We start from the raw sequence: 269,989 nt of genomic DNA, 5'->3' as shown, positions 1-269,989 counted from the left end.
AGTACTGCGCCTATTAAAGCAGCAAACAATGAATAAAGGTATTAGGGAGAGGGCTGCATTAATATTACTAGTCTTTTAGGAGAAAATAAAATCCAGAGCACCTTTTACTTCAGGACACTTTTAGGCCACAGATCTTTTTACAAGGTCTGTCAAAGACTTCATAAATGGGCTTTCAGCTTCTCTTACTGGTACAAAACTTGAATGAATCACTTTTGATAAATTCATAATTCATAAGGCATAATAATAAGGAGACTTGGTTTAACTGTGCTACTTATATTTACAAATACCTTTGCTGTAAGTTTTTTTTTTTTTTATGTAGGGTACTGTGTTTTACTTTACTCTCATCAGTTTGTGGTTATGACTTTGTGCAAATTGGCCAAGTTGTTCTTGGAAAATTTTAACCTCAGGGATCTAACATTGTAAAGTAAAGGTTTAATAATTAAAAAAATCTACCTGTTTAAATGTTTACTATATTGTTCCTTGCCACACTTAAAATCTGTACTGATTTGATGAGATTTATATGAATAGCACTGCATTACATACAGCAAGCACAGCATTCCATCAAAGGTATTTAAGTTTGTGTGCTGTGCTTTGCTGCAGCAGTTATCTGGAAAGGTTCACAATTATGCCTCCTGGGCACTAGATGGCAGTATGACTCTTTCATAATCTCTCACACACCAAAACAGATAACTTCAGACTTGACTTGGTGGTATTTCTGGTTTCAGTGAAATGCATTACAAATCTTGAATACATGTTTCAGGGCCTATAAGGGTAATACTTTTACACAAATCTCATGAAATACCTCATTTTAGTAGTCGGTCACAAAGACGTCTTATTACATAAGAAAGTCTTACATTTATAAAGACATTTTTACTGATACAATTATAAATGTTACTTTAGAAGTACATTTATGGCTAAAATAGATGTGATATAAAAATATCTGATAGTCTATTGAGCCGTGGCACTGACTGTTTGTGCTGCCGTTATTTCACACCATAACCGACAATGTGTGGTCTGATGAGGGGGGACACTGCTGCCTGGAAGTGGAGAAGCTGCAAGTCGGAGAATGCAGCTGCCTCTATGCGCTTCCAGGAGGCATGAGTAGTCTCACAGCCATGACCGACGTAGTAACTACAACACACAATCAAAACATGCATCTCATAAACACATTCACATGAAATGCTACAGTATCTTAATGTTTAACTATTTTAGGATGCCACAAGTCAACTTGTGAAATTCTTGCCCTGCTAGATCTGCCCCGGTCAACTGCAAGTGCTATTGTTGTGAAATGGAAGTGTCTAGAAGTAACAACCGCTCAGGAAAGAAGCAGTAGATCACTAAAGCTGGTTGACACAATGAAAAAACTTACAGAGTAGGGTTGCAGAGTGCTAAAGCGCGTAGCACTCTGTAAAAGTTGTCTATCTTCTGTTGCATCACTTCTGTTTATTCACACAAAGATGTAGCATAATTCTCCCTTGTAAGCTAGACTGGGGTGAAACTGGGATTCTCAGTTTATTACTGTTATATGAAGTCCTCAAAAGTGTAAAATGTGATTATAACATTATAATTACAAGTTAGCTATCAAGAGTAATAAAAATACATTAATTTGTAATAGATCTAATGTGGGAAGATGTCAGATTTAGCTGCCTCAGTAGAGATAATTTAATCTGGCTATGAAAATTAATATCTAACATTACAGCAGGACAGTAAAGAACAGAAATAATCTAGGCTAAAGGTTGAGCCATAATGAACCAATTTATATAGCGAACTGAAACATCATGAAACAGCAGAAATGACTGAAAATGTAACACTTCACAAAATATGCATGACCACATGATTGTGGTTTGTTACATAAGGATTAGTGACTGAGAGTGTAGCTGTCTAGTGGTTCCCTTTTAGCACAGTTTAATATTTAAATAGTTTTCATGACTACAGTATGATAAATGATGAACATTTTCATCAAAAATGCCTTTCACATACAACCATTTGTCAGATCATTAGGTACACCTGCCTTGTACCTAGAATCACTGGCCATTTTTATCAGGCAATACCAAATAGGTACACTTTGTAGATTTACAGTTTCTACATTTACAGACTCCAGCCAGTCTGATTCTTCACAATATATCTGTGTAATATCCGTGGTGGGCCATGAGCCAAAAAATAACCAAACTGCTAGCAGCTTACCAGCCTTGTGTTTTCACATGTTATTGTACTTGTGGAAACCTTTGTAACATGTGCTTTCATAACATTGCCGCATGTTGTTTTCTTGAAATACTGTGACAGATTATCTACATATGAAGAAGCCTCCATGTGGACCCTAGTGGTCCCGATATTGCATCTTGTCCATATGCAACTGCTTATTATGACCATTGTCTAATGTTTCATTAGCTCATAACAGGTAGCATACACGTATGTGTTGTTACATCTACATTGTGGTTAGTGACATCTCTGGGTCATAGATTTTAGTATTTAAAGTAAGAAGTTAACAACTAAAAATCCTGGGCTTTTTACATACTAAGACCTATTAATCAGTAACTACAGGGACTTCAGTGTAAACCATTTTTTAAGCTATTCTTAGGTTACAGAAGTGTGTAATAAACTTTGGGCCTGCGGATGAGCCCTGGCCATTTAAGGGGTTAAATAAAAATGTTCTCTCATTAGGTGAGGGGCTGGGGGAGATACTTTGGGTAGCACTGGACTAAAGGATGACTAGCACAAATTGTGAATGGAAAAAGATGGACTATAGTCTGTAACTGTACATCTGCCAGGTTTATCAACAAAGTAAGTGTGTCTAAGAAAGTGGACAAGAAGTGTACACAGTGTTTAGAGCTCCAGCAACTCGGTTGTGTCTAAAACAGTCGTACCAGTGCAACACATGCTTACATGCTACCACGTAATATCTTATGATGGTGCTTTTCCATTAAAAGTGGGTAAGAAATTGTGCTACAGTATACCTACAAAGTGCATGTATATGTTAATCTCATAAAATGGCTAATGATGTAGGTACAAGATAGGTAGCAACTCAGGGTAAAGCAAAGGTGACAGAGATCTGCTCTGGCCCAATTTAACCCCTGTTTATAGCCTATCTGTAGTGCTGCGGTGAAATCTCATAAAACCCTGAAAGAGCTGTAGCAGAAAGTATTTCTCAGTTGAGATTACACACTTCCTATAAAAGTACTGCAGGACCCCAACCCCCAAAGAGAATTAGAGAATTATAATTGAATATATATTATATATATATCATCGCTGCCCAAAAAAAAAAGATCTTAATTTTTTTAATGTACACTTTTCAGCATCATTTGAGCACAGCAGCTGCCCTTTACGTTGTTTAAAAAAATCAAAATCATGATAAATAGGCAAATAGAAATGCTCCAAAATTGCTTGGAATAAAATCTCTTTATATTAACTACTACAAAAAGTAAAGAATGTTTTGTGATCTTCTGTAAAGTTGCCATTTTGGAGATACTTGTTTTTCTTTGGACAGTGACGATATGTAAATCATAGAAGGTGTAATTATTTCCTCGAAAAATCTAAAGAATCATAATCTAACGAAAACTGAATGTACTTTGACTGTGTTGTGTAGCTGTGTGTGTATGTGTGTTCAGTAAATGAAAGGCTGGAAAACATGCTGAAGAAAGTATATCCAGGTCGAGGGGTCAGCCTCCACATGCTCCAAGAAGAAGAATGCTCCACCCTGTAAAAGAAGAGTAAAGAATAATATTCCAGAATGAATCTGATTAAGTCAGTTAGTTCAAATAGGCCACAATCTGAATAAGGTCTGAGTTGGAGTAAACTCAGTCTGACTAAAACTTTCAGGCTGATATTGATTGGTTATTCTAGTTTAACGTAGACATGTTAACACCCTCATCACACCAGGACTAAGACTGTGGTTTACTTTTTACCTTACCTTTTCACTCCTACACATCAGTGGCAAACCTGTATGATCAGTATGAACACTATGATTAGCATTTTAACAGCATTATGTAAGTGGCTAGAGGTACAGTCGTAACAGACAAAAATATATTCAAGTGTAACTTGTATTTGATGCCTGTGTGTACATGTATATATCAAGCTTTCTGTTGCCTCTGTCCAATATTGGGATTGTACCCAAGTGCATGTAAACTGGACTATGAACTGATACAATTTCTTATGTAGCTTGTATAAACATTTTAGTCAGACTGCTGCATGCATGGAAACTTAGCCCAGAGATCTGAGCCAAACAGTCTGGAGCCAGTGCTTTAAACAAGTTTAAACAGCCACGCAGTCAAATAAGATGGTTCACCAAGGGCTCTTTAGTAAAGGCAATTGTTCTATTTAATACCATGAGTTCTGAGTCATGGAGAATGTATTGTATATGGTTCTATATAGCACCAAAAAGGGTTCTTCTGTTTGACATTGTAACAATAGAAGAAACCTTTTTGGTGCTGTATAGAACCCTCTTTAAGAACCATTTAAGCATCAAGTGGTTTTAAATGGATCTCATTGTTCTAGATAGAACCATTGCCTTTATTACAGAAACTCATGAAGAACCATCTTTTTTAAAGCGTAACACAAAAACTGGGTATTTAACCGGTTTGAGGGGGATTTAGCAGATGACAATAACCTGCTCACCGGTCTCAGGACTCTTTTGATCTCCTGGATAACCTTGGGAGTGTTTTTAACCGAGCACAGAACGAGTGTGCAGACCACCACGTCCATAGAATTGTCCTCCACGACCCTCAGGTCCTCCCTGGGCGCCACTCTGAAATTGTTGTACACCAGGTGGTCATTTTTGTCCATGCTTTTCTGCAGGTAACCCTTGAAATGAGGGTTTGCGCTTCTTCTCGTTCATCTTGCTGTTGTACGCGAAGCTAACTCTGTGCATGAGGGCAGGAAACATGCGCTTGTAGAATCGGTACAGACCCAGAAGCTCCGCCAGCTGCAGCGGCAGCATGAGGATTTTTACCACCAAAGTACAGGCGTGCATTAAGATCGACATCTTGGTCACAGAAGTGGAGAAGCAGCTCAACAAGCGAAAGCTGAATGCTGAACCCTATGAACTCACAGAGCTATGATAAAGGGTGCCAGAGGAGGAGCTTCCTGCGATAGGATTGGCTAGAATTGACCTGCTCGACTGTGCTGGCTTGTAGTTCAGATTCTTAGCCTACCTGCTCTAAATATTTTTGGTTTTATTTTGTTTTGTTTTACAATTCCTGTCCTGTGACATTTTACCTGTCTGATATTTTTATTTCTAAATACTTGGTGTTCATAGAGATTCCTTAACAGAGGTATAGTATTTTGTTATCAATCTTCTGGCTTTCAACCATGGACTGTACCACTTCTTACTTTATGACTGTCTCAAGACTATTAACCTAAGCACTCACTGTGAAGAGAAAGATTTAAGTATTTAGGTAGTTAAACATGTAAGGGTTAGTCTTTGGTATCCCAAAAAGAAAAGTAAGATACAGGAATTTAAAATAATATTGTAGCCAACATTTTTACTAGATTTATGGCACCAATTGCTGTGTGCGACATGATGGGTAACAAAGCGAGAGGTTCCATATGAAAACGGGAGTCAGATGGCTGTGTAATGTCGCCCATCCTCTTTTTCATCGTCATCGACTGGGTGATGAAAGCCACCGAAGACAAGCCAAGGGGGATCGTATGGGGACTGACTGCCCGACTCGAAGACACAGACTTTGCGGACGACATCGTCCTGCTTTCCCACACCCAGAAAGACATCCAAGAGAAGGCAGACAGGGTCAACCAGACAGCAAGAAGCGTGGGGCTCAAGATCCACCCTGACAAGACCAAGGTGATGAAACTGAAGAACAAGAATGCAACCAAAACCAACATACGTGGAGTGGAGCTGGAAGAAGTACAGGACTTCAAAAACCTTGGCAGTTACATCTCAGCCGACAGCAACATCGAAAAGGAGATCTCCACTAGAATTGGTCTTGCAGCACAAACCTTCAGCAGTCTGCAAAACATCTGGAAATTATCAGTCTTGCAGATGAACACCAAACTGAAAATCTACAAATCAAATGTCTGCTCAGTTCTCCTGTATGCCTCGGAAACCTGGAGAACCAACAAGAACATAGAGAGCTGTCACAAAGCAGCTTTACAGAAAAATCCGGGTGCAAGCCCCCATGAGCAAGCCAAAGTGGCAAGGAAAAACTCCCTAAGAGCAAGAGGAAGAAACCTTGAGAGGAACCGAGACTCAAAAGGGGAACCCATCCTCTTCTGGTCGACACCGGATAGCAAACAGCATTAGTATAAAATATTATAATACAAAACGGGGAAAACAGGCGGAGCAATGGTTAATTAGATTAGTTTTAGTTTATGCAGCAGCAGCATCATCAGGAGGGTCAGTTCATGAGGGTGAGGTTTGCGCAGCGTTGTACAGCATGAAGCACAATGGTGGTCAAACCGGTCCAGAAGGCTGGCGAGCAGTGGGCACCCGATCAAGGCAGAAGAAGCAACAGCATCAGGCGCACAGGATAGGCAGCTGTTCAACTCGGCAAAGAAAAAGAAAACACAAAGAGAGTTAGTTCTGTAAAGAGTGACTGATCACAGAGTACAGTGTTAACAGTGCAGCACAGACTCCGGCAGGTCTAGTTATTACATGATTCCTATGCAAATAGGAACTTAATTGTTTTGCCACAACTTTTTCCAAGATCTTTCATATAAAGGGGAGATTCTATATAGGTCTATAATTTGATAGTTTGCAGGGATCAGGGTTAGCTTTTTTTAATCAGAGGTCTAATTAATGCTAGTTTAAGAGTTTTGGGATATAGCCAAGGAGAGGAGTTTATTATTGACAGAATAGGCTTGGTTATTTCTGGCAAAATTTCTTTGAGTAAACCTGTAGGAATCAGATCTAACATACAAGTAGAAGATTTTGCGGAGGAAACAATTTTAACTAGTTCATTTTGTTGAAGTAAGGTAAATGATTCCAGCCTCTCTGCAGTAGTTACAATATTCTCAAGATCTAGACTGGCATTATAAGGCAGCAAGTTTGTAGAGTTTAACTGTGCATTCTGAATTTTCTGCCTAATTTTTCAATTTTATCATTAAAGGAATTCATAAAATCATTGCTGCTATAGGCTAATGGCATCTGGGGTTCGGTAACTGTTCGGTTCTTAGTTAATTTAGAAATTATGCTATATAATAATCTAGGATTATTATTGTTTTCTATGAGAGGAGAGATAGGTTGAGTGTGCTGCAGTAAGTGCTCTTCAATAGTCTACAAGGCTTTCCCTCCAGGCAGACTGGAAAACTTCAAGTTTAGTCAGGCGCCATTTTCGCTCTAGTTGTCTGCCAGTCTGTTTTAAAGCTCTTTATTATTTTACTTTTAAATGGAGCCATATTATCTAGAGTAGATCGAAAAGTATCTTCTAAGCACTTGGTCATAATATCCAATTCGGTAGGATTAGATGGACAGCTGATAGAAGCTGATAATTGTGGAAGGTTCCTGATAAAGCTATCAGCTGTGGAGTTATAGTCCACTTAACAGGACAGCATGGTGATGAATGTACATTACCACTAAAGCGAATTTCATATGAGATTAGGTAATGATCTGAGACTGCTGTGCTCTGGGGGAGAATGGCTAAGTTATCTATGTTTACACCAAAGGTCAGAATTAAGTCTAAAGTGTGGCTGCAATAATGAGTGGGCCCCTTTATATTTTGAGTGAAACCTACAAAGATAGATATAAATGCCTTACTTAGTGCATCTTGAGGTTTGTCAAAGTGGATATTAAAATCTCAGACAATTATTACTTTATTTATTAAACTTGATAGAAAGTCTGAGAATTCCTGTAAGAGCTGAGAATACGGCCCTGGTGGCCTAGAGGTGGGTTGTAACTAGTTACATTTACACAAGTACATGTACTTAAGTAAAATATTGATTTATCGATTATATTTCAGCCATTCGTATTTAGTTACTAATTCAGTTTTTGTGTTTAATTTCAACATGTTTTGATGGTGGCAGTACTTGTACTGCTTTGTGATTGTTTACATCTCTGACTGCAGCTTTGTATTTTAGACCAAAAGAATCCCAAAAAGAGAAGAACAGAACTGCACAATCTTCAGTCCCTGATAAATGCTGGATGTAGTAAGAAGTTCCCCTGCAGCACTCAGGACTTCAGTAGATTTTCGACATGCTTCTTTTGTATTTCTACTCAACTTGTTCTGGGGAAGGTACTTTTACTTAATTATGTAATGCAAGTGTCAACATTATCTCTTGAGTATTGATTCAGGCTCCTCTACCCACCTCTGAACCTGATCATGAACAGTGTCAGTGTTTGTTTTGATGCTGCTTCAGTAGCTGCAGCCTCAGATAGCAGCATTTGTTAGCTAACATCTCTGAAGAACGTCAGGCTGTTTTCATACCCAGTTCATTCTCTAAAGACCCACCGCAGTTTGATTTTGTGATATTTTATCTTTTTCTTTTGATTTGGATGATAGAAGGGCTAAAGTGGTCTAAATTACACACATGGGTGTTTATTTATGAATCAGACGTTTTGCAGGGATGCCAGCACTCTGGCAGTCTCACATTCACCACCAGGAAAACAGAGAAACAGAAAATAGAGACGCTTTTCATCTTTGTAAATGCCAAATTATGTTTAACCTATTAGGTCGAGCCCTTGCATCCCTCCAAAACTTCTGATCAATAAACAAATATTCACGTGTGTGAGGGTTTGTAAAGATTGAAATGTTAAAGCAGCAGGTTGTGCAGACAGTACAGGGAAAATGTGCACTGGAAGAAAACGTGCTCTGGTGTTGAATTCCCTTGTGAATTAGTGCGCTTCTGTACTTTGAAAAGTGGTGGGGCGAATGCCCGCTCGCCAACGTGGTTCCAGCGGCCCTGTCTGAACTGTTGCTTCATCTGCCTTCATCTGCTCGCCATGGACCAGTCATGGAGCTTCCTGCTATACAATGCTGTGCAAACCTCACCTGCATGAACTCTCCTGATGCTGCTGCTGCTGTTGCACAGACTCAAACTATTTTATCATAGCCATTGCTTCACCTGCTTTTCTCCTTTATCTGCTTTTGTATTTGAATATTTTATACTAATGTTAAAATATTATTCTCTGTTAATATTTCTCTATTGTCATTGTTTACTATCCGGTGTGGACCAGAGGAGGATGGGTTCCCCTTTTGAGTCTTGGTTCCTCTCAAGGTTTCTTCCTCTTGCTCTTAGGGAGTTTCCAACTAGCACACTGTCAATTGATGTGGTGGAGGAGGAAAAGAGCAAACACTTAAAGACAAAACAGTGACATCATAGTTGTCTTGTTTTTATGTAAATATATATGATTGCCACTGTATGTTTCTCAACATATGTTCTGAATACTTTACTAACTGTAATGCTTCATTGTTGTATTTGTGTTAGTCAGGAAGAGTCTAAGACATGCCTGATGTGGAGCAAAAACTGACAGTAGTGCTGCATTTACATGTTGGCGGTAAAGGGGAGACAGCACATACCACTGTTTTCAATAGAGCTGCAGCAGAAAATTCTGTCAAAAGTTACATTTTTCCCACCTTTGGCTGTTGACCACAGCGGTGAGATAAAGCGCTTTGTTGATTGTTTTGAGTGCTATACCATAAAAGAGCACAGACTGTTCTCCTGCCTTATTCCACCTTTAAAAAATACAGTCTACACAGCTAAAGTTTTCCTTTGATAATCATTTTTACCGCTAATGCTGTCACCAGGTCAACATTTACATGGCTTCATGCCACCATCTGCCGTTTACCGCTGTGAGGCACAGAATCTTTTTTTCAGTTCAAACATGAATACTACATAATGACATCACAGTGACATCACAGTCATTTTGTCCTTAACTAAATATGCATGGCTACCACCACACACCTCTTAATATGCATTCTTGACTAATGGAGTTTGTCATCCTTGTACACTACAAACATTACATTAAATAAGCAATAACACCGAATGCATGTTTAACTTAAGTAGAGCACACATCTGTGTTGTACTGTGTACCTAGGATCCTTGCACAGTCAGTGTGACTGTAATTCACAATTTGGCGGCTGCTATATATTAATAACTAACTACTGTGAAGTAAGCATGTAAGATATAGACATAGAGTGAGGAAGTGAAGTCTGGACCTGTCAATGAATTTAAAAAGTACACGGTAAAACACCTGCCTGTCTTACCATGAACTGAAGTGTCATGAAAGTGTCCCTGAAAGTGAAATATGACTAACTGAAGTATTATCAGAGGAAATAAATTTCAACCCCCTGAAAATTATTACTTTTTTAAGTAAGCTTTTAGGAATCTCAACCTTTTGCACCTGCCACATATTTGCACAACCCAAAGTGCTTTGCAAAAGTCAGAGACCACCATTTGAAAATCAAACAAAGAAGCTGCTGGTGTTCTCAAAACAATGGACTGACGACCCTAAAGTCCAGACCTCAGCATCATTGAATGTGTTGGTGATAACCTGATCGTGAGAAGCAGGAAATGCAACCAACTTCAAAAACTCCAGCAGCACTGCTGTGTCTGATCCACTCAGACCAGCACAACACACACTAGCACACCACCACCACATCAGTGTTACTGCAGTGCCGAGAATGATCCACCGCCCAAATAGTACCTGCTCTTTGAGGGTCCATGGGGGTCCTGACCTCTGAAGGACAGGGTAAAAGGGGGCTAACAAAGTATGCAGAGAAACAGATGGACTGCAGTCTGTAATTATAGAACTACAAAGTGCACCTATATAGTAAGTGGAGCTGATAAAATTGACAATGAGCGTAGAAACAAAGAGGCTGCCATAATGTTATGCCTGATCAGTGTATATACATGCATACATATATGCCTTTTTTGAATGGAAATTAAATTAATGGAGGGTTCCACAGTTATAGTTTTTTGATCTGTAAATGGCACAAAAAATGTATTTGTGTTAATAAATGATTATGTATCAAAAGGCAGAACAATCCTTTCACTTGAGATTTCTGTGCTTTGTTAAGGTCTTGTGAAATAACTGTTAGAAATTCTGAGAAGACAGAGTGTCATTCAGTCAGACGCAGAGCATCATGTATTTATGTATTTCTACTACCAGAAAATAACTGGATGCAGTTCCTATCATTGCTGTTCATTTTTGATCAGAGGTGCATTTTCCTTTTTATCTTAAACCTGAAGTTGGTAGACTGTATAAAGTGACTGTAATTCTTGATTGATATGCAAGTATATACCATCAAATTAAAGCTGACATGCTATACTTTAACCTCATAGTCACTGTTTCATTTCATATCCAAACTTCAAATCTGGGGCACAGATCCATAGCAACCAAAATATTGTTTCACTAGTCAGCTACAGTAATTACACTTTCCAGCTCACTGCTGGCCTTGTGGAGAGCCTGTGTGATTTTGGTGGTGGGAAGTGGAGGCAATGCTCTCTGGAGGAAATAAATAGAACTCACTGGTAGTACATACAGGATTGACATTTCAGTCCACCTAGGTGAACACCCATGGAATGTGTTAAGCAATATCACCACAAATAACTGTTTATGTGTACAATGTGTAACTCTGATTCATAGCTTTTTAGCTCATGATCAAGCCTCCAACAGAGTGCAGTTTGTATGATGGCGTGGGATTTAAAGTGTAAAGTAATTGAGACTCTACTGGCCCTGCTCACCTAATAACTACCAGAGCAGACCCTCACACACTGTAGGGTAAACAATTTCTGTAATTTATACAATAATGTAATGTGTTCAAGCCAATAAGACACTTCAAATGTATTTTACAGTTATATACAGTATCCTGTTTAATTCTGGGCAAACATTTACAGCGCAGGCAGATAATATTATATCAAACACCTTATTGTATAGCTATTGTTATATTAAGCACTGAGGCTTTCTGTCTTAGACACTAAATTCACAAGAACATTTTATAACCTTCACTGATCAAACTTTACCCTCAACCTCTATGTTTGCTAGTATTCATACTGGTACATACTGGAATACACTAGTATTCCAGTATGAATCTGATGAAGTCAGTTAGTTCAAACAGTGACTTGATGATTTGTAGGTGAATGAGGCCAGAGTAAACATTGTCTGATTAAAACGTGGTCCAAGCTGATAATAATGGGCAATTTGAAGATAAGTGTAGCCCACAATTGTAGAGGTGTAACTACCTGCAGTGCCGTTGGGTTGATAGTGCTGGGTCTTGAGTTGGAGGGTTGGCGGGGTAACTGGACCCCTAATGGCTTTACTGAACCCCTGACATTACTACACATTAACTTAATAATAAACCTCTCAGTTGAGGTGGGCGATATGGCAAAAAATATAATATTGCGATACTTCAAGAAATTTTCATGATACACAATATGTAATGATATTTGTTTTTCCAGACATCGGATCACGTACTGACACTAAGCATGATATGTTCAGAAAAGCATATCGCTGCTGTCGGAAGAAAATCTCCATTTCTCCATTTTTGTCAGTTTTTGACACATTTGAAAGTGCCTGTTGCCCTTTACATTGTGTGTAAATTTCATGAAGAATAGACCAAAAGAAACGGCCCAAAATGTCTTGGAAAAAAGTCTAGTTCCATTGACTTGACATTAAAAGTAAAGTAGCTTTTTTCATTTTCCTGTAAAGTTATCATTTTGGAGATAGAAGGTTTTCTTCCAACAACAGTGATATTGTATTCTATTATGACATAATTTATCACAATAACGATATACATTTTCATATTGCCTAGCCCTACCTCACACAGTTGCCTACCCTACAGCACCAACTTGGTTAAAACATAGCAATTGAGAGCACATTTTTATCTTACATTCATTTTTTTTGCACTGGGGCCCGTAAGATCCTAGTTACACCTCTGATATAAACACATGTATACGTGTGCTTATACATATGCCCCAATACATACTGTATGTTGTCTATATGTGTAGACACTGTGCCAGAGTGCATGTAAGCAGGACTATGAATGATACGGTTTCTTATGTAACTCATGTAAACCTCTTAATCAGACTATTGTGCTAAATACAACAGATACACTAAAAGTATGTGGACTCCCCTCCTAATTATTTTATTCAGGTGTTTAGCTACACCCATTGCTAGCAAGTGTATCAAATCAAGCACATAGCCATGCAATGGCTTTGTTATAAGATGACACCTTTGCCACGAGTCAATTTGTGAAATTCTTGCCCTGCTAGATCTATCCTGGTCAACTGTAAGTGCTATTATTGTGAAATGGAAGTGCCTAAGAGCAACTACAGCTCAGGAAAGAAGCAGTAGACCACTAAAGCTGGTTGATACAATCTAAAACTCACAGAGTAGGGCTGCAGAGTGCTAAAGCGTGTAGCACGTAAAATTCGTCTATTCTCTGTTGCATCACTCACTCAAGACTGCCTCTGGAAGCAACATCAGTAAGTGAACTGTGAGTCAAGAGATTCATGAGATAGGTTTCCATGGCTGAGCAGCTGCACACAAGCCTAAGCTCATTATGCACAAAGCCAAGAGTCAGCTGGAGCGGTGTAAAGCACGCCGCCACTGGACTTCTGAGCAGTAGAAACGTGTTCTCTGGAGTGATGAATCACACTTCACTATCTGGCAGTCTGATGGACAAATCTGGGTTTGGTGGATGCCAGGAGAATGTTACCTACTCAAAGGCATAGTGCCAACAGTAATGTTTGGTGGAGGAGGGATAATGGTCTGGGGCTATTTTTCACGGTTTGGGCTCTTAGTTCCACTGAAGGGTGATGTTAATGCTACAGCATACAAAGACATTTAGACAATTATATGCTTCCAATTTTGTGGCAACAGTTTGGAGAAGGCTCTTTCCTGTTACAGCATGACTGTGCCCCTGTGCACAAGATGAGGTCCATAAAGACATGGTTTGATGAGTTTGGTGTGGAAGAACTTCAGAGGCCTGCACAGAACCCTGACCCCAACTCCACTGAACACCTTTGGGATCAGCTGAAACGCTGATTACAAGCCAGGCTTTCTCTTCCATTCTCTGACCTCGTAAGTGCTCTTTTGACTGAATGGGCACAAATTCCCACAGACACACTCCAAAATGTTGTGAGAAGCCTTGCCAGAAAAGAGGATTATTATACTCATAAGGGGGAGAGGGTTGGGGAGCAGCTCCATATTAATGCCCATGATTTTGAAATGAGATGTCCAACAAGCTCATTTAGGTGAGATGGTCAGGTGTCCACATACTTTTGGACATGTAGTGTACTTCTGTGGTCGCGCACCTTCTATTGGGAAATATCTCCCAATGAAGTCCCTCTTTTTCACTATTTCAAAACTCTTTGCACACCTCTCTACAGAAACATACTGCTAGGCACAACAAATCATTTAATGCCAGAAAGTTGAACTATCACTGTACAGATTATTTAACGTTAGCCAACATTAGCTGAGTGCAAATGACCCACACTACAGGCTGTACAAACTAAAGTTATCTCAGGGGGGACTACATGACACTAGGTGGAACAAATTGTAACTTGTGCTACAGTCTGTTCAAAAGAAATGAAAAGAAACCAAGCCTTGTGCATTTGGGGTTTTTTTGTTGTTGTACTTAACCGCAATGTCCAAACTGCAGTGTGAACCAAGCCGTGACTTCTGTGTACTGTTACACCCCTAATAACGACTGATTGTTAACCAACGTAACAATAATAATAATAATAATAATAATTATAATAATACTTAGCAAGCTGATATGCAGTTTATTGAATGAAAGAATCTGGGAAATGGAGTTCACTGAATGCATATTTTATTCAAGCAGGGAAAAGAGTTAATGGTTTAGTCCAAATAGAGTGTTGCTGCGCTGTGTTGAGTTTTGAAAAAGTGAAAATGTTTGCTAGCAATCATAAAAAACTGTAAAAGGCCTCAACAGTTCATGATCAAATGGTATTTTATCTAATTTCTAGTTTTCGGGAAGCAGCACAGTTCTGCACCTATTAAAGCACCAAACAATACTGAAGCACTGAAATCAGCTATTAAGGAGAGGGCTGCACTGATGTTACTAGACTTTTAGGAGCAAATAAAATCCAGAGCGCCTTTTACCCCAGGACACTTTTAGGCCTGTGATACCCTACTTTTATTTATGAGACCACTCTCAACATGCTTCTTTCTTATCTCTGCTTATATCTATCACATTGGTAAGTTATTGTCTTCATTCTTGAGATCTTTACTACGTATCTCTTTACAAGGTCTGTCAAGAACTTCATAAATGGGCTTTCAGCTTCTCTTACTGGTACAAAACGTTAATAAATCACTTTTGATAAATTCATGATTCATAAGGCATAATAATGAGACTTCTTTTTACTATGCTACTTATATTACTGAATACATTGCTGTAATGTTTTATCATGTAGGGTATTGTCTTTTACTTTACTCTCATCATTTTGTGTTTGTAACTGTATGTGCTGACTGGCCACGTTGTTCTTGGAAAACAGTTTTTAACCTCAGGGGTCTAACAAGGTAAAATAAAGGTTTAATTATTAAAAAATGTAAACATTTCATCTGGTTACATGTTTACCAAATTATTTCTTGCTACACTTAAAAGCTATACTGATTTAATGAGGGTTTACCATCTGTAGTGAGCATCTGTACGCATAGCACTGCCTTACATACGGTAAGCACAGCATTCCATCAAAGGTACTTCAGTTTGTGTGCTGTGCTTTGCTGCAGCAGTTATCTGGAAGTTCACAGTTATGCCTCCTGGGCACTAGATGGCAGTACGCTTCTTTCATAATCTCTCACACACCAAAACAGATAACTTCAGACTGGACTTGGTGGTATTTCTGGTTTCAAGCTTCAGTGAAATGCATTACAAATCTTGAATACATGTTTCAGGGCCTATAAGGGTAATACTTTTGCACAAATCTCATGAAATATGTCATATTAGCAGTCGGTCACATAGACCGGTCACATATTACATAAGAAAGTCTCACATTTATGAAGACATTTTTACTGATACAATTTACAAACCTTACTTTAGAAGTACTTTTGTGGCTAAAATAGATGTGATATAAAAATATCTGATAGTCCACTGAGCTGTGGCACTGACTGTTTGTGCTGCCAGCCATTATTTCACACCATAACCGACAATGTGTGGTCTGATGAGGGGGAACACTGGAGCCTGGAAGTGGAGAAGGTGCAAATCGGAGAAACCAGCTGCTTCTAGGTGCTTCCAGGTGGCACGAGTAGTCTCACAGCCATGACCGACGTAGTAACTACAACACACAACCAAAACATGCATCTCATAAACACATTCATATGAAATGCTACAGTATCTTCATGTTTAAAAAAGGCAAAGCTTGGCTGTATATGTTGGGCTAGTGTTCTGTTTATTCACACAGAGACGTGGCATGATTCTCCCTTGTAAGCTAGACTGGGGTCGAACTGGGATTCTCAGTTTATTATTGTTATATGAAAAATGTGTGAAATTTAATTAAAACATTATAATTACAAGTTGGCCATCAAATTTATTAAAAATCAATTCATTTGTAAGTGATCTAATGTAGGAAGATGATTTAGCTGCCTTAGAGGAGAATTTAATCCGGCTATGCAACTTATAGCTATCTAACATTACAGCAGGACAGTAAAGAACAAATCTATATAGCAAATTGAAAAATCATGAAACAGCAGAAAGTACTAACAATAAGACACATCGCAAAATATGCTGGACAAAAAAATAAACAAACATGATTGTGGTTCGTTACATAAGGGTGACTGGGTGAGAGTGTAGCTGTCTAGCGGTTTCCTTATAGCACAGTTTATCACATAAAATATTTAAATAGTTTTCATAGTATGATAAATGATTGACATTTTCATCAAAAAGTTCTGCTTGCCTTTCACATACAACTTTTTGTCAGTTTATACTTGTATGTACAATCACTGGCCATTTTATCAGGCAATACCATATAGGTACACTTTATAGGTTTACAGTTACCAACTCCAGGCAATCTGATCCTTCACAATTTATCAGTGTAATTTTCACAGGACCAAAGGCAAAAAAAAACAAAAAACAAAACAACTAGCAGCTTACTAGCCCTGTGTTTTTGCATGGCATCTGTATATGTGGAAAACTTTGGAACACGTGTGCTTTCATAACATTTGGTGAACGTTGTATTCTTTAAATACTGTTACAGTTTCACTACAAATGAAGGAGACTCCATGTGGACGCTAGTGGTTCCGAAATTTCCTCTTGTCCATATGCATCTGCTTGTTATGACCATTGCAACACAGCAACATGACTGTGCAACACAGCAACATGTCATACCAGTGGAACACATGTTTACGTGGTACCACCCAAATAATAACTTAGGATGGTCCTTTTCCATTAAACATGGGTGAGAAATTGTGTAGCAACAGAATAGCTACAGTGAGCAATTGTATACCTACAAAGTGCACCTATATGTTATTCTCATGAAACGGCTAGTGATGTAGGTACGAGATAGGCAGCAACTCAGGATAAAGCAAAGGTGACAGAGATCTGCTCTGGCCCAATTTAACCCCTGCTTATAGCCTATTATTAGAGCTGCTGTGAAATCTCATAAAACCCTGAAGGAACTGTAGTAGAAAGTATTTCTTAGTGGAGCTTACACAATACTTCCTATAAAGGTACCCCAGGACCCCAACACCCAAAGAGAATTAGACCTTGACTAATGTAGTGGAACATAGTAGTGTTGATTCACTGATATGATAAACGATATTTTATCCCAGCTAAAATAAAAAGAAACTAAATTGTATGTGATCACTGCCCCCCAAAAGAAAAAGTATCTCCATTTTTTTATTTTCACTTTTCAACATCATTTGCGCACCAGAGTGGCCCTTCACATTGTGTAAAAAATTCATAAAAAAATAGACCAACATAAATGCTCCAAAATGACTCAAAATAAAATCTCTTTACATTAACTTAAAAGTAAATAATGTTTTGCCATCTCTTGTAAAGTGGCCATTTTGGAGATACTTGTTTTTCTTTGGACAGTGACGAAATGTAAATTATAAAGCGTGTAAATATTTAAATAATAAAAAAATCTAAAGTATTAAAAACAAACAAAAACTGAATATACTAAACAGTGTTAATATTTAAAACTGGATCTTGGTTTCTTCTGAGGGTATTTCATTTGATGTCTTTCATAGAAACCACTGTCGAAGATTCTTATTAACTCTAGGGTCTGTGATTATCAGGCATATTTTGTTTGTGAAAAATCTAATCAAATCTTGACCTCAGATTTACAATTCACATAGAACCTTTACATATGTGTATTATAACACTCCTATATGAATCTGTGTACTGTAGGACTTTCACTGAGTTGTGCAGCTGTGTGTGTGTGTGTTCAGTACATGAAAGGCTGGAAAACATGCTGAAAGAAGTATATCCAGGTCGAGGAGTCGGCCTCCACATGCTCCAAGAAGAAGAATGCTCCACCCTGTAAGACAAAACAGTAAAGTCACTGTGCTCTGCTGCCATTTTGTGACCTTTACTGCTAAAATGTTATACTCTCAATCTCTGGGTTTCCATGTACACTAATATTCCAGAATGAATCTGATTAAGTCAGCTAGTTCAAATAAGCCACGATCTGAATAAGGTCTGAGTTGAAGTAAACACAGTCTGATTAAAAGTTTCAGGTTGATATTAAGAGGCTATTTCTAGTTTAATGTAGCCATGTTAACACCTTAATCATACCAGGACTAAGTCTGAGGTTTTGTGAGATTGCTGGCCACCTTACTTTATCAGTATGAACACTATGATTAGCATTGTAACAGCATTACATGAGTGTGGGCAACTACAGTCACAATAGACAAATATATATATATATATATATATATATATATATATATATATATATATATATAAAGCTTTCTGTTGCATCCGTTTAATATTGGGATTCAACCCAAGTGCATGTAAACTGGACTATGAACCGATACAGTTTCTTATGTAGCTTGAAATGTTTACACAATCAGACTACTGTGTGCATGGAAACTTAGCCAAGAGATCTGAGCCTGAACATATCTGGAGCCAGTGCTTTAAACAAGTTCAAACAGCAAGAACTACATGCTCAAAGAAGATGGTTCTCCAAGGGTTCTTTAGTAAGGGCAATGGTTTTATTTAATACTATGAGTTACAGAATGTATTGTAAATGTCCTATATAGCACCATAACGGGTTCTTCTATTATAAGCTATATAGAACCCTTTATAGAACACATTCTTCAATATGTACAATCATTTCACCACGCAAAGAACCATTTAAGCATCAAGTGGAACTATTCTACATGGAACTCACTGTACTAAATACAACCATTGCCTTTTCTAAAGAACGCATTAAGAACCATCTTTTTAAAAGCGTAACACTAAGAACGGGGTGTTTAACCGGTTTGAGGGGATGACAATAACTTCCTTACCGGTCTCAGGACTCTTATGGCCTCCTGGATAACCTTGGGAGTGTTTTTAACCGAGCACAGAACGAGTGTGCAGACCACCACGTCCATAGAATTGTCCTCCACGACCCTCAGGTCCTCCCCAGGCGCCACTACGAAGTTCTCGTACACCAGGTGGTCGTTCTTGTCCATGCTTTTCTGCAGGTAATCCTTAAAGTGAGGGTTAGGGTCGGTGCAGGTGATCTTGCAGCCGCTCGGGTAGTGCTGAAAGTTGGCCCCGCTGCCGCAGCCCACCTCCAGCAGGCGCAGCGGCCCATCGCGCGGAGAGAAGCGCATCAGGTCGCGAAACAGCTCGCGCTTCTTCTCGTTCATCTTGCTGTTGTACGACAAGCTAATCTTGTACATGAGGGCAGGAAACATGCGCTTGTAGAATCGGTACACACCCAGAAGCTCCGCCAGCTGCAGCGGCAGCATGAGGATTTTCACCACCAAAGTACAGGCGTGCATTAAAATCGACATCTCGGCCACAGACGTGGAAAAGCAGCTCAACAAACGAACGTAGTCTGCTGACCCTTATGAACTCACAGAGCTAAGACAGGAGTGACGGAGGAGGAGCTTCCTGCGATGGGATTGGCTGGAACTGACTGTGCCGCCTTGTAGTTCAGACTCTCAGAGTCATTTTGTTTTCATTTTGTTGTTTTGTACAATTTCTGTCCTGTGACGTTTTCCCTGTCCGCCGTCCTGGTCTTTTTATTTCTAAATTCTTGCTGTTATTCCGTTATTAATCTAATGGCCTTCGATCTAGTAACCACCACAGTGCAAAAGGGGTTCTTAAAAATAACAAATAGATCATTTTAACATTACTGACTTGTGTCAGAAAGACACGTCATACAATGTTAAAGCCGTCCCCCACAGCGGACTGTACCACTTTTTAACTTGATGTCTCAACCCTACATTAGCCTACATAGTCATTTACTGTGAAAAGGAAGATTTAAGTGTTTTGGTACTGAAATATGTAGGGGTTAGCTTTTGAAGTATGTTTGTCTTAATGGTACACTACATTACATTAAATAAGCAATAACACCAAATGCATGCTTAACTTTTGTTCACTAGAGCACACATTTGTGTTGTAATATGTACCTAGAATCTCTGCACAGTCAGTGTGACTGTGTAATTCACAATTTGGCAGCTGTTATACATTAATCAGTAACTACTGTGAAGAAAGCATGTAGGATACATAGCTATGAGAGTAAAAAACTGAAATCTGGTCCTGTCAGTGTGTTCTTGGATATTAAGAGTTCTAAAAATACACAGTAAAACACCTGCCTGTTTTAACCATTAGCTGAAGTGTCATGAAAGTGATCCTGAAAGTGAAATATGACTGAAGTATTATCTGAGGAAATACATTTCAAACCCTTGCAAATTATGACTTTTATCAAAGTAAGTTTTTAATAATCCCAGTCTTTGCACCGGCCACATATTTGCACAACACACAGTACTTTGCAAAAGTCAGAGACCACCATTTGTAAATCAAAGAAAGAAGCTGCTGGTGTTCTCAGAACAATAGACTGACCACCCCAGATGAGTCCAGTCCTCAACACTGGAGCCAGTGCTTTAAACAAGTTCAACCAACCGGTCTGAAAGGAATTTAGCAAACAACAGTAAGGTCATGGAAGGCATAGTGCCAACGGTAAAGTTTGGAGGAGGAGAGATAATAGTGTGGGGCTGTTTTTCATGCTTTGGGCTTGGCCCTTTAGTTCCAGTAAAGGGTGATGTTAATGCTACAACATACAAAGACATTTAGACAATTATAAGCTTCCAATTTTGTGGCAACAGTTTGGGGAAGGCTCTTTCTTGTTCCAGCATGACTGTGCCCCTGTGCACAAAGTGAGGTCCATAAAGACATGGTTTGATGAGTTTGGTGTGGAAGAACTCCAGTGGCCTGCACAGAACCCTGACTCCAACTCCACTGAACACCTTTGGGATGAACTTTTGGGATGTTTTTGTCCAACATCGGTGTCTGACACGATAAATGCTCTTTTGACTGCCTGGCCACAAATTCCCACAGACACACCACAAAATGTGAAAAGCTTTGCCAGAAAAGAGAAGCTTGTTATAGTCATAAGGGGAGATCAGAGTAGCTCCATATTAATGCCATGATTTTGAAATTGGTGGTTCAACAAGCACATTTAGGTGTGATGGTCAAGTGTCCACATATTTTTGGGCATATAATGTACCTCTATGATTGCTTACCCTCTATATCTGGAACTCTCCCAATGTAGTCCCTCTATTTCAGTATAATAAAACTTTTCGCACAACTCTCTACAGAAACATGCTGCTTGGCACAACAGATCATTTAATGCTCAAACAGCTCTAGAGCTAATAAAACACTGACCACCCCAGATGAGTCCAGTCCTCAACATCATTGAACATGTTGGAGATAACTTGGATTGTGAGAAGCAGGAAATGCGACCAACTTCTAAGACTGAACCTTGGAGGTGTGGAAAACTATCTCTGCAGATTTCTTTAATAAACTGAAAGCAAGTTAAAAAGAATTTAAGCTGTAATAAAGGAAAATGGTGGACACACAAAATACTGTAAAATATGAAATTATATTTAGTTATTGTGGCTTCTGTGTAGTTACACACATACATACGTACATATATGCCCTTTTTAATTGGAAATTAAATGAATGGAGGGTGGCCTCTGACCTTTCCACAGTTATTAGCTTTGGATCTGTAAATGGCACAAAAAATGTGTTTGTGTTAATAAATGATTATGTATCAAAAGGCAGAACAATCCTTTCACTCAAGATTTCTGTGCTTTTTTAAGGTCTTGTAAAATAGCTGTTAGAAATTCTATGAAGACAAAGTATCATTCAGTCAGACACAGAGCATCATGTATTTATGTATTTTTAATAACAGAAAATAACTGGATGCAGTTCCTATCATTGCTGTTCATTTTTGATCAGAGGTGCACTTTCCTTTTTATCTTAACCCTAAAGTTGGTAGACTGTATAAAATGACTGTAATTCCTGATTGATATGGAAATACATACCATCAAATTAAAGCTGTAATGCTGTACTTTAACCTCATAGTCACTGTTTCATTTTAACTCCAAAGTTCAAACTTCAAATTTGGGGCACAGAACCATAGCAAACAAAATATTGTGTCACTGGTCAACTACAATAATTATTCTTTCCAGCTCACTGCTGCGCTTGTGGAGACACTGTGTGATTTTGGTGGTGGGTAGTGGAGGCAATGCTGTCTGGAGAAAAGTAAGAAATAAAAGTTATTAAATAGTAATAAGAAGCTGATAAGTTGTCGCTCTAAGTAAGTACAGGATTGACAATTCAGTCCGCCTAGGTGAACACCCATGCAATGTTTTAAGCAATATCACCACAAATAACTGTTTATGTGTATAATGTGTAACTCAGAGCATCTGATTCATAGCTTTTTAGCTTATAATCAAGTCTTGAGGCTTTTTGTCTTAGACACTAAATTGACATGAACATTTTAGAACCTTCACTGATCAAACTTTACCCTCAACCTCTGTGTTTACATATACACTAATTTTCCAGTATGAATCTTATGAAGTCAGTTAGTTCAAACAGTGATTTGATGATTTGTTGGTAAATAAGGCCAGACTAACATTGTCTGATTAAAACATGTGGTCCAAGCTGATATTAATGGGCAATTTGAAGATAAATTTAGCCCCCAATTGTAGAGGTATAACTAACCTGCAGTGCCGGTGGGTCAATCGCACTGGGTCTTGACTGGGGGGAGTTGGTGGGATGACTTGACCCCTAATGTCTATACTGGACCCCTTACATCACTACTTATGTAATTTTACACCTATGACTTTTATTAATAACTTCATAAAATACTTCACACCGGAGGTGGGCGATATGGCAAAGATATAATATTGCGATACTTAAAGAAATTGTCATGATACACAATATGTAACAATATTTATTTTTTCAGACATCTGATCATGTAGAACAGAGAAAGAGGAAACAGAAGTGCTACGTTTACTACCATATTTTGGATTCAAAGGTTTTTTTTACATATTTGGCATACTGTGTTGCACTAAATTCAGTATAATGAAACAGGGAGTTGGTCAGTGTTCTACACATACTGACAATAAGCACGATATGTTTAGAAAAGCATATTGTATTGTATTATGACATAATTTATGACAATGGCTATATATATTTTAAGACTGTCCAGTCCTACCTCACCAAATTTAAACCTTACATTCATCTTTTTTTGCACTAGGGCTCATAAGACCCCATTTACACCTCTGGTATAAATGCATGTATATGTGTGCTTATACATACGCACCAATACATACCGTATGTCGTCTATATGTATAGGCGCTGTGCCACATTGCATGTAAGCAGGACTATAAACCATTACAGTTTTTTATGTAACTCATGTAAACATCTTAATCAGACTACTGTGTGAATAGAAACTCAGCCCAGAGATCTGAGCCAAGCAGCCTGAACATATCTGGAGCCAGTGCTTTAAACAAGTTCAACCAACCGGTCTGAAAGGAATTTAGCAAACAACAGTAAGGTCATGGAAGGCATAGTGCCAACGGTAAAGTTTGGAGGAGGAGAGATAATAGTGTGGGGCTGTTTTTCATGCTTTGGGCTTGGCCCTTTAGTTCCAGTAAAGGGTGATGTTAATGCTACAACATACAAAGACATTTAGACAATTATAAGCTTCCAATTTTGTGGCAACAGTTTGGGGAAGGCTCTTTCTTGTTCCAGCATGACTGTGCCCCTGTGCACAAAGTGAGGTCCATAAAGACATGGTTTGATGAGTTTGGTGTGGAAGAACTCCAGTGGCCTGCACAGAACCCTGACTCCAACTCCACTGAACACCTTTGGGATGAACTTTTGGGATGTTTTTGTCCAACATCGGTGTCTGACACGATAAATGCTCTTTTGACTGCCTGGCCACAAATTCCCACAGACACACCACAAAATGTGAAAAGCTTTGCCAGAAAAGAGAAGCTTGTTATAGTCATAAGGGGAGATCAGAGTAGCTCCATATTAATGCCATGATTTTGAAATTGGTGGGTTCAACAAGCACATTTAGGTGTGATGGTCAAGTGTCCACATATTTTTGGGCATATAATGTACCTCTATGATTGCTTACCCTCTATATCTGGAACTCTCCCAATGTAGTCCCTCTATTTCAGTATAATAAAACTTTTCGCACAACTCTCTACAGAAACATGCTGCTTGGCACAACAGATCATTTAATGCTCAAACAGCTCTAGAGCTAATAAAACACTGCAAACACGTCTCAACATACACTAATTCTATCAAAACATCAACACTAATTATCCTGCAACAAGCTCACTTTACCTAATATTAACAACATTCAGCATAGACCCACTATTTTAGTAAATCTATGAAGTAGCAAAGATTTATTGCCCTATTATTGTTTGCTTTGTATTGTATTTTTTCTTTGATCATGTAAACAATGTACAGTTTTTTTCCCATTTTTTTTTATTACATCAGAAAAACATTACAAAACAGAATGCTGTGTCTTTACTGTGTAGGAACAAATGGAGGTAACAGAAACAAGTGTTCACAGATGAAGGAATGCTTAGTCTACCTGGTCTGCATCATTTGGCCACATGTTCTCTCTTGCTTATACACAGTGTTGGGCCCTCAGTGGACAATTCCCCAAATGACTCTAGAAGAGACGGCTTTTTATAGAAGATGGAAATCAGTTGCAATCTGCAGTTTATCTCCATAACCACTAGGGGTGTGACACTACATGAGTTTGAGGTGTTTGAACAGTGAGCGAGGGGTGAGGAAGGCAGCTATCAAGATAAATAAAAAGAGAGAGAATTAAGAAAAAACACACACACACTAGCTGAAATTAAACAAATGAAACTGGACTTTTTCCTGTCCACGGCCTGCAGTATTTCTGTACTTGTGAGGAGATTCAACACGAAGCCTTACAATTTTCTTTAGTTTCTCTGCTCCTAACTACAAAATCTGAACTTGAACTCTCACTGTACAGATTATTTAATGTTAGCAAACATTAATTGAGTGCAAATGACTCACACTACAGGCTGTACCAACAACAGTTATCTCAAGGGGAGACTACATGGTGTAACACACTGTAACTTGCGCAAATGTCTGTTCAAAATAAATGAAATCTAGCCTTGTGTATGTGGGTGTGTTTCGTTGTACCGAACCGTGATGTCCAAACTGAGGTGTGAACCGAGCCGTGACTTTCGTATACTGGTTGTACCCCTAATAACCACTGATTGTTGTCCACTGTAATAATACTACTAATAATAAGACTCAGCAAGCTGATATGCAGTTTATTGAATGAAAGAACCTGGGAAATGGTGTTAAATGCATATCTTATTCAAGCAGGGAAAAAACAGTAAATGTTTTGTTTCAAACAGAGTGTTGCTGCGCTGACTGTACTAAAAGTTTTTTTAAAAAAAAGTGAAAATGCTTGCTAAAAATCAGAAAAACTGTTAAAGGATCATAAAAGCAGTTCATGATCAAATGGCATTTTATCTAAATTCTAGTTTTAAGAAAGCAGCCTAGTAATTCACCTATTAAAGCAGCAAAAAATACTCAAGCACTTAACACAGGTGTTAAGGAGAGGGCTCCGTAGATGTTACTTGTTTTCTGTAAAATAAAATCCAGGGTACCTTTTACCCCAGGACAATTTCAGGCCTGTTGTACTCTACTGTTATTTATCACACTTCTGTCTTATCTCTGCTCATATTTATCACATAATACTGGTAAATTATTGTCTTCATTTGCCACGTATCTCTTTACAAAGTCTGTCAAGAACCTCATAAATGAGCTTTCAGTTCCTCTTATCCTCTTACTGGTACAATACATTAATATATCATGTTTGATAACTTCATAATTCATAAGGTATAATAGTAAGGCTTGGTTTTACTGTGGTACTTGTATTAATAAATACTTTGCTGTAATGTTTTACTATGTAGGGCATTGTCTTTTACTTTACTCTTATCATATTGTGTTTGTATGTGCTGATTGGCCATATTGTTCTCAGAAATGAACAGCACTGCATACAGTAAGCACAGGATTCCATCAAAGGTATTTGTGTCCTTTGCTTTGCTGCAGTATTTATCTGGAAAAATTCACAGTTATGCCTCCTGGGCACTAGATGGCAATACAACTCTTTCATAATCTCTCACACACCAAAACAGATAACTTCAGACTGGACTTTGTGGTATTTCCAGTTTCAAACTTCAGTGAAATACATTACAAATCTTGAATACATGTTTCATGTAAGGGACATACTGTTCACAAATCTCATGAAATACTACATATTAGTAGTTGGTAACACAATCTTCTTATTACATAAGAAAGTCTTACACTTATTAAAACATTTTTAGTGATAGAAGTTAGAAAAGTTACATTAGAAGTACTTTTGTGTCTAAAATAGATGTGATATAAAAATATCTGATAGTCCACTGAGCTGTGGCACTGACTGTTTGTGCTGCCATTATTTCACGCCGTAACCGACAATGTGTGGTCTGACGAGGATGAACAATGGTGCCTGAAAGTGGCGAAGGTGCAAGTCGGAGAAACCAGCTGCCTCTAAGTGCTTCCAGGTGGCACGAGTAGTCTCACAGCCATCAATAAAGTAGTACCTACAACACACAATCAAAACATGCATCTCATGAACACAATCCACCAAATGCTACAGTATCTTAATGTTAAAAAAGGCAAAGCTTGGCTGTACAAATGTTGGGCTAGTGTTCTGTTTATTCACACGGAGACGTCGCATAATTGTAAACTAAACTGGGATTTAGGATTAACAGTTTATTATTGTTATATGGAGTCCCACGAAACCTCAAATATTAGGTTTCATGAATACAGTATGATAAATGATTAACATTTTCATCAAAAAGCTCTGCTTGTCTTTCACATACAACCATTCGCCAGTTTATTAGGTGCACCTTCCTTGTACCTGCAATCATTGGCCATTTTATCAGGCAATTACCTTATAGGTACACATTGCAGGTTTACAGTTTCTGACTCCAGCCGATCAGATTCCTCACAATTTATTATTGTAATATTCAAAAGCCAAAAAAACAAACAGCTACCAGTTTACTAGCCCCGTGTTTTTGCATGTCATTTATATTTGTGGAAAACTTTGGAGCGTGTGCTTTCACAACACTGGCAAATGTTGTATTCTTTAAATGCTGTGACAGATTCACTACATATGAAGGAGACTCCATGTGGACCCCAGTGATAACAAAATCTCCTCTTGTCCATAAGCCACTGCTTCTTATGAATATTGTCTAATGTTTTATTAGCTCATAACAGGTAGCATATACATATGTGTTGTTACATCTACTTCATGGTTAGTGATGTCTCTGGGTCATAGATATTAGTATTTAAAATAAGAAATTAACCTATTAAAATCCCAGGCTTTTTACATACTAAGACTTATTATTCAGTAACTACAGGGTCTTCAGAGCAAACTGTTTGAGCTATTCTTAGGTTACAGAAGTGTGTAATAAACTTTGGGCCTGCAGGTGAGCCCTGGCCACTTAAGGGGTTAAATAAAAAAGTTCTCTCATTAGGTGAGGGACTAGGGGAGTTAGGCCCATTGACCTTGCTTTGGGTAGTACTGGACAAGAGAACTAGCACAAATTGTGAATGGAAAAAAGTCTGTAACTGTACAACAAAGTAAGTGTCTAACAAAGTGGACAAGAAGTGTACACAGTGTTTAAAGCTCTTCCAATAAAGGTGGGTGACAAATTGTGCAGCATCAGAATAGCTACAGTGAGTAATTGTATACCTACAAAGTGCACCTATATGTTAATCTCATAAAATGGCTAATGATGTAGGTACAAGGATAGGTAGAAACTCAGGCTAAAGCAAAGGTGACACAGATCTGCTCTGGCCCCAGTTAACCCCTGCTTATAGCCTATTAGTAGAGCTGCTGTGAAATCTTATAAAACCCTGAAGGAGCTGTGATAGGAAGTATCTCTTAGTGTAGATCACACAATATTTCCTAAAAAGTACCCCAGGACCCCAACACCCAAAGAGAATTAGACTTTGAATAATGTAATGGAACATAGTAGTGTTGATTTACTGATATGATAAATTAGATTTTATCCCAGCTAAGATTAAAAAACTATCATTGCTGTCCAAGAAAATAAAGTATTTTTTATTTTCACTTTTCAACATCATTTGAGCACAGCAGTTGCCCCTTATATTGTTTAAAACATTTATGACAAATAGACCAACAGAAATGCTACAAAATTGCTTGAAATAAAACCTCTTTACATTAACTTCCATTACATGTTTTGCCATCTCCTGTAAAGTTGCCATTTTGGAGATACTTGTTTTTACTTTGGACAGAGACGATATGTAGATTCTGAAGGGTTTAATGATTTCAGCCATCAAAAAATCTAAAGTTTCAAATCCAAGCAAAAACTGAATGTACTTAACAGTATTAAAAATCAACACTGGATCTTAGATTCTTATGAGGGCATCTCGTCTGACCATTAGTAATCAAAACTAAGCATCTGGGTGCATCCTATCAGAGAAAGACTAACATTGAAGGAGGAAGGGCTTACGATATACACACATCCATGCCCAAAATCACCCCCCCCCCCAAGATACTTATCAACTCTAGGGGCTGCAATTGTCACAATTATTTTGTTTGCAAAAAATCTAAAGCTTGACTTTGACTCTGAAGCTTGACTTTAGAATCGGAATTCGTATAGAACCATTAAATACTATTTGTGTATTATAACACTCCTATATGAATCTGTGTATCTTAGTACTTTCACTGAGTTGTGCAGCTGTTTGTATGTGTGTCTCAGTACATGAAAGGCTGGAAAACATGCTGAAAGAAGTATAACCAGGTCGACGGGTCGGCCACCACATGCTCCAAAAAGAAGAACGCTCCACCCTGTAAAACAAAACAGTAAAGTTACTGTGCTCTGTTGCCATTTTGTAACATTTACTAATTACATTTTACCCTCAATCTCTGGGTTTCCATGTACACTAATATTCCAGAATGAATCTTATAAAGTCAGTTAGTTCAAATAGGCCACGATATGACTAATGTCTTACTTGGAGCAAACACAGTCTGATTAAAGGTTTCAGGCTGATATTACACTATTTCTAATTTAATGTAGCCATGTTAACACCTTAATCATACCAGGACTAAGTCTGAAGTTTTGTGAGATTGCAGGTCACCTTACTTTATCACTCCTGTCTTTAGCTAAACATCAGTGGCAAACCTGTATGATCAGCATTTTAACAGCATCATGTGAGTGAGTGGATGTACAGTCATAACAGACAAAAACATGTATATGCATATGGAAATACATATGTATATTTATTCTTACAGATGTTTACAGGTACATACAAGCATGTATATGGTGAGTATATGTACATGTGTATATTAAGCTCTCTGTTGCATCTGTTTAATATTGGGATTGTACCCAAGTGCATGTAAACTGTACAATGCGCTGATACAGTTTCTCATGTTGCTCATGTAAAAATTTTAGTCAAAAGCTGTGTGCATGGAAACTCAGCCCAGAGATCTGAGCCAGCCTGAACAACAGCCTGAACATATCTGGAGCCAGGGCTGTAAACAAGTTCAAACAGCATGTATTGTATATGGTTCTATAAAGCACCAAAAAGGGTTCTTCTATTGTTATAAGCTTGACATCATGACAATAGAAGAATCCTTTTTGGTAGAACCACTTTACCATGCAAAGGCCTATTTAAGCATCAAGTGGTTCTAAGAACCATCTTTTTAAAAGCGTAACACTAAGAACAGGGTATTTACCAGTTTGAGGGGGATTTAGCAGAGGACAATAACCCGCTTACCGGTCTCAGGACTCTTTTGGCCTCCTGGATAACCTTGGGTGTGTTTTTAACCGAGCACAGAACGAGTGTGCAGACCACCACGTCCATAGAATTGTCCTCCACGACCCTCAGGTCCTCCCCAGGCACCACTACGAAGTCCTCGTACACCAGGTGGTCGTTCGTGTCCATGCTTTTCTGCAGGTAATCCTTGAAATGAGGGTTAGGGTCGGTGCAGGTGATCTTGCAGCCGCTCGGGTAGTGCTGGAAGTTGGCCCCGCTACCGCAGCCCACCTCCAGCAGGCGCAGCGGCCCATCGCGGGGGGAGAAGCGCAGCAGCTCGCGGAACAGTTCGCGCTTCTTCTCATTCATCTGGCTGTTGTACGACAAGCTGAACCTGTACATGAGAGCGGGAAACACGCGCTTATAGAGTCGTAACAGACCCAGAAGCTCCGCCAACAGCAGCGGCAGCATGAGGATCTTTATCACCAAAGCGCAGGCGTGCGCTAAAACCGACATCTCGGCCACAGAAGCGGACAAGCAGCTCAACAAGCGAATGTAATCTGGTCTGCTGACCCTTATAAACTCACAGAGCTAAGACAGGAGTGACGGAGGAGGAGACTCCTGCGATGGGATTGGCTGGAACTGACTGTGCCGACTTGTAGTTCAGACTCTCAGCCTACTTGATCTGAATGTTTTAGTTTTCATTTTGTTGTATTTTACAAGTTCTGTCCTCCTCCTTGTCCGCCTTCCTGGACTTTTTATTTCTAAATTCTTGCTGTTATTCCGTCATTAATCTTCTGACCTTTGATCCAGTAACCACCAGAGTGTGAAAGGCGTTCTTACAAATGAATAATTAAATAAAATTCCCTACTTGTGTCAGAAAGACACGTCATACAATGTTAAAGCCCTCCACCGAAGACTGTACCACTTCTTAACTTTATGACTGTCGCAGCTCTACATTAGCCTACAAAATCACTCACTGTGAAGAGGAAGATTTAAGTATTTATGTAGTGAAACATGTAGGAGGTAGTTTTTGCCCTCCCCCCACCCCCCAAAAAGTAAGGTACATTAAACATTATATTGTAGCCTACATTTTTTTTTTCGTATTTATGGCACCAGTTAACATGTAAATCTGAACAGCATCGTATGAATGTTGACATTTTGAGTGTTTCATTTATACGCTTTTATGAAATGATGAAATAGCTCGTAGCTGATAGGGAAAAGTTGAGGCGTGTGAGAAATAGACCTCGAGAGTCATGTCGTCATTCTGCACTTAACATCATGCCCACATTAGGAACACTGGATCTAGGCCGTTATTCTTAATGGGAAAAATGAGTGTTTTGGGTGTTATTGTGTGCTGTGGTAAACAAACACGCTCTCAGTCTGATATGTGTTGTCTGGTGTTCATCCCCCAACCCCGACCCCCCCTAGTGTAACTAGTTCCTCTGAACTACGAGGCCATTTAGCAGTCAAAATACGAATAATGCTACATTAATGCTACAAGCAAACTAGAACTCCTGCACTTCGGAGTGATATATTTATATATCAACACCAGTTCCTCAAACTGTTGGCTACTACTAAAAAAACTTAACTACCACATTTAACAAAGCTTGCTGTTTTGCTTACCTCCACACCAGCTGGTGTGTGTCTAATAGTCCTAGATCAAATTGAAATAATATCCAACAACCACGGCCTACTGTTTCCAACTAGCTCACTGTTAATCGATTTAGTGTTGAGAAGGAAAAGAGCAAACACTTAAAGACAGCATGTGACATCATGGTTGTCTTTATGTAAATATATGTGATTGCCACTATGTTTCTCAACATATGTTCTGAATACTTTACTAACTGTAATGCTTCTTTACTTTTATTTGTGTTAGTCAGGAAGAGTCCGACGCATGCCTGATGTAGAGTTAATTGACAATGCTGCATTTACATGTGGGTGATATACAGGAGATAGCACATTCCATCGTTTTTTAATGGACCTGTGTCAGAAGATTTTGACACCACCTTCAGCATTCTGTCAAAAGTTCAGTTTTTCACACCCTCTGCTGTTGACCACCGTGGTCAAATAAACCAGATGTTGATTGTTTTGAGAGCCATACGACAAAAAATAAAAGAGTAAAAGAGTCCTCCTTTTTCCACCTTATACATTATCATTGTACACTATAAGCATTACATTAAATAAGCAATGGCACCAAATGCATGTTTAACTTTTGTTCACTAGAGCACACATCTGTATTGTACTGTGTACCTCAGATTCTTGCACAGTCAGTGTGACTGTGTAATTCACAATTTGGCAACTGCTGTATTAATTAGTAACAGAACTGAAGTAAGCATGTAGGATACATAGTTATGAGAGTGAAGAACTGGAGTCTGGTTCTGTCAATGAGTCCTTTGATAGTGAGGGTTTTAAAAATACACAGTAAAACACCTGCCTGTTTTACCATTAGCTGAACTGTCATGAAAGTGTGCCTGAAAGTGAAATATGACTGAAGGAAATACATTTTGGAGCCCTTGCAAATTATTACTTTTATTAAAGTAAGTATGTTTTTAAAAATCCCAATCTTTTGCCACTGCCGCATATTTGCACAACCCGCAGTACTTTGCAAAAGTCACAGACCACTATTTGCAAATCAAACAAAGAAGCTGCTGGTGTTCTCAGAACAATAGACTGACCACCCTAGAGTCCAGTCTTCAACATCATTGAGCGTGTTGATACCTTGGATTGTGAGAAGCAGGACATGCAACCAACTTCTAAGACTGAACTTAGACACCTATACAAACACACACACACACACACACACACACAAACACACACACACACACACACTAACAGCAGGCCATGTAGGAGGAGAACAGAGAGAAGGGTCAGAGCACCTCCACACTTTTATTTCATTTATTTTATTCACCCCAACACCACATGTGTAATATAAATGTGTAGGGGGGTGTACGGTGTGAAGTCATTGAAAATGTGTTATTTTATATGTTCTTCGTAGAAAATGAGCAAAGACCAAGGAATCTGGGGTTGAAATAATAATAAGTCTCATCATTTTCTGTTTTGGTAAACATTAAAAATAGGTCCTACAGATCCAAACACCAAACAAGGGTTAAAAACTAAACGTAATCATTGTAGGCAAAAGCATATTGCCACAGTGGGCATGAAACATGTTTATGGTCTTATTTATGGTCTTGTTTATGGTTTATGTCTTAACTGTATGGCTTGATGCACTGAAGTAATGCCTGTACAGGCACCTGAATGTGGGACAGATAATGAGGCTAATGTCAGTTTCATCTAATCTCTATCCAGTGTTACATACCACCTCTGGTAATTGGCAGCCAAAATTCCTACATTTGTTAACTGAATTTTAATGAATAGCTAAAGTCAAAAGTTCAGTTTTTTCCACCTTTGGCTATTTTGACCACAGCGGTGAAGTAAACCAGATGTTGATTGTTTTGAGAGATATAACACGAAGAATAAAAGAGTATGGATAATTCTCCTGCCTTTTCCCTCCTTAAACAATTAAAATCTACACTGCTAAAGCTTTCTTTGCTAATCATCCATTGCTTGGCTTCATGCTGTCGTCTGTCGTTTATCACTTTTTTCAATGCAAACAGTGACATCATAGGTGTTTTGTGCTTAACAAAACATGCATGACTACCACCACACGCCTCTCAATATGCATTCCTGACTAATGGAGTAAGTTTGTCATCACTGTACACTACATTACATTAAATAACCAATAACACCAAATGCATGTTTAACTTTCATTCACTAAAGCACACATTTGTGTTGTATCGTATATCTAAGATCCTTGCACAGTCAGTGTGACTGTGCAATTTACAGTAACTACTGTGAAGTAAGCACGTAAGATACATAGTTATGAGAGTGCAGAGCGGAAGTCTGGACCTGTCGATATTAAGTATAATACACTTATACATTACAAAAAAGGCAATAATTTATTTCTGTTTGTCCAGATTACTGGACATTAAACTATATCTTAAAAATTGTGTATGTAGAAATAAGTATCTGCTAACATTACCTGATAAATTGATCTTGGTGGTTAACCATTAAGTTACACTATATGGCCAAAAGTATGTGGCCAATTATTGAGTTCAGGTGTTTCAGTTTCACCTATTGCTAGCAAGTGTAAAAATCAAGGACATAGCCATGCAATCTCCATGGACAAACACTGGCAGTACAATGAGTGGATGGGAGCTCAAAACTTTAAACATGGCATTGCCATAGGATGCCACATTTGCCACAAGTCAATCTGTGAAATTCTTGCTCTGACAGATCTGCCCTGGTCGACTATAAGTGCTATTATGAAATAGACAGCAGCTCAGGAACAAAGCGGTAGACCACAAGAACTGGCTGTTACAACCAAAAACTCACACAGTAGGGCTGCAAAGTGCTAAAGCACATAGCATATAAAAGTCATCTATCCTCTGACGCATCACCACTCAAAAACTGTCTCTGCAAGTAACATCAGCAGAACTTGGTTTGGTGGATGCCAGGAGAATGCTACCTACTGGAAGGCGTAGTGCCATCAGTAAAGTTTGGTCTGATTTTCATGGTTTGGGTTCAGCCCTTTAGTTCCAGTGAAGGGAGATGTTAATGCCACAACATACAAAGACATTTAGACAATTATATGCTTCTAATTTTGTGGCAACAGTTTGGGAAAGGCCAGCATGACTGTGCCCCTGTGCAGTACAAAGTGGCTCCATATTAATGCCCATGATTTTGAAATGGGATGTCCAGCAATCATTTAGGTGTGTTGGTCAGGTGTCCACATACTTTTGGGCATATAGTATACCTCTACGATTGCCTACCCTCTATCTGGAACTCTCCCTATGTAGTGCCACTTTTTCAGTATTTTAAAACTCTTCGCACACCTCTCTACAGAAACATGCTGCTTGGCACAACAGTTCTTTTAATGCTCAAATTGCTCTAGAGCTAATAAAACACTGCAAATATGTTCCAACATACACTAATTCTATCAAAACGTCAACACTAATTATCCTGCAACAAGCTCACTTTACCTAATATTAACAACATTCAGCATAGGGTAATTTTATTTTAGTTACTATTTTAGTAAATCTATGAAGTAGTAAAGATTTATCACCCCTCTATTTGATTGTGTAAACTATTTACAGTTTTTTTCCCCAAAAGCTCATTACATCAGAAAAACATTACAAAACAGAGTGCTGTCTTCACTGTATAGGAACAAATATAAGTGACAGAAACAAGCGTTCACAGACAGAGGAAACGTTTAGTCTACCTGGTCTGCATCATTTGGCCACATGTCCTCTCTTGCTTATACACAGTGTTGGACCCTCAATGGACAATTCCCCAAACTACTCTAGAAAAGATGGCTTTTTATAGAGGATGGGAATCAGTTGTGATCAGCTTATTTACATACGTTCAATGTGCAGTTTGTCTCCATAACCACTAGGGGTGTGACATTATATGAGTTTGAGGTGTCTGAACAGTGAGTGAGGTGAGGAGCTACTGAGGTAAATAAAAAGAGAGAGAATTAAAACTCAAACACAAGCTGAAATTAAACAAATGAAACTGGACTTTTTCCTGTCCACAGCCTGCAGTATTTCTGCAAAGAGATTCAACACGAAGCCTTTTTTTTTATTTTCTCTGCTCCTAACTACAAAATCTGAACTTGAACTATCATTGTACAGATTATTTAATGTTAGCCAACAGTTCTTGAGTGCAGATGACCCACACTACAAGCTGTACCAACTAAAGTTATCTCAGGGGGGACTACATGACACTAGGTGGAACAAACTGTAACTTGCACAACTGTCTGTTCAAAATAAATGAAACCTAGTTTCGTGTTTTTTCCCTTGTACTGAACTGTGACGTCCAGACCGTGGCGTGAACAAAGCCGTGACCTTTGTGTACTGTTACACCCCTAATAACCACTGATTGTTGGCCAATATAATAATAACAATAATACTTAGCAAGCTGATATGCAGTTTATTGAATGGAAGAATCTGGGAAATGGAGTTCACTGAATGCATATTTTATTCAAGCAGGGGAAAAACAGCTAATGGTTTAGTCCAAATAGAACATTGCTGTGCTGTGTTAAGAGTTTTGAAAAAGTGAAAATACTTGCTAACAATCGTATAAAACTGTAAAAGGATCATAAAAACAGTTCATGATCAAATGGTATTCTAGTTTTCAGATAGCAGCTCAGTTCTGCACCTATTAAAGCAGCAAACAAAACTGAAGCACTCAATACAGGCATTAAGGAGAGGGCTGCATTGATGTTACTAGTCTTTTATGAGAAAATAAAATCCAGAGCGCCTTTTACCTCAGGACACTTTTAGACCCGACGTACCCTACTTCTATTTATAAGACTGTTCTCAGCATGCTTTTATCTTATCTCTACTCATATTTATCACATAATATTCGTAAGTTATTGTCTTCATTCTTGAGATCTTTACCACGTGTCTCTTTACAAGGTTTGTGAAGAACCTCATAAATTGTCTTTCAGCTTCTCTTACTGGTACAAAACTTTAATAAATCACTTTTGAAAAATTCATAATTCATCAGGTATAATAATAATGAGGCTTGGTTTTGCTATGCTACTTATATTAACTAATACTTTGCTGTAATTTTTTGTATTTTGTAGGGCATTGTCTTTTTCTTTGCTCTATTCATTATTGTGTTTCTATGTGCTGATTGGCCATATTCTTGGAAATGAATAACACTCCATTACATACAGCAAGCACAGCATTCCATCAAAGGTATTTAAGTTTGTGTGCTGTGCTTTGCTGCAGTATTTATCTGGAAAAATTCACAGTTATGCCTCCTGGGCACTAGATGGCAATACAACTCTTTCATAATCTCTCACACACCAAAACAAGTAACTTCAGACTTGACTTGGTGGTATTTCCGGGTTCAAACTTTAGTGAAATACATTGCAAATCTTGAATACATGTTTCATGTAAGACCTTTAAGGGAAATGCTTTTACACAAATCTCATGAAGTACTACATATTAGTAGTCGGTAACACAGACATCTTCTTATTACATAAGAAAGTCTTACATTTATAAAAACATTTTACTGATAGAAAATATAAATGTTACTTTAGAAGTACATTTGAGGCTAAAATAGATGTGATATAAAAATATCTGATAGTCTATTGAGCCGTGGCACTGACTGTTTGTGCTGCCATTATTTCACGCCGTAACCGACAATGTGTGGTCTGATAAGGGAGAACACTGGAGCCTGGAAGTGGCGAAGCTGCAGGTCGGAGAAACCAGCTGCTTCTATGTGCTTCCAGGTGGCACGAGTAGTCTCACAGCCATCAACGAAGTAGTACCTGCAACATACAATCAAAACATGCATCTCATGAACATATTCAAATGCTACAGTATCTTCATGTTTAAAAAAGGCAAAGCTTGGATGTATAAATGTTGGGCTAGTGGTCTGTTTATTCACACAGAGACGTGGCATGATTCTCTCTTGTAAGATAAACTGGGATTTAGGATTGTCAGTTTATTATTGTTATATGGAGTTCTCAAAACATGTGAAATGTGATTAAAACATTATAATTACAAGCTGGCCATCCAATTACAAAAATCCATTATTTTGAAATGAATCTAATGTAGGAATAGGTTTGATTTTTCTGCTTCAGTGGAGATAATTTAATCTGGCTATGCAATTTATAGCTATCTAATATCACAGCAGGACAGTAAAGAACAGAAATAATCTAAGATAAAGGTTGAGCCATAGTGAACCAGTTTATACAGCAAATTGAAACATCATGAAGCAGCAGAAAGGCTGGAAAATGTGACACTTCACAAAATATGCCAGATCAAAAAAACAAAAAACATGATTATGGTCCGTTACATAAGGGTGAGTGGGTGAGAGTGTAGCTGTCTAGCGGTTCCTTTCAGCGCAGTTTATCAAATCAAATATTTAGTTTTCATAAATACTGTATGATAAATGATGAACATTTTCATAAAAAAAACTCTGTGTCTTCCACATACAAAATTTGACAGTTTAGTAGGCACATCTGCCTTGTACCTACAACCATTGCCCATTTTATTAGGTAATTACCATATAGATACACTTTCCAGGTTTACAGTTACCAACTCCAGCCAATTTGATTGTTCACAATTTATTAGTGTAAGATTCACAGTGGGCCACGAGCCAAAAAACCAAACAGCTAGCAGTTTACTAGCCCTGTGTTGTCGCATGTCATCTGTATTTGTGGAAAACTTTGGAACATGTGTGCTTTCATAACATTGGCGAATGTTGTATTCTTTAAATACTGTGACAGATTCACTGCATATGAAGGAGACTCCATGTGGACCCCAGAGAACAACTAGCATAAATAGTGAATGTAAAAAGATGGGCTATCAACAAAGTATGTCAAACAAATAGGACAAGTACTGTACAGTGTTTAAAGCTCCAGCCACATGGTTGTGTTTAATACAGTCGTTCCAGTGCAACACATGCTTACATGCTACCAGCCAAATAATATCTTATGATGGTGCTTTTCCATTAAAGGTTGGTGACAAATTGTGCAGCATCAGATGAGCTACAGTCAGTAATTGTATACCTACAAAGTGCACCTACATGTTAATCTCATAAAATGGCTAATGATGTAGGTACAAGGATAGGTAGAAACCCATAGTAAAGCAAAGGTGACACAGATCTGCTCTGGCCCAATTTACCCCCTGTTCATAGCCTATTTGTAGAGTTGCTGTGAATCAGAATTCGTATAGAACCATTAAAAACTATTTGTGCATTGTTAAACTCCTATAAATCAATCTGTGTACTTTCAATGAGTTGTGTGTATGTGTGTTCAGTACATTAAAGGGTGGAAAACATGCTGAAAGAAGTATAACCAGGTCGAGGGATCGGCCTCCACATGCTCCAAGAAGAAGAATGCTCCACCCTGTAAAACAAAACAATAAAGTTACTGTAACCTTTATTGATTAAATGTTACCCTCAATCTCTGGGTTTCCATGTATTCACTAATATTCCAGAATGAATCTGATTAAGTCTGTTAGTTCGAATAGGCCACAATCTGAATAAGGTCTTATTTGGAGTAAACACCGTCTGATAAAAAGTTTCAGGCTGATATTGATGGGCTATTTCAAGTTTAATGTAGCCATGTTAACACCTTAATCACACCAGGACTAAGTCTGAGGTTTGGTAAGATTGCTACCTTACTTTCTCACTCCTGTCTTTAGGTAAACACCAGTGGCAAACCTGTATGATCAGTACAAACACTATGATCGGCATTTTAACAGCATTACATGAGTGGGTGGACGTACAGTCATAACAGATAAAAATATGGAATTATATATGCTGACTATATGTACATGTGTATAATAAGCTTTCTGTTGCATCCGTTTAATATTGGGATTGTACCCAAGTGCATGTATACTGGAATATGAACTGATACAGTTTCTGATGTAACTCAGGTAAAAAGTTCAATCAGACTACTGTGCGCATGGAAACTCAGCCCAGAGATCTGAGCCAAACAGGCTGAACATATCTGGAGCCAGTGATGTAAAAAACTTGAAACAGCCACAACTACACACTAAAAAAAGATGTTTCTTTAAAGGTCTCTAGTAAAGGTGATGGTTCTATTTAATATCATGAGATTAGACTGATGGAGATGTATATGGTTCTATACAGCACCAAAAACGGTACTTCTATCGTTATAAGCTTAACATCATGACAACAGAAGAACCCTTTTTGGTATAACCATTTAACCCTGCCAAGAACCATTTAAAGCATCAAGTGGTTCCACGTGGAACTCTAAACAGAACCACTGCTTTTACTCCTCCTTTTTTTTTAAAGCGCAACACTAAGAACGGGGCATTCAACCGGTTTGAGGGGGATTTAGCAAATGACAACAACTTCCTTACCGGTCTCAGGACTCTTTTGACCTCCTGGATAACCTTGGGAGTGTTTTTAACCGAGCACAGAACGAGTGTGCAGACCACCACGTCCATAGAATTGTCCTCCACGACCCTCAGGTCCTCCCCAGGCGCCACTACGAAGTTCTCGTACACCAGGTGGTCGTTCTTGTCCATGCTTTTCTGCAGGTAATCCTTGAAGTGAGCGTTAGGGTCGGTGCAGGTGATCTTGCAGCCGCTCGGGTAGTGCTGAAAGTTGGCCCCGCTGCCGCAGCCCACCTCCAGCAGGCGCAGCGGTTCGTCCCGTGAGGAGAAGCGCATCAGGTCGCGGAACATCTCGCGCTTCTTCTCGCTCATCTTTTGGTTATACGCGAAACTAAGCCTGTCCATGAGGGCAGGAAACACGCGCTTATAGAGTCGGCACACACCCAGAAGCTCCGCCAGTTGCAACGGGAAGGTGAGGGTTTTTACCACCAAAGTACAGACGTGCATTAAAATCGACATCTCGTCCATGGACGCGGAGAAGCAGCTCAACAAACGAACGCAGCCCGCTGACCCTTATAAACTCACAGAGCTACGCAGGAGTGACGGAGGAGGAGCCTCCTGCGAGGGGATTGGCTGGAACTGACTGTGCCGACTTGTAGTTCAGACTCTCAGCCTACTTGATCTGAATGTTTTAGTTTTTATTTTGTTGTATTTTACAGTTTCTGTCCTGTGACGTTTTCCCTGTCCGCCTTCCTGTTTTTTTTTATTTCTAAATTCTTGCAGTTATTCCTTTATTAATATTCCGGCCGTTCGATTCAGTAACCACCACAGTGCAAAAGGGGTTCTTAAAAATGACAAATGAGTCATTTTAACATTAAACACAAAATGTCCCTATTTGTGTCAGAAAGACACTTCATACAATGTTAAAGCTCTATGGGGAAAAATGCGTGTTTTGGTGTTACTGTGTGCTGTGGTAAGCAAACGTTCTCAGGATGATATGTGCTGTCTGGTGTTCATACAGTCACATTTAAGCTTCCATCGGTTTTTAGTGGACCTGTGGCAGAAAATTCTGACACCACCATCTTCGTTCTGTCAAAAGATCAATTTTTCCCACCCTCGGCTGTTGACCACAGAGGTGAAATAAACTGGATGTTGATTGTTTTGAGAGTCATACATCAAAAAATAAAAGAGTACAGAGCGTTCTCCTGTATTTTTCCACCTTAAACAAATACATCATCATTCTTCACTATAAACATTAAATTAAATAAGCCTAACACCAAATGCATGTTTAACTTTTGTTCAGAGCACACATCTGTGTTGTACTGTGTACCCAGAGTCCTTGCACAGTCAGTGTGACTGTGTGATTCACATCTTGGCATCTATTATACATTAATCAGTAACTGCACTGAGGTAAGCATGTACTACGCATAGTTACGAGAGTGCAGAACTGAAGTCTGGACCTGTTAATGAGTCTTTAGATATTGAGGGTTTTAAAAATCCGCAGTAAAACACCTGCCTGTTTTCATGTTCCTGAAAGTGATATATGACTAACTGAAGTATTATCTGAAGAAATAAATCTCAAACTCTTGCAAATTATTACTTTTGTTAAAGTATGCTTTTAAAAATCCCAATCTTTTGCACCGGCCACATATTTGCATTAGCCACAGTACTTTGCAAAAGTGAGAGACCACCATTTGCAAATCAAACAAAGAAGCTGCTGTTGTTCTCAGAACAATGGACTGACTACCCTAGAGTCCAGACCTCAACATCATTGAACATGTTGAAGATAACTTAGATTGTGAGAAGCAGGAAATGCAATAGGTAAAAGTTTTTTTGATCTGCAAATGGCACAGACATGTGTTTGTGTTAATAAATGATTATGTATCAAAAGGTAGAACAATCCTTTCACTCAAGATTTCTGTGCATTTTTTTTAATAAGAAGTCTATAAATCCAACAGGTAGCAGTTCAGAGTTTATACATACATATGAATTATGAAGTGATTTTGCTGTGTAATCTTCTGTATAATCCAGAAACGGAGTGGACTTTTTTTCAGACCTGGAGTTACACACACACACAAAATGTGCTAATGTCCTGCAAAGTCATTATATCAGACTATAGATTGTTTCTAACAGCCATGTCTTTGTCAGTCTACATACTCCAACACTTTTGTCCTGATAAAAAAAAACAATAACAACCAATCAGAAAGTTGGATCACACAAACACAACCAACACTGCAGCATCTTCACTATAAAGCAAGCTCACCACAGATACAACATTTGCCCAGAGAAGACGACAAAACTAGGTTGAAATAAGACAGCTTAGATGTTCAAAGTTAAATCTACAAAATTAAAGATGAACAAACTTAAAACCTAGTAATTATTGAAGCCAAAACACAGGTTACTGCCACAGCTGGCCTACCCAAATGAAGAAGACATCAAAGTTAAATCAAGCAGCTGATGTACAAAAATGAGGAAAACAGCAATCTTAACCCTTGTGTGGTGTTTTGTTACTCAGTGGTCTGGTAGACCCACTGCATTTCTGTTTCTCCTTTAGCAGCTGTAGCCAGTCAGCAGCCTGACCATGTTGTCCACCCTCACACACACACACACCTACAGAAACACATACACACACAGACACACACACACTAACAGCAGGCCATGTATGTGGAGAACAGAATGAAGAGACAGAGCACCTCCACACTTTTATTCCTCGCGGGTTCAACCCAACACCACATGTGTAATATAAATGTGTAGGGGTGTACAGTGTGAAGTCATTGAAAATGTCTTATTTTATATGTTCTTCACAGAAAATAAGCAAAGGCCAAGAAATCTGGGATTGAAATAATAATAAGTCTCATCATTTTCTGTTTTGGTAAACATTAAAAATGGGTCCTACAGATCCAAACACCAAACAAGGGTTAAAAACTAAACGTAATCATTGTAGGCAAAAGCATATTGCCACAGTGGGCATGAAACATGTTTATGGTCTTATTTATGGTCTTGTTTATGGTTTATGTCTTAACTGTATGGCTTGATGTACTGAAGTAATGTCTGTACAGGCGCCTGAATGTAACCGCTACATCATTTAAGGTTGGACAGATAATGAGACTAATGTCAGTTTCATCTAATCTCTATCCACTGTTACTTACCACCTCTGGTAATTGGCAGCCAAAATTCCTACATTTGTTAACTGAATTTTAATGAATAGCTAAAGTCAAAGGTTCAGTTTTTCCAACCTTTGGCTGTTTTGACCACAGCGGTGAAGTAAACCGGGTGTTGATTGTTTTGAGAGATATACTACAAAGAATAAAGAGTATGAAGCATTCTCCTGCCTTTTTCCTCCTTAAACAAGTACACTACACTGCTAAAGCTTTACTTTGATAATCATCCATTTTTACTGGTAATGCTGTCACCATGCTGACATTTGCTTGGCTTCATGCTGTCGTCTGTCGTTTGCCACTATGAGGCACAGAACTTTATGTTTTAAAATCCAAACAGTTGTGTTGTCTTTAACTAAACATGTATGATTACCACCGCAACTCTCTTAATATGCATTCCTGACTTTTGTTAGTTTGTCGTCATTGTACACTACAATTATTACATTAAATAAGCAATTACACCAAAAGCATGCTTAACTTTTATTCACTAAAGGACACATCTTTGTTGAACTGTGTACCTAAGATCCTTGCACAGTCAGTGTGACTGCATAATTCACAATTTGGCAGCTGCTATACATTAATCAGTAACTACTGTGAAGAAAGCATGTAAAATAAAGATATGAGAGTGAAGAACTAAAGTCTGGACCTGTCAATATGTCCTTAGTTATAGTTACTTGAAGGGGTACATTACTAACTGAAATATTATGTAGGGAAATAAATTTCAAGCCCTTGCAAATTATTACTTTTGTTAAAGTTATTTTTAAAAAATCCCAATCTTTTGCACCGGCCACATATTTGCATTAGCCACAGTGCTTTGCAAAAGTGAGAGACCACCATTTGCAAATCAAACAAAGAAGCTGCTGTTGTCCTCAGAACAATAGACTGACCACCCCAGAGTCCAGTCCTCAACATCATTGAACATGTTAAAGATAACTTGGATTGTGAGACGCAGGAAATGCAACCAACTTGTAAGACTGAACTTTGGAGGTGTGGAAAACTATCTCTGCAGATTTCTTTCACACAGCATTGAAATTGAAAGCAAGTTAAAAAGAATTTAAGCTGTAATAAAGGAAAATGGTGGACACAAAAAATACTGTAAAATATGAAATTACATTTAGTTGCTGTGGCTTATATGTAGTTGTCAGTATACATACATACATACATACATAGACACATACATACATACGTACATATATGCCCTTTTTAATTTGAAATTAAATGAATGGAGGGTGGTCTCTAACTTTTTCACAGTTATTCGTTTTTGATCTGCAAATGGCACAATGTGTTTGTTTTAATAAATGATTATGTATCAAAAGGCAGAACAATCCTTTCACTCAAAATTTCTGTGCTTTGTTAAGGTTTTGTGAAATAACTGTTAGAAATGCTATGAAGACAAAGTGTCATTCAGTCAGACACAGAGCATCATATATTTATGCATTTCTAATACCAGAGAATATCTGGATGCGGTTCCTATCATTGCTGTTAATGTTTAATCAGAGGTGCACTTTCTTTATTATGTTAAAGATAAAGATGATAGACTGTATAAAATGACTGTAATTCTTGATTGATATGCAAGTACATACAGCCAAATTAAAGCTGACATTTCTGTATTTTAACCTCATAGTGACTGTTTCATTTTAAACCCAAAGTTCAACTTCAAATCTGGGGCACAGAACCATAGTGTCACTGGTCAACTATAATAATTACACTTTACAGCTAACTGCTGTGCTTCAAGTTGTAAAGTTTTTGAGACTCTACTGGCGCTGCTCATCTAATAGGCTAACTATCAGGAGAATAGACCCTCACACAATGCAGTATAAAGAATTTCTGTAATTTATACAATAATGTAATGTGTTCAAGCCAATATGACACTTTAAATGTATTTTACAGTTTTGTACAGCATCTTATGTTTAATTCTGGGAAACATTTACAGTGCAGGCAGATTATACTACATCAAACACCTTGTAGAGCTAAAAAGCTCCTCATAGAGTATTGTGAGCTTTCCTGTAAAACAGTACGAAAAGCACTTCTCTGAAGCAGCAAAGGATGCTAACTCACCTATTACAACCTGTACCAACATAAATTAAAGCATGGGATATTCAAGTGAATTCATGAACTTTTTGTCATGTATGTGAATATATGGGCCATTCTACTGGATTAGTTCAATCTGTGGTCCAAAAGAGATCAAAAATGGAATGACATACTCAGATCTTTAAACCTAAGTAAATAACTGAGATAGTAATTGTGAAATACTTGTGAAAATAAGACTTACTTTTTTTTATTTATTTCAAAGTGAAGTTGAAAGATTTCTATTTATTCACTGTCATCATCTTTATAAAATTGTGATTTCTAATAAGTAGTGCATTCAGCCAAAAGAAATTAGTTTAACATTTTATGTACACATGAATTATGAAGTTATTCCACTGTACAATCTTTATGTAATTGTCAGATTAAAATTTCTGAGCATATTCATTATCTATGTGAATTAAACAACAATTCAAGAAATTTCAGCTGCAGCTTTATAGTGAAGATAACAAGCAGCAGCATGAAATCACATGGTTTCACCAACATCAGTCTGCTGGATACAAGTTAAGATCAAAATTAATATTTTAATGAATCAATCATTTTTTTGTTCATTTATCATGCATTGTAAATTAATTAGAGAGTCAGAACCTAAGGAGATGCCAGATTCTTTATGTAAATTGTCACGAACAGCCACAGAGTCTAAGCTAAATTGTTGGTTTCTCTTGCTGCTGAAATGGTTGGCTGACCTCTGAACAAAAAGTGCACAGGAATGTATTTGGGAGAAAGTGTTCTACACTAACGAATAACAATAGTCACTAAAACAGATACTGGTTAAGAAGGGCATCCTGGTGAAAATGAAAAGATGAATTAAATCAAACAACTCTGGTTAGCAGGAAGATAACGCAATGTGTAGATTGATGGTAGAGCCATCATGCTTTCTACCATGTAAGTGCACCATCTGACAAACATGGATATTGCAGACTAGTCATGAAAGAAAAAAACACAGCAAGACTAGGGAATACAAACACCACACCACAATGTGTCACCAATAATAAACACATTATATTTCAAATATTCATAATATATTAAACTCTGAACTGATATCTGTTGGTTTTATGGACGACTTACTAGGAAATTACCATTATAAAACTGATGTGTCAGTTTGATTGGCCGAGCTGTGTTTGAAGCCGTTGTAAAATCCATGATATATGCACACCTATGACAGCCTCACAGCAACTGAACTCTGTGTTTCTGCACCACAGCACATAAACCCTTCCGTTGTTAATGGTATAATTTTTGACTCTGCTGCTCCATGGACCACTGAGTAACTATACTGATTTGGTAAGAACCTAGTTCTGTTTACACTGAGGGGCAGACAACTTAACTAGAACCAGACCGGTGAGCTAGCTGACAGGTTAAAAGATAGCAAACATGCAAGTCTGTTATTAGTGCATAGGAGCCAGTATTTAAATTTCTATGTAATGCACTTTGTAGGGAGCAGTGAGCTTTTTGAGATTCAGCCCCAGCGTGGGAAGAGGGGCACCGTTAGCTTAGTGCTAAATAAGACTGGAAATTGCAAAGAGACACTAATGGAAATTAGCACTGTCGTTGAGGTGGTAATTTGGTGACCAAAAAGTACTTATAAAGCAAAAGTTGTGCAGTGCTATGTTATGTTCATTATTATATGACAAAATGTGGAAAAGTTCATGAAATGACCAGAGCATACAATCGCATGTGACCATTCTTCTCCTCATTCAGTAACTGTTAGATAAGTAAATAAGGACAGTTGGTGCATAGAACTATAGAACTGACATACTGTGATCAACTTCAGGACAACTTTAATTCAGTGTTGCTCTGCACAGTTCACTCCGGACAGTTTCTCAAACCTTGGATAATATCAAGCAGACTTCACTCAGTGTTTGAGACTGAAGAGAGGGGTGGTTCCAATTTTATTAGCATCACAACCCCAACCACAACCTGTAAGTAGCAGCCATGCTGTGTGATTTTATTCACTTTCCCCACTCTTTGAGCTACCTCAGGCCTTGTGGTGATCTGAGGCCCCTGGCAGTCAGAGGCCCCTAGACACTGGCCCCTCGCGTCTGGTCAGTTATCCATCCTGGGTTGCTGGTTTTCATTCCAACAAAGCAGGAGCACTGATCCATTTTGAAGACTGAGACCAAGTGATTAAACAGTTGAAATCAGGTGTGCTCCTGCTTGATTAGAATGAAAACCTGCAGCCACACCGGCCCTTTGTGGATAAGACTGGACACCCTGATTAAGGGTCATAATAGTTTTAATAAGGGCTCCAACAGGATTCGTCATGGGTCATGTTAAGCAGTTTTATAGCTTTCCATTAGATATTTAGGTAGCTACGCAGATCATTCTGACCTAACTGAAGGCTCAGAAGACTTAAGTTGCTCAGTGGAATCTCCTCGCTCCCTTCGTTGCTCTGTAAAGCGGCACGTTTGCAGACGCTCCCTAAGAATCTGCTGAGAGTCATCAATTATGCAGGCTCGCCGCGCGCACTGGCCAGGAAGATAGAGCAGCAACAATATGGCGACATCCGCAGTTTCTCCCGGGTCCCTTCGACATCCTTAGCGACACAGCAACCTGTATGGATCTCTCTTAATGCCGGAAAAGTGAGTAGACCTTGTCAATTCATTGTAGAAACCGGCGGGAAGGTTTCGTTTCGGGGGGGCTGCGAGCCGCGCGGCGCCTGTGCGCTTCTGCCGCAGAGCAGCATGTTTTCAGCGCGCGGAGATGTGCACAGGCTCGCTGCCAGCGAACCGCAGGAAAACGCTCGGACAGCACGGCCGCGCTCAGTGCATGTTGACTAGGCGAGTCAGGAGAGGTGGACGCGGCTCGGGATGTATAGTGTGAAACCGGCGAACGGAGGGTGTTGGCCTGGCGGCGGAGAAGGACTGACGTTAGCGCGCGCTGAAATGTGGAATACGCATACTGTGGGACAGGAGACGTCAGGGTGCTGAAAACTTTGGTGCATGTGTGAACACTTTGCGGGGAAAAGAGCCCAGCATGGAAGACATGCATCGCATGTGTATATGCAACGCAGTATTCCAAAAACTCTAGTGTGGCAGCTCTCTGTTAGCACCCCCCCTGCACTCACTCACAGCATCCCTCCTGCATCCCTCCTCCCTCTCAGCCTCTCAGTCGCCCTCGCCATACTTATTTGGGCTCGGGATGGGTTTCGTGTCGTGAAAACTGGGGGGCCACCACCCCGTGCTTCACACAGCCGCCCCCCCCCACTCCACCACCAGCCACCCCCTCCCTCACTGCTGGTGCCCGATACTGTGGGGTAAATGTGGGGGCAGGTGTACAGCGCGGCTCGGGTGTGGTGCGACACTCTCAGGCCAAAATAAAGTCGTTCCTGCCTGGCGTGCTCATGCCAAAGCGCACATGGAAGCGGTTTGCAGAAGCGACAGGCAGAGAGACACCCTCCCCTCTCCTCCCTCCCTCTTCCAGTAGCGTTGGGTTTTCTCCGTGATTGGCTGGTCGCGGATGTCTCGCAGCTCCACCGGCTGGGCTCGTGCCTCCCCTCCGCTCCACTGCAGTATTTTAGTCCAGAGGCTGTGGCCCACGCGCCGGAGCCTGTAGCTGCACGCACACATACACACACAAACACACACACACACACTTGCTGGGGTCAGCGCTTTCTAACGACGTTGAAGTAGAAGCTCGTGAAATATTACGGTGCACGCAAATGACCAGGATGAGAATGGAGGGGGGTGGGGGGCAGGAGGGCGGTGTAGTCTGTGAAAGAAAGGGGTTTGCAGAGGTGAAGGCAGTTGTGCGCTGTTATATAAACCGATATTTCACCAGGCAGTGATGACGAGCGTTTCCCTGAATGACCCGTGGCAGGAGGCGCTAGCTGCAGGTTTCATATTCTCCTCCCATTCATGAGTCCTGCACTGGAAAGAGCGCATTTTTTGCAGGAACATAAAAAAGAACATCAGCCTCGTTAGCAGCAGCAGGGAACGGTTTACTTTGAAGCCCAATATGAGTGATTAACTCTATGCTGAGGGCTTTAGGCTATTCTCTGCGCGGGATAAGAGGCTCTCCCCCCTCCCCCGCGCGCCCCACACCCCCCAGCACCCTCAATCGATTTTACCCCTTCTCTCAACCATCTCTCCACAAGCTCTGAAGCTCTGAAGCTGAGCGTTCACCTCTTCCCCTCCCTGCCGTCCCCTGTACACGGACCGTAGTGCGAACGCGGAGAGGTTTAAAGTGCGCTCAGGTTCTCTACATGGGCGTTTTGGTGCTGATGGACGGGGGGCGCAGCGATGCTGCTGGAACTCAAGATACAGTCACTGGCTGAAACACAGAGCGCCGCTCAGGACCCCAGATCTAGACGGCATCTAGAAAACACTGGAGCTGTATAGGTCACCGCCGTCACTGATTCAGCGCGCTCCGTCCAAACCCAGACCTGAACAGTCGAGCCGGAATTTCGTCGTGGTAAAAACGAAAAGCTTCGGAGTATTTTGGAGTATCTTTACTTTTTTTCGGACGCTGCGCGTTTACGCGGCACGACGACAGGCGCGGGATTAGCAGTTTGGGCGCACACGTGAGTAGCATATAGCCCTGGATGTCTGAAGCAGTGGTTCCTTCAGTAGATGTGTACTGTATGTTGCTTAGGCTAAACACGCGATTGTTTGAAAGAGCATAAAAAGTGCCTCATAGTTGGCGACTGAGTAATACAGCACTGCAATACCAACACAGGAAAAGCTGGTGAAGTTGAAGTGAGTGTAATCGTGAGGGACAGATCTTGTCTGACCCAGCGTGTCGCTCATGCATCACCTTGAGCGGCGGTTCCTTTAACATGCCGTCCTTTCTGGAGACTGAGGAAGGAGATTTAGAGGTTGGCACTGGCCCGGTTGTAACCTGAAACTGCGCGTGTATAATCTGCTCTTCCGTTTTGCCTGGCTCTGTGATCCTCGCGTGTTTCGCGAGATACTGATGGGCAGTAATTTGTCATCGCCGGGTTTAAAAGGCCCACTGCAGATTGTCCGAGTAGTAGCCTTGCGTACCTGATGGCTTGGTGACTTGCTACGTCATTTAGAAGCGATTGGCTGCCACGTGACCATGAAAAAATAGGATGAATCTCATATGGCCCCTCACTGCCTGTATAGTGCACATAGGTCAGGAAATAATGCACCCAACTAGTGCACTGTGTGTCCAACAAGAAGCCACTTGGGATTTAGGTTTGGGCTGTCCAAATTTACCAAAGTGAGGAATGGGATGTGTCTAAAAAGATAAGGTCTCTCAGTTAACATGGACAACGGGCTCTCAGTCAGTGCATTGAAGGGCCCATGGAGAGCGCAAGTGAAAAGAGTAACAGCTTAGGAGTGGTGGTGATCTGGGAACTGATCAATAGTAAGGTGTTGTGGCAGCAGAGGCATCAGGGGAGAAAAAGTTTTAGTGCATTATTTCTGTATGACTTTGCTCATGCATAATTAATTTATAACCTGAAATGGCTAGGCTGCTGCATTGCTAGGCACTAGCAGAGATGTGTAAACATGTTTCAGAATGTATTTTGTTATAAACTGTGATTAAATGTGTAAAAGACACATATTCCATTGTAATATGCTTTTTTCTGCTTTCTACTTTAGTTGCCTGCCTATAAGGAGACAGAATCTGGATCTTAAACACAGAAATGTACTTTAACTGGACAGTTGAAATGTAGGCTGGTTGGGTTTTCTGTAGCATATCATTGACTGTATCTGCGGGTTTGATAATGCTTCTGGCTGGAATCATCCCTGTCAACAAGCCTGGCAGCATTATACACCAGGGCAGCCCACATTGTGTCCCATCAGCAGCTTTGCTTGGCCCAGCCGATGACATTCTTCTTGTATTTTAACAGCAACAAAAACACTCATCACTATTGATACTCATTGCATTAACCTGGTTTTGTCTGCCCCCCAGACCTATAATCAGATTACAGATATTTGGGCTAGTCCAGATTCTGTCATTAGTAGTGTGGGTCAAGTTTTAGGCTGTGATCCTTCACCTCTTTACAAAACTGAACTCTCTACGCTCATCTGCGTTTGACCCATCCCTGCAGCTGTGTCCCCAATGTCAAAAAAACATTAGTACTTACTAAGTGGTTTCTACCCCTATTGTATATTAATTGAAGAGCCAGCTTAATCTCAGCACACGACAGGAAATGAGTAGCTGGAGAGCCACTCTTGAGCCCTTTTAGATAGGTTGTCTGCAGAGTGTCACCAAGACGAGGCTGAATGGCCACCACATTGATTCATATACATGATGTGACTTATCCTGACCTAATGAGAACATCTGAGCCAAGAACTGTATGTGTCCAGCTAGCATTGGACAATATGGCAATATTTTATCATACATCACAGATGTTTTTCTGAACATATTATGGATATGTTCAGAACTTAATGAACATGCAGCAACTGCATGTTTTATTGCGAGGAGAGCATAATTGTCCTGTTTAATTGTATTTAGTGCAACAGAGTATTAAACATTGAACATCACTGCGTTTGTAGTTTTTTCAAAATATTTTTAAATGTGGCATGTGGCAAATCCTGATGTTAAATAAATTGTCCACCCCTATGCCCAACGCTACCATTGATCAGAATACTGGGTCATCATCAGTTCTTTTTTCTGTGCTTATTCCTGAAGGTTTTTTAAGCACCTTAAATAACCTTGATTGCTGAATAGTTCATATAGTAAACATTAAGTGTTCTAAATGGCTTTGCAAACTAGTACTACTCTTTACTAATTCAGTCATTAATAATCAAACTACCCAAATGCCGAACCATACTCTCAAGGAAGTGTATTCTTAGGCAACGCATCAGCAGCTTGTGAGCTATCAGGATGTGCATAGCTTAAAAACTAATAACTAAATAGAATTTAGGCGTAGGCAGAAGTGTTCTTGTAATCATCAAAGTAGTTCAGCCTAGTTTTGCTGGAAAAGGGATTGGGACGCTATCTTTTATGTCAGCTAAATCTAAATGTTGAAGCACAAACAAAGCTAGCAAGCTAAAGTTAGCGAAAATCGTCATTATGTGATGAGGTCCATTTATATAACTAGCTCTCTGTGAATATTGGACCCTTTTCATGGTAGCACTGCTGTTAGTATTAGTCCAGCTTGTCTTATCTGGTTGTGATGGAGCCACCTACACTGCATGACATACCACTCTTGCACATGTGTTTCAGCAACGGGTAGTCAATCAGCCATTGAGTTAGATAGGGACACTCACTGTTCTTGATTGACCCACCGAGTGGTCCATCAAACATAGAAGTCTAGTTATATGTCTTGTTGAGACATCCTACTTAAAGCCATTTACTTAGACAGGATTGGATTTCTGGGCTGGAATATTAGATAGGTAACATGTAAATGCAAATGTGATAAACTGTTGATATAAAGATTCTATCAGTTATTAGCCCACTATTTTATTCTTCTGTTCTTTGTGTCTGCCTCTGTCTTTTCTTTCTCTCTCTCTCTCACTCTCTCTGTCTCACACACACACACACACACTCTCTCACACATACACACACACGCAGTTGGGTATCATTCTGCTTGGTCATCCACTTCTTAATGGATATAATGAAAGTGTATGTGAGCCCATGAGACAGAAAGGGTTTGGGGGTGGGGCTCTGAGAGTAAGAATAATGGATAGTGTTAAAGTATATTAAAGTTTGTGACTCATATATATGAAGAAAGTGCGCACATTTGTCATAATATGCATATGTATTTGTTAAGGTGCATGCAACATTTACAATTTACACTAAAAGGGAATGTATATATTTATTTATTGAAGTAGTTGCTGGTGTGATATACACGTTTCTTATATACACACACACACACACACATATATATATATATATATATATATATATACACATATATATGTGTATATATATATATATATATACATATATATATATATATATATATATAGATGTTGTCTATAAATTTTATGATAAATGGACCAAAAGAAATGGCCCAAAAAGACTTTTTAAAAAGTAGATTTTTTTGTTCTCCTGTAAGGTTGTCTTTTTGGAGATATGAGTTTTCGTTCCGGCAACAGTGATATATATATATATATATATATATATATATAGCTGCTGTTGGAACAAAGCCTTGCGTCTCCATTTTTTTAACCTAACATTAAAAGCCAGCTGGCTTTTACATTGTGTCAAAATGTAATGACAAACGGACCAATAGAAGTGGTCCAGAGTGACATAGGATAATATTATATTACTTTAAGTTATATTGAAAGTTAAGAAAATTTTTGCCTTCTTCTGTAAATTTACTTTTTTGTATATACAAGGTTTTGTTCAGACAGTGATGATATTATAATATATATTACATTTCAGTATCCAGCATGGGACCTAAACATGTCAGACAAGCTTTCTTGCTGGCTTGATGAATTCCAGGTTTAGAGCATCACTACTTATTGGCCCTTTATGTCAAAGCGATGCAGTTTTTCTGTGTGAAATTAAAGATATAAGGGCAGCTGCCTTTTGCATGGCTTGTGCTGTTAATTTATGTTTAGATCAGTTTTCACCTGTCATCTTTGTTGATGATGTATAGAGTAATGTAGATACATCTTTGAATGTTGTGCTCTGTTTTATGTGGAATAAGACATCCTATTAAGGTATATTGGAATATTTACTGATTGCCATGTCACATTAGCTGTAGCTGTCCTGAATCTGAGGATATGTAATAATTGATCATGAAAAACATAAAAGGATGCAAAGGTAGAAAGGCCTTAAATGTACACCTAAATGGGTAAAGTTATGTATTAGGACTGTGTTGTGACTCATTGGCATAAAGAAGTAGTGCAAATGCGTGCTCTCAAATTATGTGTGTGTGTTTTCTTTGCAGATCATTCTTATGTCTTTCCTTTTTCTTGATATACAGCCCAAATAGCCCAAACTTTTTTACAATGGAAAATTATATGAAACGTAGCATAATAGTAATAACTGACAGCATCCTTTCTTTTTCCCCTGTTTTCTTTTTCTGCTACCCCCACCCCATCCTCAGAGCTCACTGTCCTGGATGGCTTCTAAATAAAGAGGGCTCTGCTGCAGGATGACAATATGGCTGCGCCGCTGCTCGCACCCCCAGGCCCCGACAGCTTCAAGAGGTTCACCCGGGAGACTTTGGCCAACATTGAAAAGCGTATCGCAGAGGAGAAGAAGAAGAAACCTGTCAAGCCCCGATCAGACAGCAGTCACCGCGATGATGATGACGACAGTGGCCCTAAGCCCAACAGCGATCTGGAGGCGGGGAAGAGTCTGCCGTTCATCTACGGGGACGTCCCTTCGGAGATGGTGGCAGAGCCTTTGGAGGACTTGGACCCCTTCTATATGAACAAGAAAGTGAGTGAGCTATCAGTGCCTGCCTGTCCTGACACAGTCCTTCTCCCCTTCCACCCCCCTCCCTCCACAGTTGGTAAGGGCCTTACCACATCATGTCTGCTGCAAAGTGAATAGAAGACCAAAGTACAGGTTTTAGGTCCTGGAGTGCAATGGAGGCGAGAGAGAGGGAAGGAGAGAAGCATGTGGAGAAGTGGCTAAAGGGGTGATGGGCAGGGCAATACGTTTGAAAAGCTCTAAAGGACCTGGAAGGAAGTTCTGTCTACTGGTGGGTGACTGTTGTGAGTATGTGCTCACAACAGTATGTGCTGAAATGAATGTGTTTCACTATTTGGTGAACACGTTCCAGGTCTGCAGTGGTTTCTAATCCACCTAGGGGTCGAATTCAAAAGAGAGAGAGATGTGTTAAGAGAGTTATGTCAAATGTTAAAAAACATTTTATGAGATTTTAGGGTTGTAACTATATGCACATTTTCCATTCTGAGTTTTTTAATTCGTCGGTTCTACAAAGTTATAATTGTATGCTACTCAAATTGGTTTGGCCCAGAAAAAAATAGGCCCTGTAGTTTTATAGTTTCCGTCAAATCTCCAATGCTGATTTTTTCGCTTAAGCAAATATCGGCTGATACCAGCTACACATTTCATGGAAAATGACAAAAGATTGCAAAGTAGCTGTAAAATAATGATCTTGTAAAACAATACATCAGAGAAATAAACAAGACAAAAATAAAAAGGATATACCCAGATGACTCATTTACAGAGGTTTTTATAAAAGACAACAGAACAGACCTCAGAGCAGACTGAAGGTCCTAAAGGTGATACTCTTTTAAATTCAAACACATTGTTTTGTGTGATTTTTCAGTATTGCATCATAATCGTCACACCCTTACGATATTTTTGTGTATGTGTCATGTCATTACACACAGTATGGTTGTTCTTTCTCTTGTTGAGAAATTGTGCATATGTTCAGTTGGCTAATTCATGATGAAGAACTGTTCAGTTATCTTTAATTGTTATATATCCAGTGATGAAAAATACTACAGTTTTGTAGTGAAATATATTAAGATGTACAGTATAGTTGCACAAGTCTCAAATGTACACTGTAACTTAACACTGGTGTTAGGTTTGCTGATCGTTTACATTAGCAACAGGCTGTGTGAGTTTCAAAGGATGCAGATTATAATAGCATGACTAAAACAGCATCATAGCATTAAAGGTACAAGAGTATCATAGCATTAAGATTCTCTTGTCCTACCATGATCCAGTAGGTTCTTGAATATTTTCTTTGGACTATATGTAATATTGGTATTAAGAAATTCTAGTGGTCAGTAATTATAAATTCTGGTTTTAAGCCTTAACTAAAGCTTCATACATGCAAGACGTGTATTGTTAAGCTATGTTATTTTATTATTAGCCTGTATTTGCCATTAACAGAAGTAAGTGTAGTAGTTGTAAGAGTTTGGATAACATGGAAGATTCGAGATTCGAGCCTTACGGATTACAGATAAAAGGATTAGCACAAAGGCCTATTGTTTTCTTAAAAGATAGAAGTTCTTTGATCATGGCTTTTGGAGAAATACAGTAACATTTCTCTCTCCACTCTGACATGGTAATGTTTAGCCTATACTGTAAACATAAATTAGTTGACTTTACTTTAAAAAATCATGCGAACCTATTTCTTAACAGGTTCAAGCTTAAATAACTTTATATTAATTTGTAGTTATTTTCTTATTGTCAGTGATCCACACTTCTTCAGCAAGTAAGGAAATGGCCAGAAAACCCACCAGCAGGTCCAAAATTTTACTACACACCCCTATAACCTAAGAATAACTCAGTCAGTTTGCATTGTAGTCCATGTAGTTACTGAATAATAAGTCTTAGTATTTAATAGTAATATACCTGGAATTTTAAGGGGGTAACTCAATCAGCGCAATCATTTTAAGTAGTTTCAATTAAGCTAGCAGTACTCTGCTTTTTAAGTTGTCTTTACTGTTGAATTGGTTAGGTTAACTTGACTTAAATACTCATCCCTGTCCAGCATATGTATCAACTGAAACAGCTCCACTCTTTTAAATGGATGGTTTCACACAATATTAAACAAATAGCTCACATATGATGAGTCACTCATTTCTAAAGACTGAAATGGCTTTGTGCATTTTTGCCATTCTGTTTAAGGGCTGATATCACCTGATAGCGTTTATGACTATGTGCTGAACTGGTAAACCTGGACACAAAACACCATCATGATGAGAACAACAAAAATATGTAAAATGTGTCCAAACTTAATATTTTAGCATAAGAATCTGCTATGACACAAAAATAACATTTTACAAAGAGAACTAATGAAAAATTAGAAAAATAAGAGTTGAGTAACTTTAAGACTTTCCTGGTATTCTGTTAAGAATATTGGGAAAATATTTGGGCAAAATCCAAATTATCCAAATTAATTGATGTTATTTAGAATTACATAAGTAACAAAGTATTATACTATAGTACGTTACTAGATTTGCATTAGCACGTCTAACAGATGAGTAAAGTAAACTAAAAAATTAGGTTAGTCCAATTGTTCATTTTTACTGTGTATATTGTGATGTGTGGTATATGAAAGATGTGGTGCACTGGAGCATTTAGCATGTTTCTGATAGCCTTAGTTTCAGCCCAAGATGTGCTAATGGGAAGCTTAGCTTAGCCCAATACACATTATTACCGTTGTTTTGTAAGTCTTAAAGCTTCAACAGAGCTGAATAACTGAAGAATAAATGTATGTTTGGAGGGAGGAGGGAGGATTTGCTAAAAGCTCAGGAGGAGAGGATCTGTTTCAGGGTGGGGTAATACACGCATAGGGCAGGCTAACCAGCTGACTGATAAGGGATTCATAAATCCTCGTAAGTGTTTATATGAACAACTGTAGGCACATGCACGGGTTGCCGGCTGCTGTAATACTTGGTGGCATGCAGTGCTATAAGAATGTATTCCTCTTTAATTCAGAAAGTGTCGGTTTATGTGCAGCATTTTCTTTATTATTGGGGCAAAACCATTGAAAACATCAGGAGATCTGTCCTTTACTGTAGGGTGTCATGAGCAAGATATATTCACATTTCTCAGGTCATTCTCCACTAATGGACTTTTTGGATTATTCTTGCATTATTTCTTATTTAGAGCAGTCTGATTTTGCGTAGGCTGCCCGCTCAAATGCTATTTGGAATTTTTGTTGCAAGAGATACTTCTGAAAGTCAGTTGGCTCAGAAGATATGACATGGCTTTGGATGGTTGCTGGCATAGTAGTTTGTTATCATTAGGGGTGCACAATATAGACAGAATTCTAGCAATATTGCACTGTGCCTTGCAATATTTTAAAAATGCATTTGCCGACCAAGGAGGTGCGATAGTTAAACATTGGCATGCATTAATATGATTTTATGAATAATTTGATTCATTAAAACACCCACAGAACTGTGGATTGTTCAAGATGCTCAGAGTACGTAGGATCGCAGCCCTCTCTTATATCAGTATTGCGAAGGCCAATATCATGACAGTTATTAACAAATGATACATTGTGCAATCCTAGTTAAAATTACATAGATTCTCTTTATGCTGGGTGTTAAAATGTGTCACATATCTGGAGGTTTGTCCTTATAAACAACAAGTGTAACTGCGTTTGTGATCGGAATGTGTTTGGGTCTAGCCGTCATGATCCCAAAGTAGTCGATCGTGGATCAGATCTGACTGTATCCAAGCTGGCCATGGTTAGTTCATGGCGATCAGATGTTAATGCTGAGTGTAAACAGGGCCACAGTCGTCTCCTGTTTCTTTACCACCTAAATCGAGGAACAGAAAGAGCATGAATGAATACTTGCAGTGTGTGTTTGTTTTGTTTGCTCTGCTGTGTGGTCTCAGAGGTGACTGGGGTCCAGTCTCCAGTTTGGTGTGGAGATGTGTAATAGAATATGAGTACTTACTGGCTGCAGAGTGAACTCAGCAAAAAAGATCCATTAGCACACACACGCACACACACACACACACACACACACACACACACACACATGCGCACACAGATATATATCTTAAGAGTTTCGTTGCAAAATGCTGCATATCCATTTGTAACAATTTTGGATATAACAATGTTATAAAAAATAATGGCATAACATATAATGGAAACCACATTTTATTTCTCTAATAAAGGTGACATTAAGCATAATACAGCATTAATAGTTTTTGTATGTGTAAAGCCCACTCCCAACTACATATATCATGGAAAGAAACCCTTCATATATGTTTAATCTACTGATCACACAAGAACTGGTCATAAAACGCGCTGTATCTCCTTTACTGTCTCTCTCTTCACCTTTTTCTCCTCTTCTTCCCTTCTCTTCTCTTCTTTTCTCTTCTCTTCTCTTCTCTTCTCTTCTCTTCTCTTCTCTTCTCTTCCATTAGCTTCTCTTTTCTTCTCTGGTCACTTCTCTACTGCTCTTCTCCTCTCCTCTTTGCCTTTTCTTCTTCACTTCTCGATTGTTCTGTTCTGTTCTCTTTTGTTGTTTTCTTTGTTCTTCTGCTTCTTACCTGCTCTTTTCTCTTGTCCTCTTCTCTTTCACTTTCTCTTCTCTTCTCTTCTCTTCTCTTCTCTTCTCTTCTGTAGCGCTCATACGTTGTTAAGAGTGAAACAGGGAATAAAGTCTATAAAGAAATGTGGGGCAGTATAAGAGTGCAGTTGGTGCAGTTCTCTGCCCTTTCCCTATTGAAACCATCTTAAAGATTCAGAATTATTTCACGAAGTCAAAATTCCTTCACTAAAGTTGCAGAGTTACTGAACTAAGAACACAGTTTGTTAATTGTTAACAAATTTGTAATTTTAAATAATTAAATTATAATCTCAAACAGCAGTGTTCAGCAAATGGTGTGGAAGTGAATCACAGGGCGTTGCACTGCGTGTACTGGAAGTGCACTGACTAGTCTCATATTGTACTGACAGCTTATGTGTGAGATGTTTGAGGAGTATTTGGTGGTGTTTGAGATGTGCTGTTCTGAGTTTGATGATCTAAATGTTTTCTCAGTGATGTAGAGAAGACTGGTTGCTTAGATTAACTCTATGTGATCTCCCTCTCCCTCTCACTCTCTCCTCCACCTTATTCCCCTGCCCTCTCTGGCTCTCCTCTTTGTAGATGATAAAAATTTCAGTAGCTCTGCAGCAAATCATTCACGCTTTTAAAAGGAAGAAGGATGGATAGGCTGTCATTGTTTGTGTGTATGTCTTTATACACACACACATATATGCTAAACCGTATTAATGTTCACACACCTTCTGCCCCACCAGTAAAATATGTGCTACGCTGGTTGTGATGCTGGAAGCTAATTACTGACATCACCAGAAGCTTTTTAGGGAGGATTTAAAAGAAGCTTTTATGTTGTTATGGTTTCATTCATATGGTTGAAATAACATTGCTGTGGTCTGTAGATGGCCTTCCTTATGCTTTAAATAAAAGAGAAGAGGTTAGATTAAAACATAAAAATGAAATTTTAGATAAACATTGTAATCAAACTTATCGGATGTTTTCATTACCTTTAGCAAGTGCGCTGAAAAAAAGTGATACATTGAATTAATTTGATTCAAATGTGTATTATTTCCACATGAATTAAACGTATTACATCAACACAATTATTGCCAAAAGCAAGTCAACTGAAAGAAAAAATTGTTGGGGATGCACAGTTGAAATTGGCCAAAACCTGAATTGGCAGATTTTGCTCCAACACTTGATTGGCAATCGACTAATGTATTATTTTTATTTTGGCTGATCTGTGTTGTATTTTATGACACAAGGCAGGTAAGAACACTCGTGCTGTATTGAGTGCTAGTGCTAGACCTGGACCAAAATGTCCTAGCAAATTATTCGTTACCCATTGTGCTAAATAGCCAGTTGCTTCTAAATTTAGATGTAGCAGTTTATTTAATTCATATTATTTAAATACAGAACTGTTTTTTAATTTACAAATTTAAGATGGCAGTTTGACAAAATGCAAAGTAATGTTATTAAGTTGACTTGGAAAAGCCAACTTACTGTTCTTTGTAACATTATTATTCTGCACTTAAATTTGGTAAACTTTTCATGGTCCACAGTTTTTATTAGCATAGCGACCAACTATCAACACCTTAGCAACAACCTGGGACACCATAGCAACCACTTAGCAACACCTTACCAACCACCTTGGATACTGTAGCAGTAATTTAACCAGGTGCACGTTTGTGTATGACTGTATACATGTAATGTTTTTGTTCCTTAATACGGTATTGTGATAATATCATAAAATGTGACAATATAGTTAACTATCATGGTACAAAATTTTTATATTGACACATACTTTATTTCTTGGGTTCGTTTAGGCATCACACTGTGAGCTTCAGGTTAATATACAGTATTATACAATAAAAATCAGACAAAAAAATCTGGCATTATAAAAAGAAGTCAAAATTTCAGTTGGCCATAAAATTGTAGTATTGTAAAATCTCATTCATGTGGAAATGACTGTACAATTTTGAATAAAGTAAATTTAATGCAGTGTAGTGTTATTTCCAGTGGGATGTATGTGAACGGTGGGTGATTTGATGCTGAAGTTGAGGTTGCTTTCCAGTTTCTAGGACAGAGGAAGGGAAGGATAGATGGCTCTGCAGCTTTCTTCTCCTTGAGTAAAGCAGTATTGTGAGTGTGGGAGCTTGAGCAAGCAGAGGAAGCCCACAGTCTGTCGCAGTGTGTGTATGTGTGTGTGCGTGTGTGTAAGAGACTCTGGGGAAGCCAGCACTCAGTATTCAGTAACACACAGAGCCCTGCTGGGCTGTTCACAGCTTTTTATTTTTCATTTATTTATTTATTTTTTTTATGTTTTTTTTTTTTGACTGTGACAGCCTTTAGGATTCAGTGTTTCAGTAATTTCACTGACAGATGTCTTTAAATGGAGGACATATTGTGCTCTGTCTGGCTTATAAGTCTTGTAATTTTAGATTTTACTCAAACGTATTGTGGGTTTTTAATTACACCATGGCGATGAGACAAAAAAGACAGATGCGTAGCTAGACCGAGACCCAAATAAAATAAATAAATAAATAAATAAAAATAAGGCAAGAGAAGCGGAAAGGAGAAGGGAGGGATGGGCCGAGAGAGTAAAGGAAGGAGGGATGGGCCGAGGTGAAGGAAGGAACTCACTCTGTCCTCCCTCACTCTGCTGCCTCTATTTTTAATCTAATTAGATTTCAGGAAGATTCTCATTCTACCTGGGTCTCTGTGGTGTTTCCCTCTGTGTGTTACGATCTGCTGTATATCTGCAGGCTGTATGTATGCTACATCCATTCCTCTACTGTTCCTCATAGAAACTACCTGAAATTAAATGAAGGTGTGAAGTGAAGCTTGATTTCATTTCTGAGGAACAGTAGAGGTAAGGATGTGATTCAAGTGAATTTTTCTACTGTAGGTAGAACTACATTGACTCAAGGGAGCATTGCAGTGCTTTTGTCTCTCTGTCTCTCTCTCTCTCTCTCTCTCTCTCACTCTCTCTCTGGAGTCAGCATTTCCTGCTCCTGATGGATGGTGATGTTAGCGGTTAGCGTTAACGTTAGTGTTACTGTCTGACTTCCAGTAAGTGGTGTGTCTCTTTGCCAGAGCACACTGCGGCTCTCTTTCAGTTATTAACGTGAAGAAAACTTCAGTAGTTAACAGCTGGTCAAGCGGTCCTTGCAAATGACCTTGACATGGGGAAAAAATGAAGAAAAAAGTGCCTCAGTAAACAGAAAAAACAATAACGCTCTATTAATTTTGAAGTCTTTTCAGTTACTGTTTCTTTGCCAACATAGCCCTTTTTTGTTCCTGTACTACTCCTGTGATTTTCTTTGGTGGTGATTCAATCAGTGTTAATTGTTAAAATGTAAAAAAATAATATTTAAGAGAAAAGGGTGATGCAAGTTACATAAGACATTCCTTTTTCCTTTAATTCAAACAGAAAATACCTGTGTGCTCAAAAATGCCCATGCTCCAAAGTTATTTCACTGATTTTTTGTTTGAATGAATATTGCTTTTAATTGAATGCATGCAGTGAAATACTTTATAATAATTCTGTATCTTTCTAAATGTCACAAACTGTGAACAGATTATACTTCTGTATTTTTGCTATGCATTCCAGTAATATCTCTCTCTCTTTCTCTCTCTCTCTCTCTCTCTCTCTCTCTCTCTCTCTCTCTCTCTCCCTCCCTCTTCCTGTGCAGACCTTTATAGTGCTAAACAAAGGGAAAACGATCTTCCGTTTCAGTGCCACGCCCTCGTTGTATATCATTAGCCCTTTTAGCCTGCTCAGGCGAATAGCTATTAAAATTTTGATACATTCATATCCTTTTCAGTGCTTTATACAGCATTACTTTTTCCACTGTCTCATGATTGTTGTTGCAGATGTCTTCACACCCAGCCATACTTCTTCTGTTCTGTATTCACGTTATCTAATGACATGTAAAAATGGCCACTACACCTTTATTTATAGTTTATTTCCTTTTCAGCATTTATGAAACTGCTTGATTATATGTAAATATATGTAAACAATTTGGGGAAAATATACATGTAATTTTTTCTGACCAGTATTGTGACTGCAGTTGAACTTTTGTGTAAGAACAACATCATATCCACTTTTTGCAGTGGTTTGCAGCTTGAGTTTGCACCAGAATACCTGTTAGTTGTTAGTTGCCTAATTTCCACACTTACCTAAGATAACGTTGCTGATAATGTAAGCTATAAACAAAGTTGCAGCCTTTGCACTTTGAAAATCACACTCTTTCACATTGAGAGTTTAATATAAAAACAGTTGATCTTTTAGTTCTACATGTAATTATATGTATATGATATCCTTTGTTCACCTTGCTCACTTATTATTAATGCCAGCTTGTTTTCTCAAGAATTCAGGCTTAGTGATTTTGTCAGACTATTGACAACACAAAGTGCTTCCAGGACGTGTTCTAGAAATGTGGCAGAAAGTGTGCCCATTTCACTTACTGATGGCTCATGGGAAAAACACCAATCAATGTCCTTAGTGCACGCTTCCTTTCCAATTGACCTCTGACCTCAGAAATTGTTGCAGTAATGACATTTTATTTAGTGCTGAGTCAATGTGTAGTTTTCTCTTAATGTATATCTGGAGCACTCAGATATTGTGAAGTGAGAACGCCCAGTTTGTCAGTATGTGTGATTAGGTTGGGCTGTGTGTTCGTTTCCTGGCTTTCCTTAACTCCTTTTCCTACAGTTTTCAGCATGATCATTATGTGTACAATTTTGACCAACTGTGTGTTCATGACCTTCAGCAATCCCCCAGAATGGTCCAAACAAGTAGAGTGAGTATTTTATTCTATTCTATTCTATTCTATTCTATTCTATTCTATTCTATTCTATTCGATCGATTCGATTCTATTCTGTATTGTTACATCTCATATTTGTGTTGATTTCATACATAATAAAAAGCACTTAAAGCACATGTACACACTCTCTCTATTTCCCAGATACACCTTCACAGGGATCTACACCTTCGAGTCCCTCACAAAGATTGTGGCTCGAGGGTTTTGTATAGACGACTTCACGTTTCTCAGAGATCCCTGGAACTGGTTGGACTTTATGGTCATCTCTATGGCGTAAGTATAGGCCCACTGCAGCATCACACACTTTAGGTACTGCATATGACAGTTACCAATGAAAAGCACTTCTGTGTGCAACGTTCACCTCAGTGGGAATTTCTGATGTTTTGATGTCAGCTGTACGCTCATTTTTGTAGTTATTCTGTTATATACTGGGTGTGGTCTGGGTGTAGTCTACTTGTTATATGGGTGTAGTCTACTTGTGCGCAGGTATATGCTGTATACCCACTAGGAAACCACTAGGATTTGAATATATTGGTTTGAAAAAAATTCAGTAATACGTAAGAGCTTTATCTATTTGGCCATTATTATGTGAAATTTTGACACGAGAAAGTAATGAATTAACAATTCTGCCATGGAAATCAAACACCCTCTCACTCCTTGTCAGGCTGAAACTACTTGATTAACTTCAGACCTCTGAAGTCATGCATAATTCTGTAGTCTGCATCATGCCTATTTTAGGAATTTTGGGTCTAAGTAGCTTTTCACTATGGGTAAAATCACTGTTGCTCACTCTGTGGTAAACGAATCCTGATACATTTTATACACGTCATGTGTACATTTTTCCCCCCAATTTTACAGGACCCTGTGAATTAAGAGGTTGTTAGGCAGTCGAAATACGAAAAATGCTACGAGCAAACTACTACTGTTACGCATTGAGATGACATTGTATAACCATGAGTCTACTTTTAAAGATCATTAAAACAAATTACTGCTAAGAACACGTTTATTTTAAGACTGTTTTTGTCGTTGCTAGGCTGGATGCCTGGGGCCCAAAAAGCCCCTTTAGAATTTTGATGTCCCCTATAATCTCTAAAGTTTGGCAGGGAAATAGTCATTTCCAGCAGTGAGAAAATCTCTAAGCGAGAAGCTCATATGCACATGCTTACATATTTCCTCTGGGATCCTTGTGAGCTCACATTAACAACAGCTGTTTTAACTAGCCTTTGGGAAAATTAAGTAAAAAATACTTAATATACTTAATAAAAAACATTCGGGATTATATTTGAAGTGAAATTACACCCTAAATGCATTGTTAGTGAGTCAGGAGTTATAAGTATTTGTACAGCTAGCTAAGTGTTTTTCAGTTACATTGCTATGTGCTAGCTAGGCTAGTCTTGCTAACTGTGATCAGGTCCTCTATTCACAGTATACCCACTACTGCACACTAGACTGCACCACTGACAATGTGTTGTGGGCCCATGGCAGTGAGGACAGAGGATTATGCAGATGAAGGACACATGAGCACAGAGTGGTGGAGGCTTTGTGCAAACCTGAAATACAATACAAAAATCAACACTGACTCTGTGACCTCTGCACAGGTTACTGGAGGTATCTGAAGCCCTGAGGTCTTCGTTTGCACACAGGAGTTTGTGTATTGTTTTGCTTGTGTGTGTGGGGTTGGGGGGGAGGGGAGTGAGTGATTAAGTGAGTGTGTGTATGATTTCTGTCCCAACTCTCACAGGTGGAAGTGTAACAACTGAAAAAGGCTTCTGTGCTCATCCGTGTTTCAATGTGGCCATTATTTGTGTCTTTTTACTCTTCACTCCTTCTCTCTCCATTTTGCCCTCCCTCCATTACTACAGACATTTTAGTCTTTTTTGGACATTTTTCAATTAGTGTATTTTGACGCATAAAACATCAAACTAGGGATGCGCGATGATCGGAATAATATTGGCATCGGACAGATGTTTAAATTTGATTCGTAATTCAAATCAATTTGCTGACGTATTTATTGTTGCCTAGGAAAGAATGTTTAGGCAACACTGGGCTGCTGGGCTAAAATTTTACTGCATTTGTAACTCTAAAGAAATAAATATTACATTTCACTAGAAGACACATCCAGGTCAATCTTTCTTCTGTCGAGTAATCTAGTAATTTTTGCATTTTAGAAATGTTGGCATCAGTATCAAAATACTGGCCCACAATTCCCACATCGGTGCATCTCCACACCGAAAGAAAACAGTTTTATTTTCTTTGTTTCATATTTCATATATGTAACCATGTGATGTTTATGATTACTGTTAATGAGTTCTAGATCTACTGTCTGAATGTGTGTATAAGTCTTAAAGCTATAATTTACATTTTACAGTCATTTTCAGAAATACATTCTGTTTTGGTCTCCTCAGATTGAGACAGACATGACATTTCACATTTTTCAACATGATTTGTCTAATATGCACAGATGGCCGTTAAATGGCCATTATTCATTTCCAAAAATAAAATGGTTGTAGCTTATACAGTTGATTATAGAACAGTATACAGTACAGTGAAAGTTTTGGACACACCCTAAAAAACTGTTTATCTGGGTGGCACTTGTTTATTTGTTCTGAAAACCTTAAATATTAGAGTAAATACAGATAAAATTAATACAGAAAGTAGAGATTTTGCATATGCCAGTGTGTTTGTTTAACTGTTTCCTCGCCTCTCCTCACAGTAGCCCAGTATTATTTGTGATTATTGTCCAGTACCTAGAATGGTTAATGAGTGCTTCATGAAATTAAATGACTTGTGCTGGTGATGGAATTTAACACATCTTTACGATGACAAGGGGTATCGAGGAGAAATCTGGACCCAAATCTGTGGAGCTCACAAGATATCAAGTACTTTTTCCAAAATTTTGTTACTGTTTAGTGCATTAATGCTTGATTGCATTGATTCTAATGTTACATAGTTTTTGAACTAACATACTGCCCAGATAAATAGTTTTAAACCAACTTTTGCACAGTACTATACATGTAACAGAACATGTGCTGTTTTTCAAAAAATATTGTATAATAATTTCCATGATGCTGCTGTTTTTTTCTTTTTCTCACAAAACTCTCTTTCTGCTTTCATCTATCTTTTTCCTTTATTTCTCTTTGTCTTTCTTCTCTCTCTCTCTCTCTCTCTCTCTCCCTCTCTCTTCTAACTGGTGACTGTTGCGATCCGTTCTGCAGGTATATAACAGAGTTTGTAAACCTAGGCAATGTGTCAGCTCTACGCACATTCAGGGTGCTGAGGGCTTTGAAAACTGTTGCTGTGATCCCAGGTAAGAGTCCAGCAGGCCTAGGGGCCAACAGAGGGCGCCGCTCGCTGTCTCTCTTTCCACGCTCCTCCTCCTCTTCTTCCTTTCTTCTCCGTTCGTTTCTTTCTCCTCTCGTTGGACAGGCTGTCCGTGATGTCTTCCTCCCAGTTCAGTGGTGGTGCTGGTGGTAGTGGCGTGTCGTGCGTGTTGTCGTGTTGTGTAAGTGTGTGTGTGTGTTGTGTCATAGTGTTTGTTCTGTGTGTGATCCTCCCTTGTTGCAGATATGTAACAGAGTTTGTGGACCTGGGGAATGTGTCAGCCCTGAGAACCTTCAGGGTTCTACGAGCTCTCAAAACTATTTCTGTCATACCAGGTGAGAACGCGTTTAAACACAAAGGCTGAGCTGCTTCCCACGCTGACGCAAACAATTATTCTTGATTACTATGATTATTACTATTTTTACCCTTTTTATTTGTTTTTGATACTCTTCATTTTGTACTTGTCATTTTTTTCTTAAGAGGATGCTGCAGAAACAGTATCTTTATTTTGTTTCAAATTTATGTTAATTTTTTACCGACACAATCAAAAATGGTGACAATACATTTTTGATAGGCTTTGCAGTCTGCTGTCAGGCCGCTGAACTCAGGTGGTCAGCTAAAGGAGCCTGAAAAGCTTCCTCGTTTTGCAGATTATTACGTTAATTTCGCTCATTAATTGTGTGCATTGCTTGTTTTTCCCCGAATTATACTAAAATAAAATTTTCTGTAGGTATCAGTTCTGACTCTTCTGTGACTAACTGCAACTTATTGGGTATGATAAAGACACTGATTGTAAAGGAATGTTTTTGCTGCAGGTTAAAACATAGCACAGCACTTAAACAGATGGTAAAACAGTAAAAACATCTTACAATTGTATATGTTTTCATGTTACAGTGTGTGTTATTCAGCTTTAGATGACTCACTTTGTTTTCCATGTTGAGTTTTTGTGAATTGCAGTTTCAGTAAAACATCACAAAACTCAATAAAATCAAATCATCAAAGCATAACAGCATTTGTACGTGTGTTTCATAGTGTCTTAGCTTTCATACTTTTGGAAGTTTCATTAGGACTCCAACTGGAGCTCATAATATATGTCAGCAGCAAATGTTTATGGATAATGTAGTTCGCTCACCAAGACTGCCAAGCCTAGTTTGACACACTTCTGCTGCATGATGCTTTCTGAGACACCTGCTTTTTAGTTTGTCTTTCTTTTATTATTATTATTTATTTTATGACTGGCTTTCCTCGAATTTCTGCATCCTTTACTTCGATATTTTTTGCCAAAATGAACTTTTTAAAATCCCTCCTTTTTCTTATTTTAAAGAACTTGGAGCGGAGCGTAAAAGAGAGAGACATCAGAATATCAGCCCTACGTTGGAGGAATTTGCAGTGTGTGATTTTGTAATTGTAGTTCAATTTCCGTTCATGTGCACACATACTGCATACTGAACGGAACCTGCGGCCTCCACCTGACTATGAACATTTTTTACGCCGGAGCTCTTCATTCGTCTGGTGTCTCTCGAACAATGGGAAGTTATCTCGGAAAGGGCGATGTTAAGCGTTCTCTGGATATGAATGATTGGTTTAAAGGCATTGTCACCATGATGATAAGGTGATGATGATGTTGCTGCCTTCAGCCTTGGCGTTTAAATGACCTGCATGCATCCCTTCCTCCCTTTGCCTGTCCTCCTCTTCCTCTTCCTCTCTCTGTGTTGGCTCTCTGCATTTATGTGTGTGGCGCTGCTCTGTTATCTATTTTGCTTATATGTGTTAAATATTGAATGTAATGTATATGTATGAATAAGAGTGTCTCCTCAGGGTCTCCACACACAAATAGGGACTCTAAATTATGACCTGAACCAAATTCTAATTGTTCCTGACTTGCTTTGGAATTCTCCATTTAAACAGCAAAATCCAAACCCCCCCTCCAGGTAATAGAGGGTTCAGCATCACATTTGGAACAACATGTACATAAGTATTTTTAAAACAGGATTTCTGTTATTTCTAGACAGGGTCAGTCCCATGATTCTGTTTTTGTGGTGGGGTGTGGGAGAGGTGGTGTTTCTGATTTTTTTTTTTGTTTTACTTCATATGCACCATCAGCTATAGAACAATCCTGTTTTCCTGCAGTGTTGCCGTCCATAATGCTGGTGCTGAACGTAGTACTAGGGTCATTTACATCTTATAAAATTAAAACAGTACTCCCAGTTTGTCCTCTTTGTGTGCAATCTGGAGCCATGCACTTTAACCTAGCCTGACGAATGTAATGCTGTGCGATTAGCTGATTGTCTCCTCTCAGAAGCAGTAAAATAGACATACCAAGGACAATCATTGTTTTGTCCTGTTTTTTTTAACTAATGATCAGTGGTAAATTCACTTGTTTGAGATTGTGTCTCTTTGTCTGCTCTTGCAGTGCCTGTAACTCTTTCATCCAGCAGATGTTTAAAATGTAATTTGTTCGCAATAGTTTAGAAAGCAAGTGATTCAGTAAATATTACGAACTTTTTTATTCCTCATATATAAATGTATTACATACATGTAGCAACCATCCAGTTGTTAAGTCACCCCTCACTTTCTGTGGAGGTTAAATGATCCCCTAGACACACATTATTTATGCAAAGTGTCTCTTTGCATAAATTTGATCTAATATTTTATTTTACAAATAATAGATAAAATAATGAAAACACTCATATTTTAAAGTTAACTAAACTTTAGTGTACATGCAATTCCTGCTTTAAGTATATATTATGTTGGTGTCATAAGATTAGAAAATATAAAGCTATAGAAGGAGCTAAAAAGGGCTACAATTTTAAAAATGTGGAACATGCAATTAAAATATAATTAAATGTATGTCTAGCTTTGGACAGTTTCCTATATAAAATGTAACAAAAAGGATAACCAAGCAAGGGAAATCATCTCCCAAGAAAGAACAATTGAGAGAGGGAAAAAGAAAAAGAAGCAAACAATCCTGATTTACAGGTTTTTAAGAGTCTGTTTAAAAGTTGTATTGTCAGTTTAGTCTAGTCATTACTGTAGCTATGTTACAGGAGTGCAGATTTCAGATATGTCTTTTTTATTGTACATTTAAAGTAGATGATGTTCCCTGCAGGTTTAACACAAACCATGTGGTACTTGCCCTAATATGCATATTGAAAGCCTACATGTATTTATGAATTGTCTGGTGTTCCTGTTATTTTGTCGGGCCAATATAATTTCAGATTACTCACAGAAGAGAAAATTGTATTGATGAATTCCTCCATCTTTAGGTAGTTTATGAATAACTAAAACGTTAGAATATTCCTTTCACTGAAAAATTCCTCTAATTGAGGACATCTGGAGACATCCAGTGATCCGAGTAGGTCTTAGCAGCGCAGCAGTGGCTAGAGCTGTATTTAAAAAAAGAGAGAGAGGGGCATTTTTATTGGATTTTATCTTTGTAAATATTCTTATATTGCAAAACCAGTTTGTGTGGAGAATCTACGAGGAGGGACTGAACTCTATATTTTTCAGTTTTTTCTGTTTAGAAGCACAAAAAATTATATACTGGGACACCCTCTGGGTGTTATGTGTGTGAGTGAATGTGAGAGAAAGAGATTATTTGTAGTGGAGAAGAAACAAGATCTTTTTTTAATCTCGTTTTTATTATTTGCTCTAATACTGTCTTAATCCTCAGCTATAGAGTTGGACAATATGAAAAAAAAATCTCAGTTATGATATAATATGAAATATCTTCATGACGATTTAGATGGTAATTAGAATGCTGAAGTTGCTGTAAATCATGCTAATAGTATGTTGCCAGGTTAGCCTTGTCCCTGTTGTCGGAAGATTGGGAGATGCCAGGTGATACCACAGCCATCCATGGCCGGGAGTCCATGACAGCATAATTGACCTCGCTCAGACTGGGTGGGAAGGATGGCTGTTACATGTAAAGATGCGGTGGTGCACATGCTAGCCTTAATTCTCCCATCATGGTAGCATCTTGTGGGAGACCTAGCTAGCAGGTGGATTTGACAGTGACTACAACTCCAAAAAAAAGACATAACAAAACAAAAAAAAACACCACGTCGTCCCCTCGCATTCAAGCTGTTTTTTGCTTTATTCATTTGTTTTTTAAAAACGACACCTTGTGCGTTGCATGTTACTCACTTTACACTCCTTTGAGCTAAAGACCCAATTTACTGACAATATTGGTTATGTTTAAAAACAAGACCCTACTTGACGGTATAAAATTTACACTCCTAAGCCCGAAGGGGTAATGAACCACAGGATCTGCAAATATACACAATATAGTTTAGAAAAATTTAGAAAAATACAGACTATATCGTTGCTGTCCAAAGAAAAGCAAGTATCTCTAAAATAGCAACTTTACAGGAGAGGGAAAGAACGCTCTTTACTTTTAAATGTAATTTAAGTAATTACTTTTTAATGTAAAAAGATTTTATACCAAGCAGTTTCGGAGCATGCCTGTTGGTCCAGTGAGCATTCAATTTTCACTCAGTGTAAGGAGCAGCTGCTGATTTCAAATAATGTAGAAAAATAAAAATTGACAAAAATAGAGATTCTTGTTTTTCTTTGATAAACAAAATATTAATAGTGAATTTTGATTATTATCCAACTCTACTGTTGAGTGGTTCTATATTATAGAAAGTAAGATTAGAACAATTCTGTGTGTGTGTGTGTGTGTGTGTGTGTGTTTGCAAATACGTATGTGAGTTTGTATAGTAAGATGCTCTGCGCTTGTCAATATTGTTACAAAGCCAGGCAACCACAAAGATGTGTGTATTGAGCAGGTACAACACTGCTGTATGTGTGTGTGTGTGTTTATCTCCTCTCAGGACTGAAGACCATTGTGGGGGCTTTGATCCAGTCTGTGAAGAAGCTGTCTGATGTGATGATCCTGACTGTCTTTTGTCTGAGTGTATTTGCCCTCATTGGCCTCCAGCTCTTTATGGGCAACCTCCGACAAAAGTGTGTGTTCTGGCCAATCAGCAACCTCACCGTCACCTACCTGTCCAATGGGAGCAAGGGCTTCGACTTTGATGAGTACATCATGAATGACAGTAAGTAGAAGCACCTCTTGGGTTTGAAGTAAAAAAGCAGCCTTACAGGCAGCACCCTACAGTGTTTTTAATGCAGATTTAAATACACACTTTTAATCGTTGCCCACAGAGTTAAAGTTGTTTTGCTGTATTATTTAAATGAAATGTCATAATTACATAATAAATTACAAAATTATTTAATGAATTACATTTGCATTTGATTTATATTATGGATTGACAGGTTGGAGACTACTCTAATCTTCATCAAATTCAGCTGATAATATCTTCTCTTCTACTATGAACACAAATGTAAAAAAACACAAATTGAATGTTTGGCATTTGCACTTTCAATAGAACAAATACCGTGCATGTGTTAAATAAGTGCCAAATAAGGTGATGTACTCAGTTGATGACTTTAATTTCAAAATATATATTAACTTTAAAATATATGTGTCTCCCCACTAAAACGTAGCTTTCATTTACCTGAACCACAATCATTATATCATGCTCATTACTATGTGTGTCTCCTTAAAAGTTACTTTGCAGAGTGTATGTCTTTGTTAATGTGTAAGTAACACTTTGCTTTTTACAGCTAACTTCTACTTCCTGCCGGGAATGCTAGACGCTTTGCTGTGTGGGAACAGCTCTGATGCTGGGTGAGCCATGTACACACACACACACACACACACACACACACACACACACACAAACAAACAATCAAGAAAATTAATGCAAGAAATTAGAATTGGGTATGTTTCAAAAGTTTTTTTAACAAGTGAGTATATTCTGTCAAACTGACTGTTTTCAGTTACAGTACACCTGCCTGCATTTTGATGCTTTCAGCATTGCATAAAAAACAAAACTCAAATGAGCACCTTTTATTGTACATTTATGGAATTTGTGTATGTATAGGCGGTGTCCAGAGGGCTACACCTGTATGAAGGCAGGCCGTAATCCAAACTACGGGTACACCAGCTTTGACTCATTCGGTTGGGCCTTCCTTGCTCTCTTCCGACTCATGACACAGGATTTCTGGGAAAACCTTTATCAGCTGGTGTGTATTATCCTCCCTCCACTGCGTTGATTTCTCCTGCCTCTCCTGATCTTTTCATCTTCTGTTACGCATAAGTTCATGATGCACAGTCCATAGGTTTCCAAATTTTTTCAAGTCAGTTTGAGGCATAAAACGTTCCAGGTTTCCTTAGAAAAAAAAAAACCTATCTGCCAACCTTTACTGTCACACAGACAAAATGCAGGAGTTAAACATATTGTCTCGAATACAGTTTGTAATCATTTAATATTTGGTGTTACCATATAGAAACTAATATATAGTGAGGAGTTTTTACTTTAAATACTTCCAGTGCATATATTCACTTCAGCTTTACACACGTAGTGTCTTTTGACTTTGTTTTTTAACATATCTTAGTTTATACTTACAAATACATACTTTTTTGTTCATATTTAGATGTACAAAGAGACATTGTGTGTGTAAATCTGAAGTGGACACATCATTACTACAAGGAAAGAAAAAACCTGAATACTTGTTTCCCCTCACTGTGCAATAATATAGTTATAGTTTAATCAGGAAGCGTATGGATTTTAATCCACAACTTTCTGTCTTATTTTTTTGGTCTGACAGACACTGCGAGCGGCAGGAAAGACATACATGATCTTCTTTGTGCTGGTGATCTTCGTGGGCTCCTTCTACCTGGTGAATCTGATCCTGGCTGTGGTGGCCATGGCCTATGAGGAGCAGAACCAAGCCACCATAGAGGAGGCAGAGCAGAAAGAGGCGGAGTTTAAAGCTATGCTTGAACAGCTCAAGAAACAGCAAGAGGAGGCACAGGTACGTTCAGTGGGGTCCAAAGGTCTGAGACAACATTGAAAATCTGGGATTTCTTCATTTAAACCTGCAACTAAATAAAACGTTTTAGAAATACGTGAGACTAAAAAAAGTTATGACAACTAAAATGAAGAAGAAATATTGAAGATTCAGCACTATTTCTAGGTCACTATTCAAACTGAAGCAAATTAGGGAAACTGACCATGTTAAGGCTTTTGCACACATTTAATTAGACAACTCTCAGGAGGATTTGATCTACTGATCAGAGACTTTTGCATGATCTTATGGAGTCCATGCCAGCTTGAGTGCACACTTTCATTAAAGCAGAAGGGGGACATACTGTGTAAATGAAGACATTCTGAAATTCATGTTAACATTTAAAGATTCTACTTTTGACTCAAATTGTTATGCTGATAATATCATTTGTAATGAAAAATGATGTATTAAACAAAAGAATGAAGAATAGAAGCATTTTCACCAGTGGTCTCAGACCTTTGGACCCTACTGTACATACACTCACACATACACACACAGGGTGTAAATCTCAGATCCCACAGTGATTTAATGCAATTATAATTCTTCAGGAAATGATTCAATATCATTCAAAAATCAATAAATGGATCAGATTATTATGGTATAATTCAGAATTGTTTTAAAAAATACACTGAATGCATAAATGGCTTGAGACACTATTAACAAAGGAGTGGAATGTAGACATAAAAAAGATTAAGATTTGTTACAAAATTTAATTCTATTGTTCCAAATCGATTCAGTCGAATCTTGACCATCACAGTGCGTTGATATACACATTCATGCAAGAAGAAAATACCTAAAGGCCATTTGTAAGATCCGGCTTCATATGTGCTCTCTTAAGCCCCCCTTTTTATTCTCTGCTCCCTTTGTGAAGCCTGCTAATTGTCTTTTGTATCTTTCTGTCATCCATGATCTCTCGAACATTAGGCCAATGCCATGGCCACCTCAGCAGGGACGGTATCAGAGGATGCTGTGGAGGATGATGGAGGAGGACGCCTGTCTCGCAGCTCCTCAGAGGTGTCCAAGCTGAGCTCCAAGAGTGCCAAGGAGCGACGGAACCGCAAGAAAAAGATGAAGAAAGAGCAGGAAAAGGAGAAAGGAGACAGCGAGAAGGTTGTCAAATCAGAGTCAGACGAGGGCAGCAAGAGTTTCCGTTTCCGTTTCCCTGACAACAGACTGGGCAGGAAACCCTCCATCATGAACCAGGTGAGAGCAGGGATATGCAGATTCATGCACATACTCAACACATGCATGCTCACATGCACACAAATGAAAATACATTTGTTAAAAAATACACAAAACATAATTAGCATAAGAATAACATCCACCTACAGTCAAAAGTTTGGACATGCACACTCATAGAGGGGGTTTTCTTTATTTCATTTGTTTTCTACATTTGATTTTTTTAATGACTTCAGTCAGAAATGTTGGCTTTCTACCAAAGTACCAGGCTGTTTACACCCACATTGCCACACACAACACAACTGAGTGGTTGAAACACCTTAAGAAAGACAAACTTTGCACAATTTAACTGTTAAGGGGACACACAGTACTGTGCATGATATAATGTTTGTGGTTCAGGTAAATGAAAGATACTTTTTTAGTTTGGGGGTGGTATAAAAATATATATTCTTTTACATTTTTTTTGTAAATAAGTTCATAAATTAGCATCAGCTTCATTATTTATATTTTTGGTTTAAACAAATTTAAAGCATTCATTCATTTGCCTTGAAATTGGGTGTTTTAAGTAATTAGAAACAAATTAAAATGAGTATGTCCAGACTTTGGGGTGGTACTTGGTGCAAACGGAATAAGGAATCAGATGAGTTTTGTTTTAAATATTAAAATGCTGTAGAATCTAATGGAATTCAGTGATTTAGAAATTAGTCTGAAAGAGTCTGTTGGAGAGTGCCTTCACTTACTTTTTCAAGGTATACTTTTAGCTCTAATGAACTGCTTAATGTCTTCACTGGTGAGCCCAAGCTGTCCTAAAACTGTACAAAGTACAGAGATCATGCAGCAGGCTAGATTGCTGGCCTGAGAACGAGTGTCGAAATGTAAGCAGCAAATGTAGCAATATTCATAAACTACATGGCATTCAACACCTGCTAAGCAAGTATTCAAGTATATAGATAATGGCATAAACCATTAAGAAATTCACAGAGCTGTGCAAAATGCAAAAAACATATATATGTAAATATATAAATGTTTTGCATTGTTTTGAGAAACAGTGATTTTAACCCTATAATGATCTGCTGAACCATTTGGCAGAGCACATTTTGAGTCACTATATATGCCACAAACTGCTATCTCGACCGTTTAAAATTGTGGGGTCAAAAAATGAAAAAAAAAAACACCAATTGTTTTTATTATTGCCCCAAACAAATAAAAAATACTGAAAAAAATCCATTGCTTTTTTCTTGGTGAGGACATTAAAGGGTTAAAGATTTTAAATTTCAGTAGTGTCGTTTTGAGAATGAATGGGAAAAACATCATAATTTTGATGCAAAATGGCTTTTCACATCCCTGCCCGTGGCTGTAGTGGTGGGAAGGGGTCTGTCTCTCCTGCAGTCCCTGCATTTCGTGAGCTGATAATGACTAATAGTTGCTGTTGTCAGTTGCTTGTAGTAAAATCAGGTGACTCCCAGCCAGTCCCAGCCCAGCCCTCTTTCTTCTGCCTTCTGAGCTGTGCAGTTACTGCCCCCTTTTCGCTGAGTCATCGTCCATTTCACCACTATGATTAGACAAAGTGCACCAGCCTTGGTCCCAGAGATCAGAGGAAGTGCCTATGCCCATTCATCTATCTACACTGTCTATATTTCTTTGTTTTATCTCTCCATCTTTCTCTCACTTTTTTTTCTCCCATTTAATGTCACTGTGGTCAAAAAATTAGAGATGGTTCAGACTACCTGAGGCCTCTTTATTTTTTTGTCTGTTCCTGTCTCTCTTTCTCATTGGCCATTTTAGTTATAGTTGTGTAAATGTGTGTGTAAATGTCCTGATGTTTAAAGGTAGTTGCTAGATGACATTACTGACACCTGTTTTTAATGCTAGACTGTCTGTGTATGCTGTCGTAGAGAGGAGTGGGGTGCGGTCTTAGGACGCCATGCTTTCGCTGGCCCTGTCTGAATTATTCATCCAGCTTCTATAAATCTTTCATCCCCTGCTGAGAGCAGTAATATGCCTGTGCTTTGGCAGGACGTTGAGCTCCTGGAAGACTATGGGCTGAGGCCACATCCTAAGCTCCACCCACAGGAACTGCTTCAGACCAGTGGCATAGCAGAATATCTTTTTTTGAGTTGGGCCTGGCTACAGGTTAAGGGGGCCAGGTAGCAAGCATTAAAGCCCAGAGACATTGCTGTAGAGAGGATGACAACCAGCAACTGGTCAGCTTCATTATGGCTAATCGTTAGAAAATCATCCAGTGATTACTGTAATTTGAGGGGAAAATTATTTTTGAATGCTAAACACATTATACATTTTTGAATATTAAATGTGATTGCTGACCTCACATTTACATGGCTAATTAGTTACTATAACAGCTGACAGCATAAAACGATGGGTGAAGGCTAATTAATCAGTGTGCTGCCTTTTACAGCACTAGGTGTAGATTTCTAGTATGAATGGTTGAAGACTGTGCTTTTCTTGTTGTTTCTTGTCGTATTGATCTTTTTACTTTACTGCAGTCCGGTAGTCTATAGAAACTAGCAGAACTAAGCAGAGCTAAGTTCTCACCACCTGGTGAAACAGTAGAGCGAGCTAATGCTGTGTTTGCATGTTGCCGTTAAAAAGGCGTCATTTAGTACTTTTTGTGCGACTGACATAAATGCTGCCATGGTGGTAGCATTCACCAAAAATTTGTGGTGATCTAAAGAGAGGCTTTGAAGTGAAGCGCCCTAGGCCCCCTTGGCCCCCCCAGCAGCTAAGCCTCTGCTGTGAACATGAATATTATTTTTTGTTTGTTTGTTTTTTCTCCTCTGCCTCTTTCTTGTATTTTTGAAAAGTTTTTATTTTTTTGCATTTTGTTTTGTATTTACATATAAATCATAATAATACATATAATATGCAATTAAACCCATAACTAATTTGTTTTACTGAGACCGTAAGACTGTATATGTGCTATACTGACAGGCATAATGACTGATTATTAGCACACAAACATTGTGTCCTGATGTACTAGCCAAGGCTGTTTCTTGATACCTCCTCTCATATCTGCTAGTGCAGCAGTGCAGGCCTGACCACTTTACCAGATCAATCCCACTCTTCTCTGTAAGTGAACTGAGTGAAATAGCCTTTGCTGAGAGGGCGCTTGGGCTGTCTCTGCTGTACTTAGTCTGCAGTGGTCAACCGCTCCATTAGGGAGAGGCCACTCAGACCCACCTCAGTGAAAGTGCCTGCGCTAGCAGCTAGCATTCTGCACTCTCAGTGAATTTCACCTAGCCGCTAACACTCTGCAATATCACTGATTTTCATCCAGCACCTTGGGTCATCTGTGAATTTCAGCAGGGAGTGAGCAGCAAATCTTTGCCAGGAGGTGATAGACAATACTGCTACATTAAGTGTTCAACTACAGTGTTTACCAAACATCTGAGAATTTATATGAGCTGAGACCAAATGCAAAAAGGTAATACTACAAATTATTACAGCAGGTAGTCATTATTATCTGTAAAGCAATATAATATATATGGAAAGTCCTTTTTTAAGAAAGACCTAGCTGCTCCTGTTGCGTTTTTAATATATGAGCTATAGCTGGACGATATGGCAAAAATGCAATACTGTGATACTTGTAGAAATTTTCACCATATACAGTATGTCACGATATTTATTTCTTAGACATCAGTTGGAACAGAGAAAAAAGAATTAGTGCTACATTTTAAAAAATGCTATCAGAAACTGTGAACACAATGATTTTTATCCAGTATTTGGCATACTGTGTTGCACTAAATCCAGCTAACAGGACTGCAGTTGGTCATTGTTCTGCAAGTACTGATGATATGCACAACGTTCAGAAAAGTATGTTGTATCGTGACAGAATGTATCACAATAACAATATTTTTGTCATATTGCTTTACTGATGCTGTTCAAATTAAGATGCTGTCTCACTGTTTGCATTTCTTTCTTTCTCCCTCTCCTAGTCTCTGCTGAGTATACCTGGCTCGCCCATGTCTCGCCATAACAGTCGCAGCAGCATCTTCAGCTATAAAGGGCGCTCACGGGATGTGGGCTCGGAGAATGAGTTTGCAGATGACGAGCACAGCACAGTGGAGGAGAGCGAGGATCGTCGCGGCTCCCTCTTCATCCCTTACCGACGCAACAGCTACAGCGGCTACAGCCAAGGCTCCTCACGCATCAACCCACTAGCGCCTCACTCTGGCTGCAAGAGGAACAGCACGGTGGATTGCAACGGCGTGGTGTCTCTGATCGGGCCAGGGCCTGGCCGGCTTCTGCCTGAGGTGAAAATAGATAAGGCAGCTACTGACGACAGTGTAAGGACGTCAACAGGGGGAAGGTTTACAGTATAGGCATGACAGTAGCGACCGGTCTCTATCCCAATTCCTTTTTCCTTATTCTTCTCCCTTTTGGCCTTGATCCTATCCTTCTGGTCTTTCTGGTTTGTCCCCACTTCTCCTATTTTTGATACATTCTTCTTCTTCTCACACTCTACTTTTTTGTGCCCATGCAAGTCGTGATCTAAATCACCAGTTCTGAGTAATCCGTCCAGTCCCCAAACCCTGCCTGCAGTGTGCTGCTGTGAATGGCACAGCCAATTAAAAAAGACAGCTCAGGAGAGCTTTCCAGAGTCCCCCTTTTGCTTATGATCCCCATCCCAAACAAACCTCTTTCTTTTCGAACATTCTTCAAATGGCCGAACCCTATAAACAAAGAAGTTGGTTATCATTAGCCTTCCAGTGCTCATCTATCCAATACTACCTGTGTCCATCTAACCTTACTAAATCCACCATTTATTTTTTACTTTTTCTCGTTTTGTCCACCATATCCACCTCTTCCATGGACTGGGAAGTTCAGGACCAGTCCTCAGTACTTCTCCTCTTTTTCCAGTCTTCACTCTCTCTCTCTCCCCAAATAAAGCGTGATGCAAGAGAAACCTTTCCTAACCTTTCCAGTAACAGCATTATGCCTCATCTTAGTTAGCATGGTAGACTGACATCCTTATACTCTCTATCCAGCTTCTGCCTTTATCTTCTCTGATTGACGCATGATCTTCGGCCCAGCTTTCACAGAGCTTATCAACTGTCACCACACAGCTAATTGTATTAGTCTATAATCTGATTGAATCTTCTCTGCACAATGCAATTAATTGAGTATAGGCAACAACTTTGTGGGAAACTTCTTACCTTATGGATGTGAGCTATCCTTATTTGAGATTGTGTAGTAGAAAGAACAACAAACACAAAAATTAAAGCAGCTCAAATGAAAGAAGTCACCTTTTGAATAACAGCATGAAAAAGGATGAAATCCTGTGATTTATCTGTGCATTTCATAAGTTGCGCTGCTTGTAACTAGAAATGCCTGACAGTAGGGGTGGGAATCTTTAGGCACCTCACGATTCGATTCGATTACGATTCAGAGGGCTGCGATGCGATTATAAAACGATTATCGATGCATCTCGATGCATCTTTTTTCTCTATGCATGATTTCTATCTTCCTACTGTCTGAGGACTTGGTAGTTTTAAAGCAAAGTATTTGTAATGATCCATAATGTAAATGCATTACGGATCATTACAAATACTTTGCTTTAATTATCTAAAATATCTTTTATTAATAAATCAAATGGAAGTGATGTGGCAAGTGAACTCTCATTCAGAGACGCTGCTGCCACTCATCTGCGATAAAATGCGCTGTTGCCCTGAAATAAGATCCAGTGGCAATAGGTGTCCACGCAGTACGTTACAGCCACCCTTTTCTCGTTGTAGAGAGTCGGGGGGGGATGTTTTCGAGACTGGACGCTGAATCTCAGCTCCATAGTGTGCAGCATAGCGCGAAAGCCCTGGTTCTCAACGACTGAGAACAGACAGCAGGTCACATAGCCCCGAAGTCTGGCCTCGCCAGTAGCGAACGAAAAAACAGATTAAGACGAATATTTGGAGGACTTATTCGCATTTATAAGCAGCGCGGTTGGTTAAATCTGCTGAGAGACTGTCTTTCTCTAAAAAGTTGCGAAAAATAACTCGCTTCTCTTTCGTATTTTCCCGTTCCATTTTAAATGGTGCAGCAGTTACATTCGGCGCCTAAGGCAGAATTTAAGGTGGAACAGGAAAATTAGAACGATAAACTGGCGAATGAGAAGCGACTTCAGCCTCGTAAAACAGCCGCATGCTGAGACATTTTACAAGAAACTCTTCTAGTTTTGAAGAAAAGTTTTCTGGCGGAGATGGGAGGAAAGCGGCTAAAGCTAAAGCTTAAAGCAGAGCGAAGTAAATCTGCGCTCTCGTTTATATTTTTAGCCCATACTAGGACATTATCACATACTGAGACATACTGGACATTAAATGTTGTGGCTCCCAAGGTGGTTTGACTTCGTTGAAAGGCAAAATGGCTCTTCTTATCATTTGTGTTGTGACTCCTGACCTAACCTGGCTTTTAATGCAGAGGGAGCTGGTCGGATTTCTCGCTCCTCCAGTAGTGTTTTTGTTATGTGCCACCAGAGACTGTCCGGGCGCTGCACTTACCCACTTCCAGTTCAGCCTTTTGCGTTCCGTCAACATTACGTTATAAATTAAATATTTAGAAAATCGATTTTTGACGTTGAATGAATCGATTCAGAATCGTTCACGTCCGCATCGCGATGCATCTAAGAATCGAGTTTTTCCCGCACCCCTACCTGACAGTAATGTAAAGAGCATACACATGAGTTTGTGAATTGCAAAGGACAAACTAGTACTTGTGCCTCACAAACCTGATGGAGTCAGTTGTGGCAGTGGAGTCTGGGCCACAAAGTCTTGAGCAGTGTTTGAATTTGCTTCTTTTCCTACTGTGTGCATGTCCATGCATGGTGTTGTGATTGGAACAGGAGTGTGGTCTAGTTACTTGACTGTAAGTATCCATTTCTCAGTTTGGCAACAAGGCTAGGAATGATAAAGAATATCAACTGAAGTTATATTAGAAAGTAAAAGTCTGAAAGAAGTCTGAAAGATCAGTTTGTTTTTGAGAAAGGCAATTCAAAATGTAATAGAAATATAATGTAGGTAAAGTCCTAGATTTAATTTTGGGAAATGTACTTAGTTTAAGATTCAGATTTAATGTCAGTGTGTGCCAAGATTGAAGGCCCAGTCCTATTATCTTTGCATTTGAAGAGATAAATGTCTTTTGGTTATCAGTAATTCTCAACAAGATTTGTTTTGTAGCTCTTATTTATAGTTTTTGAAAATTCTACTCAGTGGAACTAGTATTCTATTATTATTATCGATCTAATACGAGTATTACTTCTATGAGTACTATTATTCTAGTGGTACTGCAACTTGTGAAGTCAGGTGTAGGTTTTGTGTAGGATTTAGAATCAAGTTTTTGTCAGGCAATGACAGCGGTTGAAGTGTCAGTGGCTGTGAAAAAATCCCAAATCTTGGAGCAGGTAAATCTTAGTGTGGTTCCGTATTCATGTTTAGTGGTGTGTGAGTTTATTGATGCCACCCTCAGCCCTCTCACACTTCCATATTTTCCTCTTCCTCATTCCCTCGCTCCACAGACCACTGAGGTGGACGTGAAGAGGAAACATTCAGGCTCTCTTATGGTGTCAGTGGACCAGCTCAACACGTCTTTTGGACGGAAAGAAAGAGCTAACAGTGTGATGACCGTCATCACTAACACACTGGTGGAGGGTACTGTACTAAGACTTCCGCTCCGTAATAAGACATGCATCTCTCATTTTTCCAAGCAGCAATTTTGACTCTTCTGTTTTTTTACTTTTCTTTATACAGAGCTGGAGGAGTCTCAGAGGAAGTGCCCACCATGCTGGTACAAGTTTGCTAACACGTTTCTGATCTGGGAGTGTTGTCCACTCTGGTTGAAAATTAAGGAGATAGTAAACCTGATAGTGATGGACCCATTTGTAGACTTAGCCATAACAATATGTATTGTGCTGAACACCGTCTTCATGGCCATGGAGCACTACCCTATGACGGAACAATTTGAAGAAGTGCTGAGTGTTGGAAACCTGGTAAGATTTTTGTTATTCTCTGTGCAAAATAAGTTTTTCTTTTACGAGGCTGACTTTATGCTTGACCCTTAAACGTCTGTTCATTTGACTTTAAATATTTAAATGTGATTGCATATTTACTTAATGAGTTATGTGGGTATATACAAAAGTAATTAAAAGAATCTTCACGTTCAACAGAATTTTTCTGCTTGCTTCAAATAATTTTAGTGAGAAATGAAGAGTTTCATTCCAAAGTGCTGTATAACATGCTTTTTTAAGCACGTCTGGTACTTTTATTAAGCACAGACTGGGTGCTTACTGCTCGTAGGTCACAGCTTACATGGTTAGAGTGACAGGCTCAGTGTATTGCTGTCACTGCATTCTTGACCATATCTACACATAGTCCTTCACACTGCACCCTGAGTAAGCCTTTTAATTAGTTGGTTTCCCGTCATTATCTCAGGGATTTTGAGGTGGCTGGAAAATAGTGTCAATTCAAAGCACTGACCTTTTGGTAGCTTCTGCTGATCGCAGGGCGCTGCGCGTGTGTGATGCTGTCTAATAATAATTCCATTTCTTTTAACATATCAACCAACTTTGAAACTGTTATCTGTATAGAAATGCAGTGGATTGTCTGATGGAGAAGATGGTCCTTATAGAGTGTCTTTTTCTTTGCTTTCGTAATTCCCTGTTACAGGTGTTCACAGGTATTTTCACAGCTGAGATGTTTGCGAAGCTGATTGCGATGGATCCATACTACTACTTCCAGGAGGGCTGGAACATCTTTGATGGCTTTATTGTGAGCCTGAGTTTGGTGGAGTTGGGTCTAGCTGATGTTGAAGGATTGTCAGTGCTCAGATCCTTCAGATTGGTGAGTCTGCATGTGTGTGTGTGTGTTCACTTTAAGCAAGTCAGTATAAATCATTACTTAAGGTTGAAGTACAGTTTAAAGGACTATTCACAAGATGCAACTGTTTAAAAGGGAGCTGCTTACTGCTTTAACAATTTCAAAGAATTGCAGAAAGATGGAATGTATCACAAGTCAAGAATATTCTTTAATTGTTATGTAATTACTATCTAAAGGGTGAAAATTAAAATGCAAAGGACCAGATGTCACATTATCACTGATGCTGCATGTTTGGCTCTAACCACAGTCATTTGCCATTTTGATTCTTAACCTTTTAAGGCAGACTCAAAAAGGTGGCTTTTTCTGTCATTTAATGTCTTCTTCTCCATTAATGATTTCTTAGAGCTGTTGTTGCATCTAACAATCCCTCACATGTCAGGTGTGTTTTAACTTTTCTGTGATTAAATAAAACAGTAATAAGCTTTTACTGATACAGATTGCGTTCTGAATGATGTTGCAGCCTTGCTTTAGAAAAAAATCACAGTAGATCCATCAATAAAGGATGACTTGTGCTTCTTTCATACACTGATAAAAAACACTGTTTCAACATGTGGGCCGTGTCTCCCTGTGGCCCACGTGGACATACAAGTGCCATAAGTCAGCAGATTTAAACGAAAATCCCCAAATTTTCAGAATAGGTTGCTAGCTTGGTTTGATAGAGTTAAAATGTAGGAATAAATAGATTTTTTAAATGCAGGTTATGAAAATGTTTTTTGGAACTTGAGTTTATATAGTCTTAAGCATCATGAGATCAGTTCCCAACCCCTCCATCACTAGAGTTCTCCTTTGCTCTGTTCTCCCACAGCTGAGGGTCTTCAAACTGGCTAAGTCATGGCCCACCCTGAATATGCTGATTAAGATCATTGGAAACTCAGTGGGTGCCCTGGGGAACCTGACCCTGGTGCTGGCCATCATCGTCTTCATCTTTGCTGTGGTGGGCATGCAGCTGTTTGGAAAGAGCTATAAAGACTGCGTGTGTAAGATCGCTCAGGACTGCGAGCTGCCACGTTGGCATATGAACGACTTCTTCCATTCCTTCCTCATTGTGTTCCGCGTGCTGTGTGGAGAGTGGATTGAGACCATGTGGGACTGCATGGAGGTGGCTGGCCAGACCATGTGTCTCATTGTTTTCATGATGGTCATGGTCATTGGAAACTTAGTGGTGAGTTCTCCCATCTCTGTTTACTTCACTTTGCAGTGCTGACACCTCTTCCTTGCTATTCTGAGCACTCAAACTGAGTGGTAAATGAAATTTTTACCAATAATGATATTTTGTTTATTGTATTGGTATTATTTTTTATTTTAATTTTGACATTGACGATAGGTAATTGTATCTGATAGGTAATTGATAGGTAATTGTATCTGTATCTCATTTGAAAAGAGCATAACGTGCAAATGGTTTACCTCGGATAAGCCACATTTTTTTTCTCTGCTCCAATCAGAGCAGGCCTTTTTACAAAACCTTAATTTACCTTGAGGTAACTCTCATTGCTAAATAGCCTATTTAACATCATAATAAAAATGACAACAATGAGAATTGCCCAGAAAATTAAGCATCCAAGAAGTGTGGTGTGTCTGTAGTTTGGAGCAACTTATGTTTAAAGTGACAGTGACAAATTATGCAAACATTGGCACAAAGTGGTTTTAATATAGAGAGAAAACAAAACAACTTTATTTTATTATTTATAAAGAAGTGTACGGTCAGAAATGCCAAGAAAGAAGCTATCAAACACTGTCATACTGTTGGCACTAGCGATGCCACCAGACAGTTGTCCGTTACTGAGGCAATTACACTATAATCAGCACAAATTTCACACCAAATATTTACTGTATTATGATCATTTGAACTGTATAAATGCCCAAACAGTAAGTAATGGTGCTTTATTTAGTGTAACATGTATCACTCTCAAGGTATTTTGCTGCTTTTTTTTTTTACTGTTTCACAGCTCTAGTGACTTTCTGAGCTTCTTTTGTCTCCTCTCTGTTCAATTTTTAATCTTCATCACTTCTTGAATACTACATATATAATGTGATATGATACATCATGATCAGTGTGGATAAACATCACCTCTTCTCTGCTAGGTGCTGAATCTGTTTCTGGCCTTGTTGCTCAGCTCGTTCAGTGCTGATAACCTCGCGGCCACAGATGATGACGGGGAGATGAACAACCTGCAGATCTCAGTCATCCGCATCAAGAAGGGCATCGCTTGGTTAAAAGTGCATGTACGACTCTTGGTGGCGCATATTTTGAAGAAGGCTCCTCTGGAGGACGAAGACAAGCCTTTGGATGACATGTATGACAAGAAACACAACATCATAGGAAACCACACAGGTGTGGACATAAAGTGCGGCGACCTTGACTTTGCTAAGAATGGTAACGGCACGACCAGCGGGATTGGCAGCAGTGTGGGGAAGTACATGATTGATGAGGACCGCATGTCCTTTATCCACAATCCTAACCTGACCGTGCGGGTTCCCATCGCTGTGGGTGAGTCGGACTTTGAGAATCTGAACACTGAAGACTTCAGCAGCGAGTCGGACGTGGAGAACAGCAAAGAGGTGAGTAGGAGAGAGAGACAGGGTGAGAGAGAGAGCATTGTGAAATGATGGATTCTGAGGCATGAATGAAATAATGAGGGAAAGATGAATATTGGAGTAAAAGGGGGATTTGTTGACGTATATGAGTTGACCCTTTGTGACTGAAAGTTTCACCACCAACATATTGCCTTTAAACTTGAAAAACTTACGAGTCATTTGAGATACCAACACAGGGTATCTAATGTTTATTCTGTGTTACACTGGTAAGCTGAACGGTTTGACAGTGTGCTTTATTGTATGCCGTACTTCCCTGTGCATTGTCTGTCCCCTAGATCACTTTGAATATACACATCTGATCACTTTATTAGATACACCTAACTTGTATCTACACTCTTTGTCCATCATCAGATCCACCATGTAGTTGGTAGTTCTGCAATTACAGACTGTAGTCCATCTGTTTCTCTGCAGTACTTGTTAGTCCCTCTTTACCCTGTTCCTGAATGGTCAGAACCACCACAGAGCAGGTATTTTTTGAGTGGTGGATCATTCTCAGTGCTGCAGTGGCGGTGATAGTGGATTAGACACAGCAGTGCTGTTGGAGATTTTAAACACTGTGTCCACTCTATTAGACAGACCTACTGTTGGTTACCTTGTTGGTTGGTTAATATACCTGGATATCATGGTATTAGATGACATTTAAGTTTAATAAAGTTAATGAGCCCCTGAGTACTTCCCAAGATACTGTATGCTAAAAAATGTCTTACGAACTTGACATGTTCTGGGGACATATTATATATTGTGAATATAGTGCTCGTTATTAATACATTATTTTTGAATCAAAAATTAAAATATAAATCAGTATTGTTGTGTGACACATAGCACTAATACCAGTACACTGATATAGATGATATATTGCCCAGCACTAATCAATCAATGGTTAATAATATAATATAATATAATATAATATAATATAATAATGTACATCTTTTTGCTCTTCTTTGTTGAATTTGCACTGAATCAGAGGAGACAGATGGATCAGACAGATGGATCAGACTTAATGATAGTTGTAATATATCAGGTTATGGTCAAAAATGTATAGCTTTGTCCATGTACAACTTTTAGGCTTAGGTCCTACAGTGTTTGAACCTGAGAAAAAAAAGGTTGATTGTGATATTACTTAAACATTTTTGATTCCCCAAATGGCTGTAAATTTTAGTCATCTTAAGCACTTCAGCATTCAGCTTTTCTATGGATGTCCACCCAGATTTATTGTTTATATTTAAAAAGCTGTAAATCAGGCTGAAGGTCTTTTCAAAGGTGAGGTTGTTGAACAGGAAAATTGAAAACTGAAATACCATAATATATCTATATAAGTTGCTGAATTGATTTCTGTATCAGCTGAAATTATGCTTGTGGAAAAATTCTATGTGTTCACTATTCTACATGGAATTGAAAAGGGCTTAGTGGTGCTTACTACACAGGACTTTAAGCAGTTTGGAAAGAGGTTATCCAGGCGATCCAATCAGGCACAGTTACTCTGCAAGACAAATACAGCTACAACTACATAATATTGATATGACAGTCTAATTGAGGAGGTGATTCAGGCAGTCTGGCCTCGATACATTGCTCAGGTGAGACGGCATGGAGGGGAACATGTAATTATCCAGTGTGGGCATTAGATTAAAGCTCTATTGAGTCTAAGGAGAAAGGTATAATTTGAGATTAAAGAAATATGTCGAGAGAAGAATAAGAGGGTTTGGGATGTGATAGTCAGTTTAAGAACTAGATTAAGGTTTATGAGGTTAGTGCAGCTTAGCAGATTATTGCTAAAATAGGCTAGTGTTGACCAGTGTGAATGATTTGGTACAGTCATGGCTCTAAATCCATGGTGTAATCAGATTATCATTCCAAATGACTGAAGCAGCTTTTCATTTGAGTAAACTAGTGCTGGGCGATGTGTCTAATGTTTGCAATATATTCACAATTATGTTTTTTGTAGATAAGAATTAGGCAACATCTTGAATATCATGGTGATCTTAATGTTTCACTACACTCATTTTACAGGACATATATGTCCCAAGGATTGTGACATGCAGCCCCTCTTTGTCTCACAAGTTTGAGCATGAGCTGTATGATCAAAATGTGATGCTTATAGCATGTAAAGTAGTTGAAAAGCACAGTGAATAAGACTGCTGCTCTGCACACAGAAGATCAGGGTTCAGTTCCCTGTTCAGGCAGAAATACAGACATCAAATGCTGCACTTGTCTACCATATTAAACTGCTTGGGATAAGAGTGTTTACTGAAAACATAAATGTACTCAGAGAGAGACAGAGAGGGTGAAGAAGAAAAGACCTCTCTGATCACCAAACACAATCCCTTGCAGTATAAAAACAAAATAGAATTGTTATACAATTTGTTCTGTGTTCATTTAGTGATGATTATTTACTGTTTTTTACTGTGTTTTATCTCTTATGGCAGTAAACAGTTTGAATCTACTCCGTTACTACTTTGTTTATCGGCAAGTATTATTGCATTTAATGTGTTTAGCCCACATTTTGGTTCTTCTTATTGAAAAATCACTCTTTTGAGCCATTTCAGAGAGAATGCATAAACATCTACATATATATTTGAAGGGTCGTGTTCCAAATCCTTTTTTTCGCAGTATATGTTGTGTCCAAAACACGGAAAATTATACGGATAAACATTTTGAACCACATTGTCTAGCCCAAAGTGAATCTGTTTTTGGGATAAAAGGCCTTTGAAACAGGGCATTTGCTTGTCTGCTTGTATTTCAAGTGACGACTTTGGGCTGCACAATATATCCTTTGTTAATCATTTCAACAATAGTGATACCACCAAGGCTGGCATTTTTTAAATAAGCTCTTTAACAAATCTCTAAACGTTTTATGGTGTGCTGTAAGCATCCTGACCTATTCTCACACGTCCCAGATGAGTCTCTGTGGGTGTTTGGATGAATCAGGGCTTTTGCATCATCCAACAAATGTAAATCATTGTGGGCAAAATAATACAAGCTTGTCTTTAACCACGTTAAATGGTTCACCAATAGCACTTTGATATATTGCAAGGTATATCACAACTGCAATGTATCAGATTGTAATATAATAGCAATATGGTGTTTTGTTCATATGGTGCGGCGCTAGTGATCTACAAATCCCCCACAAAGTATACAATTTGTGTCAGTAGATTAACGGCACCAAATGAAGGCACTATGAATGTGAGGTATAAGAGAAGATGAAGTCAATATGAGTGGATTAAGGTAGTATGGGTAGATTCATGCTGTGTAGGCTGTATGGCCATAGTGTTGAGCTGGGATACTGCCGTGATTTATTGCCTCCCTGCTACTGCTGAGTGCTTATCCACTCAGCCAGAGAATAGATGCAGTCCAGGAGATGATGTAATGTTTTTCCTTATTGGTCTGATTTCTTCTGTGTGTGTGTGTTTGCTCACTGTTGTGGATTTACTGTACACACTATTTGTACAGTGTGGCACAGGAAAGAAGAAAGCACCTACGGTGTTAGTAATCATGCAGAGACTGATACATTAATATAATATGCTAACAGAAATGACGTGTGGGCAAGCAGACAGTACATAGACAGACTTACAAAAGACTCTTAGATGGACGTGTGAGTGATGAGACCTAGGATTGAAATGGTATGCGTCCCATGCGTCTTCCTCCAGTGCGTTCGCCATATCTCCCTCACCCTCTCGCTCACTTTCTCTCCTCTTACAGAGGGTTTCCTGTCATAGTCTGGGTGTCTGTGTGATGTCTAGGTCACCTTGACCCACTTTAGAGGGACAGATCCAGTACCACTGGACTACACGTGCCAAGTGCTGAATAGAGATCCAATGATGTTGTAGCAGGTAGTGCTGTGTAGCCAGTCGGGGCACGGCTGGGTGGATCTGAGTCTGTGATTGGCTGGGCTGGGTCAGTGAGGACTGCAGTGGTGGTGTGTGAGTGTTCTTTGATTCTATTACTGCTTCTGTGTGTGTCTGTGCGTGTGTCTGTCTGTGAGTGTGTGTGTGTGTGCTGACGACAGGGATTTTTTAAAACTGCAGCGTCATCCCAGCTTGCTCAGATCAGGGTTGGGCCCTGCCGGTGGAGACTCGGCTGTGATGGACTTTGTATATGAATGTGTGCTTGGTTGGTGTATTGTGATTAGAACTTGGCAGCTCTTTAATTTGTGGGTTCTGGAGTTCAAAATGTGCTGCTGTGTGTGCGTGTGCCCATGTGTGTGTGTGTGCATGTGTGTGTGTGTGCTTGCTGACATAACTGAGGTTAGGATTCTTTGCTTGCGGTGGTTCCTCCTCTTACAGTTACCCCATCCATACAATTACGTAATCCATTCAAATTAAATTGTAGATGTATCTAGAAGTGTGCATTGTGCCTGAAGTGTCTCATATGTTTTTCAGTAAATCTCTGTGGTAGATCAAGGTGTGCATGTCAGCGTTAATGAGAGGATCATTGTTAATGATATTAGCATATTAACTTTAATGATGTCCATGTCATTTAGTAGTTTATATGAGACCTATGTATGTGACATCCATATATTAAATGCCTTTAACCCCTTAGCAGTCGCATTTATAATGAAAGCAATTTGTAAATTTATAGTAATTCTCACGTGTAATTCTTTGAAACAGTTGGTGAAATTCTAACTTCTAAACTTTCACATTTGATGAACATTAGATTAAAGGTTAGTCTTGTGTGTACAGTCTTTTATTGTGTAATTAATTATGTAATTACATTTAAATAATACATAATGCAACAAATGTATCATCAAAATGTCATTGACAATTCTAGGCTTGTTCTAGTGCATGCATACACCATCTGCGATAGCTGAAAACGAGACTTTGATTGTTAAATAATGTTCACTGCCATTCAAAAGTTTGTAATCACTGTTTTCACTTAAACCCAACAAAATAGCATGTGTATGTATAGCATATCTCCAAAATGAGAACATTACAGAAGAAGGAAAAAACCTCATTTACTTATAATGTAAGACAATGGAACCAGAATTTTTTCCAAGTCATTTTGAGCTTGGTTACTTTTGGTCCATTCGTCATGAAATTTATATCCAATGTAAAGGACAACAGGTAATTTTAAATTATGTCAAAAACTGAAAAACAAAAATGGAGATACAAGGTTTTCTTCTGACAACAGCGATATATAAAGTAGCATATATAATATGAAATCAATTTGTTGCAAGTGCATCAGCTATTTTATAGGAGGCTGTAAAAATGAATAAATTTTAGATGCATCCAGAATGATGAACAGAGCTGTAGATGGCTCCGTAATAATTGACGAAGCTGTATAACATTGAGATTAAAGTTATAATAAAATTAACATCTAGAACGTTTCATATTTGAAAAGTGGTGTTCAAATTTCCGGACAGGTAATTACTTATTTGTTACTCATGTCTCTAAGAGAATATCAGTTACAGCACAATGCATTTAATAAGTCTAGATACATCATCCACACCTGTCCCTATGTATGCGTGTATGTGTGCACTACCTGCGATAGCTGAAAAGGAGACTTTGATTGTAAATATGACCAGCATGAGAACAGGCGACTTTCCACTGCCGTGAACTAAGCAAACAGTCGTTTATTCATTCTAGTATGAAATTTATTGCTAAACATTCCCATGCTGAAGAAACAAGAGCACCAACCTCACCTTAGCAGTTCTGATTTTTGTTTAGAAAAAGCTCTGTTTTTATATATGAAGATTTTATTTCGAGGTAGCTGTTTCTACAGACTAGATTCTAGATTTTTAAAGCATTAGCCACTCGTAATTCTAAAACAGCAAAACTGGCTGTCTTATTAAGAGCAAAGGCAGGGTTAGTAAAATGCCTTTTATGTGATTGGTTAGTTCTTTCTAAATAATGTACTGAAAGGACTACTGGGTTATCTCTTCCACTTTTAAATCGGTGCAGATTTGTATGGGTTTTAGAGTAAGACGTAAAGTAGCAAGTAGTGAGATTATTTCTTTCAGGAAGGCATAAATAAAGTAATCCATTGCGGTATGAAAGAACTAATTAGTAATTTGTAATGGTTTACTTTTTTGAGTAACTACATCAACACCAATTAGGAATGCAGATATCAGTAGGCCATCAATGTGCAGTACACAGTGGTCCATTATCTCTCCCTGTGAGAAATGAGAATTCAGTGTGCTTGTCTGGACTGAAGACTCTAAGGGTTACTAAGGTGACTGATATGGAGTCAGTAGATAAAACATCAGTGGTCAAGTACAGAGTTGGAAGTGGTCATGGTCTGAGGAAGCTTTACACTGTCAGGACCTGGCCCACTAGGCAACACAGCCAGAGAAAAATAATTTTGCTTGATATCAAAGAATTTCTCAAGAGCGAGTAAGGTCATGATCCAAAACACACAAGTGTGCTTAGAGTGGAATGGCTTGAGCAGAAGAAATGAAGAAGTGAAGTGTTTGATGATCTGGTCTGGACATATAGCGGCAAAACCTAAGCCAAGTCATTCATGCTTGAAACCCCCCCATAAATAAATGAGTTAAAACAAGTCTGCATGGTGGGCCAAAGGTGAAGTGGATCAGAATTCTTCCATGGCAGTGCAAGCACGATCTCCCAATAACTCTCTCTTTCTCTCTTTTTTTGAAATGATTTCTCTTTCTTTTTATCTCAGTTGGATGACACCAGTTCTTCTGAGGGCAGCACTATAGACATAAAGCCTGATGAAGAGGAGGTGGCTGCTGTGGAGGTTGTGGAGGAATACCTTGATCCAGAGCCGTGCTGGACTGATGGTAAGCTACAGTAGGTACAGTACAAGGTCTGCCATTGATAAAGTACGGCATACTGTGTAGTTTATTAACAATTCAGTTTGGGCAGGTGCATAATCAGAAAACTGCCATGTTCTTTTTGCTATTATTTTTACCAGTGAACTAATCTGCATGTGTTTCAGACCTCTGTGGTAGATAATTTGAAATAATCTCTTAACTTTAATGCCATATCAGTGGCTGATTATGTGTCTATATACATGTTTATTGTGTTATGCCAGTAAGAATGCGGTTGAGAAGATGCAGTAGGTCACTTTAAAACACTGTTACACATAGTTGTGTAATGGTTTATATGTAATGTGTAATGTATATGAAAGTACAGTAAATCGTATGTGTGCTTCAGCTTGTGTGGCGCGGTATAAGTGCTGCGACGTGTCCATCACTGAGGGCTGGGGCAAGCACTGGTGGTACCTGAGAAAAACCTGCTACCTCATTGTAGAACACAACTGGTTTGAGACCCTCATCATCTTCATGATCCTGCTCAGCTCTGGGGCTCTGGTGAGGACATACAAATGTACACACATATGTGCACATAGCATCACACAAATGCCAAAACATTAGATTTGTCTGATAGCAGTCAAACCAAACAGCAGCATAAGCAGTTAGCTAGCATATCTAAAATGACTAGACTGATAATGTGTTCCAGTGCTAATGTGTTCCCCAAATGATTTTTGGGGATTATAAAAACAACTGTACACTGGAACAGAGGTGAGCTTGGATGCTTTGTGCTATATGATGTGTAGTTGACTAATGGCTGCTGCTGTAGTGCACTGTACTGGCTCCTGTAGCTCAGCAGTCTGTCTTGAGGCTGCAGTATCTTTGGGCTGCTCTAAGGGACTGTAGCCAAACACTGTAGAAAAAGCCCTACATGCAGAGGATTCTGCAGCATCTCTTGCAGCCACTCTTAGGGACCATGGCCAAACTCAGCATCTTAATGGAAGAGTTAGTTAATGTAAGTGAGGTTGCAGTGCCACTCTGTGGTGAAGCTGTAGGGAGCGTAGCCAAATGGATGATTACAGTCTAGTTCAGCCTTGTAATACACACAGAGAAAAGTAAAGAAACCCACAGACAGACATGCATTTAGGACACATTAGAAATGGGTGACAAATGTATGAATCACAAAGGTTGCGCTGTGATTTTGTAGTTGTTTTCCATCCATGAGGTGATGCAACACCTGAATATTATGGTATCATCTCATTATTATTGTGCGTAGCACAGACATCTATATATGTTTAGTAATTATCTTTTTCAAAATATTTTGTAAGTATTTTATCCAAAAATGAATTTCTGTAATATGAAAAACAAAATGTTCTGGTTTTTTTCAAGGCGTTTGAGGATGTGTACATTGAACAGAGGAAAACCATTCAGATCATCCTAGAATATGCAGATCGAGTCTTCACCTACATCTTCATCCTAGAGATGCTGCTAAAATGGGTGGCTTACGGCTTTGTCAAATACTTCACCAATGCCTGGTGCTGGCTGGACTTCTTCATTGTGGATGTAAGTATCTCTATTCATCCATCTCCCATTATACTTTGGCAATATCTCACCCTCTGTTTGCCCATCACTCTCTGTCCCTCTCTCTTTAAGCTGACGTCCAACAAGCCGATGAGTTGTCACTATGATAGATAAACCTGAGTAACAGAGCTTATCTCTTCACTTTTCGAGACTTTACTTCAGCCACAAATGTTTTTGCTTTGCTTTATCATTAAAGTTTTCTGTTTTTTGAATGATTGTTTTTATATTTAAGCTAAATTTATTATACACATTTATTCTTACATAATAACCTTTGGGGCTATCAAGAGAGTATGGGTGTGGGTGGTAAGCAATCAAATGTAACTCATTCTCATCTTCTTTTAGTCATATTTACTTTGCAAACTAATCACAAAATGAGTCATGCTAGCTCATTAGCACTGAGATTTCTCTGTTGCTCAGGCATTGAGTGACGTGAAATTGTAACACTGGCTATGCATATTAACTTTTCTTATTGTGTAAAAATGTACATTTGCTTTGATGATATATAACATTTTTATGTTGTGTGATATTTGTTCAGGAGGGCACTTTATATCATAGCTTGACTACAGTGCTAACATGGTTAATTTAAAGTGAATGGCATATCTATCAATTAGCACAATTAAGTTAGCCTAACATTGTGAAGCCGTTGTGATCAACCAGCATTCACTGATTATTAGCCATGTTAGCACGTCAGCTTGATTGAACTACTCCTTTAATTAATGTAGTCTCATCCTTAGCCTGATTGGGTTTCCTGTTCTTTTTGTGTTTAGCTCAACAATCTCTAGAGTCATAAGTCAGTCACTGGTATCATATGTGTCACACTACAGTTTTGATTGAGCTACTGAAATATTCATTACGTTAGTGCTATGTGGATGAGATTCATTTTACATAGGGAGTGGGGTAATGTAATTTTAACATAAGACGTCTGTAATGTTTATGAGGGATTTGCATTGGATTAGTAATCTCAGTATAAATTACCGAGATGGTGTCTGCTCAATGTACGCATCGCTATCACAGCAAAAAAGTTCCATATGCAGTACATCTTGCTGCTCACAGTAGACTGTCTGTCTAGCTGTCTTAAGAAAATGCAATGTGGCATTAGCTTTGTCATTACCATGTGAATTTATAGCCAACGGTCACTTTACATGCTTTAATGTTAGGAGTCATACACTTGAGGTAGGACAATACTGACTCGATTTGGGCCTCAGAAAACACAAGTAAATGTCTCCATTCGTAAGAATACCCACAAAAAACCCTTTTTCTACATGATATGATAGAATATTTAGTAATATGGCAATTTGCATGGGATTAACATCACTTAGATTATTTCTTTGGTTCACCTCATAATCAGTAAAAGCTGGGGAAATCAATAGGAAACATTCGAAAAATTACGTTATCCCACCTCCCTTTAGGTAAAAATAATTCCATCAGAATAGTACTAGTGTCAGTCAAAGTTAGAGATTACATTCTCTGGGCTTGTTAGTGTCCAAAAAAACAATGTTTATTGTCAGTTTATTTAGGGTTGTGTATAAAAATAGAACATTCTAAATTTGATGAGTTTAGGATATCAGTGCTCACTTATGGCCATAAATGTTATCAGACGTGTCAGTAATTTAATGTGTGGATTAATCCATAGACATGCAGTACTCTGTAGATTTTAATGTGTTGTATCCTTACTAATTATATTCGCTTGCACAATTTGCACTGAATAACAGTTTCCAGAAAACAGATTTAACAGCAAAAGTTAAAAAAATGAGATCAAAAGCATTCATAAATTTGTACAGACATGTGATGTCATTGCCAGCAGACATTTTCAGGTTTGGTTGGATAGAAACTGCTATGTCATCAGTCCACGTGTTCTATTTCGTCAGTCTCTTCCTGTTGAGTTCTACACAGTGACAGGTGCTGAATGGACACCATGTCAGGATTCATGTTCTGGAAAGGACAGTTTTACCCGTCCTTGGTGAAACAGCAGCCTCAATAATTGGCCTTGTTCCATTGTTCCCCTGCAGACTCTAGTTCTTTTCTTCTTGCTTTTTAAGCACTTGATCAAAAGTATGAATGGCCTGTCTGTGAAGACAACTGAAAGGAAAAATTTGCCAGCACTACACAGTATGATTCATGGAAGAAATTCAGAGAGCACTGTGTAAGTAAGTGTACAGTGCCTGTCAAATGTTTGGTGACACCTCACACCTAGCAGAAAGTGTTGTTTATAAATGAGCATGTTTTCTCTATTGGTTTCGGTTAATATATAAAAAATGTCTTTATTCTACAGAGGTCTACTTTTATATTATATAGACCGATTTGTTTGGCTTAGAAAAAAAAATTTGTTTCAAAATACAAGATTGCAAAAGTACCATGCTGTTGTGCAAAACAGTACATACAAAACAATACAACAATAGATAGGATGTGTGCGTGATTTTTATTTTTTCGCAAAATACAGCAACGATAGATGCTTGCATGAGAGTGATTGGCGTTTAAATTTCAATATACTGTTTAGGGCATAGATTTTTTTTCAGATTTCTGATACTGTATTGGAATTGTTACACCCTTTATGGTTGCTGCTGCATACATACAAACAGTCAATTTTCCTGACTATTCATATGAACAATATACTGCTAAGCCTTTTTTATGTTTTTTTTTTATTTTTGATATCATCACAAATGTTTACATGTGTGATATTATTTTCCTCAAAATAAACACGGTTAGTCTTTATTACAAACTGACAAAGACGCACATGTAATAAAAACATTTTGAGATGCTAGATGTCATCAAACCTTTGACAGGCTGCGTATGCATCAGTTTGTACGGACATACTCAGTGCTTTTCAGTGCACGTGCAGCATTTAAAATTGCAAAAGCAGTCTTCAAACCATGTATCTGATGGTGCTCAGGAGGCTGTTGATAAGTCAGGTCTATTCAATGATCGACTGAAGTGAGCAAAGGTTTGAATGTGTACATGCGTGAAAGCTGTATTCAGATTGATGTGGCTTATGTCTCTGACAGGTGACTGTAACCTTGTTTTTCTTTAGCGCTGATGGATCCAGAGGCACTGAGGGGCCTGTGAGGGCCGGGGAGTGAGGGGCCAGGGTAAGGTCACTGTTAGGACTCTCTCTCTCTGACAGGAGCTCCTCTTTCTCTCTGCCTCCTTGCTCTCCCAAAACCGCCCTCCCACCCTAACGACTCTCTACTAGTCTTGTGTGTACTGTATGCGGTGCGTGTTTGTATGTATTGTGTGTATTTCGTCTGTTCAGAGTACAGTGGATGTGCTTGTAAAGTCTGTGCACACCTCTATGCCTCTTCTTTTTAACGTTTCCCTCCTCCACCTTCTCTTTGTCTGGTCTTTCTTTCTCTCCCAGTATCTCAACCACACGTTTCCTTCCAGGTTTGCTGTTAAGCCGCTTTCCAAGCTTCGTCTGCCTGCAATAACAAAACAGATCACATACTAAGACTTAAGGAAAAAGCTTGGGGGCATCCACCATCCCTATAACACTTCTGACCGGATAACCCCACGTTTAACCTTACTCTCTCTCTTTTTGTGTGTTTATATAAGCATATATACATACATACATAAACACACCCTTATCTATGTATGCATATATCTGTTATGTCTCTAACTCTCCAGCTTAATATCAACGTAGGGTCCTCTCTTTCTCTCTCTCTCTCTCCCCAACGTCCTCCTTGACTCTAACACTTTGGCCCTCTCTTTCTCTCTCTCTCTCTCTCTCTCTCTTTCTTTCCTTCCCTCCCTTTCTTTCTCTGTGTAGGTGTCTATAGTCAGCCTTATAGCTAATGCGCTGGGGTACTCAGACTTGGGCCCCATTAAGTCCCTGAGGACTTTAAGAGCCCTCAGGCCTCTGAGAGCTTTGTCCCGGTTTGAGGGCATGAGGGTAAGATCCAGAGCTGCCCAGTGCATGCCCGTCACTCTGTGACAACACTACCGCATGCTAAGAATCATCATTACGCAAAAATGGTAAAGCGTAGTCCGAAAAAAGGCCAATAAATGTAGAGGATACGCATACACCAATGCTACACCATTGTGGCTAAGATGCACTTTAAATGCATGTATATTGGAAACATTGGCATGTAAATTTTCTCAACATTGCGTCATGATGCAGCTGAAATATTTAGACAGTTTGCTAGATAGTTCCATTCACTAGTTTTGAATACAGCTACATTCGCATACAGTATTTTTAAGATCTTTACTTTAAAGTACTTATTAAATAAATCTATCATTCTGGTTAAATTTTTGGTTAAAAGCTGCCTCATCACAAATAGATAGCAGTAGATGTACTCTTCTTATTACAGTTGGGCTGAGAAAACAGTCATTCATGCCACAGCATTAGTTCAAGGTCTGTTTATGATGTGTCAAGCATCCAATTGCCTAAGCAGTCCACTGCTATAGTAGTACCTCCACCTCACCTCCACCCCTTTCCAGCCTGACTTCAACACCCATATTTTGTCCTGATCTACTCAACCCCCTCCCCAAGCACACACTTCCACCCACCGTGCAGCCACAGGACCACATTCAGACATCTCAAAATGGAGGCAAACCCCAGCTTATATATTAGCATCATCTTATGTAATATTTGTGAAATACTCATGACAATGCTAAGACTGTCATAGAGGTTGTGATCATGATTATGAATCAGCAAAGGAGGAGCATGAAAAAGATACAGACATGACATCTTTATATGCTATACTGATATAGCATATAAATAGATATAGTTATTGCTACTGAAAATTATGAATTGGTCCCTAGGTAAACTGAAAACTGTACTGGGTTTGTTAAGAATATGGGGTTTGAAATTTGATCAACGTGATCACTTTTAAAGCAGATATAGTAGCATTAAATTGTTAAATTAATCTTACTCTTGTAAATGTAGGTGTTTAGAACTTAATTTCAACTGCACTCTGTTAATACATGTCATGTAACTTGCATGCTTTTCCCAGTACACACGGCTTAAAGCAAAAAAACATGCTCCCCTCTGTGGTGTGTATTTTAGTACATTTACCTCTGAATGAGTAAAAAACAAGCCCCATCACCTTATTCAGAGAGAAACATAGTTATTTACATTAGCAGAAAGATTTTTACTGAAATATGCTGTATTTACAGAAATATGATATATATATGACTTTTTGGTTGGCTGTGGCAGTACTGGATATGGATCATATCCATTTTCCTCGCAAGCCTAGCTGGTAAACTTGGGCAGATAGCCATGTGCCAGAGGGGAACATGGTAGCAGTTAGCACTCAGGCCTGCTGATGGCTCTGCATGATTTGTTAGCCTGCCATGTCAGAGCATCATCCAGCCAGCCAGTGACATCATCGCTTTTGTGTGTATCATAAGAATGTGGTCTGGGGAGGTGAAGCTTGGACACATCTCCTCCATTGGCTGAGGTTGTTCTCTGATTGACTGATTTTTTCAAAACTCAAAAGTAGTATACTGGTATGGCAAGAGTGTAAATATATGAAGATTCAACTGGTGGAGATTAACAGAGTTTTGAGGATTCTCAGAGGATAATCCTGTGATGATGGTCTCCACAAATGTATTATAACTAGCTGGCTTTACTTGACTTTACTTGACATTTGTGTATTTACATAACAAAATCCTTGCTCAGCTTTCTGTGGCCTACCTTGGCTTAATTTGTTGCTATCAGGTCTGGACCTTCTTCATCTAAACAGTGACCTGGTATTCAGTTTGAGCGTACTCTTTTTCAGCTATTGTCAAGACCTTTGAGAGCAAATGCCTCACATGGCAGATCTAATGACAGTACCCGATCCACAGTGTTGGGGACATGCTAGTAACTGTTAAGCCAAGAGGTCTGGACAAAAGATGAACACGGGTGCTAAAAATAAACTGAGATTATATTTCTTTTCAAACCAAAATAATATTCTGGAAATATCTTACTCTTAACTGAAAAGCATTTTTTGTTAGAAAGTCTCTTTAGACGAAAATAAATAAAATGACCATAATCACACTTCCACCCAGTCTCTTCAGCAACTACACTCTTAAAAATTAAGGGTTTTATGTGCAGTGCCATAGAAGAACCACTTTTGGATCCCTAAAGAGCATTGGTTCTTTAGAGAACTGTTTTTGTAAATGTTATGTATGAGAGTCAAGAACTTTGTGAAGTTTAAAGACATCTAGTGAGAACTCTTTCTTTAAAAGGTTCTTCAGACTTACAGATTTCTTTTTCAGACATTTTTTTTCAAAGAGTGGTTCTTCCATGGTATTGTTCAGAGAACCTTTTGTGGGACCTTTTTTAAACAGTATTTGACTTCACTTCAAATCAAATCAGAGGCACTTGCGCCATTCCAGTGTGCAGCTATTGTTTTTATATGTTAAATGACTCTTTTTTAATGTATGAATTTCTTCAAAGACATTACATGTAGATAATTAAGTACTAAGCACAGTTACGAACTAAAGGGAATTTCACTCATTCTTGGCTCATTAAACCTTTGTGCCCATAAAGCTTTTAAAAGACAAATATACTCCATGCATGTTTATTTAAACAGTCTCAGACATTGTTCATGGAGAGTTTCAAATAAACAGCTGACAGGAGGAACAGCATCAGACCAAACCCCATAGATTCAGACACATAATGTAGCGAGTGATAATTTCATTACAGATGTAAAAAATGAGTTAGGTTCCCTTTAAGGTTGACTTTTTGGTTTATTTATACCACTGTTGTATGAGTATACACACAGTACGTAGATTTAAGGATCAGAATGGTCTTTTGTGAGTTGTTCTCAGACTTCTCTCTCTCTTCCATCTGTCTTCCCACCATGTCTCCTTCTTTCTTTCTGTGTACTAGGTTGTGGTGAATGCTCTGGTGGGAGCCATCCCCTCCATTATGAATGTGCTGTTGGTGTGTCTTATCTTCTGGCTCATCTTCAGTATCATGGGGGTCAACTTGTTTGCCGGGAAGTACAACTACTGCTTTAACGAGACAGCAGAGGAGTATTTTGATCCGTCGGATGTCAACAACAAGACGGAATGTTTTGCACTCATTAATGCAAATTACTCTGAAGTTCGCTGGAAGAACGTCAAGATCAACTTCGATAATGTGGGTGCTGGCTACCTGGCACTTTTGCAAGTGGTATGTGTTATTTTTTTAATACTCTGTTATTAAAGGAATATAAATGCTATATAGCTATATATGCTATCGAGGCCATGTTCACTATTCACACTGTGCAAAAGGCAGAGATCACCCTTCATTCATGTAATTTCAGAACAGCCAAGCTATTCATTTTTTATTGTCAGAAAAAAACAGAAAACATATATTTAACAGAAAATTATACAGAAGACTAAACATCTAAATATAGTATCATTTTTTCAGTATTTAGTGGGTCCATTCTTTGCCTTTATTGCAGCATTCTTTTCTGGAGACCTGCTATCAAAGAAATCTGTAGGGATGTTTATCCACACCTACAAAGTTCAGTCTTAGAAGTTGGTTGCATTTTCTGCTTCTCATGATCCAGATCATCCCAAACACATTCAGTGATATTGAGGTCTGGGTTGTGGGGTGGTCAGTCCATTGTTCTGAGAACATCAGCAGCTTCTTTGTTTGATTTGTAGTTTGCAGTTTGCACTTTTTTTTGTTTGATTTTTTTTTTCCTTTCTAAAGTGGATTGTCGTATATCTAATCTTCTCAAAAGTATCTGAATAAATTTATACTACTCATAATTAACTGAATGAAGGGTGGTCTCTGACTTTTGCATGATAAAATGCATTGTTTCTGGCACAAAATTATTGGCCAGCTAAATTCTCATGGACTAATAAGTCCAGGCTGAAACATGTGAGAAACAGGCTAAAACACTGACTAACTGACCCCTTTATCCTTCACTTCTTTCAGGCCACATTCAAAGGTTGGATGGACATCATGTATGCAGCTGTGGATTCCAGAAAGGTAAAAATATCTCCTTATTGCTCTGCCCTGTATTTCTGTTGTATGTATTAGTTTTGAAATATACAGTGAGCTTTCCGTTTGTTTGATTTGAGTGTTGCCAAATCTGTTATTGAGCTGGTCGTTCATGTAAAGACATGCAACAATCTTGACTACAATACGTGACAGTAACTGCTTTCAGTAAGTTGTTGGTTTTTGTTATTTCCAGGTTGAAGACCAGCCACTCTATGAAGACAATATCTACATGTACATATACTTTGTCATCTTCATCATCTTTGGCTCCTTCTTTACACTTAATCTCTTCATTGGTGTCATCATTGACAACTTCAACCAACAGAAGAAAAAGATAAGTGTTCATCTCTTTACACCTGTTTTCATTAATGTAATCTCCTTTGTCTACTCTTTCATGCCTTGGTCTATCTTCTAGAATGTGCTAATTATGGTTTAGCATTAAAATTGAGTGTTTTCTGTGGGAGACACTAAAATCACTTTGGACTTACTTGCTTAAATCTAACGAAGCACCACAGGCACGCATGTCATTACAGACGTAAATTGCCAGATTGTAACCATTGCTGTTTTGTTCCCATACTTTGGAGGCCAGGACATCTTCATGACGGAAGAACAGAAGAAGTACTACAATGCTATGAAGAAACTGGGCTCTAAGAAACCCCAGAAGCCCATCCCCAGGCCACAGGTATGCCAACTGCCATCACTTTAAAAAACAAGGCAAAGAAATACATTTTTGTATTTTAACATCCTGACTTCCTTTTGTCTTTCAGAACAACATTCAGGGCATGGTGTTTGACTTTGTCACGCAGCAAGCCTTTGACATCTCCATCATGATGCTCATTTGTCTGAACATGGTCACTATGATGGTGGAAACAGATGACCAGTCACAAGAGACAGAGAACATCCTGTACCGGGTCAACTTTGTCTTTATTGTGGTTTTCACTGGAGAGTTTGTGCTGAAGCTCTTTGCACTACGTCATTACTATTTCACCAATGGCTGGAACATCTTTGACTGCGTTGTGGTGATTTTGTCTATTGTAGGTAAGTTAAATGTACATAGGCAGATGGTCCTAACCTGTTGGGACAATTTATAATGTGGGGTGTAAATCTGGGGTGAGGGGAAAATTATGAAAATTAGATTTTTTTGCCACACTGGTTCTTTAAAACATGTATTTTAAAAATTTCAAATTTGCCATCGTTTTTAGTCACACTTTCCTTTAATTTGAACGATTCATTATTTCTCTGTCTCTTTGCCATATCGCAGGTATGTTCCTGGCAGACCTGATCGAGAAGTACTTTGTGTCACCTACTCTGTTCAGGGTGATCCGTCTGGCTCGAATCGGCCGCATCCTGCGTTTAATCAAAGGAGCCAAGGGCATCCGGACTTTACTGTTTGCTTTGATGATGTCACTTCCTGCCCTATTCAACATTGGCCTGCTGCTCTTCCTGGTTATGTTCATCTTCTCCATCTTCGGCATGTCCAACTTTGCATATGTGAAAAGGGAGGTTGGCATTGACGACATGTACAATTTTGAAACTTTTGGAAACAGTATGATAATCTTGTTTATGATCACCACGTCAGCCGGATGGGACGGCTTGCTGGCACCCATCCTCAACTACCCCCCTGACTGCAACCCTTCCAAGGAAAACCCAGGAACCACAGTGAAGGGTGACTGTGGTAACCCTTCAGTGGGAATCTTCTTCTTTGTAATGTACATCATTGTGTCCTTCCTGATTGTAGTAAATATGTACATTGCCATTATCCTGGAGAACTTCAGCGTTGCAACAGAAGAGAGCGCTGACCCGTTGTGTGAGGATGACTTTGAGTCCTTCTATGAAATCTGGGAGAAATTTGACCCAGATGCCTCACAGTTTATCACCTTTGCCAAGCTGCCAGACTTTGCAGATACATTGGAGCACCCTCTACGTGTGCCTAAGCCCAATATAATCGAGCTGATCGCCATGGATCTGCCCATGGTCAGTGGAGACCGCATCCACTGCCTGGACATTCTGTTTGCTTTCACCAAGCGTGTGCTGGGTGACAGCGGCGATCTGGACATGATGCGTCAGCAAATGGAGGAGCGCTTTGTGGCGGCAAATCCTTCCAAAGTTTCATACGAGCCTATTACCACCACACTGCGCCGCAAGCAGGAGGAGGTGTCAGCCGTGGTCATCCAGAGGGCGTACCGGGCCCACTTGGCTCGCAGAGGCTTCGTCTGCAAACGCCAGCCTGCCAACAACAAGCTGGAAAACGGAGGGACAAATCAGGAGAAGAGGGAGAGCACGCCCTCTACTGCGTCCCTGCCATCCTACGACAGCGTAACCAAGCCGGAGAAGGAGAAGCAAGACGACAACAACGAAGGCAAAGGGCGTAAGGAGAAGGGCCGAAACCAAAAAGATGTCAGGGAATCCAAATGTTAAAGCTGCAGCAGTGAAACACACAAACACTAACAACGGTCATGATAATAGAATAACAATAACAACTCTAATTCAAGCAAGACAAATGGAAACCCTGAACCAAACTACACAGATGTACAGATTAATTTCATTTGCAAGTAACAAAATGATATAAAAAAAATCCAAGATTAAAGGAACAAAACAAAAAATTGTTTACAAACTTCACAGGTTGTATGGATGCGGCGGAAAGCGTTGGGGTTTCTTCAAGCTTGACTCTTAAAAGTTAAACCAAACATAATCAGCTTCCTGTGTGACACTGTTGCATCAAGACTTGATTTAAACAACATCAAATAGGAATTTAACAAAGGATTGATACTTGATATCGTGTATTAGAGGGCTACTCTGCGCTTCAGGACAGAACTCGTTACTAAGCAGGAATATGAGAAACCAAGGGAAAACTGGGATTCACAGCATGGTGTTCCCCACATCTGGAGAATCCCGTGCTTATGCAGTGCGTCTATGGAATTTCCGTCAAGGAAACAAACACTGCTTATTATGGAAGAATCAGCTTCCATAAGCGGACAGCGGAGGAGTCTGTGCCGCTTCATTTCACAAATATGTGGATGAACTCAAAAATGATTGTACGAATGAGCAGGGATCAGAGTGTGATACACAAAACTTAGAGCTTGGCTGATTCAAATGGTATCTTTGTGTTTGTCAGCACTAAATATACTTTACATGGTCTTTACATTATTTGAGCGGCAAAAAAAGGAAAAAGGGGAGGAACAACAACAACAAAAAAAAAATCAACATTTAACATTTTGCCCATGTCACCCTCAGTAACTGTCATCATATCTTTGTTATACTTGCATCAAAAGGCTTTTTTCTACATGGGCTTTCACACTGATAGGATAGGGGGCAATTACCAGGGGCCTCCAATACACATCTCCAAATGAATAATAAATTATTGTGCTTGTTCAATGCATAGAAATGACTTGCATGATGGCATGTTTTGATCAGAAATCTTGCATGAGTAATCATAGTCCACAAGACACTAATACAGACCACCACAGTGGCTTGACAATACGTTAAAGGCTGTCCACTGGCTAAATTTACTACCAGGAATTGAGTATAATCTGAGAACTAAATTGGCTGAAGACACTAAATTACATTGTGTCCTTTACTTGTCTCTGTTACGTACACTATAAAATAGATCAACTTTGGGTTTTTGGCTTCAGTACCTATAGAGAGCCTATAAACAATCAGTGGCTTTTGATGAAATGATTGATAGCAATGTGGCACATTTGTGAGGTGAACGGGACTAAAGAGGGACATCCTATTTTTTTGCTGCTCAGGAGGTTGTGAATGAACAAATGGAATGTTGGAATGTGTATGGAATGGGAAATGATTCTAGGAAAAAAGAACACTGTAAATCCTAAAAGGTTCTTATTTTATTTGTATGCAGCAATATCGCTTAGCTTGCCTACAGTGCTGGCCCACTGTGGGTCACATGGTAGGTGAGTGCAAGGTTGGTTAGGAGGGAAGGGTGGGTGTAGGGTGGGGCACTATGAGGGGTGTAGCAAGTCGACTGGCATTTTTGATCCTCATCAGGGGTAAGATTAAGATGGGCTATAACTGTTTTTAAGAAAGTGGCATACAGAAGTTGTTACGGAGATATTATTTATGTGTTGCGTTGTATTACTTTAGAGAGTTCTGCTGATGTGTGTCTATGTCTGTTCTTCGTCCTGTTCGTGCCAAAGGTATGAACTGTGCTTTTTTATGTATGTATAAAGCCATTACATCTTTAGCAATGGTATGATTGTGGCTGGGGCAGGAAGGAATGCCAATCAGAGGGAGAGCCTGAGAGAGGGTGTATTAGGAAGTCACAGCTGCAAAAGGAGAAGCCAAAGAGATCTGTCTTGCTATTCAGTGTGTGCTAGTTTGGTCTGAAAGTTTCAAGAATGTCCCAGGAGTGGGATGGGAATGCACCCCTACCCTCCTGTTTTTTATGCTTTCAGACAGACTGATGCTTGTTGAGTTCCCCCATTTTTCTCAGGATACAACGCAGATTTATCATTCTTATGACTCTGATGTCATCAGGAAGGGCGTGCCTAAGGCCCAGAGAATGTGATTTTTTTTCTTTGGAAGAGCAGGACTGGGTGTGCTGTCTTGACACTCACACTAAAAGAGCAGGAGTTGTAGGGCTAAAAGACACAGAGCCGAGCTCCTCTCACCACCCAAAGCAGCTTCCATCTGCGTGTGGAGATTTGAATGTTTACCATCTACACTAACACAAACAATAACTGCAGTAATAAAAGTGGTGCATGCTATTGCAGAGAGGAAATCACTGTGAGGCGATGAGATTAGATGCGAGATGTCTGACTGTCAATCGAATATCACCTACCACTTCTCCTCACTGTTGCGGTGGGAGAACAACAGGACTTTTGTCCAAAAAGTAAACCAACCCCTGGTCAGCCATAGTTCTCATTAGTAGGTCACCACCAACTTAATGCCAAATAGCCATCAGGGCAATCTACTGTGAGCAGAGCAGCCACTACAACAGAGCTGTTGCACTTTTTGTTGTGTAGTGACAAAGTCTGGAAACCCAAGCCCCTAATTGGAACTGACTGCGGCATGTGTGATCGGTGAGGGTGTTGACCTGAACCAAAAACAACAAAAAACTGCTCAGCTAAACTAACACCATTCACACTTCCACAGCACATTGAGGATAGACTGTATAAATTACACAACATCAGACCATACATCCATTTAAAACTAAATAAATTAAAAATGAATACAAAAAAAAAAACAGCAACGATATTGTACAGTACAGGCTATGTTGCAAACGGCACAAAATGCTGAAAAGTTAAGAATGAACTTTTTAAGAGTCTATAAATAATGTAATATATAATTTTATTTTAACGGCATGCATAGTTTTGTGTAAATACAGAAATACTTAAAAAAATTGCTATTAATCTAATCCTGAAGAAGAATAATAACCTGAATAGAATGGCTTCACTCATTGCCCAGGTCTCACTTGGTAGACTGTGAAACATTTGTTAGAAGGAGTAGATTTTTGAGACACTTTTCACAATAAAGAGGGGAATCTAATACAAATATATATTAAAATGCAAAAAGTATATAAATCTATATATAAATCTAGGCATATATAGAGCTATACTACATATGTATCTATGTATACATGTATATGTACATATGTGTATATATATATGCACACATATACATATGTATGTATGTATATATATATATATATATATATATATATATGACAGTAGAACACTGTCCTCCACTGAGTTGACCTCTGCTTGGAGTGGAGGGGAAGCACCACTGACTGTCTTTTGCTCACATTTCTTATTTCTTTTTGTGCAATACGTTCAGTGAACGACCAAAACTCTCGCCTGGCCCACGATGCGTGCATGTTTGTGTGTGTGTTTGTGTGAGAGGGATGGAAGGAGAAAGTCAGTGTCTGTGTGAATGAGTGCATGTCTGAAGGTGTGTTTGTGTGGGTCTGTGGGCCTAACGCTCAGTGCATGGTGAAGTATTAGCTGCTTATGTCTCCTGTATTTGGGAGGGGAATGCATTACCAGCACCTCATTTTCTACCTATGTCTTGTGTGAAGATGACATACCCTCGCGCTGCCCTTCACCACACATACATGCAGGCGCGCACACACACACTCACACACACACACACATACGTTCATAAAACATACAATGACACATCCTCCTCCCTATGAATCTTGTTTCATTTACTGGTATAGACACCAAATTCATAATCTTTTGATGAAAATTTGAGTATTTGTGTGTGTGTGTGTGTGTGTGTATGTATGTTTGTGTGTGAGTGCGTGCGGACGATCGTATGTGACAACTTGGTCACTTTAAGTGTGTGTGACGCAGCTTAACTAGAGTGTAGCTTCTTCCTCATCTCCTAGGTACACGGCAATGCAATTTGCATCCTTACATTGAGTTAGGCTTTTTATTATAGTTTCAGACGTTTCTTGTCTGCGTATGTTTGTTTCAGGTGCCTTTTGCTGCCTATTTTGTTTGAAGAAAATTTAGATGATGATGTTGCATTACAATTCTCCTAAACAAGTGGAGCTTGTTTAAAATGAGCACTGGGGAAAAAAGAATAGTTCTAAAGGATGTCTGAGACATCTGTGAATAATAAAAAAATAAACCTTAACTGGCATCAGCCTGACTTCATCCTCAGAGGTTGTAGTATAGATGGCTGGAGTGCACACTCTGAAGTGATGGAGTGTACACTCTGAAGTGCTCACTCTGTGAATCTCTTAATGGTTCAGTCTGTGGAGAGATAAGCAGTCTGCCTTCTGTGCTCAGCTTCTGTTCATTTCTGACCATTTCTTTATTTTTCTATCGATACTAATTTATGTATGTTTTCTTTTGTAGCATGACTGAGATGCTATTTCTCTCATTTGCTAATATGAATAATTCAAAAGTGCTTATTGGTTGACAACGTTGTTCTTATCTCTTGCCACTGATGTTGGAAAGGAGAGGGTGTGTTGCACAACCACTTGGACTTAGTGAGAATCAGTGAAAGATTGTCTTCATTTGAGCACGAAACCTTTTTCCAAACAATAAAGCAGCCTTCCAGTTACGAGAGAGTGCTTGTGTGTTTTATTTAAACATGGATGGGACGGAATGTCCTCTGTGTATTCTCTACACATTTGTATATATATATATATATAAATGTTTGTATGACTTTCTCAATAATAATTAGTATATTTAGTGTATATATATATATATACATATATACATATATACATATATATATATATATATATATATATATACACATAAAAAATCACTGAATTTCTGAATTTTTTGGAGAAATGACAACAGTTGAATTTATCACTGATCATCATTAATTAAATAATAGTGAAATAATAATGAAAAGACATTTTCGGTATCCAGAACAATCAGTGAATGATGTCAGGTAGTCCTACTATCTACACAAGCTGATTTAAGAAGACTCAAATCAAAATGAAAATCTGGTGCCAGATTACTGACTCATTGTGCACTGACGTCTGCAGTAGAGGCACAGTGAGTCAGTAATCTCCCTCACTCACCTCTGGCAGTATGTAAGGGTCATTCTGCAGCAACAGCTAAAAAAGTTACAGCTTCCCCAAGTACTGAAGTCCCTCTGCTCCGATAAGCAGAATAAGCGAGTAATATAGGTGTTTGCATTTCTCCCTAAGGAAAAGAAAGATTTAAAAACTAGTTCTAGATTTTAAGGTTAAAACCGTCCACTCTGCTACCCCACTGTCACACATCCTGTGATGTCCATAAAGACTCCATTTCCCAGAACTCTCTGGGAGATCTCGTGACCCCGGAACTTCCACTATCCACCGAACAGCGCTCTCGCTCACCCGAATACTGACTTGTCGCACCGGTGCTGCAGGTCATATGAAAAGCTGTAGTTTAGTATATGAGACCGGGCCATAGGCTAGATTATTTGAGAGATATATTCGAGAGATATATATCTTCTCCTTGTAGGGCTGCTGATCTCTGCCCTTTCGGCTCTGGTTGCCCGATATTGTTTGTTATGTTTGTCTATTTCTGTATTTTGGCCTTTTTGGATTTGACTCCTGCCTGTCTTTACTTTTTTGTCCCGAGCTTTTTCTCTGTAAAGCCATTTCTTCGTTTTTACCGCGAGCGTCTGGCTGGTTCTGTTCCGTTACAACCTCATTTTTACTTGAATTCACGGCCTAAATCTACAGTTATGTTGCCAAGAAAGTAGTTTGAGTGGCTCTGGCTAAATTCGGCGGTGCCATTAAGTCTCAAATATACTTTTATAATGTTATGTGCTGTAATAACCCAAAAATGGAAACAGGGACATATGAACACACCTTTAGGAAAAGATTTATATTACAAAGAATTTCTGAAGGATTCCTACAATAATCTTACAGTAACCTGCTGCAATTCTGAAACGTGCCACTACTTGTGTGGGAGCTCGAAGTGCCTGAAAGTCTGCAGTTGAATACTATGGTCTCTGAAGGGCCCTCTGTGTAAACATTTAGTGCTTTAGCTCAGTAACAGTCTGCAAGAAGAATGAGAATTTTTTTATTTAAATGAAGATCCCACCAAAAGTGCCGATCAGGCTTTTAAATGCTCCAGGAAAAAGACGAAAATACATTATTAGCAAAAACGGAAAAGACAGCGTGTCACCCAGTAAAGGACTGTTATATAGATATACTGGAGCTGTAAACAGAAAAGAAGCTTGTGCTTTACTAAATGCAGTTTTTTCTAGCAAATGGAAATGCGCGACGGTGCTGTTTAAACAAATGTTCATCTCATCACAAATTTACAGCATCTTTTGAGATTTTCCTATATATAAATCAATAGTGCAACATATGCTGTTTTTCTCTTTTCATGTTCTCTCAACCATTTAAACGAACAAAGGGAAGGTGAAGTAGAAAGTAGCCCAGTGTCCGCTATGTATGCTGAAGACACTCTCTAGCCTCCCCATTTTATCTTTTGCCATTGGTGAAGCACAAATTATATCAGTAAACTGAAACTAAAAATTAAATGAAATTTTCACAGGACCCAGTGTCTTTGATTATGTCCATAGATAAGCATTCATTTACAGCCAAATGGTTGTAATAAGTGTATAGAATGAAATTGTCAACTCTGTAGATCTCTGCTGTTAGGATCCTAAAGTTATTTTTATGAAGAAATATATCAATAAGTTAACTACAGCCAGATTCTGTGCATGTGATGAGCACTCCAGGCATACATACATTTATAAGAAAAGAAAATTATATACAAGCAGCACTCACAGAGGACATAATGTCTTAACAGTCTTCTTAGTGTTGAGAATATTGTAGCATTTTCCACTGTTAAAAGAGACACAGCTTTAACACAAGTCATGGTGCTTTATTTTCCAGCTGTTGTTGGCCACAGCTACACCGCACTTAAGCAGAGATTTCTTTCTTCAACAGCATCTTTGCTACCTACCCCGCTAACGTCTCTCATCTCACTGCTCATGCGCGCTCTGGGGTGGCTCCAAGCCCTGCACACTAGAATAAGAATCCTTAGGAAAATAATCCTAGTAAGTAAATGCTGAAGAACACCAAACTAAAACTAGCATGCAACACTTAATCCTAAAGCAGAGTGACCACAATCAACAGTGTCTACAGAGAAGAAGAAGAAGAGGGAATATGGCTTGCTCTTGATGGTATCAGCTGTTCATTAAATACTTTTTAACAATAACAAAATCCATTGAAAGAGGCAAACCATCTCTATTTTAGCTCCATACTGCAAGCTGACCAGCCACAGTTAGCTAACTACTGAGCTAGCATATCTGCTATCTAATGCATCTTTCTGCTGTAGCTGGACTGGGTCTTCTTTCCATTGATCTCAACTGAGGAATTTGCTGAAGTCTCAACGCATGACTGATTGTACATGAAAAAAAAATGTGCCACTGAAATGTTTACATGTTTAATTTAAGCCCAGTTCTAAACTTTAATTTAAATGGCGTAATCAGGACCTTCTCTTTGCCAAAGTCTTTTAATATTGGAGGTCTTAGAGGAATGTGGGGTGAAATAGACTGGCTAAGCACATTTAACAACTACACATGATTATCATGTAAACTAGCCTGCTTGAACATTTACAGAAGGATTAACAGGAAAACAAATTGCTAATTGATGTGTCGATAAGATCTGAAGTAAAAATGTTTGTTGAGTCTACTTTGTGCATTAATCCACAACAAGATCTGTTCCCAGACCTGATCTAAACTTTTGAGTACCATGAGCTGATTCTAACAAATGAGATGTACAAAATGTGCAGATGGGAGTGTGTTGTCTTCACTGAATCACAACATAAAGACAATGTGACTTCTCAAAATACAGAACCTCCAGTCTGGAGTGCTCTGAAAGAAAGCTTCAGTTTATGGACTGTGTGTGTGTGTGTGTGTGTGTGTGTGTGTGTGTGTGTGTGTGTGCGTTAGAGTGTATAGGCTGCACATTTGGAGGCAGGGAGGGGTCAGTAGATAATAGAGCATCTGTCACCCTGTGTGCTGCAGCACAGGTTTTGGGGATGGGGGTTCTGGGAGCTAAACAGAGCAAAATTAGGTGTGAAAGTGGAGGGTAAAAGTCAGGCGTATGATTTGTAAGATCCTTTCTTGGGTTGGAGGTCTCTCAATAGGTTTGATTGACTTTGAGGCTATGTATATTCTTCTCTAAATTATTTTAATCAAGGCTAGAAAGAGCACATATTATAACAGGCTAGTAAAAAAAATAAAGTTTTTTTTCACATTATTGATACTTTTTACTATTGATGTTTTTCAGTAATAACTTTGTCTAAACTGTTTGATGTTGTTTATCATCACTGTCCAAAAAACCCTCTAAAATGTTAACTTTACAATACAAATCCTTTACTGCAAGTTCATATAAAGAGAAATTTATTACACATAATCGTAAAATATTTTTGCTAGTCCATTTACCATAAAATGTCTTGCAATGTAAAGAACATCTGCTGTTTTCAAATTATGTAGGAAAAATAACAATGAAAGAAATTGAGATACATGCAACATGCAACTTTATGCAAATAAGTTGTCTCTGAGGAACATGAAATGACAAAGTATTTATTCCATTTATTCCAGGATTTATTCAGTTTTCCTTACATTTCAAAGAATAGTTTGAACCCAGCAAAGACAACAATGTCCAACAGTATGATATACACAAAACCGTAATATAATTGCCAGTAATTAAGCCTCTTATATGAAGCTGATCATTTAAAATTGTTTATCATCACCAAGCTCTGCCCCACAACAGCTTTGTGGTATGTTTGTGAGCCGAAGGGATTATTTCAGTCATATCAGAGTTCAAAGGAAAGCAAAACCAATTTTTAAAAAACACAAGATTAAAAGACGTGCGTATTGGTATAGTTGCATTTATTTTGCATAAAGGATTGTTGAGGTAGACGTTCTACAAGTAAAAACAAAATAAATGAAATACAGTCATGCACCCACACTTAATGTTCAACATAAATCTACATAAGCCCAAACATGAGGTAGTGGTTTTTGACAACATATTGAATTACAGAGACAAAAAAATGTCAGTTGCATAACAGTTAACACTCTTGGGACTGTTTGTTACCCATTTGTAAATCTGTTTGAATCTCATTTAGCAGCCATTTGCCTTCTCACATCTCAAAAGTACTGTGGTCCTAGATGGATCCCACTAGCACAGACCATCTCACAATACAGCCACTGATGCATGTCAGGAGGCTTAGGGAAGCTGTGTGCACGTCTCTGTCAGGTACAAAGAGAAGGAGCCTTTTGACTTTTTAGGGATATAAACAGTATTCCTGAAGGAGAAACTGTTGCCTGATATTTCTAGATAAGCAGCTGAAGGATAACATTCCAGGAACATGAAATGATAAAATCACACTTCTTATTGTAAATGATACATTTAGCAATGACTAATCTAATAGAGACGTAACACAGTATTGAGAACCATAGTTAAAGAAAAAAAAATCACAAAGCATTCACCAGGCTTTTATCAGATTGTAAAGTAAGCCTTCTTATCTAAAATTCCCAATAGTACTAAAACCTTATTTATCTACTAGCATTGGGACTCTATGGCTTCATTCACAATTCCTGAGAAAAAGAGTTACATTCGAGGCTTGCAGAGAAACCTCTCTTTACAGAGGTTCACTGTTTGCGTATGTTTTTTTTGTTAATGTGCAAGTGCACGTTTTTATATGAACAAGAATACTTATTCAGTGTGTCTATCACAACATTGCAGCGCATTGATTTACAACATATATTCCTGAGCACTCAATATTTACTTAAGCTTTCATTTTAATTGTACAATCAAATCCTTCTTTGTCTTCCTCATCCTTTGTTGCATGCCTCCCTCTCTATCTCAACCTTCTTTTGGATTAGAACTTATTGATTGACTTGGTGGATTAGTGCTTGCCATAGTTATAGGCTATGCCTCACTACACTGATTGATTACATAGAGAGAGAGCAAAAAGGAGGATAGAGAACAAAATACAGATGAAGGAAAAGAGAATGGAGAGATATAAACATATAGATTCCCTGCCGATTTGTGCTGGAACCCACTTTAGTAGTAATTTGGTCATTGTAAAATAAAATGGTGTGTGACCCTATGCCTAAATCCCAATAGTACTAAAACGTTATTGATCTACTAACATTGGGCCTCACTGACCAACCGTTCTTAAGAAGAAATTTCAGTTACACAGTTTTCACAAAGATTCTGACATTCACCAGTGTTTTCTTATTTGGGATTTGTTCTTAGGTAAGAACAGAATCTACACACTCAAGAGCACAAAGGTGCGAAATTTAAGAAAAAGCATATTGGTGAAATTGAAGATATTGGTGAATGAGGCCCTCTATGTTACTACCATTCTTCGGTTTCAAGCGGAGAGCATGTATTACGTACATCCAGTGGAAGCGTTCTTGTATAAAAAGGTCTTATTTATTGCATAACTCAAGTAGACTTAATGGTAGGTGTATTGGTCTGGACTTCCATAAGAGGGGGGCTCCAGGGGCTGCAGATGGCTGCTCTTCCTCTCCAGCTCTACCTTCAGATTTGACTGTGAGAGATGCCTGAAGTTTTGGACATCTGCACTGCCATTTCCAATGCCAACGCTAATGGGCTGGTCACTGTTATCCCTGACTGCGTAAGGTGACACTCTGGCAGTTTTGGGCTGATCGAATCCAAACTTCCTGTTGCGGGGAAGTTCCTGTAACTCCTCAGGTCGTTTAAGAGGTTGAATGCTGTGGTTGTTTGGGAGACTGCTGCTCAGAGGTGTGGTTGTGTGTATGCCTGAGGGAAGCAGGGAGGAAGAACTAGGGGGTGTTAGACTGGGGGGATAGGTGTACCCTGGTGCAGGAGGCGGGTAGGCAGGTGGCAAGGCAAACGCTGGCTGGGGCAAGTAGGTGGGTTTAGGGTACAAGTGTGGACCGCTATAGGTGGAAGAGTAATCCTGAGATATGGCACTGGTGCTGAATTGCTCTGAAAGGTTACTTGCACCCCCCAAAGACCCCTTTACTCCCTCTAACCCAGGGGGCCCTTCTGAGTTGTAGCCCATAGACCAGGCATCCTGGGGGGGTTCACTTCTTCGGAAAGTCCCAGGCTCTGGGTAGGCCAGACTGAAGGAATATCTTTCAGCATAGCGTTTCAGTAGGGTGGAGGCACTCAGGGCATTGATGTCATCTGAATAGCCAGTGAAACCAGGACGACTGGTCTGTGGGTATGAAAGAGGCTTAGGGTGGGCAGGGGGTGACGTAGTAGAAGAGACGTCATAGTGTTGCTCTGCCCACTCAGACGACCAGTGCATCTTTACCACATCTAGCATAAAGAGAGAGACTGTGAATGCCTTGTATACTTTTTAATATTACTGCCAAAATTTAGCAATAAATGCTATGCTTTTGTCATTGTCAAGACAAAAAAAGGCTTGTATCTCTATTTTTGGAATTTTGATTGGCTTTTAGTGTGTTAAAATTTTACAATGAATGGATCAATAGAAATTTTCCAAAATTATTGTACATCTTGTTCCATTTAGTTACATGCCAAGTTAAGAATGTGTTTCTTTCTTCTCTAAAGTTACCATATTGGAGACACAAGGCTTTTTCCTGACAATGATGAAATGCTAGCTGCCCTTTCCACTGTATTACCATTTCATGCAGAATGTACCAGGAGGTAGTCAAAAAATGGTAGGTTTATTGGTTGTGTAACATTACGTATCATTGCCTTAACATAAAGTTAAGAATGTTTTTTGTCCCTTAATCTATAATATTACCATTTCTGAGATGATTTTTACAGCAATGATTAACTGAATTAGATTTTTATGGGTTTACGTAAAATATTGGATTAGTTAGATTAATATGTGGTAATATGATTATGACAGTGATCTCTGCAGAATTTATAAAGAAACATCAACTGATCTACTGACAGTATTCCTCATAAGGGTCTATGCACCACTCTGGACAGGCTGTAATCTATGTGTCTTAATCTGGGTGAGACATAGTAATCTCAGTGATGTGGCATAATCCATGCCGTCCTTAAACATTTCATGTAGACAAATTAACTCTGAAACTGAAATGTGTTGGTGTGGATGTGCATGTATATGTGTGAGAGCATATACATTCAGTAGATGAACCCAGATTAGACAAGAAAGATTAGGGAAGACTTGTGGAGGGGGGTAGATACTGGTCAGCAGACTAAGAGCTATTTCTAATTCTTGCTTAAGTGCATTGTACAAATATATGCTCCAGTTCATTAACATAGAAGGGTTTATCAAGAATGCTGAGGAGGATTTAAGAAAGGTATTATAAAGCAGTACTGTGAAAAAGAAAATCCTCCAAAACCATAAATCCAGAGCACAATATATGGCTTTACATTGGTAACACTCTCTCGCCTGTATTAATATGTTCCCCTTTGCCTTTGAAATTACTCTCTTTAAAAGGCCCATATCCCATATCATAGTCCCCTTTTTTTCACAAACACTTACGAAGTTTGTGTGGTTTTAAGTAAACAGTCATAATTCATTTTTACATGACTATTTTACAACCTTTCATTATTCCTTAGAATTAGACTGTTTTAGTTAGTGTGCCTTTAAGACAGATAGACTCTGTTCTGATTGGCTGCCCTGTAATGTGTCTTTAAAAAGCAGTCCAGGCTAAAACACTCTTTATAACATTGGCGTAAATGGGTGGGGCTGAACTGCTGTAAACTGAATAGGCAGATATATGTAAATGTATTGTTTTTTGTGACATCACAAAAACAGTTATTTCAAAATGAGTTTTTTTTTCAGCTTAGTGTTCAAATATGGACTGTATGGACTGAGTGGTGAACAGTACACTTTAAAAGAAGGTTTACAAACTACATAAAACTCTTTTATTTCCAAAAAGTAAAAAATGAGCTTTTCCATGAAATGGACCCTTTAATACACATTTGAGACGAGTAAAAAGAGAGTCCTGTTCCCCAAAGAAATGGCTGCTCATGGAATGCCAAGAATTCAGCCTGGGATCTATTTACAAAGATCCTCTACACACACGCGCACACACACACACGCACACACACACACACACGCACACACACACACTCATGGCCCATTAAGGGGGACATTTGTATGATATTCTAACTCAGTCACTAACACTCCTATCAAGATGTAAGTGGTCACCAATGTAGAACTCTGTTACTTTGCTGGACCTCACACAGTTGTGCAGTTCTAATCAGAATTACAAACTACAACAGCTTCCATGCTGACCGGTACAGCTGCAAATGTCCTGCTAAGTGCCCCCCTCTGTCTCACACTGTGCTTTAAAGGTTAATGTGATGAATGCACACAGAAGTCTCGGCTGCTAAAGTCATTACCTCCAGTCCAAAACTACCCAGCAACACAATTCCACTATTGCACATTGTGCAATGCTGCTGCGCCTTGGACTTTGTCTTAGTGTTGCTGGTGTGTGAACTGATAGTGTTAATATGTGTCCATTCACGGTCTGTGCTGCTTTACAGCTCACATGACTGAGAGTAAAACTGTTCACCATTGGATTCAGTATCTCTCTCTCTCTCTCTCTCTCTCTCTTTCGGCTTTTCTTTTTAAACAGGATAAGGCAAAAAAAGAAAAGGATTGCAAGTCACACATGGTATTTCAGTGGACATGCACATGCATCTTACCTTCTCATTTCCTCCTATGTCCACTCTAACCCTGCAATCCACAATGACTCCAAGCTGACAGTCCTATATCTTCAGTCTAGGACATGTTTCTGTCTCTCTCTCTCTCTCTCTCTTCTTTCTTCCTCTCTTTCATTCTCCCTCTCTGGTCCCAGTGACAACAGCCACACATATCCAGCCCCTCCCCCCCCAGTCCACTCCTCCCCTCCCCCGCCCTCTCTTTTGCTTGAAAGTATTTAAGCTCTTGAAGAGAGAATGCCCCCAGAAGCAATGCAACAATGACTGCTTCTCTCATTATAAGCCTTAGCTCCAAGATACTGGTTGTACATTTCCCACTCACGCTCAACAGAACAGTGCCAACACACATGGAGCATGTACCTAAACTTTGTATGCAGTCTGGAGCTGTTTTTCTTATGATGGTGTTGATGATCTTCTGCAGTCGTTATCTCAGAAGTGTACAAGGACAACCCTGCAGAAGTCTGCAAAGAAATTGCTCAAAAAATAGCAATATGAAACACAACAGCTGCCTTTTGAACGAATACTTTACCAAACAGAAAACTGCAGTATTTGAATGGTCTGTTTCAAACAAATCCCACTTCGGTTTGACATTTTGTTTCCTAACACAATGAACATAATATATTTTTCAGTATGACACAAACGTCCAATTATTTTTGGGGGCCGCTGTTTATCACAATATTTTTTGTTTGTGAAGAAGTTGGAACAGACAAAATAGACAACAGCCAAAAAAAGAGGAAAACAAGCAATTTAAGGATGAACAGGAAGAGAGAAAGTGGCAAAAATAAATGAATAAATAAATAGGGTGTGCTGACACTAAAGTAGACCTTTGTGTCCAAACATTAAGAACACTGTTTGGTGCAGACCAAACATTACGCATTAGCCAGATCCAACATATCTAGATCATTGCACTGAATTGGTTTATAGTCAGTGTTCAAAGCTCATTTCAGACTTTTAACTGTCTTGGACTTTAGACTAAAATCCCTTTGCTTTGAGTGACCCTATACTTTAACTATGTTTATTTTATTAAAATGAATGATTGAACATTTCATTTTGTCACTACCAAAACAGTAATGCCTCCAAAACAACTGCTTTGGTGGTGACAATTATTAGCTAATTTTGAGCATAGCTCAAAAACGTTGGCCAGTGCATGACTAGCAAACAAGCTTTGAACAGCTTTAAACACACAAGAAGTCATAATATTTTTCATTAAAACACAAAAAAATGTTGCTTATATGCAGAAGAGTAGTCATAGAAAAGTATTTTTTATTGTGACACACTGATTTTCAGGCTTTGAGACACATTTACTTCAAAACAATGAGATTGAAGTGCTCACCATGGGGCCATGAGGGACAGGGGCACAGTCTCACTTCTTGCACTAAAATGCAGGGGTGTGGTAAAATAAGGCTCTGCCTAAAGACTCTTTAGTCTCTGGACTAAAAGACTAAAAGACACCTCCCAATAGAAAGTACCATTCAAATAACGATTTTTATATAAGAAGTACAAAAAGCCTTTATTAAAACATGGAAATAATAATAATGGGCACATTATTGCCATGTTTCAATAAAGGCTTTTAATACTTTTTCTAAGGACGGTGTGCCCGGGATTTCTTTGCTTTGAGATTTATTTTGCACATGCTTTGTGGAAGCAGATGGATACTTTTTTGGTTTTTCGCCTCCCCCAGCATGGAGCCATTTCTTTTTGAATGATTTTTATATATTTAGCGTATTATTATCTCTTTTAATGCCTTGATTTGAAACATATCATAACATAATCCTTGTAAATAATAATAAATAATACTTAATAATAAAGGTCTGAATACTTAATAGTTTTTTTTTTTAATTGTTTTCTTTTTTATTGTGGGAGTGCAGTTAATTCAGTAGAATGGTCCATTTGTACTGAACAAAAATATAAATATATATAAAAATATAATGGTTTTTACTAAGAAATCTTCAATTGTTTTTTATCAAAATGCTGTGAAACAAGAGCAAAACCAAAACGGATGCATTTATACTTTTATTCAGTATATCCTGTAGGTAGGTGTGTTAGGATTATTCTGTGAGCTCAGTGAATTAATATGCACTGTGCAGGAATTCTGAGTAATAACTTACTTTATGATGTCTTTCAGCAGGGTAATGATCCAGCACAGTACAACACTAGAGTGTCTTAAAAACAAGAAAAGGGAGTTCCTTGTGTGGCCCAGTCAGAGGCCAGCTCAGTTAATAATTTCAAAATCTGTTCCCCGTTGTTGTACATCAACATTCCCTAATTACCTTGACACAACTTTTTTGCAAGGAGTAATGTGTGAATATCACACCATCATGACACACTGAGCTGGATGGTGGGATTTTAAAAAACGTGTGACTCACAAGCTTCCCAGTTTAGTGCACTGCAGTTCTAGCCTTTTCCACTTAGATGTGGTGAAGAAGAGGAGATAAAAGCTGAATTCTTAAAAAAGGGATGATTATATGTTTTTGCAGGCACAAATATGTAGCAGTTATTTTAATTACAAGACCATATAAATGACATGTTGAGGAGTATTAACGATAATGATCAGTTGAGGGTGCTGTTGCGATTCCATGCAGAGGTATTTCCAGCAGGCAGGCTGTTACTGAGGCTGTGCTGGGCTGCATTGTGTACGCTAATCCCGACAGGCGGCAGCAGAAATCGAGTTTCTCATTCCAACAAAGCTGGAGCACCTCTCAGTTGTTTTAAGACTGAATTTGATTGAGTTGATTAAATAAGTAGAGTCAGCTGTGCTCTAACTTGGTCAGAGTGAAAATTTTCAGCACACTGGCCCTTTGTGGAGAAGATCAGTCACCACCATTCTGGACTGCTCTAGAGTCTGGGCCAAATTAGGTGTGTCTCTATGGAAGTATGTGCTGTAAACACAGCAGTAAAGTAACATTAAATAAAAACATTTTCACTAATAATTTGTATGTCTGCATTACTAGACATAAAGCATTCTAGGTAAGACTAGGAACCACCATTGAGCAGTCTGCCAGAGCTCTGAGTGAGAAGGACAACAGGTGAGAATAATCAAATCAGTGAGCTGATCACATGTTCAAAGTGTTTTGCCTTCAGTGGTCAGTTTGTGGAATCTGTATTGGCTTCCATTGAGCTCCACACTAGCACTAGGCAGTTTACAGCGTTTAGTCTGGAGTACATTTACATTTACATTTACAGCATTTAGCGGACGCCACATATCCAGAGCAACCTACAAAAGTGCTTTGTTGTCAAAAGAATATATCTTTGCTAGTACAAATAGATTGGGGTAAAAGCTACCCCTGAGCTCAGATATTGCTAGAAACAAAAGCCTTTGTTAATACCTAGAGAGGAGAAACAGAGCATAGTGCAGTACAAAACATTTCAGTAAGTACTTATATTAGTAGTGACAAACTGGAGTAGTAACAAAGTTTATGGAGAATTCTTATTAAACATCTGGACCCTTTTAATGGTCAGGAAGCAAGTTATTAGTGAGGCAATTTGTGTGAGCATGTGTGCATCATCTGTATTGTGCACTGTGTTTCTGTGTGTTGGGGTTTGTGTGTCAGTGCCAGTCCTCGCCTTCTCAAGGTCCTAAGCAAAATCTAAATTTTGCACCCCCCAATAACATATGCTCAGATATCACCCTACAATCATCTGCTGTTAATAATTATGTTAACCCTGCAGTTCTTTGATTATTAATTGTTGAATTTATTTTTATTGATTTTATTGTTGGAAAAAAATACCAATAGAATTTAACTTTTCTACATTTTCTGGAGGCAAAGTTGTTAATCATAACATCATAAGATGATGGCAAGACTACTCAAACGCTCCTGGGACACAGACATTCTGTACTGTAAAAAAATGGTAACTTAAAAAATGGACTTCATGTGGTAACAAGCAAATTAAATATAAAATAGCAAACTGATGATAAGCTCTGTTCAAAATTTGCCTCCAATTCCCTAAATACAGCACTGAATAAAATATTGCTTGACTCAACAAACCTTACTTACAAAATTCAGTTGCTTCTACTTTAAAAACTTTTTTTTAGCTTTACTTAAAGTAGTTTATGCAATGCAGAAATGTAATTTCTTGAACTCAGAGAAACATTGAATGAAAGAATGATTGTGAGTTAATTCAACATCAAGCTAAATTCAAGTTCATCCAACTTATTTTTCAAGCCTGTGTTCATTAGCTACATCATATTGACCCTGAGTGGCTTCAGGCAGCCATTTTTCTGATCCTTAGAGCGCAGAGTTTCAGAGAGCTTTCTCAGGTAAGATAACATTAAGTAAAACAACTTTGCTGATTCCTTTTTTAGATGGGTATCTTTTATACTTTTGAATGCAGTTCATCACATTTGTGCAGTTTTATCTCTTTGTGGCCAATAAGACAGCTATGCCAGCTAAGCAGCTAGTGACAGTTAGCTTAAGCATCTGAATGGTGTTAAGTTAGTTAGCTAACATGAGTTATCAGTCAGCTGAGGTTTTTTCAGTCTAAAATAAGAAGATTCATTTGTGCATGATTTGATTCTGTATATTGCATTAGGGACATGAAGAGACCTGCTTAATTGTAACCTGCATTGTCAGCTGCTTGGGATGATGGACAGATCTGGACCACTGCAAGGTAACATAAACCTTTACTAATTCTGCGTTATTCACAATGGACAGGGTGTGAGTTCATTTTGCCATGGTTATCAAACAGTGGGGGAAACTGCAGCTGGTCCCACAATGACTCTTCCTCTTAGTGGATGTAAGTAAACCATAATAAACTCCAGCTCAGAGGTCAAGTGTTAGCTTCACATTGTTTCCCTCACAGAGGTCTATACGCAGGTATATGGATTCCAGACCAAGTATATTTTCACCCTTTTAAGAAATTTGAGCATTTTTAAAATTTGTTTAGAAAAATGAATCATGTGCTTTGACTTCGACTGCTAAATGAATGCAGGTCATATCAAGGAAGAGTGAGAGAGTGAAGGGGAGAGCAGGATTGCAAAGATGTCCTGACTAAATTTGCTTTCTCTTCGAAATAATGCAGAGTTGGGGTTGCACTACAGCGTTGAGAAATAACTTAAACAGAAGCTGTGTGATGAGGAGGAGAGGCTGGTAACTCAGATACCCTGACGTGCAAATTCATAGCATCAGAGAAGAGCTTAGTGGTCATTGAGATACTATAACTTCACTGAAATACAGTCAGAACAAACAGCTTTATTTTAGAGAGAGTATGTTTTGGTCGTGCACCCGATGCTACTAGAGTCTACATTGAGTCTTCTTTTTTGACGTGATTAAACCCTTTTGTCAGTGGTACTGTTTTTCTTCTGTCAGACATAAAACCCATCTGTTTTGAAAATAGAAACAAGAAAATGGAAATATTAGATAAGACAGTATTTGACCTGCAGCCTGTTTGGCCAGATTATGAAGAGTCTGACGGCAGGACTACAAAAGTGGAAATAGCCAGAAATGAACAAAATACAATTCTGCAAACAAGATGGGCTGTCAAACACTTTACACACTGGCTGGAACAAAAACAACATTCAGGTTAATCTGGCTAATATTGTAAAAGTTTTAAAAAAGCTACTAGTTTTTTGATTGAAAGAATTGCAAATATTAAAGCACTTTCATTCTTGGGACTTTTTTCTCTTTTTTCTTTTCTTTTCAGTTGTATAAAAGCAATAAAACACTCAAGTTTGTGTGTGATTACAAATAGCATCAAGGCTGTAATGATCTACTGTAAACGCCTTGTGCTTGTGATTGCAATTAAATCATAATAATGATGCTGTTCATCTAAATGTAGTTGTTGGACGGACATAAAAGGTTTTAATTTCAAATTTCAATTGCAAAAATAAATGAATAAATGTAACATCTTTGATATATGTAAAAAAGGAAAAAGGAGACTTTTTTAGAACATGTTTGATTTGTTTTATTTTTGCCCAAAAGGTTCACATTTGTTAAATCCTTCACATGTTTAGTGCTTCAGTTTTAGGACTGACAGTGACTTCATTAACACCAATGTGTTAAAAATGGTCAATTTGTAGACTTTTTACTTCACAGAAAACATTTGTGTATGAACATGCTTCAAAAGGGTGAAATAATTCTCACAGGTTTCATGCAAACTTTCACATTTTGAAATGAGTTTAAGTTTTTTTGTTGTGAGGTTTTGACATTTCCTCTGTCTCTTTCTCCAGCCTGCATCTCTGATCTCTGTTTTAGGCTTCGAGTGCATCTTGGAGTCTGGAACACAAAAGAAAGCAGAAACAGAGTCAGTGAGCTGTAGTTACAGTTATTAGCTGCATCCAGCTTTATGAATGTGTGTCAGTGAGTCCTCACTTAAAATCTCCTCCGTCCAAGAGGCTCTTGTAGGTGGCAATCTCTGCCTCCAGCTTCATTTTCATGTTGAGCAGAGCTTCGTACTCCTGACCCTGTTCAGTGATCTTTGCCCTCAGCTGGGCTAGCTCTGCCTCCAGCTGCAGGATGACGGCATTGTATTTCTCCACCTCTGCATTCGAGCGCAACTCTGTGTTCCGTAGCGTGTCCTCCAGCGATGCTTTCTGAAATAGGGTTGCACGGGTTCATTGCAAAGAGACAATAACATGTTTAATGTTGCTAATGCTACTACTGTTACTTAGAATAATAAACATTGCATTGTTATTGTTGTTTATTTATTCATTTTTGATCAGGGAAGTATTTACCAAAGCAAAGTTTTTCAGTTAGCCTTAACTAAAGCCAAACATTAAACCAACATTTTGCCCCCAACTGGCCAGTGTTATAAATATACCAAAACTACAAAGGTAAAAACAGGCACTGAATACTTGAATGGATAAAAATAATTTTAAATAAAAACTGATTGTTTTAAATAAAACAATAAACTACATTAGCTGAAGATAACTGCTAAACCTCTTTAAATGTCCCCAATGTAATGCAGATTTTTTTAAACTGCCATTTGCTTAAATGTGGCATGCATTTATTTATTTTTTTAATTATTTATTTATTTGTGGTGCTGTCCCATAGATTGTTACTGGGGAGTCCCTAAAGAAAGCTTATTTCTCTTAGATGTATCACTATTTTACTATTATCAACCCTGCATATAAAAACTCAGAAGACATTGTGACCCCTGGTTACCATCACCACCACTGGAAAGGTAATCGGTAAGTTTCTCTATAATGCTCCATTTCACATTAAACCCCTCTGAATGACTTTGTTTACATCTCAACAACTGAATTATACAGAAATGTTGAAGAATCGGGGACATTCCCCTTTAGTTGTGTGCGATGGAGCACAGCCTTGCGAAAAAACACAAATGGATGTGCTGGTGAGTGTGTTTAATTGACAGGTATTGTTGGAACAAAGGTATGTTTTGGTAATTTTATGTGTGCAAGTGTAGTCAGTAGTGTGGGTGAGTCTGGACATCTGTAGTATGAGTGAACATATCATTTGTCCTGCATGTGGGTGTTGTCAGTTGACATAATCATATGTTTTTATCTGGGTTGTATGGGTGTGTTTTGTGTGTGGCGTTACCAGGCTTTTTTGGGATGCCAGTTCTATCTCAAGCGTTTGAACCTGCCTGCGCAGGTCATTGATCTCCATCTGAGCTCCCTGTAATGCTTCTGTGTTCTGTGTCACCTGTACTTGTACATCAGCCACCTACAGACAGGCAGAGAGGGAGAGAGAGACAGAGAGGGAGAGAGAGGGTGGGTGGGGGTGGGGGTCGTGGGATTTGTAAGTCAGTTGTAATCAATAGATTTTTCCTCACAAACTGGACTCATGGTGAGCAGACTTGCTGAATCTGTCATCAGTTTGTCCTGTTTTTCCACTTTAAGGTTGAGTCCCTCATTAAACACATTGATAAACTGATTCTCAGTCAGTACTGCACCTGGTTCTCATGCCATATTTTGAGTTCCTCTGCGTTCTTTAGTGCCAACCTCTCGTAGTTTTGTCTCATCTCCTCCATCACGTGAGCCAGGTCCTGGCCCTTTGGAGCATCTACATCTACCTGCACACCTGATTGAGCGATCTGGTTACGCAAGTCTGCAACTTCCTAAAGAGCAAAAGAGAGTAAGAGAAAATTAATGTACAACACAGACACATTTACAATAGAAGACTTGAAAGATAAACTGTAATTTTAAGGATATTTGCTTATGTAGTCACTATGTTCAGCACTGTTTAACGTCATTCCAGAGAATTAATAAAGACCTGTTTTCATGTTGCAACTGATGTTACGTATTTCTCAGTATATAATTAAAGATAACTTACATTATCATGATTTTTCTTGAGGAAGAGAAGCTCCTCTTTCAAGGTCTCAATCTCACTCTCAACGTTCATGCGGCCAATGTTAGTGTCATCAATGAGTTTCTTCAGCCCTGCGATGTCGGCTTCCACAGACTGCCTAATGGTCATCTCATTCTCATACCTGCAAAACACACAAACGTACTCATTGCTATCTAAATCACCCTGATGTGTTTCTTGGTCTGAGAAGTAAATTCTTTCCCAGCTATTAGATTGTTTTTCACTTTGCACTGGAGCTTCTCAGTCTTTCCAAGAGTATCAGCACCGATCCAGTCCAAATGTTTATGGATTTTGCTTGCTATACTGGAGATACTACACTAAACCAGGGAAACAAAGTGAAAGCTCTAGAGTTTCAGAATCGTTTAATGAAGTCAGAGCAGGATTGCTGAAATTGTTTTGCCATATTAAATGTTTTAATGGAATGTAAATGGAACTTTGCTGTGTAGAAGGTCATTTTAATGGTGGTGGTGATAATGGCACTCACTTGACTCTGAAATCATCTGCAGCCAGACGAGAGTTATCAATCTGCAGAACCAGACGGGCGTTGTCCACAGTGGCATCAAACACCTGAATATAAAGCAGAATGCAAATTTCATTAAACAATAACATTCCTCTTCTGATCACTGAGCTATGAAATCTGTAATCTGTGTAATCTGGTTATAGAGGTTATGTAGTCTGGAACGTAATGTGCAAGAGCATTTATATTGCATAAAAATGTGTCTGCGTATGTTTCGATTCATTCTGTTTGTTTTTTTTTGCATTTCCAGCATTCATAAACTGGAGTATTGACTGTTTCTTGGATGTTGTCATTGCTTTAATGTGTCGGTTCTGTGGTCTGTTCACCTGTTTTCATTTGAAAACACACCTATTGACTACTGATTTCAATCATTTTAGTGTTCTATTACTATTTTAGCTCTTTCATCACCTGACACTTCAGGTCATGGCAAAGATTCGAGCCTTGGCCTCCAGATTTTTGGTCAAATTCATAGCTAGAATGCATTCTGTCATGAGATCAGACTGCTCTGATAGCACAGCGAGTTTATAACGAAGCTGAGATGTTTGTCAGCAGTTATTAATAAGTTTGTGCAACATTAAAATTGTCTGCTGCTGTCAGACTAACATATAACTCAATTATACAGTGATTGTTAGATAGCCAGTTTGTTTGCAGCTGCTCATGTTGTCTGGTCAGGACTGCTACTTTGGTTGTGTATGGCTGTCACATGAGACTCTCCTGGATTGCTTTCTCAAGTGTTATGGGGTTTTCAGAATATGCTTAACCCTATAAACTGTGGGCATATTCAGTTATTGATTTTGAGACTTATTAGAAATTGTTTGTTTTGGTTAGTTATATTGTTATGCTAGTAAGTTTAAGCGTTGCTGAAGTTTCTTACATAACACAACAGTGTGGCGCATTCTGATAGGCTAATAGTCAGAGTAGCCAGCCAATAGGACAAGAACATGTTCTTCATACTGTGGTTTTCATTTGTTAGTGAGATGACTCCATGAGTTTATGTGCCTGTATGTGTGTGTGTGAGAGAGAGTGTAGGGTGGGGGATGGGTTGGGGAGGTGAGTACTGAGCACAGTTTCCTCTCATAAAGAACATCTGTTGTATTTTCCATGTCTAGCATCCTGATATGAGGCTAAAGGAAGCAGCCATACTTCTTTATAGTCTATTTCCGTTGAGTAATGTGCCTCATCTGTCAGTAAAACCTGATGTTATCAGTAATATGAATCAAATCAGGTCTCAGAGCCAGGGTCTCTGTGCATACATGCAATTTTTTAGTCTGATACAACAGCTCGGATCTATTTTGCCTACTATTTTGAAATGTCCACCTGGCAACAGTATAGAAGGGAAACGTAAACTTCTGCAACTGGATGACCAAAAATCTACTTTGAATAGTGCAGCAGTTCCTCTTTTGCATGCTTGTTGCTAAGTGTGTGTGTGCGTGTGTGTTAGCGCGTGATCCTTCCACATCTGCTTTGCATTATGACTCTGAGTCACAGATTGAGGGGGTTGTTGGAGCCGCCCACAGAAGCATTCTGCAAACGCTCTAGAAACGCTCACAAACATTTGATTTGTTTTTGTACATCTCCATGGCAACCCAAACTTTACAAACCAGTGACAGATATTAGCAAATTTGAGGAAGTTCCTATTGATGCATAGAATGGATAGAGGGAAAAATAGGGGGGGGGGGATACAAAGAGTAAAAGGGTCATGTGCCACTCCCTCTATTCAAATGGGAGGAAATTTGAGAACCCATTTTCTACAAACTTCTATAAGACTTTGCGTGAGCTGCAAAGAGGGGAAAAAAGTGATTTCCCAAACAGATGCATATTTCCCCAAGTTTAAAAAAATCAGATTTGTCATTTAAGGTTTGTCACAAAGTTGCATACCTACAGTAATCTACAATATCATGTCATTGTTGTACAATAAATAAAAATAAGTGCTTTCTTTTCATAGTCCTTCACCGTTTTACATCTACGATCTCAAAATTACCTTCAGAATGTATATTTTATTTTTTTTGCATGAAATGCCTTGTTTTGACATTTTATTTTATAGTAGAGTTCATATTTAAAAATGTCATAGCCACTGAACATTTTATATCTGCCAAATTATTATTACATTGTCTTAAATGTGTATATTTGCCTTTTTTGTATGCTGTACTTTTGTTTTTCAATGCATTTTATTTTAAAAGTAATGTCAGAAATTCATACATAAAAAATGCATGTTTTGTTCTTATTTCCTTTGCACAGATGTGATGATGTAGCAGATATGATAACGGTCTGCCCACATCTCTTACCTTCTTCCTCAGGTCATCTATGATGGCGGTGTACTTGCTGTAGTCACGCATGTCTGGCCCTGCTTTCTCCATGGCCTCTCTGATCTTCTGCTCCAGCTTACTGTTCTCCTCCTCCAGCTTGTGCACTGTCTCCAGGTAGGAGGCCAGACGGTCGTTCAGGCTCTGCATCTGGCTCTTCTCGTCACCCAGCATGGGCCCTGCAGAGGCCCCGGCTGCTTTGAGCGACCCTGAGCCTGCGGAGCTCACCTTGAAGGCCAAGCTGGAGGAGATGGAGGATCCCAGAGGAGCGGAGCGCAGGCTGCCGTAGGCTGAGGCCGAGGAGATCCTGGTCCCTTGGCCCCCTGCACCTCCATACGTGCTTGCAGCACGGTACGACATGGGCACGGAGCGGGTGAAGGAGACGTGAGAGGCCTGAGGCATGTAGTAGCTCATGGTGATGGATTGATGCAGGGACTGTTGAAAGAAAACGAGTGCACTCTGGAGCAGTGAAAATGTCGAGACCTGTGGGTTGAGCGATGCAAGCCTTTTATACTCTGCCCAACACTTATGTCCCTCCTTTTCTCAATGTGGAGCACTCTCTGGCCAGCTAGGACCCTTCCCACATACCCCTTTTTTTCTTTTCCTCCTTTGCTGGCCCTGCCCATATCCTTTTTTATCTCCCGCCCTCTCTGCTCAACTCTTTTACCTTCTCTGTCTGCTCTCTCCCTCTTTTCCTCTTTCTTTCTTCAGCCACTAAACTCTCTTGCTCTGGTGCTGTCCACCTGGCTTCTTTTCATTTTGTGCACACACCCAGTCACAAGTACAAAAGCAAAAGCCCTGTCAACTCTACAGCAGAATATCTCCTCAGTATGAAAAACTCTACTTTTAAACTCCTTAAAATCTAGGCTTATTATTCAGTTACTAATCTTATTGTCCAGCTTCTATGAATTACTGTTATGAAATGTAATTTTTGTACAGCACGTCAACGTGGCCAATAGATACAAGTTATTCATTTTTCAAGATTTCTGAGGGAATTAGATATAACACATTCCACTTGCATAAGGAAAGGGAACATTAAGGAAAATAAATGAAAAAAAGAGTTTAAAAAAGTATACAAGTTACAGAAATACTGGGAAAATGGGACTCCTAACAACTGTGAATGACCTAGTCCACCACCAAAACTGTCACCGTCAGGATAGTACTAAGCTCTTATCTTTGACAGATAATGGAAAATCGAGCTCTGCTTTGGTTTCAAATTTTAAAAAATGTCCGTCCTTCCACTGTGAGATGACAACTCAACACTAGGATGTGTAGCTGTCAAGAAGCTGTTACTGAGAAAAGCAAATAGACAAAAAAGAAGAAAATCAAAAAAGGAAGCTGTGGGTGTTCACAGCAATTGACAGTCCACTCCAGAGTGCAGGCCTCAACTTCATTAAATGTGTGTGGGATTACTTGGCAACCAACTTCTAAGACTGAACTTTATCTCTGCAGTGGAAGCTGTAATAAAGACAAAGAATGGACAGACTAAATACTGAATTATATACTGGAAAAAAAAATATTATATTTAAGTGTTAACTGTTAAATATATGTTTGCTATTTTTATCCTAGTGGTAAAAAATGAAAAGGGACATTTTAACTGGAAGAATATTTGAAGTGTGGTAGGACTTGGTAGGTCCTTATAATTTGCTGACAGCTCCCAAATGACTAAGGGGTTAATCTTTGTGGAGAAAGAAGAAAATACAGGCTTAAAGTCCTGAAGACAACGTCTGCACACTCTGTGGTGCCTGTGTAGTAAAATCCAATCCATCATTCATTTTCTTGTTAACAGTCAACAAAACATATATATATTGTATGTCTGTGTAAGCACTACTTTGCAAGTCATGTCTGTCTTTCTGCCTTATATGCATACATATGAGAGATCAATAGGACTGATCAAACATTTAGAAATCCGTTTTGAGGATTTTGCATATATTTAGCCGTTCAGCGTGTCTTAGTTTGGCCATTTTAGGTATCCAGCCAAATCTTACATAACTGTCCAATTATGTGTTGTGTTAGGTCTAAAAAACTCCAGATTGATAAATGCTTAGCATTTATCTCCCAGTTTTTCCAAAAACAGGCATAAGTTCAGTCAGCTCCCTCAGTACTCAAGGACTTATCTGGCCCGTGGGAACCTATTTTTTTTTCTTAATATTTTCTCAGTGAATAGTTGAACAAAACAATGCATTGCTAACATTAAAAACTGCACATTTTTGTGATAAATAGCAGCTATTCATGTACCTATGTGATCTATATAACAGGATAGTCAAAGATCTAACACACCCAGAAGTTCAGCAATTTGAGAAGCATGCATAATGCACTGAAAGCAGATCTCTCTCTCTCTCTCTCTCTCTCTCTCTCTCTCTCTCTTTCTCTCTCTTTCTCTCCCTCTGTTTTAATCTTAAATCTTATTTATTCACATTTCAGTGTTGCTGACTTAGGTAATCAAGCAGTTGTCCAGTTAAAATGTCTGCTAGAACTTATAAATAAGTAAATATGAAAATAACAACTATAGAAATATCTTCTTTAACATGCTTGACCTATTTGTGCTCTGCCCACATTCTTTCGTGGCAACTGTTGCCAGGTTGGACAAGCTGAACAGAATGTTAGCAAACATTCTATTCTACCTACTTAAAAAAAACAGAGTGCACAACAAAAGTTTTTTTGAAGAATTATTCACATTAGACAGCTGCAATGTTTACAAGACTCCCTACATTAGCTTCTGGTTTAAAATGCTGTGCTACCTGGACTATGTAGTTGCAACTAATCTGGAAACTAAATGGAAATGACAGCATTGTATTTACCACAACTTCAATGTCCATGACATGACAAAAAACTACACCTGATTTATCTTAGCAATGTCACGTTTTACATGCATACTTATGTACATCACTTGATTCGGATAACACACTAAATGTAGTTGTTCCATGAGAAACTTGACCTGTTCTCTACAGTTTGTGACTGGGATTTTACCAGTGTTTTGTAAAAGCTTTTCCCACCTTGCAACAGCTCCTAATAGCAATTAGCTATGAAAAAACACAGTAAATTTTATATTCAATCTGTGATTTTAACAGAATTAGACTTTACAAAGGTGCAGAGATCAGACCCGCAGTATCTGGCCTTTATTGGTAATAGTTAGAAAACCCAGTTTCTAGTGAAACACAGTGTTTAGGGAACAATCCAGAATGCTTTGGTTACCAAGCCAGTCATCCATCTTTTGACCTCAGGAAGCTTTCAAAATGGATGCTGATTCACAGCTCTGCCCTGCAGGGCACTGTCTTTGGTCAGAGCTTAAAGGAACCTTTCTTTCTTTCTTTTTTTCTGTCTTTCATGTGCTTTAGTTGCACAGTTTAAGAAAATCACAGTTTGCATTCGTTCACTCTGCTGTCCATGCACCGTGGAGCACAGATTACAGGCTGTTCATCCAAACCACTGTGATTAGCAACAGTGTGCATAATGCATTTCAGACTTTAGACTAGTGTATTTCATTGCACAACTGGTTAAAATCCTTATAGTGTTTAATTTGACCTCTTTTTTAAGGCACAATGTGTGTCTACATATAGCCACATGTAGTGCATTGAATTCCAATAGCATGTTAATTTCAGTGCTTATTACACTATTAGTTCAGTTACAGCTTAACTGCCTAGTGTGAATAGGCCTTAATCTTTTAACAAAAAGAAGAAGTGCGATATGAACAGTGCCCTTGTGTGAATGCCACAGCCCATACCCGCCCAGCCCACAGGCCGAGGAATGATTCACCAGTAGACACAAGAGCCACACAGAGGGAAGAGAGAATGAATGACAGAGAAACAGGGGAAATGGCAGGACAGTGAGTCATACTTTGAAGTTATGTACCACTATACACCCCTACAAGCCTAACAGCACATGCACACCAGCAAGAAAGTGGAAGTGAGAGCAGATTTCAGCCTGAGCCTTTCCCCCTCTTGAAATGGAAGAAAGCGCTGGAATCAGCTCAAGCTGCTTGGTTAATAATGCAGACTTTCGTGAGACAGGCTTGTCCTTGGCAGCTGTTTTCAGTGGAACTTTTTTATTGGGGTTTAGTGGGGCTTCAGTCTTGACTGTAGCTCCACCCATTTAGCCGCAGCATTGCAAGGGCATTGTCTCAAACTTGAATAAGTGCCAGTAGGTGAAAAAATTCAGAAGCCGTTAGCAACTTTTTACATTTACAATTCCACGTTTATAAGCTCTCTTGAGTTTAGCATAAAACACTGCAAGTGTGGACAAAGAGAATGAAGTGGGAAAAGAAAAATATGCAGTACTGTGCAAATGTTTTAGGCAGCCAAAAATTGTTTGAAACTATTTATCTCAACAGTGAGTGTGTTGTTGCATATAAAACAACATGATGTAGCAGTAGAATAAACACAAAAAAACATAAAAGCAGGAAATGTAAGAAAAAAAACTGTTTTCCAAAAAGTTATTAATATGTTAGCTGAGGAGAACGAAGTTAGTAGAGCACCGGTTTGGTTCCTGATTTCTCCATACATGCCTACTTCTGTATGGATTTGTTAAATTCCATCAGCTGCACCTGATTTAACCCCTTAAAATCCCAGGCTTGTTACATACTAAGGCCTATTTTTTTAGTAACATTTGTGTAATAAAACTTTGGACCCAATTAATTTAATAAGAGATTGATTAGCTGAATTAGGTAGGGGAAGGTGGCTGTAAAACTGTGGTGGCTTTGTCAGTAAAATGATTTATTTGTATTCTAATGTTAGTGTCTGTTTTTAATAAATGAACAATTACTGCCTATTGGCTTTACATATCATTTTCTCAGATAATACTATTCTAATTCACACATTCATAACGTCTAGATTGCTGTAACTCCCTTGTTATTGACATTCCAGCAAAAACCTTAACCACATTCAAAATTTCACTGCTTTTGTTCTTATTTATTCCAAAATGCTCATGATACCCTGGTTCTCCAACAACTGCACTGATGACCTATTTTGCTACATGTTCAGTTCAACATCTTCCTCTTAATATACAAGGCCCTGAATGGGCCTATAGTTCACTGAGCTCTTCTGGTTCTGGTCTGGTCTTGCTGGTCTCTCCTTTTACTTTGTCCACTCTTGGGGGCAGATGTCAGTGTTGTGGCTCTAAAATTATGGATAGGCTTCCTCTATCATTTTGCTGCTCCTCCTTGTCTTCATTCAAATTCCAGGTCAAAACTTTCCTCTTCTGCCAATACTGTGACTCCTCTTCCTTCTCTTGATGTCACCTCCTTCATACATTGTTTGTAAGCTCTGTCTGTGATTATGATTTTGTTTCTCAGGTTTCTTATTACTGGTAGATACTGGTAGACATATAAGTATTTTCTACTAATCTAAAATGTTTTGAATGAGTATGCAAATTATTAGCAGTTACTGTATCCACCAGGAACAAGAATTACACTCTTTTAGAAAATTTTAATACCACAACTGTACTCAAGCATGCTACTTGACTGTTGTTACAGCTCCATATCTCGTGAAATGGAGTCAGTAAAGGGAGGCTACAGATTTGCTTGGTTAAGGGCAGATATGTTGTAATAAAGACCCCGTTTCAATACGTTTTACAACATTTCCTCACCACTTCGACTCACCACTTGGATGTACGTCACACCTATGTTACTCAAGTGGCCACTTGTGGCAGAAGTGGAACATGGGATAGAGAGCAGTTCAAATGGAAGGCACTTGCCCTCAGCAGGTTAACCTCACTTTTGCCATTCAAAGTGTTTTTGAAGAGTTACATTTAACACACATAAGGCTTGTGAATAATTGCTTCGTCTGGCTTAAAAACTTGGTATTGAACCATGGTGTATCGAGCCTTTGTTTTTGTTGTTGTTAGCCATATAGCCTTAACCATGCTAACTAGCCAGCTAGCAAAGTGATGAAGTTCTCTCAGCAGTCATGTATAACAGATGGTTTTCAACATAAAGCACAGCAAATTCAATGATATAGGTTTGAAGGTTTAGGCATTTTAAAGTAGTTTACTGCTTTATGAACAGCTTTGTCTGCGATTATGTTTGGGTTTGGAAAGGGAAATGCATCAGGTTGCAGTGATCTCTGGGCAACTTTTACTGCTGAAGTCGACACTTGTGTTCACTCTGTCTCTCTCCCTGTAGAGGCCTCATCCACAAGTTACTTAAGCTAATAACGTAATGTAACAGCCCTTGAATGGGCGGAGTGTGTAGAGTTAGAAGTATTCGTGTGCCAACTAATAAGAAAAATCAGTGAAGTAGAGAGTGCAGGACTGTTCTCAGCCACTGAGAGGTGCTCTCTGTACAGAACTGTATTTTGAACTAAAACTTGGGCGACAGGTCAGATTTCTAGGAAAAGATCAGGTCTGCTGGCCTCTAGTGGTCAAATAGCTGCACTGATAGAATGAGTAACCCATTAGACCACAGCAGAGGGCTCCAGCCCTACCCCTGGTCTGGGAGCAGCCCTGCTCTAAAACACCCACTTCAACTCATGTGGTACTTGTTAATGACAAGGATCAGGTTTGCTAAAGCAGGAAAAACACCAAAATATTCAGGGAAGGGTTGCTCCCAGAGTCAGGCCTTTGAACCACTAGGCTAAAATCAGCACAGATTAGCACACACAAATACATTTTTCTTCCACCTGATTCTTTCTCCATATCATAAGCTCATATATTTTGGTATTTTTTTTGTCTCCTGACTTTTTTTCATGTCTCAAATATGAATCAGTTCATTCCTGTACTTGCAGTCAAATGCTACAATAGGAAGAGGAATATCAGTCCCCCACAGACTGTAAATTCTACGTTAAACCTCAAAATAAAGCTAATATTCTGCATCTTAGCTTTATTAACATTTCTAAATACTTACACTAGTAGCTTTTCTCACTTAAAATGTAGTTATTGGATATGTTTCTGTTGGTTTTTGTTATCTAACTATGGTTTAATACACTTGAAATCATTTATTAGAGTGAATGTTCACAATTGCTGTCTGTACATCGGCATTATTTGAATCCATGTGTAGCTGTAAAGATGATACATTTAAATGTCCTCATTTAGAGTATTTCAAATATACTGTAAGCTCCAGTAGTAAATTTATCACCTGGGGAAAAAGGTTAAACAAAAGGAGGCCCACCCTGAGCTTTGACTGGTGGATTCTCTGCTGTAAAAGTGTCACCTTTGTGGTTTGTTAATACTCACCTGAGGTTTATGACATATGCTACCTAGCAACAGCCATGGGGTTAACATAGCTGCACCCACAATAGTTTTCCTTCAAATAGTTCTGAAGGAAGAATATGTACAGATGTTTGTGTGAATGCTTGAATGTGCTGAATAAAATGGTTCTATTGGTAAATATACTGTTAGAAATTCGGCAGGAAGTGTCAGGAGACTGGAGTTTTATTAGAGCGTGGTCGATCAACAGTCAATCACCAGTATCAAGAGTCTAGTCTTTTTCACGTGCATGCAGACAATCATGCACGGGCACAGCTTGGTCATCAGTGTGTCACCAGTCTAATCTGGTCAGCTGTCCATTCTAGTCTAGTCTGGTCAGCAGTCCAGTCTGATAAATACATGGTCTGACAAGCAAAGAGGAAGGGGAAATAGGTGACAATCAAAAGGTTGGGGAAGAAGGGGAAGGGGGTCTGGGGTCACGGGAGACCCCAGGGGTAAGGTGAGGTTGTTCTCACCTCACGGGGACAATACAGATAAAACACCAAAAGGCACACAGCTGTAAGAAGATACAGCTGACACAACAAAAAGACAACATAGGTTAGAGCATAGAAGAAAGCAAACGTGAAAAGACCTATACTTTCTCTCAATACACACGGTCAATGTAGCGGTATGATCTCTGAGCCTTTGAATCTGAAACTATCAAACACCAATGCTTGCTAATGCCTTTACATAAACGTGTTTGATCCATTTCTGGGAGTGTTGTTGATCCATTAAACAGAAACAAATCTAGACCTCAAAAATTCCTGGTATCTGCTGAAGATATGGGTCCAGGATACTAAACTTGAATACCAGGTGCTTGGTTATCTGCTGAATATTTGGGTCCAGGATACTAGGCTTGAATGCCAGACATTTGAGTATGCTGAAAACATGTTACAGCGTTCTGGAATTGAGTACTATGTACTCAAGAATACACTGAAGATGTGGGTCCAGGACATTGAATTTGAGTACCTGCTAAAAATGTGGATTCAGGTCTCTGGACTTGAATACCAAACACTTGAATATCTGTTGAAGATGTGGATCCAGGGTTCTGGTTTTGAATACCCAGCACTTGAGTATGTGCTGAAGATGTGAGTCCAGGATGCTGCACTTGCATACCAGGCGTTTGGTTATCTGCTGAATACTTGGTTCCAGGATACTAGGCTTTAACATCAGGCACTTGAGTATCTGCTGAAAATGTGTTTTAGGATTCCAGAATTGACTACCAGGTACTTGAGGATGTGCTGAAGATCTGGGTCCAGGATACTGAACTTGAATACCAGGCACTTTAGTATCTGACAAAGATGTGAGTCCAGGATTCTGGATTTAATTACCAGACACTTGAGTATCTTGAGGACATAGGTCCAGGACACTGGTTTTGACAAGCACTTGACTATCTGCTAAAGCATGGGTCTGCTGAATTTGACTGCCAGATACCTGAATGTCTGCTGAAAACATGGGTTCAAGATAGTAAACTTGAATACCAGGCATTCAGACTAGTCTGAAGTGTTGTACCTGCTCAAAATAAGCTAGCAAATATTTGCAAAATGCATCTCGCCATCCCACAGCTACAATTCGTAATTTTACCCATTGTGAAACTTCATCGTCACAAATGCTTAAAGGAAACATTTCATTGAATACGATTCAAGTGAAGCTGTCATTTAATTTATAATTAACTTATTTTACTGCTTAGACTCCCACCCACATTCTTGCTGCCACTTTTACAGTCTCAAAGAAAAATAGCAGTTACAAGGGTTGTGAGCTGTTATCTCCACAGCAGTGTATGCACAGAGACCCATTACAACCATTATTTTTTCCATGGAGAAGCACATAAAAATGTGTGAATCCTAACTTAGTGGAGATGCAGACTTTGCATGACGAAAAGCTAAAAGTTCTATAATTAATAAAAAAGATTTTTATGTAGCTTGTATAGAACATTAATCAATAAGGTTACACAGGTTTGAGATGATACTGAAGGTCATTTGCTGAAGGTGTGTTTTACTGAGTTGCGTAATCTCATGCCTATATACACTTGACACCTGTAAAGCCAACTACTTCTGAACCTTTAAAATAACTTAATGTGCTTTTGAGCTCCTTTGTTTCAGTTTTGCACTCAGTACAAAATGCTGTTTTAAGTTATTACAAACTCAAAATGAACACTTCTTGTGAGTGTTTTCTTTTTCCAGGTGTGACAGAGTTTACTGTCATTATTCTTTAAGCCCCAGTCACTTTGATACTATGTACTGTATACTGACTATTGCTGATTTATCTTAATTCTACATATTAATCTATGCCCCTTTTGGGAGATAATTACATAAAATAGCAAGTAATTATATAAGATTTGAGATATTTGAGGCATGTAGCTGATACTATTTGCAGTGAGATGGTTAATGTGTAACATTTAGATTACACTCTTTTCATTCACACCCTCATTAAGAATCAACCAATCTGCTGGCTTCATTCCCCTCCCTCCCTCAGATAAAAGAGTGGGGGACATTCCCCTCTATCCATCTGCTCGAGTCTCCTCCAGTGAGCTCCTGTCATACCCACTCTCTCTCTTTCTGTTTCTCTCTTCTTTCTCATCTGGTGTTTGGCGATGTCCAGCACAAAGAAAACAGTACAGTCTTTTTCATCAGTCTCCCAGAGCAGCTATGGCTTTAGAGACCCCTTCACCAAGAACTTTAATGTGCACAGCTCCTCTTCAGGCCACTTCGGTGGGGCAGGTTGGGGTGCTGGTCCCACTGTGTGCCTTCCAGTGACAGCTGTCACTGTCAACAAAAGCCTCCTGGCTCCCTTGAACCTGGAGATTGACCCTGAGATCCAGGCTATCAGAATTCAGGAGAAAGAGCAGATCAAGGTCCTCAACAACCGCTTTGCCTCCTTCATCGATAAAGTAAGAAAGTTTAAAAATCTCACTCTGTCACTCTCTGTGCTCTTCTGCTTTCATATTGACCTTTTCGGGGCCAGTCCGTTGCTCTGTTTAAATGTATATTTGTGATGAACGGTTGTGTTAGTGTCAGTCTGAGTAGAAGGAGTGTGGTGTGATGCAATGTCCAGTTCTGCACAGTAAAATCCCTAGTGTTGAACCATCTCTTAGAACTGTTCTCTTATATCCAGTGTTAAATTAACCCCTATTAACAAATGACAGATGACAAATAGACAAATAAACACAGAATTAATTCTAAACTGGAAATTGGACATTTTTCATGATATTATTAATCAACCTAATATTACTGATCAACACAATTATGTTATATTTACACTATACAACCTCTCATCTCCAGTATGGTAAAATTGGTAGAATGATATAAATGGCTTTACCTGTTAAGTTTATGATCATACTGAAGCAAAACGATACTTTATTCAATGCGCTTGCTTTATTGATTCTTGACAGATGCTCCATGTGAATTCATATCTGCATTTGCTATTTGCATGGGTAGAAATGTGCAGAACTATATTCAATTTCACAGAACAAAATAGTAGAAGAGGAACAATATGGAGAAATTTGTTAGCTGGTTCTAATTTCCAATGGATACAATTCATAACATTCATACTTGATGTCATTAATTTAGCTAATGTTTTAGTTTAGCAGAATGGCGTCAACCTGAAATTACATTACTCAGCAAGCAATGTTATTCCCATGTCTGATATTGTGTAATGGGAGTGTGTAGAGTAGCATTTACAGTGGAGACTAATGCTTGACCTGAGCAATCTGTTCATATTTCAAGCATTCCTTCCAATTTACTGATTGTTAATGGCTTAGCAATCTCTAACTCGTCGTATAGCCACCCCACACCCTGTATTGTTGGACCACCCCATCTAAAGGGCTAATGTTCACTTTATGTCATAAACTCCCACCTGTACATCTTTATACAAGTTCACTATCAGCTTGTAAGCACCACCCATGCATGCTTTTGCACGCACACACACATTTCTCCTGCATCTCTAACCCATAAAATTCACACCTTATCAGTAATGAGGCCAAGAGATAACGCATCCCACTCAGCCTCTAAAATCTATGTGAAAGAGTAACTCAGTTCCAAGAATGAAAATAGTTATCATTACGAGAGAGTTCCCAGCACATTCCACCATGAATCCACCCCTCTCCCTCACAATCAGTTTACTCTCTCTGCTTATCTTATCTACCTCCTTCTCATTTACTCTATGTATTTGTTCTTCCTAAAACCTCATTTTTGGAACAAATACCCCTTACAGGAAAAAAAAGTGCATGCACTAGAGTGCATCATTGGACATATCTTAATGATCTGCAGTTTGTCTCAATGAGTTTCTAATATGTACTAAAAGGCAAAGTGGTTGTAAACCAAAATATCTAGTCCTCATGAACCATGAGATGCTCCACATTTTTTGCTTCATCCTAACTTCCAACACATGTAAACCAAGCAATTAAGAACATCTGCCTGTTACAGTTGAGCTGAGAACAAAAATGTTGGCTTCTCGGGCCCAGGTCTAAGCTATTCCTGCTGAATTGCACATGTTTCTACAATGGAGGGCACTTGTTTTTCTCCAACATTTGCTGATTTTCAGTTTTTGCTCACTGCATACAAATATGTATATGCAAATATATAATTGTCGTTTTAGCTACGTTTGCACCTTAACACACAGGGAACTGGAATAAAATGAAAGTGCAGACTGACTGGGGTCTCTGAAACTGGATGGAGAACCACTATCCACTCTTATGAATAAATGTGAATGTGAGTGCATGCATATCTGATGTTCCACCACAGGTGCGTTTCTTGGAGCAGCAGAACAAAATGCTGGAGACCAAATGGGGTCTTCTGCAGGAGAAGACCACCTCCCATTCCAAAATTGACTCTGTCTATGAGGATTACATCGCTATCCTGCGCAGACAGCTGGATGGACTTGGAAATCAGAAACTGCGTCTGGAGTCTGACCTGGACAACATGAAGGGCTTAGTGGAGGACTTCAAAACTAAGTATGAAGGCATTTAACACATAACAATCAAAACAACCTACAAAATGTAAAACGGATGCTTTGGAGGAGCATCTTGTCGCTCTCATGTCAAAACTATGTCATATGAGCACTGCAGCTGCCCTTTACACTATGTAAACAATTCATGAAGAATGGAACGGGCCAAAAGAAATGGTCCAAAATTACTCGGAATTAAATCTCAGCTAACTTACATAAAAATATTGCCTTATAAATTATATTCCTATAATGCTGACATTTCGAACATACATGTTTTGTTAGTACAGTGACAATATGCTAGGCTTTATTATCACAGACTGTACTAGCTTAGAATAAGGGGACCCTTAGTTGGGTATAGCCTCCTAGTATACTTACAGGAAAATCTTCATTAAAAACAGAGATCTATAGAAAATATGCAATTAAATGTGTTCATGTGTTTTACATATTTTATGTTTGTCACCTATCTCCCTCTCAGGTATGAAGAAGAGATCAACAAGCGCACTGAGTGTGAGAACAACTTTGTGCTCATCAAAAAGGTGTGTCACAGAACTGGTGAACCTCCAGAGTACATCACACCACAGTTTTTTGTACTGAAAAGTTTGCTTTACAAGACTGTTTCTGTATGTCTGTGTGTGTCAGGATGCTGACGAGGCCTTCATAGCTAAAGTAGAGCTGGAGGCTACACTGGATGGCCTGATAGATGAGATTCAGTTCCTAAAAAAGATCTATGAACAGGTACAGTTTTATTTGTTCTCATTAGAACTCAGTTGGCCTACTTAGTTAATTTGCACTTTGATTTAATTAATATGTCACTTAATGGTGTGGTCAAGTACAAACCCATTCCAAGATAAAACGATTAATGCTTCAACTAAATAACTTTGTTTTTTGCATATATATGCTTATTTTAAACGTGATGTTTATAACAAGTTTCCAAAAAAGTTGGGACAAGAGCATGTTTACCACTGTGTCACCTTTCCTTTCAACAACGTTCAGTAATCGTTTGGGATCTAAGGACACCATTTGTTGTAGTTGTGGAATTTTTGGGGATGGTCCTTTCCTCTTTGGTGTGGAGAACATGACGTATTTCCAAACAAAACAATTTGAAAGGTGGACTCATCAGACCACAGCACGTTTACACTTTGCGTCAGTCCATCTCAGATGAGTTTTAGCCCAGAGAAGTCAGCAGCATTTCTGGATGATGTTGATATCTGGCTTCTGCTTTACATAGTAGAGTCTTAACTTGCAGTTGTAGATGAAGCAAATAACTGTGTTCACTGACAAGGGTTTTCCAAAGTATTCAAGAGCTTATATTCATTACAGAAGCATGTCAGTTTTTATAATGCAGAGCTGTTTGAGGGATCTAAAGTCGCATGCATTCAATACTGGTTTTCGGCATTGTCCTAATCCACAGATATTTCTCAGGATTCTCTGAATCTATTGATTATGTTATGGACTGTAGACGGTGAAAACCCTAAATTCCTGTGTTGAGAAATGTTGTTTATTAACAACATGGCAACTGAGCCTCGTGAATGCTCCTTTTATACTCAATCATGAGAGCATTAATTGTTACATATTGACCTGTTTACTTGGGGAAAGTTCCAAAACAGCTTCCCAGTATTCAGATTGCTCCTGTTCCAATTTTTTGGAATGTGCTGCAGGCATCAAATTTGGAATTTTTGTATATTTGCAAAAAAAAGTTGATAAGGCAAAACATTAACTGTATCTTGTGCTGTAAAGGTTGTTTACAAATAACTACTTTTTTGTTTTTATTTGTATTTTTACTTGCTTTCCCAACTTTTTGGAAATTGGGTTTGTATTTTACATGTTTTAGGACTGGTTTGTAGAATTGTAGATTTTACTAAGCTAAAACATAAACACACATAAATCCATATCTTACATGTCCATTGCTTTATCCCGGCATATAAATGGAGTTTTGTTTGTTGATTATTACCCAAACCTGCACCTTAGCCAGTTTACTTCATTCACCTGGACAGGAGCTGCATGAGCTGCAGTTTCAGATCAAGAACACATCAGTGGTTGTGGAGATGGACAACAGCAGGACCTTGGACATGGATGCCATTGTGGCTGAAGTGCGTGCTCAGTATGAGGAAATTGCCAACCGCAACCGTGCTGAGGCCGAGAGCTGGTACAAACAGAAGGTAAAAGAGCTCTTGAGTCTGAGTGTGGAATATTATTAGCATAGATGAAATATGCATATGTTTTTGAGCTTTATACTGTACTGAAATTTTTCCTGATTCAAATACCATCTAAATTTCTGTGCCTTTTAGTATGAAGAGCTACAAGTGTCAGCCACTAAACATGGTGACAACTTAAGAAGCGCTAAAGCTGAGATTGCTGAATATACTCGCAAAGTTCAACGTGTGCAGTCTGAGATTGATGCCATCAAGGGACTGGTAAGAGCTCCTTTTGTACTAAACCACCTCTTTCCTCTTTTCATGGGCTCCTTCCTATATACAAACAATATTTTTGTACACATACATGTGAGGGTCATCAGTGCATGTAATTTGCATATACAGTACTTCAGTAGCACTCATATAAAGCCATCTCCATAATTATTGGCACCCTTAGTAAAAATTTTGGCAAAAATGTTTTTGCCAAAAAGCAACAATCCAACTATTTTTGTCTCATCTGACCAGGAGCACTTAGCAAACTCCATGAGCTTATGTTTTCGGTTATAAGAAAGACATTGTTTTCTTCTGACACATCTTCCAAATTGTTGCTTTGAACGGAAATGGCATCTAATTGTAGTTTTGAAGACAGTATGACCTCAAAATGCTACCATATCTTGCAAATCTCAAGCTGTGTGTAGGAGTGAAATACACTTGCGTCCACTTCCAGGCAGGTTCACTAGAGCTCTGCGTGTTTTAAACTTCTTAATTTTTACCCTAACAGTGGTTATGGATGTTTTCAGGCATGTAGTTATTTTTTCATTGTGTGATTTATGAAGGTCACACACTTTTTATCTTATTTCATTTGTGTATTCTCTAATCTTCCCCATGTTGAAGGATATAGATTTATGCCCCAATGAAACAGGAAGTCCTGAACACTGAGGTGGACTAGAAATGGGAACATGCTTAAGTTACGTTTTGTTCATAAGAATTTCTAGGGGTGCCAATTGTGGTACATGTGGTTTGGTTAAAAAAATGTATTTTTTAAAAAGAGTTTCTGTTTTCCAAACTAAATTTACTTCAGTTAGCGATTAGATTTCTCATATGTTTTCCTTGTAAGTCTGAGCTATTTAACCACATAGAAAAGTTTCCTTTTTTCAGAGAGGTAAGAATGCCAATGGACAAATGTTTAATAATGTTTAATAATAAACGTAAAAAGTAGAACAATGAACAGAAATGACAAAGAGTGTGGGAAAAATGTTGAATACACAGAGTAAGTGAACAGTGAAAGAAGCCTCCCAGACAGTTGGCGAACCCCAGGTAGCACTGCATCACCTCAATGGGCCAGTCAATCCAATATGGACCTCATATTCCTCCGTAGATGAGTGAACAGTTGACTTTTCCAGGATATCTGTGAGTTGTGGAGAAACAGCTACAAGGGCAGTGGGGTGACTGGATAAATATATGACCAGGACAAGCTGGAAAGATGAGGGCTAGACCATATTTCCCCCAAACTCGTGGAACCTACCAATCTTTTCAACTGCTGCTATTGCAACATCAATGGATAGCTCAATGTACTTGAAGGAGAATGCTAACAGCCAGTTCTGTTACATCAGCTCCCATGTCAGCTAGGATTGCGCTGAGTGATGGGGAGAGGAGCTCAGGAGCATTCATTTTGATACTAATCCTAGAACAACATGACTGCTACCTTGCTTGTTAGCATACATTAGGAAGTATTTATGGCTGCTCATTGTTTTTAGGCTCTAACTGGACTACAATCAGCACAAATGTACTACAGAATAAAGTGTTGTACAAAACAGTTTAGCAAAGCAACATCTAATATAATTTAGAGTGAGGAATTCAGAGGTTGATGGTAAACCATAAATCACTAGAAATTCCCTAAAAGAAGGTTGTAAAAATGTTAAAACAACGGCTAGCATCAGATAAGATGGACAACAGACAATGTTTTCATCTTAAATGGCATTTGTTCTCTGCCCTCATTGTTCCAGCACTCTAATCAGGAAGGTCAGATCACAGAAGCAGAGGAGCGCGGAGAACTAGCTGTGAAAGAAGCTAGGCTCCGCATTAAGGACCTGGAGGACGCCCTCCAGAGGGCTAAGCATGACATGGCGCGGCAGGTGCGTGAGTACCAGTCACTTATGAACATCAAACTGGCCTTGGACATAGAGATCGCCACCTACAGGAAACTACTGGAGGGAGAGGAAAGCAGGTAGGAAGGATCGTTATTCTGCTTTGAGATCTTTGGTAAATGCAGTAGATTAACTAAAACAATATTTGCTTGCTATCTTATCTCCATGCCTTTGAAAAATAAACAATTCTCTGATCCTCTGATTGTGTTTTTCCAGATTGGTTCGTGGAGTCCAGGCAGTCAGTATCTCCAGACAGAGCTGTGAGTTCTACTGTGCAACTCTCTCTCTCTCTTTCTCTCTCTCTCTCTCTCTCTCTCGCTGTCTTTCTCTCTCTCTCTCTCTCTCTCTCTCTCTCTCTCTCTCTCTGTGTGTGTGTCTCTCTCTCTGTCTCTCTCTCTGGCAATTTAGTCTTGTTATCAGTGTACTTTTAACCTAACGATTGCTTTTGTGTTGTGTGTCAGCCTTAAATTACCAGCCTTATCTGCTGGAAAGCAGCATCATCTCATCTCACAGTGCTGGGACTCGTCCTCAGATTGCTGGCACCACTAGTTCCTCCAGTATCACTACCACCATCACCGAAACCAAGAAAACCATCATCACAGCTCAGGAGAATGTGAAAGCGAACGCTGAAGAAAAACTGGAGATTACAGAGTAGAGATTATGTTCTTCTTATTGAACGATTGGTTAATAAACTGAGAGATTATTTGATACTTGCAGTCAATATTATAAAATGAGTGTAATAGTAATGTAATATTATTCTACACACCATTACTATTTTATTTTTCTCTTAGGTAATTATGCCATCGCAATACAGTTAAAATCCCGTGCCCAGGTGCAGCACCTAGATCCAGTGATTTGATTTCTTTGACAATAAATAACTTTCAACCAGCAATTATATCACTTGTTTTTATATCTATATCTTACTCCAGTCTTGAAAATTCCATGAGAGAAAGCAAGTAAGCAGATTGTGGATTGTGATTAAAAAATCTGTAAGACTGAACAACAACTTATTTTCCATTATGGAACCCAACAATAAAGTTGTCTCCAACGACATACAACAGTTATCTCATTTCTTTTTTTTATTACATTAGAGTTAATGGATTTCTTTGAAATCAAACCGATAAAAATGTACAAACATGCCAGTATTTGTTTTCCTTAGCTGTTGATAAATCTATGATAAGCATTTATTTTAAAGATTAATTGATTCTCATACTGTATTATCTGAAAGCACTGCTGTGTGCTATCAGGGAAGTGATTATTTGCATTGCCTTCTTAAGACAGAAGAGGGAGCACAAAGAAAACTCTTTTATCAGATCATTTGAACTGCGTTATTTAATAGCCAAATAACATGTACAATTTACTTATAAATCCATTTTTGTGCCCAACAGAAAGGTACACTATTGAGCTTGTTGACTAGATAAATCATAATATTTCATTATAAAAGTATGATCATAAAGGTACAATTTCAACATTTATATCATTATTTATAAAGAATCAAGTCATCAACAAATGATTTACAGTGATAATTTGATTTATGCAGTATTCATTCATTATTTGATCATGAAAAAAACTCCTTTCACAATAAAACATCTTAAACATCTCTTCCCAGTTGTTTTAGATGAAGCATTGTTTAGACACTGTTCTACAATTAGGTGTCACTAATGCTGCACATTCCTTAACATTTTTAGGACTTAACTGAGTTGACATCTAATTGTGTTAGGTCTTAAACTTTTTTTAAGGCTGTTGAAATTAGACCTGGAGCCTACGCTTCCAGGCAGAAGTCCTCCTCATGCCTAATCTTGTCTGGCTGTCATACATTTGGAGATAAGTAAATGTCTATAGAAAATATCATAAAGTTGAGTTTTTAGTTTTTATAAGTTGATCATAACTATCTAACATTAATAAGTGCCTATAAATAGTCAGATGCAAAAACATGGCCCTGGTCGCATTACATATTTTGCTGATTTACTATGTGACAATAAGTTAACACATCCTCTACGGAGATCACACTTCTATACATTTTTAAGCACAATTACTGTTTAATTGCTGAATTTAACATATTGGGAAAACAAAACAATATAAAATGTGGCAGGTTATGACACATTTAACATGCTATGATTTGTTTATTTTTTGATGTGTAAAAATCAGCAAATAAATAGAAAGTGCACTAAACTTTGCAGAAACTTTTGCATACAACTACATACTTCAGTCCTTCTTTATGAAGTTGTAAAACTAACAGATAACAACCTTAATAATAACCAGAAAAAAGACCCTGTTATGAAATGCTGCACTCTTATAGTTAAATCATTGTTAGGCAGCTCATGCAATATATTTTATAACTTTGTTTGCAACAGATCTTGTTGTGCAAACATGATGCAAACTCCAAATTTCTTTGGATTGGAAAGACACATTTCAACACTCATTTCAAGCTTGGCAGAGGCCACTTGGGAAAATATTGAACATCCACGATTTAGACTGTGTCTTTGTCTGTGCAGGTGATATATTAGCACTACTGTGTCAGACTTTTGCATCACTTGGATATAAAAAAGCAGGATAAGAGAATTCCAGTGAGAGACACTACAACATGAGTGGCTTTACATCAACAGGTAAACAACATAAGCTCATGCAGACTTATTTTCACTAAAATTTAGGGTCATAAAACATGACAAAAATTGTGCTTCCTTGCAGTTTAGAAGCATGCCGTTGTATGTATTGAGATGAGAAGCTCTCTAGACAGCAAATATAATAATGTTAATTGTTATTTTGCATTTACACTACATGAAGCCTAAAATTACAGAGCTGAGTGACGGCATAGGCTTGGAAAGAATGTGGTGTGGTGAAACAATGAAGAAAGGTAGGAGATAAGAAAGAAATGGACATCAAGCTAGAAAATTCTTCACATTTCCATAACAGGGCAGAGCAGTGATTTTGGAGACAGATGGTGACACGTTTGCCTGAAGCGTTTTGACCCCACCTCAAACCCACCCAACCGGCCCCTAAGGTAAGTGGTTGAGTAACTTACTTACGAGAATCCTATAAATATGTATTAATGAAAAAAATATAAACAATGGTGAACAGCAAGACTGCTCTTTCTTTTTTCCCTTTTTCACCCTTTCTTCTCTTTTTCTTCCTCTCTCTCTCTTTTTCTTTCTCTCCTCTTCTCCCCTCCCTCCTCCACCCCCCTCTCTTTCGCTCTCAGAGCAAGCTTCAACAGGCCTAATCCTCAGCAGTAGTAACAGAAACTCAGGGGATTAGCATGTGTGGAAATGTTCTGCAGGTTAACAGGGGTTAACATTACTTTGACAGCAGTGACACAGTTTAATCTTTAGCAGAAACTTAGGCCACAGCACTATATACATGGCACTACATATGGTTCAGTTAAACAAGACAATTAAATAAGGCAAAACTAGTTGAGTGAAACAATACAGAGCAGTACAATGCTATAAATACAGTACAGTAAAATGGACACAGGGTGAGCAACCTATACAGTATAGACATATAAAGTATATAGACTGTGCAGATATATGCAGGTGTACAGGCGTAAGGGTGCAAATAACACATGAAGATAGTAGAGTTATATGCCCTATAATAAGAACAGTAATATAATAATAGATAGTATTTGCATAGTAAAGTAACATGCAAATTATTTGAGTGTATTGTGATGATTAAATTATCACAAGTATCAGCAGAATAATTGAGTTAAACTGTAACAGTATGAACAGTACCTGAATGGACAGTCCAGACATAAAGACTATTGTGCAACAAAATGACCAGTTTTAAGTACAACCCCATTTCCAAAAAAGTTGGGACACTTTGCAAAATGTAAATAAAAACAAAATGCAATGGTGTGCAAATCATTTAAGCCCTATATTTAATTGAAAATAGTCCAAAGCCAACATATCAAATGTTGAAACTGAGAAATTTTATTGCTTTTTTGAAAAATATAAGCCCATTTTGAATTTGATGCCAACAACAAAAAAAAAAAAAGTTGGGACTGGGACAACAAAAGGCTGGTAAATTTGTGTAATGCTAATGTCTTTCAGAAGTTAAGATGAGGAGGGGTTCACCACTCTGTGAAAGACTGCATGAGCAAATAGTGCAACAATTCAAGAATAACGTTTCTCAACGTTAAATAGCAAAGAACTTTTGCTTTTCATCATCTGTGGTGCATAATAACATTAAAAGATTCAGAGAATCTGGAGAAATCTCTGTATGCAAGGGACAAGGCCAAAAACCAGTATTTACTGGCTGTGATCGTTGGGTCCTCAGGCGGCGCTGCATTAAAAACAGACATGATTCTGAGCTCATTTAAAATGGACTGAGAGTAAGAGGAAAAGTGTCCTGTGGTCTGACTAATCACCATTTAAAGACCCTCTCATCATGTTATCAGTGCGCAGTTCAAAAGCCAGTATTCATGATGGTATAGGGGGGCATTACTGCACATGGCATGGGTGATGTGCACATCTGTGAAGTCACCATTAATGCTCAATGATATATACATGTTTTGGCAATGTATGCTGCCATCCAGATGACGGCTTTTTTAAGAAAGGACTTGATTATTTCAGCAAGACAATGGCAATCCAAATTCTGCACTTATTACAACAGCATTGCTCCACATTAGAAGAGTCCAGGTGTTAAACTGACCTACCTGCAGTCCAGACACCACTAAAAACGTTTGGCGCATTATGATATGAAAAATACAACAAAGGAGCCCTCGAATCCTATATCAAACAAGAATGGGAAAACATTTCACTTTCAAAACTACAGCAACTGGCCTCCTCAGTTCCCAAACGCTTACAGAGTTTGTTAAAAGAACAGGGAATGAAACACAGTAGTAAACATGTCCCTGTCCCAACTTTTTGAAATGTGTTGTTTGCATCAAATTCAAAACGGGCATGTATTTTTCAAAAAACAATTGAATCTCTCAGTTTCAACATCTGATATGTTGTCTTTGTAGTATTTTCCTTTAGAAACATGGTTTACATGATTTGCACATCATTGTATTCTATTTTTATTTACATTCTACACAGCATCCCAATTTTTTTGGAAATGGGGTCGTATATGGGTAAAAAAAATATGTAAGTGTCCAGAGTGACTTCACTGTGCATATTACAGTTAAATATATTTAACATATCATGTTGCATGATTGGTCACACTTTGACTTTTGATGTTTATCATTTTATTTCAAGCCAAAAGGATCTAAAACATGAAGAAAAGCTTCTAACACACTTCAGTTTCTATGCTGATAGATGCTGGATGTGCTTTTGCACTTAAATAGGCACTGCGGCTTAAAACTAGCATTTCATATGTTACTTATTGTGTAATGTAGAATGTATATGTGTGTATATATATTGCATATCATTGGTGAACATAAGAGCTCAGTTTGGGTCATAAATGTCAAAACAAGGAAAAAACACAGCTCCACAATAATGCTAATTTCTGGTAGTGTTTTGGCATTCCAGTATTATGTTAGCACTAGCTGAAATGCACTAGAAGTCCATTTCAAGTACAAAGTACATGTAAATCAGAAAGGTTTGTCCTAGTCTTAACCCAGAAAATCTCACTCTTGTGACACAACTATAAGGTGCAAGTAGGCATGTTTACAGCACATATAGCGATGGTTGCATTTTTCTTTTTTGCTGGAGTCTTCCTTTAAATTGTTTTGGGTAGATATTTTCACTTTTATTTGAGCCTTATTTCACCATAGCAACAATACTTCTACTTAAATGTGGGTTTAGGCTACTTGATCCACAGTAGCAACGTTCTGTCCATAACATAGAATATAAAAGCCACCACATAAATGGTAAATAGGGACAGTTCAAAGAAAGATATTGCTATAGTGCAAGTAATGGGTGCTTGTTGCGTGTATTAAAATGGAAAGAAGCTGTTACAGTGTCTGGCAAACTGACCCAGACAGCAGGAGGGCAAACAGCTGCCTACCACAATGGAGAACTGATTTATCATTTGTGATAAATGTCTTGAACAGAAAGAAAAGTTCCAGTGATGTTTGAGATGTTTTCATCTGCTGCAGGGGCTTGCAGTCTGACACACTGAAATTCCAACATCAGGCTGTGATACAGCAGGTCAAGACGTTCTCAGTGGGAACCCTGTAGAAAATGGTGAGGATGGGTGTGGAGACTTGCTCTGCTCAGTCCCAGCAGAAAACAGAGACAAGGCAAAGGAGGTGTGACTGGGTTGGGCCGCTCTGGATCTGGAGGATGGGGGTTCAGCACAATTGGTGATTTTCCTTCTCTCATACATCTCCTTAACCTGGTAATTAACTGATGAAATGAGTCAGCTGTATTTGAGCAGGAACATCACCGAATTGTGTGGCAATGTTCTGGTTAACAACAATTGGGCAGAAATGAAACAGTTTATTCTTTAGCAGAAACTTTAAGGCCATAGTACTATGTACACAGGACTGCACATGGTGTAGTTAAACAAGAAAATTAAACAGGGCAAAACTAGTTCAGTGAAACAATACAGCAGTATAATGCTATGAATACAATACCATAAACTAGACCTGGGGTAAGCCAACTATACAGTATAGAAGTATAAAGTATGTAGATTTTTGCAGACAAATGAAGCTGTGCAGATGTAACTGCAAATTACGCATGAAGATAGCAGAATAATATGCACTATAATAAGACCAGTGATATAATAATAGTATTTGAACAGGAAAAATCACTAAATTGTGCTGGACTCTGGCCTTCCAAAAACCAAAAAGTCACAACCTAGGAGACTCGGCAGGAGAGCCCAGTGCTGGTCCTGGAGATCTACAACAGTGAAGCGTTGAAATCCAACACACTTCGCTTTAATATTCAGATGCCCCTGAAAGCCTTACCTGGATCAGGTGTCTTGGATTAGGGCTGGAGCTAAACTTCTCAGGGTGGTAGATCTCCTGCTCCATGATGTGTACACAACAAACCTGACGTTTCTGACTGTCATCATATAGGACCCATTGCAATAGTGACTGACTAGATCTTTTGATTATTTAATTGCTAATGTGCTAATCTTGTGAGTTAGGGGAAAAGGGCAGGCTTTGCATTGTTAGTTACACTCTTAATAAGTTTCTGAATGTTGGATTTTTTTTGGCTCAGGTCCAAGTTTTTGGGTAAAAAAATAACTTTCACTGGTTGTAGAACCTTTACTTTATGTGGAGGTTTATGCAACTTTACAGGATCTTCATAGGATCACCTCATTTACAAAAATAGTTCTTTAAAAAACTTTCAATTGAAAGGTTTTCAGTGGTTCTTCAAAAACGTCTCTTTTGCAGTGGCAAACTTTAACTGTTTATTATTAAAAAACATTGTTAGCACCAATTTAATAGTTGTTCTAAATTTAAACATGGACATTTGAGGCTTTTAAAATACTTTCCATGTTTCATTTGAAGCTTAGAACAAATGTTAATATCTTATTTATATTTTACCAGGGTTTTCAGTAAAAAGCCCTGGCGTAGAGTGGTTACCACTGTTTTCCGTCTCTAACAACTGACTGAAATGCACTGGTCAGGCCACCAGTTGCATTTGCAGTAAGTTCTGCGACTAGGACTTCCAGAAGGCTTATGTGTCAAGCTCCAGTTCTCATGGGCTACAGTGCTGCAGACTCCAGCGTTCTGCCTCATTAAACACACCTGACTCAACTCATTAACTAATCACAAGGGCTTTGTGAATTGAATATAGAACACTAGATGAGGGAAAAGGCAAATCTCTGCAGAGCTGTGGCCTGAAAGGAACCCAGTTTGACACGTCTGGCCTAGAGTGTTGTTTTTGTTCTCACATTCATTGGAAATCAAAATGTCATTAGCCCTAAAAATGACAGACTCTAAGAATAACAGGTTTTTCACTGCTTTTGTGTAGGGATTTGCAAGTTTTGGTCCACTGGCTTCCAAGAGGTGATGAGTTCAAATAATTATACTGCATTATAATTATAATTATACTGCAACTTGTGCGGTAATCTTCCATGTACTCGTCATCTTCACTCTGAGGTTTACGTTAGAAGTCAAAGAATGCAAGTAGTTTTTCAGTCTCGCATAGGCAGTGAAAGGCTCTTCCTGTTTGACAGCAGTAAAACAGCTCCCTGGTGACAGAGCTGCAGAAAGGTCTCTCATTTTTTTTGCTTTTACACTTCACTTACCTCTCACTCATTCATTCTTTCTGTCATCTTTTGGTGTTTGAAGACTTGCTTCAGTGGCATTCTATTTATTGCATTGAGAGGGGAGTGGGGGGCCACATCGATGTTAACTGGACACCCCCCCCCCCTTTATATCAGCCGTTAGATACTTTGAGTAGGTGTGTCTTGTTCGGTTTGTTACTTGTGAAAACAAAGAAAGCAGGTATTTCAACTCATTAACTCATCCAGATTCTCACAGTACAACACTCATCAGTTGTGCAAATTATAGCCAGTACTGATATGCAATCAAGGAAAATAAAGAAAAGAAAAAGTTTTGCAAAAGTTGCAATTAGTTGCGTAAATGTGACTGCTTATTTATGTCTAATCTGCAAAATGACTTGTAGTAGAGATCCATGTGTTTGAAGCACGTGAGGAAAGTCGCATCTCGGACCATATGCTGCATTAACCAAAAAGCTGCAGAACCATTTACTCTTTATAGTAAATCAGATTCGAAACATTGCTTTGCATCTGTAATGCATTAACCCTCTCAACCACAGGATTATTACTCAGTTATTAATCTTAAGACATAGCACTCAGTAACTATTATGAACCTAATGCTTAAATTAGGGTGGGAGGTGTGGCAAAAATACAGCATCATGATACATTATACACATTTTCATAAAATATAATATGATATTTAGTATCTCAGACGTTTGACATGTTGGCCAGAATGCAGACACAATGCACCAGTAGCACCGCATTTAAAAAAACACTATCAAAAACTGTAAATACAGAGTTATTGTGCGGCGCTAAATCTAGTTAGACAGGCTTAATTATACTCTCTTTGTAATGGAATATGCAATAGGTCAGTATACTGATATCCATAAATTGCTTATAGTGATGTATTGTAATTATTTTATGTTAACAAATAAACGATTACATAAAATTTGTCATATTGCCTAACTCTAGCATTAGTTATGCAGTTTAAGAATTAAAGTACTGGCTACATGCAGGCCCTTAGGGTTTAAGTAACTATATTAGGAAAGTCTGCAGAACTTACTGAACATGTAGCCAGCATTGTACACCTTTCAAAGGAACCGTATGTTAAGAAAGCAGGTTTGTGATGAGGTGAGGTGTCTGTTCAACAGAAATGTGACACACCCATGAGGCGTGGAGGTGTGCGTGTGTGTGCGCATGTTTACTACAGTGGAAGTACTGTGTGGTGTGACACACTTGAATTTTCTACAGCTTGACTCTCCCAGCATGTCCAGCAATTCCGCACCACATACACACCTTAACTTGCCATTTAGATGACATTTCAAATCATTTCACAGGTATTTTAATGAGAAATTCTACTGATGTAAGATGTAAGCAAAGTCATTCAGAGTGGTTCGATGTGAAATGCTCCATTCTAGAGAAACTTTGAGTCAGAATTTTTCATAGTGGTGGTGATAGGAACCAGACATTCATACCAGTTCAGTGCCTCTTAAACCTGAGATCACAGAAAATTATTACATGAAATGATTATGAATGCATTGTCTGAAGGCTGGGACCTTGTTTTACATTCAAAATCTATTCATGGTGGAGGAGTAAATGCAAGGTTGTTATAAGGCAAACAGACCCCAACGAAAACCTATTTTTTCAGATCTAGCACTATGAACATTGCATATAAAAACTGTGAAGACACACGCAGGATAACTTATCCTTTTGAATAGCCAATATAGTGGCTATACTTGCATTTTATTCATTGCGATCTCTGGTTCTTACTACCACTGTAAAGAAATCCAAGTCAGTTTGTTTCCCTACAATGCACCTTTTCACATCAAACCACTCTGAGTTACCTTGTTTACATCTCAATGATTGAATTATGCATAGATTTTGAAAAATCTGTAGAATTCCCCTTTAAGTTCCAGCACCAGTTGAATGTGGCAAGTTGAATGGCAAGTTGACAAACTTGTCAGGTTTTTAAAACCTGGCTCATAATAATATAATGTAGTAAGTGATCACTGAGCTCTAACAAGTAGACCATTGTGCTAATGACAGATGCAGTCCTGTCCATTTGCTTTCTTCAGACGTCAGGCACTTAGCAGTGTGCGGTGTAACTGAAAGTGACACAGAGATAAAGCTGGTGAGTGACAGAGCGCTCGACAGGCCTAGTCTAGGTTGAAAAGAGTGCCAGGGTATACTTAAGTGTCCGCTGCAAGCATAAGTGACATTCCTGCTGTTGTGCAACCACGAAAAGCCTTTTAAATCTGTTGTATTTGAAGGAACTATGCTCTAATCTAGTCAAAAGGGAATACAAATGGAAGATCTTTCCAAGACTTCACAGAGAAATATAGATTCAAGCAGATACTCAAAGTCGATTCAATCAGCTAAGGTGTGATAACATCTGAACCTTTGGGTGGTCTACAGAAGGTGCTACTGAGTTTTTCTTTCCTCTAAAGTCATTGGTACTCAATCTGTGCTTCTATAAACTTTCTTAATGTGCAAGCTACTGCATTATATATGCACTCTACCATGGCCGAATGGCAAATTTAGCTTATACAGTCCTTCATTCACGGTGCATTCATTGCCCTCACTGTGTGTAAGATGCACAAAGGCTGTCAAAATCCAAAATTTTTACCAGTTGGACACATCAATATGCAAATCTGTTGGTTTTTGCTCAATAAGCACGTTGTTTAAGGCTTGTCAAGTACTTGTTATGATTGCATGTGTGTAAATGTGTGAGCCCTCCGGTTAAGCTGCTACACTTGCTGCTGTGCGGGTTTGTGGGTGGGGGTGGTCTGTGAGGACAAAGTGTGTACACTACATAATGTGCATGAGTTACATAACTGGGCAAATCGGAAAGTTACTACAGTATAAAATACCAATATAGACTAGCAACAGGACTGTATCATTCACAGTATAATTCTTCATCAGCATTATGTCTGTTCTAAATAAAGGAACGACTACATGCGTGTTACTCTCCACACCAGTCCTCACCAGTATAATTGTTTCAAAACGTGTCCTTGGTGATGCACTCATTCAGAATGTGAGCTCCTATAAACATTTAGGCATAGAGGGATGGTAAATTGTCATTTAAAACTCTTGTGGAAAAATGAAAGTTTCTTAGATGGAAACAAAGCCTGCTGACTGCAAAAGCACATCTGTTCTGTTGACATTTTTGCCAGTCCTTCGGAGACACAAATGTTGAAACCGCTGGACTCTGTCCACTGCTGTGCATTAGTTTCCTTACATGTAACCATTTCCAGCAACTCTGCTGAGATTTGTAATAAAAAATGAGCTGACTGTCTTTCTTTATAGGTGATTCCATGATTGGGGTGCCATTTAGCACTTTTATCTTTATTGCTTTCTTGAGGCATATTCCTGCTACTTCCCCCCACTACCCTGTTCAATGTCTCTATGTTGGAACAGATGAGACAGGGTGGAAACAGAGCTCCCACTGTAACTTTAATAGTCAGAAACATTCTGTCTTTCTGTCACTCCTGCACAAGTCACTCAATTTCATTTTATACTCTAAATTCCTCCCATTGCCGCGTCAGTGAGCCAGAACTGCTGGTGGTTTAGCCTCTTTAAGCTAACGTTTTCCTCCGGTGCAGTTTAGCTCCAGGACTCTTTTACTATTAAGGCATGCTGTTGTAATACGTGCAGAATGTGATTTGACATTGTCTTGCTGAAATAATCAAGGCATTTCCTGAAAAAGTTATTCTCTGAATCGCAGCACGTGTTGCTCCAATGTTGCTATGACAGGCAGGTTCCCCACAATCCTGTCAACCCTGGGCTAACTGTTACTGAAGATTAGCAGGTTAGGGGTATACTGCTAAGACTCCACCAAGGAAAGTCTGTAGGGCCAGAGGGCATTATCCTGGGGGTCCTTAGGGCCTGTGGTGACCAGGATAGCGGAGTACTGCAGCACCTCTTCAGCTTGAGCCTGAGAAATGGTAAGGTTCCAGTGATCCCGAAGACATTCTGCATATCTGACTATCGGCCGGTGGCACTTACCTCCCACACAATGAATCTCCCCATTAAGGGACTAATAAAGGATTATCTTAAGACCATGGAGAGACTGGTGCTAGACCATCTCAGACCCATCTGGATCCTCCGCAGTACATACAGCAAACAGCATGTTGGTATTGACGATCAGTGGTAGAGACTGCAGGTTTTTTTTGCAGTATGTTGGGGCAGCAGCATGAACGCTGGGGATACTAAGAAGCTAAAAAAAACTAATCAGAAAGGCTGGAGATCAATCTGGAAATCCTGGAACTGATTGGTGAGGAGAGAATGCTGAGTATAAGCTACTGCACATCCTGGACAATGACTCTCATCCACTACGTGAGAGCATGATCTGACAGCAGAACATCTTTAGCTCCAGGCTGATGCAACAACGCTGCAGCAAGAAGCGCTACAAGAGGTCTTTCTTTCCTACTGCCATCAGACTGTATAATTCACCTGTCCTGTGCCGGAACTATTAGGACAGTGCACAATATCTTTGACACTCCTCTACATTTTCATTAAAATTCTATGCACCTTATATTAGTATTTTTATTTATATGAACAAATTTATATCTTGGATGAAACAGCACTTATTTCTATGTCTTCAGTGTCTATATGCACCATGGTACATAAATTGAATGCAAGCATTAAATGCAGTAACTCACTTGAGACTTGAGTAACTTAGTGTTCATATTTATGTCTTAGTTCAGCGCTTTCAGCGATTTTTATAGCTATTGCACACACTGGTCACTTCTAGAAAGCCATACATCTCCATGTACTCTATTTTTTATACTTTGTTTTTTACTCATTTTATTTTAGACATGTTTACATGTTAGAGGTCATTTTATTTTAGTTTATCTATCTATCTATCTATCTATCTATCTATCTATCTATCTATCTATCTAATCTAACCTAATCTGTCTATCTATCTAATCTAACCTGATCTGTCTTACCTCAGTCCAATTCAAATGAGCTCAGGCCCAGAGAAGGTGGAGGAGTTTCTGGATTCTGTTTATATATGGTTTGTTCTTTACATGGCAGAGTTTTAACTTGCATTTGTGGATGCAGTGACAAACTGTGTTTGCAGACAGTAGTTTTTGAAAGTGTTCCTGAGCCCATGCAGTGATTTTCACAGCAGAATTGTATCTTTTTATTGCAGTGCCACCTAAGGGTCTGAAGATCAGGTCCAGCCAATACTGGTTGTTGGCCTTGTCCCTTGCGGGGCACACTGTGCAACTCCATTTCTTGTGATCACAGGGCCTGTGTTGGATGCCACACTATATTTCAATATGCTAACTGTTAGCATTAGCTTTCATTCATTGTTAGCCAAGTAAGTTTCATTTGTTTGAACTTTGCTTTGAAATGTGATTTCAGCATTTTACAGAACCTGTCAACTGACAGTCACTCCACCCTACAGAGATCACTTAACAGCAAATACCTCTTCAAAAAAGTGGAAAAATATGTCTGAAACACAGACACTGATATATTTGGCCAAAGACAACCCTGTTGAACTGTTGCCTGGGTGTGTGGCAGACAGTAGCCACACTTGGCCTGCAGATTGGAGGAATCTTTGAGGCTGAGTCACTCTGGATCTGCTGATATTAATTCCAGGGAGAGTGAAAACAGTGTCTGGATCAAAGCTCACTGTGCTAGCGTGTACCGGAAGTCACACACACTCCCATACTGAGTGGTTGCTAAGCACAGGCAGGCAAAACAGTAACAACAGCAAAAGCGTAAGGCTAAAGCATACGTCTTCAAAAAAACATGGGACAAGTCTAGTCAGATGCATGCTAGGCTGCACACAAACATGCTTATTGTCTCTCTATTTCTCACTCTCACTCTGATTGGGTCACCTGGCATAGCTTTAACACTATGTAATATTGCATGTGAAGTTGCTCAGATTTCAGGTGGTGAATAATTCTGCTCATGCTGCTTCAGGTTTCTGTGCTGTCTGGTTCTCCTGCCACGCCTCTTGTTGAACACATTAAAAAAAGTGCACCTTAGAAGTTATGTTAGGGCAATTCTCCAACTAGGCTGTGGGTTATGACATGATTTTCTTGGTGTAATGCACTTTGTAATTGCTTTTTGTAGTAATGATTTTCAAATGGATGCGAGTGGCCACAAGCAAGTGGCAGTAATCTTTTAATAAATCATGTCATATTATTGCAAAGTGTGTAATCTGTCTTTAACATCCCGCCCGAAGCAGCAATAAAGCTTAGACAGCAATAAATCTAGCTCTTTTCTCTCTCTCTCAAAGCTCTCATGTAGGCTATCTTCTAGAATGAATGAATCACATGCTAGTAAAAAGAAAAATGAGTCATGTAGATCAACAGAAAAAAACATACACACTGAACTTCTGAACTCTTTAGATGAAAGCTCTTTACCGCTATAAGATTAATTTTGCTAATTCTATTTACTGTATATCACTTTTATTTGTTGATTGTTTTACCTAACAATTATAGTGCTCTTCTAAGGGGCATTGTTGTGCTCTTATAAAAGGCGTATGCAAGACATGAAACTCAGAAATTGATGAAAAATTTCTCCACCCTTGTGTTCTTTTGAGCAACCATGTACATTTGACCATTAATCTATCAAAAAAGAGGTCTCTTTGAGTGCAGCCTGTGTGCTGTGTCCACAGCACGTTTTAACCACTGCATTAGTATAAGTTATCAGCTGTTATGATAAACTGTGTATTGTTCACAGCTTTTAAATAGCCCTTTGGTTTTGGAATGAGAGTCCTCGCAAAGCCACAAAGACCTGTTCAGATGATTCTTCACCATGAAGGCATTTTTGTGTTGGTTGATAGTATTTACTTTGCTGGTTCATGCATTCTTCTGCAGAGCAGGAGATTCTCACTGACAGAGAGTGATGAGGTATTTTCAGGCCTATTCTGGCAGATGGCTTTCAGCAAACTGGCAACACCCATGCACACATAAAGCATTTATTGTATGCTGCAGGTAAAGAGCATAAATTAGGTTTGAAAGGTTTGAAGAGGTAATGTAGGCATGTTCTGCTAGCAACAGCACAGGATTTAAGGCCCTAAAGTAAACAATGAGTTTAGTTTGCTACACTGGCTGAAACAAGGATTCTCTAAGCCATGGTTTCCCAACACTGGTCTTGTAATACCCACAGCACCATACATTTTAGTGTTTTCTCTGCTCTTATATATCCACTACCCACTTTAACTCAGTAAAGTGAGCTGGATCAGGTGTGTTGAGAGCAGGCCTTCAAGAGCAGAGATGGGAAACACTGCTCTAAGCATATTGTTGCTTTTTTCATGTAATGTAAAACTGTCAGGAGATTTTTACACTGTGCCAAATTTTCATGACAAACAGACTAATAAAATGGTCCAAAATGACTTGTCACAATAAATTACATTATTTTTTTTTTTCTTCTCCAGTAAAGTTAAAGCTACACACTTTTGCTCTGATAGGAACGATGTTTAAAGTATACCTAGAAATATTTTGGAACGTTCCATACAACATATCTCTTATACTACTTTCCAACTTCTAATGCAGACCATAATTTCACACAATAGCCCATTCCCAAAAGCAATATGTCAACACATTGTTTTCATTTTAAACTGAAATTAAACTGAGATTTGTAACCTACAAATGACCAAATGTTTGCATGCATTGTACTCAGGTTTTAGTAGAATGGCCTATAGTGCAGGAAGGAATGCTGTGAAACTACATTTCAGGAGGTCAATCAGAAGCAGCAGGACATTCCTGGTGGGTGGAGTTGAAGCCATTCTGCTGGTGGGTTTCAGTGTCTCACATCGATACCTGCATCTGATTTGATCTGATTTAATTTACAGAAATGGCACTTCAGATCACTGCAATACAGAAATATAGCAGAACTACCACACTATATGAGGGGCAACACTTTACTGATTAGACTTATATAGTACTATACATATAGTTATGTATAGAAATTGACAGGGATGTTTTTTTTTCCACACCTCCAAAGTTCTGCTTCTCATGATCCAAGTAATCCCAAATACATTCAACAACACTGAAGTCTGGACTCTGGCCAGTCCATTGTTCTAAGAACACCAGCAGCTTCTTTGTTTGAATGTTCATTTTTTGTGTTTTTTCTTGAAGTGTCTTCTCACAGTGGAAGGATGGGCAGAAACACCTGTGGATTTTTTCAGAAGTTTGATTTTCTCCTCTCTCAAAGATCAAAACTTTAAGCACTGTTTTTCTGATGATGGGCTACCATGTTTTGCATGGTTGTTAGGATTTTCTCTGTATTGTTAAATAATTTCTTGAACATTTGAATTTTTGAAAACTGCTGTTTTTTTCACTTATTTTCAGTTGACTTTGCCTTTCTTATGCAAGTGGTTTTAGCTCCAGTTTCTGCTAAACCGACAGTGTTTTAATGAGTTGGTGAAAACAGTGCGCTCGAGGCGTATTTCAAATATAGACCTATACTAGACTTTTGAATGGCATTACAAATCTCCTTTGGATCGTGTTCAACCCTAAATCCTAAGAGAGAAGAAAATATTAGTTGTAATTTGTTCAGTGCTAAAGGCGACTCCTCAGCGCACGGTGTGGTCTGCCGTTTGTGCAGACATGTGATTGCAAGCTTGAGGCAGTCAAACAAGTAAGGCATGCTCCAAATTTAACAGGCCTCTCTCAGGCTACACACACCTGGCAAGCTCCTCCCTATAAAAAAAAGAAGAGCAATCAAACCTTCTCCTGCAAGGAACACCCCCCCCCACACACACACTTACACGTACTCACACAGCTTATAACTTGAGGCATTAGGTTTTCACTTATGCTCATTCCATATATATGTAAAAGTGAACTGTCTTTTCTCAAGCTGAGCACCAGAGGAATAAAGAAATGCTGTCAAATTAATGTTGAATGCATTTGCTCTCAAACATACAGTACTGAGCAAAAGTCAGAGACCACCCTTTTGTTTATTTAATTTCCAGTGAAAACAGACATTAAGGACAAATCATTCATTTTTTCAGTATCAGAAACAAAGCAGGGAATTAATATTTAACAGAAAAGTACACAAATGCCTTCAACACTACATTTAATATCAAATCTATCTATATTTAATTTGTCCATTAATTACTATTCTGCACTCTACTGTCTCTTTAACTCTTCCATCTGTTTAAACCAACAAGTTATAGCTGTGTCCTCTCAGCAAAAGATTTCCAAAGGAGTCACCATGAAGTACCAGCAACTACTCAAACACACCTTTGCTGCCTTGTAAATTACTTTCTCATGTGCATCTAAAATGAGTAAAGGAGATATTTCAGCAGAGATTAGATATATGATAATTCACTTGCATAAGGGGAAGGGGAAAGTTAAAAAAAATATTAAAAGATATAGAAAAACCATACAAGACCTAGTAGACCTAGTAGTCCCCATCAGATAAACGGCTCATAAAGCTTTCATCTTTGCAAAGGTCTTGCTTCACATCTGAAAAATCCACAGGTGTTTCTGTCCATCTTTCACTGTGAGAAGACAACTCAACACCTGAAAGTCTGAAAGGATGTGTAACTGTCAAGAAGCTGTTACTGAGAAAAGGAAATAGACAAAAAAGAATTTTTGCACTAGAACACTAAATCTTGACATCTGAGATTAAGAGTGAAGTTTAAGGTTTTACAAACTGATGAGTCTGAATTTGTAATTGGAATTATGGATTGTGAGAAACAGAAAAGGCAACCAGCTCCTAAGACTGAACTTTAGAGGTATATAAAAATGTCCCTGCAGATTTCTGAAAAACTGAAAGCAAGTCTCAAAAAGAATGGGAGCTATACTAAAGGAAATGGGTGGACACACTAAAGACTGGAAAAATGTTATTACGCTTAGTCATTGAGGCTTGTCTGTAACTTTCTGTTAAATATATGTTTTCTGATTAACTTGTACATAAAGGCCGTTTTGACTGAAAATTAAATAATGTAAAATTGAATAAATTAAATAAAGGGAAGTCTTGGACTTTTGCACAGTACTGTATAGTAAGTAGTCCGCTTCCACAAAAACAGAGCTTTTGTGACAGTTGTGATAAGGGTCTTTATCACATGGAAATTAGAGTCTGTCTGTCATTTTTTGTGCCTTTACATATTTTTGCTTTTACTTTAAATACCATGGAACATGTCTTCCCACTTTCTGAGGAATTGTTTATTTCTTCACCGATTAGTTTTTGGCACAGATTTGTTTATCTGTACCAAAACATCGAGGAAGAATTAGTACGAATTGTAGCTCCCTCCCGGCACATTAAAAGCTGCTCCACTGGAAACCTCAGTCATGGAACCGTACATGATTCACTTTTTGTGCAGGATCAGGGGTACTCCAGGACCAGGGTTGGGAAGCTGTGGCCTATGCAACCGGAAACAGCACTGTAAGTTACTTGCAAACAATATGCTTCTCTTTGCACATCTAACATTAGCATATAGAAATGTTAATGCCCTCTTTTCTCCTACATGGTTTTGACTTAGTGCCAACATCAGGATAAACTAAAACAACTACCCAGGTCCCTCCACCCTGATCTGTCAATCAGCATGTCTGCTAAATCAACCGTGCCGAAGGACAGGCGAACATTCTCAGGCTAGCTGATTCTGTGGCATCTCAGAGTTATGTAAAGCACACAAACCAACATTAGCTCCACCAAACTCAGGCATGGCGCTCAAACTTTAGGGCAAACCGCCTCACACCTACACTTGCTGCACAATAGTAGTGACCTGAGAAGAATTAGTCTCCTGAATTGAGTTTGTTCCTGAAGAGCTCTTTGTTGATGTTCTGTCAACTTGTACACTGTTCTTAAAAGGGACATAAGCCTAGTCCTGGTCTACATTTTCCTTTCAGTGGAGAATCTCCATTCAGATGCTGTGTAGTCCAGGACTAGGCTTAATCCCTGTCCAGGAATCTGACTCTTTGTAGAGAGCTGCTCACTAAAGAGTTTGTCCCCCTTTGCTGCAGTAACAGCCTCTACTCTTCTGGGAAGGCTTTACACTAGATGTTGGAACATTACTGTGAGGATTTGATTGCATTTGGTCACAAGAGCATCAGTAAGGTCAGGTACTGATGTTGGATGATTCATTCTGGGTCATACACATCGCAACACATCCCAAAGGTTTTGGATGGAGCTCCATAACTCCAGAGAATGCAGTTCTACAGCTCCACAGCCAAATGCTAGGAGGCTTTATACACCTTCAGCCAATGCTTGGTGACCTTAGACTCTGGAGCTTCCCATTCTATTAGCAATGCTTTTCCATGGCGATACAAGCTGTATGATAGAACAATTTTAGAACGATTTTGTCAGCAATGGGTGAACCATAAAGTGCAACTGACTGGAATGGCTGTCTGGATACTTTTGGAAATATAACGTATGTTACACTCATGTCAACTGAAAATGAAAACATGTTCAGGTGTGTTGGAACATATTGACAGGCTCCTCAAACGTTTGACAGACTGTTTGTAGTGTTACATTGCTCATATAATGTAATGAGCAGATGAGCAGATTGAACAGTGCTTTTTTTTCTCTGAGTTTAAGCTTCTTTAGGGTGTGACACTGATAAACAGATTAGAAGGAAAACACAGATTTAATGTTTTCCTACAAATGATATCAGATCTAATGGGCGTGCCATCAATGCACACAGCCATGAGGCTTTTTGGTGAACTAAACAACATGATCAACTGATGAACGTTGGGTTGAGCAACTTAAATGTGATAACTTGTGCATATTTTGCACTTGAATAAACCATTAAAGTCAGTGCACACTGAGGGAGACATACATGTTGTATTTTTATCAATTATTTGCATCTGATCTATATGATATAAAACAAATTTGTACACATTACAACAGACTGTTGAGGAATGCTCTTTTTCTGGGTGTGGGAGCTGTTAAGATAGAACAGATTTGTGAAGAATTTATTGTCTGTCTGCCTGACAGCTTGCTGGGCTACATTTTTCACATTGATAAGAATGCCTGTGTAATTATACATTTAGTTCATTCGAAAATGTAATTTGCATAGTGTATATTTGCATGTAACTCAGGGGAGTGGGTTAAAGTGCTCTGCATAGCGCTGTGCAAAAGATAGAGACCTCACTTTATTTATTTAATGTGTTTAATTAATATTTCCAGTCAAAGCAGCTATTGTTATTCATTTTTCAGAGTCAGGAGAAAAGCAGAAAACATATATTTAACAGATATTTACTCAGAAGCCTCAACAACTAATTATAACATAAAATCTTCTTCTTCTTCTTTCATTATTATTATTATTATTATTATTATTATTATTATTATTATTATTATTATTATTATATCAATTGCTTTTATTCTTCCATTCTTTTTGGGACCCTTGCATGGGTAAGTTCAGTCTTAGAAATTGGTTGAATTACCTGCTTCTCATGATCCAAGTAATCCCAAACAACTTCAGTGATGTTGAGGTCTGGACCCTGGTCAGTACATTTTTCTTAGAATGCCAGCAGCTTCTTTGTTTGATTTGCAGTTTTTTTTTCTTTTATGTCCATTTTTCTATATATCTTTTATGACCCACAGTTTTGAGAAGAATGAACAGAAACGCCTGTGTGGCGCTTGATTTTCTCCTAAAAATGAAAGCTTTAAGTGCTGTTTATCTGAGGTTTACAGTTTTGGTGGTCTCCCAGGGCTTGCACTGTTGTTAGGATCCCATTTTTTTGAACTCCAGTTTTGGAAACTCATGATTTTTCACTGTGCTCTTCCTCATGCAAGTGAATTGTTTTATTTCTAATCTCCTCAGAAGTAAAATGAGTAACCTGAACTTAATGGCCATTTTGACTGTAGATTAAATAAATGAAGACTGGCTGCTGACGCCTTCCGCCCAATGACAGCTGGGATAGGCTCCAGCACCCCACCGCGACCCAGAAGGATAAGCGGTTTAGATGATGGATGGATGGATGGCTGCTGACGTTAGTAAAGTATTGTGCTTTGGAAATCATGTTTTGGCATTTTTGTTATGTAGTCTTCACAGATTTGCATGTAAAACATGCATAACGACTACACTGCATTCGAGTTGTAGATTTGTATGTCCGACTTACTCAGTCATGGTCACACCTTAGCAATCACACACACTCACACAGTGTTTGCAGATCTAGGCCACTGTGTTGTTTTGTAACGAACTGGGTGGCAGTGTCAAGTTCTTTGATCTCTTCGCAAGAAATTAACAAAAAAAAATCAGTCGCAAAAATGTTTACACTGCAGTTTATCAGTTTTGCTATCACTTAAACCAAGATTCTGTTTATTAAGACGTGTAAGACTAGCAGTAGGTCTGCACACCTCCACCTTCGTAAAGGACTTGCCAAATGATCTCACTGTAGGTGGGCCATAACTAGCTCCCTCCACAATGGCCCAGTGAGCCAGCCTAGACATGCAGCTTCTCTTTCTGTACTTTTCTCTCTTTCTTTATTTTGAGAGGGCTCAGCCTGCAAGAGAAGACTTGGCATAAATATATTAGTCATTGCACAAACCCCACTGAGGCTTTCACAAGGCAGTGATTCACTCTTTCTGATTTCACATTTTCACACCTGTTTTACACTTTACATCATGATCGTAACAATGTGTCTGCAAGTTAACACTTTCTCTGAGTTAACATGCACCTTGTACCTGGCCGTCATACCATTTCCCATCACCGTTTCAATGACTTCATCACTGACGTGAGATCTGAGTAATTTGTTTGGAGCTTTTATTTGTATGATCTGCTCAGTCAAACGCAGTGCATTGCACCCATCTTTCTGTAGAGTATGATGGGCAAAAAGTGTGGTGTGTAGAATTGATATGATTCAAATGTGCAAATGTAAAGTCAATGCATGACCTTTTCCATTGTTAAAGGTGTTGTGAGTTTAGATTGTGGCATGTCAAAGGGGCCTATGAGAAGTTTTGGGAACAGATTGAGTGAATAAACTGTGACTCACTTCACAGCTTTGCAGGCTGCTATTAAACGCTACGGCTGAGAAAGTGACCTTACTTTCCCTACTGAAGCTCAAACAAAGCAACCTCTGGAATGACAGGTAGTATTCACCACACCCAACTTTCAGCAGGCAAACACACACACACACACACACACACCACCCCCAACAAAGATTGTAATGCATGCAAAAACTGAACAGCGAAAGTGTGTGAAGGCCATTGTGCAAAAAAGTGTGAATGTGTGATAGACAAAAGACAGAGAGAGAGAGAGAGAGAGAGAGAGAGAGAGAGAGAGAGAGAGAGAGAGAGAGAGAGTACAAGGATTCCAATGTAAACTGGTTAAGCTATTTTTAGGTTAAAGAAGTGTGTAATAAAACTTTTGGTCTGCCAACAGGCCCTGGTCTTTAAGGGGTTAACTCTAAAAGAGAGATAGAGAGAGAGAGAGACAGAGATAGCTATATGTCTTATCCGCCTAAAATGCACATAATTACAGTCATTTGAATTAGATAACCTGAGTCAACCTCATTCATTCGAACTGAAAAGCATTAGCCCTGCAAGAGACAAAGACAGAACATTTTCTTTTTAAAGAAACAGCTCAGATGGAAACCCACAGTACATTCCATCTGCTTGCAATCTCCTTCCCCTGTAGTCCCCAGCAGTGCACTGGAGCAGCCTACACTCCTGGCATTAAGTAAGTCCAGTACCCACAGTTGCACACAGTGGCACAAACTTATGGAAAAAAGGCCTCTCTTGTGTAGTCATTCATAAGTGTAAGAAGAGCAGTGTGCCCCACCCTGCTAAAGAGTGCAGGGGTGAACTCATTTTCTCCCTCCACTCTGCCTCTCACTCAACCAACCAGACTGAGAGAGGCAGACCCACCCGCTGGCATGCGCTTCTGGACACATTCCGCTCTTTATTGAAGAAAAGGCCAATTGGAATTTCTCTGCTCTGCTCTTTCACTCTTTGCTTCGCTGTGCTTGTGGCAAAGCCTGAGGCAGGGTGTAACTCTTCTTATCTTTCCACTCTCACTCTATACCTGTTTGACAGGTAGGGTGTGTATGCGTGTGTGTGTGTATGTGTGTATCTATGAGTGGGTGAGTGTGTGTGAGAATGGCCGGCCCCACCCCTGTGCTCTGCGATCAAATAAAAGGAGGTGGCCAGCAGTGGAGAAGCACACAGAGGGACTTTGACTCTCCTTTGTGAGCAACCTCCTCCGCCTCTTCCAGTCCGCTCCGCACTCCTCTCTCGCTTCTTCTTCTTCTCTGCAAAGAGACATCCACAAAAACCCAACAGACGCCATGGCAAGCACCAGATCTATCAGCTACAGTGCCAGAAGCGGCCATGGTAGTGGCTCCGTGAGGAACAGCTACTCCAGCCAGTCAGCCTACGCCATCCCCAGCGGCGGCAGCCGGATCAGCACAGTAACTAGCGTCCGCCGCTCCGTTGGGGCTACTGGTAGTGGCTGGGGTTTGGGCCTCAGCGGCGGCGGCAGCAGCAGCAGCGGTGGAGTCTATGGCCTTGGTGCAGGCTTTGGCGGAGGCCTTGGCGGAGGCTTCGGCGGAGGCTTCGTTCCTGCACCTATTACCGCTGTGACAGTCAACCAGAGCCTCCTGGCCCCCCTCAACCTGGAGATCGACCCCACCATCCAGGCTGTGCGCACCCAGGAGAAAGAGCAGATCAAAACCCTCAACAACCGCTTTGCCTCCTTCATTGACAAGGTATGACTGCTACTCCTTAATTCAAGAACAATTTAAATGCTAATAACTATGTAACTTACTTAGCCGAATAATAACTATCACTGAAGAGGTTAAATGGCTGTAAGTCTTGAGTCTAAATATAGGTAATAATGAATTGGTTTTGCTTGCTAGTATGACAGCTGCTTTTCAGTAAATACAATTAACTCACAAAGGTACCGACAGACAGCACCTTTGATATACGCCCAACCTTTAATCTGATGACCTTTAACCCTGAATACATCATTATCACCTTAGGCTAAACCAACAGTTGCAGAAGACTAAACCAACGGCTAGCAAACTGTTTTTTAGTCTCTCAGTTAAAAAGCAGTCTCTACCAACTTTTGGCTAAAATTTTAAATGCTAAAAACTTTGATCTAAGTTAAAAAAGTTTTGCTAGAATTTGAGTCTACACACTGTTGCTAAATAATGTCAAACACATTTGACTCGCAAAAAAGAAAACGTTCTTGGAGCAATGGGCCTAAATGAACACCAGCTTCAGCTTGCATGGAAAGCATGCATTCATTTATTTTGTGGTATAGGCTAGAGTGCCTCTGTTTTTCAGAGTTGCCATAGTTACTCCTCCGCTGGCATTAGACTCTGACGTGTCACCAGAGAGGCCTCAGCAGTGAAAGGGCAGTAAAATCCAAGCAATCTATCAAACCACATTGAGTTGTAGTGAATTGAGCTTGCTTTATTTACAACATCCATTCCAACTACTTATCAAAGTGTGGGTTCTAAAAAGAAACACTGCCTTTCTGCTCTGTTTTTGCCTGTTTCTGAGAGCACGCTAACTTGCTAAACCCTAAAGCAGTCTGTTCAAACATGGGTGGAGAGCAGGTCATAATCTAGCGACCACATGAGTCACACACGCTCACACATATTCATACACTCTAGGGAGAAGAGATGGGAGTTAAGTTCAAAGTTTAGCCCACTTTGCCGCTGTACTTCATGCATGAAATGCACTGGTCTTGTTAGTAGGATGTCTTATTTTTTAGGCATCAATTTACTCACAGTGACTTTTAGTCTTTTCTCTCCTGGTCTGACATCAAGTCACTTGTTTGGTAATACCATGTTTGGAAAAAGGCAAACACTCCAAGCAAGTGTGGACAGAGTCCACGCCCCAAATGGCTGCCTACCATGTAGTCAGCACACACACCTGTATTTTATAGTGCCTGTGGGAAACAGTGTGACCAGGATGAGTTATCTGGGTTGTAGACATTACGCTATACACACCCACTCACACAAACCCAGAACAATTTACTGAACAAAGATGGTTCTATGTCTGCAGAAAATAGGTACATACACCTCAAAGCCATATTTACTGTCCAGTTGTAGTGCAGTAAAATGCTGTGCCTTTCCAGATAGATGATGCAGGCACAAACAGTCTTCCATTATACAGACCTCTTAGAAACTTTTAAAAGTTAAAGTTTTTCTGAGGTCAGAAAGGAGGCTGTTAGATCAGTACATGATAGTACTGCTGCTAAATGTCACAGCTAAGACCTGATGCTCTAAAGATGAGCTCATATCTCAGGCAAAAAAGCCAGCAGGGGACTCAGACAGGGCGTATGCTGCTCAGTACTACAGTTGATCTGTCATCATCCTTGCACAAAACCTTTATTTGGGTGTGGCTGGTAAACCTGCCTCTCTGATGTTATCTGTTCAGTGCTCCATCTCAGGAGCAATGCAGGTCTAGGCGAGGCCTCAAGGCAAGATTTTTTTTTTCATTCTTTCCCTTCAGGAAAGTTCATGGTTCATGTGTCACGGACACACCCTGTTAGTCCACTCTCTCTCTGTCACTCGCTCCCCCTCCCTCCTTCACCCCACCCTGCAAAAATATGCCTGGTGGAATGACTCATGGCCATTTATGTTTCCTCAGACAATAAAAAACAGGAGAAAGAACATAAAAGAGGCAGGAGTACAAAAGAGCAATACAAGCCATCTTCCTGAATGCATTAATCCAGTTTTCCAAATTCACTCACAGTTTTATGACTAATGAGTGCACTTCTTCTCTCATGTTTTAGAAACAGCTATAAGAAAAATCCTTTGCATCATTTGAATTTACTGAATTAGTAATGTTTAAACCAAGATACACAAAGCCTAAAACTAAGACAAGTCTTGCTCCCCTCAGGTGCGTTTCCTGGAGCAGCAGAACAAAATGCTGGAGACCAAGTGGAGTCTTCTGCAGGAGCAGACCACCACCCGCTCCAACATTGATGCCATGTTTGAGGCCTACATTGCCAACCTGCGTAGACAGCTGGACGGCCTGGGCAATGAGAAAATTAAACTGGAAGGAGAGCTGAAGAACATGCAGGGTCTGGTTGAGGACTTCAAGAGGAAGTAAGCACTACTAGCTAATACTATATGAGTGGGTTATATTGAATGAAACACAGTGTCAAAGTTGCAATAGCATTTATTCAAAATTAAATAATCTTTCTGCAGGTACGAGGATGAGATAAACAAGCGTGCTGCAGCTGAGAATGAGTTTGTCCTGCTGAAGAAGGTATAGACTCAAATAACTTTTCTGAATTTCTGATATTCTTTAATATATTAAGCTATACGATAATAAGGACAGCAGCGTAACCTCATTCCTCTTCTTCTTTTTAGGATGTTGACGCTGCCTACATGAACAAGATTGAGCTTGAGGCTAAGGTTGATGCCCTTCAGGATGAGATCAACTTCCTCAGGGCAGTCTATGAGGCTGTAAGTGACTATTTTACTTTGATTAAAGAAATCAAAGATTTATAACATTTTTCCCTGAGGAGAAACTTGACTGGAACAAACTTTGTTCTTTTGCATGCAGGAGCTGCGTGAGCTGCAGTCTCAGATCAAGGATACATCAGTCATTGTGGAGATGGACAACAGCAGGAACCTGGACATGGACGCCATTGTGGCTGAAGTGCGTGCTCAGTATGAGGACATCGCCAACCGCAGCCGTGCTGAGGCCGAGAGCTGGTACAAACAGAAGGTAGGAAAAGCGTGAAGAACCTAATATTCAGCCTTTGCCTTTGAGATTCACTCCTTCAGTTGCTGGAATTGATTTTTCTCATTATCTGTTTCAGTTCGAGGAGATGCAGACTTCAGCTGGCCAATACGGTGAGGACCTGCGCACAACCAAGTCTGAGATTGCTGAGCTGAACAGAATGATCGCTCGCCTGCAGAACGAGATTGAGGCCGTCAAGGGACAGGTAGCCATGGAGCACCAGTTGCAGTTATTTTGAGACAAATAGACCGTATTTCCTAGCAGAGATGCTAACGATTTCGCTCCCTCTCTCTTCCTTCAGCGTGCTAACCTTGAGGCTCAGATTGCCGAGGCAGAGGAGCGGGGTGAGCTGGCAGTGAAGGATGCTAAGCTCCGTATTAAGGACCTGGAGGAGGCCCTTCAGAGGGCTAAGCAGGACATGGCCCGCCAGGTGCGTGAGTACCAGGAGCTCATGAACGTCAAGTTGGCCCTGGACATTGAGATCGCCACCTACAGGAAACTGCTGGAGGGAGAGGAGAGCAGGTGCGGAGACTTTGTCATCAGCTAACTTTAATAGGTTTTGTTTTAGGCCTACCCGACAGTACCAGTTACTTGTTTTTGTTTATTTTAAACTGTGTATGTTCAGATCTTTTAGAAAGTCACCTCACTCTGCATATATTTCTCCCCAGACTCACAGCTGGAGGATCCACTGCCACCATCCACGTGCAGCAGACCTCTGGAGGTGGTGAGTACATTTTCCATCCTACAATATTGTACACTTTACAACTTTAATGAACCAGACTATTATTTTCTATCAGATACACTTCTTTTAAGATTGCTTACGATTTTCATCAGTTGCACCATGTTACTTGTCTTTTGGTACTTTTTGTACTTAAGTTGCCACTTAAGTGTCTTTCAGATGGTGATCTGACATCTCATCTTTGTTCCTGATGCAGGTTTCTCCTCTGCCAGCTCTGGATATGGCCAAGGAAGTGGAATTGGAGGTGGAATTGGAGGTGGAATTGGAGGTGGATACAGCGGTGGATACGGAGGTGGATACAGCGGTGGATACAGCGGTGGATACGGCGGTGGCCACAGTGGAGGCTCAACCATAACCAAATCCGCAGTGAAAACCGTCAGCAGCAGCAGCGGCAGCATCAGACGCTACTAAGCAGATGCATCCCAATTCCTTCCCCTGCCAACCTGCACCTACATTACCACCCTTTCAACTTAGACCATCTATGGTGCTATTAGTTCTAACTAGCAGCCCCTTTTAGAAGTCTCCAACCAGGAGATGCTCTACTGTTTCTGAATACAGGCTTTTGTCTGATTTTCCTAGATAAAATTCTGAGGAGCTTTTTTGGTTCGATGTCATTTGTCTGTAGCTTACAGCTCCTCTTTGGCCAGCCAGGGAGCAATGCTTCTTGTATGCTGATGCCTCCCTCTTATTTCTCATTCAACTGCAAACCAAAAACCAGAATTAAACCAGAAAGAATGTAAAGGGAAAATGTTTGATCCCAACTTCTGACTTGCTCTATTTTCTGCACTGACATATTTGGGGAAAGGAAGACTAGATGGAGATAAAAGTTGAAAAAGAGAGCAACAATTCAATACACTAAAACCACTAAAGGACAGCAAGTTCCATTATCATAACCAGAAGCAGTGCCACGGCAACACTAGATCAGAGAATTTCTATGCAGGTTCAAAAGGGCTCATCTAGGTAGAAGCTTTCTGCTACCACATGTCTGCTGCTAGTAAGACGCAACTGTAACAAATATTAGTTAATATAGTCCAGTGATTTTACACTGTAGGCAGATTTGTTCTGGCAAAACTCATATCACTTATGGGCTTCTGAGGATGACCCTCTTCAGACTGTGTACAGTGGCATCTGCTGATTTGGCAGCTGTAAACTCCATTATGTTTGTGCTCCATCCCTCCCCTATGCTCAAAATGCCACCAGAGCAGAATTAAGGGTCTCATTCCCTTTTTCTCAGGCTGTGCCATACTTGATTTTCTACTTCATGAAAACAATGCAAAAACGTAATTATGTGAGGACCAGATTTATTTTATTTTTTTGGCAATTGACTTTGTAACATCTTCAAAACTGAATGAAATAAATCTGAGATCTATACTTCTCTTGTTGTCTTTCATTGCTGTTGTTGACCTTTTTACTGAGTAAACATGCATAAGATCCTATTTGCATCAATAATAAAAAAAGCAAAACAGAAGTACATTAAAAAATTAAAGGAAAGCATATGAGCATAGCTTCTCTTGCTCATCAGGATGGTGATAGAATCACTGCATTACATTTATTACACAATCAAGAAAGAAATAATGCTACTCTCTTATTTTAAAAATAAAATTGCTTATGCTGAGGATAGTCGTAGGATATGAAACGTAATTCTGTAATTCAGAAAAGCATTATAATTGCACTGTAAACATCTGTATAAATTTAAAGCTTCATCTTACAATATAAAACTCACTAACATACTTGAATGTACACTAAAAAAGGCACCATACCGAAGTTTAAATGGTAGTTTACATTATTCAACTAATTTGGATGAAAATTATACAATTTTCTGCATAATTAAACAAAATAAAAAACAAAGATGTAAACAAATTAATTTGGACATTTGTAAAACTCCATATGTGTAAAACTCCATTCTAGAAAAAACTTGCCAGAGTCAGAACTATTCCCAGTGGTGGTGACAGTGACTAGATTTCTGAAGTGTTTAATGCCTATAAAAGCTACCCCAGTAAGTTCTAAAAGTTATTATACTACATTATTATATTAAATTATTACACATACGCTGCCTGATGCCTGAGGCATTGTTTTACAAAAAAATGGGTTAAGGTTTTGACAAAATAGTATCCAAAGAAAACATTTATTTTTTCAGATTTATTACCAACATCAACATTGCATATAAAAACTCTAAAGAAACATGTAGGTCCTCTGGTTGTTTTGGGTAGTAAATAAAATGGCAATATTTATGGAAACATTGCTACCCCTGGCTCCTGTCACCACCACTGTAAAGTGTGTAAACTTCTCTACAATGTATCATTTCATGTAAAACCACTCTGAGTGACTCTGTTCACACCTGTGACTTATTTATGAAGAATTTTGATAAACTGGAAGAATTTCCCTTTAACAACATAACGGACGTCTAACCAAGACAGGCTGCGATATCTCAATGTTTGAGGAAGGCACTGCTCCAGCTGGCTCACTAAGCAGAACCTCTTCACTGGTGCGAAACACGCAAATGTAGATGAGAACTGCTGCTCCTACTAGTGTAGTGATAACAGCAGCAGCTATTGCTCCAGCAGATGGAGGATCATAAACTGTAAAGAGAGAGAAACAAGGGATAGACAAATGAGGGAGTAAAAGAGTTAAAAAACATGTGCAAAATAACTTTGTAAACGTTATTTATACTTGCCTGCATTCTGCCTGGCTGTATAAATATTCAACATGACAGTAAGAAGCACATAAGTTGATTCCTGTTCTCATCTTTCAAACTTAGCCCTGGCCTGACTTGTAATTAAACTCATCAGCTAATTAATAAACTTTTCAGTAGATCAATCGAGTGACTTTGCATGGAGTGACTTTGCATATGGTTGTCCCCTCACTGTAGTTGTTTATTACAGCTTTTTTGCCTTCCACGAAGGCCATCTAGTGGTGAAGAGTAACATGAGTGTTTTGTAAATCATTTTCACAATTAGAAGTTTCAAAATGGCAAAAAGCTGAAACCTATGTGAACTTGAGAGTAAAGCCTAAATTTTCTGGCCTTTTATCATGCTAACCAGGTTATTTAAAATATTTTGATATTTTTGAAGCATGCATGCCTTTTTTTACCTCATTTTGTCACTTGTTTGCCTCATGAGTTGCAATTAATCAGCTTGCAGAGCAACAAAAAACAAAAACATAAATTGATGAAAAAGTGAAGAGTCACCCTGTATAAATAGGTTGAAACTTAGGTCTGCTTATCATGCTAAACAAATATCAGTACCTGACCTCACTAATGCTCTTGTGGCTAAATGCAAGCAAATCCTCGCAGCAATGAGTAGAGACAGTAACTGCAGTCCAACCAGCTGACAGTGGCCTGCAAGCAGCGTCCTGTGACCTCTGATGAAGGACTAGAGGATGACCAACACAAACTGTGCAGCAACAGATGAGCTACTGTCTCTGACTTAACATCTACATGTTGGGCCAACAAGGAAGGAGTGTCTAATAAAGTGGACAGTGAGTGGACACAGTGTATAAAGACTTCAGCAGCATGGCTGTGTCTGATCAACTCGTACCAGCGCAACACACACTAACACACCATCGCCACTATGTCAGTGTCACTGCGGTGCTGAGAATGATCCACCACCCAAAAAATACCTGCTCTGTGGTGGTTCTGGGGGGTCCTGACCATTGAAGAAGAGGACAACAGGGAGCTAACAAAGAGAAATAGATGGACTACAGTCTGTAATTGTAGAACTACAAAGTGCACCTACATGGTGAGTGGAGCTGATAAAATGGACAATGTAGATACAAGAGGGTTCTGTTTGTCTATTTCCTTTTAACTAATAACATTCACACAAATGCTGCATGTTTTCTGAGATCTTACTGGGTAATTCATTTCTGAGGCCCATTCTTGACTTTCAGAGCCAAAAGTCTTATCTTTTAGAAAATCTACATTTGTGAAATTTACATGTTCGTTCATATACCGAAAAAAAAATTGCCTTAAGGTTGCTTTAATTTGCTTGATTTAAATGTGTACAAAGGAAAAAAATATGTTACATCAACAGTTTGTGTGGAACTGATGTACACAATTGAATTGTGTAAATTCAACCACTTTGTTTCAGCATAACCCTGTTCTGAAGGCTATAACAGAAGTATTTTCTATTATATTGCTCATAGCTGGATTTACGCTATATTTTATTCTATTAAATGACATTTTGTAAAAACAGTTCAGTGTTTTTGTGGTTAAAAAATAAAACCATGGGATTTCAATAATCTGTTCTGTAAAATATTTTCTCTAGAGTTTGTTCACAAATTGTTTTTCAAAAATGTGCAAATGTAGGTATATCAACATAGATAATGTCAATTTTTTTTTGCAAAACTTGAATACATGATATCTAAATTACCCTGTTCATCTGTAGCGTCTTGTTTTAAATTGCAAAGTAAACATTTACTATAACCAGGCGTACTTGCTCAACTCAATGTGTGAAATATGAGGGTAGTAAAAAAGCATGGGAAGGGTACACACCGTAGATGTATACTGAGTTGCTGTTTTGTGAGCTTAGACGGGCGAAGCAGGCGTACTCTCCTTCTTGCTTGTCTGTTGGCACCCCATACTCTATGCTCCAGACGTTGCCCGTGATGTCTGAACTGGTTCTTGAGGTAGTGAGTTCCTGTCCTTTGTGTGTTATTGTGAGGTATATCTGTAAAGAGAAAATTAAAATCCTTTGTATTATGATGCCTGTTAAGGACCCGTCTTTTCCATAAATGTGACTAATGTATGTAAAGCTGACTTGTAAGCTGAACTCACTTATTCACAAATTTCTCTTTAAATTAGCTGGGTTGTGGAAATAAACATCAGTGGAGCTTTGGCAACACTATTTTTAGCTACACAAGAATTCCTGCTGCCATCCTAAGAATGTCAATATAGCAAACATAACAGAACTTGTATCACAGCATCAATATTAAGTGCTTCGTAAGGATATGTAAATAACTTGCAATGTTAGCTAACTGTGTAGTCACTGTCTAGTGTAGCTGTGTTTGGCAGTGCACCATGACTGCCATGGAAACGTGGATCTTCTACATCTATGACTCTGTGTAGTATTGTATATGATAAGCATTATTATTATTATATGTCTAAAGGTGTACCTTTGGTTTCAGAAGTGCATGTGGTTGTGTGTGTAGTTGTGTGTGTGTGTTTGTGTGTGGGGGCGGGGGGGGGGCGGCAGCACAGTGCAGTGATGTTAGACTGTAAACATAGAAATCATATATCTAGGCCTATCACAATCATGATATTTTAGCAGCCGATTAATTAGGAATAATTGTGATAAATAATTTCTCATGTTCATTTTTTGAACTATGACTAGTACTAGTGTTCCACACTGTTGAGTATGCACACACACACACATACACTGTTACACAGAGCCATGTGAAGCCAATCAAGCAAGCTTACATTTTCTTTTGAGAGTATGAAAATATTAGCAAAGACCCTTGTTCTGCAAGTATACATTTTTTTAAATATTCAGATGATTCTACCTTTATTAGATCTATTGACAAATAATAAGAACATTAATCTATTTCAAAAGGATGCCAATAGGCTGTAAGATTGGTGCAACCAAAATTCTCTTATCATGAACACAAAAAGATAAAGAAGATTATTTTTGGTCTCTCTTCCCATTCATATCCACCTCCATTCACAATCCATAATGAGGAAATTAAGCAGATTATGCCCTACAAACACCTTAACGTACGTGCACTGACTGCCCACTTCATTAAGTACACCTATCTTGTTTATACACTCTTTGTCTATATTATCAGGCCCATTTACTGTCTAGGTGCACTTTGTAGTTCTACAATTACAGACTGTAGTCCATCTTTTTCTTTGCATACTTTGCTAGCCCCCTTTTACCCTGTTCTTCAATGGTCAGGACCCCCACAGGACCACCACAGAGCATGTATTATCTGGGTATTTGCTCATTCTCAGCACTGTAGTGACACCGACGCGGTGGTGATGTGTTAGTGTGTGTTGCGCAGGTGTGAGTGGATCAGACACAGCAGTGCTGCTTGCTGCACTTGTACCAGCACAACACACAGCAACACATCACGTCATGTCGGTGTCAGGGTAAAAGGGGGCTGACAAGGTATGTAGAGAACTACAGTCTGTAACTGTAGAACTACAAAGTGCAACTATATGGTAAGTGAAGCTGATAAAATGGACAAAGAGTGTGGATACAAGAAGTTGTACTTAATGAAGTCGCAAAATTATCTTGGAATAGTCATACTGATTATATTTTCTGTGAAGTACAGCAATGTATATATTTTCTGTCATGTTAAGCTCTTTTGGGGCCAAGAATTAGATTTTATGACAACTATGTACTGTCACATGGTATTGCATCACACCACAGAAATCCAGAGTGTGATGCAATACCATGTGACAGTACATAGTTGTCATTCGGTGAAATTAAGGACTAGATTGTTTACACTGACATGAATTAGTTCAAAAATTGTAGGTCCGTCTTTGGAGAATGGCTCTACAGTAGCTTATATGAAAAATACAGAAAGATCAGTGTGTAGTATTTTGTCTGATCTATCACATGTGCTACATAGTGAATATGGTATTTTGCCTTCAAACAGATGTTTTAGAGTACCGAATTTAAGACTTAATAAGTTTAGGCACTTTTTAATCCTTTAGTCAGCTGTGATGCTTATTAAAACAGCAGACTGTTTAGATAGGTACATACGCTGCAAAATACACACTTCTTGTGCAATACTGGAGTAACTGGGGAATTTGGAGATGGTGTAAAGTGTATTGTTGTGGTGCTGCTGTAAGCTGTGTTACTTGATTGTCGGACTGTAAACATGTTTTTTTTTCTCATGTCTTGTGGATATGGGTGTTTATGTTATGGAGCCACTGTGATGCACGACAAATTCTAGGGAAATATGAGTATCATATTGAATCATGTGTTGTATCGTACTACTTAGCAAACAAACAAACATAAGGTACTTGGCAAACCCTAACCATGTGATAGCAAGTTAAATGACTAGTCAAGCCCAACTGATCAAGATGCACCAGCTCATTTTTGTTGTGATGCAAACATAGGATATAGAAAAATAATGCAAATATGAAAAAATGACTGCAGTCAGCTTAAATAACTATGATCATTGTAAATAATTGCGATCAAGAAATTATAATAATCAATGGTCAAGTAATAATTGTGACACGCCTGTATAGTTCAGTGGTATACAGTGCTCAAACATTGTCTTGGGACACGCTTTGAAAACAATTTGTGTCTTGTTTATTTATTATTTCCAAGATAAATTTATCATTCATTCATTTGCATTCAACAGAAAAGTTATATCAACTGGTTTAGTAAACTCAAAATCATCCCCTAATAACTGAAAACACTAATAAAAGTACTCAAACATTACGGGGCAAACATTAGTGTGTCTATCATTTATGCAGGTTAGTATTTAATATTTTTTACATCAGTATTTTGTTGCATAGCTTTCTAGGCTTGGATGCATTTGGTGATGCTCAGCCAGGCTTGTTGGATGCTCTGTTTTAAATGTCCGGTGTGGCAAGTTTTTTAACTCATTCTGTCTCTTTTCTCCACTTCAGTACATTTTTAACTCTTGATTTTAGATGTGTAGTCATTTTCATTTTATTACCAAGACACCATTTTTTGTCAGATTAATTCAACTTAATATTCAAGTATCCTCAGTTTTCTAACTTTCTCCATCTTTCAGAATATTAATTAAGTTTAGTGTCAGCTGTGTTGGATGTTACGTTGGAGATCTCCGCTTTGAATGTGAATGCATTTGGACTTGTGTCCCAAAATTTGTTTTAAAGTAAAGTGGGTGTTCAGGTGGATGTTTTTTAGCTTTCTATTACTCACTTGGACTCAAAGTATAAATTGATAAGTCATAATGAAGCTGAAATTATGTACTTTTCAACATGGTAAAACACAATTTTTACATTACATTAACAAGCTGAATAATATAAAAAAACAAATGAAGATAGAAGTGTCCAAAAACTACTTTTGAGCACTGTAGTCTACATCACATAGGATTCTATCATACAGATAATGTGCAGCAAGCAATGTGCACAAACTCTACCTAACCTCAAAGTGTGGGGGGCAAAAACTGTTAATTAAAAAGCACTGGGATATGTTCTTCCCTGTTCCTGGTGGAAATTAGGCCCATGTAAAATGTCACCAACTAGTTGGTGCAGCCATACCATGAAAATCCATAAACCATAAATAACATTTTAGTCATGTTACCCTTTCATTTGTTTCCATTGAATGTGACTCTAAAGTGCAGACAAGTGTCGCAGACTCTTTAGATTTGATGTACACCCAGGGGCCAGAACCGTGGTCTTTCACAGAGAGCTTAGGAGGGGGCAAAGCACCTGCCAGAAAGACAGAGCAGTAGGAGAAATAAACACTGAGGGAAAATACTGAAAAGTGTATCTGTGTGGTTTCTCTTTCTCTCACTTACCTGAACAGATAACATGGAGTAATTTATTTTCACAGTCCTTTGGGTTATAAATAGGGCACTCTGCTATCCTGTTCTCTTTCCCACTACATCTTGGTGCTGCCTTGGCATTCATACTGGTAGTTATATGACTGTTCCACCTTAGCACATGGCCACAGTTCGCTTCCCTGCACACTATGTTAGCCAAATCATTTTCATTGTTGGTGTACTTATTTTGGAAACATATGGGTGTCCAATTCTCCTTCACTCTAAGAAGTAGATATCCTGCACAGGACATTTTTTCACGAGTGCTGGAATACAGATGTGCTGGCAGTTCATCTGGAACAACGACAAAACACAAGCACAGGCATGCTCAGATTACATTTACATTTATGCATTATGCTGTAAACAATTTAAAGTAATTTACTGGCAGCAGGGTTGCCAGGAAAGTACTGTATATTTCCAGCAAATAACCTATAAATAAATATATTTTACTGTACATTGCTTTACAATTATTTACTGCAATATTTACAATACTTTAGTGGCAACTCTGGCCAATTATTGTAAATAGTACTCTTTGGTATGTAATTGTGGACCAATGCACCACACAAAATGCCCCATCTTTTACAGGATGATCCTGTAAAATAACACAGTAGTCTTTTGCTATAAAAATTAACACTGTAAATCTACAGCAGTTTTTTTAAAGTGTTGATACATATGTTAGATACAAGTAGTCTAGTGCTTGCCAACTGTCTATACCAGGGGTCTGCAACATGTGGCTCTGTGGCTCCACAGCAGAATTAGATTTTCAGGTAAAAATAAAATAATCCTCTTTTGCAGTAAAATATAGCTTGGCTGATTGTTCTAACACACTTTTAACAATAAACTGTCTTATAACGCTTATTTACTCTTTAACCCTGAAGGTTGGCATACAGACTGCTAGTTACATAGCAACGCAGACAATAATCTCGCCTAGCTAGCAGCTAACAAAAGGGCAAAGAGAAAGATTTATGATGAACATTGAGAATTTGGAGACAAATGGACTTATTTGCGTTGAGAAACTGTCAAACACTAAAAAGTCACAAGGCTGAAGTCAGTTTCTCATTTGCCAGCTTTCCCATTCCACGGTAAATGGTGCAGCAGTTACATTCTGGCACCTCAGGCACTATTTAAGGTGGAACGGGAAAATTCGAACAAGAACCTGGCGAATAAGAAGCTGCTTTCAGCCTCATAAAAAGTTAAAATACATTTTGCAAGAAACTATTCTACTTTTGCAGAAAAGTTTCCTGCTGGAGATGTGAGAAAATTGGCTACAGCTAAGCTAAAGCTTAAAGCAGAGCAAAGTAGGTCTGAATTTTTTTGTATTATGTTTTTTAACCTACTCTAGAACATTAGCACATACTGAGACACATTTACAGCCAAGATGGTAAAATGCACATTAAATGTTGTGACTCCCAAGGTGATTTGATTTTTGTTGAAAGGACAAAATGGCTCTTCTTAACATTTGAGTAGCCAACCCCTGGCCTATACTGAAATTGGTATTGCAAAAAGGTATTCATTCAGCATTTTATTTCATACTGAATATGAGTACATAATGAGTATCATACTCTAATGAGCAAGCTACTTACTTACAGGAAGTTGTCAGTTTTTACTGTAAATTAGTGCAATGTACCTTAACAGTTAAATCATTACAGTCTAGCTGATTTTGAATGCAGTGCATTAGCTAGCTATGTTACGCTAGTTACCTTGAATTAAGTAGCACTGCAACGGAGAAGAGTTGGTTTTGTTCCACATCAGAAAAGCATTTCCGTTCGGCTGTAAGTAAAGTAAGTTTTATAGTTTTGCAGCTTTCTCCTTCAACAACAGTCTCTGTAGACTAGCGACAGCAGGAATCACAGCTGAAGCTAAAAGATCCTAAGAGATTTTAACAAGTTTTTGTTGGACACTTTTGATTGGCTTATTAAGCTGGAGGTGAATGTCCTCTAAAACCAGACATACTCTGTGGGATTTCAGAAATCTTGTTCTTTGGTGACTCACTGTACATTTGACAAAATCTCTCAGTCCTACTGACGTGCTACGTGAAATGCAGCCCCTACAGACAGTCTGGGCAATTTCAAATAAAACAGCACACTCTGCAGTTATCAGTATCATTATCAATGCATCCCAAATGAAAACACAATAAATAAAGAAATAAAAATAAAGTTTAATTTAAGGAAATTAAGTTTCCTTACATGTGTAAAGTTCCCTTTGGTGTAACTCAAAGGCAAGCAGAACAACAAAACCAGAACTGTCCAATCCAAATAAAACATGACAGGTTTGTAAGGAGCATGCAGTGGTAGTAATCAGTACTCAGTACTTGCTAATGCTCATTTGATACTGCTAGAATATATAAACAAATATATAATAATATATAAACAAATTTGGCCAGCACAAAGACAGACTGATTTTCTTTAAACCTTCAACTTTCTCTGAATTTACCTGGGATGGCTTCCATAGGACTGGAAGTGGACTGAAAGACCCTTCCTTTGTAGAACACTTCCATTTTGCAGGCGAATTCAACTGATTTAACAACTTTTGTTCGATTGATTGTTACTCCCCATTCTCCTGGTAGTAGAAGTCTTGATCCTATGAAGGTGAAATTCTCGTTGCCTGGACTGAGGGGAAGCTGACGCTCATACAAGCTCAGAGTGATGTTCCTGATTTCATTGACAGGAGTCTCACACTGTGCAATATAACTCCCACCCACAGGAAAGATGGGAGAAGGAAGGAGAAACATGAGGGGTTTGGGGACAGAATCTGCATGGAGGAGAAGAACGAGATGCGGTTTTAATGTTTTGGTACTTTAGCACTTTTTGGTAATTTTAGCACTTTTTACACACACACACACACACACACACACACACACAGAGACACACAGTGTCATACAGTGCCAGAATGTGAGGTCACACAACCTCAAATCACTTCATTAGTAACACCTGCACTTTTGCTTAATCATGCAGTTGTTCAATGAACCAATCATGTGGCAGGAGTGCAGTACATAAAACCATGCAGACATGGGTCGGGAGCTTCAGTTCATGTTCAAATCAAACATCAGAATGCAGGAATGTGATCTAGGTGATCATGGAAAGGTTTTTGGTGCCAGATGGTGTGGTTTGAGTATTTCAGATAAGGCAGATCTCCTGGGATTTTTTACACACGATAGTCCCCAAAGTTTACACAGAATAGTGCAAAAGACATCCAGTCAGCCAGCAGATCTATGGGCAGAAACACCTTGTTAATTAGAGTGGGACTGCAATGACTAAATCGACAACGTTGATTATAAAAATGTGTCGACTTACAATTTCTGTGTCGACCTGTCATTGATTTCTAACTGCAACGCACTACAGGAAGTGCAGGGGGTGGTATCGCTTCCAATGTCTGAGACGACTGCATTCTGTACTAATTAAAAGCATATTGAATGATGGCGCAGCGGAGACAGTGTGAAGAAAGTGAGGCACAAATAGCGAGACTGAACTTTCAAAATTATGGAAGCATTTCAGCGAAAATAAACCAATAGAGTTGCTGTGGCAGGGATCAGACCAGCTATTCGTACTAGAAAACCTACCAACCAATATATGTACATTAACGTTTTGCAAAGAAGAGCATGTGCAGTTTCCTCCACAATAATGTAAAGGCTGCTTTCAAATTATAGGAAATGTTGGTTGCAGTTATTGCTGCTTAGGGTCATAAAATAAGTTATTAATTTAAAGAAGCCTCTTTAAAAAGACGAAATAATAATAGATTTGTTGTCTAATGTCAAATTTAAACACATACACTATGGCAAATGTGCAGTAATAAAGTAAATAATATATATATCACAATAATGCACAGCCTCAAGTAGCTTATAGACCACTGTAGTCGTGCATCATTCTGTAGTCCTCGTTATGCCCATATTAGGAACTCCAGGTTTAAGCTCCATTTCTCTATGGCCAGAATGAATAGGGTTTTCAAAAAATTGCCTCTATTGCACCCTGTGTTAAATAAAAATGTTCAGAACCTGATACGTTTTGTTCTGTGAACATTTCTCTGCCGAATACCACTGGATCCTCCGAATTATGAAATGGAGCTTAGACCTGGAGTTCCTAATATGGGCATAAGAACATGGCGCCGACTACAAAATGACGACATGACTACAGTGGTCTATTGCTTCTATAAATGGTGGCCAACATGACATATGACACAATACACATTTTTTCAGAAAATAATTTATTATTATTAATAATCTAGTCTAAAATAATCTAATCTAATCTAAAATAAACCAGTATTCCACCAGGAAATGTAGTTCCTTTAGAGTATGGTATTATTGCCAAACAACCATGGATCGCTGAATGAGGAGAACGTTCGGACGCCCAATTATCATCACAAGTCTTATTTAGCACCAATCTAATGCCGCCCCTCTTCTCATGCTGGGGCAGAATCTCAAATGGCTCCCTGCTCCCTACATTGTACACTATGTAGGAATTTAAATACTGGATCCTGTACCCCAATGGCTAAGAAAATAGTCAGTTGGGACTTAGCCACATCCATACTTGATAATTGATGAGCTATTTGGCTGTATAGACTAGAATTAATCCCGTTTGGGATTCAGCCTGGATTTGACACTACTTCTGACTGAAACATGAACATTGGAAGCGTGTAATCCATTCAAGTGACAATTTTTAGACTTTTATGCTGCCGTTTTACAGTTAATCATACTGTAAGTACTTAAATTCAGTTATTTAGGCTGTTGGCTATCTTTTAGCCTTTAGCTATCTGACCAGTTCTGACTACCTGACTAGTTCTAGTTAAGAACATAAGCTGTCAGCTGTCACATATATATATATATATATATATATATATATATATATATATATATATATAATATTGTTAACACATTGTCACTGTCCAAAGAAATGCAGGTTTTTGGTTTTTTATATTTTTACTCTTCTACATCATTTGAGCAAGGCAGCTGTCCTTTAGATTGTGTGAAAAATTCATAATGAATGGATCGGGAATGTTTAAAAGCTGCTTGAAAGAAAATCTCTTTACATTAACTTACACTGAAGGTAAAGAATGATTGTGTCCTCTCCTGTAAAGACACTATTTTGGAGATTTTTGTTTTGATTTTCTTTGGACAGCAACAATATACAGTCAAATACATAGTCAAAACACTATTGTTATTCTAAAAAGACACAATACAAGCACACACACACACACACACACACACACACACACACACAAACACACACTTTACATCACTTACTTATGAATAGGTCAACAGAGCTGCTGAGTCCAGAGTTTTCTTTTGTTTTAGTAGATTTGTACCAGCACACATATGCTCCTTCCATTCCAGGCTTCATGATGATGGGAAAAGGGATAGTGCCTGCTCTCTGAAGTTTCGGCCAGGGCTCTGGGTTTTCAGCAGGATCATCAGCGCGAGATACAAACACTGCTACAGGGAAGGGAGCTTTATCTGGGATTGCACAGAGAAGCTTCACAGTGGAAAACATCTCAATGTCACTTGCATTCGCTGAAGGATGTAATGACAGAGAAGGGAGTGGGAGAGACCCTGGAGGGAAGACAGAGAGTCAGTACACCCACTTATCATTAACTCAAACGTTATTCTTTCACACTTTCACGTAATATTGTTTTGAGGGAATTCACACAAAACCTATATATGCCTAAATAACCTATGAATACCTAACATATATAATGGAGGTTTATACATCACTAATATTCAAAACATGGCTAAAAGTACAGACAGAATTCAGTGGCCACTATTCTGTTTTTAGCTTAGGGATGCACTTGAATCTTTTGTCCATTTTTTTTTATACAACCCTATTTCCAAAAAGGTTGCGACACTGTGCAAAATGTAAATGAAAACAAAATGCATTGATGTGCAAATCATTTACACCCTATATTTAATTGAAAATACTACAAAGACAACATATCAAATGCAAAAACTGAGAAATTTTATTGTTTCTTGAAAAATATATGCCCATTTTGCATTTGATGGCAGCAACATGTTCCAAAAAAGTTGGGACTGGGGCATGTTTACCACTGTGCTGCATCATCTCTTCTTTTAAAAGCACTCTGTAAGTGTTTGGGAACTGAGGAGACCAGTTGCTGTAGCTTTGAAAGTGAAATGTTTTTCCATTCTTACTTGATGTAGGATTTTAGCTGCTCAACAGTTTGGGGTCTCTTTTTGTTGCATTTCTCGTTTCATAAAGTGCCATATGTTTTCAGTGGGTGACTGGCTTTTGAACTGTGTGCTGATAACAAGCCTGGTGGTCTTTACCCCAGAGGATGCAGCATCCATGATTTCCAAAAATAATTTCAAATTTTGATTCAGCAGACCACAGAACACTTTTCCACTTCATCTCAGTCCATCTTACATGAACTCAGGCCCAGAGAAGGTGGCAGCATTTCTGGGTCCTATTTATATATGATTTTTTCTTTGCATTTTAGAGTTTTAACTTGCATTTAAGGATGCAGTGATGAACTGTGTTCACAAACAGTGGTTTTCAGAAGTGTTCCTGAGCCCATGCAATGGATTCCACTACAGAATCATGTAGTGGGAAATCATTTAATGATTTTATGTACTGTAGATGGTAAATTCCCCAATCTCTTTGCTATTTTATGTTGAGAAACATTATTCTTGAATTGTTGCACTATTTGCCCACACAGTCTTTCACAGAGTGGTGAACCCCTCCCCATCTCTACTTCTGAAAGACCAGTCTTTTGTTGTCCCTGTCCCAACCTTTTTAGAACGTGTTGCTGGCATCAAATTCAAAATGGGCATCTATTTTTCAAAAAGCAATACATTTTCTCAGTTTCAACATTTGATATGTTGTCTTTGTCCTATTTTCAAATAAATATAGGGTTTAAATGATTTGCACATAGTTGCATTTTGTTTTCATTTACATTTTGCACAGCGTCCCAACTTTTTTGGAAATGGGGTTGTAGATAACTAATTCTAAAATGCTGTATTTTAATTTGTAATAATTTTGGCTATAACAAGCTTTTAAAAAGAATAACAGCTGATTTATAATGAAAAACATGTTTTTAAAATGTTTTTATTTTGGTAATCATAATATAGCATTGATGTTTGTTGTACATATAAAGCTCACAAAAAAAAATCTTAACAATTTTGTTTTTGTTATTTAATATACTGTGAGTGCAGATATCCACTTTAAATTTACACACATAATGTACTTATGTGGACATGAGGACACAGACTAGGAGAGTAGTAGGGAGTGGTGAGTTGTTTGTTTTGGCCTACTAGTCTCTTAGTTTGTGCCCTCATGCCCAGATTTGTTGTAGTTGTCAGGAGAATGACAGACAAAAGGAATCACATTTTCTCCCTGCACGCACACACCATGAAATACAAAATCATATAAAAAACAAGAGGGCTTAATAAAAAGCAATGGAAGCAGTATTCTGCCCAAAGAGCTACCAACGCCAGGTCAACTTCCCTTTCAGGTGCATTTTGTAGTTCTACAATTACAGACTGTAGATCTTTCTCTGCATACTTTGTGAAACACTTTTTACTACACTGCAGTGACACTGACATGGTGTTGGTGTGTTAGTGTGTGTTGCGCTGATATGAGAGAATCAGACACAGCAGCGCTGTTGGAGTTTTGTAAACACCTCGGTGTCACTGCTGGACTGAGAATAGTTTACCAACCAAAAATATCCAGCCAACAGCGTCCTGTGGGCAGCGAACTGTGACCACTGATGAAGGACTAGAGGATGACCAACACAAATTGTGCAGCAACAGATGAGCTACTGTTGAGCTACTATCAATCAACACATCAAAAGATGGGCCACAGTTGACAATTGTAACCCTACCAAAATGAGTATTTTGTCAATTTTACAACAAAAAAGACAACTATTGACAGGTGACATATCAAAAGTATAGTTTCTGCTAACATCTAACAAATTAATTTAGCTTTATAAACTTTTTTTTTTTTTATTTTAAAAGGTGTTCTTGGATAAGAAAAAGGTTTCTGTGCTCAGGATTTGGCATACATTTTATATTTCAAGATCCCTTTTGGTGAATCTGTCATTCTATACACGCAGGTCAAAACTGACACAGAACAGAACCTATGAGCAAAAAATTGTGCCTTTACAAAGATTTGTGTTTTTTTTTTTTTAATTTTTGTCAAGTTTAGGAGAGATCAATAAATGAATATAACACACAGATAAGGATTTGCTATGAATATTTTTCATGACATCAGACTTACCCTGCGACGCTACGTGCACCCAGTTCACAACCATGCAGAACACAACAGCTAAAAATGAAAGAATAATTCCAGTCACACAGAGTAAACTTCTTTTAGACATGTCCAACACTACGCATACAAACACCTGCACAAACCGCATACAGTCTAATTGTACAGCTTTTATTTCCTCACTGTTTCATAAAGGCAACATCACACATCATCGAAATTATCTAGCTGTACTTATGTATTTATGATAGAATATGATTATATACATATTGCTTTTGTCAGAACAAAACCTCGTACCTCCAAAATGGTAACTTTACAGGAGAAAGATAAAACCTACTTTACTTTTAATGTAAGGCAATGGAACCAGACTTTTTTCCAAGTCATTTTTGGCCATTTATTTTGGTCCGTTGATCATGGAATTTACACACAATGTAAAGAACAACATTTTCAAAATATGCCAAAAACTGAAAAACGTCAAAAATGGAGATTTTCTTCTGACAACAGCGATATGATACTCTGAGTAGCAAGAAATAGTCCAGCAGACACTTGGACACTTACCGGCTGTGCTGTAGAGAGGCATTTTGTCCTGTGAGGTGGCTGAAAATGAGAGACAAGTACAAATGTGTTAAGCACAGATTGGTAAAGAACAGAAATTTCTCTGTGGTGAAAGGGTGTTACACAACACACTGGGCACTCACTTCTTTTCTCAGCATAGGAAGCAAACAGACACTTTTGGCATGTCCACTTTTCTATATAGAGCAGATTTAGAATGAGAAACAGATCACTTAAAAAAAAAAAACACATCGGCAAGATGGTCATAGCTCTGACATTTTGGCTTTGTGTAGTTGCTGAATTCTGTGTGGAAAGGTTTATGTGTCAGAACTTGTATTTTTTGTGATAAACTATGATCTATCTATCTATTCAGAATTTGTGAAAGGTTAAGGATGATGCTTCTTTGTCATTTTTAATGATCAAGCGTCACCCTTTCCTTCATTTGATCACTGGTACTAGTTTCTTCTTACCTTTGCTTAGAGCACCATTGCTTGTTTCCTTCAGGCTTTTACAATGAGACTGTACAAGCAACAAAAAAGGATCCATTGCTTCAGCTTTATACCATACTGTCACTGAGTTAGAATTCTCCCCACACCGTCAGAAAAAGGACACTAGGGTACTGTACAGTTACATTTTTATTCATTGAGGTAAAAACAATGTAAATGTACCCTCAACTGTGCAACAATAGGCTTAAATATGTTTTAGAGGTACATTACATTAATTTTCCCATCAAAAAGGGGCATAACATTTTAACACAGACAAGTAAAATAAAAAGCCTAGAGTAAGGACAGTGTATAAAGTCTATGTAGCTTAAAAAATTATAAACTATGTTATAAATATAAACTCTATATTATACATATAGTACCATTATGTTCCCTGACTAAAGGCACTGTAGATGTACCCCTGAGGATACCACTCCAGTGACTTAAGGGGTACCACCCTTGTGACAGTTTAGTGCCCTTTTTTCTGAGAGTGCAGTCCTAAGTAAAAAATAAAAAAATAAAATAATAAAAAGTCAAATTTAAATTAATGCATAATATATTTTCTAATACTCATTCAACTGTTGTTCCCAAAAGTATCTCTTCTTCTTAGTTCCTGTTAGTTCAGACTAGTTTTAAGTAAGCTAGTCTGGCAGTAAAGAAGCAAAACTTCAAAAGGTTAACTTTCATTTTCAGTCTGACCAGTGGAAAAACTTTGCTGTCTTTTCAGAGTTCAGTGTTTGTCAGTTTACTTTTTCTTTTTTTTAATTTCTTACTCATTTGTGAAACTGGGTTCTTCGTGTTCATCATGGGACTTATAATAATTTTGAGCCTTTTGTTGAGGGTTTCTTTCTTTCTTTTTCTGACAGAATATTTGATCAAAATCACCTTCTCATAATGTTTAAGAGCACTTCCCTTTTTCATATATCAAACAGATCTTGAGTGAGAGCAAGTTCAGTGTTTTATGTTTCAGGCGTCGATTCTTTTTCAGCATTGTTCATTGAACATTATCTTTTCTTTTTTTGAGGTTGGGGGAAGTTCAGTAGCGGCTAGCATAGGCTACTAAAAACCTCATACTTAGGAAATACACTTATTTACAGAAAGACATAGATGTGAACATATTTCTGTAAGAAAATGCTTAAGTATGAGTTACAGGCTATTAATTGTACAAATACACAAAAGTACTTAGTACAGTGTTACATTTTAGGTGGTCTGTTGAATGACTAAGGTTGTCATTTTCACCTGTTGGGTCTGCGCTCAGTGTTTATTTTATAGCGTTTATAACCACACCAATAAATTCAGATCCAGAAACAGGCTTGGCAAATAAAAGTATTTACTGTGGGTAAATATTAGTGTTCTATACACACAGAAAACTGGAAGTTACTGAAAAAAGAACAAAGCCTGAAAAACCTCTATGCTGCAGTAAACATAGTAGATGTAATCTGTTACTTTCCACTACTGGGCAAATTGCATTGTTTCTGTAATATGCTTTGAGTTCCCGATTTACTTTGTTGCATAACAGGCCACTTCCCCAGGCCTCCACGCATCTCCTTTAACTATCTTGTTTGTGTGTTTGTCCACAGTGATCCTGTTCCTTATGAGTCGCCCTCACTGAACTTAAGAAGGCGTTGTGTAAGTCTGCGAGAGCAGATTACTGTTCTAACAAAGCAGTGTCGTGTTTGTCCCCACAACTCTTTAGACACGGTCTGAAGTGTCAGCCCAGGTCAGAGGATTTAAGCCTAGGTATGTGGAAACACCCACTAATATCTCTGCTTAACAGTGTGGAGAGAATCCTGCTGCTGTCTGTAGTTTGGTAGAAAGATTTTGATCTTTGCTGAGCCATAAGACTGATAATCATGCTCATTATTGTATGAGCTACATACATAATATATTACATGTATTGTGTCTGTTTTTGCACTATTGCTACTATTTGCACTTCTGGTAGATGCTAACAGCATTTCGTTGCTTTGTACTTGTACTGAGCAATCACAATAAAGTTGAATCTATCTATCTATCTATCTATCTATCTATCTATCTATCTATCTATCTATCTATCTATCTATCTATCTTTTTATCTAATATATAAAATATGTTACAGTATACTTTTTCTAAATTGGAAAACAGCTATTTCTGATTGATTCTGCATATTCCTCTGTAGCTCTGCAGAATGAGTTCCAGATAAATTCCTCACTGTATCCCATTTCTAATAGTGTCATAGTGTATTTTGCTTAATAAAGAAACATTTCAGTTTCTCCAGCATATATACACAAAAATAGATCATGTGCAGTCTTCCATTTGTCCTTTCTTATATAAAGACATTATTAGTTTTTCAACCTGTTTATATGAATTATTTTTGTTGTCTTTTGTTAAGAAAGCTGTTTGTGCATTATGTCATTATGTCAAGTAGGTTATGGTTCTGAGGGCTTAAATTTGAGTTCCTCAAGTGATCCTCACTTGTATCAGCATCAGTCTTATTCAGCACTCAAAAACCCTCTGGGATTAATGGTTTCCAGAAACTGAGAAAAACAAGTCTGTTTTTTTAGTTCATATTTATTTAATAGAGTCATCATGCTTGATGCGTTTAAATCATGTAAGTACTCTAGCAATACTTCTGTTGTTGATTTCATTGCTAAGTTTTGGTTGGAAACAAAAGGGTTAAGATCTTGAAATGCCCAACAGAAAACTCTCCCCCATCAGATTTTTTCTTCATGGTATCTGGGTAGATACCATGCAAAGTGAGCTCTCCCATTGGTTAGGACTTCAGAAGCTGAACTGAAGCCTTTGCAGCTTAGACTAACTCCCAAAAACTGACAGGGAAATTAACCGATCACATTTTGATTTACAACAGATAGGACCAGTTTTTTTTCTCTATGCCTTCTGGAATGTCAATGACTGTGAATGTGAACTGCAGTCTAACCAAGTTTCACTCAGTTCAGAAATGGAGAACATCAACAGAAGATCTATGCAAATATATGTTTATGTCTGTTTCAAGCTTCAAATAAACACACATAATGTCCATATTTTATTTGGAACAGCAAAAAAAGTGTATGTGCTCCATCGTTAGCTTAGTGCACTTACTCATATGGAGGATTAGCATTATGGTAAAGTGAATTGTTCCTGTTTTTTTTCTTATTGAGCCCAAACTGAAGCTTTAATAGCTACAGTTTGCCACTGCAAAAAAATCTCTATAGGTGGAGATAAAAAATGATGCTGGTTTTATAATGATGTGTATGTTCAGAAGTATAAATGAGTATTTAAGTCAGTACTTTCCTAAGAAAAATAATTTGTTGTGTAACTGTGGAATGACTTAATTAATTTAAATTAATGAAACAACTGAAAAGATTGCACATCTTGATTATTTTTTTACCCTAACATTGTTTTTCTTCAACTTTCCTGAAATTTGGATTTATGGCAAATTCATGCTAATTTTAGCATGTACTGCATTAACTGTAATGTCGGTGGTAAACAGATTTCTTGAATGTAAAATTGGCCTTTCATTCTAATGCAGGTGTGTGTGCATTTACACTTTTGGCAGATGCTCTTATCCAGAGTAACCTGGACAGAGTAACAATTTATTCATGTTACAGATGTCGATGAATGTAAGGTTAAAGGTCTTGCCTAAGGACTTTTATTAGTGTAGCATGGTGTAGTTACCCAGACAGGGAATTAAACCCCAGTTGGCTGCATGAAGAGCAGTGGTATTACCCAACCACACACGTGTGCATATGTCCAACTTCAGAAGCTCTTGGAGGGCCACTGTCCAGCAAAGTTTGATGTTTTCTTCAGGACAATCACCAAACTGTGCTGGACATCAGTCATGCACGAGCCTCCAAAGTTAAAAAACACTAAACTGTAATGTTTTCCTGCTCTAATGCAAACTTACGGAAGAAGCTCAGAACATCAACCATACGTTAGTTACACCACACACAGCAAACTCTTTACTTCTGTATACTCCATTGTTGACGTCTCTAGCTCAGCACAAAAGACTCTGAAAGAAATCCCACCAGGGACTTCATTGAGCATTGTCCAGATACTTCCTCCAAACCACACCTTATTTTCTCTTTTCCTTGTTTTTATTTTCTTTTTCTTCCTTCTCTTTTTCTCCTTTCTTCTTCTCTTTTTTCTTCTTTTCTTTGTTCTCTTTGTATTTCCACTTGGGTGGCTCCAGATAACCCTTGTGGATCTTGGTCTTTTTTACTTTCTTGGGTGTGGGCTCTGATGACCTGGTCACTCTGATCTGAGGCACGCATCCTGAAGGGAAGATGCTGTTCCGTCGTGCCGCCATGCTGCGAGGGATAAAGTTCCTGAAACCAGACTGAGCTGTGGACAGCACGCTGCCCCGTCGTTCCGGGTCCGCACAGCAGGCCGTTGGCACACACTCTGCTGAGTGGACTGAGGGGGCCATAGAGCAGATGGAGCCATTACGATGGCAAACTGAAATCTCCTCCAGCTCCTGTCCATGCTTCAACATCAGCTCCGAAACGGTCAGCCGCCGCTTCCCTGCCTCTGGGGGCCTGCTGGGGCAGAGTGGTCGTGTTGCCGTGGCGATAAGTGGGCTGTGCAAGCCAGTGGTCATTCGCACCATGTGGTCCATGACCCCATTGTCTTGTGGGTCCCGTGGAAAGCTAAATACAAACGTGCTTTTCAAACGGTGAGCCACCTTTTGCCGTGTGCTCCTATTGGCTGTTGCCTTGGCGACCCGCACCTTGAGGTCTGGCCACTCGGGCAGGTACGCGAGGCAAAACTGCTCAGCTGTGGGGCGGAGCGCCAAGCGGCGCAGGCGATGCAGAGTGTCAAAACGGCCAGTTTTTAAAGCCCAGTCCCGCGCACATTTGCCACGGTACGAATCTACTGCATTTAGGTCTGCACCTGAGGAAGAAAGAGACACAAAGAGTCTCAAACTGTACAAATGGTCACTGCCATAAGAAAACATCAACTCCATTTTTGTTTTATTCTTTAGACTGTGTAGAAATTGTAGAAAAGGAGCCATATCACAGAAAACTGAATTTTCCGCACATTTTTGAAATAGAATGTTTGTAAACATATTTAGGTTCATAAGGTACCATTCATGCTCCAGTCTATATATGGAAACTGAGCTACAAAAACAGCCTGTTTTACACTGATTGGTTTTATGGTGTCTTGAAAACCAGCACATTTACATACAAGTCATAGGCAAAAGTTTGGACATTCCTGTTTAAATTACATGTTTGTTGATTTTCTAAGTAAATATGTCAACACATCCTATACAGGGAACAAACTTCCGCACTGTTTAATGCACAATTACTGTTCATTTGCTGAATTTAGCATAAAACATATAATATGGCTTGTGCATTTTGAAGTTTGTTCTCTGTAAATGTATTACAGATGTGTTAACTTACTTCTCGTAGAAAATCAACAAAACGTGTCATTTGAACAGAGCGTTGAAACTTTTTCATTTGACAACAAATTTTTCAACTGTTCAAACTTTTACATTCGCATATTCAGCCAAAAGAACACTTTAGCGCAGGGGTGCCCACTCCTGATCCTGGACATCTCCCACCCCGCAGAGTTTAACACCAGCTCTAATCTGACACACCTGATCCAGGTAATGAAGGCCTTCAGGAGTATCTGAATATCAGAGGCAGGTGTGTTGGATCTGAACTCTCCAGGGTGGTAGATTTTCAGGACCAGGACTAAGCACCTCTGCTTTAGCCCCACCCATTCATATTGAAGTTATAAGGAGAGTTTCAATCTGGACTGATTTTTGAATGATGCATGACACAGGACAGCCTATCAGAACAGTCTCAGTCAAAGTAACAAAAACAAACAAAAAAAGTAAACTTTTCATGATCATTATGACATCTTTCGTGCACAAAACAACACAGAAGTCATAAGTGGAATTAAAAAAAATTTGGGAAAAATTAAATAATTCAACAAGAAAAATGTGGTATATGGGCCCTTTAATGAGATTTAAGCTACACCCAAAACAAGCGATTAACAGTTGTTAAAAATAATTATTTTATTTGTGCCTTTTGTAAAGGATAATTGGAAATAATGAATGTAAGAGGAAAGATGATTATGAGAAAAGAAGCTGTCCTGAAAGAGGTGAAGTCCATAAATAACTCAATATTATCTCAAAGCTAATCCAGCACCACCTGATCGCCCTGTCCAACACTTACTTACACAGGACAGTTAATTCTTTAATCTAGTGACTGTCTTCCCCTGAGGTAAACTGTTCTGAGGTTAGCTAAGGCTTTACTGATTGGAGCATGCAGGATCACTTGGTGTTTGTCTATGCTATGTTTGTATATGTATGTCTGATGCCTCTGTATTGTTTTTAGCAAAATATATATGTATGTGTGTATGTATGTATGTATATATATATATATATATATATATATATATATATATATTCAATGTATTTATGTACATTTGTATTAGAATCTACTAACCATGCATGATTAGTGCTGCCACTACATCACTCCTGCCCTGCATTGCAGCTTTGATGAGGGCAGTGTATCCTCTGCTGTCTCGAATCTCTGTGTCCACTCCAGGGAAGTAGTTCAGGAAGTAGTTACATATGGAGACATGACCTGTGCACAGAATAACAGGACAGCGGTGGTTCAGATGAATGGTTTGTTAAATTATTTTTGTTAAGGGATTTATGTAAGTAAGAGGTGTCTGTTCTCAAAGCAGTTATTTGGTTATACATAACAATAATAACTTATGGTATTTAGTGTACTAAAATAACTATTAAGTGTATTCTGGTTAACCACCCTACATAACACTGATGTAACAATTCCATAAACATATCTTGGTGGATCTCATATGCTGTCATGAGTTGTCATGACAGATTTTGTTCAGTAATATAATAGTGTCTTGTTACTATCATCAGTTATTGATATGGCAATGCCATAGTGTCGATGTCATGAGAGCTAATGTCACATGATCATTTTTGCTAAGCATATTCTAGTAGGCCATCGTCACATTAGACTGCACATCATCTGTTGTGATAATTACAGTAATGTTAATATGACAGCATATGACATCTGCCATGGCATCTTTACAGAATGGTTATGTCAGTGTTATGTAGCAGAATTCAGTGTTAATTTAGACCAATGCAAATTTATAGAATACGCAGAACTGGCAGTAATTTGCTGAAGTCCAGTGCGAAGCTCGCCAACAGCCATAGTGCCTGTACAGTGTTTGCTTTCTGTGTGACTAACCTGCTTGTGCAGCGATCATAAGGGCGGTGTTCCCATCATTGTCCTGATGGTTAATATCCAGGTGATGACAGCCATGCAGTCCATAGACAATCTGCAGGTAGCCTTTATAAGAGGCGACCATCAATCCATTCTGATGATGAAAAAAATGATGCATTAGTGCAACCGAGATAAAATGACACGGCCAGTAAGTGGTTAAATACAGATGTTTTGCATTTAAGCACTATAAGTAAACATGAACAACAGTTTGAACAGTTTTGTCTTTGAGATTGCTGGATTCAAACACAGTGTCAGGGAGGGTCTCTGAACTATTTGTGTGGTTTTGCTTGATGTCAGGTGGGGTTGGTGGGAGTGGGAGGTGAAACATGATATTACATTTCCCTGCTCGCTGGTGTATGGTAACGTAATCTCTTAAGACATTTTAAAGGTGGACAAAAGTCAGTACCCTTTGATCAAAGATTATGGAAAAACAAGAACTGTCTTGTAAATTGTATGGTGTGATGAATTGTCCTTAGTATGACCAGAGATATTAACTAACAAGGTTAAAAAAAAGCTCAATTTTGACTTTAAAGTTAAGGCTGGGGCATATTTAGGGGCCTTTATTTGTATGGAACTCAATAAAATATGAGCGTTTTCCTTCCTACTATCTATTCCTTCAGATTTCTTATGCAATTCAGTTGAAAATATAAGATATACTGTTGCCTTGATGGACTACTGTGGTTTTCATTCCACTGTTTAACATTTTGCACAGACCCACTTTACAAAGACTACAAATCGTGTAAATCTGTTATACTCTGACTTTTGGTAACACTTTACTTTGAGTGGTCCTTTGAAGGCAATTAATAAACTCTTAACAGAGTATCGGGCACACGTCAACAAGATACCAGTGGAGTAGCATTAGTTAAGCATTTGAATACATTGACGTAAATATCTTGTAGATGATTTAGTAGATGTATTGTTAATATGTTACATGATGTTGACTTCACGTGTTACTTCAATTAAGCAAAATCTAACCTTACCCAAGCTTACCCAAAACCTAACCATGACCCTAATCCTAACCCTAACCTTAACCTTAAGATAAAATCTAATCCCTAACCTTCATCCTGGCCCAAATCTTAATTGTAATCTCAAACCAAAACCTAATCCTAACCTTCACTCTGGCCCTAACCCTATCCGTAACTTCAACCAAAACCTAATCCAGTTAAGCTCCAGTTACAGAATGATGTCAGTAGCATTTCTATAACAGCTCGTTGAGGATGTTGAGATGGTCTATATTATACCTGTTACATGCTCAGTGACCTCTCAGGTTAACATCTACACACTCCAAACAAAGTGAAAAACAAATGAATTCAGCAATTATGAACAAATTTTATTTATGTAGTTAATTAAAATCTCTTGATAATCTACTGAATGAATTCACTGCTGCTACATCAGTGATATGTTCTTGATGTCTTACTGAGAGCGTTGAGTGTATATTTTATCTAAAATGGAAAGCATCAAAGTGTCACCTGGCTTTTTTTCAGACTGCTCTTCCATTGTAGTGGTTCTTAAACACTGACACTGATCTCTACTCAGTAATTAACACCTCATTAAGACGTTGATGGTTCATTGATTACACTCTGTGAACAACCTCGTTATCCACATGCTATTATGAATGTCAACAATTCAATAAAACAGTGACAGCTGTGATATGTGGATGAGCTTTAATGTTAACACCTGCAGTTCAGCAAGCAAACAATCTTGTTTATTTTTTGGTTTGGCGTGGTCCTAAGCCAGGAAGTGACCGGTAAAGGCAATTTTTAGGTGATGCTTTAAAGCCCTCATGTGTGCTCTCTTACCCAGCCATTTATGTCAACCTCCATGACCTCATCACGAGTCACTCCTCGCTCTAGGATTCTCCTCAGTGCCGGGGCGTTGTTCTGAGAGCAAGCTTCATAAAGCGTGTTGGCGATTTGGGTGCTGTCCTCCTCTCTCTCATAATCAGGGAGCACAGAATCATCTGACAGGAGACTTCCACAGTCTGAGTCACTGTGAAACTCACAGATCTCATCGTCCTCATCTGGGCCTGATCCCAAATATGGGTCATCAGGGTCCCGTACGGCTGCCATGACCCCAGAGTCTAAAGTAGTGAGAAAATCCTGCCTACATCAAAGCCAGGTTCTGGGAGGCCCAAGACCTAGTTAGATAAGAAAAATGATGCTTAGCATGCTTGTCAATTCAAAAATCAATGGCTGATGTAAGTCTTTACTGATAAACATCAAATGTAATTTTTAAAATGTAAACAGTAAATATAGAAGGGGTCCATTGGTGGTCCTCACTCTTGCAACTGCATATTTCACATATTAGTTTCACAGTAGTTACTGATTTATGATTTCAAATATTTTGGTAAATGATAATAAAGTATTCTAACTTATCATATAGTAAATTAATACAAATATAAAGTAGTTACTAGGATAAAAAGTCTTTAGGTTAATAACTGCATAGTAAGCCTAAAATTTAAGGACTTAAGCAAAAAATGAAATGAAAGAAGCTCTCAGACCAATATCAACAGTGATTTCTACTACTGATTTCAGCACTGACTATGACTGCACTGAAGGCTATATTTCCCAAATAAGATAAATGGTTCTGGTTGAATTTTATTGTTTGGTTCCGCCACTGAAAATGGTTATTTCCAAATAAGGAATAATCCAAAGGAATTAATAATATATCTGGGTTTCTCAAAGCAACACACTAGTCATTCTACCAATATAATGCTACAATAGACCCATTAAAATGAGCTTTTTTGTTGTTTATACCAGAGACCTCAGACACATTCTTGACATATATAAAGAAAGGCAGAAGATCTAGATTAAACTGCATTCAGATGAATATAAAGTGCAATACCCATGTTTCAAATCACTCACCTTCTCCTTTTCTAGAGCACGACCACTGATCTATCATGACTAGGTTGATATAAATTTTCACGCAGGCTTATCTTTGGTACAGTTGAGGGCTTCTACCACAATAACCCAGCTAGCAGTTTTAGACTGGCAGGAGCTTCAGGAATAGGACGATGCGCCTTAGCCTAATAGCTTGTGCTTTAATTGTCTGTGCTAAATCTAGCCTGCTAAGGCTAAGAATACACATGCACATGTTCAAGCAAACTATGTTTATGTGTTATGCAGTGAGCGCCAATCTAAGATTGGCCTGTCGTCACAGTCCAAAAACAACCTCCAAAATGGTTGCTTTACAGGAGAGGACAAAAATGTTCCTGACTTTTAATGTATGTTAATGTAAAGAGATTTTATTTCAAGCAATTTTGGAGCAATGCTATTTGTTCACTCATCATGAAATTTTCACACAATGTAAATGACAGCTGCTGTGCTTCAATTATGTGAATATATATACATATATATATATATATATATATATATATATATTTAGAGGTTGGATGGAGGTTTTTTGGACAGCAACTATATTTAAAACTTATCAAAACATGTCATTTTGTCTCAAAATTATGAAACAAGATTGAAAATAGTAATATATATACATATATGTACTGATTTTGATCCCTGGTCCCTGGTCTGTGTACACAACTGAACAAAATCTGACTGAATTACTTTTTTCTCCTTTGTTTACCACTTTAACCTTTCTTGCTTGGAGCACTTAGCAGTTATTTCAGCATCAATTAAGTAATGTAGTGAAGTAACTTCAGTGGCAAATGCGTAAAGAATCAGTAAGACTCACCTTAGTCCATATTGGCCTAGGAAAGGGAAGTCCACTTCAAGAGTTTTTATATGATTACACAGCAGGAAATTCCCTTGACACTGTGAGTGATCCGCTCACTTACTCTCAACAGTCACCTCCTAGTCTGCCTCCTGCCTCCACCTTGGTGTGTGAGTGTGTTTACGTGTGTGTGTTAACATGCATATGTAACAGCCCATACCACCTCCAGCCATCAGACTGCCTTCAACTTCCAACCTCAGAAGTGACCCAACGTCAACACGTGAAATCCAAGTGCCTTCATGTAAACACCCCCATGACACACACACGCCTTAACTCCTGCTCTCTCACTTATCCTTATTAGCAGGATTATGTGTTAAGTGAAGGCAGGCAGGTTTAACTTCAGAGCGTGGGCTTAACTCCAATCACATTGACCATAACATGTACAACCTGCTGCTTCTGCTACTTTAAGCACATCACACTGATAATTGCACTGAATCTACTGGATATAATTGAGTACATCATTTCCATTTTAATAAAATATACTACATCAACATGATTATTGCCAAATGTAAAGAGACTTAGACAAAAATGTGTTGGTTTTATACAAACCTTAATTCCACAAATATTGTAAAATGTGCACATTTGATGTTCAATCTTTACTGTCCACCAATTAACTTTACCACTGTGTACCACTCAATAATTGTTTGGGGACTGAAACTAATCCAATTTTTAAAGTAGATGTTTTGCCATTTTTCTATTATACAATTCTTTAGATGTGCATCCGCACTATGGCTTTATTTTCATATATTGCGCTTCATGATGCCACACACATTTTCTGTGAGAGTAAGGTCTGGACTACAGACAGGACAGTCTAGTGCCTGCACTCTCTGATTATGCAGCCATGCTGTTGTAATATGTACAGAATGCAGCTTGGTGTTGTCATGTTGAAATAAGTATGAATGTGCCTGAAAAAGACATTGTCTAGAAGGCAGTATATATTGTTCCAAAATGTGTATATATCTTTCAGTGTTAAGGGAGCCTTCAGAGTCTTCAGATGTGGATATTACCTATGCTATGGGTACTAAAACGCCCTCATACCATGATAGACCCTGGCTTTTGAACTATGCACAGGTAACAGTCTGGATGGTCCTTTCCTTCATTGGCCTGGAGAACACTAAGCCCATTATTTCCATGAACGATCTGAAAGGTTGTCTTGTCAGACCACAAAACGTTTCCAATGTGCATCGATCCATTTTACATAAGCTCGAGCCCAGAGAAGTCGGCGGTGTTTCAGTACACTGTTGACATATGGATTCTGCTGTGCTTCATACAGGCTAAAATTGTTTGTCAAAGTGTACCTGAACCAATGAGGTGATATCCTTCACAGGAGTATGGTTTTATGGTTAGTGCTGTCTGAGGTGTTGAAGGTCATAGGCATTCAGTGTTGGCCCTTTACACAGAGATTTCTCTCAATTCCCTGAATCTTTTGATGATATTTTGCACGGTAGAGGGTCAAATACCTAACATCCTTGCAATTGCTCATTGAGGAGCATTGTTCTTGGGCTGCGGGATTATTGACTGACACACTTTTTGGCAATTTGACCAATAATATATTTACAAAAAACAATTAATTTGATAAGGTAAAGGTAATCTTCATGATGGCCCCAGGGAGTTATTTCTAGTCTTATATGAACAGACTCTTTTTGTACTTGAATGTGGAGAGACCTATAAACAAAAAAAACTGAGAGTCAATCTAAAATGTCAGAAATATATTTGAAATCACTGTTACAGTCTGGCAAATATTGCAATAATTTGTGGTCTTTGGCTCAAACAACACAAAAATGTCACATGATTAAGTTAAGGACTGCATCAACCCAGCAAAGCTCCACTTCCATCAAGTCACTCACAAAACAAAGTATCTCAAATTAGTATCTCCAAGTTTTCCAGTTCACATCTGTACTGTTACAATGGAAGCTGCATCAAATCACAGAGGCACTGTCTACACAAGGCTGTCCCTCAAAACTCAGCATCAGAGCAAGAATGGGATTTGTGAGTGAAGCCACAGAGAGGTCAGTCACTCTGAAAGAGTCACAGAGTTCAGTGGCTGAGACTGGAGTGGTGGTGCACTAGTCAACACTTTCAATAGCTCGGCATACAACTGGTCTGCATGGGAGAGTGACTAGAAAGGAGCCATTACTTTAAAAGAAAACACAAAGGCATGTGTGAGTTTGCCAGAAACCATCAGAGTGGCCCAGGTAAAATAAAGGATAAGGCTTTGTGGTCAGAGGGGACAAAATGGAGCTTTACGGCCAAAATGCTAAATGCTTTGTATGAATGGATGGTGCAAAATGGCTGAAACTCTCTCCCAAACAGTGTGCAAAGCAGGTAGAAACTCACCTCAACAGACTTGAAGCTGTTATTACAGCAAAAGATGGTTCTGCCAAGTTCTAGTCTAGGGGTTGAATACTTATGCAAGCAGCATTTTCAGTTTTTTTGAAGATCTACTGACAAATAATGAATTTTAACTTTGTACTTTAATATGTACTTTAAGACATTGGTTTTCAATAAAATTACTGTCTGGAACAATCTCAGCAAGTGTGATTTGTTATCCAGACGAAACTGATATCTTTTAAGGGGGTTGAATATTTTTTCAAGTCACTGTATATATAAAAGCATGTATATATAAAAGCTTTATATGTAAAGCAGCCTTTTAAAACATAGTGGAACAAAAATGACTGTTAGAAGGATATTAATTATTGCACAGCTTTGTGGCTAAATAGGCTACACAACTTAATGTCAATAATTATATGTACAATGTAGACAAATTTTGATTTTGGATGTAACAATACAGAGAGAATCATTTATTGTTACTTCTTTCAGGAATTACACAATTATTTTAAGGAAGCTTAACTTCCTTAAAAGATTATTTAGTTACCTAAATCATAAAATGCTCTATATTGTTTGTATGCTAGTCAATTAGTTTTTTTATTTCTTATATTAAAATTGTACTTCCTTCTCAGTCTCACTTTCTAAATTTTATCTAGGAGGCTGTAGTCTCTTAATATTCACATTTAAAGCAACATGAATGACAATATGAGGCAGCACGGTGGTGACGTGGGTAGCGCTGTCGCCTCACAGCAAGAATGGCCTGGGTTCGATTCCCGGCTGGGTGACCAGGGTCATTTCTGTGTGGAGTTTGCCTGTTACTCCGGTTTCCTCCCACAGTCCAAAAACATGCAGTCAGGCTGATTGGACATGCTAAATTGCCCCTAGGTGTGAGTGAGTGTGTGACTGTGTATGTCTGTCTGCCCTGTGATGGACTGGTGACCTGTCCAGGGTGTATCCTGCCTTCTGCCCAATGACAGCTGGGATAGGCTCCAGCACCCCACCGCAACCCAGAAGGATAAGCGGTGTAGATGATGTATGTATGAATCACCACCTGAAACTTGATGATAGGTGGGGAGCTGGGAGGGGGAGATGAAATGTGATATTATTAGTTACTATTGTTTCCCCCAGCCTACTGGTTCACAGTAACATAATCAAAAATCAGAAGATGTTTTAGAGGCATGTAAAAGCCATTATATTTTGATAGAAGATTACACTGTGAGAAATGGAACAAGCTGAACAGAAAAATACAGTTTTTTTCTTTTAAAGGGTAAAATATGATGAATTGTGCTTAAAATGACCAGAGACATGAACTAACAAGATAACAAGGTAACTTTAAGCATAGAACAATATAATATAAAATAAAATAAAAATCTCTGCTACTATAGTTAATTGATACTTGATGATGCAATTTGCAAATGTTCTGATGAAACTGAAAGATAAAATGGCATTTGGATGATCATTAAAGCGTGTATGTGATGTGAGAAACAATAGTAAAGAAAGAGGGAGGGGGCAAAAAAGCAGAAAGGAGGATAGACTCCAGTAACAGTGTGACTCCACCCCTGTTTTTTCTATCTATTCCATACACTCATACACACTCTCAGCCTCTCTCTTGCTCTCGCTTTGTGGTATTCTGGTGAGAATGAGCTGAAGACTTTCATCACCTGGAGATTTTCTCTGTTTCTCCTTCTTTGGTTTGTTGACCTTATGGAAGATCAGTCCAGAGGTCCTGGCGGAGTTCTGTCTGTCTGGACACAGTATAATGGATTAGAGATTATGCTGATGTTGAGTATGGCTTCATGACTGAGGGATTATCTCTGAAGTGGGTGTGGATGTGTGTGTGCGCGCATGTACAGAGACCCTGAGCCAAGTTGTTGAGCTGATGCAGTGTGTTATACAGTGGGCATGGAGGAACGTCGTGCCCTGAGGGGGTGTGGCTGTTCAAACCTCTTTCAGAAAGTTTTGGCCACGTGTGAATGCTACTCCATCAGAGATCAAGGTAAGTCAATTCTACTGTTCTTTAACTCTATATCTCTGTATCTTTCACCTCTGACTAGCTGATCTAAAAGCTGCTGAGTGGCTTACAGTGTCTGCCTTACAGTGTCTGCCTTAACGTTTTGCTCATTTCAAGTAATCTACTGCACTAAGAATGTAAGCCCCAACAACTGCGCCCAGACCTTTTCAGTGTAGGATATCATTTTATATGGTGTGTGCCCTGTTTCTTATGTCAGATTGGAGTATCAGTTTTAAAGCAGATCAGTGACATGGAAGAAATGATTGTCAGCAGTTTGGAGACACAAACTTTTCTAAACGTTTTTAATAAATGACCATGATTCTCTTGCTTGTTTGTTTGTTGCTGTCAGAGCAAAACCTTGTATCTCCAAAATGATAACTTTACAGGAGCAGGAAAAAACATACTTTACTTAAAATGTCAGTCAATGGAACCAGAATTTTTCCCATGTAATTTTGGGAAATTTCTTTTGATCCATTCATCATGAATTTTACACAGAGTGTAAAAGGCAACAGGTACTTTCAACGTATGTCAAAAACAGAAAAACAGAAAAAAAATGGAGATAAGAGGTTTTGTTCCGTATATTTATTACATTTGCCTCTTTATTTTTGCTTTGAAATGAAATAATGAAATTTAAAAATAAAATAAATCAAAATAGTTAACATAAAATAAACTTTTTCACTTTTGGCCAAAACTAAAAGTAGCATTTCAATCTATTTTTGGCCAAAGATTTTCAGTGGACAAAATTTCATACCTAAAAGTTGGTGTTAATCAGAGTATAGCATTGATAATTCGTGCATATATGAAGTTCATGCCCAACAATGTATGTCATGTAAGAAAAAAAATGTGTTAATGTGTTTAAATGTGTTATGGAACAAAACAAAACCATTCAAACATTTTTGACTGTAACTAACTAACTAAAAAACAAACAAACAAACTAACTAACTAACAACAACAATAATTCAAGATGATGAAGAAGTAGAAGCATATGCAAAAGGGTTCTAGCAACTTTGGTGCTAATTAAACATTATCCTACAGGGGCCACTTACAATCTTTTGTAAAGGTGTAATCAATTTTTACATGACGACTCTTTATCGAGTATTTGTGTTACTGCACCTTTAGGACGTCTATGTATCATCGCTGTCACCAAGTATCTTTCCAGGAGGAGGCAAAATGGTCATAACTTTTAATGTAGGTCAATATAAAGAAGTTTTATTTCAAGTAATTTTGGACTATTTCTATTGGCCTATTTGTCATGAATTTTTTTACACAAAGTAAAGGACAGCTGACATTGCAGAAAAGGAAGAATCGGCAAAAATAGAGTTTTTTTTTACAGCAACAATATGTAAATGACTTCTCTTCTGATTGGCTACACTGTATTATATTTCATTCAAAAAGTAGTCAGGGCTAAAACACTTGGTATAACACTTGGAATAGGTGGAGCTAAACTGTTGTAAAGTGAATAGGCAGATACACTATATGGACAAAATATTTAGACACCCCTCCTAATTATTGAGTTCAGGTGTTTCAGTCACACACTTTGCTAACAGGTGAATCAAATTAAGTATATAGCCATGCTATCTCCACAGAGAAAAACTGGCAGTAGAATGGGCTGTACTGATGAGTTTGTGAAATTTCTGTGGTGCTAGATCTGCTCCTGTCAACTGTAAGTGCTTTTAATGTGAAATGCAAGCACCTAGGAGCAACAACAGCTCAGCCACAAAGTGGTAGACCACACAAACTCACAGAGTGGGGCCGCCGAGTGCTGAAGCGCACTGTGCCTATCCTCTGTTGAATCACTCACTAACGAGTTCCAAATGGCCTCTGGAAGGAACATTAGCAAAAGAACTGTGTGTTCAGAGCTTCACAAAATGGGTTTCAATGGCTGAGCAGCTCCACACAAGCCTAAGATCAAAATGCACAATGCCAAAAAAGGTGGGGTGGATTGGGGGAGTAAAGCATGCTGCCACTGGACTCTGGAGCAGTGGAAACGTATTGTGTGGAGTGATGAATCACACTTCTCTATCTGATGGATGGGTCTGGGTTTGCCAAATGCCAGGAGAATGTTACCTGCCTGACTACATTGTGCCAACTGTAAAGTTTGGTGGAGGAGGGTTAATGCTATGGGATTGTTCTTCATGGGTTGGCCTAGGCCCCTTAGTTCCAGTAAAGGGAAATTTGAACACTTCAGCATACCAAGACATTTTGGACAACTGTATGCTTCAAACTTCATTGAAACAGTTTGAGGAAGGCCTTTTTCTTTTCCAGCATGAGTGTGCCCTAATGCATAAATAAGGTCCATAAAGGCATGGTTGGTTTGGTGTGGAAGAACTTGACTGGCCTGCACAGAGCCCGGACTTCAACCCATCAAACACCTTTGGGATGAACTAGAATGGAGATTGCAAGCATCACGTCCAATATTACTGTCTGACCTCACAAATGCTCTTTGAGATGAATGGGCAAAAATTCCAAAAGTTTGGTTCCAAGTCTCTCCTCAATACTCCCAGCCATCACAAGAATTTGTCCCATCACCAGCACACCTGACTTAATATAAGGAAGTACTGATTAGTTAAATCAAATGTTGGATGGTAACTACAATTATTTATGGCCTGCCCTAAGGAGATGTTTGGAAATGGCTAAATGAACACATTTACATGTGTAAAATCACTTCTTACTGTGTTGAAATTAGTAGTATTTGTTGTAATATCAGTGTTTTTCTGAGCAAATAAATGCTTCTTGCCCAGATAAACAATTTTCTAATTCAAATCTAACTTTATATACATATTCCAACAATTATTATTCAGTAACTACTATGATATCAGTATGAAACGGCTCTGCACTCGTCCTAAATAAATGTTCTTTTCATTCTGCAGTTTATCATAATGTCCAAGTCCTCTCTTCACCCTCTCTGTGTCGTACTTCACCTGATCTCTGAGAACTAGGGCTTAAATATGTGTGTGTATGTGTGTGTGTCTGTTGGGATACAATTTATGCACATACACACACACACAATGTGTCCGTTCCAAAGGCCATTCACTTTGTTTATTAATATAGATAAAAAAAAACAAAAGAGTGTCAGTCCTAACACATACAGAAGTTGTTTTTATTTGATTTTTTTGTTGCATTCATAATGTTTAGTTTTCAAATGCAATCATTTGATTACATTAGATGCGTTATTACCCAAAAACCGAGCAGTTTGTGTGTGCTGATTTTGTAGGTTAGTGAAGGATTATGATTTTGTGTCCTTTACAGTCGGCTAATCCATGTCCTGTACGCTGCTCCTGTTTCTGCCTCTCTGTTTCTGCCCTTCTCTCCACAATGATGTCAACACATCACTGCTGCAGCTCATGGGCTTATAAGGCAGAGTCTGCTCCTTTAGCCTGCAGATATATTTATAATGTAATATTGAATACGTATGTGGAAGGATCAGCAGAAATAGCAGCATGAGGAATGTTTGTGGCGATGCTGGAAAAAGTTCATGGTGAAATTCTGAATCAACCTCATCTGGGAACAGGGGCCCCCAGGAGTTAAGGGGTTGCACAAGAGCGCAGTGGTTTGCTGTGTGCAGGCACGTTGCTCTCATGATGACTGTTTTCTCTCATTGCTGTTCCACAGGAAGTTTGGAACATATTAGCCAGGCTCAAATATCCCACAGTTCAGTGCTGATGGCATGCACTGAACTGCAATATATCAACTATCATACTGCCTGTTATAACAGTCACACAAGCACATATATGCACATGTTAGAGCCTGACCAGTACATTAGTTTGCCAATAATTTTGACTGATATTGACAACCCATGGTTTTAATGTTATTTGCAAAAATATCATAGATAACTAGCAATTTTGTGGATTGAGGCATCTCTAGGCTTGGCATCGTAACAATATGAGAACCCCTTTTGGTGCTATATAGAACACTTTTCAAAAAATGTTCTACATGGAACCATCTACAGCACATTCTCCATCAATCTGAAGAACGCTGTCATGATGCAAAAACCCTTTAATCATACAAAAGGTATTTTGAGTGTTCATGATTCTATATAGAACCATTTTTACTAAAAATCCCTTGAAGAATGTAATGTTTCAGTCTGTCTAATAATCCAGCTGTAAACATCCAATAAACATTCTCATTATTTATGCCTAAACCTTTGTGGGCAGTAACATCTATATGCATAAAACGTGGACAAAAATGATAATTTTGTCATCTTATTCATTGTGGATTATGATGTTAGAGATTTTCTTGAGGAAGTGTTCCTTTTGTCTACATGATTTTGCAAGGCCTTAGCTGAGGAGCTACCATACTGGACATGTCTCCAAACTTTTTAAATAAAGCTTTTCTTAAATGGATTGTGACGCTACTGAAATCGCATTGGCTGAGCCGTGTTTGAATCAGTTGTAAAATACTATATAGGCTGCTGTATAAATACAGGCTGAATCTGAAATGGCTGCCTCCTTCCTATATTGTGCAGTAGGTTTGTTCTGAAACTCTGGCTTCTACATCAAGATGGTTCATTGTTTGTCCAGTATAGAATTGGGCACATTTGGCTGAATTCTAAATGGCTATTTGTTAGGCATTTGTTAGTGCACTGTATGTAGGAAGTAGAGGATCATTTGAGATTGAGTGACAGAAATAATTGTTTATGTCAATTATTTTTAATAATAACTGTGGTGTACGTTATTATATTATATGGTCTTCAATGTTTTATAAAATCAATAAGACACTTAAGATTGTACGTTACTGTGATTTTATCACAGGTATTGGGGATTTTACTCTGCTTCATGTCATGCCTAATAACACACTTACCTGAGAGAAAATCACTGTAATGCATGACCTCTTTTGGCTTTTGCTTTATTTTGTGGCACTAAGGCACGTTCTTACATTGCTTGTGACTAATTATAAAGTAGAAAGTTGTTTTTCTCAAATAAAAAAAGGAATAAAAAATTACCTGATGAGTTCCATATGCCAGAAAATAAATCACCAAAAGTGTAAACTTTGAATGCTGTAATTCTTGTGCATTTCTGCCTTATTAGGTCAGTGGAAATCCAGTCTTGTGATTAGGAGAGGGTTATGTTCCTAGGGATGAGGCGTTATAGCTCTAACATCCAGGGGCATCAGAATATCTTAATCTGGGCCTGGTGACATTAAAACACGAAGATGTATGTCATGGTCCGAAAATCTCCCGCTAAATCTGTCCCATCACTTCTAACGTTTAGATTATTATATCAGGCTTCAGGTGACTCATAGCAGTGCACACACGTATTCTAGCTAATAAGGACCAATAACAGTTAAGAAAGGACAAATATATCTGTCAGCAAAGTACTATCAAGGGCTTAAAAACTATAAATAAAAAAAAATTATTGTCTGAAATCATTGGTTATCAGAATATTAGAATGTAGTCTACTCTATGACTAAGAAATGTTATCTCCTGTATATAATAGCAGTAAGTATAAGTTTGTACTTCTTAATCTGCAAGATTATTATTCACATGAAATCAATGTATCGGTTATTTGGCTATGTGAGTAAGGAACAGAGGTGTGGGCCAACATATGGTTCTTGTAATATAATTTTATAAAGTATGTTTTATAATAAAATGTATTTTTGTAAAGTTATTGAGAGACACACATGCTGTATTTACATATTTTGATGAGTTCACATTTTCATGTGATCACATTTAGCAAGGTAGCTTAGTACATTAAAGGCTTATGTGGTAACCGTGGTTGAGTCGGGATTGATGTGGGCACAAACTGCAAAATGGACTGACGTACATAAAAGGACACAGCATTCAAGGTTATTCAGAATGAGCTAGCAAATGACATAAGCTGTTAACTGTGCACATAAACTATATGCAGCTTTATTAGCTCTTGAGAGATCAATCCTCTTGAGTACTATTTGGATGAGATTCTCCATAAGAGTGCATATTTGAGCTGTCTAATATGTATGCTGGATATTGGTTTCTTATTTTCTCTCCCTCCAGAGTCTTTCTCAGGACTCACTGATGTCACTCCTGACTCCTCTGCCAGCTTTCTTCCCCCTGGTGACCACTCTCCCATCTCCTCTGGTGACCACTGGCCAGCAGCCCCAAGCACTCAAACCCCCTCATCTCCCCAGCGCTCTGTCAAAGCTCTGAGGCAGTGGCTGAGCAGCCCCTTCTGCAGGTTCAGCCTGGGACAAAGGAGCAAAGGCCAGAGGCCAGAGGTCAGAAATAACTCAGATCGACGGTCCTTCCCATTTGTGCCGCTCTCACACAGCTATAGTACAGTGAGCACTGCGAGTGAGTCCAACTGCCAGTCCGCTACGGATGGACCACCGGTGGGTTTTCATTCAGTACAGTTGATGTTAGGTTACCTTTGCCTTTTGATGAAATGAATAGGCAAAAAAATTGGCAGAAAAATTAATACACAACACCCCTTACCAAGAATATAGTCCATCAGCCAAGACTTGATTTGGTGTCCAAAATATGGGTCTTTAGTTTTGCATTAAAACTACAATGCAGCCATGCTATAGATTCACTGATACACATATAAAACACTTCTATGGTTTAAGTCATTAGCAACAACAGCAATTATTTTGATAATAAAGCACACAGAGAGAAAAAAGATAGAGAGAGAGGCAGGGTCTGTCTGTGCTCTGTTTTCAGAACAAAAAATCTCTATAGATCTAGTACCATCTGCATGGTGAGATTGAGGAGTAAATGAATCTTTGCTAATGTTCTTTTAAGTAAGTTATACTACAGATGCGGCACCTTAAATGTATTTTTTTCAATCAGAAAGTGAAAAACAGATCTGAATGCGATACATGTGTTAGACATGATTTCCCATATCCCAGCCTTATACAGCCACATACCTCAAAAACTGAGACAAAACTGTATTTTGTATGTTGTATGTTGTATGGGCTGACAACTGTGTGTAGTTAACAAGTACACACACACTCATCTAAGCCACTTATCCTTCTGGGACGCAGGGGGTGATGAAGCTTATCCCAGGAAACACCCTGGACAGGTCGCCAGTCCACCGCTGGGCAGACACACAGACATATACAATCACACACACACACACACACACACACACACACACACACACCTAGGAACAATTTAGCATATCCAATTGGCCTGACTGCATGTCTTTGGACTGTGGGAGGAAACCAGAGCACCCCCCAGAGGAAACCCACAAAGACACGGGGAGAGCATGCAAACTTCACACAGAAAAGACCCTGGTCACCCAGCCAGGAATCGAACCCAGGCTGCCTTTAGTTAACAAGTAATGGAAGCTTATAATTAGCATTAAGCAAATTGTATGCCTCAATCATCACATATTTACCTCGAGCCATGTTGAATTTTAAAGTCACCTCAAACAGACTTGCTTTTGGCACTGTGTGAAATAATGGTATCTAAAAAAATGGATAAAAGCACTTTGCATAGCTGAAAACAAAAGTCAGTGTCCTTCTGAAGCTTGAATTTTGTGCATTCAACAACTTAATGCAGTTTGAGGCAAATGTGTGACGATTGCACAATGCTAAACGGTGGCTGTAAGTTTCCATTGTTTGTTAGCTAGATTTGCCTCATAGCTCCAATGCAAAACTAAAACCGCCACTTGGACAAAAAATATACTTTGTCTAATTAACTACATTTAGAGTAAATTGTGAAATAGATAAGCTTTGATATAAGAGGCCATTTCTGTTAATAATGATCACTTGTCTCCTGTTTGTAGGAATTGAACGGGGCTTCAGAAGTCAAAGTAGCTGATGATACAGTTTATCCCAGCCACATAACTGATCTCATACAGGTAATGTGCATGCACACACAAAAGTGTGTGTGTGAAAGTGATTTCATACGACTTGATGATGTAATATGCATTTATCAGATCATCAGTGAGAGCAAAATCTTTCTATATGCAGAACCATCATCCCTGCCAACTCCTCCCTGGTGAAGGCAATTCATCTGTGACTGACGAGAAATTCAGCCAACCAGTGGGCCTTGAAGACAGTGAAGAAGATAGAAAGAATGCCTTAGAAAAAAGCATGTAGGTCGTGACCTTGTTGTAGTTCAACAGACCTTTGATTCAACACACTTTTGACTTTTGATGTGATGAGAACACACTTTTGCAGCTTTCTCTGAATTGTCATTTCAAATTCTATTAGCAAGCAAACATGTGAGAGAGTCTTAAGTACAGTCACATGCAAAAGTTTGAACACCCCTGGTTAAATGTCATGTTTTGTTGACCTTAATGTATTGGCAAAAAATGAAGCATACAGTATAAAATGCCCCAGTACTTTCGCACAGGCCACATAAATGCATAAACTTATTTTCACTTAGAAAATTGTCTATACGACTGTAACTCTACAGTTTAAATCTCTCTCTCTCTCTCTCTCTCTCGCTCAGATATGTGCTAACAGAGCTGGTAGAGACAGAAAGGCTATATGTGGAAGATCTCGGCCACATAGTTGAGGTAAATTTGAATTTCTTGCCCTCACCATAAGAACTATTGTGGAAAAAATGATAAATGAAGAACCGATGATTTTCAGTCAGTATGTCTGTTGTTCTCTCTTTCTTAGGGCTACATGGCCACGATGAATAACAGTGGAGTTCCAGAGTATATGAAAGGGAAAGATAAAATAGTATTTGGAAATGTTCACCAAATCTATGACTGGCATAAGGAGTAAGTATGGTCAGTGTTTTCACTTCATTGGAACTAAGGGGCCTAGGCCAACCCCTGAAAAACAACCCCATAGCATTATCCCTCCTCCACCAAACTTTACAGTTGGCACAATGCAGTTAGGCAGGTAACATTCTCCTGACATTCGTCAAACCCAGACTCATCCAAGCATGATGGGGGGGAGGGGTTCCAAAATGCTACATGTAATTCTGAGAACAGCTATACCATGATTGTGCAAAATGGCACGTATGTGTGTTCATTTGGGAGAAAGTGTGTTTTAACATCAGTAGATTTATTATTCTGCTCTGACCCTCTTATTTACTCTCCAACCAGCTGCTTCCTGTGTGTGTGTGTGTGTATGTGTGTGTGAGCACACATCAATCCATGTTTTATTATCTTACAGCTACTTCCTTGGTGAACTGAAGAAGTGTGTGTCTAATCCAGAGCAGCTGGGGCAGCTCTTCATCAAACATGTAAGGGTGTAACAGAGGATCTATATGTGTGTGCCCTGTCAGAATAAAGGGTACTGCACAGGGACATTTATGTCCCCCAAGGTACAAACAAAGTAAACATACCCCCAACAGTACATTATGGTCCTTAAGGTCCAACTGTGCACCTTAAATGAGTTTTAATGGTACACTACATTCACTTTCCTGAGGGGAAGGGGATTCTTTATCTTAATCTAAAATTAAAAGCCTGGAGTTAACATGGAGTGTTAACATGTGGAGTCAAAGGAACTTAAAAATTTGACTGTCACAAGATAATTAGTGTACTAATGTTACCTAACTAGGGGTACTGAAAACATTGACAGTGACATGTGACGACTGATCATTTGACTGATAAAATTGGCCAAGATTAATATTTTGTGAAATGGAATTTTTATATGATACCATGTTTGTCCTTTAGGAAGTGAATTTTGTATTATAAAAATAATTTATAATTAATTAAAATATTATAAATTAAAATAAAATAATAAAATTAATAATAAGTAACTGAGTCACATCAGTCAGCACTGTTTAAGTATTTCAGTTCCTTGCATTAAGTAATGTACTGCTTATAAAATGTTTATATCAGCTGGGTCCTAGTGTGTATGTATGACAATCTTAAGGTAATGCACAAAATGAAAACCCCTAGTTAGTGAAATCTTCTTAACAGATGACAGACTATGTTAATACTAATGCAGGACTGACTTAGTTTTGCTACTGATTTGAATACTAAGGCAATAAAGCCCTGCTGGACACTGAAATGTAATGAGAGAAAATAAAGGTTAAAGCCTAAATTAAACCTAAATCTTTACAATGTTGTTACGTAACCACCATAACTTGACTTACCACTCAACCATGTAACTTTGTTTTTTAGACAGTTTCCCACCATACACCTCAGTCAAGCAGATGTTCACAAGATAATAGTTTTACTTTCTGTGTTTGTGTTTGTTTGCAGGAGCGGCGTCTTCACATGTACGTGGTGTACTGTCAGAACAAGCCCAAGTCTGAGTGCATTGTCTCAGAGTACATAGACACCTATTTTGAGGTGAACCGTGCAGCCAATAGAGTCTCTGTATGTATGCTTCAGAGAGAAAGAGAGAGAGAGAGAGAGGGAGAGAGAGACTGATTCTTCTTTTTCTACAGGATTTAAGGCAGCAGTTGGGCCACAGGCTGCAGCTGAATGACCTGCTGATTAAACCTGTTCAAAGGATCATGAAGTATCAGCTTCTACTCAAGGTGTGTATGGAAGTGTATGCAGTCATATGCAAAAGTTTGCGCCCCTAATCAAATGACATATTTTGTCGATTGTTGAGTTAACACATACTCTACAGTGAAATAATTTAAATGTGGCACCTTTGATGCACAATTACTGTTTATTTGTTTGATATATTGGAAAAAAATAAAACATATTGGAAAAAAATAAAACATAAAATAGAAAATGTGCCATGTTAATATGTTAAATTCAGCAAATAAACAGTAATTGTGCCTTAAATTGTGTACTCTGTACCAAAACATGCCATTCAGACTGGAGTGCCCAAACTTCTGCATACGACTGCATATAAATGGTTTGTTTTTAACAACATTACAAAACCAATTAATTTATAATAGGTTGTTTTTGCAGCTTGGTTTCCATTTATGGATTGGGGCATGAATGGTAGCCTACCTTCTGAAACTTTGAATACATTTACAAACTCTTTTATTAAAAATGCGTAGAAAATTCAATGTTCTGTGATATGGCTCTTTTACCATGTGAGTGACATTATAATCCTTTAATAGGTAAAGATGTTATTGTTGTTTTAAGGAAACCTTGAATCTTTGAAACAATAACTTTATGATAACTGGTTAATCAAGGGCAGAGCGCAAGAACATAACACAAACCACTTAACTCCAAAAGTGAGTTTCCTTATTGTGTAACTTTTTGTCTTTTAGAAAATCAACAAAACATATCATTTGACCAGGGGTGCCGAAACATTAAAATTTATGTATTTATGTGCAGTGTCTTTTATTTTGAACTATGTACAATAAACACAATGGTGTTTGTATGTGTGTGTGTCTGTCTGTCTGTCTGTTTGTGTGCAGGACATCTTGAAGTACTATGTTAAAACAGGGAAACACACAGAAGAACTTGAGGTAAGTGGAACTGCTAATCCAGTCATACTTTTAATGCAGAGATTTATCTGATGGCACACCTGAAACAACGATTCGTCCTTTGTTCTCTCACAGAGAGCGGTAGAGGTGATGTGTTTCGTTCCTAAGCGATGTAATGATATGATGAATATTGGAAGACTGCAAGGTTTTGAGGTGAGCGAGAAGAAACACTTCTGTATTCTCTTACACACAACATACAACTTCAGTTACTGCACGGAATCCTGTATGTGCTCTTGCAGTTTAAATAAAGTGCTATTTTTGTTTTAAAAAATCTAATTTACACAGTTTCCCACCAACCCAAATGTAGTCGATCTGCCAGGACATGTTTGTTGCCAGAAATGTACCTCTTCAGTTTTGCACTGAAGGCTATGTAGCTAATGAATAATGGAAAATAATGATTAACAGTGTGCATTGTGCAAACTGCATGGATAAATCATCCCACACTGGACACTGGACCAGGCCCATGCACAGACATTTTGGGAGGGAATGGGTCAAAGGGAAAAAAGAACACAAATTAAACTTAATTTGAACTACTGTATATAATGACCCTATCAAGAGAGAGTAATCGTTTCAGAGGATACTAAACATAGAGTTTTTTCAAAGGTAGACAAAAGCACTAACATTGTAATTCATGTGTGAATTTGTACTCCTGTCGCTTGTGTGCAAAGGTGTGGCATTACCCACAATACTACTCAATTACTAAGTAGTAGTTAGTTATATCTCTACTGAACAGCTCCACAGAGTCTGATATAACTTCCTATTTCACACAACAATGTAAACTTGGTGTAGAAGTAAGTAAGAAGTAACCCCCTTTATTGCTGATGAATTGTGTTTAATTGTTGTTCAAAATAACACATTGTGTCGCTTTCTTAAAGAAATTCTCAGCGTTTTATTTGTGGGATTTTCAGTGTTGTCATGATGCATGACAGGTTGGAGCTACTACAGAGAACCACATACTACGCCAGAGGGGGTGCTCTAGAGCAATGACCACTTTCCTGAGCCACAATGGATCTTGAAGATCGGCAGAGGCTATTTAAAATACAGTTATTATACACACTAACCAAGAGAGCACTTGTACAGTATGATTATGCAAATACATGGTCAGGGGTTCAAGCCCTCCTGGGGTCTCTCTGTACATGTGCCTGGCTATGGCCAAAAATATCACATAGCTACAAACAGTAGTAGCAGCCATCTTGAAGCTTGATTTTTTCTGTACGTTTGTCTCACTGAGGCTAAATGTCTCACAGCATCAAAAACACATAAGCAAGTCTATTTCAGAAAGGTGTTACATGCACATTAATATGTCAGCAGCAAAGAAACTGTGTAAATCAGAAGTGATGGAGCTCCTTTTGGTGGACTATGTGATTGTAATGTGTCCTCAGGGGAAGATAACAGCTCAGGGGAAACTGCTTCAGCAAGACACTTTTGCACTCATCGAACAGGACACTGGCGTCCTGCCCCGCCCCAAACAGAGGCAGGTCTTCCTTTTTGAGCAGCTCGTCATCCTCAGCGAGCCAATCGACCGCAAGAAAGAATTCTCTCTGCCAGGATACATCTACAAGAACAGCATCAAGGTAGTGTTGAAAAGTTTAAAATTCAGTTTTAAAACTGTCCATCCCAGTATAAAATTAATAAATGATTTGATTAATTTAACTGTTAAGGTCAGATGTCAGTCAGACTGGTTCGATGTGAAATGAGTCAGAACTCTTCACAGAGGTGTTGATAGGAACCAGACGGCCAAAGTGTTCTCTAAAATTTACATTAGAGACAGTTATTACATGAAATGGTTATGAATATGCTGCCTAGTACCTGAGGCATTGTTTTGAGGTCCTGACTGAAAATGTATTTTTAATATACATCCAGTGCAATGTAAGTTCCCTGGTCATTTTGGATATGGATCTTTTCACCACCATTATAAAGACATATGTAAACGCTGCAGCTTATGTAATGGTAACCCGGTGACCACAAACTCCCATTACTTGTTAGCTATTAGCTTCGTAGCTCCAGTGCAAAAGTGAAGAAGAAAACTTAAGACTCCAAACATGTCTTGGCTAACTGACTACATTTAAGCTAAGTGGAAAATTCTGTAGATTTGATTTTGTGCTGAACTGTCCCTTTAAGGTGAGCTGTTTAGGGATAGAGGACCGCTGCCCTGATGACCCGTGTCAGTTGGTTCTGACATCTCGTGCTGCCAGTGGAAGTGTGCAGCGGTTTGTCCTTCAGGCACCGTCTCCAGAAGTCAGACTGTCCTGGGCCAATGACATCATTCAGATTCTGGAAACACAGCGCAATTTCCTCAATGGTAACTCTTTACTACTGAAAGCGTCCAGCTTTATGAGAGAAAAGAAAAAAGTTCTTTACACAGAGTAGATCTTGCTCTTGACCTTCTCTGTGGTTTTCTCTCTCACAGCCCTGCAGTCTCCTATCGAGTATCAGAAGCGTGAAAGTAAGTCTCTCAGTCTGGGCAGAGGCATAAGGACGTCAACTTCTGTGAACTCCGCCCTCGGACCCTATAGCTCCACCTCCATCGACAGCCAAAAGCACCCATGCCTGCGAGCCTGCAACTCCTCACTGCCCACCATGATCCTGTCTAAACAATAGGTATCTCTGTTTGCTACAGTACTATAACACACTGCATTCTAGGGCTGCAACGGTTAGTCGACAAACTTCATTAAGGAAAAAAGTTGGGGTTTTTTTTTGCGCTGAATACATAAAGTTGTATCCAAGCCTATTTATTGCTGTTTGTTGTTTTGTTTTCTGTGTTATACAGCATTGCAACCTTAAGTCTCATCCGTTTGACAGAATTCATGATTTTATACCGCTTCCGTGTTTACTTTCATCATTGTTATTTCACTACAATACCCAGCATGCATTTTACAAATACATCATACAACTACCGGATATCCTTGTGGTGTCGAGCAGTCCTATTTGCTAACTTAGGCACTGAGCTAGGCTAATAAACACAAACGCAATAATGACTGTAACTCTCACCACGGCCGTCAAAGAAAATTGTAAAAAAAAACAACGATTCTATCTTTATTTAGCACAAAATGGAGACTTCTACAACAGTTATACTGCTGCAATATGATATTTATTTACTGCTTCCTAGCAGTAACAGTAGCTGTCTGCCTTCTGCAGTCACCAGCTAATAGAAAAAAACATTCAAAACAGCCTATTGCCAAAATTCCAACCCTATAAAGTTTTTCAAAAGTTCCTCCCACCTTCAAGATACATAAATAGGAAGGGGATTTTTCCTAGACTTTAAACCAGAAAATCTCACTCTTGAGACTACTGCAGCACTGCTATGGGAAGTGAGTAGGCATGTGTACAACATTATATGCATACATGTTTACAAGATGCAGAGATGATTACATTTTTCATTTTGGCCAGAGTCTCTTTAAAAAAAAAGTCCTCTATAGTGTTCTGTATTTTTCATATGACATATGGTCATTCAGTGGTGGAAATAAAGTTAATGCATTGTTTACTTAAAAAAGCCCTCTACAGCTCTACAATACTCTTATGACATACAGTCATGTCAACAGATTGCAACTGTGTACATGTGTGTGTGTGTGTGTTGGGGGGTGTGTTGATTAGCTAATTAAAAACTAAATAAAGGAGCCTATTACAGAAATAAAAATAGTGTAACATGTAATTATCATAAAAAAATGATTGTTGCAACCCTACAACACTTTAATTTCTCTCCTGATTCCTGGAGCTCTTTTTGTCCAGGTTGTCCTCTGATGAGACACTGTGTAGTGGGACACATGCTGTTCTATGGACTCTCTTGGAGTGTCTCCTCCTCAGCTCCCTCTCTCTCACTTCCTTGTTTCTCTTTTAGGCTCTTTTTAGTAGTTTTAAAAACATTTTACATTTTGCATTCAGATCCAAAACTGAAATTGACTTTGTTCTCTAAGCCTACACTCCATGTGCTCTCCATGACTCCATGACATCCTTTAATATAGAGTTTTTTAATTAATATCAATGACTTCCCAAACCTGTTCCTGAATAGGAATTCAGAATTTGAATTCCACCCATTTTTCAGTCATTCTGAGTGGTTTGATGTGAAATGGCAAATTTTGTCGAAAATGACCCGACTCATTTCTTTACAGTGATGGTGACAGGAACCAGGGGTCACAATGTATACAGTGCAAATACAGCCATTTTATTTTCTATCCAAAACAAACAGAGAAGCTACGTGCATCTCTTGAGTTTTAATAATGTAATGTTGATAATAGTTAAAAAACGTGTCAAAACCTGAAAACATTTCTTTGATGACTATTTTGCTTTAGAGTACCCTGCATTAATGTATACAGCATGAATGGAGTTGTAAAGAGTTAATTTTACACCAAAGCCTCATCTCAAATTGTACTGTACTATTGCAAACAGTGTTTCAGCAATTAGTCAATATATTCCTAACCATTTCATTTAATAACTATCTTTTAGAGGCATTAAATGCTTTGCATGTCTGGTTCCTACCACCACCACTGTGAACACTTCTGACTCTGTAAGATTCTCTAGAACAGAGCATTTCACATGAAACCACTCTGAATGACTTTGTTTACATCTAACTTACTTATGCAGAAATTCAGTTGAATTCCACTTTAAGCAGTATTGCATTTTCTTTTTTTCATGGATATCTCACTGCAGGCCTTCAGGTTAAAGTGACTGTATTTTGTAAACAACCACAAATAGCTGTTTGCCAGAAACACCTGTCTGGCAGCACAACAGCATCATGCATTCTTTCATTACCTTGCATTAGATAAGATGGCTAGATAGGATTTTACAGCAATGACTTGGCACAGACAGAAGAGTGAAAAATTCCAATTAAATGTTTAACTACTTCAAAATAAACACAGTGTATTAATCCATACACTGTTTGACTGTAGTCTGTCAATTATTAATAAATTGTTAATGGTTGACAAATTAAATTTCACACCTACATAGTTAGAAATGAACAAGATTGTATAGAATACCAATATAATTTGTGGTGATCTGAGTAATGTCAAACAAGTGAAGTCAAAGACATCGCCAGATTTCTCAGTTCTTAGATTTTCAGCAGTAATGCTTTGTTTGCAGTTAATTGTAATCTTAGTATTGATTTAAAGATGTATTCTGCATCTGTGAAATCCTGAATCTTGAATGCTTGAATAAACAAGTTTAAAATAACCACAGACATGTTTTGGCTTCAGTGACCTTATAAATATTGTCTTAGTAGGTACACGGCTGTCTATTGAAGGTACCATATTAATTCTATACGATAAATTCTGAGGGTCTAGAATAGGAAGAAAATCTCATTAGAGGCTGAACAGATGCTTTACATGCAATAAAACACTGTGATGTTGTATGTAAGTTTCAAAACATGCCATTCACTCCTCAGTCCATATCTGGAAGCTAAAATGCAAAAACAGCCCGTTTGTGAATTTACTGTTTTTGTGACATCACAAAAACCAAAACACTTACATTTATCTACCTATTCAGCCAACACTATAAGGCCAAAAGTATTCAGACAACTGACCATCACACCTACAGCCAGGTCCATAATTATAAATACAAGGATTATTTTTAACACCTGGATGCAAGTCCTTTCAGTCACTGACTGCCAGAAGTCTGGAACCCATGGACATCTCCAAATGCTGAGTTTCCTCTCTTGAGATGCTTAGCCAGGCCTTTACTGCAGCCACACTGAGTTGCTGCTTGCTTGTCTTTCTGCCTTCAGTTTTGTCTTCAGTAAGTGAAAAGCATGCTCAGTTGGGTTGAGGTCAGGTGACTGACTCAGCCATTTAAGCACATTCCATTTCTTTGTCTTAAGAAGCTCTTGGGTTGCTTTTACTATATGTTTTGTGTCATTATCCATCTGTACTATGAAGCACCATCGTATCAGTTTTGCAGCATTTGACTGAATCTGAGCAAAAAGTATAGCTTTCTACACTTCAGAATTCATCCTGCTACTTCTATCAGCAGCCACATCATCAGTAAACACCAGTGACCCAGTTCCATTGGCAGCCATACTGGCCCATGCCATAACACTGCCTCCACCATGTTTGACATGATGATGTGGTATGCTTCAGATCATGAACCCTTCCTTTCTTTCTCCATACTCTCCTCTTCTTATCATTCTAGTGAGGTCTTCCAGGCCTTTTGGAGTTGCTGAGCTCACTAGTGTATTACTTCTTTTTAAGAATGTACCAAATTGTTGCTGGCCACTCCTAAAGTTTCTGCTATCTCTCTCATAGGTGTGTTTTGTTTTTTCAGTCTAATGATAGCCCCCTTAAGTTGCATTAACACTTTTTTGGACCGCATATTGAAAGTTCCCATGAACAGCTACCAAATGCATAACAACACTTGAAATCAACACTCGGAATCTACTCCAGACCTTTATCTCCTTGTCCAGAAATAACGAGGGATTAGGTCATGAATTATGGCCATGAAACTGCTTATCACTCAAATGGTAAATTACCCTTGTGTAGTTAATGCAATATTTTTGTTAACCTCTTAAACTCCCGGGCTTATTACATACCAACTACAGATACGTCAATGTAAACTGGTTGAGCTATTCTTATGCTTTAGAAGTGTGTAATAAAACTTTGGGCAGGCCAGCGGGCCCTGGCCCGTTAAGGGGTTAAACCCCTTGAATTAAAGCTGGAAGTCTACACTTCAATCACATCTTGACTGCTTAATTTCAAATCCATTGTGGCGGTGTACAGAGGCAAAATTAAAAAAATTGTGTCACTGTCTAAACACTTACAAACTTGAGTGTGTATCAGCTTGTTGAACATCCCATTCCAAAATAATGGGCATTAATTTGGAGTTGCTCCCAGTCTGGACCACTTTTGAATGAGGCACAATTCAGGATGGCTGATTAGAACATATGTCATTCACATATATCAGTCTGAAAGGCTCAGTAACAGAAATGGCCTGTTTACTTCTAAGTGAGAAAGAGAGGTTGGAAAATGATGCAAAAACTGGTACAAAAATGACTATTTTAGTTACATTAAGCCACACAACTGTCATAAGTAGACCACAAAAGAAAAAGGTTAAATACAAGAAAACTGCAGGATTCAGGCCATTTGAAGTTCATTGCAAACAACATTGAAAACAGTCCATAAAAAGAGATTGCGAGCCATTTAAATTTATATACTCAAAACTTTATCTCATTCCATTGCACATAGTTCCAGATGCTCTCTTACATTTACAAAAAGGGGACACATTACAACATTGTTTTTTTCTCTAGTAGTTCTGGGGAATTTGAATACTACACGAACTTCCTTAGAAATGTTGATCAGTAAGCAATGCTTGAATTCTCATTTATAGACACAGGGCAGCCACCTAGTGGTGGTGATACAAAACAGCAACAGAAACGAGGAGTCTCCATGGTCCATGCAGACACAGTGAGAAAGCCAGAGGTGAAGACAGTCAGTGCAGTATTGAAAAAGTGCAGTGAGCTGGAGGGATGAAGCAGGGAAGACGGCACACAGCATCGTGGAACCAAAATTCTACATGTTGACTATCATCCATTACCAAAGTGTCCATTTAAGAGCTCCTCTACTCCTCTCAATGCTTTGGCCAAGCTCAAACCAGCTGAGGTTCCTCACAGGCACAGCTTGCCTTTTCTCCTAGATCCCAAAATGTTCTAATATCAATTTTTTAAATCCCAAAACGTTTTTTTTCCTTTCATGTTCTCTTCTTGGTCCTTACATTTGGAAATCTGAATAGGAGAAGAGGCACTTCCAACATAAACTCCATGCCCAGAGCCAAACCTTTTTCAGGCCTTGTAGAAACTTAAGAAGCTTCAGTTTTGGTACAAGTCAATTTTTATGTTTTCAGACAGAGGGAGCCACCTGGTGGTAAAATGACAAGGTCAAAACCACAAGGTCACAGTAGTCTCAACTCATAAAAATTACAGATTCATTTTATTTTAGAGCAAACCTGACAAAACAATGCATGTCCTTGGCCCTCCCTCTCTGAAAACTCCCCACGCAGCCATGCAGCTCCATCCTCAGCCAGGATATTAAAGGAGAAGTAAAAAGAACATACACGCAAGCACACATACTGTCACTTCTGTTTCTCCCTTATCAGGGTCTTGACGGACAAACAGCAGCTCGTTCCAGTCCAGTGTTCAAAATTCATGTTGATCCACGCACCCATACACATCTCGCATATGGAAAAAAACATGAAATGATTGCACAGTATCACTTCCAGCATGGACATGACAAGGAAAGGGGTTTAACCTGCACCTGAGTGCTCATGCTTTTGTTCTTGGATGCCAGAATGAGGAAATAAGGAAAGGGCTTCATACTCAGCGGACAGTTTAGGATAGAAAGGTCAAATAGTTATGGTCACTGGGACAGAACAGAGTTATTTCCAGTTAGCAAGTCATTTTCAGAATAATATTATTAGATATGCTATCCTACTCTGATTCTGTTGCACCTGAGACTATGACTATGCATTCTCATACAGGATTGAATACAATTCATGTTCAAACAAGACTACTTCACCACCATACTTACTGGACATAACTAGATGAGTTTTTGCCATTGATGATGTCAAGCAAAGAAATACTCAGCATTTTTCGACCTAAATGTGGCATACAGTTGATTACCATTGGAAATAAGTTTAATATGTTTTCCTTGTACTTAAAAACAACAGAAAACCCAATAACTGTATACGCATTTACAACAGAAGTAGGCAGTAGAGGTGGATAGACTAGCCTAAATGCATAGTCCAGAAAAAGTAGTTACTTCTCTGAAATAATAACTCAGGCAAAATAAAAGTACCTCTTAAAAAACAACTTGAATGGAAATACAAAAGTAGGTCAAAAAAAGGATTGAACTGGAGTGGAGCTTATTAGTACATTCAACGTCTATCATCATAGGAGCTGCAGAGGCTCTTAATGCAGAAGCTTCTGAAATGAAATATAAAAAAGGAATTAGTAGCTAAATATTATGACTAGAACATAACTGAGCAAAAAGTGAATTCTTCTCCTCACAAATGTATGTGGGTTGAAGTAAAAGTGTTATCACTTAACAGGCACACACAGTGTCACTGATACAAAGCACCACAGGCTATTTGAGTGCTAATAGTGCCCCCTTGTGGAGAATCTTCAATCTGCAAAATGAGTGAGTGAGTGAGTTACAAGCCAGGCACTTATCATCTAAAAGTACTCACAGTAGTACATCAAACATGTAACCGAGTAAATGTAATTAGTTACTGCTCACCTTTGTCGGCCAGTTGTTAAATTCAGTTTTGAACTGCACTGTATTTTTGCTAAATACTTTCACAAATTCAAAGGTATGCGTCAACAAAGTTGCAAATCTGTATAATTCATTCTTTCAGAGATGGAACTAGTTTTCCCAGAGGTAATAATATCCTGTAATGCACTACCAGCTATTATTCTTGGTTGTGTGGGCAGAGTTTTCACAAGAGTTTCCAGGTGAGGAAAACGTAGGGAAAGCTGCTTTATACTGTGTTGCTTTAGTGTTCACAAGTTGGATAAACCTTTATAAGAATGGCTTTGGTATGCCATGCTCTCATATCTGTCTAATATGTGTGTTGTTAGATCTTCACAGTTTTAATTTTGAATTTGTTTATTCACAGAATTTATCACTGGCTTCTATTACACATGAGTTTTGAGTCAATGGGTTTTCTGTTCTGTTCTAAGTACCGTGAAATGTGTCAAAATATATAGATGCAGCAGACAGAAATGAGACTGAAAATGCTAGACCTATGCTTACCCAAGATTTTGCTTATAAAACTCGATGATTTGGTACTGTGGTAAGGTTGATCAAACCCAGGGCAAGCAGGGCATCACACTGTTACACAACAGAGGAGACCAGAGTCTAGCTGCTATGGAAACCAGACTGCATGCTTCAGTCTTGTGAGAAAAGGGCCGCATTCTGAACAAGACTCCTGCCATGTAGAGACAAACAAACAAATAAACAAATAAAAACAATTAAAAACGATGAGCTGAACCAGGGCAGGCCTTTGGCAATGTGGAACTGTGTTGTGGGGGGTGGCAAAAGAGACTGGGAAACAGTGAGAAACAGAGAAACAAATAACAGAGAGAGAGTGAGAGAGAGAGAGAGAGAGAGAGAGAGAGAGAGAGATAAAAAAACAGAGAGAGAGGGAGAAACAACAGAGAGACAAAGAAACAGAAAGAGAGACAGGAAACCAGTGGGGGAGAGAGAGAGAAGGTGGGTGGAGTCTAAAGTCTAAGCTGGTTTTTATGGCCTTGTTCTTTTTTTTCTCTCCGGTCAAGCTCAGGGTCCAATCTCTCAAATGAGTCCATTTGTATATTAGTGCAAACGTACAGAGAGAAGGCCCTCAAACACCAATACACACACACACACACACACACACACACACACACACACAAAACACTCTACACTCCAGGAAGGAGCTGAGTGTGCTGAGGCGGTGGTCAATCAGTGGAATGCCCTTAGGAGGCTGTCTCCCTTTCTGTGCTTTAAAACAATCCATCGCCTGTCGTCCATTGTCCAAACATCTACCTCTTTAGCTTTTCAGTTTCAGATAAAGAAGTTTTATTTTCTGTCAAATTAATTCTATTGAGGAAAAATTTCCCTTAAAAACATCGAGCAGAATGATCTTTAACCATGACTGACAGTAGAGAAATGGTAAGGAATGATCTGTATCTAAAGGGTTCTTGTAAACAAAAATAAAATTGAGCGTAACAGGACATAAAAATATGACCTCAACTCTTTAGTTATTAAAAACAACAACAATAACAACAAAAAACGGCTGCCATCTCTCATCTGTCAGTCACGGTTAATGATGTTTATGGCCCCTCCAAAAGGAGAGGACTATTTTTGAACATTCCCACACTAAAATGGGGGAAAGGGACTACACACCAGACTGTACACACACACACACACACACACGCACACTCACACACCACCCCGAGACCCCTCAAAGACCCTCTTTAGCTACTCTGGAAAAGAGAGGCCTTTTGAGAGAGGAAGACAAAGAGAGAGAGAGAGAGCAGGAGAGTGAGGGAGCAGTGGAAGAGTGTGTTCAGTTGTGTGTGAGACACTGGAAGCGGTTCTTGAAGTACAGGAGGCCGTTTTTGGTATGTGTGGCGTCAGAAGATGCTGGAGGGTAACGGAACTTGGCGTAGGTTTTGTCGCTTTCCGATTGGCCCCACGGAAGCTTGATCTTGGTGGCGTGATTCACAATGACATCATCACACGAGCCAACGTGGAGTGAACCCAGTCCATCGATGAAAAACTCTATAAAAAAAAGAAGTAGAAACAAACAAACGAAATGCATGAAATGATTAAGAACACAAAACGTCCACAAAGCTAATTCTGGGACCGAGTGAGTGTTAACACCTTTTGGTGTGGTTGCATTTTCCTTAAAGTGTAGCATTAATGTTTGTATACTTTAGTACAGTATAGTGCAGTGCCCATCAAATATTTAACATACAGTATTAAATAGCATGCAGGGTAAAACTTTATTATAGTCACTCTAGATAGTCATCTTTAACTGAATATCTATTAAATTCAATTGAACTTTAAGCTTCTTTTAAATTTAACCCTAAATCTAATCCTCACCCCTAACATCCATAGTCATCAACTGACCTACATGGAATTGTCAAAATAAAGTGTGACTGGCAGTTGTTCAGTTGTTATAATTTTTCTTTGCAGAAACTATAAAACTAAAGGACAATTTACAAAATTCTGCCTTAGGATTAATGTTATTCACCACGTTGATGTCAGCACTCAAATCTTTCAAGTATTTAAAGTGGAATTACACCTTGTTTATTTCAGAATTTCTACATAATTCAATTAATGAGATGTAAACAGAATCATTCAGAATGGTGTGATGTGAAATTGTTCACTTACCAACTCAGATTTCTCACTATCCAAAATGACCTGTAAACCTAAATGCCTCTTCTGATCTTTCATACATAATGTTAATGATAGCAAAATCGTAAAATCGCCTTACGACACCCTGCATGTACCTTTCCAGCATGAATTGATGTTAAAAATAGGTTTATTGTAAAATAATATCTCATGCGTTGGGCACCATATCCATAACCATTTCATGTAATAGCTTCCTGTGAGGCAGCTTTTAGAGGCATTAAGCATTACAGACCTTTGGTTTCTTTTTCCCAATTTTGAACAATTCTGGCTTCTGAAGTTTCTCTATAATGACGCATTTTTCAAAATAAACCACTTTATTTTTATCTTAATGATTAAATTAGGCAAACATGTTGAAAAAACTATGAAATTTCCCTTTAAAGCACCTTTGTACCAAAGGAAATTTAATATGTGCTTTTAACAATAATTTAAGAAATAACAGTTAAATCATTATTTAGACAAAATCTGCTCTTCATACCAAGAAAGATGCTTTGATAAACAAAAAAATGTACCCATAAAATATAAACAAGTAGATGTTTTACATTAAAAAAAACTTAACTGAAAAGTAACAGCAAAAATCAAATGGTACTGTTAGGAAATGAAGGTTTCCCCAAACATCCGAATGTTGTGTGTCCCCATTTCCACCCCAAACTCACCAAGGTGGGCGACGCGGGCTAGCCGTGGGTCAAAGCCCACCTGCTGCACTTTGTCTGTCCGGGCCAGAAAGAAGTTAATGACTCCGTCAGTGACCACGCAGTTGGGGAAGCCTTGTATGATGTGATGGAAACCGCGCCTCACATGCAGGCAGTCCCCTTCCTCTTCTCCAGCTTCTATAGAGATGGTCTGCCTGTAGGTGGCAGTGTAGCCTGTAGCCTCACGCACTGCACCGCCAACCTGCAGGCGCACACACACACAGGCACACACAGTTAGAGCTGTACAAATTCATTGATCTGAAGGTAATGATTCAACTGCTGCGATTTTGGCACATAAAAATGAATTATTATCAATTATAATAATATTGAATAAACTATATGCTGACATTTTTGTCGATAATAAAACTACTGGGCTATTTAAAAAAAAAAAACATTCTGTGTTATGAAAAAAACATCCTGTTTTATTTTCATTGTCTATATTCCATCTGTTTCTCAGTCATATTTTTAGATATAATTTAGAATCACACTGAAATAATCAAATCAAGTCTCACTGAATCACGAAGAAATTTGAAATTTCATGATGCGTTAAATCTAAACCTGATCGTTAGGGATGCACCAGTATGGAAATTATGGGCCGATGCACATATCCGATATCCGATACCAAAACAAATTAACTGCAGATTTTTTAACACAGCAGCGCAGTGTTAGCTAAACAATCTCTTCCAAAGTACAACAACTACATCATCAAATACATACACACACACACACACACACACACAAACACACATCTCCTAAACCGCTTATCCGTCTGGGTCACAGTGGGGTGCTGGAGCCTATTACATGATCAAATATTGGTTTGAAATATCAATCAAATCTAAACATCTGTCTGGTGCCAATATTTTTTAAGCAAATATCTGCTGAGGCCGATGTGATTTGGTTATCATCATGCATCCATAGTAACCATACACAGACTACAAAGGCCAATACAGAGGAGTAGAGGCTGACAAGTGGAAAAGGGCAGTTTTGCTCATTTCTGCTAAAAAGAACAGGATGCATGTATGTGCTCTACTCCCACTTTTAGTGCTGTTGATTTGTTTAGCTGATGAACTACAGTTGACAGTTGTGATGTGAGTGTGTATGTGTTCTCCAGAGCAATGCAATGGATCCCATAGGCTGTGGGAGTACTGTAGCTTTTTGTCTGAAAGGTCACATAACTGACCCAGTGCGTCTGCTTTTGGAAATTTGGAGCAGACATTTTTTATTCACTATATCTGCTGGCTTTTCCTCTCCTCTTCCATCTCAGAGCCTGTACACAATAAACATACTGAACCCTGCTTTCCTACTTTGAACCCTGCTTTTCAGCTCAGAGCTTCTTGCTGCGTATCAGTCATGTTTTCAACATGTCAGTGAAGTGCAAGTGTCTCACCAAGTCAAGTGTGGTTTTCTCCAACACGTCCACCAGTTTCTCCAGTTTGGTGTTGGCAGTGAAGATAAAATCATCATCCACCCACAGCACATACTTAGTGGTGACCTGTGAGACGGCCAGATTACGACCTGCAAACCAACCCTAACATACACACGCACAGACACAGACACAGACACACACACACACACACACACATTACTAGTTGTATTTCATTAGAATTTTCTTAATCTAACCATAACCTTATCATCACAGACCAAAAAAGAAACAGTTTTGACCCTTTCAACTTAAACTGAAACATGTACAGTATTGCCATAGACCACCCTTCAGTTTTTCAATTTCTAGTCAGAATGACCAGCAAGTACAAGCTAGTCTTTTTTCAGTGTCAGGGGAAAAAGTATTTAGAGTGTTCACCCTTTTCCAGCTTCCATATTCTGAGGAGGCATGCTTTCAGGTTTTCAAAGAAATCTGATGATATTTTTCCACATCTCCAAAGTTCAGTCCTAGAAGTTGTTTGCATTTTCTGCAATTCCAAACACATTCAGTGATGTTGAGGGCTGGATTCTGGGGTGGTCAATCCGTTGTTCTGAGAACACCAGCATTGTCTTTGTTTGCTTTGCAAGCTTTATTCTATTTTATTTTCCATTTCTACCAGAAATTAAATAATTGAAGGATGGTCTCTGTACTATAGTGGTTGCACTGAAATGGTTTGTCCATTTCTTAATTTTCTATCAGCCCCTTGATTACTCATAGTGTGCTGCTTTCTTCCTTATCATCTTGCCTGATTTGATTGTGTGTATGCTAAGATAATATATTAGATGCTACTAGAATGTGCAGTGGTAAGCCAAACGAAGTAAATCATAAAGCAGCATCTATCTTGAATATCGTCGCTGTCCAAAGAAAAACAAGTATCTCCAAAAAACCTCCTGTAATTTCTATTTAAGTCAAGGTAAAAAGATTTTATTCCAAGCAGTTCAATTTTAGTCTGAGCATTTCTATTGGTCCCATCACTGTGGAATTCTCACACAATGTCAGTGATAGCTGCAGTGCTCAAATTATCCAAAAAAATCGAGATACTTGTTTTTTTTTTTTGGACAGCGTCAGTATTATAAATCTAGCAATAACCAATCCATATTACAGCCCTTGCCATCCTCATGTACCTTACACCTGTGTCTACACCAGGCACAGGTAATACACCACCAAAAATATATTTCTTAAAGAAAATACTATTCCTAACAGGCCAACATCCTACAAAAAATGTGTATATATATCACATCTTTTCACATCATGACTCATGCATGTACAGACAGACCGTACAATCTTTAGCTCAGGCAATCAGACACAGCAATCTGTAGTTCAGTGCATCCACATAGAGGTCACCCCAGCAACATCATATAAATAACTATAAACAACTATAAAGTACTGTGTTGGAGATGAAGATCTACCTTCCCAAATGGCATGATGTAATGCTCTATGTACGGGCCGGACACCATTTTTGGATTTTCACTGTCATCTGCTATTACTATGGTAACTGTTGGGTAGTACCGTCGTATACTGTCAATCAGGTCCTGGAGTTTGTTATAGCGCAGAAAGGTTTTGGTGGCTATGGTGACAAGAGCACTGATGTTGTATTCTACAAGGGAACACAGAAACAGTTACTCTTAGAGGAGGACTCTCAATCACATGTCGACATTAAACATGTAATGTACACCATAAACAATGAAAGGCATGCAAACAGGACTGGTAACCTGTGTTTTGTTAGAAGTGCAATGCTGTCTGACAAATCATACAGTGCTGTGCAGTGCAGTGTTGTGTTGTTTGGAGTTGTATTGAGTAGTAGATTAATATCTTTAAAGACCAACGCACCAACGGCACCAATGGCTAACATTAATTTATCAGGATTCTAAACCCCAGCAGTTGTGGCTCACTGACGCTGCACTGAGGCAGGTTTAGAAGATAAACCCTCAAATCTGAGTGAGTGAAATCAAGCGACTCGTGCAGGAGTGACAGAAAGACAGAATCATTCTGATAATAAAGGTTACAATGAGCAGGGTAGTGGGGCAAGGGGTGGGGTTTAGAAAGAGGACAGCAAGGGGGGCATTTACAGTGTGGAAAATTATGCATGTTCATAGGTCTTTGCATTCTTAATTTTTTAAGTTTATTTATGTTTCTATGCCATTTTCAGTAGCTTTTTGGGCATAACAATACATAAAAAAATTTATGAAATACATAAAAATAAATAGTAATCTATTATTCAACTTTTTTGTGCATCTTAATTTATGACTTAAGGGGTACTTTATTAGTCTTGTTAGTTCATTTCTATTATGCTGAATCGCAGAGTCTTATGTGATGTTATGCTGTTGAGGGTTTGGGCTGTGTCACATCGTTGAACCTTTGTCTGCGTCTGAGCCAGTGTTGTAGAGTTTGGGCGTCACTCCATGACGGATTTTGATGGTGAAAAGAGCCTGATGTCCTTCAGTCTCTAACTGCACTGAAAAACAAATATATAAACATTCATGTTAAACACAGATCAAATGTTTTTTCTGTAAATATTTTACATATTGTTGTACATGCTTTTCAATGTATAATAACCATTGCTCCTTAAAACAGCATGTGGTACAATCTGACTAAAATAAGCACATGCAAATTTCACTAACAAGTTTGTTAGTCATCATTTTCATCTTCGGCTTATTTTATGATCAAGCTTAAGCCTGGTAGGGGTGTGTAAAATCGAGTGTAATAGTTCAATGCGTGGCTAGCGGTTAACTTATGAAAACTATCAATATTATCTATCAATGATCAATATCATCAATTGTCAATATCATCTAAAAATAAATAACAATTATGCTAACAATTTGTGCACATGGCAATCCAGTACAAAAGTGGATGTACTTATCATTACATGCCAGTGGTGGACAGTAACTAAGTAAATGTAATTCGTTACTGTACTTTAGTAGTTGTAGTAGTTTTTTTGTGTATCTGTACTTTACTGAAGTATTTCCATTTTGGTGACTTTTTACTTTCACTCCACTACATTTAAAGTCAAATATCTTACTTTTTACTCCACTACATTATGTGAAATCTGTCGTTCCTTTTTGGCTTTATGTGTGCATAAAAACGTAACATGTCATAACGAAAGAAGCGTCAAGCAAGCACACCAATTAGGGTACAGCGCGCACTTTGTTTTGAGCATGTTTTGACCTGTTGGACATACCTACCCAGTGCAAGCATACGGTTCAATGACAGTGTAACAGCATAAAGGTTTGTGAGTGCCTAGTCTCTACTTTAACTCAAGTACATGGTTTGTGTACTTCGTCCACCACTGTTACATGCACATTGGTAAAACAAATGCTGCTACTACTCCATGTTCATTTTAAAGACTTATTACACTGTGTTTTTGTTATATACTTCTGACACTGTTCAAAAACTAAAAATACAAAGCTAGAGCCGAAGCAGCTCATGCACTGCAAAAACACAGTGTTTATTTTAAGAGCACAATCACACCATTCTGCCATTTTGTTAAATTCACATTTTATTTTTTCCAGTCGTTGTAATTTACTATAACTATAAAGTTTGATCAGTAGGGGGAACAGTGCACTCAATGCTCGACCTTAAACTCTGCCTGCTAGCACAGCCATTGTTGAATGCTGTGGTTTTACTGGCTCCCTGCCGAAACCTCTCGAAACCTTGACTTAGGGCATGTAAATAGTACTTAAACGATGTACTGGTAGGCCGGTGCTTGATTTTACGCACTGAAGCAGAAGCAGCTGCTTGTCTCTATGTCATTTCATGAATCAGATGCACAGCACTTCTGCGTCATTAATTGCGGTCAAATCCGTGCTACTTTTTACAAACTTGTGATATTTTATTGTTAAAAATAGCATTATCAACATGGCCGCCCTTCGACCCTCTGGAAAAAGCAAATATGCACATGCGTGGTCTGCTGCAGCCTTGTCCTACTTTCTATTCTAGTTTTAACTGACATGCACTGAATTGGTTTTAACATTAACTGATTTAATGAAAATCTCTAATAAAAACATTTTTTGAGAACTATTTCATCTCTAGTTTTAAATGGTGCTACTGAAAACATGCACATGCGTGTTTCTTCTCTTTAAATGACAAACACAAAAGTGATTCGCGTGCTAATAGCGCTCCCTGCTGGAGAAACTTCAGACTTCTACACGTGACATAAATGAGCACATTTAAAAGCCATGTCCATGTGCTTTACACTTTAAAAAAATCATTATAGAGGAGCTGCACCAGAACTCAGCTACAGCTCCCTTTGGGAAACCATTAAGCATTATATTTTCATAAGTTTAACCATCTTAACCATCAGGAGATTTGAGACTCTTAAGCTTTATGGAAAAGAGTTTTCCCCGGTGGTTACACTCTGGGAAACCTGCAGCAGAGACACTGCAGAATTAGTCCACTCTTGTTCTCTGCCAGTTCTCTTTTCTAAAAATGGATTATCTCATTTAAAGCATTGTTTTTGGGTTACTTTTCCTTCATTGCTGATATCTGATTATTTCACCCAAGCCTATTTCAAATTTCAACTATTTCAAATTTCAAAAAATAATGTAGCCTACATGCACAATACCATACCAGCATTCAATCACTATTTTTATTAATATAATTAATTTTTTATAACCAATTTTGTTGCAGGTACATATATATAATGATTCTAAAATGATGCTACTCCACAGATTTCAACTGATTTGTGGGAAAATAAAGAAATGTTAAATGTTTTCAGAATGATAAACAGAGCTTTGAACAAAACTTTCAGGATCAAGTTGTAATAAATTTAACATCCAGAATGGCTTGTATTTGAAAGGTGGTCAAATCTTGAGGCAGATAACTTCTTGCTGTTCCCAAAAACTTATAGCCTCTGGCATACTCTTATTTGCTAATCGTAATTTTGATCTTCTTCTGTAAGTACCCCAAGTTAGAATGCTATCAGGCCCACATGTCAAACACAAGGCCTGCGGGGCAGATCAGGCTCATGACATAATCCTCTCCGGCCTGCAAAATTATTTATATTTTCTGTTAATATTAGCCCATTTCATGATGCCCTGAACTACAATTCCCAGCATGCTCTGCATTGTAATGTTCACATTACATTTCAGTGCATATCAATCTGCGGGATAGTGGTTACACATCGATTCAACCACACTACTCACATCACCAAACACACATTTTAACCAATATAAACACTTAGCTCAGCAGCTCACCCCACAAATGAACTCATGAGCAAAATAAAGATACCAGGTGTCTAGTTCAAGCTGAAAAGTAGCTTTAAAAGTAAAATATTCTTTGGAATATTCAAAGTTTTCATGCATTATTTCAAGGTCTATTACAAGTGCCTTTATTTTGCTGTTGACATTTTGCTGTATTTTGAATAAATAATGGCCAGTTTGGGTCATAGCAAGATATTATTAAAAATGAAATATAAACATAGGTCCACGGATTTGTTGAGATTTTTTTAATAAGGCCCTGTCAGTGGTTGAGTCTGACACGCTTGATTATAAATTTCCATTTACCAAGATTTCCAGCTTGGTAAATGCAAAAGCTGTGAAATAAAGCAGATAATCCATGGATAGGTCTGTTGTCTATCACAGTCTATCACTTAATTAATTTTGACACGCGCTGTGAGGGGAAACATGTTTGCACTGTCATAGTAGAAAGATCATTTTTGTATGAGGACATATTTTGGCTATAATGAACACCCCAAATAATGGTATGATGGTACCTGTGTGCGTGTGAGTACCTGTATCTGCAGTGCTGGGGTGGAACAGTGTGTTAGTATAAGTGATGAACTGAAGCTGGCGGTTCAGGTTGGCTAAGAGGCAGCTGCTTAAGCTCATATGCATCTCACCATCACCCCTGACCTTTACTCCCTCTACCTCTGCCGCCACGTTAAACGTGCCAAGAGATGCTGAGAAATTCAGCTAGAGAGAAGGATGAAGAGGGAGAGGAAGAGACAGAGAGAAAGAAAGATGAGAGCCTGACAAAGGTAGAACAAAGATGAATACACATAACACAAGTTACTGCGCTGCAAATCATATTTGCTGACCTCAAATCTACTAGTTTCACTCTTCATGTCAATGCAACACAACTTACAGTGTAAACGTCTCTGGGCAGGTCTTTTAAGGCCAAGCCTGAAACACAGCACAGTAGATCACTTTCAGCAACCAGCAGCCCATTCAAAAGTTTTGTTAACATACATACACTATGGTGCTAATGTCAGGGACGACCCATCTTTTTTCCCCCCAATTTTCTGCCCAATTTGGTCATGTCCAATTCTACTTACTAGTTAGGTCTCCCCCAATCACACAATACGACCAGCGCTAGGAGGGTGAAGGCTAGCACAAGCTACCTCGGAGTCATGTGAAGCCAGCCACTGCATCTTTGCAAACTGCTGCTAACACTACGTCATTGAATAGCTGAATGTGCTTGGAGGAGAACACTAACCGCCAGTTCTGTTTTGTCAGCTAAAGCCCATTTCAAACCAGATGCAATGCAGCGCGCATGCTAATCCGGATCGACTCCATGACGCTTGATATTTCACACCGGACGAGACACACGCGTCGTGAAGCAAGAGCGATTGCTGTTTGTGTTGCGTTTTCACGTAATATAAATGGCTACATTGTCTGTTTATCTCATATAAACTTTATATAGATGACATAAAAAGATCAACAATAAAAATTTCATAGTTGCTGTGACTGTTGCTGGCTTTCTCACCAGGTGATGTAGTGCTATATGAACAGAAGGAGATGCCTGTGTGTTCACATCCTTAATCTACTCAAGGGATTTCAGTCAACCTGTCAAAGAGTTAAAACTAGATTTGTTGATTTGTTTATTAGCCTAGATTGTATATTATAGCATAGACATTGCATTTCTTTACTGTTTCTGCATAGAAACTGCTAGCATGCCGTGTGCGGCATGCGTCAGAAATAGACCCAAAGCATATTTTTGTGCTTCACGAGCGCGTTACCGCTGCGGTACTGGTGTCAAATGGGCTTTACAGATGTCTGTGCTGGCTAGCATCACGTTAAGTGATGGGGGAAGGGGGGGGGGCATCCTACCCACCCATAGACAGCGAGGCCAATTGTGCTCTTTTGGACCCCTGGGCACGGATGGAACTCACGATCTCCTGAGGGCAAACACTCTTTCTATAGGAGCTATACAAATAGTTAAATGGAATCACTGTTCTGATCATGTTCTGTTACTGTCACTGGGCAACTTATGTCAAAAACGTTGGAAAACTACAACTTCTGACCAAATGATGGTAAAATATTTCCACTAGAAACTGCTCTTGCAGTGTTCAATAACTGCAATAATTGCATAAGTAGGATACAAAAATTTGCTAAACATAATGATGAAGCGTTCTCTATCCCAGTAAAATGTGCTATAAACTATGACAATGGCTGAAATGGTCACCTGGTACAAGGATCGTCTTGAGCGGCCGCACTTCCACACCCTGTGTTGGGTATTGCAGTGGGCTATTAGCTTCAGCTACAATCAGCAAATCAGCAGGGGTCTGTGACCTACCCACACACACACACACACACACACACATACAGTTGACTGAATAGCATTTGCATTCATGTGTCATGCCATTAGTGTAAAACATTAACTTCAACCGTGTGTGTTCTTGGATACACCATTTGTGTAAATATGTCTGTTAGTCATTTTGTCCCAACCTGGTCCTTGGGTAACTCCAGCTTGCTCTACAGAAAGCTGATATAGAGGTTTAGGACGCCTGATTGTCTCGATTTGTTGCATCAGCCTAGGGGGCCTATTGGATGTGAACTTAGTAATCACATACTTTTCCTTTAAAACAACTTACATCGTCAAATGACACGGGCAGTCTCTCCAGATCACCATTTTATTAAGTACCTTGATCAGTCAGCAATAGTCATCAGCTATTGTAATATTTGTGATTTCCTGAGCCAAATAAAAGTTCACTGCTAATGAGCACTGAAAAAAATAGTGCTCTGAATTTAATCAAGTCAAATGTGTCAGTTGGTTCCACATAAATAACATATTTTCAACACAGCTACTGGCTTTCAGTTCAGTTCTGTGGATCTAACACATTTGAATCATGTGCATCTGACAAGTTGTAAAGATCTAAATGCAAAGCACTGTTATTTTCAGTGTACCATAAAAAACCTACACTGACCCAGATGCAGATACAATCAACGTGAGGTGTATTTAAAAAGAGTAACTTTATAAAAGAAGGCAACAACACTCTTAACTTTTAGTATAAGTTGATGTTGTAGTATCTAGGAGTTCCCTGTGTGCTCTGTTTTGCAGGTCCTGTGTTTGCAGGGTATTGGAATGTTTAAATTAAGGGGGCCCCCTGGTTCAAAGCCCCTGGTTCAAACCTCCTGGTCCAAAGGCCCATAGGGAGTAGGCCTCTCACTTTCTCCCTTCCTCCCTTAGTTCCAAATAGATAAGATCATTTCAAAAAGAACCATATGTTCTGTCTTCTGTTTCAACAACAAGAACCATATATAAGCTGTTGGTTATAGTGGTCTGGAGGGGACACTTAGAATTGGCACGGATCCCCTCTCAGGTACTTCATAGTGCTTGATATGATACTGCTTTACTTTGTAATAAACATCTTATACTGGCAAGATGATGATAGTGTCAGCAGAGCTTTCCTTCATCATCTTCACATCATCGCCACTTAATAAACAACAAACGCAATACAAACTCTGCTGCACAATATATATAGTCGAACCAGCGCAACACTCACTATCATGCTGATAATGCTGCTGTGCTGAGCGGGTGCGGTGGGGCAGAGTGTAGCTGACAAAATGTGCAGTAACAGATTGTAACTGAACAAACCAGGCAGATTATTACAGTCAGTAATTCAACAATTACTTTATAAAAACAAGTAAAAAAAAGAAATAAAATCAAAACAAATTTGCAGCACCTTTTATGAATACTGTGTTTACAGGAAACTATGAATGCATTCATAACAAATAATGCATTTATAAGGCATTGTCAGCATAGCTAAATATATATATATATATATATATATATATATATATTAAAAAAGGCATTATACTTTATAGCCATGCTTATAATGCATGATGAATTGTTAACATAATGCATTATAAGTAGTGTTCAATACATGCTATATTGTCAGTGTCAAAAAAACTCACAAAACAATGCTGTGATTTTAACAATTTATGAATTACATTAATCTGGAGAGGAATAAGAGCTGAAAATAGGGCTGAGCAACATAACAATATTTATCATTAATCATTATAAATTAAGGATTAAATCATGGATATCATCGTCATTTAAAAAACACTTCCCAATTCCATATTTGATTACAAAGAGAGCGTAATTAGTCCCTGTTTTATTAAAAATCATAATACTTTTCATTAAAACACAAAAAAGTTTCGGTTTACACACTGATTTTTAGACTTTGAGACACATTCACTTCGAAATAATAATCTAACTGTTTACCATGTGGTCATGAGGGACAGGGATGCAGTCTGACTTCTTGCAGCAAAATGCAGGGGTGTGGCTAAAATAAGGCTCCACCTATGGCCAAAAATTTTTGTGTTTCAATACTGATATTGCCATATTGCCTAGCTCTAGTTTAAAGTTATAAAGTCATGTAAATGTTAAATTCTATAAATTATTTCACTAAAAGCTTACAAAGATGGTATTACATTAAAAATTAGTATAAGCAATTATCCCATCCCAGATCATAATCATGTTCCTGAAAGAAATCATGGCTTTCCTCAGTGCATGTGTGTATAGCAATATAATGTATGATAAACACTTCTTACAATGCATTATCAGCTATAAAGTAGAATGCATTTTTATAATTTTTTGTAATGTTTTAGTGTTTATATATTTATAATGCTTTCTGAATGCATTATACTGTGTTACATATATGTTCATAGATTCTTATAGCCATGGTATTTACATTAAGTGTTGCCCAAATTTATGTCAAAATCTCAACTCATTTATTATATTTTCTTCATCTTTTACTATATTTGATAGACCTAAATTCCCTCCCACTTACTTCACGTATTTTGTCTCTGTCATAATGCTTAATACCAAACTTGACCACCAGCTGCCACAACTAGAAACACCTAAATATCAGACAAGCGTACATGATAACCTGGCCGCCAAGTGTAGGTATATGATGGGTGTACCTAGTAAGCTGCCAACTCAGTGGAATTGGTTGTATGTAGATTGGGCTGTGTATATTGCATTTTTGGCTGGGACGTTGTGCTGTTTGCTGGGGAACTGTGGTACAGACCTCATTTGGAAGCCCTGATACTCTTTGGCACGCCGTCTCTTCATTTCATCGAGCTGGGAGGGCTGGAAAGCGGTGTGCAGGGGGCGGGCAGACACTCGTGGGAACAGCAGTTGAGCGAATGGTAAGTTCACGCCTCCCCTCTCACCCTCACACACGCAACCATTACGTGCCAGGAGCCTGTAACAGCAGAGAACAATTATACTACAATACAGCACGGAAAAAATGAATATACATGCTTCAAATTTCAGTCAGTTGCACATGAATAGAAGGTGTTACATCACTGCATTATCACCAAAAGAAGTAAACTGAAAGAGAGCAACTGTGTTCATGTAACATACTTTATTCATATGCAACCGATTCACAAACTTGAATCAAGTAAATTCAAAGCACCATTTCTTCAGTGCAGCACACCACACCCGTAATCTATGCATAAACACCACTTACAGCAGTTCATAAACAGAGAGTTATAGTAGGTACAAAAACTGCAAGCACAGCAAAGGCAATATTCAAGTATTTGCACAAAACAGTACCTAGAAATTCAAACATCCTCTGTGACTAGATACTGACCCAGCTACACTCTCTCTCACACGGTAGGGGATTGTGCTAGCACTGGGGTCTGGCTCTGGGAGTCTCTCCTCCAGCAGCCGTTCCAATCCAGGCCCTGGTCTCTGCCGGAGGTCCACGGTGCTGTAGGCCCGGGTGGGCCATGAGTGTAGCACTGCCAAAACCAAGACCACAGAAGCTACCAGTGCCAACAACACCGTCTTACGCAGAGAACGCATCCTACAAACTAACATAAACAAACAGTGAGACATAAAACATTCACATTCAGGAACATGTTACATAGACATACAAACATATTGCCACTGTCAGACAAGAACCTTGTGTCTCCAAAATACTAACTTTATAGGAGAAAGTAAAAACGTCCTGGACTTTAAATGGAAGTCAATATAAAAACAGTGTATTACAAGTAATCTTGGGCCATTTCTATTGGTCCATTCATTATGAAGTTATAAAGCAGCACTATGTAAGATTTGGGGATTTGGAGACCTCTTTGGTTGAAATGTGTAATTGCATGCAATGTCTGGAAGAACATTTTGTGACCTCTTCACCCTCAACAGTAGATGACTCTGATGATTCTGAGCACACAAAAAGAGAATTCAACAAGAACTCACTCAAAACTTCAAGCTCGTCTTCTGAGGATGTAAGTGAATTATCTATTACTGTCATCATACCTTCATCAGTATAAAGTAGATTTTGCATTTGAGACCTAAACATTGAGCTGGAGATTCTTTTTGAGCCTGTGCATGACATTAATACTAATAATATTAATAATAGTGTTTTTTTTGTCTTAACTCAGTAATGCTGCTTCTTTTAGTTTTAACAAAAAACTCATACATAGTGCTGCTTTATTACAATGTAAAGAGCAGCTGGCATATTGAGTTAAATTTACATACAGAAGCACAGGCACCACAGTGGATATGAAATAGAACTATGGCCATGAGATTAAAGTGCAGTGCCCCATAAGGCAATAAGCATGTGTCATAAATGTCTTTTCTTCTGACAAATCTACCCCTCAGCCACTACTATATGGGATTGACTATGTTTGCAATCGCAAGTCATAATAGATGGAAATCAATTTTAGTGAGATTTATTTTAAGAGCTACCTTATGCTTTTGGATCCATCAACGTATCATGCACTGATAGAGTATGTGAAGTATAATTACTGTATAATAAATAAGACTGTGAACTAACAGTGTGGTTGCTGAGTCTCTGATTTTCAGCTTTGAATGTTAGATAGAAACTCCCACTTATGCATACATCATACTCCTTTGCAAAAAACCAACTCACTCTATCCAATCAGTATGAGAGGCGTAGGATGCCATTGCTGCTCCCAAAGATCCATGGCAGTGATTGGCGGAATCCAGACATGGTTGACAGAAGCAGACAGGTGTGGTAGAGGACTATCCCCATCTGTTGACAGAATATAAACACTTTTCTATAATGTTACAGTTCTGCAGAAATCTTTGTCCTTTTGTTTCTATAAAATATTGCTTTGAATTATTACCAGCATTAGCAGCAACCTTTGTGTTCATCTGAACGTTTTTAAAGAACTGTAAGCATGTGTGACTTTTGCTTGTTCTCTAATAGTCTTTCATTTTTCATACTTGACATTTGTGCGGTTGGTGGATCATACCTACAGCCTTTTAAACTCCATATTAACAGATTTAAAGCAGAACAGCATGACTACATTTAGTGCATTACTACAAATTTAAGTGATCCATAAGTGTGAAACACTTGCGGCCTACTGCCAATATAACAGCCAGATGAGTGAAGCTTTGTGTAACTGGTGTAACATTAGGTCAGTACAAGAGCATTTTTTTAAGAATTACAGTAGTTCATGTTTTCAGTGTACATGTATCACATGACTATCATAACCAATACAGTTTTTTAAACTTTATTCTTCAGTCTCTTCTTTTTTCATTCTTAGAACTTAGTTAGAAATGAACACGAACATGTAATGGATGTGTCCAGGGTAGCGATGACACAACACCATTTTTCCTTTTATACCAGTATTTTTTAGGCTATTGAGCCTAAAAGCCTCTACTTCCTACCCCTCAGAAAATATACATAATTAACAAGATGGCATCACATAACTGTAGGGGTGTAACAATGCATCAATAAATCATGACATCATAATGCCAAACTTTGACAACATGCATGGGAAGGAGACGTTCTATTAATCATGCCACCTAATGAAACAGCACTGTTTGAACACTGAAGTTTGCAAACAATCATCACCTCAATCAACAACTCAGTCCAGAGCTCCTCCTGCCTCCCAGCTGTAGTGTTGTTAGTACACTGTACAACATTATTATAGTCATCATTTCTCATAATTCACATTTTGTTCAAAATTTCATGAGAATACCTAACCATGAACCCAGTATCGGGAATCGTACTGTGGACTGAGTGTATCATCACACCCCCTATACAACTGATTACATGGTATTTCAGGCTAGAGTTGTTACAGGAGTGGATCAGATTCATTCTTTTCTCTTTCTCTCTAATCTCTGTACACTGGGGGTATGATTTCTTTTAGGACTCCAGAGCCCACAGCCAGCAGCAAAACTTAGGTTGATTCATTTGCCTGGACAAATTTTGGTCCAGAAGGGTATTTCCATGGAATTTTATTTTATATTTACTTGCTTCTTTTGGTGCATATTTTTAACAATCTGTATATTTGTATAACTGTATATCTCAGTTCACACACAGTTCAGAAGTGCAAAGTGGTCATTGTAATCTAATTATCAAAGCACATATTGAAACTCTTTGGCTCCGGAAGGGGGGGGGGCTGAAGCCTGTCCCACCGGTCATAGAGCAGAAGGCAGTCCATCGCAGGGCAGACACACAGACATATACATCCACACACACACACATCTAGGGGCAATTTAGAGTGTAAAATCTGCCTGATTGCATGTCTTTGGGAGGAAGCCGGAGCACCAAGAGAAAACCCATGCAGACACGGGGAGAACAAGCAAACTCCACACAGGAAGGACCCTGGTTGCCCAGCTGGGGAACCGAACCCAGGCCCTTCTTGCTGTGAGGCGTCTGCGCTGTGTTTCAAAACAGAAAGTCAACATAATGACTTATTTTTTTCAGAATTTCTGATGTAGTGTATTGAAATATTGTCTTCTTTATGATCTTAATTATGCTGAAATCACATACTTGCTTGATGAGTGGTAAATCATTTTTTGAGTCAAAATCTTGAAAACAAAGGCATTATTTCGACCTAATGTGTCAAAGTTTGAATCTGAAACAGAACTAAAAACTTTCGTTTCTATCCTGCCTATCAGGCAGAAACATTTTTTTTTATATTTAAGTGTCGAGGTACTGCTAAAACAAAGATGACTTTTTCAGGGAAGAGCATGCTTTTTCCCTAATGAAATGTAATTTTGACAGCATTAAAGTTAAAAGAAACTGATGAATCCACTACTAAACACTGGTTTTTACTCACCAGGTGCTAGCCTATTCATTTCAACAGCTTAACTATTATCACTTGGCCAGATTGCCTACAAGCAAGTGCTGCTTTCTATATACATACTCTGGATATTTGAGAGAAGGACAGTTTGAGTCCCCAAGAAAAACCCAGTATGCCAATTTGCAGAAATAGGAAGATTAATGGGTAATATGTGAATCAAACATACATGAGAAGGAGAGATAGAGAGAATGAGTGAGTGAGTGAGAGAGTGAAATACATTGAGAGACAGTCTGCTTGTTTTCCTAATCTCTCATGTCTTGTGCTCTGTATTCTGATGGTGGTAAACTGTGCATCTGTTACTTGGCACACAGTGTGTGTTGTGCTCTATGCATGTTGGCATGTTGTTGTGCTGTTAGAAGGAAGGACTCAGGCTACAAGTGCAAGCTGGGGGCTCTTTTTAATATCGGAGATTCTGTCCTTTTCAAAAATGATATATATGTACAGTTTAAATATTTAAATTGAGAAATCATTAAGAGTGGCTTGATTAGAATAATTAATTGTAGAGAAACTTGGATTTCTCAGATTTCTTTGCAGTAGTGGTGATAGGAACTAGGGGTCATGATGTCCACAACAAAAATATAGCCATTTTATTTACTGTCCAAAATGACCAGTGAACCTGCATGTGTCTTCTGAGTTTTTATAATGTAATGCTGATAATGGTGAAATAGTGCTAAATCTGAAAAAAGAATTGTGTTGAGTAATATTTTGCCATACAAAGCCTGCATGTACTTATCCACCATCAATGCTTTACACCAAAACCTCACTGCAAAAACAAAATCTCATGGAAAGGATTCGCATTCTTAGCCATTTTGTGTAAGCATTTTCTGTGAGGTAGCTTTTGAGACAATTAACCCCTTCCAATGTCTGGTTCCTATCACCACTGCTGTGAACAATTCTGACTCTATTTTAGAGAAGTTCCATCTTACATCAAACATCTGAATGACATTGTTCACATCTTAACAATTCAATAATGCAGAAATTTTGAAAAAACTATGGAATCAAAGTTGAGTATTTCAGCCTAGATTGCTTTTATATAAGTGTTCTTTTAGAGCAAAGTTCAAAGATTTAGATTTATCATGATGTTATTTATTTTGTGAATAAAAACCTTGCTGTCTCACATTTTCATGTTACTACCAAAAGACATTAGACATGTCAAGTCAAGAGAGAGACGGGCTTTTTATTGTCATTCCATCTACGTACAAGTACACAGTGGAGTGAAATTACGTTTCTCCAGGAACAAGGTGCAACAAGGAACAAAGTACAAAGTGCGAACGTGCAGACATAGTGTGCAAACAAAAAATTAAGCTAGAAACAATACAATAAATACAGTAAATTAAACAGACATTAGACACAGTAAACAGACAGGACAGTGCAGCGCCGACATAGCACTCATTTCTGAGCATGAGGTAGTGGAATAAGGTGCAGAGATATTTAACATGCTGTGATCTGTGAGTTTACGCAGTTAATGTTAATCTAAAGGTGGAGCCCCAGACCAGGAATATGATTTTGGTTCCCACCATGTTCACTTTTAATAATACAACTGACAGACAAGCTGGAAAGATTCAAATAACTTCTAGTCAGTTCATACCAGCATGATAATATTAAGTAATTTTATGGCACAAACCATTTGAAGGTTTCAAATCTGCTGTGATTCTCTTAAATATAACAATTGTATTAACTTGTCTAAAGAGAAGAAATGATAAGGGCCTGGTAATGTTAAACCATCAGGTTGAGGGAGCTGTCATGGTCAGGGCATTCGCAAAGTTAATTATTACAAGTAAACATTCAGACTGCATGTGTTTTTCCCCATGCTGGGTTAGCAAGGGCTAACTGAACTGGCTTACACTAAATATTTAAATCACGCTCTAGCATTGTATTGTAGTTCAAAAAATGTTCTGTGTATTTTTTCTGGGTTAATTGTTCTGCAGCGTTATTCTCTAAATTATTATATAAGGACACTATTGTGAAGATGGGTTTAGCATGCTTTGTTCTGTGTTTATGACTATATAACAGAAAGAACTGGTCAATTGGTGGCTCAGAAGTGAGAGAGTGCCGACTTGAGCTAATGCTAGAACTAGCTGTTAGCCTGAAGCCTTGCTTCCTGTACGGCATAACCTTTAATTAAGCAACAACTTGTTCATAAGTTGTGTGTATTCCTTCAATAGCAGTAAGTGCTACTGTATTTTCTAAATTTGTGTTTTTTGTTTTTTTTTTTACTGGTTCTTATGATAACTTCAAAATGGCAATGGAAAACTATAGTCTCCTATAGTTTCCCACTAGCCACTGAACTATTAATCATTCACAAACATATTCTAGCAGTTTAGATCACTTGATTTAGCAGCGTACATTCACATCAATAAAATTTAAATTCTAAATCTCATTTTGTCTGTGTGTGTGTGGGGGGGTGTTTGTGCACGTAATGCTGTCCACTGCTTCAGACATTTCTGCTGATTGTCTTCTTGCAACTCCCTTGGGGTCTTTCCATGATTACACTGTCAACGACCACAGAGGCTTTAGCCTTTAGACCACTCCCCCAACTGGACAGGTCAATGACCTCAGTTAATGAAGTCTTATTAGATAAAAAGTATTATCCCTTCTTAGAATGAAAGCATATTAGAACATATATACTGTGTTTTGGTGAATTTGGGTGCACCTGGTCAAATGACATGTTTTGTTGATTTTCTAAGTGAAAATAAGTTAACACGTACTCCACAGAGAACACACCTCTGTCCATGGACTACAATGCAAACTATCTGAATTCTTTTTAAATCATAGAAGTGTGTAATAAAAGTTTAGCCATTTAAACTCCTATTATTCTCAAACTTACTAACACCTTTTATCAATTTGACCTCAGCAATTTATACCTCCAGGAAATATGAAACTTGGAATGATGGAAGAGGGAATTATGTTTTCCCCTCCATTTACTACAGGTTTGGTTATATTAGGTTAGGGCCCTAAAGCGGAGGGACATTTTTTATAGATAACAAAATTGCATGTTATAGTTACTTCAGTATCATCCAAAATAACCAAAACAAACATGAGTGAAATATTGATATGTCTTATGTTTTGTACAGCTAATACAACCTGGGGTCAAACTGACCCCAAAGAACACTGATGCATAGAAAATGTGTACAGGACATGGAAAACCTATCATGTTAATTTTGTGTTACCCAGTTTTCCCCATTTAATTAGCAAAAGTCACTAAATATGAAGCAAAAAAAAATTATGTTAATCATTTATTTAGAGACGTTAAACATTGAATGTGGTCAAGTTGACCCCAAAGATAATGGGATGATTAAGAGATTAAAGTTCGGTTGCAGCATTAGCTCAAAGCATTACATCCCGGATGCCATTAAAAATGAATTAAGTAAGTTAACTGCATTGTACTGAGATATATATCTGCTGTCGGATATATGTCTTCCCATATAGCCCTACTAAGAGGTAGAACAGGCATGTCCTAATGCCCCAATTGGTGAGCTATTATTTGTTATTGTGCAACAGTGCTCCTCAGAGTACATATTCTACATATTCTATATCTGAACATGGCACAACTTGAATAGGTCTGGACGCAGAAAAGCCAGACCAGTGCCCAGTGCTTTTTTTTCAGTAAACATGATGAGGAAAACAAAACGTACTCAAAAACAAAAACACCTCCCCGGTGAATTTAATTCCTCCCTCTCTCAAACGCATCTCTCAGCTATAATAACAATAACAACAATTCACTTTTCCATTGCGGGGAGGCAGTAATCAAGGAGGAGAGGCATTAACAGGCTCAGCCACAGATGGTTTTCCTCACTCCCTGGGGGAGCCCAGTCTCCACTGTATCCAGCCCAGGCATGTGTTCACACTTGGTCGGTATGGCGAAGGGCGTGGTCTGTTCTATTAGTCTAGCTAAAGCGGTGGGGAGCTTTTTTCTGGATGGTGGGTGTCAGTAAGCATCTCTCGCACTCAGTCGAAAAGTGTGAGTCGAGAGAAAGAGAGAAAGATGGTCGCCCATGTTTGCTCTACCCATTTAAAGTGCACATGGTCACAGTCGTCGTTTGAATTAGCAAACCCCAGTCAATCCCATTGATTTGAATTAGCCTCCAACAACCAGCGCCCACTTTAAAACGGCCAGAATGCTTCATGATAAAATGTATGATATAATTCTTGGGCCAATTTGCCACGCCAGGCAGGCCTTAAGCAGTAGGTGACCATTCCACTATTGCAGCCTTTCGTTTAAGCTCCCCAGACTCTGAGGGAATGTAGGCTGGTGAAGGCCTGCGCTGTCTTACCGTAAATATAAACGTTCAGTTCACGCCACTCATGCGATCCAGTCACATGAGGGATGTGCAGCGGGCATGTGCAGCGGACCCCCCCCCCATTAGCAAGCATTCAGCCCCGCACGGGCCGCCGCTTACAAGGTGTACTGGACGAGACGAGAGATAAGCCACCCAGCACAGACCCACAGCAGACCTGAGCAAGCTATGAGAGCAACATGAGCATTTTAAATATACAGTACATTTAAAAAAAACTGTAAGGCCTCTCACTCGTTCTGTGCTGCATCGTCTCCCAAAAATCCCATCATGGATAATAATTTAATATTTTTTCATATTTGTCTGTTTCACACAAATCTGCCGTTGTGCGCACTGTAGTCTCAGCTCCAAATAGGTCCGAAAGGTGGCAGATAGCAGACCAGTGCAGATCGCATCAGACCAGTTCAGCGAGCAAAAATGAGCTGCCATAAATAACCCTTACCTCTTCAACGCTGGCGCCAAGACGAATGTCCTTTTAATCAGTTGCCCCGGATCCCCTGAATTTTATCATTGCCTGTAGCTAAATAGAGACGAAAAATCCGGTGGCATGACATCCGCCACTGAAAAATCAGGATGGAAGGAGCGAGATGGATGTAGACGGTGAGGCTGCCCCTCCAGTGTAGGCTAATTCCGATGGAGGGGGTGAAAGTTGCTGCGCCGCTGCAGCGCCGCTAATGGACATCCCCGCCGCCGCCGCCGCCGCGCAGCTTTTTTCTCCATCCTTCCTTGCACCGGGATTGGCTAGTTTATGCTAACTGCTCGAGCCCTGGGCTAAACAGCTAATTTCAACAGCAGGAACATGTTCACTGTGGTGAATGCACTTTTAACATGGGGTGATTCAATTTACACAAAAAAAATCTTTAAAAAAGTCGCTTTTTACGTATCAAATGGAAAGTTTTACTTTCACATGAAATAATTACATTTTAGCATGTAACACTTCGAATGTCACGAAGTAAGATATTAAGACTTCAGAATTTCGTTTTTACTCTGTGAAAGTTGTATTAGCACATGTTAAAATTTATTCCATGAGAGTAAATATCGTTCCTCCCATTATAATGAAGTGAGCCATGGATTCTTTTTAAAAGTTAAACATTTTAATGGTCTTCTTTGCTTTGTGTTCCAGCTTGTTAATATGCAGTGCCAGTTACACTAGAATTTAATTTTGCACATTTGAAGATGTCACAGCAAAATTATAGTGTGTCATAAAGCTCACCTGCAAGCTTTTTAATTCTGATAATTCTATTAACTATTTTCTTTCACTATCTTTCTACTACTTACTGGCTTAATACAAATTACTGTCTTGTGTCTAGCTTAGTTATAAGAGCCATTGAGTTTCCCTTATCCTTAAATTACCTTTAAAGTGTAAATCTCATTCTGGGCCAGAGGGTCTCTGTTTTGCTCTATATACCGTGGAACTCCATTTTTTTCTATCAAATTTGATAACTACTGTAAATTCCCTTAACACTCTATTGCATGATGTTGCCTCAGGGCAACAAACTCATTTTCCTGAATTTACAATAACATTATACATATTTGAAGACAATAATATGATTAACAACAAAGGGAAGAGTTTGACTAAGTCAATAAAAAGCATATACTTGGTCATACTATCTCTTAGTGGGCACATTAAAACCGCTTTTTTACCATTCAGTATCATTTTTTTTGTTGAATTTGTAGAAATATGTTTGTTGCCTAGAAACAACATTGTGCGACAGTGGAATGGATTTAGCCAGTCCCAAGCCAGGTCTCACCACTTCAGGGAACACAGCTCTATGTCATTTCTTCCCATTGTCTCACAATGTTGCCTCAAGGCAACACACTCCAAAAGAACCCCCTGCACAATTTAAAAAAAATAATAATTTAATAATCAGTACAGATTATTAATAATCATTATATATAATTTTATAATTGTATAATTTAATAATCAAGGACAATTTTATACAAGAAAGTGAAGTTTTTAAATTGCTATCATAACGCATGCAGTAGAGTGTTAATTTAGTCAGCATCTGTGTTTCTCAGTCCTGTCCACCTGCACTGCAGCTCACATCATATGATGATGACCAAGTCCTTCAGCAGAAGAAAAAAACTGAAGATGGAAGTACAGTCAGTTTCACATGGACACTTAATTTTATTGACTAAGCTGCCATCCTAAACCAACACACTGTCTACATAAAATCTTTGCCTGTATTAAGAATCTATTTTCAGAACAGCTGTGACTTAGTTTTAAAGACACTGTCTTCCAGATAATAAAACTACAATTGTAAATGCATTTATTAATAATATAATAATAAAAATAAGTTGACTACTTTATCTCCTGATTAGTATGGTAATTATGGGAGATCTAGCAGATGTGTTCTGAATGCAAGGTAGAGTTTAGTCTAACTACTGTTGTTTCTCTAGTCAAGATCTGTGTTTCACAATCCTGCTTCTTGGGACTCGTTGCCCTCCACAGTTTCAACCCTGCTTCGAGATCTCCTGATCCAGCTCATCAGTTAATGATTAAGCCGTTCGTTAGCTGGATCAGGGGGCTGGAGCAGGGTGTAGTTGAAACAGTGCAGGGCAGCGGGACCTCAAGAGCAGGAAGAAACACTGCAGTAGAAATGTATTGTTGATAGCTCCTTAGTCTTGAGCCTAACAGTTCAGTAATCAGAGTGCTATAAACAATATTTGGATGCGACTCTTCAAACTCGATTAAGTAATCCATTCTCATCTTTATCAGCTCTGATGCCGGTTGCCAGACTCGCCCATAATAAAATCAGTAAATTAAATTACATTAAGCATGTTTACAGCGACACGCATAGGCTGCTTAATATAAGCACTACGTTAAATTAGTACTCCAATAAAAGTCCTTTTCGTGGCTACTAGACAAACCCATTTCAGTTGTGATCCAATAAGAGCATGTCTTGGATTTGACTGACGTTACAACTGTCCAATCGTAGAGCGTCTTTGTTCGACGTTGTCCAATCCTCGTCTTCATTTGCAGATCTCTTGCAACAAACAACAAGCGAACTGTTTCACGACAGTTTGGGATGTGAGAGAAATATGGCTGCTTCCTTGGTTAGGTGGTTGAGAGGATTGTATGTTTTGTTCTTGATATGTCTTCTCTGTGCTTCTGCTTTCCTGAATTTAGAGGAATTAAACGAAATGAAATATGGAATCCAGATTCTGCCCGACCCCGTTATTATGGGGCAGGTAAGTCTGTAACCTGGGAGAGTTAACGTTAGCTTGGTTCTGTGTTTTGGTAACATAGCAGTAGGCTAAACGAGCGGCCGCTTCACAGCACCGAAACACGATTCACTGACCAACTAACGTCAAATAGCTAATCTGAAACAGTCTGTGTGATGGGGTCTGTTGTAGTGGCTAAGGAGTTCAACTTCAATTTTTATCCATCTAAATTAGCCGAACCAACTAAATCTATAATGATTGGCGAGCCCGTTTATCTGGCGTTACTGTATCTGCCTTTTAGCTAATCGATTTGTCGAATTGACAGCTGCTAGTTCATTGACTTGCTATGTTTCGCCACGTTGATGCAAGTTAGAAATGGTTGTGTAAGCTAACGTTATACGGCTAGACAGAATTGCAGCTTGTTTTGTGTGCCTTTAATAAGAAGAAACATCTGCTGCTTCAAGCAGCAAAGTTTGTTCCTCTTTTTTATGTAGCCTGTATAGCTAAATGCATGGCGAAGGATTATCTGTAACATATAATATTATGTTATACATATAAATGTCAGATGAATTTTCTGTGATTAAATATCAAATCTGCATTTTTCTAGCCAACGGATGGAAGCAAACATGACACATGTGACATGCTTTCTCTTCTCTCCTCTTATCTCTTTTTCCCCTCTCTGTCTATGCGTGTCACTTCCTTTCTGTCAGATGGAGGATGTGATGTTGGTTTCCAATAAGTACAAGCAGCTTTATGAGTGTCGCTTGCCTGCCCAGGCAGTGCGCTTCCACCAGGATCCAGTGCCAGAGGCTGACTCTCAGGGCTACAGTGGCCCGGGGGTCCCTGAGCTCTTAAAGCCTATGCAGACTGCACCCTGCCTGGTCAAGGTTGCCACTCTCAACTCTCTTGTTCATCAGACAGACAAAATCTATTAAACAGTGATTGTGAAAGTCTTCGAAGAGAGATGACAGAGCTGCTAACGCCTGTAAAATAATGTGCTACATGTCAAAAAGCAGAATATTGCAAACTTATCATAGTTTATTTTTGACTTCCTAGTGTTTCGTTGTCAGCACAGTACTTCTGGGATGTCAAAAATGGATATGATAGGTATTGTTTCAATATTGTCTCTCTACAGACCAAAGACTGGTGGACGTACGAGTTCTGCTATGGCCAGCACATTAGACAATACCATTTGGAAGGTGCAGTATATGTGTAAACATATAATCGATTTATAGATATGCATTCTTAAAAACGTGAGGTGTATGCAAGTTTGTGGTTTAATGACTAATAAGGATGGTGTATTGCAGTTTGTAGAACAACATTGTACTCTATGTAAAAATAATTTATTGTTTTGTTGTAATTGAAGTTTAAAGTTGAAGGTACACTACACGATTTTCCAGTTTCAGTTTTGTGTCACATGATAACGACAAGAATTGGGTTTTTAAGTGCTTAATCGTCTAGTGTGCACACCCTCATGACAAAAATATTATTAAGTGTAAGATGCTCTATGTCGTGCAGCTAATGCCAGGCTTAAGCACATAGGTTTTAGATGCAGTGCAGTGCTGTTCAGTGTTTCTTTTTCTTTTTTCAGATTCCGAGATCAAGGGTGATGTTCTTTTTCTGGGTTATTTTGAGTCTGAATTTGACTGGACCAATGAAACTGCTAAGGTGAGGCAAAATTTTGAGACAGCAAAATTTACTGTTTGTACCACAAGGTAGATTTTACTATATTTAGCTCTATCTCTCTCTTTCTCCTTCAGGCCACTAAGCAACATAAGCTGAAGAGATATCACAGTCAGTTTTATGTCAATGGCTCCAAGTGTGACCTGAACGGCAGCCCTAGGGAGTCAGAAGTCAGGGTAAGAACATACAGGCACATATTTCCAAAACTTTATCTGCACATATATGTTTAAAATATTCATTGATACTTTGTTCTTTGCCCAAAAAAGTCAAAGTATGCTTTAGATGAGAGGGTGATCAAGGGAACTGACAGTAGAGATGCTTTAAAGGAATCTTGCCACTTAGTTTAGCAGGCAGCAGTGTTTGTATAGAGAAAGCAAAGTCAAATCTCATGACTAAGTTCATAGAATAAACTAAATTTTTGTTTTTCCCGCTCCAGTTTGTGTGTGAGGAGGGTTCAAGTGATTTTATAGCTCGTGTGGATGAGCCTCAGTCCTGCCGCTATGTTCTCACTGTACACACATCTCGCACGTGCCAGCACCCACTCCTTCGCCCACCTTCGTCTGCCAAGCCCCAGGGCATTGTGTGTCAGCCTGCCCTCAGTGCTCAGCAGTACATGGACTATGTCAAAGCTCAAGTCTGTGAGTGCAGTTTCAAATGTGACTGCCATTGATGTATGCACAGAAAATCCTCTCTCACGCTTCATCTCATAATTAATATTTTATTTTTAGAAATTCAATCTGTGAATTGACAGCCCCCCACGCTGACTCTCTCTCTCTCTCTCTCTCTCTCTCTCTCTCTCTCTCTCTCTCTCTCTCTCTCTCTCTCTCTCTCTCTCTCTGGGTGGGTGGGTGGTTATGTCTGCCTCTGGCATCTGTCCTCAGCTGACACTAAACGTAAAGTAGAGCAGATCTCTGAGGAGCTAAGGACCCTGGATCAAATTCTGTCCAAAGATGAAGACAGTGAAGGAACAGGAAATGACAAAATGGATGAAGAGTCTGTAACACCCAGCGATAAGCCTTTTTCAGCAACTGAGGACAAAGGTAGGATAGGTATAGATCATCCAACTCATGTACTTTCTACTTTTTATGTGTTTTATAGCTCTTGATTGTTATTTCCATGTGTTTGTGAGCAGATGCTTTAGTGGCAGAGGGTGAGTCAACAGCTGAGGATGCAGAGGATAGAGATTTCTGGGAGGGCGTCACCAAACCTGACAGTACAGACCCACAGATTCCTGAGGCACAGGTGAACTAAAAACACAACTATGATATACAGCCCACTCCTCAGGGCCCACCCAGACGTCCACATTTTTGCTTCATCTCTGTGTGTTGGGAGTTGGGTTGGAGTCCTGGAGGGCTCTGAGGACCAGATTTGAGGACCACTGATCTACACTTGAATGTAATGCACCTATGGTAAAACCATAACTTGAGATAAATATCAAGCCATTAAAAAAGAAACATGGAATCAAGGATGGTGTCTGAGCTAGATAATGGGTGGAAGAAGGTGAAACATGGTATTATGGTTAATATTGACTTAATCTAAAATTCGAAGATGGTTTAGACACAGGCAAATAGCATTATGTTTTGAAGTAAGGTTACAGGAAAACAAGAAATATATGTGATATGTTTTGTGCTTAACATGGCCAGAGGCATGAATTAACAAAGTAATAATTGTAATTCTGGTTTTGATTATTGACATAATGAATTTGTGGAATATGAAATTAAGGGAAACATCCCATTCATTATCATGTCTTAACCCAAGAAAACATGTGAAATAAACATCATTTTCTGTCTCGCTTGAAACAAGCAGGACAAGACAAGCATATCCTTAGTTATTTAATGTAGACTGTATATTGGGGCATCATTGCTGGTCGTCAGTAGCCATGTTTGAACTACTGGAACTTATGATGGTGTTCCCAAACAATGCTCGAACAATGATTCTCAGATTAAAAAAGGGGCCAATACCAAGAGTATTTGGACAGAAGATGAATGGACAAAAATGAGCACTGTGTTGCGGCATTATATTTGGCCATACATGCTGAAAACTATGCAGTGGTATCAAACGAACAATAGTTAAGAAAAAAAAAACGCCATTGAAATGACTAGCCCTGTAAATTTATACGCAGTGCCGTATGTTTTGTGGGCTAAGGACCCTTATAAAAACATGGCTCATTTGACAAGTCATCTGTCTAGGTAGGAAGAAACTGCAGTTGTACTTGTTTTGCAGTGTGCTAATGAACTTTAAATCTTTCTACAGGAGTCTGATGATGCTCAGGATAACCAGCCAGAGGACAATGACAGTAAGATTAACACTGGGCAAACATAGACTGTCAGGGATTTTTTTTTTTAGTTACTTGTTACTTGCTTGTACCTGAGAAAGTCTGTTCTCTCCAATGAGTAATATACACATATGTAAACAGTGTTGTAGGTGTAGTGTAGCATATACTGATGTTAATTATTAGGCTTAGGAAAAAACACATTTCCTTTGCTTTTTTTATGTGTAACATTTACATTTATATGTAAATATTATGTATCCGTCAATAAAGTTTCAAAATACCATTTACCCCTCGGTCCATACAGCCCCCCACGCTGAAACAATGCTGCAAAAACAGCTAATTTTGAATTAAATTCAGTGTTGCGGTGATGTCACAAGAACCAGCTTGTTTACTCCTATTCACCCAAATGGCAATTTAACCCTGCCCACTCACATCAATGTTCTAAGCAGTGTTTCACCTTTGTGTGCTTCTTGAATAAGGCACAGTGGAGGATCATTATGGCAGTCTTAAAGGCACAGTAACAAAACAGTCTGATTAATTCTAAAGGATAAAGAGCAGTTGGAAAATGGTTATGGAAAATTAAAAACCTAAAATTAAAAATCCTAAAATGCAAGAAAAATACACTGTATAGGCCCTTTTAAATATTGGGGTTCTCAAAGTTGTTTATTGAAAAACAGAATTGAAATGGTCTTGGTACTTTAGGAATTCCATCTTAAATATGAATTGAAAGTGAACTTTTCCCTGTCTGTTTCTTTCTGTTTCTGCAGTATTCGGGGAAGAAAAGTTTAATTTTAAAATAATCACTGACCCTGCTGACCTGATGAAGTTTGTACAGCACCTCAGAGAGAGCAACAGAAAAGTAAGCGCTGCAAAAAGTCACTTTACACATGTCCTCTCACACATTATGAGCCCTAACCTTCAGCTGAAGATCTGAGACATAGACAACGATAAATACCACAAACCCCATTTCAAGAAAAGTTGGGGCATTTTTTAAACATGCAATAAAAACAAGAATATTTGTTAATTCTCTCAAACCTTTATTTAACTGAAAGTATGAAGATATGACTTACAATTTTTTGGCTGACCAGCCTGATTCTAAATATAAACAAATTTTGAATGATGACTGCAGCACACTCAAAAAGTTGGGACAGGGGCAAAAGAAGAGTGGAAAGTCTGTAGAATATTTAAGTTCAACCATTTTGAAACATTTCACAATTAGAAATTGATCTGGTAGCAGGTGAGGGTATCAGATTGGGTAGAAAAGGAGCATCCACCAAAGGCTCAGTCTTTTCAAGCGAAGATGGGTTGTAACTCACCACTTTGTGCCAAACTTTGTGAGAGAATTGTCAAGCGCTTCAAAAAGAACATTTTTCAATGCAAATCTGCAAAGAATTCAGCAAGATTTTACCATCTACCTTACAAAATAGTGTGAAAAGAAGAAATCTCAGTTCGTGTAGATCAAGACCGGAAACCACTGACCTTCCAGCCCTTGCATGACATTGCATAAGAAACAGTCATGCTACTGCATTAAATAAAGCCACATGGGCTCGAGAGTACTTCAGAAAACCTTCGTCTATTAGTACACAGTTATGCAAGGAGAAAGCATTACGTCAGTTCTATAAAGAAATGGCGCCAAGTTTTCTGTGCCCGAGCTCATCTCAGATGATCTGAAAGACAGTGGAAGTGTGTGCTGTGGTCCGATGAGACCACATTTCAGCTTGTTTTTGGCCTTGTTCTGTTTGTGCTACAACTGTGTGGCTTTGTATAGACACAGAGTGCATGTGCTTGACTGACCTGCCTGCAGTCCAGATCTGTCTACTATTGAAAATATATGGCACATCATTAAGAGGAGAATCAGACAACGACGACCACGGACTGTTAAGCAGCTGAGGTGTTGTATCAAGGAAAAATGGGGGAAAAAAATTCCACTTGCAAAACTGCAAAAATTAGTATCCTCAGTTTCCAAACAATTAAAACGTTTAATTAAAAGGAATGATGATGTGATAAACATGTCTCTGTTCCAACTTTTTTCTTTGTATTTACAAAATACAGTTATGTTGGTCAGTAAAAAAACATTGGAAATATTTTACTTTGTACTTTTGTCAGTTTAATTCTACAAACCCCAACTTTTCCATAAACGGGGTTTGCATTACAAACAAACCATGTTCTCGATGAATCAGTATATATATATTTTTTTTCTCTCATTCTCTATGTACCTGCACAAAAAGAAGGCACAACTTAATAATGAGAAAAGCCAGCCTTCTTCACAGAAGAGAGAAACAGAGGAGGGGAAGACAGAAGAAAAGGAGGATGCTGAAGAGGAGGGAGATGAAGATGAACAACTACTTAAGGAGTTTGAGGAAGAAATGGCTGATCTCTCTGTGCCTCCTTCCAAGATAGAGGAGATTAAAGAAGAGATGCAGAAGGAGTTTGATAACATCATAGAAGAGGTATGGCTTTCTGATGCTTTCACCTTTTTGCATTTCAGCCAGCTCCCAGAACATGTTTCACCCTGCTTGTTTTATGTTGCTCATGAGTGTATCTCGTGTTATTTAGGCTCATTACTAAAATTCAATGTCCAAATCTAAATCATGAATGTACCGAAACATACTAAAGATTGTTACCAGGATTCTGTACTTTGGACAAAACAAACTAAAACCCATGAACTACATTTGTTTGTCAACTCAATTTTGACATTTAATCAGTTGCAAAAGTAAATGAACTGCTATTCAGTGATCTGCAGACGAGATATTTTACTTTATCAACACAGGCTTGTTAGAAGCCATGTGTTGTTTTTATTCATGGTACACAGTAAACTGATGTGTAACTGTGGTTGCATTAATGTGTGTGTATGTCAGGCTCAGCAGGAGTTAGAGACTGAAGGCCTTAAAGGGGAGTTTGATCGCTCTCAGGCAACTCAGACTCTGGAGAACACGTTGGGCAAACTGCTGGACCGTCTCGAGGATAAGACTGAACAAGACAGTGAATCAGACACAGAGATGAACACAGACGTAAAAAAATCTGCGCACACTCCACCTGAGAAGGAGGAAAGCCCTGCTGGTGGCAGCCCTAGTCTTGTCCCCAAAACCCCAGGTAAACTGAATGATGAGTAAAAGGGATAAATCGTATAAGGCAAGGGTATTCGGTTCTGCTCCTGGAGGGCTGGTGTCCTGCACTGCTGGGTGATTTCCCTGCTCAGACATCTACTAAACCTGACAGTTATCTCCTGAAATGATCCAGGGGCCTGTCTCACAAAGCAAGTTCAGTTTTACTTTCAGCTTCTGAAACAACTTTAAGTTAATCCAGATTTAGATACCCTGGCTTTGATTAATTCCTGTGCGTGTGCACATGCGTACATGCAGCCTTTCAGCCAATATGCTATTTACATGAATCATGTGGATTTGATGAGATTTTTAATTTTAGGAAGGGGGTGAGGGTGTTCAACGGCCAGCAGAATATTTTGAGGGAGAAACCTCTACCACAAACACAGTACAACAGCAGTTCAGCCAACCCACAGATATAGTATTTAATTTTTATTGGCCAGAAGTGAAATAATGTTACAAGAAGCTTGAAAAGAGACCAGTCGTTTCATGAACTGTAAAACTGCTTTCATTTTCGAATATATGGATTTCTTTCAATAGTCTTTGAACAGTGGTTGAAAAAGGGTTAATATGTGAGAAATATTGTGAACTACGACTAAGACAATCAGCTACCGCTTTGTTTTTGCCTGAAATTATTTTATTTCTGTGGAATGTCGTAACTACTATAAGAGTTAAATGACTGTCCACAGTAGCGATTATCAGGGTCCAAGCATGACGTGCTATTGTGGACCCAGTAGAACACAAATGGTGGGCAAAGGGGCCTCTTTTTATAATAAATGTAAGGTCTCAAAATTTGTACACATTTGACTTTTTGACCTTGGTCTGGTTAACAACAGATTATTTAACAAATAACTGAAAATATCCACCAAACACAATTTTTGGACATGACAATTTACATATTGGCTGAATTCAATTAACCTAATAATTACACAGTAATCACCTTGTATTGTAGTGTCAGCATGCACCAGAATACACCAGAATATTCTATTTAAAATCAATAAAATTTTCTTCTAGGAATGATGCCGCAGGGGACTGGTTTCTGAACTTGCCACCCTTTGCACTGCGCTTTTCATGCCTGCTCACGTTTACGATGAATAGAACAGTCAATCCTGCTAAAAAGTGGTTCACTTCTGTTAGTCCCTAATTGGTCAGAAACTTGACCTGATTGGTTAAAGAGCTGTTTAGGAAATGCCCTGGTGCAGGTTAGTTTGAAGCATAAGCTGCCATGATGATGGCCTAATAAAAAGTGACCCACTGTTGTGTGACAGAAAATTCAGGGTTAGATTAAACTGAGCTTAAAGTTAGCTGGCAAAGCTAGCAACAGGCCCCAGTTGCCTTGTGCATGAAAATATCCAACATGTGCTGAACACCTGCTGCCCAGGATCAGAATTGAATTCCTCTGGAATAGGGTGAATGGTTAGATTTGTTAATGTATGAATTTGTGTATGACGTGATGTGAATGTGTGGGTAGCTGATTTTGTGTGTGTGTGTGTGTGTGTGTGTGTGTGTGTGTGTGTGTGTGTGTGTGTGTGTGTGTGGCAAATTATGAACAACATTGTCATAATCCTTATTTTCATGTTATCTAGTCTTAGCATCTGCATATGTGTATGTACATATGTGGATGACCATACTTCATGATCAACCAGTATTCACTGTTTCTCACCACACTTGCGTCTGAAAAAAAGATATCATGCATGTATGACACTAATACATCCGTCATCTAGGGTGTGCTACAGTAACTTTATCTAAGCAAGGGCTGAGCAAGGGTATCACCATTAAGATGCATCGAACATGAAGCATAGGAGAGGTGAATCTTCCGCTTTTGCTAGGGTAACGCCTCCCCTCCCCCTTTCTGTCTCTTGTCACCTCAGCGCGGGAGCATGGCAGTGGGGAGCAGGTAAAAATCAGGGTAACTAAATATAAGGTAGGTGGAGACGTGGCTGCGGGAGCGGTTGCCGGGGGCGATGGTCATGAGGGAGGTGTGCAGGTGCGAGAGCTGGGCGAAAATGACCCCCAGTGGCAGCAGATTCAGGAAGTGGTCAAAGAACAGCTAGAAAGAGCTGGCATCAAGGCCGAAGGTAGGCCAAAGCGCACACACGCACTTTAAGTACTATCCACCTGTGTGAGTGTGCGGTTTAGTTTAGTCCTTAACTCTGCTTTTGGCTTGGCTTTTTTCCTAACTAACCCTTGTCTTTCCTTTTCTGACCAGCCACTATAATCAATTCTTATGACTTTTGTCTTCTTGAATCTTGCTGCATTCTGTAGATAATGTGCAGTCAGCATTACTCATTGCTTGGAAGTTATTTTTTGAAAGATTTCATGCGATAGCCATTTTAAAATGATTTTAGAAGTTCTTGTAACAAAGTATATAACTTGTCCCCTTGGGAGTGGGTGGACTGTAGCTTTAGTTTCAGCTGAAGTAAATGCTTTGTCTTTGATTTGGTGTTATTACATTACATATTATTGGTGGTATTACAAAATACTAAATGCTGTTATAAAGTGTTTTTCTTCAAGTTGCATGCAATTACACACTTCCACCATAGAGGTCTCAAAATCCCCAAAGCTTAATAGTGCAGCTTTACTAGCCCAGTTCTTTTTGGAGGCAGTCAAGACATGCTGGAATTTGGGTCAAATTTTAAAACACAGTATTGGAAAATGCCTTTTGGGGATTGTTTGTTTGCCAGAGAAATGTTTTCTGTGCAAAGCCAGATACGTGCTTTTAGTTTAATGTGTATATTTGGAATTATTCATTATTTGCAGCTGATTCTGATGATGATTATTATTCCAAAGGGGGGAAAAGGTAATGGAAATTAGAGCTCAGTTGCAAGATTTGCTTCTAGTGTCTTCAAATGCATTAGGATGCTGTGCGTTAAACATTTATTTAGTGTTTGAAGGACAACAGTGATTCATTATTAAAGTACTCCAACACATTTCTTTTCATGAAATTATTTACTGTAACAACTCATTCTTTCTGTCTCATTGTCGTCTCTCATTAACTACCACTTGCATGCATTTTCTCCTTTGCTATCCTTTCTGTACTCATGAAAATGTATATCATTGCTGTTCGTGCAGAGTGAGCAGGGCAAAAGATGGTGTGTAAATGTGGAAGATGAATAGTTGATCTTGGCCTGCATGTATTGCAGTTTCAGGCACAATGGTAATAAAGGTGGTGAGTAAATGATGTGCATATATGATGACAGTAAATGACCAAATTGTGTGCTTGTGTGTATCTACTTCAGGCAAGATTGAAGTAAAGATTTTAACACGTAAAACAGCAGAGGAAGCCGGAGACCAGTGGCTAAGCGAGGAGGATACCAAATCTTTCAGAGAACTGCTCATCAATCTGCTGGTATGTATGTACATATCATGTTAACAAAATGTGAAACAGACTAGCAGCAACAAATGCACCAGCAGATTATCTTACTGACACAAATGCTCTGTTACATAAGACTAAACTCTGCAATTTAAATGAAAATATATGTTTACAATTATATATATGTTGCATTGTTGCATTCTTTTTTTATTAATTAATTAATTCATTCATTCATTCATTCATTTATTCATTCATTCATTCTCAAAATTAGATGATCATTTTATTTTGAACTGGCACAAAAGTCAAAGTCAGATTATTTACCTCACTTTCATTCATTCATGGAGAGATGGTCTGGGCGGTCAATGTATATTTACACATTTATATATAAATATATATAAATTTGAATATCCCTGGTCAGATGACATGTTTTGTTGATTTACTAAGTGAAAATAAGTGAACGTATCTGCTACAGAGAAATTAAAATTACAAATTAAAATAGAGCATTTTTTGGTTAATTTTGGTGCCCAATTTCTCTTCATTAGCTAAACAGATTGGACGGGGGGATTATAAAATATAAAATGTGCCTAAATCTAGCTTTTGTGCAGGCCATTTTTTATTCATGTGTTAAAGTCAACAAATAAACAGTAGGTAAATTTGTGCATTTAAAAAGGTACAGAAGTGTGTTCTCCCTAGAGCCCATATGTCAAACACAAGGCCTACGGGCCAGATCAGGCCCGCCACGCAATCCTATCCGGCCCGCAAAAGTATTTTAATTTTCTCTTAATTTTAGCCCGTTTCACAATAGGCTGCACTACAGTCCCCAGCATGCATTGCAACGTAATGTGCTTCGACTCTTCTACCCCACAGCAATCTATGGGACAGCAGTTACACCTCAATTCTACACAATTCCACGCTAGTCATATCACAAAAAGCCTTTCAAATGCAGTTTAACTGAAATAAACACGTAACATTAACTTAGCAGCTCAGAAATTGAGCCCAAGTCAGCAAAGAAAGGATGCCAGGTGTCTAGTTCAAGCAAATCGGTCAGTTTAAAAGACTAAGCTCCTGGGGATTTTTAAATTTTGAATATTTCAAGTGTCCATGTAATATTTCATGGTCTACTACAAGTGTCTGCATTTTACTGTTGAAGTTTTTGCATATTTTAAATAAACAATGGCCAGTTCGGGTTATTGCACAACATTTATTAGAAATGAAATACATGTTTCTTCTCTGGCCCACAGAGTGATGAGATTTTTTAATATGGTTGAGTTTGACACACTTGCTCTAAAGCATGTGTTATAGGGTAGTGTATTTTCACTTAAAAAGTCAACATATAATTTCACCAGGGGTGCCAAACATTTGTCTGGGTTTTTTTTTTATTTTTTGATTAACATGTTTCCTGAACAGTTCATTGTTGAACTGACCTGGTTGTTGTGGGTCTTTTCTTCTTCAAATTGTTGTGCAGACTGGAGGGACAGAAGAAGTGTACAAAGAGCAAAAGAGGCAGCAGGAGTTGGAGAACAACTATAGATTTGTTTGGGGAGAGAAACAGGACCAGAGTCAGTCTGCAGGAAGTAGCGATTCAGATGAACTGGACTTCTGAAACTTTTTCCCCAGCTATTTTACTTCTTCACATGTCAGAGAGGTAGAGGACATAAACCGTACATTGGAATACAAAAGGACTTTGAACTCTTTAGCAGCTGTTACAGCCCTTGCTCGGACTGCAGTTTTTCACGAACACTGTGTTTGTCCCTTTTGTTCATGTTGTGAGAGTTTGGGTGTAAGGGGCTTAATAAACTATGCTGTGACTGACCGAGTCACATGAAATCTGAGAGTGGTATTAAATCAGTAACACAGGCCTCTCACATTCTAGAAGAATGAATTTCCATATTCAAAGCACCTGTGAACAACATGAATATGTTTATTTTTTTTTTTTTATGACTATACACAAACACACTGAATGTTTGACACAGATGTCACTGTTATGTAACAGTAATCCCTCTCTGCGGTTTCTTGCTGATGCTGCCTACTCCCTAAGCCCATGCTATGCTATTTACATTTGTATGTGTGAGTGTCTGTGTGGCTTAGATATGGTGATATAAAGGTTTCTGGACTGTTAGTAATAGTAATGTCTATTTTGAGAGTGGCTGTGCTTTAGGAATGGATCTGCTAATGACAGCTGCTCTTGGCTACTCATTCATGCAGTTAACAATCTCCTTAGTTTTACTTATTGGTTAATAGATCAGTCACAGACACCTAATGAACAAGAAATTATGTTCTGAATCCATTGCTAATGGTAAAGTTTACTGTAAGAGAACATAAGCCTTCAGAAATCATTAGTTTATTGCACTTTAAATGAATAAGCACTGTTGGGAATATTAACCTTGGCAATGCCAAACAACCAAGACAGACATAGGAGCATGTAGATGACAGGTTCAGAGCAGTGTAATGTTGGGATATGCATACTGCTGACTTGTGCCATCACAAGATATTCAAGTGCAAATATAGTACAAAGTGAACTTTAATAGTATATCGGAATCTATTGCCTGAGCTCCAACCCATTTGTGGACTGCTTAAATATAGACATGGTGCTATGATCCATTCATTTCTAGCATTGTTTATCAGTCATTGCAGCTGAAATTGAGCACTTTAAGCTCAGTGCAGTATTGGCCTCTTCAACTTCAACGAAACTGTAGAAGTTACTGCTGCACTTGGAGATCTTAAATCTTCACAATTTTGAGCTTTAAAGCAGTCTTAATAAAGATTCTCTATTGTGTGATCTTCAGACATTTCAACCCAGTCCGAAAAACTGACCTGCTGGGCTACTAGACCTGGCTAGGCAGGCTTCTCTTCACACATACCTTACCTTGTCCAAACCACGTGTCTGGACAGACTTGACACGCAGACTCCACAAAAGATATGACTGCCATGAATGTGTGATATTTATTTTTTTTCCTAAATGTCTGTCCTCTGCACAGTCCCAGCAGACAAGGGCTCTCTTTGTGTAAACTTTGTGAATAGCTCTTTGGTAGTTTGTACATATGTAATTTTGCTGGAGTGTCTGAATTGCTTGCCCTTAATGGGATCGTGCATATTATGAGTAAAGCTGTATCCAAGCACACTTATTCTCTCAAAGTGGGGCTGAAGTGATTTGATTGGGTAAGTTTTATTAAAGATACGCTCTGTGGTTTTGGAGTGACAAACTGACGAGATGGGTGTTTGTAGGGGAAGCTAAAGGCTCTTTTGAGGCATGGAGTGAGTTATAAAGCCACAAATCAATGGTCAATGATCTGTGAACAGAAATAATTAATTAATGAATTAATAAATAGGTTCATAATGGGCTAGGAAAACCATCTGAAAAAATAAATATTTGTAAATCCAAATCTGATAAAATGTCTGAGAATCAGAGTGTAGCTTTTGATATCAAATACATTTGTAAATTGTTTTAATAGTTAAGATCTGTTCATCCTTGTTGTTCATCGAAGATAATTGCAAATTCAATTCAATATCTTGTAGTAAAAAAGCAGAAGATGGACTAAAACATCTATTTGTTAATTAAATCACCGCAAAAATAAAGAGAAACATGTTTGTAATCATGAGTGTCATCACCTTTTGTGTTCATTGAAGGGGAATTCCACAGATTTTTCAAAATATCTGCATAATTAAAGGGTTATGATTTAAACAATATCTTTCAGGGTTGTTTGATGTGAAATGTGCCATTCTACAGAAACATAGTCAGAGTTGTTCATAGCAGTTGTGATAGGATGTGTGGTAGCTTTTAGAGGTCTACCAGATAGCAATTATATGATGTAATGTCTGTAATAGCTGCTGTCCTAAATTCAGTCCTAACTAAAGCTGTCATGGTGACTAAGCAAATAGCATAAGATTTCAGACTTAAGATGTTTCTGTAACAAGGCCCCAGGTTTTTAGGCCTCTTCCCATTTGGAGAAATAGGAGCCTGCCCGTTTTACAGAAACTTGCCATCTTTTTGTCTTAAGATCTCACAGGTCAAGATAAGATTTTTCACAAATTCGTATCACAGAAGCAAATCTTGTCTTAGTTTAGGAATGTTTTATTTTACGTATTTACCTCTGTTTTGCTTCTTATCTCAAGTTAAGAAACCTAAACTACTCAATCGACAGTCAACACAGTCATGTCTGTTACTAAGCAACCGACCATAAGCGCACAGCTGAAACGTCAGCACGTAATCAAATAAAAGATGATAAAATATTACTGTTACAGTTGCCGTTACTGATGTAAAAAGGGTCAAAACAACACTACAGAGCAATAAACTGGATATTATCAATACTGTGACAGCGCCGCCTGCTGATAGAGCATCGCTGCGCCCCTGATTCGGTTTCAATTTCACAGAGCATTTAATTGGACTGTGAGCCGTGCTACTTTATTCTTAATCAACATTCACCACCATCACTGCAATATTTTATCTATTTTATCTGCTCCATCTTAACCCATTCATTTTGGACTCCCTCTAGCGTTTGAGAAACCCAGAAGACATTACAGAGTGTTAATTCTCCTCACTACAAGTTCTCTGGTACGTTACAGCTACCATTGTAAAATTGAAAAATGTCAAAACATAACTAAAGTGCAATAGACTGGAGACTGAGAATATTGTGACGCCCCCTGCTGTTTATCAGAGCATCGCTGCTCTGCAGTTTCAGCGTCTATTTCCCAAAAGCTTTAGTTGACTGTGCTAACGTTATTCCTCCTAATAAACAGCTACCAGCAACTTTGTCTTCTCATTATTCACCGCCACCACTGTAATATTTTATCAGACGAGTTTTCATCAACATTAACACATGGAGGCAATGAGATTTTTAAAACGTGAGTTAGAAAAGAAAAACACCTCACAAGTAAAACCACCAGTTTTCACTATAAAAAATAAATGTCATTGCAAGCAGTGAACTATGCTGACTGTCACAGCTGCCTAAAAGGGACGGTCAAAACAGTTAGGACACCACTAGGGTTTGTCCTACAGTTAGGACGGTGTTTAGGAAATTTTACATGGCTAGGATGTTTCCCTAATACTGTTTTCTTATTTAGAGTTAGGATAAGATAACGAACTGTTGTTCTGTAACAACTTCTCTAACTGAAGTTGTCACGGTGACTAAACAGATGAGATTTCAGAGATAAGATGTTTCTGTTATATGGCCCCATATCCTGTATGACTAGAAGTAACTGCCGGTGGCGTTGCCAAGATGGCCACAAAGCGAACAGACCTTGCTATTATGACTTCGGTGTATGTACAAAATCTGTCATACTTCATTTTTATATGGCCATATATGACCTCTAGAATTAGCTGGTCTGTTTTTGTTACTGGACTGGACTGAGAATGTAAAATGACTGTGTTCTGACTGGTTGCCATGTAGGCTACAGTGTGGTCAAAAAGCCGTCCAGGCTGGAACACTCGTACAA

General features: G+C 38.6%; 13 protein-coding genes and 1 pseudogene across 16 annotated transcripts; 5 read left to right on the top strand and 9 right to left on the bottom strand.

Annotated features, from left to right (window-relative positions):
* Window positions 1-554: 554 nt before the first annotated feature.
* On the bottom strand, window positions 555-5,261 carry LOC118808266 (annotated as a pseudogene).
* A 9,395-nt stretch (window positions 5,262-14,656) lies between these two features.
* On the bottom strand, window positions 14,657-19,926 carry LOC118808262 (methyltransferase-like protein 7A). Its single transcript, XM_036570804.1, has 3 exons — window positions 19,361-19,926; window positions 18,302-18,387; window positions 14,657-16,185 (listed from the first exon to the last, which is right to left on the bottom strand). The coding sequence occupies exons 1-3, from the start codon at window positions 19,853-19,855 to the stop codon at window positions 16,038-16,040; spliced, it is 729 nt and encodes a 242-aa protein (XP_036426697.1). The 5' UTR covers window positions 19,856-19,926; the 3' UTR covers window positions 14,657-16,037.
* A 5,743-nt stretch (window positions 19,927-25,669) lies between these two features.
* On the bottom strand, window positions 25,670-31,879 carry LOC118808261 (methyltransferase-like protein 7A). 2 transcript variants are annotated; one of them, XM_036570802.1, is made up of 3 exons: window positions 30,216-31,879; window positions 29,201-29,286; window positions 25,670-27,007 (listed from the first exon to the last, which is right to left on the bottom strand). In XM_036570802.1, exons 1-3 carry the CDS (start codon window positions 30,708-30,710, stop codon window positions 26,860-26,862), a joined length of 729 nt encoding a protein of 242 aa, XP_036426695.1. In that variant the 5' UTR covers window positions 30,711-31,879; the 3' UTR covers window positions 25,670-26,859. The 2 variants fall into 2 exon arrangements, with proteins under 2 accessions (XP_036426695.1, XP_036426696.1); XM_036570803.1 differs by having other exon boundaries at window positions 26,920-27,007; window positions 29,159-29,286.
* Window positions 31,880-37,094: 5,215 nt separating this feature from the next.
* On the bottom strand, window positions 37,095-40,651 carry LOC118808260 (methyltransferase-like protein 7A). The gene is made up of 3 exons (XM_036570800.1): window positions 40,103-40,651; window positions 39,035-39,120; window positions 37,095-37,536 (listed from the first exon to the last, which is right to left on the bottom strand). The coding sequence occupies exons 1-3, from the start codon at window positions 40,604-40,606 to the stop codon at window positions 37,389-37,391; spliced, it is 738 nt and encodes a 245-aa protein (XP_036426693.1). The 5' UTR covers window positions 40,607-40,651; the 3' UTR covers window positions 37,095-37,388.
* A 7,138-nt stretch (window positions 40,652-47,789) lies between these two features.
* On the top strand, window positions 47,790-107,003 carry scn8ab (sodium channel, voltage gated, type VIII, alpha subunit b). The gene is made up of 27 exons (XM_036570799.1): window positions 47,790-47,900; window positions 54,293-54,630; window positions 62,873-62,991; window positions 63,893-63,982; window positions 64,148-64,276; window positions 67,568-67,659; window positions 72,160-72,384; window positions 72,956-73,019; window positions 73,276-73,417; window positions 74,003-74,209; window positions 75,167-75,445; window positions 79,375-79,725; window positions 82,944-83,076; window positions 83,176-83,414; window positions 84,091-84,264; window positions 85,106-85,462; window positions 86,383-86,859; window positions 93,511-93,628; window positions 94,005-94,159; window positions 94,988-95,161; window positions 98,943-99,065; window positions 101,994-102,278; window positions 103,035-103,088; window positions 103,294-103,431; window positions 103,675-103,779; window positions 103,865-104,135; window positions 104,359-107,003. The coding sequence occupies exons 2-27, from the start codon at window positions 54,349-54,351 to the stop codon at window positions 105,513-105,515; spliced, it is 5,940 nt and encodes a 1,979-aa protein (XP_036426692.1). The 5' UTR covers window positions 47,790-47,900; window positions 54,293-54,348; the 3' UTR covers window positions 105,516-107,003.
* Window positions 107,004-114,405: 7,402 nt separating this feature from the next.
* Window positions 114,406-119,361, bottom strand: si:dkey-195m11.8 (fidgetin-like protein 2). The gene is made up of 2 exons (XM_036570798.1): window positions 119,185-119,361; window positions 114,406-116,850 (listed from the first exon to the last, which is right to left on the bottom strand). The coding sequence occupies exon 2, from the start codon at window positions 116,837-116,839 to the stop codon at window positions 115,997-115,999; it is 843 nt and encodes a 280-aa protein (XP_036426691.1). The 5' UTR covers window positions 116,840-116,850; window positions 119,185-119,361; the 3' UTR covers window positions 114,406-115,996.
* A 5,714-nt stretch (window positions 119,362-125,075) lies between these two features.
* On the bottom strand, window positions 125,076-130,776 carry krt18b (keratin 18b). The gene is made up of 7 exons (XM_036570797.1): window positions 130,266-130,776; window positions 127,948-128,030; window positions 127,431-127,587; window positions 127,051-127,215; window positions 126,696-126,821; window positions 125,508-125,728; window positions 125,076-125,411 (listed from the first exon to the last, which is right to left on the bottom strand). Exons 1-7 carry the CDS (start codon window positions 130,695-130,697, stop codon window positions 125,387-125,389), a joined length of 1,209 nt encoding a protein of 402 aa, XP_036426690.1. The 5' UTR covers window positions 130,698-130,776; the 3' UTR covers window positions 125,076-125,386.
* A 9,178-nt stretch (window positions 130,777-139,954) lies between these two features.
* Window positions 139,955-147,738, top strand: LOC118808255 (keratin, type II cytoskeletal 8-like). The gene is made up of 9 exons (XM_036570796.1): window positions 139,955-140,352; window positions 142,205-142,413; window positions 142,882-142,942; window positions 143,046-143,141; window positions 144,401-144,565; window positions 144,695-144,820; window positions 146,545-146,765; window positions 146,902-146,945; window positions 147,147-147,738. The coding sequence occupies exons 1-9, from the start codon at window positions 140,056-140,058 to the stop codon at window positions 147,338-147,340; spliced, it is 1,413 nt and encodes a 470-aa protein (XP_036426689.1). The 5' UTR covers window positions 139,955-140,055; the 3' UTR covers window positions 147,341-147,738.
* Window positions 147,739-169,748: 22,010 nt separating this feature from the next.
* Window positions 169,749-175,519, top strand: LOC118808254 (keratin, type II cytoskeletal 8-like). Its single transcript, XM_036570795.1, has 9 exons — window positions 169,749-170,411; window positions 172,558-172,766; window positions 172,869-172,929; window positions 173,034-173,129; window positions 173,230-173,394; window positions 173,489-173,614; window positions 173,711-173,931; window positions 174,078-174,133; window positions 174,345-175,519. Exons 1-9 carry the CDS (start codon window positions 169,992-169,994, stop codon window positions 174,557-174,559), a joined length of 1,569 nt encoding a protein of 522 aa, XP_036426688.1. The 5' UTR covers window positions 169,749-169,991; the 3' UTR covers window positions 174,560-175,519.
* Window positions 175,520-176,442: 923 nt separating this feature from the next.
* si:dkey-195m11.11 lies at window positions 176,443-190,888 on the bottom strand. Its single transcript, XM_036569580.1, has 7 exons — window positions 190,846-190,888; window positions 187,863-188,168; window positions 185,060-185,377; window positions 182,606-182,920; window positions 182,389-182,516; window positions 178,638-178,812; window positions 176,443-176,727 (listed from the first exon to the last, which is right to left on the bottom strand). The coding sequence occupies exons 1-7, from the start codon at window positions 190,877-190,879 to the stop codon at window positions 176,534-176,536; spliced, it is 1,470 nt and encodes a 489-aa protein (XP_036425473.1). The 5' UTR covers window positions 190,880-190,888; the 3' UTR covers window positions 176,443-176,533.
* Window positions 190,889-195,466: 4,578 nt separating this feature from the next.
* ankrd33ab (ankyrin repeat domain 33Ab) lies at window positions 195,467-202,937 on the bottom strand. The gene is made up of 5 exons (XM_036569579.1): window positions 202,790-202,937; window positions 200,902-201,239; window positions 199,067-199,196; window positions 198,293-198,433; window positions 195,467-196,730 (listed from the first exon to the last, which is right to left on the bottom strand). The coding sequence occupies exons 2-5, from the start codon at window positions 201,169-201,171 to the stop codon at window positions 195,913-195,915; spliced, it is 1,359 nt and encodes a 452-aa protein (XP_036425472.1). The 5' UTR covers window positions 201,172-201,239; window positions 202,790-202,937; the 3' UTR covers window positions 195,467-195,912.
* A 3,809-nt stretch (window positions 202,938-206,746) lies between these two features.
* Window positions 206,747-221,541, top strand: arhgef25b (Rho guanine nucleotide exchange factor (GEF) 25b). 2 transcript variants are annotated; one of them, XM_036570794.1, is made up of 14 exons: window positions 206,747-207,152; window positions 213,139-213,359; window positions 214,871-214,945; window positions 215,058-215,182; window positions 215,542-215,608; window positions 215,715-215,818; window positions 216,219-216,288; window positions 217,256-217,345; window positions 217,444-217,536; window positions 218,380-218,430; window positions 218,524-218,601; window positions 219,831-220,022; window positions 220,570-220,750; window positions 220,859-221,541. In XM_036570794.1, exons 1-14 carry the CDS (start codon window positions 207,059-207,061, stop codon window positions 221,047-221,049), a joined length of 1,632 nt encoding a protein of 543 aa, XP_036426687.1. In that variant the 5' UTR covers window positions 206,747-207,058; the 3' UTR covers window positions 221,050-221,541. The 2 variants fall into 2 exon arrangements, with proteins under 2 accessions (XP_036426687.1, XP_036426686.1); XM_036570793.1 differs by having other exon boundaries at window positions 213,139-213,473.
* Window positions 221,542-228,918: 7,377 nt separating this feature from the next.
* Window positions 228,919-251,693, bottom strand: b4galnt1b (beta-1,4-N-acetyl-galactosaminyl transferase 1b). 2 transcript variants are annotated; one of them, XM_036570791.1, is made up of 12 exons: window positions 251,465-251,693; window positions 244,540-244,662; window positions 243,256-243,478; window positions 242,689-242,865; window positions 239,838-239,944; window positions 238,518-238,555; window positions 238,165-238,345; window positions 234,793-234,891; window positions 233,846-234,033; window positions 232,404-232,544; window positions 230,981-231,218; window positions 228,919-229,691 (listed from the first exon to the last, which is right to left on the bottom strand). In XM_036570791.1, the coding sequence occupies exons 3-12, from the start codon at window positions 243,468-243,470 to the stop codon at window positions 229,477-229,479; spliced, it is 1,599 nt and encodes a 532-aa protein (XP_036426684.1). In that variant the 5' UTR covers window positions 243,471-243,478; window positions 244,540-244,662; window positions 251,465-251,693; the 3' UTR covers window positions 228,919-229,476. The 2 variants fall into 2 exon arrangements, with proteins under 2 accessions (XP_036426684.1, XP_036426685.1); XM_036570792.1 differs by having other exon boundaries at window positions 238,273-238,345.
* Window positions 251,694-254,029: 2,336 nt separating this feature from the next.
* os9 (OS9 endoplasmic reticulum lectin) lies at window positions 254,030-268,152 on the top strand. The gene is made up of 15 exons (XM_036570787.1): window positions 254,030-254,214; window positions 254,898-255,074; window positions 255,323-255,386; window positions 255,779-255,855; window positions 255,948-256,046; window positions 256,307-256,508; window positions 256,752-256,910; window positions 257,003-257,112; window positions 258,124-258,166; window positions 258,910-259,001; window positions 260,371-260,592; window positions 261,001-261,235; window positions 263,115-263,321; window positions 264,483-264,592; window positions 266,022-268,152. The coding sequence occupies exons 1-15, from the start codon at window positions 254,065-254,067 to the stop codon at window positions 266,157-266,159; spliced, it is 2,085 nt and encodes a 694-aa protein (XP_036426680.1). The 5' UTR covers window positions 254,030-254,064; the 3' UTR covers window positions 266,160-268,152.
* The last annotated feature ends 1,837 nt before the right edge of the window (window positions 268,153-269,989 follow it).

This window comes from Colossoma macropomum, unplaced genomic scaffold, assembly GCF_904425465.1.
Source record: "Colossoma macropomum unplaced genomic scaffold, Colossoma_macropomum, whole genome shotgun sequence".
In the NCBI taxonomy this organism is placed as follows: domain Eukaryota; kingdom Metazoa; phylum Chordata; class Actinopteri; order Characiformes; family Serrasalmidae; genus Colossoma; species Colossoma macropomum.
The sequence above is the reverse complement of the archived record's forward strand: the minus strand, read 5'-3'. Positions and strand labels throughout refer to the sequence as shown.

Excerpts from the sequence above, each read along its gene's own strand:
- LOC118808262 (XM_036570804.1), bottom strand. The coding sequence starts at position 19,855 with ATGTCGATTTTAATGCACGCCTGTACTTTGGTGGTGAAAATCCTCATG. Across the intron at positions 18,388-19,360 it reads CCATAAGAGTCCTGAGACCG|GGTGGAGCATTCTTCTTCTT; the intron begins GTAAGGAAGTTA and ends TTTGTCTTACAG. Across the intron at positions 16,186-18,301 it reads CATGTTTTCCAGCCTTTCAT|TTACTACGTCGGTCATGGCT; the intron begins GTACTGAACACA and ends TGTGTGTTGTAG.
- LOC118808261 (XM_036570802.1), bottom strand. The coding sequence starts at position 30,710 with ATGTCGGTTTTAGCGCACGCCTGCGCTTTGGTGATAAAGATCCTCATG. Across the intron at positions 29,287-30,215 it reads CCAAAAGAGTCCTGAGACCG|GGTGGAGCGTTCTTCTTTTT; the intron begins GTAAGCGGGTTA and ends TTTGTTTTACAG. Across the intron at positions 27,008-29,200 it reads CATGTTTTCCAGCCTTTCAT|GTACTACTTTATTGATGGCT; the intron begins GTACTGAGACAC and ends TGTGTGTTGTAG.
- LOC118808260 (XM_036570800.1), bottom strand. The coding sequence starts at position 40,606 with ATGGACGAGATGTCGATTTTAATGCACGTCTGTACTTTGGTGGTAAAA. Across the intron at positions 39,121-40,102 it reads TCAAAAGAGTCCTGAGACCG|GGTGGAGCATTCTTCTTCTT; the intron begins GTAAGGAAGTTG and ends TTTGTTTTACAG. Across the intron at positions 37,537-39,034 it reads CATGTTTTCCACCCTTTAAT|GTACTACTTCGTTGATGGCT; the intron begins GTACTGAACACA and ends TGTATGTTGCAG.
- scn8ab (XM_036570799.1), top strand. The coding sequence starts at position 54,349 with ATGGCTGCGCCGCTGCTCGCACCCCCAGGCCCCGACAGCTTCAAGAGG. Across the intron at positions 62,992-63,892 it reads ATTAAAATTTTGATACATTC|AGTTTTCAGCATGATCATTA; the intron begins ATATCCTTTTCA and ends TCCTTTTCCTAC. Across the intron at positions 103,089-103,293 it reads CAGCTGTGGATTCCAGAAAG|GTTGAAGACCAGCCACTCTA; the intron begins GTAAAAATATCT and ends TGTTATTTCCAG.
- si:dkey-195m11.8 (XM_036570798.1), bottom strand. The coding sequence starts at position 116,839 with ATGCACTGGTCGTCTGAGTGGGCAGAGCAACACTATGACGTCTCTTCT.
- krt18b (XM_036570797.1), bottom strand. The coding sequence starts at position 130,697 with ATGAGCTACTACATGCCTCAGGCCTCTCACGTCTCCTTCACCCGCTCC. Across the intron at positions 127,588-127,947 it reads GCAGATGATTTCAGAGTCAA|GTATGAGAATGAGATGACCA; the intron begins GTGAGTGCCATT and ends TGTGTTTTGCAG. Across the intron at positions 125,729-126,695 it reads TGGCATCCCAAAAAAGCCTG|AAAGCATCGCTGGAGGACAC; the intron begins GTAACGCCACAC and ends ACCCTATTTCAG.
- LOC118808255 (XM_036570796.1), top strand. The coding sequence starts at position 140,056 with ATGTCCAGCACAAAGAAAACAGTACAGTCTTTTTCATCAGTCTCCCAG. Across the intron at positions 142,943-143,045 it reads ACTTTGTGCTCATCAAAAAG|GATGCTGACGAGGCCTTCAT; the intron begins GTGTGTCACAGA and ends TGTGTGTGTCAG. Across the intron at positions 143,142-144,400 it reads TAAAAAAGATCTATGAACAG|GAGCTGCATGAGCTGCAGTT; the intron begins GTACAGTTTTAT and ends TCACCTGGACAG.
- LOC118808254 (XM_036570795.1), top strand. The coding sequence starts at position 169,992 with ATGGCAAGCACCAGATCTATCAGCTACAGTGCCAGAAGCGGCCATGGT. Across the intron at positions 173,932-174,077 it reads CTGGAGGGAGAGGAGAGCAG|ACTCACAGCTGGAGGATCCA; the intron begins GTGCGGAGACTT and ends ATTTCTCCCCAG. Across the intron at positions 174,134-174,344 it reads GCAGCAGACCTCTGGAGGTG|GTTTCTCCTCTGCCAGCTCT; the intron begins GTGAGTACATTT and ends TTCCTGATGCAG.
- si:dkey-195m11.11 (XM_036569580.1), bottom strand. The coding sequence starts at position 190,879 with ATGGTTGTGAACTGGGTGCACGTAGCGTCGCAGG. Across the intron at positions 188,169-190,845 it reads GGTGCACGTAGCGTCGCAGG|GGTCTCTCCCACTCCCTTCT; the intron begins GTAAGTCTGATG and ends TCTTCCCTCCAG. Across the intron at positions 178,813-182,388 it reads CAATGGAAACAAATGAAAGG|ATATACCTCACAATAACACA; the intron begins GTAACATGACTA and ends TTCTCTTTACAG.
- ankrd33ab (XM_036569579.1), bottom strand. The coding sequence starts at position 201,171 with ATGGCAGCCGTACGGGACCCTGATGACCCATATTTGGGATCAGGCCCA. Across the intron at positions 198,434-199,066 it reads TATGATCGCTGCACAAGCAG|GTCATGTCTCCATATGTAAC; the intron begins GTTAGTCACACA and ends TTCTGTGCACAG. Across the intron at positions 196,731-198,292 it reads GGCAGCACTAATCATGCATG|GTGCAGACCTAAATGCAGTA; the intron begins GTTAGTAGATTC and ends TTTCTTCCTCAG.
- arhgef25b (XM_036570793.1), top strand. The coding sequence starts at position 207,059 with ATGGAGGAACGTCGTGCCCTGAGGGGGTGTGGCTGTTCAAACCTCTTT. Across the intron at positions 216,289-217,255 it reads GGCAGCTCTTCATCAAACAT|GAGCGGCGTCTTCACATGTA; the intron begins GTAAGGGTGTAA and ends GTTTGTTTGCAG. Across the intron at positions 220,023-220,569 it reads TCTACAAGAACAGCATCAAG|GTGAGCTGTTTAGGGATAGA; the intron begins GTAGTGTTGAAA and ends TGTCCCTTTAAG.
- b4galnt1b (XM_036570791.1), bottom strand. The coding sequence starts at position 243,470 with ATGCGTTCTCTGCGTAAGACGGTGTTGTTGGCACTGGTAGCTTCTGTG. Across the intron at positions 242,866-243,255 it reads GTGAGAGAGAGTGTAGCTGG|GCTCCTGGCACGTAATGGTT; the intron begins GTCAGTATCTAG and ends CTGCTGTTACAG. Across the intron at positions 234,034-234,792 it reads TGGCTCAGACGCAGACAAAG|AATACAACATCAGTGCTCTT; the intron begins GTTCAACGATGT and ends GTTCCCTTGTAG.
- os9 (XM_036570787.1), top strand. The coding sequence starts at position 254,065 with ATGGCTGCTTCCTTGGTTAGGTGGTTGAGAGGATTGTATGTTTTGTTC. Across the intron at positions 256,047-256,306 it reads CTAGGGAGTCAGAAGTCAGG|TTTGTGTGTGAGGAGGGTTC; the intron begins GTAAGAACATAC and ends TTCCCGCTCCAG. Across the intron at positions 256,911-257,002 it reads TTCAGCAACTGAGGACAAAG|ATGCTTTAGTGGCAGAGGGT; the intron begins GTAGGATAGGTA and ends GTTTGTGAGCAG.